This window comes from Anopheles ziemanni, chromosome 3 (assembly GCF_943734765.1).
Source record: "Anopheles ziemanni chromosome 3, idAnoZiCoDA_A2_x.2, whole genome shotgun sequence".
In the NCBI taxonomy this organism is placed as follows: Eukaryota; Metazoa; Arthropoda; class Insecta; order Diptera; family Culicidae; genus Anopheles; species Anopheles ziemanni.
Window position 1 is genome coordinate 23391489 of NC_080706.1, and position 284186 is coordinate 23675674.

Genomic DNA, 284186 nt, shown 5'->3' on the forward strand with positions numbered 1-284186 from the left:
CACAAACACTCCAAACGGCTCCACAATCACGGCAGGTATAAAGTGTGCGCAACAAAAAAAACAACACTAAACACAACAGAACAGAACTCCCAATTATTTCCCATCCCATCGTTGAGCGTTGTGGAAGGGAATGAAGTGGCCGCCTGAAAGCTGCTCATCCTTTGCAGTCACGTGAAACTCCTTCCCCATCCCCCCCTCCACCCACCCTGTCAAAAGTGACGCGTTTACGTGCACGAAATGCCGCTCGCCACGAAAATCTTATTTGTTTTTCCTCATCACAGGCTATACAAATAAATGTCATGCGGTACCTCGTGTTCGCTCGCAAAGCCTTTCAAATTCCCGCCCCACAAAGAATACCGTTGCGATCGGTATTGGGTAATAGAAAAACGGAAGTCCCGTCCGAAAACGAGACCCTCCCAAGCCTGAAAGCCTGTCGGAAAAACTTGAACCTTCACGAACCCATGGCGAGCCGACTCACCGTCATCGCCACGCAAAACACGGTTACCGGTTTGCAGCTCGAGAAATTTTCAAATTAAATATGGCTTCCGTTTTCCCTTCTGTCCATCATCCCTCCCCTGCCCACACTTTGACGGTAGGTTTGCGCGTTTCATAAGCGCGTATTTATTTAACCAATAGATTTACCCTGTTTCTTCGCTGCTTCTCCGAAGCAAAATGGAACGCTCGGTAAAAACAACAAAACATTACGCACGCACCCCCGCGGCAGTTGCATAACAATCGATGCATAATCACCTCTTCCTGCCGAATCCTCCCCCTTGGGATGCATGGTGCATCTTTCTTGTATCGATTCTAGAAATGGACGCACTGTGGAGAGAACTTTCTACATCGGACTCCACCACATGACGGCCAACCTGATGACAGAAAGGAATATAGGAAGCCGTTGCGAACTTTTCACTGTCTCTCTTCAAAACACCCTTAGTTTTCTTTTTGAATTTTTTGTTTCAGGTTAATTTCACTTTAACCACTCACACTGTTCTAAGAAATAATGAATACCAGACCAGAAAGATGCATTCCGCCCACGGGCACGGAACGAGCAGCAATTGGCAAAACTCCGCACAGCTCCGCTAGAACTGACACACCCCCCAGTGTCCATCTCGGCCCCCCGGCGTCCCGTCGTTTTCGTATGCAGCTGCATCAGATTCGCCAGTAATTGCATTAAAAACCTACAATTTGTTTGTGGAATTGTTCAATTTGTTTGCCCGCGCTACCGTGTCCGTCGATGGCGCGGGTCCACCGGTGCAGAAATGCTTCTGCCCGTCTTCTACCCGTCCCTCCAGAACCGGAACTAACTGCCGTGTTTCAGTTTGGTACCTTCTACACCCTCCTCCCCCACCGAGAGGGGGGGTACACATACCGTAGATAAGGAAACGAGGAAGAACGAGGACGCAGCGTATAGCGATTCACCGGAAGTTCACCCCAGTTGTAGGACGGTTCGACCGGAGGGAAAGACAAGTGTGGTTTCGGGAGGGGGCAGTGTACATAACCCCGGAGCGGCACCTGAGTTTTGTTTGCGAACCCTTCAACAGCACACCCATCGAAGAGAGTTGAGGGATGGTTCGCTGGAAGGTGGTTTCGCAAAGTTATTTACATAAACGACCAACGCCGACGCTCGAGGGCCTTCCGATTGCCCTCCAGGGCTATCCGCAACGGGCAGCGGGAGTCGGGAGAACGTTTGGAAGGGAAAACTTTGGCAAAATTGCCCCCGCCATTTGCTGCTTCTGCTCCAACAGAGCTGCTCCTTCTCAGTTCCATTCCCGACGTAGGTGTGGTACAACGGCCGCCACCTTCTTCTTCTTCTTCTTCTTCTGCAATGTTGACGCTGGTGTTACGACATACAATGTGCACAATGGTTCGGGTACAATGTTGTACCGCATTAGAGGTAAACGTAAGGTAAACGTTAGAACTAACTAAAGGATTTCGAACGAAATTCACAAACCGCAACATGCAAAAGCGGAGGCAGGCGGAGGGAAGGCTCTCAGGTGTACTGGCGCACGCTCCGACGCTTTGGAATTAACATCAAGGCAAACAAACACCGACGAAATGCACTTGTTTCGCAGGAATTTGAGCGACGGCAGACTTACAGCGAAGTGTTTAAGGATTCACAGTTTGTTTGCCGAACCGAACCGCGGCCTGTAAGGGTTGATGAGGGCACTTCATGCGCTAGAGTCTGGAGAGGACATTGTCGATCAACGGAAGAGGGATATACAATGTTGCGAATCTGCTTGACTACTGGGGACATGTTTTTGTTTGATTTGTGCATTGGAATGAGTGCAGTACAATAACCATTTTTCGAAACACTTAGGGAAATCTGAGAAGTAAGTGGACATCAATAAAAAAAAGGAATGCCAAATATTGATATGAAACATCAAAATAAACAAAAAGAATCAGTAAAACACAAATCTCTTATACATGAACTAACTTTTGGAAGTTTTGACGGATGAATAATTGCTGTAATTTGTCGTTGTTTGGCCACATACGGTGGCATAGCTAGGGTAAAACTGAACCAAGCTATGAGCTCATTTGTAATCCCGGCTAAAATAATCAGACTTCTTGGAATGACTCGGTTCTCAAGTTCCTGTGCTACTACCAAAGGACTACGTCAAGGAGATGGGTTTGCTGACATACTGTTCAACCTAGAGGGGATCATCCGGAGGAGGAAACTTCGGGGACCATCTTCTATAAGTCAATCCAGATATTCGCATAAGCTGATGATATTAATATTAATGATAGAAGACTCTCCTATACAGCAGAAGCATACCTAAGGAGTCAGCAAGCGACGAATACCCTCGGACTGCAGATTAACGAGGGAAAATCTATGATTGCCGAAAGTCTACGTAGTGGCGTAGAAGTAGGTGAACTTTTGAAGTGGTCCAAAATGTTGCCTATCTTTGATCAGAGGTCAGTACTGATAACAACATTAAAGATGAAATTAGCGTTAAGATGCAGGCATCCAACCGGTCATATTATACTTTCACTCACGCTACCTGTGAAGAAAGTAGAAGCTGGTACTATACCGGATATTTATACTTCCAGCGTTCATATATTCCTGCCAGACATAGACACTGTCCAAATTTGACGAAGCCTTCTTAACCGTGTTCGAGAGAAAGATGTTCAGGAGGTGGATTCGCTATCGTATATCAAATTAGAATCACCAGGCTTCACGGTGGGTTGGTTATATCTTGCGAATGGCACCAGACGACCCAGCTTGTAAAGTCCTTTTAGGCTGTCTTCAAGGACAGAGGAGCCTAAATTGAAACGGACTAATGACGTAGACGAAGCCGCCAATAACGCCGATATACGGAATTGAACAAGTTTGCGAGCGATCGTGAGTGATCTAGGATGGAGCTTCGTAAGGCCAAGACCACTCAGCGGTTGTAGAGCCACATAAATAAGTAAGATAAAGGGCGCCTTGGGGGTGCCCATGGCGCAGCGGTAGCGCGAGGAAACACCACACCACAGGTGTGGGATCGAATCTCGAGTCTGGCACCCTCCGGTCTATAATATACCGTCTTTCGGTCACACAAACTCTCTTCGGAGAGAGGCCTTGTCTCACTAGGGGATGTCGTGCCACATAATAAAAAAAAAAAAGGGCGCCTTAAAAAAACGGATTTTGCGTTGAATTACAAAAAAATATAGTTTGTACTGGGAAAATTCATGGTAGTAAAAATTTGAATAGTATTTAGGAAACATAAACGTATTAATGAAACCATAAACTCTTTTCAAATCTATCCAACTCCATCATAGGGTAATAGCTGAAGACAAATGTGACTGGACTTCGCACGGACCCCGTTTATCATAAAACGGGTGCAATCAAAATGAATTGCTAAATTAAACATTCAACCAACAAGTCAATTCCCGCGGGCCTCTTGCCTCTTTCCACCGCACCGATCTGGCGCGCCCACTTTAGTTGACTGATTTTCCACTCCACCACATACAGGCTAGCTTTCATAAACGGCAACCTTTTGAGGACGACGCTCAACGCCAAATCATTACCAATGAGAGTCAATGGGAAAAGACAAAGTACATCAACAACAACACCAACAACAACAAAAAACTACATGTAGACAAGATTGATCAGCTTTTCTTCGCGCCCGAACGCACCGAAAAGGAAACCAGTTCACAATAATTAAGAATAATGATCGATAATTGGGTGTACGCTCGGTGAAGGTTTGGTGTATGTTTTCTACTGCAGCATTTATTTCCCCCCCACCCCTGCGGTACAGTCCCCGCCCGTTATCGAACGCAACGTGGGCCGTCGAAGGGATTGGTCAAGGTTTTTTCCTTTACATACATTCATTCTGACGAAACCCACCGTTACCCGTGTCGGTGCGTTCGCTCAACGATGTTTGCTCAATGGACTATTGGTAAGATAAACAATGGCTTATAGCTTGTCATTACACGAACCATGCTGGGTTTGAATAAAAAGGCACATTACTTGTCGACGTTCCCGGGCGGAATGGGGATGGAAAAAGGGTGTTTTTTTTTCGGAGGAGACCCTAGAGTAGGCGAACGATTATGCTGTCGATCGCACCTTGTACTCCACCGTCACACCCTGCGCGTTGCCTAGGAACGCGTCCCGGGGATGGGGCCGCTGGGTAACAAAAGGCTGACACGATGATTTATGATCTGTTAACTTCAATTCCCACTCCCGACTGTCGCGATCAAGTCGCGATCCTCCGCCACTTTTGAGCTCTTGAATTACCAACGAGAAAGAGAACGAGGGTTTGGGGAGGGAGGAAGACACATTTTGTTAGTTTTATTGGACCCATTTTGAGAGTTTGGAAGTCGCTCGTTCTGGCGGACGATGGTGCCTTTAATCCTTGGACGACGCACGCGGACAGATGAAACAGATTTTCGGGGAACGCTCGAGAACGAGGTAGGGAGATATTGAGGCACGAAAATGTGTGCTCACCTTGCTCTATTTACGATCGGTCGTTCATAAAGGGTCAAATCGATGCCCAAGAAATGATCGTGCTATGAAAGGGCAGCTTACACGCATCCTTATTGTTTGGGGGACAGTTTTATTGCTACACATGTTTTTGATATTTTCAACACGCTAGGATTTCACACATTGGTTTTCGAAACATCGAACGACGCACATGGTTGGAACTGTTTGATTTATGATGCAATACAGAATCGATCGAGAGAAAGAAAACCCTTCGATTTATGACTACACACCGCCAAGCAGCGTGGAGCTTTTCGAGTGGCTGTGGAAAATTGTTGCTTGAGGAGCTTCCAATTATAAACCCATTGTAGGTAAGTACCACCAAAATGCTATTATTAGACGAACATTTAAGATACTCGATACCGGGCGATTCCTGATAAGCGGCATGTTGAACGATGTGGGGAAGAAGAACAGGAGTATATTTTGCCACCGTAAACGCTTGCTGGCTCATGTTTGTTGTATAATCACGGAGCTGGTTGACTGGACCGCTATTAAATTATTAATTTCCATCTCGCACCTTCACCGTGGTGCGTTCGGCTTTCTTGACTTTCTTGACTTTCTTGACCGGTTTTAGCATCGTATTTAAGCTCCACCGAAAAATAACCCACTCAAATCGTCGACTTAATGGTACGCCCAAGGCGACACTGTCAAAGTATGCTTCTTGTGTTATATCCCGTCAGTTACGAAGAAGTGTCACGGACCCCGATCGAGACCGAAGACACTCCCGGGGTTGGCTACATTGAATCAATCAATTAGCTTTTCTTTTCCCTACGCCATCATTGTGGTGTTCGCAAGGGAGAGGTGACGCACGGGGAGGGGACCTCCATTAAGGGCAAATTAGGGGCCCACCCTATAATCGGAAGGTGATCGGAAGCGGAACACCGGCCACGATTGATTGCTGGGAACAAACGGAGGTGAGCTCTGTTTCTGATAAGCTGGAAGTGACGCGAGATGCAAATGTGAACACTGTGTGTGTGCGCTTCCTGTATCGCTTAAATGCCTCCCCCCGAAGGGGATGGGGGGGGGGGGGAAGCGAAGGCTCCTTAAGAATTGCGTGCGAAATTCGGCGTAACCGTTTAATAACAAGCTGTGAACAGGCGTTAGGTGGGCCACGCACAAGCCCCCTAATGCAGTAATTGTGCTTATTATGGTTAAAATATCTCTCGGAAGTTGCGATGGCCACCACCTCCCAAGGAGCGGCGACTCCACCGCTTTCCATCGGTGAGAAGTACCGTATGTGCATCATTGTTTAGCAATAATGCGCATTTATGCGCGCACTTATGGTGGTTATTAAGCTGTAATCGGAACCGAGTCCTTAAAGTCTATCATAATTTAATAGACGGCTCACACCCGTCCAAAGTGACCCTTGTTTCTAAATTAGTGGCCCAATCGATGTAAAAATATGCAACCGGTCGGGAAGGGGGGCTTTTTGGACCGGGCGCCGGGCGCATCTTTCCAACATCGATGCATTCTTATGAGCAGCCGGGTTTAATTCGTATGATTGAGGTGAGAGTCGAATGATTATCGTACTAATTACCGGTGCGAAGCTCCAAATTTGCATCTTCAGCGGCATACTTAGTTGCGTTGGATGCACACCCCCCTCGGTAAGGGAAATAGATACCGCCATGTAACATAGAATATAAGAAAAAGCATAAAATAATTGTTGAATATAATTTAATTAAAAATATACGTTCACTGATATGCGAGCGTGGCACAATTCTTTGTAGAAGCAAAGGAGGGTTGGTGATAATTGATTCATACTTGTATAATAAACCTTCTGCAACTGGAATCGAGTAACGCTTCACTGAGTTCCGAAAGTAATGTGTTAAGGACGACTAGTTTGGTCTTCAGTTTTGGCACTTATTTTTCAATCGACTTTTTACGGAATATGTTACACTTTAAAAACTTTGCTAAATCGAACGGTAATAAAGGAACAATTACGTAAAAGTAAAATAAACAACAAACGTTTCCCTCGGACGGCCAACCGAAAACATATATTGTATATGTCACGACCACTCCACCGACCGCCCGCGGATGGTTCAGATTTAATTGTCCATCAACAGAAAAGGTAATGTCCGAAAACAGCGATTAAAAAGCAAAATATTTGACCAGACGTGTCCCGCGTGTGGGCAGAGCGGAACCTCGTGTCTGTCAAGCGTGTGTGAGTGGTTTTGACTTCATGTTAAATGCAACACGGTTTTGATGAGTATGTTTAATTCATACGGCTCAACCCGTCCACCCACCGACAAACGGAGCGAATGAATAAGTGGGTTTGTTTTCTTCAAACCAGGGACGAAACTAAACACGGATTCATCTCGCGGTACCATCGATCGGACGAATGATGTTTCAATCATTTCATGGACAGCCGATCCGTAGAGCAAGCGTTTGGCAACGACAACTTACATTGGAGATGGTTGTTTGATTGATTTCGGTTCGGTTTCGGTAGCTAAATAACCAGATGGCGAACTTGGACTTTTGGCGAACAACGAGAATGGCAAGGAATATAAATCATTAAATGAAAATGGCGAGTAAACTTAAATGACGGGTTTTGGCACGAACATATAAAGAAAAAAAAAGCATGTACAAATAAAATATATAAAATCCATGAGGAAAAAAAACAATAATAACAAATTGAGTCGGTAGTAATAAATCTAAACTGTCCGTAAAACGAATATGATTCTAGACAACCCACCGCATTGTCAATGACTTGTTTTGAAAAGTTGTTGGCTGTAACTTCTCCAAAAACAAGAACAAGAATTCGTCAGATAGTGTGTTGCCAAACAAATCCCAAAGATCTACTCGAGCAGATTGGTTGAGGTGTCATATTTTAGATGGAAAAAGAGAAAAAAACTACTACACTCTTCTGGGTTGAGCATACAGATATTGGGAAAAGAACAAATTGCAAATATATAACAAAATTAAATAAAATACCATTGAAAACCACTCATGCAATAATTTAATTTTATAGAAGAAGCTTGAAAATTTGTTCCTAATTAGTAAAGTAACTGAAAAATAACACTGACCAGTATGTAGGAGAACAAAACACACCCAGACTATCCAGCGATCGTTTTCACATACACGAGAAAGTATTCATTCGATGAACCAATTATGATTTGTGATGATGATCTTTAAAACTGTAAACAAATGTAAGTGGAAGAATCATTAAATTATTACTATAGATTTAAAACTCAAATAGGTTTAAGGTTTGGTAAAATTGTGAGTTCCTTTTGAGATCAACGGCATCCCTTGGTGGGAATTTTAGAAAACCAACTAATGCTGCAATACCTAGTTGGTTCTCTTAAAAAGCTATAAAACACTTCAAAAAGAACGACGTGCTCACCAATATGGAAAAGCTCAAAGCGCCGGCTGGTGGCATTCTCCCCCCTGGCGGCTCAATGGGAATCCAATTGGGACCTCATTTTATGGGTCGTTACAAATTGCCGACCCGATAGAGGTAACTCCGGTGCCGATGATTTGGCCATTTCCTGCCCGGTGCCGGGTGGTCCTCCGTGCCACCCATGGCGGGCTGTGTGTGTTTCTTCCCGGGCGTTAACCAATGTTAATTTTCCTCATTTGATGCCCGTTCCTCGCTCGGAAGTTTCAGTTCGATCGCGCGGGTCCATTCTTGGCCGACCGTTCAATTGTTCGACAAAGCCCCCCGAAGTGCATCTGCTCCGGCACACACACACACACATGCACATAAGTTATGTGGACGCAATACAAATGGTATGCATTTCCCATTCGTCACCGATAATGAAGCGTGGCGCTAGGGCCGAGGGGTAAATATTTAACCAAACGTGTAAACACACACGGTGTCGCGCCACTGTGCGAAGGACATGAAAAACATCCTTGCCAGCCGGCTGTCGAACCCGGCGGTTTCCGTGGACAGTAGAGCGAATCCTAGCGGCAAGCAAGAACTAAAAACCAAAAAAAAAAGAAATAGGGAAAAGCCCCGCACGCTGCCTCATTCCTCATTCACCACAGTCACATTCGGTGACTTCCGGTAGAGGTTGATAAATTTAAAATCATGTCCCGATTAGATGCGCTCCCGTTGCTACCGTGCAGCGGAAGAAGAATGGTTCGGAAACAACTCTTGCCCTTTTCTTCCCCGTACCGCTTCGTCTTTCCGCTTCCATGTGCGAGAGGAGAAAAGAAACCATTTACCCAAAAGGCGCCTCTCGCACTGTTGTGTCATTCCCATTCGCAACAGGATGCGTGGAAAGCGGAACCGAGTGGACGTATGAGGTGTAATCAAAACGCTGGACGAGGCTGGCGGCACAAGGCGCGTCAGCAAAACAAGGCAGATGAAATGTCATTCCAAATGCAATTGCCGGCCGCGGAATTGAAACTCAATTTACATGGTTTTTTAGTTGTCAAAACACGATTCGCTACGTACGGCGAGTGTACACAGTTGACATAGAAGATTAATGAGAGGAACGCGAGTTATTTTCCCCCATCGTTGTTGTGAGCGGGAAGGATACGGGAGTGCCAACCAGAGACGTCACTGTGTTTCACGAGTTGGAGCAAAACATTACAAACAAAAAAAGGCGAACACGATTGCAGTGCGTCAAATGTGGTTTTCACGAGCGACATCCGGTGCGGCAAATAGCACTGCCCTCCGGCAGCCCGAAATCCGTTTTACGCAAATCGAAACTCTGTGGCGGCATTTTGTTTTTCTTTCCTTTTTTTTTTCTTCTTCTGTTCATTTGACGTCTTCAATGGCAAAACAAACGCGATGGTTGGCCCTTCCAGCGCGCAACAGCACCGAGAGCCGGTCGGTGCGGATAGCGACATAATGATGGCTAATTAGTCTTCTTTACTCTTTCAATTAGTCAGAGAGTGTTGCAGAGGCCCGCTTGGAGTGCCTTGGGCGCCACACCAAGCCCTCGTACCCCCGCTTCGCATCCCTTTGCTAACAGGCAACATTACGCAAAGCAAAGAAAAGCTGGAAAGGCGAAACAAAAACCTAAAAGTCGTCGAAGGTAGGCGATGATGATCCTAAACCCGTCCACGGATATTCGGTCGCTAACGTAAACATCGTGTTTGGAGGCACCAAAAAGGGCCTTCTACAGCAGCCTCCGACGGAGAGGCGATCGATTAACGATCGAGAAAATGCAGCCTTTTTTGTTTTAGTTTCGTTCGTTCGTCAAACGAAGCACGACCCGGGTAGGAAGTGGAAGTGGGTCGGTTCGGGGGAGGGCGGGCACAATTATCATACCTAATTATAATACGCGCCCGGCCGACCATCTGCTCTGCCGAACGGGGGGTTTTGCGGCATTTTGGGTTTCTTAATTTAATGCGTTTCGTGGTAATTGTTTTACATGCAGCATTTGTTTTTTTTTCGGTGTGCGAAAACATCAATCCTTAAACCCTTATGTGTAGAGTTGTGTAGTTCCGATTCAGATTCATGAATCTGAATGATTATTTGCGTTTTAGAGATTCATGAATCTTATAATGAAAAACTCATGAATCCCAAAGATGCATCAACCGATGACAACTTTTGAGCAGAAACTGGGCAGAGGGACCTCCTTTTTTTTGGTCCCATGATCCACGCCAATGAAAGAATCATGGAGATTCGATTCATAAAACATGAATCTTTCATGGATTTTCACGAATATTCATGGAGGTTTAGAAAGATTCATTAACATTTGAAGATTCGAATTCTAAAAGATTCATGAATCCATTTGAATGATCCGTGCTCAACTGTAAGCGGGCCATTGAAGAAGAAGGAGATTTGAATGAATCTTGGGTGAAAGATTCATAGGTATGAATCTCGTCGAAAGATTCATAAGCACAACACTACTGAAGTAAGTGCAAGGGGCATTCGCAAACAGCGAATCTGCGTCAAAGCGTTAGCTGAAGTTTGCAGAAAAGAAATGACGAAAAATCGAAAATTTGAAAATTGGTACTTGAATTCCACCTCCAACTAATGGCCTCCTATAATTCTAACTCTTTAGCTTGGAACTGTTAAAAGTTAAAATAATCTTCAGGATTGCAAAACTTCCTCCCCACTGCACCGAAGGTACAGACAAATCAAGTTGTCTTGGGCAACACCCCCTCAAAAAGGGCCATTTCTGCCTACAGGCGATTTTATTTTAATTCTTCCGTTTCCGTTTGTGTGGCAAAAGCTGGAGCTCCCAAACTGCGCCGCCGGTCTTAATCTTTATTTGAGAATCTTTCAAATCATTAGCGCACCGTGACAGGGTAAATGTTCGGCACTAAAAGAAACAACGGCAATGAAACACTCTGAAGCAAGAAGCGACCAGGCCATTTAAATCGCGCTGAGGTCTCCAAAACTGAAAACAACGAGAATTCATCATCGTCTTCGCTGGCAGTATTTCAAATGTTTGTGCCGATGTCCCGGCATTTCGGCGACGATTTGTTCAGACGGTTTTGCGAGTGTAAAATACAGGGTTCCTCCTGACACCTACAACACCCGGGGGGCTTTTGCTTTGTGGATGTAATGAGTGTAGAGCAACGACCACCTCCGAATTTCACGCTACTGTGCGTGTAATGACCGCAACCACCTGGAGGTTCGCTTTCCCGCACGGGCAGAAGGATGGAAGGAATGGTTTCCCTCCTGCTCGCCCAAGGGAAAACTGCTGCAAACTGAGCAAACATTTGTTTCTGTCGTAGTGAAACCGATGCTCGAATGGCATCCCTTCAAACGGCTGCTTTGCATATTCACCCCGTCCGAAAACCGGACCATTTTCCCGGAGACAGGAAAGGGTGTCCGAGCATCGACAAAAAGCTCCTAATAGATCCTGCAGAGAACAAATGGGGCAACAAACGTGGCCAAACTGAGCAGCTGAGCCGGTTGAAATACGACTCTGGAAGGTTATGTTCTTTTCGCGTGCGTTGAGTGTATTTATCATTCGATTTATAGGTACGCCCGCCGAAACGTTACTTCTGGCGCTTGCAATTTGGTGTGTAACAAAATCTGGTCGGATTTTGAAGAAAGTGATTGGTCTTTCAAGATGGAGCTTCGTTTCGTACGACACGATGTACCGTCGCACGAGGAGGAGTTCCGCTCCCGAACAACTTCAACGAGCTTCGGAGTTTGTCCAACTACTTTCCCAATCTTAATTATCTTCAAAAAAAAAAAAAGAAGGTAAGTTGTACCCGTTTTCTTTTCGTGGCTAAATTCCAAATCCTTCTTTCGATTTCCTCCGACCCACGAATCGACCCCTTTTCGACGGTAGCCAGCATTCGGGAAGGGGATGAAGGGAAGCCGTTAATAAGCGATCGAAAACATGGTCCCCCGGAATCATCACCCCACTGGTATGACATGACCAATTACAAGCATGAGCGTGAGAGCAAGATGCAAAGCGGCTGATAGGGATGATTTTCCGTCCATCGGATGACCCAACCGTAATTGGACGGCGGGAAATGAGCCTTTCGTCCGAGCCTCCACGCTTCACGCGGGTACTTGCGCCGACACTTTTCCACGTTTGCTATTGTGGGCTCCCATCTCGAGGGGCTGCTGCGTACGACAATCGATACCCCGCGGCGGCACGGAGCGCAGAACATACCCTCCCGTCTCCCGGAAATGAAAAATCATCATTCAGCAGAGCAAACAGCAGTTCCCGAGGAGCCCACTTACGTGTGTGAGGGAAGAACGATCAACGGCTCCGAAATCCGATGAGATTTCATGGAACCGCGCTAATTACGACCCCCACCGGGACTCCATGGCCTGACCGATGCGGAGTTCCCCCGAGAAATAGGGGATTTAGGAAGGGGTTTTGGTAATAGAGTTTTCCACAACCGATCAATAGACAACGACGCGGGCGTGTGAATAATCGCATCAATGTCATTAATCCATCATCCCTGGTAAATATTAAAAAAAAAACAAATTAGCATGAAAGCAATCGAACTTCAACTAGACTTGTTTATTTACTAATGTAACTGGGTTAGAAAATGGCAATAGTATGTTTAAAATGTGCTCAAATTGTCTCATTATAAACAGTAAGTGGAATTGCAAACGGAATCGTTTAATTAAAAATCTAAACGATCGATATTTTCCAATAAGCTGGGATTTCGCATTAACTCAGATGCAAAACGATCGTTAGTTCTGATTTTAACGATTGACAATTGAATCCGATTCGTCCAAGATGAACGCTATACGGCAGATTAAACAATCAAAGTGATTCCAACGAGGCGCCATTGTAATTTGAAATCGAATTTAAAGATATAAAAAATAAATAATAATTTGAAAAAATAGCAAATACAAATAATAAATAAAATGTTGTGTCAAGTAATTGGTACTTTCTTTGGGTGAATGAAAAAAAAACATTAAAGACAACGCAGCGGCTCTGTACATTGCGGCTTCCACACGCACATGAAAACTAACTGCTAAGCACTTTAAATTAATGTAAGCGAAGGTTCCCCTTAATTAAGTATATTTGGGATGAATTTCTGTCAAGAGTAGACCCCCTACAGAGAAGAATTTAGGTGTGCTTATGTGAGTTTAACGTTAGGAAGTAATGGGTAATTTAAAGCAAGAGAAACGCAAAGTAAAGGAGGAATTACAACCTTCCGAATGAATTAGAATATGGTAATATAAATCGACGAGAAAAGTTCTGTTCTTCAGCCTGGCCACTACCTTGTTAAACAGTTCTCATTGAATTGTTCTGAGGATGAATATTATACATTGCAATTGTTGCTCATTACGTACAATCCGACTACCTTCCTTACTGCTCTCAGCTCCTTAATCGTTGTTTAAGCTAATCATAACCTTAAGCTGCTGTTTACATATTCTACCATGGTTTCGTTTTGCGTCGTTTCATCAACAATGTGTCCATTTGCTAACAGGAGTCATTCTCACGCTCTAACCGAGCGAAACTATTTTTACCACCAACAACGCAACGGCATCGACCTGACTTGCCCAACCGCAGCACAGCTGAGGTCCTGCGCTCGAAAGCGCACATTTGAACGCAGTTCCACTGCGCAGTTCCAGGCTGCAGTTCCCGAAAAACCCAAACGAACGCCGAAAACCCCTAATCAACTTCGATTATCAAAACCCACTCACTTCCAGCTACGTATATCCTGCTGCAACTTTTACCCGCAACCCTCCGGATGGCTCCACACCGACTACGATGCGTGCAGGACGCACACCGACGGAACGAACCCGTGAGGACCACCGGGCGATACGGAACGAATTGCCAAACGTGTTGCCTTAATCCTTGAAATTGGGAAAAGAAAACCTCAAACGGTCGCAGCGTTTTACACCTTACGGGCAAGGATGCGAATGCGCTTTCCCGCTTGCCGGCACTCCCTTCGTCCTGGCTGGTCCAATTTTCTAACTTCACACATTCCACAACCGGCCCGCCGACGTAAGATGCAGGGCAAGATGGTCGCATTTTGAAACCAGATGGCTTTCACGCACATCACGCTGGGTTGGAAATGAAGTGGATCATTGACTCAGGATATCTCTCGATGCTTTTGGGCGAGTTCAAGAAACCCCGGGTAACTGACTTCACTTGAAGACCACTTGAGGACCTTCGTGATCGTCAAACAAAATATTTGCGTAAAGAAGCAGCCAAAGAATTTATTTCTGCAACCAACTTTTGGGTTAATGATTGAAAATCGCATGCTGTTTGAAAGCAATTTGAATGTGAATAAAGGAAGTATTTACACGACCAACAAGTGAAGCGAAGAATGGCTTTGCTCAAATGTTTTAAGGACTTCGCTGCACAAAGATGGGCGTTCACAGTGCAATGGTAAAATCGGAGAAAAACAAGAGTCCACTTCTCGTTATTGAAACAAACTCCGCCCTGGTGCAATAAATAAACCGCACGCTCGGGGAGAGGCCAGCTTTAAGCCCGCAAGGATATTCTTCGCCGTCGTTAGCGACGGAAACGACTGCCATTGCGAAATCAACGCACCAGCAGCAAGTGTTAAAAGAAGCTGGCGAAAGAAAGAACGAAATAAGTCCAACACCCGGGAAATAACCACTCCAGATAAAGTAGCCACAGCAAACGACGTTGGTCGCGGGATCTTGGCTTGCGAGTGGAACGCGAATAAATAAACAGAGAATGGCGCGGGTCAGATGGAAACGGGGATACGGGTTGTCACGTCGAGGTTGGATGGTGGATTAACGCAGGAAGGCGCCGTGTGTATGTGTGCAACGGACGGGGAAGGCCTCCGTGGGGGGAAGAAGGGGCATCGATGTGTGCGTTTCGCGCCTCAACCACCATTACAGCGAGTGATAAATGGACAACAATCAAGGGAGTATGCCGATTGCGCGATTGCCATTTCCACGTCAACATTAGCAAGTTTGTGCTCACTTGCAATGAAAGATATTAACAAAGAAACAGATGAGAGTGCAAAAAGCGAAGAAGACGTTTTTCAGTTCATAACCCGAGTGTTTATCCGAGGGTGCATCAGCGAATACTCGGATGCATGGTTTAAACTCATGATAATTCTCACACGATGTGGACAGAGTGCTTAAGCAATTGAAAGCTTCGAACTAAACTTGAATCCGAAGCTTTCAACCGACGAAAAGCTACGAACGATCGCAAGTGCCTAGTGGTGCACCAAACCGTAGGAGATGTTTTATTTGCGGTTTAATATGAAATTTGAAAATGCAGTAATTTACATTTGTAAACGATAACAAAAAATAGGAAATTAAAACAACCCCTAATACGTACGTTATGCTTTCTGCGATACTAAAAATTGTTCCACAACACGTGACGATGATGAACTAAAATTAGATTATCTTAACGGGCGCTGTCTGTACTGTCTCTAACCGTCAAACAAATAATATTAGAACTTGAACTAAGCCAAAAAAAATCCAAGAGTTTCAAATGCTGATAACGAACTGATACTTGTTAGGAGGATTTAGATAACTGAAAGCCATATCGTCCGTTTTTATCGCTAGATGAGGTCATTGATTCCGCGTATTTGTTTACCTTGCTACTGTAGCAGATAGAAGATTTTTTCGTTATTGTCGAAAAGTTAACAACAATTTCTACTAGTTGATACTACAATCCCGCAAAACGATAAGGTATGGCCCTATCTCAAAGAAAGGCGTGAGGTGTTGAAGAAACGTCATTACTACCGCCGTAGGTTGTAAAAATCGAGCAAATCACGTTGAATCTCACTACTCATCCTCACCCCCTGTGAAACTCTGAAGTTCACGCTTCACGTTTATTGAGCACTTTAAGCCCTCTATCAACTCAAATCATCGTTGCGTAGTACCCGAACCCGAAACTGGCGTATGATTCAAAAGAGGTAAAATAAAACAGAAATTCGTCTTCAAGAAAACAATACTCCGTCCGGCTCCGAACAAATGCAGCAGTACTGACTGCTGTAATAAATCAGATAGAGACACATACGCTCCTGCGCGTCGTCCAGCGCCCATCGGCTTATCGATTCCGACGCGGACGGACGGGCGGAATCAGCGTCCACTTAACAATCGCTCCATCAGGTGTCAGAAGGGAGCGAGATAAAGTGTGAAAAAATACCCGCTATCGGCGAATTGTTTTCTCAACCGGACTGACACCTTTCCTAGACCGGACCCCTAAAGACGCCATCACGTTCTCGTGCTTGTCCTCGGCGCTAATCGGTCGTAAGTGGGACTGGCGAACCGGGCAGCGTCCAGCGTATGCGACTTCTCTCGAGTGCGGACCAGTTACAAATTTACCACCCCCGTGTTTACATCCCCCTCCCTACCTTACACCCATTGCCTCCTGATGTGCCACTTCTTCGGTTCCGCCCTTTTTATCGCTATCTCTCCCCGGACCAAGTTTCGGATAAACAAAACCATAAGCGCAAGGTCAGCGCAACATAGGCCGTGGCATGTCGCGCGTCGTGTAAGTTGTCGGTCGACCGTGTGTGTTGGTGTGAACGCTCGCCAGCATGCTGCAACCGAGTGCGGGACGGGACCGGCTGGCTCTGGTAGTCGCGCCAACCGTCACGTCGTCAACCCGCACGAAATTATGCGCCCCAGCACCTTCGAGACGTAGCGAAGGGAACGAAAACGCGTGCGACCACCGAGTGGTGGTTGGTGTTGTTGGGTGGGAGGGAGGGTTTGTTTTGATGCTGCACCACCCCGGCCCACCCTTCTTCCGGTCGATCCGCTTCGCATTAGCTCGTCCGTTACTCGAGAGGCAAGATGCAACAACGAAATGATTCCCCTCCCAACCCCGGGGGCCATCGGGTCAGAATGCTGCAATCGCCCGTTTCGGTGTGATTAACACCACTGCGCGATTAAGTAACTGAAACGACCTGGTGTTGGGGCACATTTACGTTGTAGGTTCTAAAAATAGTGCCATACGCCGACATTGACCGTGCGGGGGAAGGAGAAAAAAAACCCCGCACGGTAAAGATCGATATTGATCGTACCGGAGTGGGGGTTGAAGATCATTGTTAAAATATACAACCCATAACAACAACAAAAATACCTTTCAATGTCATGGCATGGAGCTGCACACACATCGTAAGGCGCAATTTACAATCTGTTTACGAAACAATCTAAACCCACCGCCAGATCTTTTACGAGCAAGTCTTGGCGATCCGGTAGGTTCTGATTAAACTGTTGACACAAGCCAGCGTTTCCCGCGCAGAAGGGAAAATTAAATCCCATCCCACACTTGAAATCCCCAAGCCAAACGGATTTAACTCAAGCCATCCTTCTAGCACATACGAAATAGTCGATCGTAATTTCCGATGGACGGACGGGATGGTGGTTGGGTTGTAGGTACAAAAGTGGAAAAAAATAGTACAAAAAGCAGCAAAAACCCACCGTTTTCTGTGCTGATTTTCCGCCACCGACGTCAGCGAAAAATCACGAGAATAAGCACACATTCCGCCGGGACGGAAACTTTCGCTGCTGACGTTATTTTGCCCCGGGTGCGTCAGCTTCGTGTCACAGGGTAGCCCAGGTCAGTCTAAGGTGGGGTGGAGGGATGAAGGAATGCCGGGGGGACTATCTCCCATTCGCAAAAGAGGCTCGCCCGGTTCGACTTTCGTACCGGCAAGCACGCACGAACCGAATCCCGGCGGAATCGTGAACGCACTATTTTTAGTCTCATTCATTGCCGATAGTGACCCCGAGAACCGATTCGAGCCGGTTCTCTGGGGATCGAGAAAAAAGGGTATCATCATAGCGAGGGTGGTATTTACTAGATCTCCGTAAAAAAATGCCCGATGTAGCTTGGACAACCATCAATCCGAAGAGGGTGACGGCGCAGAAGACACCGAATGAACACCAAAACACAATATTTCGCGTACAAGGTTGTTCCTTAAACTTCAAAATAGCGTGTAAACACATTCGTTGATCCAAGTAAACAACGCTACCTTGCGATCACAAAACATATTTATCCGCAAACGGAAACCCCTCTAGCATGGCAAGTTGTTGACGTGTTTGGTGTCTTCTTCTCCGCATTAGGAGCTGCAGTGGTTTATTTTTTCCACCAAAATAGGTATGGTTTTAATACGTCTCAATGGGCTGAGATAAGTCACATAGAACGTGGTGCAGATAAGTCCATGCTTGTTATCGAAATTCAATGCCCGGGTGATGTAAGCAATCATTTTATTCTTTTTTCCCAACTTTGCATATTCATTACAGCTTATTCAGCAAGAATGTGGCTGACTTTTCATCCTCTCCCACATTCACTGCATCGCCGATCTTTTATTGCGTCGTAGTATAAGATCAGGAAACGAACAATTGAAATAGACTGAGCAAGATTAATACTGATTCAAATAGTTTTTCTCATATTACAGTTTTCTACACATTGCACATTAGTGCTACTCTTTAAACGGAGTTTCCAATTAAGCTGACTGCACTCGCTTTCATCTTCGGTGGTATATTTCTTCGCTTGATGGATGCAATATGGCACGTAACCGAAAACGTGTTATTTTACTGCACTTTGTTTCTACTTTGAAACTAATTTTGTATAGCAATCTGAGAAGCACTTGACTACCTTTCTACGTTAGCATTTAATCAGGTATGTTAGGCTACACCTAAAAGCGAAGGTACAGCCCCTATTTTCACGATTCAAAATGTCTTGCTCATTTCTCATCATATGTGAAAAATTCCAAAACCTCGTTGCAGAGGATCAAAACAAATATCGAGTCGGCGCCAAACGAGATTTCTTTTCAGTTAATGGGTCAAAACTATGCCAAGACGTTGAATAAAAAGTAGTAACTGTATGTTGTAAACATTCGACAGGAACTGTATAATATAAACTATACAGTTAAATTTTCAGTTGAATTATGAATTCAATAAAACAGCTCGGATACTATTTAAATCTCCCAATCGAGAGACCAGAGCTATGCTATAATTTTAAAGAAGTTAACCAATTTAACTTAGGTTATGCGCAGATTCTTCTTCAAATTTTAGTACTAACTGGTTCTTAGCCAATGGTTCTTTAAATTTAGCGGAGGGGAGAAACCAAGTTGATTCTTCTTCTTCTGGAACTGCGACTACATCCGAAATGAAATGCTTTCAAAACTAACAATTTTCTCAACCATTGCGTCGTGCACTGGGTCGGCCGACTCGCGGCCCCGGCCATCACACCCACTTTCGACTGCCCCAGCGGAAGGAAAAGGGCGGCTGATAAGACCGGGGAGGCAACAATTTACGACCGCCCATATTACTTCATTGGCAAACTGACAACGTCTTGCGTCGGGCTGCGCAAACAGATGCCCTCTTACAGGCACACAAGGGTACTCGAACCCTTGCTGCCTTTTTGCTCGCGCCGGGCTGAGTAAACCCCGCTAGGGCGATTCTAAGTGCACCGAATATGCCCGTTGCACCACCCACCCTCCTCGTCGCACGAGCGCGATTGTTATTTATTAAGAACAGAGTCAACAAATCGTAAAAAGTGTACATCGACCAACGGAATTACAACAAGCAGAGCGAGCATGCAACAGGAAGGGGTGGGTCGGGCGGAGGATGTAAAAATCCCATCCCCCCAAAGGGATGGGGGGTGCAAGTTGCAAATGTGGGAGTGATGTGGGCGAGGGCGCCAGGGATGTCACCACGGTTGATCGTGGTAGTGGTGGATCGTGTCCATCGCTCCGTCGCGATTCAAACTGCCGCAACCGCCGTTCCCGTAGCGACGGCGACGCGATGCACACACCACCACACCACCACACGACAATCAGCGGCCAACGGGCGGGCTTGACCTACTCCTTTGTCGCGCGAACGGTCGCGCAGATACTGCACAGCGCTCGTACGAGGTGGACGTGCTCCCGGACAAGTCTAGCTTATGAAGTCTAGTCTATCTTGGCTAGAAAGAGAAAATTTGCAAACGGCTCGAAGTAAGAGACAAACTTTCAACCGTTGCGAAGTGAAGTGAACCGATCTTAGAAGAAATCTCCAAAGTGCTGTGTTACCCTAAAAACAATCAAAGTCTCACGAACTAAGTGCGATTTTCGAAAGTGCACCCTCCAACGTTGGACTTTCCGCGGTGGAATAAAGTGTTGGAAAATCAAAGAGCACCCGCAAAGACAATCTCCCAAGTCGATAGAAGATCTTAAACGAATCTTGACAGATTGCTCCCAACTCTCCCACCCTCCCACAATCTCCACACCTGGTCACGGGATGGGTCTCCTGAGGCGGAACAGTTTGAACATTGGCAGCTGGCTGTCGTCGGCCGGCGGCGCAAACACCACCAACACCACCACCACCACCACTGGCACCGGAACCGGCACGGTCCGGAACAGCTTCGGCAGCTCGGTGGCCGTGCAGAAGCTGCGCGAAAGCAAGTGGTTCGATGCCGGCGAGGAGCGCGTCTTTTGCGCCGTGATCGAGAACGGTTTCATCGTCGAGGTGCGCCAAACGGACACTGGCGAGTCGTGGTTCGGCGTGGCAACGATCGAGACGAAAAAATGTAAGTGTTTCCGGCGGGTTTGGGAGGGGGGTGGGGGATGTTTAAAAAAAACCAACCATTATTTTAACATCCTTTATGGTCACCTCTCGGGCGAATATTCTCGTGACCGGCACCCCGTTGCACCATGTGTGTTACAGCGGCGTATCTCGGTGACTAACTCTGTGTGTGTGTGTGTGTGTTGGTGTTCTTGATCAAACCGGGTTTGGGAGTTCGCAGTAGTATATCGTGGGGTCCCCATCCCCTCCCCCACCGGTTATCGGACTGGTTTTCGACTGGTCGATGGCAGGGAGCAGCGTTCCGGGAAAGGGGAGTCGAAGGGTGGGTTGGGTTATTTTTAGCTCACGTCACCATAATAGCAGGACCGCATACTTGTAACGGCCAAGGGGAGCTGCTGTGATGGGGGGAGGGCAAGGGTGCGTCGTCTACGGCACACCGTGCAACGAAAGGTGTGGATTTTGAAGGACGCTGCAGCTTGTCGCGCCATCTCCACCTTCCCACCCCGTGTCGGTGGTGGGGACGGGAGACGGGCCGGGGGGGGGGAAACTTGTTTACATGCACACGGAATAGTGTGGCCGTCTTCGCGTGGAGACAGCTGCAGCAGGGGAATGCGGCCGCCGGCCGTAGAAGAGTTTGTTTGAAATAACTCGAAAGGCCATGCACCATGGTGGTCAATGCTATTTGGCTGTTGAGGGGGGTGGGCGTACGATCGACCGCATCCCATCCCTTCGGGAATGATGTCTCCGCTGCTGCGCGACAGCTCGTCCAACGAATGGCAAGTTCACCGCGGTCCATCCGATCCACTGCCGGGTGTCGATATCAATAAAACCAATAATGGCGTTTGCGGCTAGCTGCTAATTTTGTCCACACCATAACAGCAACGAGCTACGTTTGTCTTTTTTTTTCATTCCGCCTAGAAGGGGCACGGCCAATTCCATACAGCAACCGGTTCGAGACCCCCCTTCCCAAGTCTCCCGCTCTCTGGCCGAGGCCAACGTTCTAAACCGGTGCACGTAATCATCGGTGACGCCAGAGTCGGGCATTCATTAAGGGGCTAGAATTTCCGCACCAACCGGTGCAGTTGTTTGTGCTATTTTTCTCGACCATTATCTAACTCCCGGACACGATATGCGTTATTCTTGCACCTTTTTCCCGCGCAGCCCTCAAGCCGACGGCTGAGAACGTCAAAATCTATTCCGTGCGCATGAAGGACAACGAGAAGAAACCGATGAAGGTGTACTGCGTCACATTGCCGAGCCTCTGGCAGCAGGGCTACCAGCTGCGGATCAACAACGTGGCCGACCGCACGAAGAAGGCGCATCCGGAGAAGGACATTCTAGCGCAGGTGAGAGGGGAAAGTTTCCGTTTCTTCAAGACCTTTCATGAAAACCGTTTGATTAATTTTTGAAAATTTTCTCGGAATTGTATAATCTTTCGCTAAGCCTTAGATAAAGCAAGATAAGCACGTGAGAACTGACGTTGCACTCCGTCCTCCCATCCCTGTATCGAAAGATAGCAAAATTTCGAGAATTTTATTTTTACACTAAGCTACATTTCCGATGTTTTTTTTCTCAATTTACCACAGATAAAATACGCCTCCAAGTGTCAGATGGTGTTCCACAACAGTCAGCACTTTTCCGAATTCTGCCGGTACGGCGACCGGCCGCAGGATAGCCGGAAGCGACAAGTAAGTGCGTTACTGAAACGGTTCGAGGACGCATTGCAGGGCGCCAACACCAGCTACTTCTGACCTGTACGACTCGGTGCACCCGGAGAGCTCACATTCATTCAGGTTGACAAAGCAGACCATTTTATAAATTATTTCGTAATGTTATCTTAGCTCTGGTGGTGGCGGACGATACTTAACGATACAGTTCAGTGCACGATAGTGAGCGTGTACGCCCGTTGATAACACGTGTACATACTAATTTGTGGCGTACATTTATGTGCTATGCTTGGGGGGCTTGCTGTAAAACGGAGGTTCACTTTTGGAGGTCGAACTTAATCGGTGCTTTCTGTATCCTTCACTCCAGATATCCGACTGTGCGAAGTGGGGCGGGATCAACATTGGCGCTACGCTGATCTACATGGAAATGCAGAAGAAGTCGAAGTCTGCGTCGCACTAAACCGTTGAGGATGCTTCTATCACGTGTGATACCAAATCGTTCGCTAACGCAGCAGCAGGACTGGATTATAGATTTAAGTTTCCACCTAAAATTATTGCGAAGAGGCCGAGAATTTGGCTTCTTTATACCTTTTTTTTATAGTGTTAAGCAAACCTACATAACTATCGCTTCCTGCATAGATCCATGCGCAAAGTCACGGACTTACTGTGCAAAAAGGGAACAAAAAGACGAGGTGATAAACGGAGAATATGGTATGTGTACCATAGATTAAGAACTATGGAAAATTTGTATCATTACCAAAGTCCCAAGTACCATATGAAATTAGATATAGCAAGCATAATCATGTGTAATGTTAAAATTAAACAATGAAAACATTAGGAGCCATTTACATCTAGTTTTACAGAATCCTATTTGTAACGGATACTTTGTAAAGAAATAAGAAATTAATAAAAAATCACACAAGATTAAATGAATTTAAGAGATTGTTTCCAATTGAGTGACATGTAGAAAAAATAGTAGAACTAAGAATGAACCGATTAAAATATCCACTAAAGTTAGATTCAATAGAATCTTTTCTGAGTACAACTATTTTGTTAACAAAAACCGTCATCCCTGTCGTTAAACGCAATCGGTTTGCGTAACGACAAAAATCGAATTCAGATTGTACAAGGTTACTATAACACGGCAAGAAGCAGGTATGTATCTTTGTGTTTAGTGTAAAATGTCACAAATTTCCTTACTACTCTACCTCTAGTTGGTAGGGTACACAGTCTGGTCGTCTCAAAAGCGATAAAGTAACCACCATGCTTCAGAAATCGGGTACCTTACTGTCACTGATTGTTTATAGATAGCTGCATTGGATTTGGTGAATTATTTCTTCACACACGATATTAAGCCCATTTGGTATGAGGAAAAGGCTGTGAAATACGATGCTACAATTTTTTCGTGTTATACCGAATCAGTCAACATCACGAAGCAAGATCAATGAATTAAATACCCGGTTGACAGAAATTGACATTGTTGCTGGTACTATGTAGTTCCAGCAAGAGTCCCAGCAATCTGCCATGGAAAAACTTGCTGGTACTACATGACAGCTGCAAAAAATTTGAATTTTTGTCAACCGGGTAGGTTACCACATTTCATTTAAAGTGCAGAAACTGCGGATTATTCGAAAGTTGAGTACCTGTTATGTTCCATGGTATTTTGCTTACTATTAATTCAGATTAAATTGAATATAATTAATATTAAAGCTCAATTTCTCTTGATAATCGAACAACCAATCCGCTCAAATACAACTTCGAGGGGACTTTTTGTATGAGCTCGTGATAGCTGACACAAAATTAGGACATCTCTAGAACAAAACGGCAGAGTTTTAAAACGGATGTAACCAAATGAACGATAGATCTGGTAAGGACGAAAAATGTTTAACGCCACCCATGGATACAGTTTGAACATAATTTATGCAGTCGTTCGAAGAATCAACAAAGGAAACCTAACTGTCAAAACTTATGTCAGATTCTGAGCAACAACTTAAACCTTCCTTAATGGCATATGAATTTTCCTTTCGACGACTTGTCAAAATGCATGGAATGATTTGACCCTTCTACTAGACTGCCTATTGACCGCGTCTCCGATCGGTTTGGGATGCGATTTTTAGCTTTTGCTTCGTAGAAATACCCAACCGAGCGCACAACGCGAAAACCCTGCAACACGGCAGACTTTCCTGCGTCGGATGCAAAGTGATATATTGAACAAGAAAACGCAACGAAGGAAATTGTAGTGCTAGCTAGTTGAAACACGGTACACAAATGGTGAGGTGAAAAATCTTTGTGCAGATGCAGAGTAGTCCCGCTGCAGTCGTGTTTAGTGTCTGCTGGTCGTAGAATTATTAGAACCATAGCAAAGCACAAGGATATTGCTGGTTGTTGTGTATTTTTCCGAATCGTCGACTGTATACATCACCGTTCGAATTGCTTTGCAGTAAAAGAAAGCAAGAAAGTCGCACAAACGTAAATAGTAATTTACAAGACAAAAATCAAACATACATGCACACACATGCACACATCGGTAGCAGACAAAGCGCAATCAAACGAAGGATTTGTTTTTTCCGTGGCGATGGAACGATTTAATTAAAACTTATACGTGAGAAGGTAGAGCATTTGAGCTAACGCTCGCGAGATAAGACTGAAACTGGTTTACGTGAATTCTCGGAACGCGTATTGCCGTGCTATCTGCGTGTTCTTAGCGAGTCAACAAGATTGTGCCACGGTCCCAGACGGTGGTGTTTTGGTCCGCGCATCTAGCCGTAGTACTGCAAAGCCCAATACTTTGTTGCGTCGTCTTAAAACAGACCAAACACAAAGACAAAAAGCAACCGGTGGACGCTGCCTAGACTCGAGACGTTCCGTATCCTGGTTGTATGTTACGCCTGGAATCTTCAAGACGACGGCGACGAACAGGTCGAAAGGCAACCTGTACGACGTAAAGAGGCTGTGTATGCGAGGAACAGAGAATAAACTAGGTGGCTGTAGCATACGCAAAAAGCACCAAAAAGAAACAGACACAAGTGAGCCATCCGGGCAGGCGGTTGTGTAAAAAAGAAAGCCTGCTACGACCAGAGTGCACCCACACGTTGAACACAAAGCAGCAGGACGAAGCACCAAGGATACCATTGCGAAAGTCGGCGAACGAAGAGGAGAGTTGAGTGTTTTGTTTCGTTTTTTAATTTCAATTTGTGTGGATGCAATCGTTGCCAGACTTGGACACTAGACTAGCGGAACATCAATAATCATAATAATGAATGGACTAAGGTAAGTCTTCTAGCGGACAACGGGGGGACGGCGACGGGTGGCATAAGGTAGAAGGCATTTATGCCACACGAGGGAAAGAGTATTGGGGTTACGGAAAGGAAATGATTTATTTTCCGGTATCATTTTTATCGATTATTTGCCATCCCTCCCACCCCGTTACACTCCAGTGTTATCGTACTAATTGCTACAAGTCGCCATGCATGGGCCCTTGATAGTTGTAATGCATTCGGTTTTTATCGGGCAATATGAGTCTATTTGCGGAGCCGGTCTGGAGTGTCCATCATCGATTAGGTCTTTTTTCCACCTCGTATCGAAAAATAAAGCAATCTGCTTCTCGTCGGATTAATGCCTCTCACGCATATTGGATTGGAAAAGTTATGCCTTTCCCCACGACAATTGTGCCTACGTAGGAGCCAGAGTTCGCACCGAGGCGTTAATTGCCTGCTTAGATTAACGCGATCGAATACACGATCATAAAGCCTGCTGATTGTTAACAGCGGTGGTTAGGCAATGAGCGGCCTTGTATAATGGATCGCGACTGTTGCGACGCAGTAGATTTGAGTTTCATGCAAGGTTACTTTGGAAATATGTGACAAACTCAGAAGTCGATCCCTGATAGTTATTTGCTTTCGATTTCAGCTTCGGTGAACTTTGCTGCCTGTTCTGCTGCCCGCCGTTTCCGGGGCGAATAGCGGCCAAACTTGCCTTCCTGCCGCCGGAACCGACCTACAACCTGACGCCGATCGACGAGTCGAAGGCGAAGTACCTGCTTAGCTTCAACGAGCGCGCCGAATGGCCGTACTCGGAGCGCGAGAAGGAAAACATCGAGGGCTTCTTCACGCGCACCTCCCGCGGCAACAAGCTGTCCTGCATCTACGTGAAATGCACCCCGAACGCCAAGTACACGCTCCTGTTCTCCCACGGCAACGCCGTCGACCTGGGCCAGATGAGCAGCTTCTACCTGGGGCTGGGGTTGCGCATCAACTGCAACATCTTCAGCTACGACTACTCGGGCTACGGCATGAGCGGGGGCAAGCCGTCGGAGAAGAACCTGTACGCCGACATCGACGCGGCGTGGCACTCGCTGCGGACGCGGTTCGGCGTCAGCCCGGAGAACATCATACTGTACGGGCAGAGCATCGGTACCGTGCCGACCGTCGACCTGGCGGCCCGGTACGAGGTTGGAGCTGTGATCCTACACTCGCCCCTGATGTCGGGGATGAGGGTGGCCTTTCCCAACACGAAGCGGACTTGGTTTTTCGACGTTTTTCCCAGGTACGAATCAAACGCGCGTAAGCCACTAAACAGTTGAGGTTATATATACATCAATTTATAGCAATTTGACTCTTATGATACACGAAACGCACTGTTGTTCCAGAGGATATTATGAAACCCTATTAATCAATTTATTTTTGTTCGTAGCATTGATAAGGTGTCCAAGATAACATCACCCGTATTGGTGATTCACGGCACGGAAGACGAAGTTATAGATTTTTCCCACGGTTTGAGCATTTACGAAAAGTGTCCAAAGGCGGTAGAGCCGCTGTGGGTCGAGGTAAGAACAGAAGCAAGTGTGTGTACGATCCCAGACGTGACTCGAATTCGATTTCTTTCCACAGGGTGCTGGACACAACGATGTGGAGCTGTACAATCAGTACCTAGATCGGCTAAAGAAATTCATCGCGATCGAGCTGGGCAACTGACAATTAAAGAAGGCTTCCTCTGCCGGTCAGCTGGCCTCATCGTCCGGTGGCGGGGCGACGGCCGGTGCAGCGGCTACCAAAAGTCCCCAGCGAGCGTCGACCAAAGCAGCCGCGGCAGGAGGAAGTAACAAGCGTGGCGGTACCACGGAAGAAACGGCGACAGCTAGCGCCAGCACAGGCAGCAGCGGAGGCGGAAGCGGTTCTACTGCTACGACCGCCGGCGGATCGGCATCCGCCCGGAGCAGTGGAAGTGAAAAACTTTTATAGCACTCGCTGCCATCCGGGCCAACAACAGGCAGCAGCAGCACGAGTTACGGCTGCAGTTGTGGCAACAAAGCAGGATCGGCATCATCTAGTCGGTCGGAACGATCGAAGACCGGTGTGGCTCACAGTCACCATAGCACCCATCATCACCAGCACCACCAACACCATCACCACCAGCCACACGCGCCTCCGTCGCATTCGACCATTAGCAGCAGCATCCGGAAGGAGTTGGCATCGTACGAGAACCCGTACCAGTTGCAGTGCGATGTGCCGGGTAAGAAGAAACCGACCAAGCGCAACGCTAGCACCGAGAGCCTCGATCTGTTCGCCAACGGTGCCGATCAGCAGTGTACCTGCGGGCTCTACTCCCCGTCGGCGGTTGATGGTGGACGGCGCCGTTGTGGCAAGTGCAGCCCCCCGGACGCTGCCGGCCGAGCAGCGCTGGCACCGGCGACGGGCCAGAAGAAGCACAACTCGTCCAAGTTCAAGGACGCCTCGACGAGCCCCAAATCGAACAGCCCGCTCAAGACGGAAGCGACGTGCCGCAGCCCGAAGATGGAAGCCTCCACCGACACCAAGTTCGACTTTAACTGCTCGCCGAAAACGGAAAGCCACTACCGGCGGCTGTCCACGCTGAGCATCAATTCGGGCAGTGCCGCCGGCAGCAGGCACGTGGCGACGAGCCCGATGAAGCACGCGCCCAGCCCGAAGGTGAGCCCGCAGAAGTTGACACCGCAGAAAACGCCCGACCATCAACAGCAGCGGACGCTAGAAAAGTCAAACTCGCTGGGGGACAGCAAACCGCCACGGTTGCTGCGTAACACCCGCAGTCTTTCGCCGCGCCCTCCCGTGCGCCACCAGCACTCGATAATGGTGTCGGACGAGAACGACATCATTTCGGTGAAGCTGTCACCGAACGAGGAGTTCGAGGATGATGGAAGCACCCGGAAGGTGCCGCCACCGCAGAAAGACAGCGGCGGCGTGTATGGCAAGGACGCGAAAAGTGATCCACCGTCGATGGCATCGGAAGCTGGCGCTGGCAGTAGCTTGCAGTTGAACGCCAACAGTAGCACCAACCGAAGCACCAGCTGCCTCGTGTACGTCCCTTCAGATCCCTGGACGAGGATGTCGGCCAGCAACTCGTCGTCACCGGCCTCCAAGCAGGAGAAATCGAAGACGCTCGACAACAGTGGCAAATCGTATGGCAAAGGATCGTCGCGCTTCGACTGCATGATGAAACAAACCGACCCGTGGGTTTGGCGTTCGAATGTAAACCTGCCGGCGAGTGGTGGTGGTGGTGGTGGAAGCAAGGGAACCGGAAGGAAACGGAACGTTCTAACGCATCAAACCAAATCACTCACCGCCAGCAGCAGCACCACCAACACCAGCAGGGACGATTGCGAGCTGCCATCGTTGAAGCTCTGCCAACAGCAATCGCTCGGTCGGATCGAGAAGACGCTCACCATTCCGGGGGTGGACGGGACGGTTCCGGGATTTAATGCGCGCAAGAAGATAACCCGCCCGAAGCTGCAGCGCTCCAAGTCACCCTCGTTCTATGAGGATTTCTTCCAGCAGCCTCCGTCCGGTGGATCCGGCGATTCGAACAAGTCGCCCTCATCGATAGCGGCCAAAGGCAAGTCGCCCGTTCCCCCGCCGTCGAAGATGGAGAAGAACGCATCCAACTCGACGCTGAATGGACACGCCAATAACAACAATAACAACAACAACAACGGCACCAGTACGAGCAACAGCGGTAGCTTCAGCAGCTACAACGGAAGCGGTTCGCCGACGGCAAGAAAGCAACCGTCTCCGAAACTGAGCTTCCTTTCGTCCACGCCGCAATCACCGGGGAAGAAGCTCAACCATCATCATCACCAGGCGGGCGGTGGTGTAACGTCCGATCCGATGGCGAAGGCCTCCCTCAACCTCCTGGCCCCGAACCATCTGCAGCCGCGCCACAGCTTCTCGACGCCCTCGCAGAAGGACGACGAGCTGCAGCTGAACATACGCCGGCTGAGCGAGCAGATGAACAAGTACAGCCACTCGGCCGGCTTTCCGTCACCGCCGGCTTTCCTCAACGATACGATCCAGCAGCAACAGCACCAGCACCAACAGTCGTCCGGTGTGCCCGGGGGCAATAAAAAGATGGGCGGAAGCGGCAGCAGCCTCGGCGTGGGCTCGATCGGTGGAAGCATCGGTGGACTTGGCGAGGCGTCCCAGCGCAAGACGGCTTCCCATTCGAAGATAAACGAGCCGATCCTTGAAACGCGCTGCTAACTCCACGCCGTTGCTGTGCCCTTAGTTAGGCCAAACGGAATAAATCGAAGCTTCCCGGGCAGGGAAATGCGGTAGTATATCGAACCAGGGAACGGAATTGGAATGAATTGATATACACAGTACTCGTTGCTTCTGCTCCGAAGAAGTTTCCGTTTCTTAACTTTACGGCATTAGGAATTTTAAGAACTACTAACGGTCAGTTTCCAATTTAACTGTTGATAAGAAGCAAGTGTCGGAATCGACGGACGGGAAACAATCATTATATCAGTGAGGACACGTGGAAACAAGCGATGCCCGGCAGGGACATCTTGCACGCGATGCATCCGCAGATCGGATGGTATAAGTAATATCATTACTAGATGGTGTTCTTATTTTTGTTTTCATTTTTTAGATCGTAATCTGGCAATTAAGACAAAACAAAAGTAGTAAAATTTAAAAACGAACGTACGATCAAAGGATAGGTTAAACGTTACATGGCGTGAAATAGTGCGACAATTACGGACGAACCAGGCAGCAAACCTGACTTTATTACATCGTAAGTAACGTACAGAAAAATGACACACTACTTGCCACGGATCGATAGTGCAATGCTATGCCATTTAACGTACAAGTGCCAACATAACCGGCCGGGTTTGGGAAGAGGGCAAGTTCCGCGGATTGATTAGGGACAGTAAACGATACGGAACCAGTTGGAAAGGGGAAAGCACCTTAAAACTTACGCGGTGTGCAATAACGACTTTGTGGAAATGGACGTGTTATTTACTTTACACAGATTGCATATGTATACATATTCTAAATAGCGGCTTCCTGCCGGGGGGAAACCGTTCAGTAAATGCGATTTGATGGAGGCTAGAAGAATACTTACAGTATTAGATGGGTCGGACGCCAGCTGGACGATACTTTGTGACACGATTAAACACTTAACGACACTCGGTGTAGAGGAAAATGTTCTCTATGTTTACTGTTTGCAACATTTGTTTCACTTTCCGGTTTGGCTTTGATCGAACATCATGACAGAAAAAACAAACGAATAATCACAAGTATACCACGGTTCTCATGGCCTTCAACGTAATTAGTTTAGTTTGAATTTATTGTTTTCTTGAGCGCTAGTGACTTTACTATTCCCCGAACTGCAGGTGGCGGAAATCATGGAGTTGATTAGTTAAAAAGTAACGATTTATGGAGAAAAAACTACTGTAAATCCTTGTGCCATATCCTTGTGGTTGGGAGTACAATTTCGTTCGGGACAATGATGAATCCCCTGGGGGTATGGACGTGAAAGGCACATCGATTGATCAACCGCTACGGTAAATGCTGCATTCTCAACTAGCTAGCAAATGAATTAACGTTAAGAATACAAGAAAAACAATACACCTCTCGGCCGATTTCGTGGTATTATCGTGCTCCCGTGGAGGGCGCATGTTTTGTCGAACCTAAAACTGCCATGAACAGCAAAATAGTTCACGATCTGCGTTAACACAAATGCCCCCACCCCCGTACCTCGTGCATAATACAACATGATCTATCGCTTCTGGGAAAGGAGGCCCAACTTTTACCTTGGACTTTGGAAAAGATTTGATTGTTGTAAATACATGGCAGCTCACTTGTGTACCGTAACTACTTAACTTAACCACCATTCGACCATACGCGCAGACTTAACTGCTGTATCAGCGGTTGCCAGTTTTCGGCGAGTTCTACGCAACGCACGGGACAACCGATGTTTCATCCGGACCGATCGAAACTAACTGTAAAGCTGGAACCAAAACCACTAATCCTCGGTACGCTCCCTTCTCTCATACCTCGGCGTGCTGTACCAGTAATTCTCTTTTACTTGGAATCCCTTGTCTATTGTTCTACCGAATAACAGCCAAAATGCATTGATAACAGTCGGACGGACCGGCGAGGGACGGGGGGCGACAAAGCAAAGACTTACCCGGTTCCATTCCCGTTTTTCTCTAGCCGAAGCATCCGGGTCATTGTACCAATTCTTTAATCCTCTAGCGAGGAAAAGGAAATAGTGAGTAAAACACTATTCCATCATCATGATAACTAATAAAATTGCGATGCGAAATGAACAACACTGACGAAAGCGAGTTGGTTCTTTCCCTCTGAACGAACGAAAAACAAACGCAAGTGGATAAGGGCACGGAAATCTATTTCACATTCTATTTCTAATGGCACGTTGTATTACTATATATTCTTCATTTTGCGTCTACCCCATTTTGCAGCTCGGTTTTGGGAACAGGAGAATCTATTATACATTCTCACAAAAGTCATCAAATGGAGGAAGGCTAGTCCGGTTGCCGTTTTACATCCCGTAGGATTATCTGATTCTGAGAGGTAAACGAAAATGTCAACGATTAACGCAGTATATTATTTCATTATTAAGTTACCTGGTCTTTAACACGCCAGCGGCTTCGAGTCGAGGTTTATCGCAAGTCCGATCTAGTCAACTGTTTGCACGGGAATGAAGTTGGTTGATGATATGACGCGAGGTGTATAAATTAGAAGGAGAAGTCGTCTAGAGTAAAATGACATTTCATGACTTGACATAGCACTACTGTCATAGGATTGGGCTTTTGACATAACACGGGGTCTACACTACAGCGCGACGTCCCGTCACGGAAAGCGATGTTGCCTGACAGGCGGTTGAACTAATCTAAGGCGCACAAATCGCTCTAGACGATGCCTAGTGTAGAAACGGCGAAAAACGCGACGATGCGCTAGCTCTTGTCAACAGCTAAACAAATATCATGCATCACTACGTCAAAATTCAACAAAAAAAATTTGCCAAATTTACGCCCCAATGTGATACATATTTCCCAAAGACAATTAACAGACAGGTCGCAGCATACCATGTAACGAGCCGAAAACCGTGGGAAAATTTTTGACAGTTGGTTAAAGTTTTGTTTACTTCTCACGAACAGCGAAGAAAGTGGGGTAAAACTGCAAATTTGGTATGTTTCATCAACAGAACAAAGAGTTGAGGCGTTCGAAATATGTTCTGGAAGAAGGCTCCGTATAAGGCAGACCAACACACTTTATTTCGGCAATCACAGCGAGCAAAAGGATCCATATCCCATGATTTCACACAGAAGAGCAGATTCTATCCGCAAGACCATGGATACTGTGATCTAGAATTATCAACTACCTATTTCGCGAAGATTTTAGCGGAGATCTCCCAAGTATGCTGGAAATGTTTGTAAACACTTTTTTAACCAACTGTCACAACAATGGCGGAGCAAAAAACAGCTTTGACCCGACCTGTCTGTTAATTGTCTTTGATATTTCCACATATTCTTTGAAGTTACCGGTTCATCTGTCAACGCCATTCAGCAGATGCTATAAAACATGAAGAGCGTTTGAATTTAAATGGCCATAATAAGTCCGTTTTACCCGTTTAAGTATTTGCAATATGATTTATTTTTATGCATAGTTTTTAAATATCAAAACCGCTTAAAAGACAATCGAAGAGATCAATATAGTTTTTTCCAATATATTTTTGAATAACCTTATAAAGCCTGTCTCATAGTAAATTGAGCCAAAGAAAGCGCGCTACTGTGGCGCCTCTAGTGGCGTCAACCGGAAACTAATATTTTTAGTAGTATTAGTGAATAGTAACAATCAAGTTGTGCAAGTTTCAGACCTGTACTATTGTTTTTCGCTAAATGCCGTATAATGGAAATTGATCGACCAAAAATAAATCCGCACAAATAACTGGAGCGCCGGTGGAGAGATTGGCAAGGCCCGGAATCCATAATAAAAGCAAAGAAAAATTTACAAGTATTTTTATTTTGTACAGTTATACATAAGGTTTGTTATAAAAATAGGTTTTTACTTTTTGCGTGTTCCCTGTTCTTATAAATTCACGTACTTTTTTTAGCCGATTTTTCGACCTGCCATTATTCCAAGGTTGTCTTGGAGTGGTACTGGGCCAATAAGATCACTTGGTACCAAAACCAAATTTCCCAGAGTTTCACCCCTTCGAAAAAATCTGGGCAATCACAAAATTTCGTCTTAGACAAAGTGGTGAAACAGTTACAGATGTTCTTGGCAAAAGGAAGTTAACGGAGGTTGCGAAAACGGAGTCCCATTCCACGACATGGGCGTTAATGCAGGAAACAAAAACAAAATACGTGAATTTAAAAGAACAGGGAACACGTAAATAGTAAAAACATATTTTTATAACAAACCTTATGTAAAACTGTACAAAAGAAAAATACTTGTCATTTTTTTTGTTTTTTATTTTAATGTGTTCCTGGTATATTCAATTTGCTCAGTTGCCTTGGTGTTATAGTATTTTGTGCGGATTTATTTTAGGTCGTTCAATTTACATTATACGGCATTTAGCGAAAAACAATAGTACAGGTCTGAAACTTTCACAACTTCATTGTTACTATTCATTAATACTACTAAAAATATTAGTTTCAGGCTGATGCTACTAGAGGCGCCGCAGTAGCGCGCTTTCTTTGGCTCAATTTACTATGACCCCGCGTCCACACGGCATAGTAGCGTAACGATTTTGACACTCCGTCGTAGTGGAAATGTTGGTCGAGAGGCCTTAGCCACGGCCATAAAAAATTGTTGAGACTACGACGGAGTGTCAAAATCGCTACGCTACGATGCCGTGTGGACGCGGTCTGAGACAGGCTTTATTTAGGCTACTTACTCCTAGTTTATCGATTACTCTCTTATATTGTTCGAACTCTAGCAAAATTAAAAGTGTCTTATGAGCAAAGAAGACTAATTAAAACATTCCACTGATATTTAAACTTACAGTGTGATCAAATTAGCCACATTTGAAACAATTCTTTTTCAACGTATCTTATTTCATCGATCTACCTGGTTTGTACTTATTGGATTGTATTTATTTATTACAATAGGGATAGCCTGGTCGTTTTGCTTAATGTTCTATCATAACATAATATGATTGTGCCATCAGTCTAAGTATCAGGATCTCTGTTTTCCTTAATCGAGGATGACCTACACTGGGTATGAGATTTGTACTGTATTTGCAAAAATTGGATTTGTGAAATGAAATGAATGAAAACTAAATGAAAATTAAACTACGCTCCACTTTCTATTCAGATCTGACTTCCATTGAAATTCCTCAATATGTACACAACCATAGGGAACACTGAAACGTTTCTAAACGTTTGAGAACATTTTTTCCATATTCTTCTATATTATTCCATATAAAAACCCACGCACTTCTTCGCGTTCAATGGCACTTCCGTGGAGCATTCTTTCCTACTGTGCTGCTTAGAATTTTAATGTGCAATCATGCAACTGCACCGACCTAGCGATCGAGGGGCGTACGGCGTGATTGAAATTCTGTATGAATCGATGAGCGCCCGCAACATCTGAAGCAAGATCGATGGGAGGGTCACACAACTAAATGGACATATTCCGCGCCCGAGCCAGCGAACGTCCAGAAGAACCTGCAATCTGCAAGGGAATGCCAAATAAGAACAAACATTCTACAAATGTCATAACGAAACGAGCCCCCCACTTCGCGCTCCCACAGCTAATCCGAGCCGGTTTGTAAAGGTCCCAAAATGGACCAGTTTACCGGCACTCGACCGCCACATCCCCGGGACCGGTATTGCTGCTCGCTCCCTCAAAGATCCTGTGGGGTGGAGACGCACGAGATCCTCACTGCTGCTGCGCTTCCTTTCCCGTCCAATCTTTGCGCGGGGTGATTTGAGAGAGCCAATGTAATTGTGTGTAAGTGCCGGCGATACCGAAGCGGCGATCGCCCATCGTGGCCCAAAGCAACCGACCGGCCAGCCCGTTTCCGATTGGCGAGCATTGATGGGCAAAAAATCGAAGAAGAGGCAAACAGGGAACACAAAACCGATACCTTCCCGATAATCGGGCCCCTTGGCCCAGGGGAATGCGTCTCCGTGGGGCCCATCGGGCAGGAATATAAGACGTAAGAAAAAGGTCCACCAAGACCTCCGATCGGCCAGGGTATAAATACCGCTGCGCCGTCGGGCTGGACAGCTTATTAGTGAATTTTGCGTCGTCCAAGTTGGACCGGGTAAGTGTCTGCACGTGAGTGGAGCGTTGCGTTGTGAGTGTTGCGCGAGGGATCGCTTTGGCCAAGATCAAGTTCAATGGCAGCCCGCGAGACTGGGAGGCAGAGGACCGAGATTAACGGTATTTGCTTACCGGATGGCCAGCGCAGTTGGGTGAAACGGGATTGGGTGGGCGATCGTGTGTGTTGTTGTTTCGCGTTCGAGCTTTTTTGCGATCGTTAAAATTTGCATAAAACAAACATAAACGATTGATTGTAAGAAAAAAATCGAAAAATACACACAGGCCAAGAAAGCTATGCTGGTGAATTCTTGATGTGGGTGGTGGCGGAACGCAGAACGTCGTCTGGCCGTTGGTAATCGTGGCAGTGAAAAATGGCCCCGGTGTGCCGTGCACCCGTGATAAATGACGGCAATTATGTACTTATACTGGCGTGTTTATCGTTTGCCAGTGAGTGATGAGTCGTGACAGGGACAGGCACTGGAATCGGAAAGGCGGAAAGATCTAATTGTGGAACATTATGCTATTATGTGGCTTGGCTTGATCGGATTGCACTTGTAAGAATCAATAGAAGGTTCGAGGAATGTAAATGTTCCAATTAGTGGGTCACCTCGTTCCATGTTCAAAAACAAAAAAAATGTGTGAAACGTAATCTTGTCGCAAATTCTAATGAAAAACAGGTTAAAATAAATCATCAATATTGTAAATCGATGGTCATTTTATCGATGAGTGTTAAAATGTAAACCTTCAATGTTTAGTGCAGTGTGTCCTCGTGCTCCTCCTATCGCTGCGTACCCCATTTTACTGAAATTATTAATTAATAATAATTATATTAAAATCAATCATTGATCATGTCAACAATACAAGCATTCAGACCAAAACAACTCCCAAAGTCCAGTCTCAAAGTCCATCAAACATGCCAACACATACGGTCAACAGTAGAAAACTGCACAAACGAATTACCTAACAGTTTTGTTTGTCATATAAACATAAAGGAAAGGAACCATTTGATAGCACCTGATATTTGCAGAAGAAGCTACATCGTTTTCATTTCTTGACCCTTCGCCCGTCGTTTATTATTCCTCTCAGGTTGCGACAATGTTGGGCCAATCGCGGGTGGTGGTTCTTTGTCTGCTGGCGGTGCTTCCGCTTTTAGCAGCGCAAGGTGAGTGAAGTCGACTCCCGACGTCTCCGATAGTCCATTGCCGAGGGGAAAAATATAATACAATCGTTTCGTTTAACCATCGTGCATTACGGCAGGTCAGAAAGCACGTATCGTATGCTACTTCAGCAATTGGGCAATCTATCGGCCGGACGTGGGACGCTACACGATCGGTGACATACCGGCGGAGATGTGCACGCACATCATCTACTCGTTCATCGGGGTGGACGACAGCAACTACCAGGTGCTGGTGATCGACCCGGAGGTCGACCTGGAGCAGAGCGGGTTCCGCAACTTCACCGATCTGCGCCAGCAGTACCCGCACGCGAAGTACCAGATCGCGGTCGGTGGTTGGGCCGAGGGAGGAAAGAAGTACTCGGAGATGGTGGCGCAGAAGGAGCGCCGCCAGTCGTTCATCGCGAGCGTGGTGCAGTTCATAAAGGTGTATAATTTCGACGGCTTCGACCTGGACTGGGAGTACCCGGGGGCGGCCGATCGGGGCGGCAGCTTCGGCGATAAGAATACGTTTTTCTACTTCGTCGAGGAGCTGCGGCGGGCGTTCGATCGGGAGGGGCGCGGCTGGGAGATTACGATGGCGGTACCGGTGGCCAACTTCCGGCTGCAGGAGGGCTACCATGTGCCGGAGCTGTGCGAGAACCTGGACGCCATCCACTGCATGACGTACGATCTGCGGGGCAACTGGGCCGGGTTTGCCGATGTCCACAGTCCGCTGTACAAGCGTCCGCACGATCAATGGGCGTACGAGAAGCTGAACGTGGTGAGTGGTTCTACGATCGGTAGGGCAATAAATTGACTTTGATTTAAGGAGTAACTCACACTGGGCCTTTTTGTAAATGTATCCCTTAGAACGATGGAGTCCAGCTGTGGGTCAACTATGGATGTCCTCCGAACAAGCTGGTAGTAGGAGTTCCCTTCTATGGTAGAACCTTCACGCTGAGCGCCAGTACCACCAATCCAACGCTGGGATCGTACATCAACAAGGAGGCGGGTGGTGGTGACCCGGGACCGTACACTAATGCTACCGGATTTTTGGCGTACTACGAGGTAAGTAGCACGTGGTCGTAGCTAATAGCTCTATGCTCATGATACCCACATCTCACTCCCGGGACAGATTTGCACCGAGGTACAGGACAAGGAAAAGGGCTGGACAACAAAATGGGACGACGTAGGTCTCTGCCCGTACGCCTACAAGGGCACGCAGTTCGTGGGCTACGAAGATGTGGAGTCACTGGAGCACAAAATGAACTGGATCAAGCAGAAGGGCTACGCGGGTGCGATGACGTGGGCTATCGACATGGACGATTTCCACGGCCTCTGCGGACCGGAAAATGCACTGATGAAGGTGCTGTACGACGGCATGAAGGATTACGTAGTGCCCGAACCGACGATCACCACCACTCCAAGGGTAAGTAGGAGCGATAAAATCAACTATTGAGCAAGAAAATATAACCGTGTGTTTGAATTGCAGCCCGAATGGAATCGACCACCATCGACGGTCTCAACGGAAGACGATCAACCATCGAAGCGTCCGGCGGCAACAACTACCACGGCTCGTCCAAGACCGACCACAACGACGGCAGCACCGATTACGACGACAACCCGCAGAACCACCACGCGCACGACCACCCGCAAGCCGGTCACAATTCTTCCACCGGAACCGGAGGATTCCGGCGAGGACCGTGAACCGGAGCCGGCACCGGCAAGCCCGGAGCGGGAGGACGAATCGGAGATTGACTGCTCGGGCTATAAGGACTTTGTCCCGTCGGCCGACTGCACCCGGTACTATCGGTGTGTGCACGGGCAACCGGTGGAGTTCACCTGCAAACCGGGGACCGTCTTCCATACGGCGCTAAACGTATGCGATTGGCCGGAGAATGCCGACCGGATCGAGTGCCGTTCAAAGGCCAAGCTGCTCGGGGATTTAGCAGACAAGTAAACGCCATCCGTTCCAGGGACGCCACTATCGCCACGAGCTGGTGGTGTTTTCTTTTTGTATTACTTATGAAATAAACCTGTAAACATTAAGCAAAGACTGTCGACCGTTTGTGGTTTGGTTAGTTTACTTTTTTTACCAAACAACCGGGGGTTGATTATGTGAACACTATATTCCCATTACATAAGGCCACTCCAGCGGTTTATTAAAGGATTATGTTTTCCTCATTCTGGGGCTTTCAATTGGATCTATTTCCGTGGGTTCTTATTTCAATCTAAAGCTTTGGGAAACAAGATGTAAATCACTCAAAGTCAATTTAAAAAATATGATTAAAATGTTTCTAAAGCACTAATCAATCAGAAATCAGATTACAATCTAGAGGGGTTTTTCCGTAGGTTTCTCCCAATGTATAAATCAATGTTCCTTCGGAGGAATTGGTGCTAGTTTTATGACTATACATATGTGCATCCAACTGTGTGTAAATCACTCGATCCATTCCAATAATTTAATCAATCACTGAGTCAAAACAATTTTCAAAATATGTATAACTGTTTGTTTGATAATTTTTGTTTTGTTTCAAGCGATAGTAACACGAACTTAACACTAAAATACATTGCTTGGAAATATTGTCTGAATGCTTTAAAGATGTTTCCAATCTGCAAACGGCTAAATATACTAGAAAGTACATTTGTTTACTATATTTTGCCGTTTTTAAGTTTTTCATACACCTCTTGATCGTTCATAAGAATAAAGGGATGTAAAACAAAATAAAAAAACGCAAAAAGATAGTCCACACAATATCCTAAAAAATAGCCGTTTACAGATTTGAAATCTTTAAAATAACGAACCTCTAGTGTGTTAAAATGACCGCTAAAAAGCATTCTAGGTGTGGTCAAGTTGGTTCTCGGAACTGGTCGTACAGAGAAACCTCAAATTTTTGTTTTAGATGTACCTTTGGATTTTAAGAAAAGCATTGTTTTTTTAAACAAAACTCTAAACTTGCTTTGTGGTCAACATGAACGCTGTTTCGATTCCAGTGTTAATAGCATGTTTTTAGAATCTAGAATTTGACTCAAACTTGATATCGAGGGAATAATTTGACTCATACCTCACACAAGCAGAACCGCGAGAAGAACAATCTGAGGCTATTCGCGGAATAAAGCAAAGATTAACGTCGCCAAACAGTAGAAGACGATCGTCTGGTTTCAGCTGGTTGTGTTTTATATCGGGGTCACTACTACGCCTCACTACTACTACTAGGCCTCAAATCATTATCATCTCCAACTTGGACATGCTTCAGCTTTCAACATACAAGCCTGTTGGAGCGTTTGAAAACAACTGCATCACATCTTAATCCCTTTTTAAGGGATAGAAGTGTCTAAACAAATGTCGGTCAGTGTAATAATAACACTATAAGATTCACTACACCACAGGAATTATCACGTTCATTCTTAAAGTTACGCACGTCTTGGGTAGCAAGCGAAGTTTTAATAATACTTTTTATGAACTTGCTTGTTTGGATGTAAAATCAGCACTGAGAAGAAAACGGTCAGCAGATGTTATTTCCCCTCTTCCGGACATTCGTTTTAGCACTTACTTACAAACAGTCCCACTATCTCATGTTTATTATCGTGTGGGTTTCCCACCGGAAACCTGACCCCGTGCGCTACAGGTACAGCGAGTGCATAATAAAATACTGTCGTGAGGCGAACGATGCTTTAGTTTTCTCGACTCAGGATTTCGATCGCAGGCCGGACCATCGTCAGTCTCACAGTAGTGTTCCTCGTGATAACATCTACTTCGTCGCAATGGCTGCCTCCGGTACGTGGTTACGACATCTGTCCAGACTAGAGCGCGCGCATCTCACCAAACCCGTTTTACGCGATTGCGTGGGGTGCATTTATAATACGATCGCATGTACTTAACGCTCGACTTCTTCTTTTCTCCTGCAGCAACGACGTGCTTGACATTCCTGCTGGCCATGACACTGGCGCTACAGAGTTCCTTAGCCAACCGGCGCATGATTTGCCACTACACCACCTGGTCGCAGGGACGTGCCAACCCTTACTCCTACCGGATCGAGGACATTCCAGGCGACCTTTGCACGCACGTGGTCTACAACTTTGTCGGTGTGGACAGCGAAGAGTACGAGCTGACGACGCTCCAGCGCGAGATCGACATCGTGCAGAACGGGTTCGGCCGGTTCATCGATCTCAAGCAGCGGTTTCCGGATCTGAAGCTGCATGTGGCCATCGGCGGGTGGGATCACGGTGGCGAGCGGTTCAGCAAGATGGCCGCGTACCGGCAACGGCGGCAAAAGTTTGTGGCGAGTGTGATGAAGTTCATGTCCCAGTACGGGTTCGATGGGCTGGAAATTGTCTGGCTCTACCCGGGTAATGAGGAACGCGGTGGTGCAAAGATCGATAAGGACAACTTTTACTACCTCATCAGTGACCTGAAATCCGCCATTAGAAAGGCGAAAGCTTCGTGGGAAGTGGCAATACAAGTGCCAGCAGATCATACGAGATTAGAGCTCGGTTATCAGCAGGACGCGTTGTGCGAGTAAGTGTAATTTCCCGTGATTGAGTACTCCCCTAGTGCCGCCGTGACAAGGCTAACTTTTTCCCACGTTTCTCAATAACTTTTCACCAGAATCGCTGACTACGTCCATGTGATTGGATACGATCTGCGCGGCTCGTGGACCGGATTCGTCGATGTGCACAGCCCAATGGTGGATCGCCCGCACGATCAGGGCATCTACGCAGGAATGAACGTGCAGAATGGTGTTGCGTCGTGGCTACAGAGTGGCTGCTCTCCGGACAAGGTTATCCTTGGCGTTCCCTTCCTGGGTCGCACGTTTCTGCTGCGCAATCGGGTGGAAAATAGCCTTGGCGCACCAGCCCGGGGACCGGGACCGAAGGGACCGCACACGTACTCCGAGGGATACATGGGGTACTTTGAAATCTGCGAAAAGTTCAAGCAGGGTAACTGGAGTCAAATGTGGGATTCGATTGGCCTGTGTCCGTATGCCTTCCGAAATTTCCAGTGGGTCGGCTACGAGAATGAGCGATCGCTGCAGGAGAAGGCCCAGTGGGCGATCAGCCAAAAGCTAGGTGGTGTTTATGCGTTCTCGTTGGACTTGGACGATTACCGGGGAACCTGCGGTGAGCCCTATCCGCTGATGAACGCAGTTTCCAAAATAATCAAAGGTTCGAGTGGAAATAACATAGTGTCGGCATTGGATCGGTTTGATCATTGACACCGTTAGGAATTAGGCATTTTGTTACTCAACCTAACCTTCGATTCAATGTGCTATCAAGTAACACACTATCGAAGGTATTGATCTATCATAATTTATTATTTAATTATAAATACTTTTTTTAAAGTAAAAACGCATTTAATCAACTTCGCAGTGGATGATAGTTCTTTTTTTCAAGAACAATGACCCTTCTTTTGTCTTAAAGACGGTTGCAAAAAAAAATATATATAATAAATAAGTGACACATTTTTTTATGAAAATTTCTTGATTATTATGACATAAGTGGTTTCCACAGGGAAAACGACGCGTTTCAGATTTCATAAGTATGTAATCAAATGTGTTTTTTATCACGCAAAAACTACACAATCCGTATCATTGTCTCACACATAAAACTGAAAGAAACCCATTAAGTAGAATACATTAAACTTCTAATAATAGAAAAGATTCTTAGGTGAAGCAGCGTTTTGGTTATAACTCGAAAAATATTACCGTAAATCCTCGTTTCTTCAGTGTGTAACGCTCGATTAGCCACAATCAGAAGCAGGTAATTCCCTATTTAGGATGATTCATCCCAACGAAAATAAGGTTCTGCCATTTTGGAACTAATCTCGCAACGGATCCGACCCGTTTTGGTATAATCTACCAGTGACCACCACAGGGAAACAATCTCGCGTCATGGGGTGTTTTTTTGTGCTGCGTTTCAAATGGTTCCCTGCGAATGCTCCGTTGTATTAGTTAGGTGCGCTTCTGATGATTGCTTGATGAGGTTCAGCTATAGTGACCAACCATCAGCTCGCTCATCTTCAGTGTATTTGAGCAGCGCGAGGTGATCGCGTCCGGTCAATCGTAGATCGGAGCTAAAAGACGACAGTAACGTGTTTTTAAAATGATGCGGTTGGGTGAGTAGAGATTTACGAGATTTAGTTTTCGTTGAACTCACATCAAGGGTTCTGTTTCTTCAACCCGTCATAGGTATCCACTTCGTGACACTTGCTGTGCTGCTTGCTACCGTAGCGAGCCGTATTGCCGCAGCCCCGCGGTTGGTTTGTTACTACACCAACTGGAGCCATGGGCGACCGAAGGAGTACTCCTACCAGATCGAGGACATTCCCGGTGAGCTCTGTACGCACGTCGCGTACAACTTCGTCGGGGTGAACGAAGACACATCGGAGCTGGTGTCGATCAAACCGGACTTTGACGATGTCCAGGATGGGTTTGGGCGGTTCCGGGACCTGAAGAAACGATTCCCGGATCTGAAGCTGATCATGACGGTGGGAGGCTGGACGCACGGTGGCGGACCGTTCAGTAAGATGTCCGCCTCGAGGCAGAGCCGCCAAGTGTTCGTCGCCAGTGTGGTCGCCTTCATGGAGCGATACAACTTGGATGGGTTCGAGATCGTTTGGCTGTGGCCCGGGGCACCGGAGCGTGACGGCAGGAAGCAGGATAAGGATAATTTCTACTACCTCGTGGACGACCTGCGGCATGGGTTCCAGCGAGCCGGCAAACCGTGGGAGGTATCGGTGCAGGTACCGGTCGATAGGGCACGGCTGGCCACGGGCTACAGTCAAGAGTCGCTGTGTGAGTAAGTACCGCTATGAGGAATGCTTCCCGCGAAACTAGCAATAATCGTACGCACGTTTACGCTACAGAGTGGCCGACTATATTCATCTCGCCGGGTACGATCTGCGCGGATCGTGGGGAGGAGTTGCAGATGTCCACAGCATGCTGCGCCGTCGGCCGCATGATCTCGACTACTTCTATACCTTCAACATCGAGGACGGTGTCGAGTCGTGGGTAAGCCACGGGTGCCGACCGAACCAGATCGTGCTCGGACTACCCGTGTACGCTCGAACCTACACGCTGCAGAATCCGGCCGACACCAGTCCCGGTGCGAAAGCGACCGGCGCGGGTGAAACCGGTCCGTACACCAATGACCCGGGAATGCTCGGGTACTTCGAGCTGTGCGAGAAGTTCAAGGACGGCAACTGGACGGTGGCGGTAGATCGGACGGCCGAGTGCCCGTACGCGTACCGTGGCGACCAGTGGGTTGGCTATGAGGATGAGCAATCGCTGGAGGAAAAGTCGAAGTGGGTGACGGAGAAAGGCCTCGCCGGTATCTACGTGTACACGCTCGATTTGGACGACTACCGGGGAAAGTGTGGCGCTCCCTATCCGCTTGTAAGAAGTTTGCACAAATTTATCAAAAACTATCCCAAGTCAGATGAGGATTTTGATTTCGCTATATACCGTCTATAAATTGTGTGACATGGTATTTAACGGCATGTTTATGTTGGTAAGGAGAACACAAAACAAAAAAAAAATAATGCTTGTAATTCACCAAAGCGTTGTTCCAATTGTCAAAATAAATCTGCGATCATCTTTGAAACCCGAGCTTTGCTCAAAAAGATCATTGGTTATATTATAACATGATCGGCTCACACCTTACAAATCAATTTCTTATTCTTAACATATGTCAACGCAAGAAAATATATGTATAAGAGATGACATAAATATCCTGTATGGACAGAATTATAAATATTCGTCCATTCAGGGCTGCGTAGAAGCGAATACTTACATTCTGTTCTAATGTGTCTGTTTTTTCTGATCATGTTTTTTTGTGGTCAGAATCAACGTCCCGTTCCAACAACCGTTGATAACCTCTGCCATGAATCAGCAAGATAACATTGACGCAGGAATTGACCGAAATTCGATGCTCAGTTCGCTCTTCATCACCTTCATGCCGATTGGTCGCGTAGTGCGCTACCCGTTTGAGTTAGTTGAAAATTGGCCTTCTTCGAGGGTAAACCTTCTTCGAGCATTCGCCGATAGAGTTAGTTGAAATTTGGTCTTCTTCGAGGGTAAATGTTTCAGAGGAATCTTCTGCTGCCGCCAGGTTCCAGTTGAAAATGCCGATCACCGGTAAGTACCGGTGGACGACAGGGAATAAACCTGTTTGGTCAGTTTTATAAGTGCGAACGAACCCGTCGTCAGCGGTCTTGGATGGAATATAAAAATTTGTTAATTGTGTGTGCGTGTACCGGACACTGGTTTTTGTTCTTCGTTTTTTGGTCTTGCCGTTCCTAAGACGTGCGGCCACTTATCAGCGTGGTGCTGCTGGTGCATCTGACTCTGACTGGGCTGTCTACGGTGCGCGCCGATGGTGACACGCGGCTCGTATGCTACTTCACCAACTGGTCACCGGGAAGATCCGACGAGTATGCGTTCAACATCAACGACATCCCGGTCGATCTGTGCACGCACGTTTCGTACACCTTCGCCGGCATCGATGAGCACACGTTCGAGCTTAAGTCGACCGTACCGAGCTTCGACATTGTGCAGAAGGGCTACGACAAGTTCTCGAAGTTGAAGAACAAGTATCCGGACCTCAAGCTGTCGCTGGCCGTCGGTGGTTGGGCGCACGGTGGGGAGCCGTTCCAGAAGATGGCCTCATCGCTTGCCTTCCGGGAGATATTCATCGCCAGTGTTATCGAGTTCATGCGTCGGTACGACTTTGACGGCGTCGAAATGGTGTGGCTGTGGCCAGGAAGCCCCGACCGCGGGGGAACCACCAGCGATAAGGACAACTACCACAGTTTGATTTCGGAGATGAAGGAAAGTTTCCGACGGGCCGGTCACGAGTCGTGGGAGGTGTACGTGCAGGTACCCATCGACCGGTACCGGATCGAGCTCGGTTACCACCAACGGCAGCTATGCACGTAAGATGACCTGTAGTTCTGAGGAGAGAAAGTCTACGATCACTAACATATGCCTTCCGATTTTTATTCCCACAGAGCGGCGGACTACGTTTACATCACCGGATATGATCTGCGTGGCTCGTGGAACGGCTTCACCGACGTGCACAGTGCCATGAACAACCGGCGTTTTGACTCGGGCGCGCTACGAGATCTTAACGTCAAGGGAGGTTTGCAGAATTGGATCAATAGTGGCTGCCCGGCAAACAAGATTGTGCTCGGCGTGCCACTATTCGGGCGAACGTACACCCTCCAGGATGAGAGCAACCATGGGCTGGCGGCTCCGATTACTGGACCGGGCAGTGCTGGGCCATATACCAACGAAGGCGGCTACTTGGGGTACTTCGAAATCTGTTCCGCAATGAGACAATCTAGCTGGACGGCCGAGTGGGACGAACGAGGCATGTGCCCGTACGCGTACAGTGGCAACCAGTGGGTTGGGTACGAGAACCAGACCTCGCTCGAGGAGAAGGCCAGTTACGCCAGGCACAAACAGCTCGGAGGCATGTACGCATTTTCGCTGGACCTGGATGACTATAGGGGCAAGTGTGGTACACCGTATCCGTTGCTGAATGCGCTCAGGGCGGCTTTTAAACCCAAAAACTTGTGTTCTGACGCAAGCAGCGGATTTACATTGGACCGCGAACCTTGCGACCTTGAATGAACAGTAGCTTCTTAAAAGAGAGTCAGGTTTGAGGTAACCGGAAATTAAAATAAAATTATCAAATGATATTCAATGAAGCGTATTGATTTTCGTAAATATCAACATTTAATCTAGCATTCAAACTTACTGAGTTACTATGGCTGGTAATTAGTTTTTTGAACTTTTTTGTATGTTTGTGCTTTTAATAGCATGCATTTTTGAAATAATCGAGGCAGACCGTCACAAAAACTGGCAGGAAAGAGACAGATTGAGGAAAAATGTTACGCCTACAAAGTAAATCGAAATTCGCTGAACTAAAAACTGTGAGCAACTAGTTTTCTCTTAATACATAAATTGTCCAGAATAAATTTTACATAGTGTAGACATTTAAATTTACAGAGTATTGAGAGTTAGATTGAAATTAACAGCAACAGTATGAATTATAACACGTTTCACAAACAAAAGCCATGTAGAGGTAAAATAATATGTTTTTTACAAAATCTGAGCATTTCTTCTTTGGCTCGGATAAGTGACCAGATTTGCTTTTCGCAAAATATCTAGGGACTGGGGTAGGGGATGAAATGTTCATATAAAAAGAAATAAAAATAAAAAATAGTATCAAATTATCAGCCACCAAAAACTGGTTTCCGTGTAGCTTCGAGACGACAAGTGGGGAATTTTACAGATGTGTAAAAGCCCATAAGAGAGTGTCCTGAAGAGATAAAATTTCGGTACCAAAACCCGGCAACTCGGAAAACCCCCGGAACTCAGAAAAAACATTATGAGAAGCACGATGATGGTTTTTGTTGGGGTATCAGGTGTTATGCTAACGAAAGTGGCATACAAAAAATTAGATTACGATACGCTTGGAATTATAAATCACTGCTTTGCTTGGGAATAGTAATTTAAACCTACTCACTCAGACAAAAATTATGCTAGTCAGTGTGGCGTCGGTTGACTTTATTTGCATGGTAATAAACATCCCTTCTTCACTTAAAGTGAGTGAGTTAAACAGTGTATGTGAGAACGGGAGAATGTACCACCATGAGCCGGTTCACAAAACAGGTATAGACCCGGAGCTGGCGCTTAACTAGTCGATGCACGTTAGCACGAGATGCATAACGTACTTGGACGGCAACGGGAAAGCAAGTCCCGATTCGAAGTGATGTGTCTATGAAGTAGATTAAAGCAAAGTGATCGTTCCACAGCTTATCGGAAAGAACGAAGTTCGTACGGGCATCATGAAGAGTATTGCAACGATTTTTGTGCTTTTGTGTGGGGCAGTGTGGGGTAAGCGTGTTTCCAGCTTTGGTTAATGTGTCCCAGTCGAGGGTGATACTAATTATTGTGTGCATTTTTGCTTATCGTATTCGTCCTACAGTCTGCGAAGGGCGACTTGTCTGCCACTACACCACTTGGTCCCGGTTCCGACCGGATGAGGCCGCCTTCCAGATCGATGACATTCCGGGCAAGCTGTGCTCGCACGTCGTGTACAACTTCCTCGGCGTTAACGAGACCTCGCATCAGCTGGAGCTGCTGCAGCCAGACTACGACATCGGTGAGCGAGCGCTCGAGCGGTTTGCGGCGCTGAAGGAAAAGTACCCGCAGCTGAAGCTACTGGTGGCCGTGGGCGGCTGGGGCCATGGCGGGGCCAAGTTCAGCGAGATGGCCAAGTTCCGCGAGCGGCGCAACCAGTTCATCGGCAGTGTCGTGAAGTTCCTGCATCACTACCGCTTCGACGGCATCGAGCTGGTGTGGCTGTATCCGGGTAATTTTGACCGGGGCGGCGCCGTTGAGGACAAGGACACGTTCCTCTACCTGGTGACCGAGATGGCGAAGATCTTCCGGGAGGAGAAGAAGCAGTGGGAAGTGATCGTGCAGGTGCCGCTCGATGTGTCGCGGATGGCGGCCGGCTACCATCAGGAGGCCCTGTGCCAGGAGGCCGACCATGTGCATATGATCGGGTACGATATGCGTGGCTGGTGGAACAACTTCGCCGATGTGCATAGCCCCATGGTGGCGCGCCCGCACGATCAGGAGGTGCAGAGCTTCGAAAAGGTGAACGTTGGGGACGGTGTGGACGATTGGCTGGCGCAAGGGTGCGCCCCGGAGAAGCTGGTGCTCGGGGTGGCACTGTTCGGCCGCACCTATCTGCTGGACGATCCGCTCGACAACACGATCGGGGCGGTGACGATAGGGGCGGGCGATCCCGGTCCGTACACCAACGAACCGGGCTATCTGGGGTACTGCGAGTTCTGCCAGAATCTGACTAGCAGCGAGTGGACGCAGAAGTGGGACGATGTCGGCATGTGCCCGTACGCGTACACCGAGACCACCTGGATCGGGTACGAGAATCAGCGTTCGCTTGAGGCGAAGATCGACTACGTCAAGCGGAAAAACCTCGGTGGTCTGTACGCGTTCTCGCTCGATCTCGACGACTATCGGGGAGAGTGTGGCGATCCGTTTCCACTTACCCGCTTCCTGTCGCGATACCACGACGAGACGAAGGTGAAGGAATGGCACATTTTCTCCTCAACCACCGAGAAAAATCAGTCCAACGCAAGATAACCTTAGTCAGTAGCTATAGTAAATCAAGCTGAGTAAAATATACAAAATAAACCATGCTAAAAATTGTGAGTCCATCTCATGTTTCACGTTTAATTCGAGCAAAGAAACGGGGACTAGGTTTGTTTTTGTGGTTCGGTCAAACCGGTTCGAGGGCACCAACACGCTCGCGGTGACCGTGAATATATATATTTCACCCCGCGACGCAACTGTGCTGACATCAACAACAAACCATCAACGCCTAGGAAAACCCATAGTGAGAGCTGGAATTCCCTCCTCCGTTGCACTTCGCTGTTGTAAACAAAGGGAAACTACATCTCGACTCCGGTGTTAATCAATGCGGGGTAAATTTAAGCGGAGATGTTGAACTTGATGAACCAGTTGCTCGTGTAGAGTGATTCAGCCAAACAGACGTACCACCAGTTTGTAGTAATGGTGGTGTTGCTCCACCAATGAATGTAGCCAATCCCTGTTAGCTCCTTAAAACGATGGAGTGTTTGCATACTTTACACATTGAAAAAATGTTTGAGCTTGTCTAATAAATCACAATTTATAAAATAAACTATTGTAATTACACTACTATAATATAAATAGTTGACATGCTATTTTAATGCGGTACTGAATGTATTGTAAATAAAAGTTTTCCATACTCCGTCATAAATTTGATATGTAAATGTTTTGTTAAATATACTAAATCTATAAATCGAATGTTGTAGACAAGACATGAAATTAATTTTTAACTCATTTTGTATGAAACACTAGTCAAACATAAATCCCATGCCTTTGATTTAATTCTAAACATATTTGTTTAAAAAAGGGTGACACAAAAGTTAATTAAAAATGAGAATGAAGCTATCTTATGGAAAAGCTATTTTTCACATTTTTCTAAAAATCTAATTGGAACTAATTGAGTAAAACAGAGAAGCGTTCCATTCCAACCGTAATTCATACTATTGTTTTCAGGGTTTTTAGATTCTTTTAAGGAAATAAAATATATAAAAAATTTAAAAAAACATGTTAAGGAAAATATTAACTCATCATTGAGTTCTAGTTTTTCGGTTTCAACTAAATTGAAATGTTTGGATGAATTTGCACGGTATATTGCACAACATCTAATCCATTGAATACATTCAGCATAGCAGCAAGAAGTGTACAGTAATATTTTAAAACAAATTTGTTTCTGCATACATGTTTCAACTCAAAATCAATTTCAACTATTATATAATTCAAATTTATGCAACCAGAAGTCAAATAAAAAGTTACTCATGACAACATTTCTGCACGTGGCGGCCAGTGAAAAGTCCCCCATGCACGGACCTACATTAACTCTGGCAGACCAATTGTCACAGGATCCGAGGCAGACGCAGGGCACACTAATCTATGCCGGACACCGCGGCGTCCCTGTATTTGCACGACGTGTGCGCTATTTTTTGTGCGTCTGTCTCTAAAATTAACCATGGAGGTATCGGCTTCTCTCGCACTTTTTAGCGCATCTCTGTAACTTTCCGATCCCGCTCTCGCGGAGCTTCCTTCTAAAGATTCCTTCTTTCTTTTTTTATTGTCGCTACCGATAGCTTCCCTTTGAGAGTTCGTTTCGCCAGCCCGCTAGCTCCCCGCACCGGAAAACCGGAGCGGCACCAGCATGCCGTCACGGGGTGCGCGCGATTCGGGGTCGGGAAATTCGGCAACCACCTAGCTCGAGCACTGCCAGTTTGGCCAGTGAGTGAATCTTCGAGCATCGTCCGAGACGCACGTTGTACGTGATCTATTTTGCGGTAATTTCAAGCTTGGTTATAAGAAGGAGAGAAGCGAATAAAGCCTTTTGTGGGGAAAACTGTGCAATAAGTGCTTTGATTAAAATTCGTGTCAGTTGAATAAGCTGCCGGAGTGTTTTAAAAAAATTAAATCAGCAATAAAATAAATTTAGAACCTGGGTGTTCATATTCAAAACTATCGAAAAAGTGGTTTAGCTACAGCTGAGAAGTCATATATTATGTAGCATAGTTGTGCAATGTTCTGCTTTACTGTTACCAGTTTTCCGAAGATCTCTACAAGCCACATACAAATATCTAAAAATATGGAAACAAGTGATCGGTTCGAGGATCTTCCAAGGAAAAATATAGCTGGCGTGTGGATGTGCTACTGAGTGTGTGTGTGTCTGTGTGCTTTTGCTGGTTTTTGTTCGATAGGAATTGATCAAGCAATAAATTTTTGTGAGCTCCTGTAAACGATTCGGTGGATCTGGTTCACCAGCGCATGGCTAAATGGCTATTCAGTGATAAAAAAAAAGTTTTGAAAAAAATATTTTATTAAAAATAAGTGCGAAAATATTTATTTCCCCTCTCCGTCATTCATTTTCTTGCAGTCATATGTAAGTGAAACAAAGCAGAACGCAACGAAGTGAGCAAAAATGCAACGAATCTCAGTGTGGGTCCTGCTGGGCCTAGCGCTGTTAACTCTTAGTGCATCCGGTAAGTACCCGCGGTCGGCTTTGGTCTGCACCGGGATCAGCTGAGCCAAAAAAGGGCCAACCAAGGGCGGTCGGTCGCTGGAGGTGGCGGCGCGCGACGGTAGTGAAAATTGCACGATTATGTAACCGGTTATTATGCAACTTGGGCCACGAACGATCAAATGAAGCCGAATGCCCGGTGAATATGCGCGATCGTGGCGCAAAAACGGAGCAACTGCTCACGACGCTCGCGGATGGGTCACGTGGGGGTGCTGCGGGGTCGGATGGGTTGGCCACTCGGGGAAAATAGAGTGGGAGCGGACCACACATCCGCGTTGGAGGGTCGTCCCATGGCGAGAGAGGTTAGGGAGTTATTTTTAACCTCTTCCGAACTGGTGGACCCACGAGCTAACTACACATGGATATATATACTTATAAACCAGAAAAATGTGACAGGTTCGTACCGTGCTCCGGCGGTGACAGACTTCGGTGGGTCCGAGGGTTTTTTGGCAGCAGGAATTAATTTTTCCCCATTTCGCCTGCGATAGATTCTACGCCATCAGATTGGCGGCGGTTCATGTGCACTCGTCGCCGGACGGCCCGCTAAGCGCCGCGGCAGAATATTGTGTCGCTGCAAACCAACCGACCGAGATGCCGGACCGGCCGAGGAATTCGAGCTAAGCTCATCCGACGCCAGCGGCACTAATTGATAGCAAAGTCCTCGGTGAATAATTTGGCTTGGCCACACCGGGCGTTACTGAAAATATGCGCCCCCCAATGGCATACCGACACCCGAGCGAACCGAAGGGAGTACGTTTTGTTGTTAGATTGGTGATAAATTCTGCGCTGGCCTTGATGCCGGCCACCGGCCACGCACCGTTGGAGGGAGTTTCAATTATCGGCTCACTCACGTCATCGATCTTTCGGTGGTTTTCCCGCACGCCACCGGACCGAACCCACACGCGCGGCGGGTGACGAGCGATGCTTGGGAAAGGATATTTTTAGGGCGACGTGTCCGTGACAACACTTGCTGGTGCCGGTTTGCCCGTTTTTTAGTGGTGTTTTTTTGGCATTTCGGTAAAATCCCTTCTGCGTGACCCACCGTCATTCATATCGTTCTCCGAATGGACGAAAGATGAGCCGTAGGCGAAGCTCACGCGCTGGGTATTGTTAAAAGATTCTCGTATCCTACCATTGAAGAAACCGTTTCTGACGATACACGTCGATACGAGGGAAAAGAAGAACCGGAGCTCGGTTGATGTCATATCGCACTGCACCACAACACAACATGTGCAAACGGCCAAAGCACAGACGCCATCGGCCGAGAAGGCCGATCGCGCGTTTGGCTTTACTCTATATTTCTTTGGCCAGCCAAACCGAGCGCACTAGGCGCAAAATAAGAAAATAAAATCGGTCTTTAATTGCTGCTTTCTATAATTAACCGTTCAGGAGCGTGAGAAATTGGTGCGCTCAGAGATGTGCTTGATAATAACTGGCAGGACTAGCTGTGTGTGTGTTGCTAGTTACGGACAAAAACAGATACACGGAAAATCTTAAATGGACGGATTCCGAGGGATTTTGGGGCGACAAAGCCTCCTAACGTGAACACGTGTTCGACGTGGGTTTCTTTGGTACGGCTTTGATTGCTCGACATCAAAGCCCAGGACAGAAACGCTTCCAATGGTCAGGACTGTTATTATTTTAGTTTTGTTTGAAAACGCCGATCATCAACCGATCTGACCTCCCGGCTCGAGGACACCCTCGAAAAAGACCATGCGCCCCCATCACGAGAGTGGCTAACATTTGTTTTCCGTCGCGAGATTAGTTTGACGCTAATGTAGCACGCCGCGTTCGACTCGAGACGATCTTGACATACATTTTAGTGGTCCAGTATGGTACCGCTGACGAGATTAGTAAGGCGTACGGCAAGGTCACTATTTATAAATGAGAACGCCGATTTTCTAACCGAAGAACGGTTGGTTGCCTGTGGGGTTACGGCGAGTAAAATCGTACCCGTGATTGGTTCCAGGGAGCGGGTAAGAGACGCACACCGAAGGAGTGCAAAAAATAAAAATAAACGATCAACATCTGTTCTGATGGGTATGGGAAATGTGTATTGTATATATTTTTCCCCACAAATTTACACCACGATAATGATGCAACCGACTTTGAGCTATCTTAACCGTATGTTGTCATCGATTGGGTTTAGAGCTACCGATGCTAATCGACACGATGATGCATCGTATTAGAGGAATAAGGCAAGCACTCGTGCTATTAAACTTTCCCTTCCCCGATAGGGTTACACGTGAGTGCTGAAGCGCCTACCGAGTACGAATGCCGACCGTACATCGAGAAAGCAATCCAAGATCTCAAGACCGAATCAGGTATGGGTGATGCTAGGCTGAGGTAGCCAGTGGCGTACGAACCAACTTAACACCACGTTTCTTGCAGCGGAAGTTCCCGAGAACAATGTCAGCACAGAGGATCCGATCGATGTAACCAGTCAGGAGGAGGATGACAATACGGCCGCGGAGGAACTGAGCATCGAGGAAACGGACGCTGCAACGGACGATGTTTCGGAAGAGTTAACTCCCTCGGAAGAGGTCCAAGAGCAGCTGTTCGCCGAGAACGTGGACGAGGCCGCTGCGGATTCCGAGCCGGCGAATAATGGCACTGGCGAGAATGATGACGATGAGGATGATGATGATGATGATGATGAGCAGGCAGATTCGGACAAGGTGGAAGTCTCGGAGGAGAACGGAGCCGATCAGACCGATGCGGCTGCAGACTCCGCTGAGGAGGAAACTGTGACCGATAGTCAGGAGCAGGCGGACGAGACGAATGAGGAACTGAACGTTTCCGAGGAGGCCGAGGTCGAAGCCGCATCGGAGGAGAACGAAGATTCCGAAAATGCGCCCACGGTGTCCGAGGAGACGGCGTCGGAGGAATCCGCCAACCAAGTGCTCGAGCAGAACGCTGACGACGACGAGGATGATGATGATGAAGACGATGATGAGGACGATGGGGAAGCTGCTGACGCTACCAACGAAGACGCCCAGTCCGACGAGCAGCTTACCGAGAGTCAGGAAGAGCAGCAGCCCAGCAGTGCCGAGGCCGACGAACAGGTAACCAACACGTCTCGATTGATCATGTTGCGATCTATGTTATTTATCATTTTCCTGCATCCATCCGCAACGAGACGACAGTCGGATGGTAATGGTCATTTTATTCCAATGTGAAAGCTTTCTGTGCCAGGTTTCACCCCAGCAGAACCTACACCTCACTCGCTTGTTGTACCCGAATTTGTTTGCATACCGTGATCATTCTTCTTACATCACAAACACCCTCTCCCCGACCGGCTTCTTTTCATCCGTTAATGTTGCGTGGCCACCGTTTTATCTTCGCTTATCTCGCTGCGGACAATATTTATACCATTCTCTCCAAACCACTGCCAGGATGTGGACACTGTGAAGAGTGTCGAAGATAAGTTGGAAACGGAAGAAGATGACGATGAAGAGGAAGATGATGACGATGACGATAATGTAACAGAAGAACAAAACATCAGTGCAGAAAAAGACAATGAAAATGATAATGATGATGATGATGATGAAGATGATGATGATGATAATGATGAAGATGAAGTTGAAGATAAAGATGACGATGTAGATGAGGAAAATGCAGTGAAAGGATCATACGACGATCGCGACACGGAAGAAGATAAAACTGAAGAAGAAGATGATGATGAGGACGATGACGATGACGTAAACAGTGGCGATGACCAAACTGTCGCCAGCTCTGAGGATGCAGACGCGAATGTGGTAAGACATAGGAACAGACGTAGACCGCTGCAGTTTCATTGCTAAAACAGTCACATTTTCGTCAGGAAGGAACAAACTCGGAGGAGGAAGACACGACCGAGGGACTCAGCGGCGAGGTTAAGGAGACGGTAGCTGACGATTCGGTTACCAGTGACGAAGTGGAGGAAGAGGATGAGCAGACCCCTTCGAGCACTGAGGAACAAACTGAAACGGTCAGTGAGGAAAAGACCGACGCCACCGACAGCACGGAAGTGACCGCGGAAGAAAATGACGATGATGAAGATGATGATGAGGAGGAGAAGAAGGAGGAAGATAAGGTGGTGAATGGAAACGGTGACACAGCAAGCGAGGAGGAGGATGAGGTACGATCGATTAAGTGGATCATCAAGTGACGAGATGGATGCGGGATGGAATGATGGATGATGTTCTCCGTTTTCGAGAAGGGGGTGGGCGATGAATAATGGTGTTTGATTTTTTCCCAGGACAATGAAGAAGCTGCCGCAGATGCTGAGGGTGATGAACAATCTGAGGAGCAAGCCACCGATAGCCAGGAGGAACCCTCCGTAGAAGCTGTGGAAGAAAGTGACGAAACCAACGACTCTGCCACTGTGGAAGGTTCGGAGGAAACCGCGCAGGATGAGGAAGACGAGGACGAAGAGGTTGTGAAGGAGAGCGGTGAAGAACAACTCGAAAGCACTGAGCAAACGACTGAGTCTGCTGAGGTGGCCGACGAGGCAGTGAGCGAGGAGGAGGCAACGTTGAAGGCGGACTCCGAAGAAGGCACCTCCCAGGAGGGAGAGGATGCGGTCGAGGCAGCTTCCGAAGAAACCGGAAGCGACTCGGACAAGGGAGAGTCGTTCCCCGAGGAAGATCTGCTACTGGTAATGAAAATAATGCTTTATCTATTTCATAAGCACGAGCTGTTCAACAATGACGCGTAGGAGATCGCTTCTGGCAGATCTGCCCGCGCGGCGCAAGTATTCGTTAAACGTCCACGTAATTTTGATTTTCATATACCCATCCTCTTCTGTCTATACGTGTCCTCACCAGGAGTACGAAATTCCGTCAAATCTTAGAGATACCTCGCACATCTACGAACTGCTCAACATCAACGACGACACGTCGGCACGGGAGAAGGCGCTGCAGGAAACGGCGGACGTAATCTTGCGCGACCTCAAGCGCATCTACGACAACTCGATCAAACCCCTCGAAACGCTGTACAAGTATCGCGATCTCAGCAACCGTCACTTTGGCGATCCGGAAATCTTCTCGAAGCCACTCGTCCTGTTCATGGGCCCATGGAGTGGCGGCAAATCGACCATTCTCAACTACCTCACACACAACGAGTACACGCCGAACTCTGTCCGAACGGGTGCGTATTGCGTCGGAAGGTGGGCTGGGGATGCAGAACGGTGATGACCATTGTTGACCGTACTCGATCTTTCGGTTTAATTAACCTACAGGTGCTGAACCGTCGCCTGCGTACTTCAACATTCTGATGCACGGTAACGAGCCGGAGGTCTTGGACGGTACCCAGCTGGCGGCCGATTGGACCTTCTCGGGATTGCAAAAGTTTGGCCAGGGGTTGCTCGATCGGCTCCGTGGCCAGAGGCTGCCCAACAAGCTGCTCGAACGGGTAAGTAGCACTCTTCTGGGTGGTATCAACAAAGCATCTAAGAAACGGTGCTAACTTGCGGCATTTATCTACCCACCTTCTCGCGGTGGCAGCGCAGCTGTTGCGTCGTCTATCTAACAGAGGTTGACATTTCGTGCATGGCACGCACCCGCCGGATTGCGACAAACTAGCCCGAAATAGATTGTATATGCTCGTATACGGCGTATAACTCGGGGGCTATTTTTAAACGCCACGCCGATTCTCTTAGGGTCACTAAATACTTTCACTGTCAGTCGCGACCATACGGGTGGATTCGATTCATCACCAACGCGTAACCCTTGACCGCGACCAACGTAACGGTTTGTGGGGTGTACTCATCGTGAATCTCTTGTCTGCGTTCCATTGTTACAGGTCAACATCGTCGAAATTCCCGGCATTTTGGAAGTGCGCAAACAGGTGTCGAAATATTTCCCCTTCAACGATGCCTGCCAGTGGTTTATCGATCGCGCTGACATCATCTTCCTGGTGTACGATCCCTCCAAGCTGGACGTTGGACCGGAAACCGAAGCCATCCTGGATCAGCTCAAGGGACGAGAATATCAGGTAAGTTGTTGGTACCTGTTGGTTCTAAATAAGTGAAATGATAACTGATAACCATTCTACCGTCAACTAGACACGAATCCTGCTCAACAAAGCTGACCAAGTGAAGCCCGAGGAGCTACTGCGAGTCCAGAGTGCTTTGATCTGGAACATTTCGCCGCTGATGTCGTCGGCGCAGCCACCGGTGATGTACACCGTGTCGCTCTGGTCCAATCCCTTCGAGGTGGGCGCTCCGGTTCGTTTGCTGCAGGCACAGGAGCGCACGCTGCTGCTCGATCTTGGACAAGCCATTGACAAGCGAATTGAGAACAAAATCGCCAGCGCACGTCGCTTCGCTGTAAGTTGCCATTTTCCGATGGTCTAGTGAAACCGTATTGGTGAGAAATGTGTGACGTGTATTTTTTTCTCCGCGTTTAAGGTACGTGTTCGAAACCACGCCAAGATGGTTGACTGCTACCTTACCACGTACTACAACCAGAAGACGCTGTTCGGCAACAAGAAGCAGACGGCCGAGAAGATCATTGCCAGCCCCCAGGATTATCATATCTACGAGGGCCTTTCGACGCTGACCAACATCTCGCGTTACGATCTGCCGGATCCGGAAGTGTACCGTGACTTTTTCCACCTGAACCCGCTGTACGAGTTCAAGAAGCTGTCGGAGACGTGCACCTACTTCCGTGGGTGTCCCATCAACAAGCTCGACGTCGCCATTGCCTACGAACTGCCGGAGCTCGTCGGCAAGTACAAGAAGGTGTCCGAGGCGGCTCTTGCGAAGCTGGATGTTCTCACGCCAACATCCGATTTCAGCAAGGGGAAATCGAGTAGTTGAGTGCAGAGCGCACACTATCCGTACGATCGAAACAAAACCAAACCAAAACAAAAAATTGCATTCAATGCGTACTGTTAAAGTAGTGTAGTTCGGTATACTTAATTATTATTTTCTCTAACGTTGTTTCTGTTACTACTCCGTCGTAGGTTTAACGTCAACCACAATGTCCCGTCCAATTTGGTGGCATACAAGTCCGTGCTTTCTTTGATTTCAAAAGTTCTATCTAATTCTTAACGAGTTTTGGGATTGTATTCAAACGAATTCAATTAGCTTTACAATCGGAAACGCTTTTACTGTTGTATCATGAACAGAGTTTGTTGCAATGGGATTATTAACTTTGACAGCAAACATATTTTAGTTTACAGTTTTGTTCGTTTGGCACATTTTTGATCGCAAAAAAGCCTAATCTGTTGGCCATGATGAGACAATGCGACAAATCAGCGTCTCATACGTTGTAACGTGTGAGCAGAAGGAGAGCGGGATCAGGAAGGGCAATATAAGAAAGCGTGTGCGTGCGTATCGCAAACCAAAGATGAAGTTTACCAATGTGATAATGATGGGCCGGAGCTTACGAAGACATTGGATTTAATTTACCCCATCGCACTACGAGAAGGGTAACAGAGAAGAGAAGAAAATGAAACCTCCAAGAACGGGTGTGCTTTAGCCGGTGCAATCCGTGACTCCAGACCAGACTGATTGATCCAGGTGAACAGGTAACGATGAAGTCGAAGAAAACTAGGCAATACTATCGCCGGAACACGATGATAAAAAGTAAATAAAAATGGTAAAATGTAAAACCAAATTTCGGCTGATGATTCATATGAGTTTCATTGTCAGAATTAATTGTTTAGTCACAGGATTGACCTCAACTTTAAATTAAAACAAGATTACAATAGAAAACTAAATAAATTGATATGTTATACCAAATCGTTCATTTCGCAATTTGTACGTTAACATTTATCGGAAAACAACATGTAAATCGGTGGTAAGTAACCAAGAGCTGGTTTGTTTCAGAGCAAGTTTTATTCGACTTTTACTACATTCTGGTAAGCTTCAACGGACAACAGTTTTTCCTTCAACGCTGCGCAATTCTCTAGCTTAGGCATGACGATCGCAACGTACCCTTCCCCTTCGATACTCAATATTTCCGGCTTGCTGGTAACGCGATTATTAACTTCGATAAGTTTACCTTGAACACAAGCGCGCAGGTTATACACACTATCGTCTTCGCACGTCACTAACGCCAGCACGGTGTCCGCTTGCAAAACCATCCCTCCTTTCTTTTTGCGCCCGGAAACTTTGTTTTCGCTACGATCGATTTTGCCCACTTCGAAGCTTACACTACGGATGCCTTTCTTGAATGCCACATGCTCCTTGGCGAGCCCGACCAAGCATATCCGGTTGGAGTGGAACAAGATCTGGTGGGGCTCATCCGGCTCGACGTCGGGTAGTGAATACAGTTTCGTATAGAAACGGTCTACGATCGACGGGTGGTTATCGATAAAATCGTCCAAGATCGAAGGAACCTTCACGTCACCGATCACCATCTCTTCTGGCTCGTACCAATCGTTTTCGGTGGTTGCCATTATTCTTTCTGCTCTCTCATTAACTGCTGCACTCGCTTTTGTTTCTCCAGTGCCTTTTCGCGATTCAACTTCTGACGCGTTTTGCGCTCGTTTCTTAGGCAAACAATCATCTGTCGGTCGAGATCATTGCAAAATCCCAGAAACTTACCGAACTTGTTCTACGCAAGGAAAGAAAAGTGTGTTAATGTTGAAGTGAAAACATGCCGGCAATGTGCTTTCCAACTTACCTCGGAATGACACTTCTTGAGGGCGTCGATTATCTGGTTGCATTCGAAAGAATGTAAGTTCGGCGACAAGTCAGTATGCATGCCTTGTTCGTAAATTGCTATTCAACAGTCGCCACTTTTGTTTCTCCACCAATTTTCACCTAAAATATTACACAACTGGGATAAGCATCGCGGCAATTCACCTTATTTTGACACTTTTACCCAAACAAAACAAAACCGAGTCGTTCTGCGAACCCCATCAGCTAGCGCATCAGCACAACAAACCGTAAAAATTGGTGCTTGGAGCAATTTTACGTTTTTTCAGTAGAAAAGGTATTTTTAAAATAACATTAATATTTGTAGAGGCATTTTTAAACAAAAATCGCGGCAAGTTCGTTTTGTTTTAAATGGAAATATGAACAGTTATAACTGGTTCTCGAATACTTCAAATTAACATTTGACATGCTGTCAATCCGTGATTGAACTTGTGTGTCGTAGGTCGGGTGTTTACGTACGAACCAATAAAATAAAAGTGTAGCATATAATTTCTTGCTGTATTTTGTGTCCATTGCGATTATTTATATTTGATCCTTCTATGCTTTTGCTGTAGCAAGTGATACAGACGGGAACAACATGAGTGAAACCGATTGGGATAGTAAGTTTCCATGTTCCGAGTGGAATGTTTCAAAAGTAAACAAACTTTCACCCCTTTGGTGTATTTTACAATTTCCAGCGATACGAAAGCAAGCACGGCATTTGGAGAATGATATCGACATGAAGTTAATCGCCTTCAACAAAGTGGGTGTTGGGGCCGCTAGTGGAGGATCCCTGCCTACGGCGAACAGCTCTGACACATCGCCTTTGCTCGGCGATCACGTCTTCGAGTCACTATCGCTGGAAATTGAACAGATGCTGGACAAGTTATCCAACATCAATGAAAAGATGTCCGAGATTCCAAACAGTGGTGCCGCGGTGATGCATGTCCTACAGAGGCATCGCGAAATTCTTCACGTAAGCTGCTGAAGAAAAGAAGCCAGCCATGAGGTAGACGGTACAGCTCTATTTATTTTACAGGGATACCGCCAAGAATACCTTAAAATCCAGGCCAATCATACAACACGAATGGAGCGAGAGGAACTGTTGCGCGGGTCTGGCCTGGGCCCGTCGTCGGTGGGATCACCTTCAACGTCCGGGCTGAGCCGCAGGGACATGTATCTGAAGGAAAATACCCATTTGCAAAGCTCTAGTTCCCTGGTGAACGACCAAATAAGCATTGCGATGGAAACGAAAGAGCATCTTACATCACAACGACAGCATTTGAAACGCTTCCAAACCCGTATGCACGACATTTCTAATCGCTTTCCTCTTATATCTAGGTAAACTTACATAGTATTGTGTAGTAAATGGCCAGATGTTGACTATTTTTCTACTACTTTTAGCCTAATCCAGCGCATCAACATACGGAAACGTCGAGAATCTTTAATTATCGGAGGAGTAATTGCTTTCTGTACCATTCTGTTGTTATTGTACGCGTTTCATTGAAAGGGCCAAACGACAGGTTACAAATTAACAGTTCCAAGTAACTTTAATGCTAACGATATCAAACGCGTCGCTGTTTAATATAGATTTATTTTATCAATACCGAAAATGAACCTGGAGAGCATGTTAGGTGAATAATAATTGTGTCAATGGGTTGTAATAATCTGTACAGACGGTAAAAGAGAAAAAAGTAAATAAATAATGTGATATACTTCATAACTAACAATAAAGTAATTTTCTGACCACACTTAGCAATGCGACAAGTGTAGCGCAATTCAAACCATGGTTTTATGTATGGTAAATAATTTATTGAATTTTAACAACTATCCTACTTATTGTACTTGTAGCTTTATCGAATTACACTTGTAAAAATAAAATCTCAAATTCTTATCGTTAGACACTATGCGTCTCCACACAGTTTACCACAGTTTTGCTGTGGCCCATGGGTCCGGGCCAACCGCTGCCAGTACGGGTTTCTCAACAACAACTGGTGTATGCACGGGAACGGGTACGGGCTTAGGAACGGCAAAAGGTACGGGAGCAGGGACAGGATAGCCAACATGCTTGATCACCGGCACTGGCACCGGATGAGGAACGGCGACCGGGTACGGACGATCTACCGGGACAGGATAAGGCCGTTCTACCGGGACGGCATATGGTCGTGGGACAGCTACCGGATAAGGACGATCTACCGGAACCGGTACATGGACCTGTGTGGTTTAAAACAGATTTATTTAAGCAAATCCGTACCATCAAACGGAGAGCAATTATTATGACTCACCTTAACCGGCACGGGGTACGGTTTTTCAACAGGCACCGCATACGGGGCGGGAATCGGAATACCGACCTTCTTTGTGACCACCGTGTGTGTGTGGGCATGCGCTCCCAGGTACGGTCCAGCTAGGGCGGGAAGTGCTGGAGCAGCAAAAGCAGCAGGAACCAGAGGGTCGGCCGGGGGTAGAAAATGATGGTGGGACGGATGTGCAAAGGCATGTCCATAGACCGGAGCCGCCGGAGCATACGCACCGAAGCCGAAAATACCTCTCTTCTCTTTCTTCGTACCCGGCACCTGGTTGACACTCTGTTCGTTCACCTGTTTTTGGTTCGTAATGACTGCATCACTGCCATCATGATCCCCTCCAGCGTGCACTAACGCCAATGGCAACACGAGTAATACCTAATTATAGGGAAAAAAATATTCGAAATAATTTATGTTCGGTTTTAGTACAAAACTTGTGAGAGCCATTTATAAAAAGCAAAAAACTGTCCTTGCAGATACGTTTGAAAATGAATCACATTATAAAATCCTGGTCAGCAAAATGTACCCCAATGGTTCTTTGCCGGAACCGAGACAACAGAAATTTGGAATGCACTATGCTAATGTAAAATGTAAAACAGAGCCGGAAAAAAAGCAATGTATTCAAATTAGTCACATTTTAGACCGTTAGATGAGCACCTGACGCGGAGACAATTCGCTGACAACATGGGAATTAATATTTATTATGTCCTTGTGAGTGATGCTTCGTTGTTGTTCGTTAAATTTCGACTTTGATGAAGTAATAGCAGAAAGATAAATGAAAAAATCATTTTTCTAATGGTGCTTGATTTACGACTTTGTTACAATGTTGTGATTTATCTATCGCACGTATTTTCCGTGCAATAGAGATCGTAAATTATAGCTATACAGAACACGTCAAATAAAATCAGAAAATCATAATTGGAAAACTGTTTGTCCTTGCTAAACAGGGTGCTGCAAAGTCTGCCTTTTGGTTATAAATAACGCTGATCGTTTAGCGTCCCATGAATGGCCGTCATAAATCTACCAACATTCTCAACACAAACGTTTGCATTTAGCTGATAATTAGGTGTAAGGATCTCACAACTGATTAATTCTGTTTATCACTCCCACTAACTCGTACCGGGTTCATGGTAGAAATAGAGCAAGCGGCCTATTTTCGCCATTACGTATAGATCAAGCCCGGCCGTGAAAAGGAATGTTGATAGTTTCGGTCGTGTTTAGGATTGTATACTTAGACGAGTTAGTCACGTACCAAAAGTTTCATTTTCCCTTTCGTTTCTGCCCACGTGCTTGCGTCACGGCGTGGAATTGATCCAGGCAAATGGATGAATGGACACCTGTGAGAATGGGAACCTGAGCACAGGCAGGATTGTGTTTTCACTTTCACGACACACGCGAACACCAACACCAGAGGTGTCGCTGTAGCTGGGAATATCCTGATCGTTACAAAGGAAGTCCTAGCCAGTACATACACTTTGCACTGAGAAACTTTATCTGATAAGTTTGGGTGGACGAGGCGGCACTGTATAAATCGAGCACTAGTTGTTTACTATCGGAGAGTGAAATAGGGATGTCGGTCCGTTTGTGCGAAGGATACGTCACCGGTACGTGCTTCCGGGGGCTTGCGACTTCCGAACAACTCTCACTGGGAACTTCGTTGCTGGTGCCGGACTGATGGACACCTTTAAATCTGAACGCACAATCGCCGATTGATTACTTTACATCGGTTGACCGAAATCTTATAGAGCAGTCCAGGCACAACTCCCTCCATTCGAGCCCGAGCGTCGGCCCCTAAGGGAATGTCCAAATTAATTGTGTTGCGCCAGGCCGGACGACATCGAAGCATTGTGTACGGAGTCCGCCCTCCCCATCCGTGGGTGGGGATGCACCATTTGCATGTTTATGTTGGATTTGCGTCTATTGCCGGTCCCAAAGCGACCATCGATGACCGAGAAGACACGCTGGAGTCGCTCCGTCGTCGAGTACGTGACGGTGGATGGATGACTCCCGGCTCGCTGGCATGCTAGTGAAACTTGCAAAACTGTCCGGCCACGGTGAAGCTTGCTGTTGTCGCTGTCATGACCCATTGTGGGCGGGTAAGCCTCCGCTCAGGACTTTCCCTTCGCCGAGTACCCAAATGGGACGATAATTGTTCTGGGACCGTTAGCAATAGCAAGTGTAGCAATCGGGACGTCGCCTCGGACGCCGGACGGATTACATCAGGCAGCCGGGGGTGCGCGATCCGCAGATGGTAAGCGGATGTCCAACAGTTTGCCAATAGTTTTCGCACCGGAACATTACACAACGCATCGGACAAGATAATCGATTTCATGTGCTGTGGTCTGTTATTGTTTGCCCGTACCGATCTGCACTTGACCTGGTTCCCGGCTGGGGTGGTGCATTCCAGCGCACGACGCCGCAATCGAGTTTGAAGTTTACATCGTTGCTTTATCCCGGTTTCAATGTCATCTGTGACCGTGTGGTATCTTGCGATTTATTGAGGTGAAAAACGAACTTGCTTTGCATCGTTTACGCCACCATGTCCGTACCGGGCGGAAACAGCAGATGAACGAATCTGGCTGAAGCAATCATGTGTTCGTTGAAAATTTGCCAACACAGACCACAGTGGCTCGACACCTTCTTGGTATTCCTTATCTTTCAAATCGCCCATCTTTGTGTCGCATTGGATTATTAATTTTTGATCCTTGAAGAGCCTCACAGTGCGGATGAATGAAACTCTGCGTAGCTAGAGAATGGGTGATTCAATTTACACCATCGCCTTCATTGTGCTTTATTGTTAACGATGGTTCGATGATTTAATTTTTGCCAAAGCGAAGTTTACAGAAAAGAAGGTCCCCAAATGAACGTGTTCTGCTTTAAGCGCAGCATCACATTTCGTTCTTAGCAGAAGTTGCCCGTGGGGTAACGAATTTGCATTTTCATAATGCTTAGGGAGTTCCCTGGATACTTTAATATCGGTTCACGGTGTTCCGGTGGGTGGGCTGGGGGGTTCGTTACTTGTTCCGTGTATTCGTTTGAAGTGACCGATAGAGCCTTCGGTGAGAACTTGGGATGGATAATTTATGCATAAATTTCCCAACCCCGGGAAACTGCTTATGCGGCGGTACAATTGATACGCACACTTGGGATAATACTTTGTATTTCAATATTTTTTCTCCCGAACTGCAGGCGCCTGCAAAGCCATATGTAGTGTGGTACTTTTAAAAAAATCGAATTTTATCCAAAATTATTTTTAGGAATTTTATCAAAATGTCTTTGACTGAATCGCATAAAAAAAGCAATTTATGTTTTGTTCCATATGAATCATGTACACAGGAGTGCTTATTTGATCCTTTAAGCTAACATTTGAGTTTTGCTGCGAAGAACGGAAGTGACGGAAAAAAAAGTTAAAACCCACACCTGCTATGAACCATCTATCCGTGCGGCCATGCGTACTGTTAAAACATTAACAAACACGCCCTACGGCTCTGTTCTATTGATTTTCTGCTATCGGAAGTACAATGGGGAATTGCTGCAACATTTTTAAAAGTGTAACACTATGAATTGATCCGTGGGAGACTGGGAATTTGCAACTGACACATGCTTGCATACTTCAGTATGCCGAATGGAGCTGTCCGAACTGGGGGAAAAATCCGATATCCTAGCGGACAAGGATATCCATCAAGTGTCAGGGTTGCCAAAGGGATTTGCAAACATTAAAAAAATCAAAAACAAAAATGAAAGGAAAAAAGGACTCAAATGTCCTGTTTGTATCTTATTAATTACTACGATTAATATATAAATTATTTATGTAGAAAAAATGGAGACGATGTGATGGTTTTTTTTTTTGCAGTAAGTTTCCAGTGGGACCAAATTCCACGTGTAAAAATATCATATGGATTTAATGAACACTTGCTCCGGTGCAACATTTTTGGTCCTATTAAACCATGCTGGAATGAATTTGTTTTTCGGTAAACGCTGGTGCTTGATGATGCTATTTTCGTGGCAACCCAAATGGCAATCGAATGCAAACAGTAGCATTCCAAACATTTCAAACGTGCGTTCGGTTCGTTCCAATGACTTGACCCAATGTGTACCGCATCCCAGCTGTTTCCTAGGTATGCTGAATTGTTAATTTACACCCATTGGGTTTGGGTGGTGCTATTGAAACAGTTTTATTAAATTCCACATCTTATAAATCAGATTTTTCACAATTTTTTCCATGGAATATGAAAAAACAACACCGCAGCAAAGATTGTGTGGGAATGTGCGGGTAGACGAAAACAGTAATAATTTAATTACTCTTCGGTTTGGGTTTTGCTCCACTCGATGACAGCATAATTTAAATTCGTTCGACGCAGCCAAACACCCGGGAACGCGGGCAGGGGGACACCGGTAGAGAAACCGGAAATGGATGATCGTCGCACAATCGTCACAAACGCTGTCCCGCACGGTTGGTGTTGTAATCGCACTACGACATGAGTGGCATATGGCCTGCAGGGAAGGGTTATGGCCAGCCGGTCGGCGCAGAAACGTGTGCCCTTATCGAACGTGCGATTATGATGGCGATATGAGACCGGCGACCCAACCAGGTGCGATATCGGTGGAGCACGGTGAGCGGAATGCATAAAAACCATAGGCGCGCGTTTGTTGCTGGAATTGCTCGTGTCCAACAGTGGTCCCAAAGTCCTATGGACGATTGATTACTTTCACCACCGCCGTTTGTTCGCAATGGATGAATGGTTGGGGTGGGCGATCGGGTAGCGATCGCTTGGAAACGGTTTAATTTGTAGTGATTAATTGCGAAACAATTAGATTGCGGTGCGTATGTGTTCGCTGGGTGACAGTTTGCTGTTGGTTGCGTTACGAACCAACGCTGGTCGATCGGGACTTTCTTTTCGCTGGGGTCTGTTAGCGGGTGGGTGGGTCATTTCTCTTCAGGTTAATTCAAATCAGGTGTGCCGAGGTATTGTGTCATCTGGTTGATGATACGTATAAAAGCATATGATTCGCATAATCAAAGTTCAATTCGGTCCGGTCGCTCAACGGTCGGCCTTGGGTTGGAGGCCATTATTGACGAAAATTTTGGACAGATATAAATCTCTTAAAAAATATACACCATCATTGAAGCAATGTCGTACGCTGCGATGATCTAATCGGTATAGTGCGTACTTGGATAACTGGGGCTCGCCCGGTTACAGTGAAAGTCCAAGTATGTTGCATGGAAAGCACGCACGCGTAGGGAGGTTTTTCCTTTCGCCTATGGACGGAGGCATTTGTGACGAGAACATTCCGATCTTAATTGCCATACGTCACTGCTGCATTCGAGAATGTGTCGAAGCCATGCGACCGAATGTCATCCCTTCAAAGACGCTCCCGGTCCGATTGCGATTCGGATGAATGGCTTTGCGAATCTGCCGAACGTGCTCGAACACACTCGCACATTGGCACCGTACAGGCGCTGATGGAAAAGTCGGGCACTAAGGCAACAGGTTTCAGGTCCCACTACGGGGGGGACCACACTTTGTCCGTGGCTTTGGTGTGTGCAAGGGAATTTCCGCTCGCCGAGCGTTAGGCTCCATTGAAGCATTGACCATTGAAGAAAAACCCGAAACACGCCAGCCAGCCAGCTGGGCCGGTTTGGTGAAAAACTAACTCCCTTTTCCTATCCCCCCCCTCTAGGGAGCGCTCGGGCCCGTGGGCTGTGACACAACGCGCGCACCATGTGTGTGATGCCCTTAATGGTGACCACGGTGACGCTGGCAACCGGGCTGATGCCCCACGGATATGGCGCGGCAACAGGATGGATGGGCTATACCGACGAGTGTTTCGCACAAAAATGGGCTAGCCACGCTGGAGCACGATGGTGAAACGCACCTAATTGGAGCGGTTATGACACGGTGCACTCCCAATTAGATTCAGGAGGCTTGAGCGCCACTGGATGCAAGTCGCCTTATCGCCATCGGGGAGGAACGGGGGGTTTTATCTGACAGCTCCAGATGTTGCTGTCACCGAGATGAAGAGATGGAACCCGGGCACTGCCGGTCGCTTCCGCGTTTTGCAGACGCTTTCGGGCTTCGGGAAGGGCCGATATAAATATACCGACGTGGGACAGTTTCGACAGTAGATCAGTGGCACAGTCGGCGGCGTCTGGAAGGCAGCTCGGAGCGAACGATCGAATCGGGAATACGCGAGGATAACAACCAACGGAAATCGTAATCGTCATGCAGCTGTCGACGGTAAGTTACCGGAGGGCCGCTTTCCGAGGCCTTCGAGGAGTTCGTTATTGAGCCCGGTCCATTTTTTACAGGTGTTTTGTGTCCTTCTCGGACTGGCCACTGCCGCGAGGGTCCACGGTGCAGCTCAGAAGGAAGGTGTCGACCACCAGAAGCGCGCCATCGGTCACGGATACGGACTGGGACTAGGTTTAGGTGCGTCCGCCCTAGGGGCTTCCTTGGGACCATCGTATGCCGCTCCGGTTGGGCCTTATATCGGGGGATCGCTCGAGGGGGGACTCATCGGAGGTGGAGTGATCGGTGGAGCTGGCATTGGTCCGATCGTGGGAGGAGGTCCAATTCTAGGAGGAGGTCCAATCCTGGGAGGAGGTCCCATTGGAGTACCGGCTGGCCCGTTCCTGGGAGCCAGTATCGGTCCCGCTTCCTTCCCGGCTCTTCCAGCCTTACCGGCACCGGGACCTGTGTTGGCCGCTGCCGCTCCTCCAACTATTGCCGTCGCCCCGACGGTAACGAGAAACATTCTGACCACCGTCCAACAGCCTGTTCCCGTGCCGTACCCCCAACCAGTTCCGGTCGATCGTCCCGTGCCCGTGCCGGTCCATGTGCACGTACCCGTTGACCGTCCCGTGCCCGTCCCGCACCCTGTCGCTGTGCCCGTGCACGTACCCCGCCCGGTCCCGGTACCTGTCCCGCAGCCCTATCCAGTGACCGTCACGAGGTAAGAACTCAATCGTTTAAGTCTTTCGACATCCTCCCAACTCTCGCCCTCAAAAACGTTCTGCTACACCAACAGAACCGTTGCCGTTCCGGTACCCCAGCCGTACCCGGTGCCGCATGCCGTTCCCGTACCGCAGCCGGTGGCCGTGCCACAGCCCATCCCGGTGCCTCAGCCCGTGGCCGTACCGCACCCGGTAGCCGTGCCGCATCCGGTCGTCGTGCCGGCTGCCTTGCCCACCCTACCAGCGCTGCCCTCCTACGGTTACGGCGGGTTCCTGCCTTCGTACGGTAAAGTTTACGGCGGAGGCATCACGCTCCAGAAAGTCTACACTGGCCACGGCCACGGTCTCGGTTTGCTCGGATTGAAAAAGTATCTCGGTTGAACTGCGACCGGTTGAGCGTTGAAAGGCCAAGTGATTGTGTGATTCCAGCTTAATGTGTTTTAGTTTATTGCTAGTTAAAATACCATCATCGTGTCATAGTTGTAACGATAAGGTAAAATTGATTCAGTCGTTATATAAAAGCCATCAAAGGATTGAAGCAAAAATATAGACTAATGATAATCGTTTATATTTGAGTGTGTTGTGTTTTAAATACATCCTAGATTCATTGAAACCCGACTTATAGTATGGATATCTTCTGCTTGCAATACGCTGCTGCTTCTGGAACTCATCTGACCATAACGTCCAACCCGTCTAAAATCTTTCTGCTGCACAATAATCCCCTCCCGATATTTTACTTCACGGCTTCTCGACCGGCCGTTTCAACAGTTTGCTTCAGTCGATGGGTTTTGGTGAAATAATCAATAGCGTTCATCAATTATGCTACAATTTCGGTTCCAGAACCCGAACGTCAATTGATAGCCAGAGTGTATTTCCTCGAGCTGCGAGCAGATGGGCCTTCAGTAAGCTAAGAGTAGTTTAAATTTCATTTGTAAACGTCCTGAGCTGCAGATGCTTTGCGGCAGAAATTCAGGGTGGGCAAACGGTCTGCCATTGGCTTTGATGTACTTTCAAACCAGTTCATCAGCAAGGCGTAGATCGATGAATATATTAAATCGATGGAAAAGTGCCCTCGGAGCTTATTCAACCGAAAGTTTTAGCAAAGTATGGAAATTTATACAGAACAAAGATGTTGATTTGAATCCCATCTGCAAATCGCTCGTACGTACGATGGCCCCAGCACTCAGAGTAATTTTCAGTATTTTCGTTTTTACTCAGAATGTCACACACTTGAAAGCATTTGATAGTTAAACACATGGATGAACGGACTTCTTTCAATAATTCCAGAAACTGTGATATGTTGTTCAAATTTACATGTCGTCCATTCGTTACGGTTCCTTGGTGAAATATATATTTTTTACATCAACTATGCAATTAGCCATAGTGTTGCAACCCAGCTGACCTCGAGAGGGTGAAACGTTTTTTTTAAATTTTATTAACTAGATCAGTTTTCATTCGCATATGCAGAAAAAAAGTGATTATTTGCTGGTGTTGATGTATTGGAATTGTTTCATTGAAACTTTTTTGTTTCAAAATATCGCTACTGAATTACTTTTAAATATGTATGTTTCGTTTGAAACTTTCGCTTACACGATTTATGTCTGTTTCGGATGTGACAAGTGAGTGGCAGAAGGTTTGCTACAGTTTAACACGCTTTTTTGGAAGTTTAATTTAACTAAACAACGCACACACGCATACCGCTATTAGAGAGTTTTACTTCTTAAGTCTGCATCCCAACGGCTTAGCGACGATGCAGGGTGGAGTAGACGGCACCGTGGTGGTAGAGCGGAGCATGGGCCACCGCGAGCGGGGCGTGGTAGGCGGCCAGCGGAGCATGGTGCACCACCGGGGCGTGGGCGACGTAGGTCTTGGCGATCGGGGCATGGTAGGCGAGCGGGGCCGCCACCAGCGGGGCAGAGTGGGCGATCACCGGGGCGGGCGCGACGTACGAGTGGGACACGACGGCCGGCGCATGGTGGTAGCCGAGTCCGAAGTGGATGCCACGCTTCGCCTTCATCGACTCCATCGGCTGCTCCTCGGCATACACCGAGGCGACCAGCAGGACAGCGGCGATGGCCTGAAACGAGAAGCCGGGATTTGTTAAGCTTCACTTCACTAGCAACACTTCACTGCACTCGTTGCGTTCCTTCGGGATCTCAGCTCGCACTCACCAAGAACTTCATGTTGAGTTTGCTGGAGGATTTAGAGTTCTACGGAACACTGGGCTTTGATGGGGCGCTGCGTAGCGGGCTGCTGGAGCACGGTCGATTGAAGGTTCACCGGTGAACTTTGCGAGATTTATGATGCAGACTACGGCTGCCGTGCGGTCCTTATATACTACGCACCGCGTGCCCAAACACGCCCCGAAAACCTTTGCACTCCATCCGCGGTGCCGAAGGACTGAGCCCCTCCGGCCCAACCCCGCCCTTAACCGGAGGGGGACCTCGGGTGAACCTTGCTGCGAGCTTCAAGAGACAGGTCATGTGCGCGATTGCAGAGTTCGATCGTCGGCCGGTGACAGTGCCACCCCACCACGCACGGGTGTCACTCGGTCAGCCCGGCGGCGGGCACAACGCAGTGACAAAATCCACGACACCGCACCGACAGTTGCACACCAGTTGCGCGCCCGGTTTTGCGAATGTGATAAATCAGACGGCCAGGGACCCCACTTGGGGCCGAAGGATCGGATGCTGGGTGACGCCAGTTGTCGCTGTCGCCGATCGGTGCCCCCGTTGTCCACCGCGGCTGGTGCGAAGCTTAATGAGATTTACTTCCCACGGGCCGCACGCCAGCCAGGCGCTTCGGAACGCCGGTTGGGAGGAAGCCGACACGCCAGACCATGCCAGGCACGCTGGTCGGGAGGAAATGGGTGGACGCAACGGCGCAGGGTGACGCTAATGAGCGAAAGTTAGGGCGCATTATGGAATTAAGTTCTTATCGCGATGGCCGGACGTTGCAGCATTCTAAGGGCGGATATGGGCGGCGAGACGGTTGCCTCATGTTGACCAAGAGCTACGCGGTTCGATATCACGCGCTTGGGATAAACTTTAAACGCTATTGACTTTTAACGACGAGCGTGTGGGAAATTATTCGATAAATCGTAAGCAGATCTGCAAATTTTCGTTGAATCCTATTGTGCCATGTTCTATCCTCTTGCTATCCCCCACGATAATGGTACCCGAAATAACGTAAACAGTGTAGCTTATTTGTGCTGCAGTGTTGAAGGGGCGTCTAGAATTAAACCAGCTTCGATTTCGATAGAATCGATTCATTTCTTGACGCAATCTTATCCATTCGCTTTATTTAAACACAGCTATGTTCTACTGATTCAATACAGTATCGCTCAGGAAACGGATTTTATCCGACCCTTAAGAAATTTTGGAAGCCAAAACGTATAACAGAACAATTTTCAATGAATTTGTTCGCGATATCACACTATTCTTCATAAAAAAAGGTACCGTCAATCTATTGCACGAGATGTTCAATACCAGGCGACATTTTCATATACTGTTATTGTACTCGATTGAACATGTGATGCCCGTCCAAGTTCTGGCGGCATAAGAGTATATTTACTTTGCATCCACAATAACTACATTCAGAGACAATAGAACTGTCCATTCCATTACGAAACAAAATATGTTTCACAATATCCATATTTCCCTAAGATAAGTTATTTTAAAAACTGTGAGAACGTGAATAAAACCTTGTTATAGTAAAATAATGCGAGTGGAAGGTAAATATCAACTATAATAAAAGCAATTTGTTTAAAGTGTAAAGAACATACTGAAGAAGTACAACATTCACTCTACCGTAAGGGGAAGAAATGGTTCAGGAGTAAAAAGGTGGTGGACAGATTGTGAGACGATTACTTTTTCCCATCACTTCCTTTTGGAGGTTGCGGACGATTTTCCAGCCGTTTTTCATACAGCACGCGTGCACCAGCATGGATGCCCTACGACCCTTCGCAAGCCTTTACGGGCGGCTCGAAGGTGGATCGTGTGAAGATCACTGTTTTTACAAACATCCCCAATCCCCAAACAATCACCTTGCCACACAAAAGCATGAAGGCAAACCGTGACAGATTCGCGCTGATAAACGACTACCGTGACCAGCGGTGCCAAAAACGCCCGTCCCGAACTGGGCTGGCTGGCTGACATTGACCTTAAACCGCGTGTTGTTTGGACGCCAGCCGAAGCCACAGCATCAATCAGCCATTACGATGGAAGCGGCTGGGTGGGGTAGGAAACGCAGGTGGACGGGTGGCAAGGGACTCCTTTTCCAGTGCCTCGGGTGAAAAACGAGAGTGACATTTACATGCTCCACAAAGCACGCGCCGGTTCGCTCTTCGCTGCCCTTCCAACCGAGCCCAATCGGATCGAACTCGAAGCCGCCATATTTACGCACGCACTACACAACGAGCGACCCAGACGATGAGTGAGCAACGACGCCCGGCTGCTCGGAGTGTGGCTGAGGGACTGCAAAGGGTCGCCCGAAGGACGGGGCCACATGGACGCGGAGATTTCCTGCCACCGATCTCGCAACGGTGCGCCCGCCCGTGCCTCGAAAAGGAGCTACCCGGTTCGATGAAAATTGCTTGATTGACATTCGGTAAGTGGTGTGCCGGTGGCGCTCGATCTGTCCACCGTCCAGCTAATCAGCGCGCGGATGAAACGAGGCCTCTACGCTACGTGGCCACGTGGTGATATCGGTTGTCTTTGACGGATGTGCAATTGTAGCCGCTTGGTCGCTACAAATGGACTGCTGGAGGACGCCGCAGCATGCACCAGATGCACCGATGAAGGAAATAAGGTGGTGGGAAAAAAGTACACAGACAAAAAAGTTTAAAGAACTAAACTGCCGTGGAAGTACATAACCGAAGCGCCGAACGCACATCACAATTGGTTGAGATCGGATCAAAAAAATGCTCCGCAGTCCTTCGTTTGGAATTCTTTGAGCGATCGCACTGCAGCAGGGATGGCGAACCATTTTGCTGGTGAAGAACATGTTTTGTGTTGAATCAGTTAGTAATTTCGTTCAACATTTAAATGAAACAAAAGTTCAGACATACATTAATCATTTCTATCTGTTCTTTGCATTTATCCTACTGTAGCATTCTATCTCCTCCAGTTTCTACTTAATACACTGAAACGCATACTTAAGCATGCGAAATCCTATAAAATAACAAAACATTTTTCTATTCATAACTCAACTTTATCAAACAACGTTCAACTGTTTAAGTCGTGTAATCCAATTTTAAACGTACGAATAGAAAATCTAAGATTGACAGTTTGTTTGGGGATGTACGAAAATCGAGCTGCGTTTTCGGTTTCGATTTTCGATGATATCGGCTCATATGATACTACAAACTGTACAAAACTGTATTGTAAGCATTGTTTATACTATACATGCCCAAGGGTTTCTTTGACGTGATATATGTATATGAAAATGAAAAATGAATATGAAGATGAAAAAAAAAACTCGTTTTGATCGAATTAATTCAGTGAAAGGCCGCGCAAAGGCTGAACAATTTATTTAGTTGATGAATTTTCTAATAGCTAGCATAGCGTATATGGTGGATTTTCGACATTGCATAATTTGTTGCAATTTAAGAAACTATAACCAACCAACAAGGTTTGGCCAGTTCGCCATCCCTGACCGAGAACATGACTCACGCACAGCGCTCGGTGTGTGCGACAGTTGGTTCATTTTTCCCAGCAGCAGCGGCGCGGGACCAAAAAGGGCCAGATCAGTGATGTTGCAAGGGTGCACCCCCAGGTGCAGGTGAAAGCAAATAATTCATAGCACGCAAACGCCACACCAACCATCAACGGTTCAGGCGGAGGTGTTGTGGGTGCGCTGATAACTAGACGGTGGGCCCGGAGTACCGCAGGGCCGGCGGTAGATATCGAGTGTAAGAGTTATTTACGATCGGTGAGCCTGACTGCGCGCCTTCTAACTGTTTTTGGAGTAGAAATGTGCCGGTGCAAGACGTAAACTGATCAATCGTCCCACCGTCCGGGCGGGGTGCAAAGGGAGTGAGGGAAAAAATTAACCTCCACCACTCGTACTTCCCAGCGTCAAACAGGTTCTGTGACATGCCGCCGTAGCAGTTGGCGCGACGGCAACGACCGGAGCGCGCGCACTGCAATCGCGCCAGGCTTCAAGGGGAGGGGCGAGGGAATGCGGTGGACCACGGACGAAATGTTTTGATCAGGTGGGCCGCCCACCGTGCCTCCATTTTCCACCGCCCGCCCTCAGTGCCGGGCAGCGCAAGACGCACTTGCGCAATGTGCGCGTACCACCTCGCGCAAACATGTACGAAATGAGTCAAACGTACTCGTGTCTTCCGTCGCTGGTATCGGGCCGCGGATCGGCCTGCCCTTTCTCATGCATCCGACGAATTGGGAGCTCTGACCGTGGAGCGATTGGGAGCTCTGACAGATCGCTACAAATCGATTCATTCGTGACCCCGCCACCAGAACCTACCAGAATCGTGTGTGGCGCGTTCTCCATGCCTACCCCATACTATGGCCGGTGTATTCCACAGCCTAAGCGGGATGGCGCAATCGGTTAATGAAGTGCTAGAACAATTATAAAACGATTTGTCAAACGTAATTCAATCAACCAAATATGGAACCATCCGGTTGTCACAGCAGAGACTATTTCTTTTTCTACGCGTAAAGAAGAACTTGAACGGTCGTACGTACGTGTTGGTATGCTGGAGTCGAGGTGCCACTGTTTCGTAAGGAACCCACGATTTGGGAAAACATTACGGCAATTGACAAACGGCAGCTGAGGGCAGCCCTTGCGGCCCACAATCGATCTGAAATCAATCGCGTGGCGCAGCAGGGATTTATCAATTTTAAAAGATCGCCCCCGGAGATCGGTTTCTAGGTGATATTAAGATTTGGTTTTTTGCTCTGTGTCTCACCTCTGACAGCATCGTGGCCAAGACTTGCTATGCATTTCAACGTGTTCATGGTAAACGTGAGACGCCACACGTATGTTGCACTTGCAGCCACGTGCAGCGTTACTGTATCACCTAAGAGACCAATCCGGCTGTAGTCGGGGCCGTGTTTCTGAGTATACTGAGTATATGAAGAGCTGAAGGGGTTCGTGGCAACGATTGCATGTGCAATCGAAATGTGTTCGAAATTACGAACAAGCAGCCACCGCTGACCTACCTGGAAGCATTTTGCCTCCGGGAGATCCTGCTATTCGTCATCCATATGTAGGTTTTATCAATAGCCTCAATTAATGTCGGTGCACCTAAGCCCATAAGTACATACACATATACGCAGGGTGATTAACAAACACACAAAGCCTGCAGCATCATCTGGCTAGAACAGCGAGTGGTAAGATGTGAGACGATAACACATTTTTAATTACTTGCTTTCGTATTCAATCGATGGAATGTGAACAAAATAAGTAGATTTAAAGTACAATAAAAGAATGGCCTACTAAAAGACAGGCTGCTTAATTCATCCGAACGAATTCCAAGGTGGATAGATTCTAGGAGTCTAGGACATCATTAAATCGCTTCCCATTCAATACCAGAAAACTCCTTTATTTTCTTCCGCTCGATGAACTGCTCGTACCTTGGATATTATACATTGTGCTGATATGACCTCCAGGATATTTGGTCCAAGGCCAGGAGTATCCATACTCCGCGTTACTATATGATTCCAAGGTTTTTTATAATAACTACTATAAAAACGCCCCGTGTGTCCGTCGCACTTGCAGCCACGTACAACGTCATAGTGTCTAACAATGTGCAACCTCTTCGAAGTCGACTGTAGAATATGAAGACCAAAAGGCGTTCGTGGCGACGTTTGAATTTGCAATCGAAATGTGTTCTAAATTAGGTAAAATAAGCCTCCGATGACTAACCAAGGGGGTTTCAACCGTCGTGAATGGTTAGAGCTGGTTGTCGGTAGATTTTTATCAATAGCCTCGAAAAACCAAGTAAAAAACCAAATACGTATGTTTGTTCTTCGTATCCGATGTTTCGAATAAGGAACAAAGTAATCTTTTATGGCAATTGGGGCTCTTCAAAAACGATACAAACGATGTAATTGACTCTTAACCCAACACGAATTTAGGTTGGGTTATGCCAACCAACCTACAATGCGGTTTGCCGTTTAGCGTCCTGTAGTTGTGTTCTCAATGTTTTGCTTTTATTTTTTGTCCAACATACACTTCCTTTGCATTTTCACATTTCCGTGTAATGAAATGGATTAAAAAACTAAATGTGTCGCCACGGTAGATGTTTGCTCAGTTGCTCAGTTTCCACGGACGTGTGTATAAAATACTGCTCCTTCGTGTCGATTTCTAACATCCGGGATATGAGTATCCGTTCGTACACTAAAATGATGAAGGTGATTCTTCTAGCGCTTGCTGCATTTGCATTGAGTGATGTTTCGACCCAAACTATTGAGCAAGAACCGTGTCTAGCTTGGATGAAGCCGCGTAAGTATTATTGTCTGCCGAACTTTTTCCTAAACGCTCAGACTATTCAGAACATCGTTATTTTTTATTCCATACCAGAACCCGTTTGTCCTCAATTTGAAAGATACACTTGCTGTAAGACGTGCTTTGAAACAACGTGCCGTCAGCCAATCCCTCCAGTCAGATGTGCACCATGTACCAGTGGTGGATGTATTTGTATTGACGGTTACATACGGCAAACTACTAAAGGACGATGCATTAGGAAAACAAGTTGTAAGCTTATTTTACCTTTTGAAGAACCTATTCCTATCGAACAATCAATGTAATTGTAAAAAATTTACAAGAATAAATGAGCTTGTTGCGCATCATGGGAAGCAAAATACACATTTGTGTTTAATATTGAAGACTGTCAAGTTCGAGCTGGTTGGCTTTATGTTTCGTAAGTATGTAAGTTTTATTTTAATTATTGTTCAATTTTAATATTATATTTGTAAACTTAAGACCATAAAACACTTGCTCCGGTAAGCAGATAATCGAGGACATCAACGACACTGCGGACATTTCACCGATTGCTATGCAGAGGTCGTTTTTACTAGACACCGATTACTGTGGATGTCGTATTTCCTAGCCAAAAAGTCGTACTCCCAGCCAATCCTAGCCACCTGTTGGATGAAGCCAGGCTTGCAAACACACACTTCGGGATACCTCAAACATAACACATCAGACACCGACTTTTTGCAGGTGCAGGTTTTTCAGGGGAACATGCATTAAACCAATGACAATTTAACAAAAATTGTGGCAAAGTTACTCCTTAATAAAACTTTAATTTTGGTTATGCCATCCTGTAGTAAATAGGCTTAGCGTGTAGACAATTTTACTTTCATTTCCAAAGCTGAATGTTTTGATGAAGTTTCGGCCCGACAGCTTCAACTCAAGGCATTGTTGTTTATCTCGTGCACAGGATCTACAGAACGTCGTCGTAGCATTTTCGAATGCGACAAGTCAACAAACTGAGTGTTTTGTTTGAGTTTATTCAACTGTACCGGGATGGAATCGTGTACTTCGACTTTTCCTTACGACACCGTTGGTGGTGGCGTCCTTTGGGGGGTCTTATATGGATAGGGAAATACCAACGATCTATTTCGTTTAAGCCGGATGTATACGATAAAGTATTAACACATTTCTAAATGCATTCGTGAAACTTTCCTTCGAATGAGTCGTTTCTAAGAAATGGTGAGGTCCAAATTCAGCAGGTATTTGATATGGTTGAAAGAAACACAACACTTCAATGCTTTGCACATTTGCATTGAGTGATGTTTATTCTCAAACCGTAAAACAAGAATCGTGTCTAATGTGGATGAAACCGCGTTTCTCTTTGAACTAAATGCTAAGGACTGCGGTTACGATCATCTTAATCATAGTTTTCTTTGTTTCCTTTTCAGAAACCATTTGTCCCAAGTTTGAAAAATACGCGCAAAATACGGCTGCAAGGAGTGCTTTGAACCTACGTACCGCCAACAATTCTCGCCCTATAAATGTAAACTCTGTTGGCTGGATTTGCATCGACGGTAACGTACGGCTTATTACTGGAGACTAATATAAATGGAAAAAAGAAAAGACATGACAAAATAATTCAATTTGGCCTAATTTGTGTTTATTTATTTTATTGCAATTGTTGTGGGTAACGTGTTTTCTAATTCAAACAATGCAACAAGTTATCCCGCACTAACAGAGATTTTTTGGTATGCATTTTCCTCCAGCAACCTTGCGGATGTACCCAGCTTTGCAAACACATCCTTCAGGACACCTGACACACATCACATCAGACACCGGCTTTTTGCAGGTTCCTTCAACGCATGCCCCACAGCAAGTATAAACTTCGTTAACTGGACATTTCGGGGGTTTCGGCGTCGTTCCAGGAGCTATCAAAGAGAGAGGATTGTTTGTTTGTAAGCACGCAATGACTTAACGGTGAGAATGGATTCAGTATTTCAGTTATTATATGTTCAGACCTGGTTTAGATTCGCTTGTGGTGACTCCTTTACAGTAGTCAGACATTGCTTGTCCTGATGCCAAGCACACAAACACGCTGCAGACGAAGACTATCCTTACAATTGACACCATTTTAAGATTTTACTTTTTAAGTTTCTTGTATCCTTGCCGACTGCTGGCAGAGATGCGACTTAACTACGTTTTATACGCATATGACACCTATTGCGAGCGAATTCCAAAACAACATCTGTTTAAACAAGTGCGCAAGAGGGATTGAATTCATGTCTCGTTAGCATTTCCTGACGACAGCTTGTGGGTGACGATCTTTGTACAAAGCATCCCTCTATCTAAAAATTAGAGCAACACTTTCCGACTGATTTCTCTACGTTGCAATCCGTTGAGTATTATGACTCGCTTATTGGACATATTGACTCCACTGGGTATATTTGGTAAACTTGTACTGGTTGTATCGTTTAACATTTTAATATTATTCTATCACTCAGTGGTAAACCGGGGCATAAGTGTATTTTACTTCGATTCATTTCTGGAGCCCTATGTTTTTCACCATTTCAGCCACCTGCAAGTCAGGGTATTTTTATTTATCTCCTTTAGAACGTCGCAATGTTGTTGAGTCTTGTTTGAATTGATTTAGCTGCGTTGGGGTGGTATTGAGTATTTTAACGTCATGAAAAATGCCAACTATCTGTTTCTTTTAACATCATTTCACGATATTTTAAATACAAAAATTTCATAATACCAAATTTCATTGAGGCAAAACGCCCTTGAAATCCGAGAAACAACGATGTTTTACAAGAGAAGCTAAGCGTTCTATAGTTGCAAACTTAAATTTATTATCTCTCTCTTTTGGTTTCTGCCAGTAGCGCACATCGCTTGAACCAATTATCTGTTCTATTACCCAAAGTTGAACAGTTTGCACAGTTGTCTACCATTGAACATGCTTGATACAAAAATGGGTATAAAATACTGTTCCTTCGTGTCGATGTCTTCCATCCGGGATAAGGGTATCCGTTCGTACACTAAAGTGATGAAGCTGATTCTTCTAGCGCTTGGTGCGTTTGCATTGAGTCATGTTTCTACACAAACCGTAGAGCAAGAACCGTGTCTAGCTTGGATGAAGCCGCGTAAGTATTATTGTCTGCCGATCTTTTTCCTAAACGCTCAGGCTATTCAGAACATCGTTATTTTTTATTCCATACCAGAACCTGTTTGTCCAAAGTTTGAAAGATACACGTGCTGTAAGACATGCTACGAACCCACGTGCCGCCAGCCAATCCCTCCAGTCAGATGTAAACCCTGTACCAGTGGTGGATGTATTTGCATTGACGGTTACGTACGACGAACTATTGGAGGACGATGTGTTAAGGAAAAGCGATGTTATTAAAATGGGGAACACTTCCTTGAAAGTTAGAATGAAGAAAACTTAAGATGATTTGTATGAAGTATGAGATTTGGAGAAATGGAAAAGTTTCGAATGAAGAGAAATAAAGACATTTTTAACCTGTTTCGGTTAAGTCACTGATTATGTTGGATTTCTAAAGTCTCATTTACAAAAGCATGCTAATAGTTATAGTTGTGAATTGAATAAAACATTATATTATTGAAAAATTTATAGAAATATTTGGAAATCGAAACTGTATGAAAATCCAAAGGAATACAAACTCTTATAAAAAAGTTCAACTAATACTTTTAGTACGGAATCATGAAGGGCAATGCAAAAGTCAGCTTATATTTTTATTGCAATTATTGCGGGTATCGTTTTTCTAACTCAAACAATGTAACAGGTTATCTCTCACTAACAACGACTTTTTTGTATGCATTTTCCTCCAGCAACCTTGCGGATGTAGCCATCTTTGCAAACACATCCATCCGGACACCTGATGCACATCACATCAGACACCGGCTTTTTGCAGGTCGCTTCAACGCATGCCCCACAGGAAGTATAAACTTCGTTGACTGGACATTTCGGGGGTTCCGGCGTCGTTCCAGGAGCTATCAAAGAGAGAGGATTATTTGTTTATAAGCACGCAATGACTTAACGGTGAGAATTGGTTCAGTATTTCAATTCTTCTGTGTGCAGACCTGGTTTAGATTCGCTTGTGGTGATCCCCTTTGCTTGTCTTGATGCCAAACACACAAACAAGCTGCAGATGAAGAGTAGTCTTGCAATTGACATCATTTTAAGATTTTACTTTTTAAGTTTCTTGTAGCCTAGCCGCCTGCTGGCACAGACGCGACTTAACTACGTTTTATACGCATATGACCTCTATTGTGAGCAAATTCCAAAACAGCGTCTGTTTAAACAAGTGTGCAAGAGGGACTGAATTCATGGTTAGCATTTTCTGACGATACCTTCTTTGTACAAAGCATTGGTCTATCAAAAACTTAACACAGTGGTAGACAACACTTTCCGAATGATCTCGCCACGTTGCCATCTGATGAGCATTTTGACTCACTTATAGGCCATACTGATTTCACCGGTTATATTTGATAAACTTTTACGGGTTGTATCATTTAACGTGAACATTTTAATTTTATTCTATCGCTCAGTGGTAAATAGGGGCATAAGGGCAGACAATGGCTCTTTTACTTCGATTCATTTCTGGAACCGTATGTTTTCACAATTTTAGAAAGCCTCAAGGTATTTTGGTTTATTTCCGGTAGAACGTTGCTATGTAGGTGTGTACGTCAAATCTGTAATCTCAGTGTCTTGTTTGAGTTTATTCAGCTGTTTTCGGTTGGAATCGGAATCGCAACGTCATATAAAGTGCCAACTATCTGTTTCAAGCAGGATATTTTAAATGAAGAATAATTATAATACCAAATACACTCGCGGCAAAAAACCATTGAAGTCCGAGAAATAATCTAGTAAAGTGTTCAGTGCGAACTAAGACAACTAATGGAACGTTTTACTTTTGGTTTCTGCCAGTAGCGCACACCGCTTGAACCCATTTTCTGTTCGATTTCACAAAGTTGAACAGTTTGCACAGTTGTCTACCATCGGACATGCTTGATACAAAATTTGTATAAAACGCTGCTCCTTCGTCGATTTCTTCCATCCGGGATAAGAGTATTAGTCAAACGCTTAAATGATGAAGCTGATTCTTCTAGCGCTTGGTGCATTTGCAGTGAGTCATGTTTCTACACAAACCGTAGAGCAAGAACCGTGTCTAGCTTGGATGAAGCCGCGTAAGTATTACATTATATACATGTAACACTAGTACAATAAATAACCTCGTTATTTTTAATTTCATACCAGAACCCGTTTGTCCAAAGTTTGAAAGATACACGTGCTGTAAGACATGCTTTGAAACCACGTGCCGCCAGCCAATCCCTCCAGTCAGATGTGCACCCTGTACCAGTGGTGGATGTATTTGCATTGACGGTTACATACGACGAACTACTGGAGGACGATGCGTTAAAGAAAAGCGATGTTATAAGAATGGTAAAAACTTTTCCTTTGAAAGTTCAAGTGAAGAAAACTGAATATGTGAGGTGATTTACAGTAACATTGTAGGGCGAATCGTCAAACGCGGCGATGACTGTTTGGCAAATGTTACATACAGCTAGAAAAGCAAAAGAAGTCGAGTGAAATTCATAAAAAAGTTATTCAAAAGAAATAAACATTAACAAACAAAACACACAGGTTTTCTAAATTTTTATCTTTCATAAAGTTCGTATTCATTTTAGGGCAATCAAACATTGGAGATTTAGAGATCATAATGAATAACATAAGGGTTTTGATTACTTCACTGAGTATGTTGAATTTCTTAAGTTGTATTTACAAAATCATGCAAATAGTGAAAAATGAGTATTAAATTGCATATCACAGTATATTGTTTATAAATTTATTGATAGAATTGGAAATGAAATTCTTATAAACAATTTTTAACTTGGACATTTAGTAACATTAAAGACAATAGAAATATCTGGATGGCCGACGATTTTAACACTGTTTGAGTTCCCGGAATAGGACTGAGTCATCGCTCCATACACCATTTCGCTCCTTTCTTTAATGGTGAATACATATTTATCCAACATATTTGAAGACCAACGTATTGGAGAAACAATAGCCATACCTAATAGTTCGATAACGATTTGATCGACCACTTTTTCATTTATAATATATCGAGCACACGATATGCACACAAATCTCCGAGTAGTGAAGTTGTTGATACACCGAGAAATGTTCTTTCATAGTGGCCACAAAGGTTTACCATTCGAAGAATCAATACTTCATGTGAAAGCATCGTCCATCTTCATGTGAAAATTGGCCCATGAGCGCCTGGGCTCACCACCTCGACGGCGTGGGTTCGAATCCCAACCGCGACCGGACCCTCCCCTGTACGAGAGGACTAACTGTCCACGTACACATAGGGTAAAAGTCTCGTAAGTACTGAACGGGCAGGCATGACCAACAAGGTCGTTACGCCAAGAAGAAGAAAACATAGTCCACCTTCATGTTGTCGTTCGTAAGTAATCAATGTGACAAATTAAGAACATGGGAAAACATGAATTTCAGAATACCTTTATACTTTTACTATTCGAAGAGGTTTTTGGAGATTCGAAGTTTTAATTAAACCACCTCACGCATTCAGTTCCTTTCGTCGGAACTTTCAGAAGAATCGTCCTTTCCATTTCGATTACAACGCTTCTCCTTTATGCATTTCCCTCCGCTAACCTGTCGGATGAAGCCTGGCTTGCAAAAACATCCTTCCTGACACAAGAGGCAGTTTAAATCGGTAGCCGGATCCTTGCAGGTTGGTTGAACGCATGAACCACAACAGGAGTACACTTCTTTGGATGGACATTTGGGGGGTTTCGGTGAGGTCCCAGGAGCTATTAAAAGTAGTGGAGTTTTTTTTATTTGTTTGTTTTTAAATGATTCTTATCGATGAATTATGTATTCTTCAATGCGCTGACCTGGTTTAGATTCGCTTGTGGTGGTGGTGACCCCTTTACAGTAGTCAGACATTGCTTGTCCTGATGCCAAGCACACAAACACGCTGCAGACGAAGAACAGTCCCTTAATCGAAACCATTTTCAATATCTTTTGCTTAATTTTATGTACTGATTTGCAAAGAACTGTGCCATCGACATTTTATACGCATCTGAACTCCATAATTTTACGATGGTTTAACGATGGCGTCTATTTACACAAGTGCGCAAGAACGAAGAGGATCGCTTTTTCGTTGGAATTTCCGCATGACAACGTGAAGTATGCGAGACATATCATTTTTGCATTAAACCATTGATCATTTTATAATTATTGTGGCAATGGCAAAAGATGTTCCTCAATAGAACTTTAATTTGGGTTGTGCCATCCTGTAGTACATAAGCTTAGCTGTTTGCTCGCTAACAATTACAGTTTTACTTTGTTTCATTTCCGCAGTTCAATGTGTTGATGAAGTTTTTGCCCGACGGCTTCAAATCAAGGTATTGTTGTTTATCTCCCGTACAGCGTCTACAGAACGTCGTCATAGCATTTTCGGATACAACAAATCTGCAAACTGAATGTCTTGTTTGAGTTTATTCAACTGTACCGCGATGAAATCGTGTACTTCGACTTTTCCTTACGACACCGTTGGTGGTGTGGTTCTTTGGGTGGTCTGATATGGATAGGGAAATACCAACGATCTATTTCTTTTGAGCCGGATTTGTACGATAAACTATAAAACAAATTTAACTGCATTGGTGAAAATTCCTTCCAGTGCGTCGTCCTTAACAAACATTTAAAAAATAATGTGATGGGGTCCGAATTCGAAGAATTTTCAGTATACATGAAAGCAGGTAAGTACACGTTATCTAACAGAAGTTTTGTTTCTTACGTTCTTAAGTTCTGTCCTCATCATCATTGTCATCATCTTCATGTTCTTTCGATAATATTTTAAATTCTTACTCGACCCGGAATTCGCATACATTGTCTGTTTTTCTTCTGTACGACGAACGGTTCATGAATCAACAATCCAAAAGTTTCGGTGCGGGAGTCGTTTATTCAGTTGTCCGTTGTCAGACCTGTTGTTTTACGAAAATGTGTATAAAACGTTGCCACTTCGACTCAATTTTTTAACCATTGTGGATTTGAAAATTCTGTCAAGATGATGAAGTTGATCCTACTAACGCTTTGCGCATTCGCATTGAGTGATGTTTCCTCTCAAACCGTACAACAAGAACCGTGTCTGGCGTGGATGAAACCGCGTAAGTTTATTTGTTTCCTTTCGAAATAAATGCTAAGAGCTACGGGTACGATCATTTGTACCGTCGTTTTCTTTGATTCCTTTTCAGAACCCATTTGTCCCAAATTTGAAAGATACACATGCTGCAAGGAGTGCTTTGAACCAACATGCCGCCAACAAATCTCTAACGTCAGATGTAAACCCTGTACCAGTGGTGGATGTATTTGCATCGATGGTTACATACGGCTTACTGCTGGAGGACGATGTGTTAAAAAGGCTGATTGCGGAAGAATTTTTGCCTAAACCTACCTGCTCGATCGACTAATGGACTTGAGAAAAAGGGATATGAATAAAATACATAATTTGCAGCTCATGAGCTGCGTATCACTGCAGGCAAAACAATCATTTGTGTTCATTGTACGCTTTTTAATATACTATGGTGAGACTGTTGCTGTTTTTCGATTTGGTTTTAAACCTGTAGTCTTTAAAAAACTAACAACAATTGTGGAGAGGACATATTTGTTGCTGATCGAACATTTCAAGTCTTACATTCTACTTGGCGTAACGACTATCTTCGCCTGCCTCCGTAGTAGGAAGGGATTAGTAGACTTTTTCCCTTTGTGTACGTTTTCTTCCAGTAACCTTGCGGATGTAGCCATCTTCTCAAACGCATCCTTCCGGGCATCTTTTAAAGTGAACATCGGACATCAATTTTTTGCAGGACGCTTCAACGTATGCACTGTAACAGGTGTATACTTCGTTCGTTGGACATTTGGAGGGGTTTCACCCCAGGGCTCGAAGCTATCTACGAGAGAATGTACGTTTTTCCATAAAGGTACAAACTAATTGACCCCATCAATATATCTTCCGACATGGTTTAGATTCGCTTGTCCTCCAACAGTAATCAGGTAGTACTTGCCCTAGTGCCAAGCATACAAGGCAGCAGTCAAAGCGTAGTCTCACAATTGAAAACATTTTCGGTTTCTTTATATTTAGTTCCTTGTAGTGATTGTACGACTCATGTAAATTAAGTTTTAAACACATCTGAATGCCATAATTCCGCTAGAGGTCTAAGTATTTATCATACACAGGTGAGCAAGAAGGAAGTCGACGAAGTCCACGTTTGTGCGAGATGCTATTTAATGAAGAGCTTAAAGTATCGGTGTAGCAAATTTTTTTGATTTTATAATTATTTGAGATATGTAATATTACAAAAGTTATAGCTATACCGTTCAATTGAATAAAATTTTCTTGTATCACTGGTATCAGTGGTATACAGGCTGTGTGTGCCAACCAAACTTGGTGTGGAAACCAAACTTTTACTTTATTTCTTTACTTTAATTTTCAACAGCTTATCTCTGCTGTTGTTATTTCAAAATATTTTTGTTTATCATCTATGTAGCGTTGTGTTTCGCGTGGATGTTTTGTTTGACTAAGTGTCTTGTTTGAGTTTATTCAGCTGTATCATGGTGGTGATCGTGTACTGCGACGGTAGCTTACCTCCTCGATGGTAGAACGGTTTGATTTGGGGCTTTACACGTTTACAATATCTCGCTTACGTTTAAATCTCAGTTAATGCAAAACACGACTTCTCTTTTAAGTGAAGTCATTGCGTTGCCATATGAAACATTTTAGTTCTGCATTTGTCTTCCATTTCAACAATCTGTCAGCCTAATGGGAAAACTCTTATGTAATCTATCAGATGTTTTAGTATTGCAGAATTTTGCATGGAAAAGAGTATGTTTATTGTGTGTGGATTGTGATACGTTGTTTCATCTTTCCTCTTCAGCTTGATTGGAGCATTCGATGATCATTTCATCCTATAGCACTAAACGTTCTCATACGAAAGCGTATAGTACTGACGGTAAGAACGGTTCATCCATCGATCGGAAACGCCTCCATCCGCCATACATGTAGGGCTAGCAATTATTTTTCACCTTAACATCTAAATTTTCCACCTTGATTGCAACTACATGCTACAAGGCAAAAAGTGCTTATCATCTATTGATGTATGTACGTCAATCGAAAGGGGCGTGACGTGTATTGGAAAGGAAATAGCAAGACATGTGATACTTTCCCGTAATGCACAACGTACGGTGGAATGCGTTCATGTTTCTAGAACTTACTATTACAGACAACCGTGTACTGGTAGCGCTTGTACGATTTTGCACTTATCAATTTGATTTAAAAATATGTATATTATGAAAACAAGAATTTTTTTTAGATATACTAACAAAGTAAAATGTAGACATTGCCTTATCTTTTACTTATTAGGAACAATATCGTCGATAGCTCCAACAGTATTCTGAAAACAGTCGAAAGTACCACATGTTAGTATTGATGACAATGACGCTATTTTCTTTTACCGTTCCTTAAAAGCGCTGGGAAATTTGCTTCTTCTACTGCAATTACCTGTAATTAGCATTATTTATACTTACATTTACACCCTTAGCACTTGGTGTAGATTTCCCTCACCTGCAGTTACGTTCAAATCAATAGGAAATCAATAGCGAGTGTGATTGCATTTGTTTTTTCTTTTGAAAATCTTTGAGAGGCCAAGGATTCTTCATATGATGGTGGGAAAATGCAGGCAAATTAAACCAATAGCCTGGAGGAGTGACACTCACCTCGCCGAAACATGTTGCAGCGATGCTCTTTCTTTTATTGTTAACCTTCGTGGTACGGCCAACTCTGCTGAGAAAGTGAACTTAGATAATCGACGTCCAGGTGAGGGTTATTATGCCTCCCACGCCCGTCATGCCTTGTGATGATGTAGTTGGTGATGATATTGGAAAATAGGTTTCGCCAACCACGCGAGTTTCAGTTGATAGTGCGACCTCCCGGAGACAGCAATGCCGTAGCGTTGCAAATCTTCAGTTGAAGTTTAATGGTTGACGAGTTTAAACGTTAGAGAGGCAAATTAACACTATCCAGTAGATAAAGTTATGTGAAGTTACATAAACACAGGTGTAACAATTGTTTGGTTTTTTTTATCACTGATCGTATTTTTAATAACGTCAATCACCAGTTTATAACATCTGGGAAGATCAACGTAAAGATGGATCTGAAGGGAAGAAATTTTAAAAAGATTGGAATAATTTGTGCGCTGGTACTCGTATTTGGTGTGGTGTTCAGCTATGGAATATTCCCCTCCATTTTGCGGTTTATGATAAAGCAGGTTTGTGGCATGTTTTGAAATAAATAATTCAACTAATTTTGGCATCGCCTTTAAACGCATTGCATTGCAAAAAGAATGCTGTTGAAATCTTCAATTCATAGTATGCGTATGTGTGTTTTTTGTACATATTTTTAAAGAATGTTTTACTGAAGCCTGGAACTCAGATAAGAGACATGTTCGAGAAGATTCCGTTTCCGTTGGATTTTAAGCTTCATTTATTCAACGTGACGAACCCCGAAGAAATAATGCGCGGAGGTAAACCTCATGTCAATGATATAGGACCACTATATTTCGAGTAAGTAGTACGCAGCGTTGAGTTTGTTAGTTGCAAGTTTTATAAATTTGAGTAAACATATGCCTCAGATTACGGTTACTTATACTCCTAACGTACAAGATTTGATGCATTTTCCGTTAGTCACTTGTCTTATGTAGCCTTGTTTGCAGAAACATCCTTCTGCACAAACAAAACAATATACCTGCATTTTATTAGCACACGTCGGCTGAACGCACGAGCCGCAGCACTTATATTCCTCATTCGTTGGGCATGCTGGGGGTTTCACTACCGAGCCTGGAACTGTCATAACGATAGAAAATTTTGATAGTTCAGGTCATAGATCAGTTGAGAATAAAGAGGAGAGTTTCGTATTGTATTTTGCTGCAGGGCATTTTATTTCGCCCTAGGGAGGACTTTTTTATGTGCCGCTAGCAACAAAAAATAGGATGATCTTACTTAATGACGTAATGCAGTATGGGTGAGCTAGTGCTGAAGACACAAATAAACAGCAGATAAAGAGCACTCTTAGTACTGACACCATTTTGAAAGCTATCCAAACTCCTGGTATCCGATCAACTGTCGTCTGCGATCGATTTTAGCTGATTTTATAGGCGATAAGTTCGAATATTCTAGAGTCTTCGGCATTGAGTATGTTTAAACAGGTGCATACATACAATGTTTGACAGACCGGCAGTTTTACCGGCTCTCCCTTTGGCGCATAATATTTTAAACTTCACGGTTACAATATTCAACTTGATGTTCCCAATAGCGTTCTAACTAACTTCAGAATTGTAGTTAATTAATAAATAATGATAGTTGTTTAAAAACCATACTAAAATTATTTAGGTTTAATCTTTTTGCATATAAAAATTTGGAACATTCTCAGGGTATTTTACGAAATATAAAGTTTACTTTGTTATTATGAAAAAGGAAAAAAATGAAAAGCTGCAAGATGTTGTCATTTATTTTCAATCAAATTTCAAGAGAAGCTTCTTCAACCCATTTACACGGTGTCTTTATTTCACTTGCATCGATGTGTAGAATATGCATCATCTATCTAACCGGAGGATTTGCAATCGGTTTCCGGTACACATGGTTTTCCTTCCTTTTTACGGATAAAACCGGTAGCACAGTAGCATCCCTTATAGCACTTTGCATCGCATTTCCGATCGCGCGACATGTTCGCACAAGTTTGCTCGAAACACATTCCACAACAACGATACACTTCGTTAGCACCGCATTCCACTGCAAACGGAGAATACAATTAGTATACGAATACAACTATCCGGTGTGGTGCCAAATAGGCAGTACTTACTGTGCTGGTAGCATTTGAACATATCCTTATTTTCAATAAATGCTTGACCGTAGCTCACTGCCGCGAAGGCAACCAGGATCGATAGCACAACCAAATAGGTCCTCATTTTGCAGCTTAGTGTTTCGCACGATTGTGTGAAGATCGTCTACCAAATGCGGTCTAGGTTGCTTCGGCCGTTTTATGGTACCGATGGAGAGTTCTAGAACCGCGAACACAATACCCTGCCAATTGTCCAAATAAGCACACTGCAGCTTGTCAAAACAATAGATAATGGGGGCAATATCTCGCGACAACGTATCTGAGTAAGGTCGCATGGAAGAAAAGAAATAAGATTCGTAAACTACACCGATCGACAGCACACACATTTCTTTCTTTCACAACACAGCAGCGACTTTCAACAGAAAGGGATGTTTGTTACTGTCGTTTGGATGTTTACCAGTCAGTAGGACGATGGAACGTAAAGAACATTCAAGAATATTTTAAGAGTTTGAAAAATACTTACTCATTATTTGTGGTAAGTTATTTTTTCTATTTTCAATTGTTATAGTGAGAAAAAAATGAAACCATAAAAACCTCCACAAGGATTTAATCAAGTATACTGACCGAGTAAAACTACATATATTTTGATTTGCATGTTGCACCAGAAGTATATTTTACTTGTCGTCGACATTCATAAGAGAATCAATTAAGACAGTTGTTTGGACCGGTTTGAATATTTTCCAATCCCAATGTATTAGATAACAGATTCTTGCGGAGCATGTAACAATATCGAACAGACTTAATTTACTGTTCGAAGGAAGGACAATTTTTTATTGGAACGCAAGTGCCATTGCGAGATATCCGAACGTAGCCCAGCTTGCAGAAGCATCCTTCTACGCAGCGCGTATCGAGGCACCCGACCCATTGCGAGCAAGTGTTATAGCTACATGATCCGCAACAATGGTACACTTCGTTTATCTCACAAGGTTCTAGGAAAGAAAACAACGGTATGACGGAAGAAACGGTTAGACTCAGTTTAACTTAAAGATATTATAAGCAAAATCCAAGGAGAAACTAGATAACTTTACTTGGAGTGCATATAGCTTTTGTAGTGGTTGAACCTCTAGCCGTTGGAGTCGGTGCCGTTTGATGCGTCTCATTAACTGTAGCCGTTGGAAGCGTTCCGTTGATGGTTTGTAATGTTAAAGCGATCGGCGAGGATGATTTCGTAGTTGGTTTGGATGTTTTTCCAACTGTTACATACGGTGATGACGTGTCGTTAGGAGCAAATGTAGTGGTTGCTTGTGTTTCAGTTGATGCTGAAGCAGTTGTTGCTGTCGAAGAACTATTCCCTGCTGGTATTGGCGAAAACGATGCTGTTGTCGTAGGTGTGATAGTTGCTGCCTCTGTTGTTGTCGACGAATCGATATATGACTGAGTTGTTGACGTTTCATATGAGTAGTCTGGTGGTGTATTTGTTTCACTATGTGTTGGGACCTCACTCGTAGTGGTTAATATAGTAGTCGGGATAGTAGAAGGCCACTCAACTGGTGGGAATACTTTGGTTGGCGCAGTTGTCATAGATAGCGCTTGGACCGACATGCTATAACACAAACAAGTTAAAAATACGAAACTTTCCCAAATCTGACCCATTATGTATTTGGAAAATCTGTATGCCAACCCTTATCAATGTGCTAGGGAAGATTAATAAGAAGTTAAAATTGTGCAGTTTATAAACAACAATACTAAGAATTCACGAGCTCGTCGTGTAGCTGTGTAATTTCCTTGTTGAAAAGTTGAAAAATATTGTCGAGCTGAAGCTGATGACGGTGGCTCACCTTCTAATGTTGATGTGACGAGAACTTCAACAGAGCTCTGGAACGTTCTTTGAAACGTTGACTCATATCCAAATTTCAATGTGAGTGCAATGTCATTATACAGCTGGATCAATAGATTTGGTTTTGCTTTTATATGGCGCCATTCTTCAATGTCATGAAATGGAGGATGTTTTTGCTTGGCTTCCTAGCCGTTGTTTTACGTTCGCTGCATTCACTCGATGCACATAATTTGGCATTCTCAAACTTATTAATTATTCTACGGTGGGAATAATTTTTGGTTAACATTGTTATACCGAAACAACAGCACTTAATTTGTTTGTAGACTTGCTTAACAAATAAATAAATATACATAATTATCTGACAATCATGATTTTATTTCTTGCTTTGCTGGATACCATTGACAGGGAGTGGAAAGAAAAATATGATACTGTAGACAACGCTGAAGAAGACACCCTCACCTTTACCTTACGGAATACATGGATTTTCCGGCCCGATCTATCGGTGTTGACCGGCGAGGAGATCGTAACACTGCCACATCCACTGATGATGGGTGCCCTACTCATGGTGCAACGGGACCGTGAAGCAATGATGCCACTGGTGACGAAAGGTATCAACATCATCTTTGCGCCACTCGAATCGGCCTTCCTGAAGGTGCGTATCATGGACCTGTTGTTCGACGGTATCTATATCGACTGCAGTAGCAACGACTTTGCCGTCAAGGCACTGTGCTCCGGCTTGGATTCGGAAGGTGCCGTTAGTCCACATAATGAGACACATTACAAGTTTTCCTTCTTTGGCATGGTAAGTAATGGTTGGCACTGTGTTGTTGTGCGAATATCTTCCTTCTACTTTGCTTACGACTTCGACAGCGTAACCATACGGATGCGGGTCGGTGGGTCGTGTACCGTGGAGTGAAAAATATTCGTGACCTGGGCCGTGTTATTTCGTTCAACGATGAAACAGAAATGGACATCTGGGATGGAGACGAGTGTAATCAGTACATCGGTACGGACTCTACCATCTTTCCGCCGTTCCTCACTAAGCAGGATCGGCTGTGGGCATGGTCCCCAGAGGTGTGCCGCTCGTTAGGTGCTCACTATGTGCAAAAATCTAAGTACGCTGGCTTACCGATGAGCTTTTTTGAACTTGATTTCGGCGATCTAAAGGTAAGTAGCTAGAGAGAGTACTTGTTCGATATACGTACTACAATGGAATCTTAATACCCTCCGCAGAATGAGCCACATAATCATTGTTTCTGTCGAGACCCACCAGACGAGTGCCCACCACGTGGAACTATGGACTTGTCGCCATGTCTCGGAGGACCTATAATCGGTTCTAAACCTCATTTTTACGGGGCAGATCCAAAACTCGTCGAAGCCGTTGACGGGCTAGCGCCGAATAAAGAAAAGCACGATGTCTACATTCATTTTGAACTGGTGAGTTTCGATGACGTAAAATGATACAATTGAGGATCAACTCAGGATTCTTCAAATGATCGGGCTTGTCTGTCTGTTGGGCTACTTATAGTTCACGGGGAGCCCTGTGTCAGCTGCAAAACGTTTGCAGTTCAGCATGGACTTGGGCCCAATTCACAACCACGATTTGTTCGGACAACTGCCACAAGTGATATTACCAATGTTCTGGGCCGAGGAAGGTGCTTCTCTCAATAAAACCTGGACCAACCAGCTCAAATACCAGCTCTTTCTGTGAGTAGCAACAAGCACAGTCTAAGGAGCGTTACAGTTGCGTGAATTAAATCGTTTTTTTTCTAGAGGTCTTAAGTTCAATGCAACCGTTAAGTGGCTAACCATTATCATCGGAACCGTGGGAGCCATAGGTTCGGCATATATGCACTTCCGCAAAGATGCAAAAACCACTGATGTAACAGCAGTTACCGCAGCTACATCTCCGGCAGCCAGTCCATCGTCGGGTAAGCAAGCAGTGGTAAACTTGGCACTTGGAAAAAACCTACCACCTGTTATTGATGGATTGGATAAACCGCCTAAGTTAACGTCGGCCGATGCACGTCACGACAGATACTAGAATTTGCATTTCATTGCCTCATTCGGCATGTTAGTACACATATCCAAAGATTCTAGAAATCATGTATCGGATATCGAGGCGATATGCACACCTACTATCGTAGTACTTATTGATGCTACAATATTAAAACGCACCGCATCACAGTTTGAATATAGTTTGTTGAATAAAGGACACATATTAAAAACTGCATTATGTATTATTTATTTACTGGCTCAAAATGGGGAACAAAATCACGGCATTAACGATCGGAACAATTTTCTTCGGATGGGCAGTTTTGTTGTGGAATAACGAATTTCTTTTACAAGAAATATGGGCAAACTATATCTCATCTTGTAGAAGCATCCTTCCACACATCGATTATCGATTATCCGAACCATTCACGACAAGTATTGTAGCTGCAAGATCCATATCACTGGTAAATTTCGTTGCGTTCACAGTTGTGTACATCGAAACAATTGTAGTTTTTATAAATCGTCGCATAAAATAAAAAAATAAATTGAATGTTTGGGCCAACATTAAAAATATGATAATTACTTGGAGTACAGAGACGTTTTGTTGTTGTTGTTAATCGAATAGTCGAAGTGATGGGGCTTCTTGTATTGGAAACAGCCGTTGTTTTGCTCGCTACTTGATTAGGGACAGTACTAACCAAATCATAGGGACTGAATGCAATGAGACTGTCTTATGACAAACCAACTTAAATAATATTTGTTTGAAAATCTTGTCGTTATTGTGTGAAATGGTGGATTGTGTTTTGGTATTTGGTGTGTCTCAGGGAGTGCAGAAAATGATCGCATTTTGTGTGCAGCTGTGTTCGTAAAGTTTGCTCAAAGAACCATGTGTGTTGATTTTTATTAAACCATGTTAAAAGATACATTTCTATTGTGGTGTAACCCTGGAACGATTGTTCAATTGAACGCGATTCATAATTCTCGTGACTGGAGCTGCGCAGTTGTATTCTTTTCAATTTCCAACATTTAAAACTGTTTCAGTAAACCTCCTCCAGGCCTGCAGGGCCCCCAGGAGAGCTAGTTTCCCCAGGCGAGATAGTTTCCTCAGTTAAGCTGGTTAGTATAGTGATCTTCTTCCATGCGAGCTGGTTGGTTGCTGTACTGATTGTTCCACCATTCCCCAAGGATGCTGATTTCTATGGCGACCAATCCAATGCAATGGGATGTGTTCGTTGTGTTCCCATTCAAAGGTGAGGTTCTGCATCTCTTATAGTGCTTTCCTTTATCCAAATAGGAACCTTTCGGTAAAACCTCACACCGAAAATCCCACACTTATGGTTATTTAATATATAATAATTATAATAATATCGATGTTTTTAGAACACCGAAGATTTATTGGGGAGGGCAGTTTTGATAGGGGATGCACGTTCCGTTTCGAGATATACGAACGTATCCCACCTTGCAGAAGCATCCTTCCACGCAGCGCGTATCGAGGCATCCGACCCATTCGCTACAAGTGTTGTAACTACAAGATCCACAACATTGATAAACTTCGTTCAGTCCACAGCTTTCTACGAATATGAAAGAAAGAAAAAAGGTTTTGTAACAAGTGGTATCTCAAATAAGCATGGAGAATGATCAAATGAAAAAGCAAAGCATATCAACGTATATCATAAGTAAATCAAATTTGTGTTGCATTAGCCAATAAGATGCAATGTTTCAAAAGATAATTAAGTTGATGTTCCGATCTTACTCAAGACAGTTCATTCTCAAAACGTATATTATTTGAAAACTTACTTGGAACACAGGGACGTTGCGTTGTCGTCGTTAACTGAGTTGTAGTAGAGATGGGTCTTGTCGTTGTAGAAGTACTAGGCTTCGTTGTTGTTGTAGTAGTTGTGGGTCTTGTTGTAGTAGTTGTAGTGGAAGTCGAAACGAGACTTGTTGTTGAGATAGTAGAAGTAGTTCTAGTAGTTGAAGTAGTAGGAACAGCACTTGTTGTTGATGTTGTGGCACTAACAGCCGCAGTAGATGTAGAAACACTGTTCGTCGATTGGCTTCCTGTTGAAGCCGGAATAGCGGTCGTGGTTGTACCTCCAGCTACAGTTGATGTCGAACCATTGCTCACAGTTGTCGATTGGCTTCCTGTCGAATTAGAAGGAGCAACTGTTGTGGTTGTACCTCCAGCTACAGTCGATGTCGATCCAGTGATCACAACTGTGGTTGAACCTCCAGCTACAGTTGATGTCGTACCATTGCTCACAGTCGTCGATTGGCTTCCTGTCGAATTAGAAGGAGCAACTGTTGTGGTTGTACCTCCAGCTACAGTCGATGTCGACCCAGTGATCACAACTGTGGTTGTACCTTCAGCTACAGTTGATGTCGTACCATTGCTCACAGTCGTCGATTGGCTTCCTGTCGAATTAGAAGGAGCAACTGTTGTGGTTGTACCTCCAGCTACAGTCGATGTCGATCCAGTGATCACAACTGTGGTTGTACCTCCAGCTACAGTTGATGTCGTACCATTGCTCACAGTCGTCGATTGGCTTCCTGTCGAGTTAGAAGGAACAACTGTCGTGGTTGTTCCTCCAGCTACAGTCGATGTGGACCCAGTGATCACAACTGTGGTTGTACCTCCAGCTACAGTTGATGTCGTACCATTGCTCACAGTCGTCGATTGACTTCCTGTCGAATTAGAAGGAACAACCGTCGTGGTTGTACCTCCAGCTACAGTCGATGTCGACCCAGTGATCACAACTGTGGTTGTACCTTCAACTACAGTTGATGTCGTACCATTGCTCACAGTCGTCGATTGGCTTCCTGTCGAATTAGAAGGAGCAACTGTTGTGGTTGTACCTCCAGCTACAGTCGATGTCGATCCAGTGATCACAACTGTGGTTGTACCTCCAGCTACAGTTGATGTCGCACCATTGCTCACAGTCGTCGATTGGCTTCCTGTCGAGTTAGAAGGAACAACTGTCGTGGTTGTACCTCCAGCTACAGTCGATGTCGACCCAGTGATCACAACTGTGGTTGTACCTCCAGCTACAGTTGATGTCGTACCATTGCTCACAGTCGTCGATTGGCTTCCTGTCGAGTTTGAAGGAACAACCGTCGTGGTTGTACCTCCAGCTACAGTCGATGTCGACCCAGTGATCACAACTGTGGTTGTACCTTCAGCTACAGTTGATGTCGTACCATTGCTCACAGTCGTCGATTGGCTTCCTGTCGAATTAGAAGGAGCAACTGTTGTGGTTGTACCTCCAGCTACAGTCGATGTCGATCCAGTGATCACAACTGTGGTTGTACCTCCAGCTACAGTTGATGTCGTACCATTGCTCACAGTCGTCGATTGGCTTCCTGTCGAATTAGAAGGAGCAACTGTTGTGGTTGTACCTCCAGCTACAGTCGATGTCGATCCAGTGATCACAACTGTGGTTGTACCTCCAGCTACAGTTGATGTCGTACCATTGCTCACAGTCGTCGATTGGCTTCCTGTCGAGTTAGATGGAACAACTGTCGTGGTTGTACCTCCAGCTACAGTCGATGTCGATCCAGTGATCACAACTGTGGTTGTACCTCCAGCTACAGTTGATGTCGTACCATTGCTCACAGTCGTCGATTGGCTTCCTGTCGAGTTAGAAGGAACAACTGTCGTGGTTGTACCTCCAGCTACAGTTGATGCCGTACCATCGCTTACAGTCGTTGTTTGGCTTACTGTCGAGTTTGAAGGAGCTACTGTCGTGGTTGTACCTCCAGCTACAGTCGATGTCGTACCATTGTCCACAGTTGTCGATTGGCTTCCTGTCGAGTTCGAAGGAACAACTGTCGTGGTTGTACCTCCAGCTACAGTCGATGTCGTACCACTGTCCACAGTTGTCGTTTGGCTTCCTGTCGAGTTCGATGGAACTACTGTCGTGGTTGTACCTCCAGGTACAGTTGATGCCGTACTATTGCTCACAGTCGTCGATTGGCTTCCTGTCGAGTTCGAAGGAACAACTGTCGTGGTTGTACCTCCAGCTACAGTTGATGCCGTTCCATTGCTTACAGTCGTTGTTTGGCTTACTGTCGAGTTCGATGGAACTACTGTCGTGGTTGTACCTCCAGGTACAGTTGATGCCGTTCCATTGCTCACAGTGGTCGTTTGACTTCCTGTCGAATTTGACGGAACTACTGTCGTGGTTGTACCTCCAGCTACAGTTGATGTCGTATCATAGCATACAGTACTCGCTTGGCTTGTTGTCGAGTTCGAAGGAGCTACTGTCGTGGTTGTACCTCCAGCTACAGTTGATGCTGTACCATTGCTCACAGTCGTCGTTTGGCTTCCTGTCGAGTTTGAAGGAACTACTGTCGTGGTTGTACCTCCAGCTACAGTTGATGCCGTTCCATTGGTCACAGTCGTTGTTTGGCTTATTGTCGAGTTCGATGGAACAACTGTCGTGGTTGTACCTCCAGCTACAGTTGATGCCGTACCATTGCTCACAGTCGTCGACAAGCTTCCTGTCGAGTTTGAAGGAACTACTGTCGTGGTTGTACCTCCAGCTACAGTTGATGCCGTTCCATTGGTCACAGTCGTCGTTTGGCTTCCTGTCGAGTTCGAAGGAACTACTGTCGTGGTTGTACCTCCAGCTGCAGTTGATGCCGTTCCATTGGTCACAGTCGTCGTTTGGCTTCCTGTCGAGTTCGAAGGAACTACTGTCGTGGTTGTACCTCCAGCTACAGTTGATGCCGTACCATTGCTCACAGTCGTCGATAAGCTTCCTGTCGAGTTCGATGGAACAACTGTCGTGGTTGTTCCTCCAGGTACCGTTGATGCCGTACCATTGCTTACAGTCGTTGTTTGGCTTCCTGTCGAGTTTGAAGGAACTATTGTCGTGGTTGTTCCTCCAGCTACAGTTGATGCCGTTCCATTGCTCACAGTCGTCGTTTGGCTTCCTGTCGAGTTTGAAGGAACTGCTGTCGTGGTTGTACCTCCAGCTACAGTTGAAGCCGTTCCATTGGTCACAGTCGTCGTTTGGCTTCCTGTCGAGTTCGAAGGAACTACTGTCGTGGTTGTACCACCAGCTACAGTTGATGCCGTACCATTGCTCACAGTCGTCGATAAGCTTCCTGTCGAGTTCGATGGAACAACTGTCGTGGTTGTACCTCCAGGTACCGTTGATGCCGTGCCATTGCTCACAGTCGTTGTTTGGCTTTCTGTAGAGTTTGAAGGAACTATTGTCGTGGTTGTACCTCCAGCTACAGTTGATGCCGTTCCATTGGTCACAGTCGTCGTTTGGCTTACTGTCGAGTTCGAAGGAACTACTGTCGTGGTTGTACCTCCAGCTACAGTTGATGCCGTACCATTGCTTACAGTCGTCGATAAGCTTCCTGTCGAGTTCGATGGAACAACTGTCGTGGTTGTTCCTCCAGGTACAGTTGATGCCGTACCATTGCTTACAGTCGTTGTTTGGCTTACTGTCGAGTTTGAAGGATCTACTGTCGTGGTTGTACCTCCAGCTATAGTTGATGCCGTACCATTGGTCACAGTCGTCGTTTGGCTTTCTGTCGAGTTCGAAGGAGCTACTGTCGTGGTTGTCCCTCCAGCTACAGTTGATGCCGTACCATTGCTTACAGTCGTTGTTTGGCTTATTGTCGAGTTCGATGGAACAACTGTCGTGGTTGTTCCTCCAGGTACAGTTGATGCCGTACCATTGCTTACAGTCGTTGTTTGGCTTACTGTCGAGTTTGAAGGATCTACTGTCGTGGTTGTACCTCCAGCTATAGTTGATGCCGTACCATTGGTCACAGTCGTCGTTTGGCTTACTGTCGAGTTCGAAGGAACTACTGTCGTGGTTGTACCTCCAGGTACAGTTGATGCCGTACCATTGCTTACAGTCGTCGATAAGCTTCCTGTCGAGTTCGATGGAACAACTGTCGTGGTTGTTCCTCCAGGTACAGTTGATGCCGTACCATTGCTTACAGTCGTTGTTTGGCTTATTGTCGAGTTCGATGGAACTACTGTCGTGGTTGTACCTCCAGCTACAGTTGATGCCGTACCATTGCTCACAGTCGTCGTTTGGCTTCCTGTCGAGTTCGAAGGAACTACTGTCGTGGTTGTACCTCCAGCAACAGTTGATGCCGTACCATTGCTTGGAGTGGTCAATTGTCCCACTGTGGAATTTGAGGCTGGAATCGCTGTCGTGGTTGTACTACCAGCAGCGGTTGAATCATTGGCCAGGGTCGTCGTTTGGTTTCCTGTGGAAATAGGCGTTGTGGTCGTATCAGCTGTTACAGGCGCCGTTGGACTATTTGTCATTAATGTAGCTTGGCTACCTGTTGCAGTTACTCCCGTCGTTGTAATGCTGGCGGTAGTTGTCGTTTGTCTTGTTATAGGCAGAGTTCGAATAACTGTAGTTCGTGATACAGTCGTCAGATCTGCTAGGTATGCAGGGTTATCTGGATCGTTTGTCGGTTGGGTTTCAGGTGTTTCGGTTGGATCGAATGTTTGACCTAACACTGCATAGTTCAAATTTGAAAATGTCAACAGAACAATCAACGCAGACTTTAACCTCATTTTTATGCAAAATGTCCTGTACCGGTTCGCCTGATTTTAGTGACTGCATATATGCATCGTAATGGGGCCATTATATACTGCTATGCTGACCTTGTAGCACACCGAATGCTATACAGAGCGTTATTCGTATAGAGTTCAGCTGTGTAAATAACATTCTGCAACGTTTCCAGTGCCAATCTCAACATACCGCTAGAAACAATATTGCACAGCATTAATTGATGTGTGCGTCGTGGAATATTATGTATTGTTCAGTAATATATAGCAATTCATTGTCAAATAAATAGCACATCATTATTATTATAATTATTATTGTTATTGAATAAGTGTTCACGGTGCACTTTTTGTGATAAATGGGCTCAAATCTAATCAAAGTGATTTGACTTGGTTTTGACTCTATACACTTCTTCTTCTTCTTGGCGTAACGACCTCTAGCTCTTGGATCTTGGACTCTATACAATCTATAGATTTATTATGGATATGTAAAACTAAAATTTTGCAATGTTATTGTCATCGTTGCTTAAAAATACCATTCTTGGTAGAGTTCAAGAGATCGTTATTTATTTCATGGGACAATTTTGATACGGAACACAAGTTCCGGTACGAGATATACGGACATACCCTTCCTTGCAGAAGCACCCTTGAACACATCGATTTTCTAGACAGCCGACCCATTCCCGGCAGGTGTTGTAGCTACAAGATCCACAGCACTGGTAAACTTCATTGATACCACACCATTCTGCAAAATAAAGGCACACAAATAAATTAACAAATGAATGGTGTGCGTGATAAAACATCATTTAACTTGGAACACAGGGACGACGTGTGGTTGTAGTTTTCGTTAATGTTATCATCGGTGTATTGCTTGTTGTCAATGTCGGAAGCTTATCGGTAGTCACCGAAGAAATAGAAATTGTTGTCCTGTTGAATACTAGACTGGTCGTGGTTTGTGTGCTTGATGCACCCATGGCAGTTGTTTGATTCTTGTTCTGTGAACCGACTGTTGTGGTATCAGCTGTTTTAAACGAGCCAACATCTGTTGACGATCCGTTACTATAGTTTTGATTAGTTTGACCATAGGCTTCTGTTGAAGATGAATAAGGATCTGATGAAGTAAAAACATTCGTTGTGTTAAGGATCCCTTCTGTATCACTTGTTGTTAGATCAATTTCTGTAAATGCGGTACTTTTTCCAGCACTCGTAGTTAAACCAGCTTCGTCTGGAGTAAGTAAATTATCTACTGTTGATGTACCACTCGTCGTGCTAATTGGAGCAGTAAATGGTATATGTGAAAAATCTGTTGTTACAGACGGTTCAATTTTGCTCGGAACTCACGAAGTAGGAGAAATTGATATTCTGGACCAATATCCCGGGGTCGTTGGACTATATATTTGACTACTCGTAGAGCTTTCAGTTGTCTCCGGAGCTGGTGCAGTGGTAGATGTACTTGTAACCGAGTATCCTTCACTATCCGTTCCCGCTGATTCCACCTGCGCAAATACTTCTGTTGTTGAAGCGGTAAACGTAAGGTTAAAAACTGGAGAATTCAAATAAAGCAGATAAAACACCACCACAGTTGTGCTAAAATGATCCATTTTCTATTCGAAAAGGTTGTTAACACAATATAGCAGGTTTGGAAACTATTGAAAATTACGACATGAACCTATTTTATACCATTCTGTAACCTGAAGGCACCACATACGAATGCCTTCAGTGTGTCAAGTGGCTCACAATTCATACATCTGAATAAATAGAACAAGAGTAGAATTCTATAACGTACTTCAATATTAATGATTCGTTTTCGTCTCACTTCATTTAACAAAGCAAAAAGTGCTACGTTTCTTGTTCTAATTAACAATGCATAGATTACATCATATTCTCTTGATCAAGTCGTTCTTATACTTTTTTTCAGTGACATTGAAACGTTCCATGTTTGAATTCGTTGCCGAGAGACCAGTCCACAGTTGTGTACATATTTTGCACTGCACGGCGCATTCGAAAAACAATTGTTTTATTTATTCTTCCCATTTTTCGCGTATTACGTAACGGCCGTACTACGTGACCTGCCAGACTTTAACGTTAGGCATCCAGGACGGTACGACATTTGCATTTTTTGTTCGTCAAAGAAATAATACTTACTAGGCAACTTAACGTGTTAGAGAGTGTATTGTGTTTGGCAAATTCTTCAGTTCATGCTTTTTCTAATCAAAATGTTATTTCTCAATTCATTAAAATTCAATTTTCATTTCTATACGAGTATTAGACTTATCGGGCATCTCTAATCTACCTTAAATATACCAATTATAATTTACCTTCTCAAGTATATTTAGTTTCTAATAAAGAGTTTCGCATGAAAACATTGCTCTCGTTGTTTTTTGTGTACCTTTCTATGGAATTCAATATAGCGTTATTAATTTTATTGTATTCAAATTTAATGAATGTAAAAGCAATATTGAAAAAGGGTTATTTTCGCAGTAAACATTCATTTTGCCCTTTACGTCGACTTTCGATCAGAGCCCACAAATGGAAAGAATTTAATCGAATGACGAAGGGCAATCCCCTTTTCAATAACACGTATTCTACATCCCATGTAACGTATGAAAAATATTTTTTCACATGTTATTGAACGATGGGAAATTCCAGGCACATTTTTATTTGCTCGGGGGCAGCGTTGGAATAGTTCGGGGACACTTTTTGATTGGAATACACCGTCCGTCTGGCGCGTAGCTCCGAACGTAACCCTTGATGCAATAGCATCCCTTAACGCACACGTCCGGACACGTGGAGTCGTCTTCCAAAGCACAGGTCTGCTGGACGCATGAGCCACAGCATTTGTACTTTTCGAAGTCTGGACATATTTCTGCAAAAAATTACGAGTATATAGTTTTGTTACATGCATAATAATAATTTGAATCTTTTTTTTCATTTACCTTTTACACATTTTGCGGTGGCAACGCTTTCCTCTTCTTGGGCGTTGATGTTGAGAGCGGTAAAGCCAACAATAACACCAAATACAATTAACAACTTCATGTCACAGCGTCCCTATTTTCTTAGCTCGACCAGATTTTATCAACTGAGAACGTGGTGAACGAGATATAACACTACACTGATTTCGGTTCAATTTATATCATGAAACATTCAGGAACACAGTTAAACGCCGTAAATGATTGGTTTCACTTGAACAAACGTAGACTGTTTTCGTTACTTGTCGCTATCGTGTGTGGTCGAGTAATGTATGCCAGCGGGAACATCTTTGTACCAGAATCTGTTAACTTGCTATGCTGTTAGGTGATCGATGTGAGAAATAAATATGCGTTATTTTTCGAGACGATCACCTAACATCATAACAAGCTAACAGATTCTGGCACAAATATTCTTACAATCAATCAACAATAGTAACCAAAACTGTAAGTTCCGTGTTCATCTAAAACTAACTCTCGTTTATTTTGCACCAAACGCTTACTTTTTCCAAATTTGTGATGTAGTTTTGCATATATCTGCCGATTATATGCATACTTTTAACTCTATATTTAACTGATCGTTGTATCAGATGTGTGCCAAACATTTCCTATAGTGTGATTGGAGCTAAGCATGCGACTTAAAACGGGTTTTCAAATTTTTTTTACGCGCCTGCAAGTTATGCAAGCAATCTTACATTATGCCTTACAGGCGTTTTATGATTGGTTTTCCAAAATGGTGTTCACCGTGACATATATGTAACAAGAATCACAATTGTTCAATATCGTTTTAGGCTGTATTGGCTATTTATAAAGTAAATAATTCAATGTTTTCAATATAACATTTTGTATGGTCTTTATAAATTATACTACATTATATGAAATTACATTTACTTTGATTGCACCAATCGTACTGTTCAGATGTATATGCTTGGCCAATACCTTCAGATCGATTGTACAATTTGCAAACCAGTTCAATGTTTTAATCCAATTTAACAGTTTATTAATACCTTTAGTTTTTCTTGTGAATTATGTACAAGGAGATTTTTAAAGTACAAATATCAGCATACACATAAGACCCCATAAAGAATGACAGTTTGTTTCCCTCTTGGCGTGACTCTTCAAAGATAAGTTTCATTCTTTAATTATACCTTCCCGATCCAATAAATAAAAATCCTATCATTGATAATAGTAACATTAATTCCACATTAAAACATATCAATATCCAATTGCACTGTATCGTAAGAGTGTAAAGTTAGTTCTATGTGCCTTTTCCGCGATTTTCTGCTTTTCGAATCCAATTATCACATTTTTCCTGCACATAGCTGCTCCAACTATCAACTTATTAAAAAACAAACAAATAAAAATCAGATTCATTCCCAAAATCATTTGCTTATTTGCCCTTTTACAAGAGTTGACATTATCTGTTACCATGGTTATGCTACTGCTCATAACGTAAATAAACAAAAAACATTTATCTGTTCGAGAGCATAACTATAACAGCTTGTTCCGTTGATCAAGATGTGCAACATAGAAGCATGGTATTGTTAAACAAAAATAATCCCATAGTCCCATTGGTGATTGTACTGATTGACCAAGAGTGGTTTCCTATGGAGTTTGTGTTTGTCTCAAAAAATGGCGAAGCGTTAATGTTTGGTTCCTGTTCCATTCTGATTGCCTCTGCTGCTACTTCCAAAACGAACGGACAGCAGATCAGTGTAGCTTTTCCTTGGTCAGCTGAACTATTTTCGGACTGAGGTACAATCGGGTCAATGCTCGCATTAGATAGACCACTGCGAGGAAGAACAGTATCTGATCTATGCAATAGTATTGAAGGAAGCTGAAAGAAAACGAAAAAAAAAATTATGATTAATTATTCAGTTCATCAGGTTTTGGTAAAACAGTCTTTAAAAGATAATTATCATGAACCACGTTCATTTCCAGCTGATATGCTAAGATTGTGTCAAACCTCCTAGCATCCACAGGGAAGATAAAGAGCAATGCTGCTAACGAGCAAACGGACGTGTGACAAAGCTGTCTCCGGGACTCACTTTAAGTTTCGCGCCGGTGACTGTAGATGGTATGCGCCATTGTGTCGGATGACGTACTCCGTCCAGTAGATGGCCGTCTCGAGAGGCGTAGATCTTTGGTCCTTCAACAAAATCTGCCGGCGTCTGAAATGACAACAAACCAGTTTAGTATCATTTTTCAGCCCTTTGGGCGTTGTTGCAATTTCGAATGCTTACTTGGCCTCTTTGCGGTACTTGGGATCGTGGATGACTTTATGGATCGCCCGCACCAGCTTTTCGGTGGTAAGCGTCTCGAGATCCACCTTGAGCGCGTACCCATCGGTGGACGCTTTGGCCGCATTCGCGTCATGGTCGCAGAACACGGGCATCGTTACTACCGGCACTCCGTGGAAGACCGTTTCGAACATGCTGAGCAACCCACCGTGCGTCACGAAGGCGCGTAGCTTGCGATGGCCGAGAAGGTCCTGCTGCGGCAGCCACCGACCGATTCTGACATTCGCCGGAAGGTCCGTCAGCAATGCCGGGCTGGCTTCGTACTTCCACAGGACTCGGTACGGCAAACGGGCGAATGTCTGTATTAGCAGCTTGCGGAGGTGGTCCGGCATGTTGGCCGCCTTCACGGACGAACCCATCGACACGTAGATGAAGCCGGATTCACCCGCTCCAGCGATAAAGTCCTCCAAGTCCTTCGGAAGCGCCACAGCCGGCTTACAGTGGATGCACGCAATTTCTGCCACGTTCGGCAGGAGTGGCCTCGGATAGGTGACGGTGGCCTGGCCGTTCTGCAAGATGAAGCTCACGTTCCGGCCCAATTCCCAGATGCTCGGAACGTCCGAGCCTAGATGGCGGCGAACCATATGCTGCACCATCATCATGGTAGGCTGTGAAAACAAGAGAAAATTCACGTTGCCATACAGTCGTTGTCATACGTCGTTAGTACAGGCTGGGGTATACATTTTTACAAAACCAAAATGCAATTTGGTGAAGGGTTAAGGTCTAAAAGGAGAAATACCCTTCATGGCAGACGGTATCGCTTTTGGCTGGACGAGTAAAACCCGGCGTAATGTCTTGCGTAGGTAACATAACCTCAACGTCGGTTCATGCCCAAGAGGGGTGGGGTGATTTTCTCAGCCTTGACCTAAGTGAACCGGTCCAGAGCGCCAAGTCGAGGTAGGCTGCTACGAGATGAGGCTCACCGTGACCAACTCGATCAGCAGCACACACCAACGAAAAAGCGAAGGCAAGAAACTCACACGCGGTGCGATGAGGTAGCGAGGATGAAGATGGTAATTACGCTATATTTTCTACCGACGAGTTCCAAAACTGGACCAAGATTAACAAGGCACGTAAGCGTACCAGATGGTGGACTGGTGAGACCGCAGGCGACATATTAGGACACGTGCTGCCGAACGATGGTTCACGCGGCACCGTTTTATGCAACCCCATCGGCATAGTTTGCAAGGGCAGTGTGCGAGTGATTTAAATTTTTCATTAACGTATATGCCATTATCGTCGGTTCGGAGACAAATTCTCGGAATTTTTGCACGGCACTTCAGCCGACAGTTGCCGCTGGCTTTAACGCACATGGATCGTTTAATTATAGCACGTTCTATTAGGACGCCCGAAACCAAACCCACGAGCCACGCATGGAGGTGCCTACGTCAGTGACGAACTTTATGCTAATAAACTCCCGATCCTAAACCCACAACATCATTAACGAACCATAATCCCATTTAACTCAGGTCACACTTAAAACCTTCCCACCACGGGCGAAAATTTGCATCGCCCAGAATGGAACGTTAAATCAGCTTAGCGCGTTGCGATTGGTTTCGGTAAATCATAGCTAATCATTTCATATGTGTTATACAATCGAGGTAAAAGCAATATATGATTTATAAATATTCAATTTCGTACCCAGATTTCAATTTTGAACGATTGAAATTTTACCACCACACATGAGTTTCACATCGTTACTCAAAAATTGTACATGTTCCGTTGTTCAAAAATAATGTTTCGTTCGGATTTAAATCAACTCATAATCTGAGATAAATTCTCGGTCTACTGAAGTTTAGTTCTGGCTTCGTTACTACGTAATTAAACGTAAAATTTAGGCTGCACTCTGCACAGAAAGCTAACAAAAACTTCAACATAAATTAAGGTTTTTTTTTAAAGTCAATGAATCCGCTTAGCGCAATACAACAATGATGATGAACGATTTTTCGAACTTACATATTTTATAAGAATTACATTTGATATCAGCAAAAAAATGTAGTTAATTAAAACTAAAGCCAACTAAGAGTATGCCATTTTAGAAATGAACCAACAAAAATTGCATTCTTAATTGTTAACGACGTAACTTCTTATAAAAACGAACTGTGCATCAATGTCCACAGCATTGTTCACATAAATTAAATCGTCTAACTTTCGATAAATGAATTTTCAAAACAAAGCTAGAACTGCTTTTGTTCCGTACGACGATCTTAGGTATTGTATCATCAGCGATACACAAGCGCTTGAGCAACTGTGCAAATAATTCGCTCCATGTTTTCAATCCTCGTGTGTCCACGATGAATACATTCAACAGTCGAATATGGTTGATTGAAACCAAATGGGGGTTTTTCCCGATGGAAGGACATCGAAGGCCTTAGAGTTGGATACCTGCGCCGGTCCTTAAACCTTACCACAAGCAGCGTTTCGGCAACCATTCTGCACACGGTGTTGGACACCCGCTCCAGGAAGTTCATGTCGTCGGTGAGCGGCCGGTAGAACACCGGCGTCGTTGAGTACGGTGTTGGGTTGCCAGCCAGGGCCATGGTGCCCGTGTAGAAGCCGACCGTGTTGATGTACATGAACGGCACGCCGAGTCGATACACCAGGCCCAGGGCACACTCAGGGAAGGCACCGTCCAGGATTAGCAGATCAAATTTGCGCCCCAGCAGGTCCATCGTTTCCTTGTCCTCCAGCGTGGCATCGCAAATCTGCATATGATATCAGACGTATGAGTATGAGTTTGTATGTCGGAATGGAATGATAGGGATTTCACAAAATGCAAGTATAAACACGGGTTAATTTTCTATTTTCTGTACTATGCTTCAGATGTGAAAATGTCTTTTGGATAAGAATTTTCAACTCTTTCAGAACTGCCGAGAAAACGGCAATACGCATATCCAAAACTTTTCAAGAGCAAAACATACAGCATCATCTTCCATTTCAATATAATTTGCTACCAGAATAGAGGAATGAGTTACGTAATATTGAACAAAAGCGAAGAATGGCTTGCGAAGTCGTAGGCAATCTTTTCACCTTCCTATGGCACCCATTCCATCTCCTTCCTGAAAAAGAAGCAGATTTTCGCATAACGATAGACAAGTTTCGGACTAATGCTTCGCTTGTGTATTGCGTATCGAAAGAAATTTGAAGGCAGAAAACCGCACAGAACTTAGCCGCTCAAGTGTTTGCCACCCCCCGGATGGCACATTTTTCGACTGCCAGAAGACCTGAGCAATCTGTTGCATGAGTTTATCGGGCGATGTAACTTTAGTTTCGCCTTCGAACGCAAGATTATTGTCGCCTTCGATTCTGGATGCGGGGAACGTTCCGTCCACCCGGTGGCGTTGTTCGGCAGCCTATCGTCATCAGAAAATAGTTACACACGAGCGAAGATACTAATTTCCACCCACCCCCCCACATAAGTGTTCGGCATAAGTTTGGCGATGGGAGCAAATGTGACAATCCATTGGAGTGCCTCGTGCCGTAAGAAGCTTGTTGGACTTCGACAGTTTTATCAATCGTTTGAACGAATGTTGAGAATAGCTATGTCATCATCCGAATCACTCGCACCATTTGGCGGTCGGTAGTGCTATCGTTGGAACTGTTTTCCATGGCCGGAACATGAAGCCCGTTGAGTAGAGCATAGTTTCCCCCCGGACGAGGTGTGGAGGCCACTGTTTGCCTCCTGCCAACAGTGATCCAATTTTTGTCATTGCCGCATCTGCTCTGATTTCAACTATCGATTGGGACACGTAAAGCAGAGCAGAGTGGGGAAAGGTGCCCATTGCGCCATTCCCAAAGACGAGCTGCCGACAACTTTTTCGATAAATAGACAGCACCGGGGCGTGATCCGGCTCGAGTGCAGCATACGGACGAGAGCGTGTGTAGTGGATCCAAATCGAACGAAAGGCTATGAATTTTGCGGCTCTATTTTTCGCCCTGGTCGCTATCGGGCTGACCGGTTGTGTCTATGCTAGTGAAGATAGTGTCGATGATCCGTCATCGTACGAGCTGGATGAGGTGAAGGCGGTGGTCGAAAATGACGAGGAGCAGCGCTGTGTTCCGACAAGTAAATAGACAGTCTCTGTTCTATAACTCTGCCATAGCAGTCACTTGATATCGCTTTTTTGACTCCCTTTGCATAATAGAATTGTGCGATCGTTTCGAGGAGTACCGCTGCTGTGGTCCTTGCTATCAGCTGTCTTGCCGGGGTAGCGTGATTAGCTGCGACAGCCGCTGCTACGCCGACTGCTTCTGCGAGAAAGGCTTTGTCCGAGAGTACCCCGGTGGAGTCTGCATTCCGAATCTCTTCTGCCCGCTGGTCAGTTTGCCGACCTTCTCCGATGACGACGACGACGAGGACATATGAGCAGAATGAAATGCGGTGTGGCTTAAAGCGTTCGATAGTTTAAATAAACCGTTTATACAAACCGTTGCGTTCCGTGAGTCACTGTAGCTGCGGTGGAAGGCGAAACCCTTCTACGCCCCGTAGCTAGGGCGAGGTGATTAATCTCACACGAAAATTAAACATTCTCCTCTGCATGTCGATGGCACTGTGTGGATGACGATCCACGAAGGTCACGTCTCGTGCAGCGTCGTACACAACAACTCTGGCCGAATTCAGACACCTCCGCGTGTCGCGGGCGGATTTCTTTCGCGAAAAGTTCCATGTTTGCGCAGCTGAGTGCCGCTGCGGGGCCGGAATCGCTATAAAATTCCCCATTTCTCGCCCAGCGCACCGTGTCTTGCTTCAGTATCTTCGCTAAAGCGTTCCTTTCTTCGAAGAGTTCATTGTCTTTCCACGTCTACGGCGCCAGCATGAAGTTCGCAGTGTTTGCTCTGGTTGGTCTGGCGTTGATTGCCAGCGTGGCGTACGCCCAGGACCCCGCGGCCGAAGTTGATCCCGAGGCAAACTGCCCCGCCGGTAAGTTACACGGATCGTTCGCGTTTTAAACACTTTTCGTATAGTCCGAGGTTAATCGGCCTTTCATTATACCACCAGTTCCGTGTGGCGATTATGAGGAATACAAGTGCTGCGGAAGCTGCTTCCAGGAGTCGTGCATCACGAAGAAGATGAAGTGCAAGAATAAGTGCACCAAGGGCTGCTTCTGCCAGGAGGGATTCATTCGCGAGTACGACGGTGGCCGTTGCATGCCGAAGAAGCTGTGCGCCGCTTTGCAGAAGAAGGGATAAGTGAGCTAAATGTCCTGAGTTGAATAAACACACAGCCCGGTCAACAGGCACTGTGGTATTTTTTGGACCATTGTAAAATGCTCTTGGTTTTTCTATCTACGGTTTGGCGAAATCAGGAAACATCCTCCTCAAAACAATAAAGAAATATGTAATGTAATATTTGAATGCAACGCATATGCTAATTTCCTTTTTTTTTCATTTACCCAACCACAATATTAAGTTATTATTTGTTGTTGGTTAATTAAGTTGTTTCCTAGACCACATATTTCTATTTCCAAACACTGTATGATGTATTGCTTTACGTGTCCGAATGATAATACTTAACATCCCAAGCTTTTACAATAAAGCTTCTAGACGCATGCTTATTATTTTAATTGTTACACGTATCTTATTCGGGCGCTTTTCTGACCTCGTGTGTACGAATGGTATCATGAGATGGTATCGAAATGAGTGTTCAGCTGAATCAATTTTCGTCTGAGTTCGTTGTTTGTTCCGAGAACATGTCTGGCACGTGTTCTGGAACGAAACAAGACACTTCCCAAAACAGGTCAGCAAAACGCTCGAAAGTACACTTCCCATGATGTACGGCGTCTATATCGGTAACGCTACGTGTTTGTACTACGAAACACGAACCGAAAATCTACCATGTTCATATCGCCACGTGTTGCTTCGTAGAATGTATCGGTACTACAGTTGGTTCACCTCACTTACCTGCCACGGATACCGAAAAACGTCCCAAACCGACAACGGCAAGTCGCCTCGCATACGCGCCCCAAGCAGATCCCAGTTGGTGTAGTTGCGAATGTACTCCACCAGCCCGGATGGCGTTACCTCCTGCAGGCCGTGCAGTGTGAAATCCGCCGGAAATCCGTTCAGAAACGTAATGTTGTGACCCCTGCCGAAGAGAATATGAAGAGTGAATTTGAAGCCAACAAAGCCAAAATCAAATGAAATGTTGCGTAACAGCTCACAGTCTGTACTGCCGTTTATTGTCGTGGGTGGTGGAGTTAAATTTAACATCTTTTCAGAACATGACGCACAGATTAAGGGTTGGTTTTACTACGAAGCGGAGGTGAGTAAATATAGGCCAAAATATTCTTAGAATAATTCAACTTGACGCGCGGGTAGTTCGTTACACAAAAGTTTAAACGCCACATTAGTTAGCTTCGTAAACAGCGATTGAAAACATGAAGTAGTGTATCGGGAATAAATTTACGGCGAAGATGAGCTTCGATCGTGACACACAACTTTTGAAGTTTGACGTATCGGATTGTACATGAATAATAATTTGTGTTCGTACGTAAGCTTTATGAAATTTAAAACGTATAGAACAAGGGTTCTTCAAAGTCCGGCGCGCGGGCCATATCCGCCTAGCATGAATGCTTTTTGCTACGGCTTTTGTATGCAACATACAAAAAAATAACATCTCAATTCTTGTCTGATTTATCAATTGACTGTCAATTCTTGTATGCTCACGATGTCTGCAAGCGACTTTCTCATCTGCGTATATTAGCCTATTTCGGTCACCTTTTTACTATTGCGAAACATACTATAGCTCGCAATGTTCAAAACATCTTAAAGTAGCTGCATTGTTTCAATTACTCATGCTATGGTAAAGTTATTTGAGTAGCATATTGATTTGCAGTAGAATAAGAGAGATAACTTTAAAGTTCAACGAACAAACAGTTATATGTTGGAAAAGTACAAAATTCAACGAAAATAAGGATCAAAATGGATTATTAATTGTAACGCTTTGCAGTAATTGGATTAGTACATTGATAGCCAATTTAAACAGGGATTTAATACCACTTTCAAAGCATTAACTGAGCGTTTAAGGTTTCCAGCCCGCGATTTCGGGTTAATTTTCATCATCTGGCCCCTTCCAGGAAATTTGTGCTGACCCCTCCTATGTATAATTGCATCAGGAATTGAAACTACATCGAACCGAACATTCAAGCGTACAAATTGTCGCTCCACATCAAAGTGCAAGCCACCCGAGTCTGCAGCTATGTACACCTTTCGATGAATAACAAAAACAAAATTAATTCAGTTTTGCGATATTTCTACCATTGCCCTAGGTCCTGCCTCGAGATGACAGTCACATCCTCAGAGCATGCTAATTGGAACGAAGGCGAGCAGAAGGCAATGTGGATAAATTTTCTATTCTTTTATTTACGTTTTGTATAGTTTCCCAGCGGCCTGAGTGCTCGCCTGACATGAAAGTAAGCTCCACCTAACAGGATTACGATTCGCGACGTAACGATGTAAATGGGCTCGGTCCGGAATAGGTTCAAGAGACCGGGGCAAGCTTTGCAATTAACTTTGAAAGTATGGTGGGAACCAGGAAATAGGTGTAAAAAACAAGACCAAACCCAAAAACAAAACAACGAGTACAATCCGGCCCAGTGACATTGTCCGAGTACTTGATCCACTAATCCAATCACGGTTCCGGCGGAACGCCAGGCTACTTATACGGTCGCCATTGTTGCACTGGGGTGTCCGGTATGTAGCAGATGCTAGAGTAAAGAGTGGTTTTTCTAGCGGGGTGGATTTAAACTGTTTTTCTTATTCTTTTTAGATGCTACCATACGTACCTTGGCACGAGTCCCTTTGCCAGTTCCCAGAACGGGATCTTGTGCGATTTAGTGCCGCCCATCGTTATCATGAGGATGTCGGCCGCCGAGCAGCAGGATGCAACCAGCAGCCCAGCCAGGAGCAGGATCTGTAGTTTCATGGTATCGTGCAGTGATTACGTACTACCTGTGAGATACACGCAGTGAAAAAAAGAAACAGAAACATATTGAGTAAACGAACAGCTATCGATCAATTTTTAATTATGTTTGTCGTTTAATCCTGGCATCCGCCGGTTCTGCTTGTTACTTTTCTCCGACCACGGTTCCATTTTACACGTTGGTTTGTTTAGTTTTTAGATTGGTGACGGTCCCAGTCTTTACGTAAATTCTCAGATATTGGAAAACGAGCAAAAAAAGAAAGGTTCAACACTTGTGCACTTCGTATGTAATTTTACAGCCGTTTTGAACTGCTTAACTCCCCATCGTTCATCTATTTTATACCTTCGTTCTCGATAGAACTATCGCTTTTTCCGAAGTGTTTAGTTAGTTTTAAAAACGACGGCCGGCACCCTATTGCTGTCCGCAAAAACGTGACAGAAAAGAACGCACGACACCTTCGCTCGGCGTTAGCTTACTGTCGGAAAAATGTTGTAGCGTGCCGTCACGTCAACTATCCCTGGCAATAGAATGTGGACCTACAGCACGGATTGCACAACGGATGCTAATGACTTTCCGAAAATTTAATGAGCTTACGCTTTTCGTAAATGGTTTGATCGATTCGTCTCGCACACTCCGGTTGGTGCGATTCTGCTGATCTCGATGGTATCGGGTTTGTAATTGCACTTCGTCCCGCAAATTTGTGTCGCAAAGTCTACCGTGGCCAATGTCCGTGCAGTCAATTGCGGCTTGGACACATCGCGGCTGCCAGAACGGATGTAATTATCAGTTGTTATTAGGGTAAAAGGTATAATGCGTGTTTAAATGGTGGATGCTGCTATGGTTCTCGTTGTTCCATCGTTCGCCACAAGCACATCGTATAGAAGTATTTAAATGACAGAAGGTTTAACTATAGAAAAAATAAAAAGATTTAAAATTGATGGTTTTATTTTACCTAGCAGCATACTTGTAAGAAGAGTGAACACAGGAAGTTCAATCAAAAGCGTTCAACATGTATCAAGAAACATTAAATTTTACTGCGCTTGTATGTTTTACCTGTTCGTTTTACCTAATTCATGGCCATCTGATGGTAGCCTGATGCGTTTCATAGTTGTGTCCAATTTTGAGGAAAATTGTCCGACAAGTGGTTAATTGGATTATAATGTAGGTAGGTTTTAATGAGAAGCCGTAATCGAACCACAATTGACAATAAACAAATTACTATTGCAATAATTTCTGCAATCAACAAACCAATCATCGAGCCGCTTTAAAATGAATACGCTACACAAAGTTTCACACAAAAAACTGGCTTTAAGACTTTTTCCTACAAGCTTCCAACATACGATTCTCGATGCTTCCATTGGTCAACAGTAGGTTCGCAAGAAGTTTTGCTTGAATTGCGCGTTATCGTCATCGTCAACGGCGTCAATGCTGCTTGAAACTAGTACACCCTGTCCTCTAATGCCTCTAGCATCTGGCTATTGGGGAATTAGCATCATGTTACGGCCGCACGTAACATTCACCCGACGCAGCCTATCGATTATGGCTATGGAAAACTGTCCGTCCTGCCAGATGAGGAGAAATCAATTATGGTCCACCATTGGTGGTTGGACGGAAACCGATGGCAGTTCGTCGAAGGTCCACGCACCGCGAGCGGAACCGGTTTAATTAAAATATTTACCGGGAAAATCACAAGATCAAACATTCCCTCAGCGGATGGCGTATCGCGGCTTCGCGGTCAATGAGAACCGCTTTGGTTGGAAAATGCTTAATGCACACCGATCAACGCTTAACGCCTAACGGGTATCAAAAATCGATACTGGTCACAACAAGAAAGTACAAAAACAGCTATCTTAAGAAATATTGGACGCCTCCGTACAACACATTGGAGCAAATTGTAAGCTTTAATAGTTGTTGCGTAAACATCGAATCTTTATATAATAGTTTGACGAAATTTAAAAATAAAAATGATAAAGAACATATTTAACTTTTTACACCTTTTCTGTGCATACATTTCCTCTAACGACAGCCTCGTGTAAGCTTGCCTGCATGCTTATGCCTGCATTATTTTAAAGAAAAAAAATATAACTACTTGTTTATGATGTTTTCAATACAACCATCAGCGTGCCGCTCGTGCACTTCAAGATAAGCCATATTGCAGACATGACGATGTTTGAGCAAACGGCACAGGCAGCGAAACACCTTCAAAACGCCTGTTTAAAGCATACATCTTTTTGGTGTAAAATTGCTGGGTTCTTTGTCTTGTTTGAATCACAGGTATTCCACAGTGCGTATTTTGCCTGTTTTTATAATTCTTAAGCCATTCCTGTTTGCTAAAACCCCATCACGACGGATCAGCTGATCACGGTATGTACCATAAAGGGTGGAAAGGTATGATCAAAACTGATTGCTAACCTTAAACACTTTATTACCCTACCCCTATATTTTTTTCATACTTTGTACACTTTTTTCAATAAATTATACCAATGCGTTCTTTTGAAGACTAGGTTTTTCATCTTAACGCAACACTTTTGCATCTTTTATCAAGTGAAGAAAGTGTATGGCGTGCCCACTACGGCTCGACGAAACAGGTTTAGGAAATATATTGGAAATTGTGAACAGTTTTAAGGAATCAAAATTGTTAATAAGACAAGGGAAATGCTATAAAAATGTGCAGTTTGGTTTGGACAGTTTATTAAATATGCAAGGAAATGTAAGGAAATAATTTAAAAATCCTGCGTTTCAATGAGTGCAATTAATAATAATTATTCTTATCTAATATGGATTTAAGATTCTGCTTTCATAAGCGCTGCAAACGGTTAAACTTTTTCCGGATGTATGTTAGCAATAAGAATCATTGTGGCAAGATACACGAAAAGCTACCAGCGAATCGTCGCTGTATTTTATGAAAAGATAGCTTGCAGACATGGTAGTATTTGCGCAAATGGCTCAAGCGACGGAAGAATCCACCGACGGCTTCATGAAAATTTGATCATCTTGCTATAAAACGGGAGTGGTTGTGACCTTGTATTATCTGCGTAGAGCAATATTGTGACAGTATGATGCGAATGTTTGTGTTGCTAGTAGTTCTTGTGTCGTTGCTGATTGCTGTAGAATGTAATAAATGTGGATGCAGCATGATTCGTAGAGCGGAAAACTAGGTGAAACGGCCCGTTGGCAGGGCTATGCAATGAAACTTTACGGTGCAAACATTGAAGGAGCGGCGGAAGATTTCGTTAGCAGTGTTGTTGCTCGGTAACCTTTTCGACATATTCTGTACTTATCAGCCAAATGAAGCACAGGGCTTGGATTGGTGTATTGTAGATAGTGGATTGGAGGAAAATACAAAGTTTGGTCTATGCTTTCGCACATAAAAGTCATTCTCCATATTCCATGACGGACTAAAACGACTAAGCTGCACCAGAAAAAGTTTGCATCCGGCAAAGAGTAGCAAAATCTAGTCATTTCTATCGCACGTGACATTTAAATGGTTTTGATAGGTCTTTTAAGGCATTCTAAACAGTTTATCATTATTCAACATTATCTTGCAGCTCAATGTTCTTCCCAGCCAGCTCAACACTTTGTATGCCCAGCCTGCCCTAGAAAGAGGATATACGGTGTTAATGTTGATCCCCATTGGCCCACCTACATAACGAAATGCGTTTTCAAACCAAAGTCCCGAGTGGCAGAGTGTCAAGAGGCTGCTACACCTACGCTTTGTGGTATAAATATACTTTGCAAAAAAGTTGTTAATAAAGTTTGAGTCTTCTAGTTTTGTTTTTGTATTCTTAAAGCCAATTCCGTACTTAGGATGTTAAGTTTAGTAGCAACGCAGGAACTGTTTTGTACGTAAATTCTTAACAGTGTTCTTAAATTTGAGAAGATTGACACGTATCGCGTACTTCGTTGTTATTGCGGCCTATGGTACACGTACATGCTGCATATGATACACGTCAGTGTCAAGGTCTGTTTAATCAGTTGTCTTATTGAACAAACATAGCTGAATTCGGTTCCTATGGAACCAGATTTTCCTATAGAACCTGAGAATTTGCACTAATTTTACGGTTGATGCAGTTCGTCCAAAAACTTGGTTCGGAAACCCTCGCGTTTCAAAGTTATCCAACATGACCAGTAGCTGAAAACTTTTATGATACCGGAAAATAGGACTCATCGTGATCGTGCGACAGACGGACAGTACTTGATGTGCATAGTGTTTACATGATTTGAATTTACCCCCTAGTGGGGCTAGGAGAGCTACTGTCACCGAAAGACTATATCATATTGTTACTGGCAAAGTGTGTCCTCGCTAATACTAATAACAACAATCATTGATGATTGTGCTTAAAATCATCCAAAAATTGCATTTAGTTGTGGTTCAATTTTCTGCATATGTATTCTCCCAAAATGTAAACTGGTAGAAAAATACTCAAAACAACTAACAGTGGAAGGTATGTTTTTCATGATAAACCAAATAGCTGGCACGTCAATGTTTGTGCAAATGGTATGCAAGAAAAAAACTGCAACCATGCCTGATTGAAAAATATATCAGCTTACTATAAAACTGGAGCGTTGCTGTGCTTATCAGGTCCATTCCAGGGTAACACTGTAACATTATGTGGCGCATTTCCGGGTTGATAGTAGTTCTTGTAGCGATGCTGTTTGCTGAAGCTGGAGCAGGTAGCCCGGTGCTTACAACATCATCCAAAACAACGTCGGCAAAGACTACCACGAAACGAATAACAACTACCCGATCGACTAAGGTTCCTCCACCCACAACAGTACCACCTACTCCTCCCTGTGCGGCTGGTCAAGGTATGTAACGAGTGTGCAGTATCGAGCATAGATTAACGTCCTTGTTTCTTATTTTCGCTACTCGCAGTATGTCCACCAAATTCGACGTTTAATTGTTGTGGGACCTGCCCAGAGACAACCTGTGATCGACCTGTGAACATTTTTATGTGTACTCAAGTCTGTATACCGCGATGTGAGTGCAACCAAGGATTCATCCGCCAGTCTACCGGGGGATCTTGTGTTCCGACAAGCAGCTGCCCTAAAACCACCGTTGCGCTGGCATAATATTAATGAAATAAAAGAATATTTAATAACATCATGTTGATTTCCAACCTTTGTTCCTGAAAAAAACCATTTCATTGAGATCCTGGTGCGACACAATGTTGTATGGAATGACCCTAAAAAAATTATTTAAAAAAAAACTATCTGTGGAAACCATTAAGTTGCTGTTCACAATTTACTTGAACATCGAGATACCCGTACATGCGTAAGAAGTGATATAACCATCGACGCTGCATGCAACGACAGCGGTGTTGACCACTTTCATTGCTGTTTGCGACGCATCGTCGAAGCTTTTACGTTTTCTTTGCTTTGCTGCAATTTTTGTTCGCCTCTCTCCTTTTGCATCCCTTTTGAACAAGTAGCATTTTCATGAACGGATTCAAGTTGACCCGCTTGGCGAATGCAATTAGCATGTTGAGATGATTTTATTTTCAATGAAACCCCAAGTGCAGGCCTGGTACAATCTGAAACGGATTACCTTTGCCGTTGGTCAGGTATGCTTATCTTGAGCGTGTTTTGGATTTGGGTCTTGTTTTGGCTGCTCGCTTGGTGACCCACAAACCGAAGCTCTTCGAGGCGTTCCATGATTGGGTCACCTTTGTTTCGGTTGGTTGTTGCATCTGTGGAGTTTAGGTCATTTTCGTGCATCCCAAAAACACCATACGATAATTCATTGTTCTTGATACATTTTTCATGAAATTTTGTGCGATGTGCATGATGTGTTTGTTAATTTGATAATTTGTTTTACGTTTTACTATAGATAAAAGCTGCGTGTAGTACAATCTTTGGAAAATATAGTTGATTTCACAGTGGTACCAAAAGTACATTTTGAAACAGTTTCCAGCATGTCAGAAATGAAGCTTAATGCTTTGCGTTGCATGTTTAAACAATTGTTACGCAGTGCCAAACAGCATCCAATGTTTACGTGCCGGCCAGCTATCCGCTACACCTATACACACAGATCCTTTGGGAGAACAGAAGTAACGTTGCGACGTCAGGCATGACTCATTGGAAGCTCTACATGGTGTTATCCTTTGCCATAGTGTGCTTGTATTGTATGGCCGACTGCTTGTTGTAAATCTACTAGCATTCAATCGAACTCCAATTGAAACCCGACAATTTGTAACTGAAGGCATACGCAGGCAAAACTATGTTCAATGCATACCCAACAAAATTGTGTACTTTTAGAGAATTGTTCCAAGCCAATATATTGATAGGTTTAAATCTGCTAAGCAAAAGTGGTAAAAGAAACCCGTTAACACAGAAGTAATTTTTCCAATGCTAGGGACAGAATTGCCATTAGTATGCCAAGCCGTAGTGTACAAAATTGATAATCCATAATTAGTTTTGATCATCGAATGTTTTAAATACAGAATAAATAGCAATAAGGTCATGAAACTTCGTTCCATTACTATGAGCGAATATTTATGTAAACTATTATTCGTGAACCTAATCATGAGATATTGAAATGAGATACACAATTTACACTATATATAGCACTACCAAATGTTTTTAAAACCAAGCTTCAAGCTTAAAAACTGATCTTCGTTCACTTGATCGAAATAACACTGATGATCAACAACCGCTACGATACTGCACCATGTTTGCTTTTGTGTAGAGTTGTGTAAATCTGATTCAGATTCATGAATCTGAATGAATCTCTGTCTTATAAGACAAAGACATACCAAGTGGTGAAAAGTCACCAGCCAAAAATGGGTAGAGGGACCCCCTGTTTTGTTTTTTTTTTGGTCGCATTGTCCACGCCTATGAAACAATCGGGGAGATTCATGACAGATCCATGAAAGATTCAAGAAGATTCATTATGGTTTCGAAAGATTCATTAAGCTTTGAAGATTCGAATCCGCGAAGATTCATGAATCCATCTGAATGAGTCTTAGATGAAAGATTCATTCGAATGAATCTCGCCAAAAGATTCATTAAGCACAACACTACTTTTGTGTCGTTTAATTATTCAGTTGCAAAACCAGACGCTCTGCAATTGTTGTTTCCTGGCAGGAGTATATCAGTGGCGGTATAAAATGAGGCGTTGAATGGCAGCAATCAAAGTTGAGTGAAAATGAAGCGATTTTTCCTTGTTCTAGCGTTGCTGGCCGTTGCCTTGATCGAAATTAAGGGACAAGCCGAGGAGAAACCAGGATGTTTCCAAAGTACTACGCTGTATCTTTTTGCAATGGTATACAAACTAAACGTTTTTCATTTCAGAATTTTGCCCTAAAAACGAAGTTTGGGATTGTTGCCCTACATGCCCACAAAAATACTGCCCTGGATTACAAATACGTTGCCTGGACATAGTTTTCGGTTTTCCTGTTTGCCGTCCAGCATGTGTTTGTAAAACCGGTTACCTCCGTCAATACGTTGGAGGTCCATGTGTTCTGCCAAGAAATTGCATACGTGTATTCACCATTGGGCCACCAATTGAGTTTATTCCATTGTAAAATTACGATGCAAATAAACAAAATGGTTTGAGGGAAAGATTCTCATGAAAATGAAAATAATACACAAAAAAACAAAACAGCTTGAGTGAAACATGTGATTGAAAATAGATACAGCGCCGAAAATAGAAAATAGATACAAGGCTTTTCTTAAAATCCTAAGCTGTATCTAAACCATAAATTTCAAAATTTTCGTTTCGACCAGTTCCGAGAAGTGTGTGCCCGTGAAACGAGTGTGACCAAAGTACTAGAAAGTAGCAGTAGATATGTGGAAGATAAATTGAACGCTCTTTTACATTGTGTTGCAGAGAAATGTCCTAAGAACGAACAGTGGCATAGTTGCTCTACGCAGTTGTCGGTGGGTATTTGTCAAATCCTTCGGAAAGCCAGTTTGCAATGCGGGATATATCCGGAATTACGTTGAGAGAAAGATCCATCTTACGCTCGGGCCCGTTAAAATTTAAATACGGATAGAAAAATCTATAAATCCTCCTTCATTATCCTGCGTAGAGCTAAAGTTTGATGGTGGGCTAAATAAATCAAATGCGTTAAAGAACCTGATTAAATTCACAAAAACAACCGCATTTCTTCCGAGTGTTGATTGACGGTTAAAAAAAAATCTGCACCAAAACACATTTTTCTACCTGTTATATCAACACCACAGTTTTTCGCTGCATCATCAATACATTGTGTCTGCCATGTTTAAAAATTGATCGTCGTTCACTTGATCGCAACAGCACTGATGAAACGATCAACACCCTCTACGATATTGCTTTTGTGCCGTTTAGTTATTCAGTTGTCAAACCAGACGCAATGCAAATGTTGTTTCCTGGCAGGAGTATATCAGTGGCGGTATAAAATGAGGCGACGAGTGGCAGCAATCAAAGTTGAGTGAAAATGAAGCGATTTTTCCTTGTTTTAGCGTTGCTAACCGTTGCCTTGATCGAAATTGAGGGACAAGCCGAGGAGAAACCACGATGTTTGAAAAGTACTGTACTCTATCCTTTCGCAATGGTATATAAACTAAACGTTTTTCATTGCAGAATCTTGTCCTAAAAACGAAGTTTGGGATTGTTGCCCTACATGTCCACAGAAATATTGTATGCAGGTGTTCATTAAATGTTTCGGAAAGCCAGTTTGCACTCCGGGATGCGTTTGTAAAGCGGGATACATCCGGAATTACGTTGGAGGAAAGTGTATTAGAGAGGACAGATGCTTTGTTGACTGGGCTACCAGACCGCCAAACGATCTTACGCTCGGGCCCGTTGGAGTTTAGATACGGATAGAAAAATCTATAAATCTTCCTTCGATATCCTGCGCAGAACTACGGTGAGGTTAAATAAATCAAATGCATAAGAGAACCTGAATAAGTTCACCTACCAAATTGGCCTTGTTTATTACAAAACCAATTAAACGTCTACGTCCAGTTAAAACACTACGTAATACAGTTTTTCAGCTCTATACGCAATGGAACTGTTTATGGAATTCAAATACTGAAGTAATAAAACATCGGAATGGTACGAAAGTTTATTTGTTACGCTTAATTTCCAGTTTTTTATGCTTTCAATTATCTTATCTATTATTTAAGTTTTACAGAGGTCACAACAAGATAAACAAAGATATTTGATTCGTAGTACTACTTTCACAAGTCCTTACATTGAATGTACTTTACTTCGAAAAATATGCCATACACCATCCGTTGCTGTACAGTCTGGATCAGTTGGATACATCGCACATGCAGTATTATTTACGCATACACTGTTTCATCACTTGATAAAACATTCTCTGGGAAAAACAACCGCATGTCATTCGAGTGTTTATTGACGGTAAAAAAAGAATCTATCACTTAAGCACATATTTTTCATTGTTTCATCAACGCCACAGTTTTTCGCTGACCCACCAATACACTGATTCTACCAGCCAAGCAACTTTAATGGTATAAATATCGGCTTGATCACCAGTATCCAGAAACCAGCTATGATGAAAAGTTTGTTGATAATTTCTGTGCTACTGGCAGTTTGCCTCATCGAGTGCAATTCAACTTGCGTCCAAAGTAATACCACATATGTTTAGGCGATGATTCGAGATTGCTAATATCTTTCAACAAATTCACGCAGGACAATGCGCCTTCAACGAGGAATTTACATGTTGTGCGCCCTGCCCGGAAACATATTGCGATGGAACTAGTGTGAGTTGTCCGACAAAACCCGTTTGCACTCCGAAATGCGTCTGCCGCCGAGGGTATCTCCGTTCCAAGAATGGCGGCTGTATACCATCAGAAACTTGCCGCAAAATGCAGAGATAGTGAATTCAACTACTGTCCAACCAACAATTTTAAATCTTCAATAAATACATACAAACCATTCAATGGCAGAGCACTTGTCAAAGATCATTTTCCTTTCGTTACCAACTTATAAACTTATTATTGTTAACTATTATGCTTTGCTCCACTATACAGAATTAGTTGATCTACTCTATGCATGTTAATTCGTTTATGATACTCGAGGTGATAGGCTATAAACACGTCATGCAAATAGCTGCAAACCATCAAGCCTATAAATTCCCGCTATAGACAAAAAAGGTATTATAAGAACAAGAACTTTTTACAGCTTATACACTTCAAGAATTACTTCCTGTACAGTGAGTGTCAACGAGACACACTACATTTGCAGCCCTACTATTTTGTCAGTTGTTGAAACAAGCTCTGGCAAAAACAACTCCGTTTACTCTGAATCTGCCACCTAAGCACATATTTTGCATCATTTCATCTTTAGTCTTTAGATCTTATTTTTGAACTCATGTCTCGCCGCATGAATGCCTGTCAGCAGAGCTTCTTTGATGGTATAAAACATGGCTATTCTCAATTGGGAGCACTAGAATCCAAAAATCAGCCGTCATGAAAGGTTTACTGATTATTTCTGTGCTCCTGGCAGTTTGCTTGATCGAGGCCGAAGGACAAGGGGACGTTTCACGTTGCCGTATAAGTAATACATCGGAATTGAAGGTAATAGTTCCAACAAGGTTTTTAATCTTCCAACACTATCTTGCAGAACGATGCCCGAGGTACGAGGAATGGCAATGTTGCCCGACATGCCCTCAAAAGTACTGTAGACCCACTGATATCAGATGTCCCGATAAACCCATTTGCACTCCGCAATGCGTATGCATCCGAGGCTTCATCCGTGACTCGTATGGAGGCATATGTATTCCTGAGCGAAAATGCATGACTGCTGAGCCGGTAGATACTGCTTGAACGCATCCCGCGATTAACGACAATTGCAAACTTCCAATGATTGAAAAGACAATAAATTGAGAACCACTTTACAAACCTTATATTTCTCCCAAACAACTCAAATGCCTAGTGAATTTTCGGTAAAAAAGTTTGTTTGTTTACAACTGTGAATGAAGGAAATATGATGTAAATATCCATGTCATGCGACTCAGCTCATGCAGCTTTTCCAATGTATACAAGAGGCTTCATATTTTTATACTATTTAAGGTAGATACATGGCGTAAACTGAAGTGTTCTGATTTATATTCAACACTAGACATTAAATACAAAACTTTCAGGTTTTTCTGTTCGACCAGTACCGAGATCTACATTAACCTTCTCTTGAATGGTTTTAACGTTTTTTTTTACCACTTTTTTTAACACGCTATTTTTGAAGAATGTTCATACGTGGACGGTTACTTTCTAATATATTTTTTGTTTGTTTGTTTGTTTATTACTAAAACTTTTGTTCGCGCTTTCGGGCAAGATTCCAAAGCAATGTATTCTGGTGGTAGGTAGATAAACAACTATCATTGGTAATGAGGAATTGGATTGGAAAGCTAGAAATGTGTAAAATAAGACAAAATTGTTCCTATTTTCTTGTTGTTTTCAAGAACACTGGCATATCATACATGTCGGTGCTAAATCCACATGATCTGTTTGATCAATTGCTATATTGCACGAAAATATTTGCTTCCGTTCCTTCCGGATTTTCCTTCCTTTTCCAAGCAATTCAGCTGATTTCTGTCCTTCCATCGATAAGAGATACTTTTCTGATACTGCGCAGCCTGCCTCATCGAGATCGAAGAACAAACGGATACTACATGATGTCCCCAATGTATTTAATCAGAGTTGTACTTTCATACGATCGAAAGGAAAGTTTTTAAACGATCGTTAATAAGACTATGGTTCGAATTCACAGTATGTGATTTCTTTTACAGAAAAATGCATAAATTCAACTGAAATATGGAGTAGCTGCGAAATGTATACACTTCAAGAATTACTTCCTGTACAGTGAGTGTCAGTGAGACGCACTACATTTGCAGCCGCTCTGTTTCGTCAGTTGTTGAAACAAGCTCTGGCAAAAACAACTCCGTTTACTCTGAATCTGCCACCTAAGCACATATTTTGCATCATTTCATCTCTAGTCTCTAGATCTTATTTTTGAACCCATGTCTCGCCGCATGAACGCCTGTCAGCAGAGCTTCTCTGATGGTATAAAACTTGGCTATTCTGATTTGCGAGCACTAGAATCCAAAAATCAGCCGTCATGAAAGGTTTACTGATTATTTCCGTGCTCCTGGCAGTTTGTTTGATCGAGACCGAAGGACAAGGGGACGTTTCACGTTGCGTTATAAGTAATACATCGGAATTGAAGGTATTAGTGCCAACAAGGTTTTTAATCTTCCAACACTATCTTGCAGAACGATGCCCGAGGTACGAGGAATGGCAGTGTTGCCCGACGTGCCCTCAAAAGTATTGTAGACCCACTGATATCAGATGTCCCGATAAACCCATTTGCACTCCGCAATGCGTATGCATCCGAGGCTACATCCGTGACTCGTATGGAGGCAAATGTATTCCAGAGAAAACATGTACATATGTTTCGCCGCAGTAGACAGTTCAGACGCATCCGGCAACTAACAAAATTTGTAAACTTCCGATGATTGAAAAGACAATAAATTGAGAACCACTTTGCAAACCTTATTTTTCTCGAAACTACTCATATGCTAAGTGAACTTTCGGTAAAAAGGTTTTAGTTAAACTAATAACTTAAACATTTTTTGTTTAAAATTATAAATGAAGGAAATATGAGGTGAATATGCATGTCTTGCGACTCATATCAAAACGTGCACTGCACCTTTCCCTATGTATACAAGAGTCATAATGTTGTACTTCTTCTTCTTCTCCTTATTGGCGTAACGACCTTGTTGGTCATGCCTGCCCGTTAAGGGCTTACGAGACTTGTTTCCCTGTTGTACGTGGATAGTCAGTCCTCTCGTACAGGAGAGGGTCCGGTCTCGGATGGGATTCGAACCCATGCCGTCGAGGCGGTGAGCCCCGGCGCTCATGGGCCGATTTTTCTAACCGGCGCTACCGCTCGGCTGTCGCGGACCCCCAATGTTATACTACTTAAGGTATATAAATTACGTAACCGCAGCCACCTGTAATGCCAGGTTAAGAAAATTTCAGCTCAATTGCTCGATAGTGGGTGTTCTCTAATACCGCTCTAAATTAAGTTCTTCATATAAACGGTGTAAACCGAAGACGAAGTGTTCCAATTTACATTTTACAATAGAATCTAAAAAGCGTTCATTTTCATCCAATTCCAAGAAATTTTCCAAGTTTAATATCTCAAAAATGGTTGAATATATTTTTTAAACAAAAAACAAGCTTTTTCTTAAAAACCAAAGCTATGTATACAGCAAAAAATTCAGATTTTTCTCGCTGGATAAAACGACTTTCTATTTTCACAAGTCATCTCTCTTCCATGCTTCAAGCCGGCTACTGACTTTTTCTACTTACTGTGCTTAGATTGATAGGATTAAAAATAGGAAATAATGTAACTATTACTATGGCAATTTATATATCATTTCGGAAAAAAACCTAATCAAGTTCAATAGAAACCTGATCTACAATTAACAAGCGAGTTTTTAACGATTGCGTTCTTGAGAACATTGTGCAAAAACCTTAAAAAATGGGTTAGGTTCACTTGCTCGAAAAGCACTGACGAAACGATCATCAACCTCTACGATACTGAACCATGTTTGCTTTTGTGCCGCTTGAGTGATTCAACTGCGAAACCAGATGCAATGCAAATGTTATTACCCGATTGGAGGCTATCTTAAGCAGCGTAAAACGAGACGACGGGTGGTAGCAATCAGAGTTGCGAGAAAATGAAGCGATTTTTCTTTCTTTTGGCACTGCTGACGTTTGACTTCGTCCAAATTACAGTACAAGCCGAGAAGATGCCAGAATGTTTGAGAAGTACTATACTGTAACCCCCAGGTATATACTTTATAATATCACCTTGCCTGAACCTGACTCCTTGCAACCCAGGATGTACTTGCAAAACCGAATACGTCCGTCGATTCCCTCTAGCCTTTAGCCAATGTATTCCCAAAGAAGATTGTAAGCACGCAATCACCTCGAGGAACAAGCTCACAATAAAACAACACGAGAACTATTTATTGAGTTGTTCAGTTAATGTTAAATTAAACAACTATGACACACATCAAAGTGATCATAATTGATTTGTATATTCTTTTAGCTCTTTTAGAAAACAAAACAAAAATGGTGCTGAAATAAATCTTAAGCACTCTGTATTATTTAGCTACATTATATTCATCACATCCCAGAGCAATGGAGCAGGTAAAAGTTTAGGTGACTGACGTACGTAAGTATTTTTTACTAAGACTAGTACGTAAGTATTTTTTTATTCTTTTTATAATAAACATTTTTACATACACAGTTCCATCTTTTTCGTCCCGTTTCATATGACAGAATTCGAACAGCTTTTATTTAAACACTTCGGGCAGCATTTTGCACAAACATTTTCAAGCTGTCTTTCTACCGTTTGCTCATGTGCTATTGAACCTCGAGGGAGGGAAAGCAAAGCGAAAACAATTTAACATAACATCAAGAGCACTGGCAAGGTCGAGTTTCGCGTGTGATTGTACCATGGACTATCGAAGAATGATTCTTGGAGCCATCGTCGTAATTTTGTTCCTCGACCCCGCCGCTGGACAAAGCAACCTATTAGACAACTATCAATGTTCGTCCGGTAAGTTGTCGCGCATCGAGACGTTGTAAACACCGGCGCGGCCCTACGTTTGCTTAGGAGGATGCATATAGTTACTGATTTGCATTTTCACCTATCTCGCCCCCGGCAGCGTCCTGTGGGGAAAATGAGACCTATCGCAGCTGTGGGGTCTGCTATCAGCAGTTCTGCAACCAGGATTTCTACGTTAGCTGTCCGTACCGGTGCTACTGTGGATGCTACTGCCGCACCGGGTACGTCCGGGACGAGCCAATCAATGGCAGATGCATCCTGCAAGCGGGCTGCCCTTCGTTGTCCTCGACCAACTGGGTCCAGCTTGTTGATTTCAGCAAAATGTAGATACGAATCTAATAGATCGTGAGGGCTCTTGAATAAAGATCAACTCAACTGAATGCTCCATGACGCCCATCATTTGTATTTTGTGGACATTTTGAAATAAACTTTATGGTGAACTTAGCCGTACAATCATTTTGGTTCATTTGTCGTTAGAATAATATGCAATGAATTATTTTGGTCTTAGCGAATACTTATTTATAAAACAGGTTAAACCGATCCAGCATAGCGACAAACACGTTTGTTCGTTCATTTGCTCAGCTGCTGCATATAACGATATGCCCTCGTTTGCCAAGTACAGGATCGTGCGATCAAAATAAGTCTAAAACACGTCACTCTGCCTGTGAGTGTTCGACGAAGTTGTGTTTCTTGGTAAGATGAACGTTCCGCTCGTTTTACTGCTCGTCATTTGCTGTGGTTTCAGTGAAGTTTTCTCCCAAACGGAGGACAGTACGTTGGTCCCTCTGCAGCCCGGTGAAAAATGCCCTATCAGTAAGTGTTCTCGCCGTACCGACCGTATCCAACGAATGCTGGATAGGTGAGCCCAAATTGAAGTGTAATTTCGTGCTTCTCGCTTCCCTCCAACAGAATCCTGCCCTGGACGGAACGAAGTGCTGAAGTCTTGCGGGCTTTGCTACCAAAATACATGTCTTAATGATAGTGTGCAAATCTGCAAAAATATATGCTACTGCGGATGCCACTGCAAGTTGGGATACGTGCGGGTGACGCCAACCGGCCGCTGCGTCCTTCCCAAACAGTGCCCGTCGATCAGCATGGATGAATAGGACGATGGTAGTCTTCTGCTGAAAGAGTGCACCTGCAAGAATAAACACTTTCATCGAAATGCAGTAGATGCATCGCACAAGTGGTGAAAACGAAAATCTCAAAATAAATGATCCCGCTGCATTGCATTGGAAGTGAATTTGCTCTACATATATTCGCTATAATCGTTTTTCTAAGGTATGGCATTTCATATGGGAAATGTCTCGGCGCTAAAATATGCCATGAATAAAACATCGGCCGATGCAAATCATTTCTTTCTTAGCACCGCGTTCAATTTTCCCTTCAGGGAACACGGTGGCGAATGCATGATCCAACCAAACTGAGCCGCTGTGGGACGCGTCAACCAGGGACGATGAAAATATCACTGAATCATGCGAACCATAAGTCGATTGAGCTGAAGCGGTTGCTAAGAGACCACAGGGAGCTTGGGGGAGAAAAGGTAAAAATTGAAAAACGTGCCGTGAAAATTGTACCTTCTTCCATGGGTGGCCCAGTTTGTTGGTTTAGGCATACAGTTTGCTCTCTGCTTGGAACATCGTATAGCAGACGCATTTGATACATGCACCTGCTAAACTTGCCTCGATGCGTACGCACTTGATTGATACACCTGGGAATTCTGCTTGCTTTGCAAAATAAGCCTGACGTTATCACAAACCTGATTGTGGATTCAGCGGGCAGGACCAAGATTTGTCGAGGGAAATTTAAACTGTTTTAACAGGAAAGAATAGCATATTTTCTAACCAAAGAGATTTTTTTTCTATCGAATATGAGTAGCACTAGTTAGTTGAAGGCGAGGGCTCGTCGAAAAGCTTATATTACGTTTATATTTAAGGTTTTTTTTTGTTTTATGCAAACCTGTCAAAACCAAACCAAAGTTTTGTTTACGATAAATACTGCTTCGCTAGCTCATGAGGATTTTTAGAAAAAATAATCACCCGAAAAACAACAGCAAGGACACTACATTATTACGTAGTCAATGTATGCACTTTATTTTTCACGTTGAACTGAAGGTACGGGACGTAGCACAAGTTTAAATTTTCCACCCAAAAACAAGATTACGTTTGAAATTTCTTTTTTCAGCATCCATCGTAAGCGAATCGCTAGCACACGTCGCACGATGTTGCCTTCAGTGGATCAGTGAGCGAAATGAAAAATCGCTCTCGAGTGGGTATGTTTGGAGTTGATAAAAGTGTGACGCCCTTCAAGGCACGTTTCTTGGCGATTAAACGTAAGAAAAGAACTGCGAGCGGCTGGACGGCCGGGTGGACATGGACAAATAGCTTGGCGAATAGTGAAATGTGCCCCACTGGCAACAAGCAGAGCGTGCACTTTACGAAGCAGGAGATGCAAAGGAGATTGCGCCAGTTGGGAGGGAAGGAGAAGCGGAGAGTGAGAGGGAGGGCCCAGTGGAGCGTGGCTGGAAGTGTAAAATTATGGTGGGAAAAACTACCCATGGTCGGACGGTCTGAGAACGATATCTGCTTGAAGAAACCATGGAAAGCAAGGACGTCTGGTACAAACTGACAAGAATAAAGTACCGAAATTCAAAACTGCTCGAAAGCAACGGTTTTATTGCATCATCCAGAAGGAAATATAGGACACCCTGCAGAACATTCACTTTTGCTCTTTGCAGTAAATGAAATTCTCTGCTTTTGTGCCAAGAGAAATCAGTAAAAAGACACGTTTAAAAACTTGAAGCAACTTGAAATGAATTTAATGTCAGGTTAGAAAGTCTCTCGTACTAGAGGAAAATATCATACTGAAGCTCACAACATTAGTACTGTTAAGATAAGATGTGAGAAGTCAATGATATTACATAAAACAGGCTCTTTAGACGGCCTTGTCACAAGGTCTTTGTGCAACGGGACGGGTTAATGTACCGCACGTCATCATTCGTTGAGTAACATCAATGCACTGATTTACGAGCGAAGAGTTTCATGTTAAGAAAGGCCAGTGACTGTGGTTATGAGGGGTAAACCGGTCTCGCAGAACGTCCCGCTGACGGGAGCTCGAAGGCTGTAGAACCTCGGGGATAATGTACTAAAATTCAAAAGTTGTTATTCGCCTTGATTCACCTTGCCCTTCGGAAACGTTCGCAATGAGGTAATTATCTGAGTATGTGCGTAGACAAACATAATAAAACTAGTCAAACGCAATGAACAGAGATTAAATGTCAAAATAAGATGCAGTACATAAATCACTGAAAGACTGGATAACCACATAAACAATATTCTGAAAAGGATAAAAAGATTGTTATTATATGGATGCTTTTGTGATTGACTTAAAAAAACACATTTCCAAAAAGGGATTTAGATTAAAGCTAGGCCATGGCCTCACTGAATATGTTTTTAACGCCCCTACACGATGGCTCGATACAATAGAAATGTTGTTTTTGTGTTCAGTACACGCCTAGGGATGATTCACTTTCATGACCTAAAACATGCAGCAACATTACCTTGAGTGGGGTAAGGTAATGGGGCTGTACCTTAGTCGAATGTTGGCCAGAAGCGACAACTTACATATCCTTTCATCAAATCGCAAGGCCGTGTGCGTTGAGGATAAGAAAAAAACGGCATCTTTCATCTTCCATTGCATACGACGGAACAGCATTACCTGACATCAAGCGAACAGCTCCACAGCTTGACAATCTTTCATCTTGAATCTACGTTACAAATGAATGATATGACCTACGGTGCCAGGTGGGACTGGGCTCTTCATGAAGACAGTTTTGCGCAAAAAGAGAAATTCCGCGCATGTCTCGACGTGGGGCGTCGTGCGCGTGCCTTTTCGCGCAGGTTACGCAACACTTTTACCGCACCGGTTCGATGACGGACGGCTGGAGACCCATATTGAGCTGTTGTTTGTGTTTTTTTTTCTCCCCTTTGCACGCCGCGCCCGGAACCTAAGGGAGGCACAGCAACATAAGATGCCGGATCGGGCGCGCGCGAGAAAGGTGTAAGTGAAATCGCACGGAACCGGCATCACGTGGGGTACGGATTTATCCTTGACCCGAATCGTCCGGCCCGGACCGCTTTTCCTCGTTCGGCGGGGTTCGGGCTCCCCATTGCATGCGGTTTTGGTTATTTTATGTTTGTGTGTGTGTGTGTTTTTATTTAATTTTCGTCTTCATTAATTCTCTACAGCTGGTCCAACCTTGACGCCGCCAAAGATCGCGCCACCGACACCGGCTTCGGTGTGTCACCGTCGCGCACCATATCAAAAAGGATCGCTGCTCATATTCCCACGCATTTTTTTGTGCAGTTTTGCGGCGCTCGAAGGTTGCCGTTTAACGCAGCATTTCGGAGTAGCCGGATGCTGCCGGTATTGCTCGCATTGGATGCGTCAGGGCCGGTGCTGTGACACTGAGCGCCAAATCAATAGGCGAAACCGGTATGCTAAGTCTGTTCCAGGATCGGCTCGAGCATGACGCATTTGATCGCAAAAGGCAATTGATTGGTGTTTGCATTAAACTAGCAAAAACCGAGTTAGTAAGGATTATCACTAACAGATGCAATAAACGGGATGATACAACGAAGGTAACAAAATTGCACAACAAATGTTACAGTATCGATAATGTATGATCACTTAGCTAACAAAAAGGAAAGAACTAACGTCCTGTTCGTTTTGAAAGACGTACCATCATCAATAAGATATACAATTAGCCAATTTAACTATTCAAATCGGTAAAATTAATAATCGGTAATAATTAAGGGGAGATATTGTATACTATTTTTTTTTCTACCAAATATGATAAACAAAGTTTAACTTGATTGTACTGGAAAGCTTATTCCGTAAAGTTTCAGAAAAGTATACTCAGTTATTGCTAAACGACTCGTTAATGAAATTCAAAAATACTCTATTCTAGTTTATCGTTTGGCACCGAGGTTGTCCGATGTCCTGATGAGATTTAACGGTGCCTAACTTAGGTTTATCCATTTTTTTTTAAGTTTAAGGATACACTCAACTGTGTTAAGCTTGTAACCGACATTTACCTACAAAACAAAATCTTTTCCATTTTTACGATTCACTACCGGACCAGCTTGTGATGATACATTGTCGATATTTTGCCAAAAGAAGTATACTAGCAACATAACATTGGGATGTAATACTCCAGATTCTACTATGAAGATAACCAAGAAACAGTTACTGAAACATACCCTATTGTTGCTGAAATGCTGAATATGCTAAGCTATGAGTTGTCATCAATTACTCATGATACATAAAGTATGTGTGTTACATATATGTTCTGTTACGTAACTTGACCCCAACTTTTAATATTCTAGTTTTCATCGACAAATCATGGTCGCCTTTCATACACGGTGGAATTTTCGTTATTTACAAAAAAATGAGTTTGCATTCGTATGGCAATTCACATCCTGATGTTTTACGATACTTTAATTGAAAGCTGGCTCATCCTAGTGTCAGTTTGTTTTCGTTTTGATTGGAAGACTTGTAACCAAACCCATCCGCCCACTCGCAGCCACTCGACATGCGGCGGCTCCAAACAAAACATAGCAACCTTTTGCCTTTTTTGCATTTATGTATTTTTCTTATTTCCTGCGCTACCCACTTCGCTCTCCGAAGGGTGCATGATTAAAATATAGAAAGCTTTTCACCAAGTCGTTCCCCCAACCGCCTGGAGTCGCCCTGGGGCGCGCGCGCATGGTGCATTCGTGTCCCATCATCTGGTGGTCGTAACGTTACCCTACCCTTTCGATGGCATTTCAATTTCTAATCAAATCACGCATGCCATCGGCCCGGGTCGGAACGTTCAGCCATTTTTATTATGATTTCGGCAGCGTCGGAATATTCACCGTGGCCACTGCACCGTTGGATCGATGGCCATGTGGCCTCGTTGGAGGGGACAGCGAAAGCAAAAACAATATAAATTTATTTATAAAATTTTCCACTTCCCCGCATCAGCTCCAGAACAAGGGATCGTGTGGGGATCGTATTACATTTTCGCGTGGGATTATTGTTTAGATCGTTTATTGATGTGTTTGTCATGCGAGCAAGACCCTGGGGTAAACATTGTCTCGTAATGGCTGGTCGTTGGGAACCGATTTAAAGCAAGGTGAAACAAATGTAAAGAAACATCAGAACGACAACGGGCGAGAATTCCTTGAACGATTGAGCAATTACTCGTAAGTCACGCCTACAGTGTATTTCAACAACCTACACAAAAGATCCCAAATTTGGCAAACCCAAATGTGTTGTGATAACAATGTTTCCTTCCCCATCCCCATGTGCGCATTAACCTTCGTTCTGGGTGGCTGGGTGCACAGCAATGAGGGGAAAACAAAAAATGTCTGCCAATATGGTCGCCTGAAATGTGCAATTAGAGCCAAATCTGATTTTCGCCAGCCTCGGCTCGGCGGAATCGCAAATACGACCGATGCGCCATTTGTCTATGGCCGCAAACAATGCAAAACAGCGCGCTGTCGAAAACAATGGCCCCCGGCCGGCAAAGGATGCGACGCCCGAAAGCAGGTAATGGGACGGAACGGTGGCGGAGCGTTTCACGCCGCACCAGCAATGGTCTGACGTTGTTGCGCCCTCGGAGGTGCAGAACCCTTTTCGCGGTTCCGCCCGAAAGTACGTGCCGAAGGTTCGACAACAAAATTAATGAGAATTGAAGAACAACAGAAAAAAAACCCCCTCATAGCCGGAAAATGTCAGAAAAAGGAAAAGGTACCCGGTCTGATAAAGTAAACATGCATTTTTTAAATCCACCCGCAATGGTGGCCCTTTTCCATTCGATGGTTTTTGTTGATCGAGTTGTGCAATCTCGCAAATAGAAAAACAACAACCGACGAGCTAGAAGCATAAATTATTGGCGTTGAGCTTTGCGCCGAGATGGAAAAATCGTCAAGCTCGGAAAATCTAGCTAGAAATATTACGTATCGTCGCATCGCATAATATTTTCGATTCTGCCAGTCCGCAGCAAGTGCGTATAGTTTATGATTGGCTGGTCTTTTCAATATAGTTCCGGGAAAATGGTGTCATCTCTGCGTTTCCTGTTTCCACTTGGCGTTACACATGTTTCCCTTTGTTTGATTGCGCTTGTTGTTTGCGGATGCGATGATGGATTTGGTAACACATTGTTCCGATGAAGTTGGCCCGATACAATCGATGTTCCGCGAACGCACCTACATATGTGCATCGGCAGAACATGTAAAGGGTATTACATTTATTTTCATCCCAACCGATTCGGTGATCAATGCTGCATTGCACTCGCGTGCACTTGTGAAAACAGGAGCAGCATATCAAATCAAACAACGTGCCGGTGCGAACGGTTGTAAAAAACCCATCTGGCGTGCCAACGCATAAAAACCCATCTTATGCTCGCAAGACAATCGCAAGATCGCTGCCATTTCGATGCGCAACACGGGGGGGTTGTTTTTTTTTTATTTTTTACTTTCGTTTTCCTCTCGTATTGTTCCCCACGCGCGTTTGCGTACGGCCTCATTTATGCGATGCAACCCCGGTAGAGCGTTCAAAACTGTGCCAAACCGCCGCCCCTCCGACCGAAAAAGGGGGGTTGTTGTTGTGCCGGGTGCGTCTTCGCGGCAGAAGATGGCTCACAGGCATGCTGCCCCTCCCCCTCCAACAATCCCGAGCCCGATGATCGAGCGCACGTGTGCATGCTGCAATTACACAACGATCAGCTCTCGAGCGCACTTCGGTCGTTGCTTCTTCTCGGCTCGGCGGTCTGCAACGTCTCGTCATCATCAAGCGCAAGAGCCCGGGAAACCCATCGTCATTATCGTCATCAGCCGTCCGACGCTGCGGCCAACATGCCCACGACACGCCGTCGAACGAACGGAGGCACCCGAAAGGAGGAGGCCGTGTGTGCGGGCAGCGATGGAAGATTAAATAACGCCTCACCGTAATGTCAGCAACACATCTACACACACACTCACACTAGCTGACCGCTATCCTTCCGTCGGCATCTAATGGCACCCGGCCCGACGAATCTGATCGGTTGTGAAAATTCATTTAATGTACTTACGTTTCAATTGCTTGCGGTCAGCTGGTCGAAGCCGCGTTGCACCGAAGTCGTCGATACACCCGGCCGATTCGTTGGGTGGACCGTTTGGCGCCCTCCTCCCGTTCGATCCCGGGTTTTCGGGGGATGGTTGGGGTAGCGTTTGGTTTTCGAACCTTTCCTTCGACTCCACTCGATGGCAGTGTGTGCTGCAGACCTCAGTGTTTACGCCACCAGCTTCCACCGGCCAGGCGCTTTTCACGTACGAAAAGGGTTGCAAATCGCTAAACAAACAAAATCAACACCAAACAACCGGGTGGCAAATGGTATCGAAAAACAGCAAACCCCACCGGCCGAAAGTGAGAGTTTTCTCGCGGAACCCCTAACAAGCCGGGCATATATAAACACACACACACACACACAAAGATTGGCACACCGGTACGAACTCGCCCGGTTGGAACTTTCGCGGGACACGTCGGATTTGCGCGACTTCGCGACTTTGGACTCCTTCCCGGCGCGGCCTAAAGACGGACCGAAACAAAGGAGAGAACGAGCGAATGTGAGCAAAATAGAAGGAAGAAAAAAAACTACTAACTAAAAGGTTACCGTCGCACAGACACACTTATCGTACTGGTTAGGAAGCGGAAGAAAATTGGAAAACGCTCGCACCACAACAAGACGTTCAAGTTTTGGTTCGGGCCGAAAACGGTAACTTCTCTGCCGCGGATGCTGGTGGTCTGGCGTTTTTTTTCGACTTTCGGTGGAGTCTCACAACACATACACACACTCACTCACTGCCTCGTACGAGGCACGTGCGCGAACGCATCGGCGTTAGGCCAACGGAGCTCCACCCGAAACCGCTCCGGGTTCGTTCACACACTTTCCCTAAAACCGAAGCGAGCGCTTCCGGTGACAGAACTACACGTTCGTGCTTGGCCCACACCACTCCGACGGTGGAGCTTGCGCCTGGTGACCTATGGGATGGTAGCAGGTTTAGGCTTTCCCCTTTCTGGCTGGGGGTTTCTCCCTGCAACGCCAAGGGTCACTAGGAAAAGTTTTCACGCAATCTCGCGACGGCGACGGGTTCTCCTCGGCTCGTACCAGCTGACCGGGCATGGATCGATCTCGCACGCGTTTACAACACCGTAAAGTGTTGAGAAGGAGGGGGAAGGGTGGCGGGTAGCACCTGTGAGAGTGGGCTCGAGCCAAAGAAGAAGGAAAATGCAACGGCCTGGTGAGGGGGAGAAGATGCCAGATTAATTTCGCGTATTAGGTCCGAAGCTGGTACAAGAAGCGGTTGCCAAGGTGCGATCGATTCGTATGTCGTACAAACTTAGCGAGGGAATGCATATTGCGTGAAACCACTTTTACATTTAACTTCAATGGCAAAGGAGGGGAAAAAAATGTGACACACTATCTTATCCGCTCGATTGATGTAAATTGGTTGTTTTTCTCCTATTTTGTTTTGCTACAGCACTCAGGGCAACGGTCCGAGAGGCAAGTATGAGGGACAATACGATCGAAAGCACATCGTTTAAACCACAGCACAACTTGGTTTTGCAAAAATCTTGGTGGCCCGAAAGGACCCCAAGGACACCGAAGCGGTCTTGGAAACGAAGAAAACGAAAACAACCTGACCAGGCACACGAACGTACACACAAACACACGGCGGGCGAGTTGAAACAAGGGGCGGCGAAAGGGAAAGTCGGGCGTGTTGGAGTCCGGTGCACAGAAGCCAGCGTGGAACGTCCGCAGTCGGTCGCGTCACGATCGAAACTGAAAGCGCACGGTTTCGGCACGGACCCCTCACGGGTCCGGTGGTGACTAAAGGCTGCGCGATCGTCGATCGTAGGCGCCGGTGGGTGGGGGGGAGTTTATTCGTCGGCGCCTCACGATGACGACGTCGATGCTGATCACAACGATAATTATGTTGATTATGGCCCAGCAGTTGGGCTGAGCGGTGCAAGGGGCTGCTGGTGCTGGTGGACATATCTTGCGATCGCGGGGGATGCGTACGGGCTCACTGCGTGCTCGTGTGTGCACTTTGCATCCCCACCAACACAAGCGACCGACCGACCCGTCGCCATGCAATCGATGATCCACCGGGAACACCGTCAATCGGTGATCCGCTCGGGGAGGACGCGATCAACCTCACTCGCGGGACGCTGGTAGTGGTGAAAGTGGTCCCGAAAGCAAAACAAAATCCTCGCTCTCCCCTTCCCCCACGCCCCACGGGAGTGGACGCGTGCCGGATTTCGGGCGACGCGGGAACAAGAGTGTGACCCACCGGGCGACGAAAGTGGCGCAGGGAATGGGCGAGAGATCAACTGGTGGCGAACAAGAAGAAGAACCCGACGCGCTGGTTGCTGGAAGAGATGAGAAGGAAACAAGGGAGAAAGTGCCGGGCGGGGGACGCGAGTTAACGTGAACGAGAAGCATTAGAAGTGGAAGAGGAAAGCGCCCAACCCTAAGCCGGCCCGGCCAGTTGGCGGAAGGGTAGGAAAAGCTTACCGCATAAGCGACCACGGGCGGCCTCCAATCGATCGACCGTGAATAATGGCGGCTCACGCTCGATAGGTTGGTGCGCGTCACGGGAAGTGCGGGGTCGGTCAACCCCGTTGCCTAAGGTGGGGAAAATCAAATTTAAAATATTTGTCAATTTCCAGCTAGGTTAGCGCTTGGTACGACCAAATTCCACGTTTAGCACGAAAAATCGCTTACATGATTTTCGGGAATCTAAATCTAATCATTTGGTTGGGAAAATGGGCGGAGTAAATTTTATTACTTAAATTTAAAATAAAACGATTTTTGAAAACAAAACATACACTGACAATTTGAGATGTTTCTGGATTTCGAAGCATTGAAATAATGTTTAAATTTCTATCAATCCGCGACGCTGTGTTTTGCTAAGTGACATAAAAATAAATACACATATGCAAACCTTATGTTGAATTAATTTTGTAATAATTTCAGATGTGATTAAAAGTAGTTCAATGCTTCGTAAACTTATATGTAGTCTCGCAGATCTGACCATTTTGATATGCTGATTCTGAAAAAACTTCGTATTATTTTACGTCGACTGTCAAGCGTTTTGAGAACATTTTTATTACAATGATTTTTTATAGACCAATTTATATTTTTTAATTATTTTTATTTGTTTATAAACAAATGCTCGGACTTGTTTAAAACCGGTAATAAAGAGATTAAGCTTCCCTAAGGATAACTCTTAGTACAATATTATATGAGTTTCGTGGCAATGTGAGTCATTCACACGCTATCTTAGTACACATTTATTGTACAATCATTTTTGGTAAAATTTGGTTATCAAAAATTATTGAAGTAACGATTTTCGAAAACTAAGCAGAAACTAGGCTTCCCAAAGCATACGTTTTAGTTAACATTGCAGCCCACTACAGCATAAATCCACTACCACATTAGTGTACAGGGTTCATCAGCAAAGTTGTTGTCACCTACTTTTTGGGTGACACGGCAGTCAACGTGTTAAGAGATTTACCAACCCAATTCGATAGTTAGACAATAAAGCCTATAGCAACAGCTTTCCCGGTTGCAGTTAGAACAAAGATTTATTTACGAAAACAATAACGAATTGTGAAGCGATAAAAACAGTACTCAGTTTGAAATCAATCATGTCGATCAAAGGATTTATAATCTCATAAAATAAACAAACAAAGGTCACATTTTGCTATTTATCATCTTATGTTCAACTCCTTTATTTTTAATGTTTTTCGCACCATTGTACTCGAACACTATCACGAATGACTGAAGCTTCAGAGGACATGGAAAATATGGTTGTTGCATTTTTCATTCGCCGTATTGTTGCTGACATATTATTAAAATTTATTTTGTTCTCCATTTTAAACACACAAACCACTTGAAAACTATTAGCAGCCTGGCATTGGTGTGGTTTTCCTCGTGAATTAATAAACATTATGTACCTCATATGAGGAAAGCTTTTACACAGTTTTTGGTTCCAAAACATGTTTGTCAAACAAAATGTATTACACACATCGCGAAACAATAAAAAGCGAAAAAAAATCTCTTTGTGCAAAACAAAAATATGTCAGTAACAGAATCACCGAAAGGAATTCGCTTCGTATGTGCTGTATGGTGCAACATTGTGCGACAAACGTAATTGCATAATCGCAAGGATTCTGTGGATACTTAAACGCAACCAAGTGTACTAGGCCGGCAAAAAAAAGGACAATAAAGGGAGCTGCTAATCAGCATTACCCTGCAGCAAAATGCCAGCCGGCGCAGTAAAAAGCAGTTATTATATGACGTTAATATATGGCGCGTCTTAAACCATTTACCTCCATGTCAACAACACGGTGGATGAACTTTTGTTAAGCTTTTACCCAGTAGGAAAAACAGGCGACCTAGTAAAGCATGAGCATTTCATAACCTAGTTTTATTCATCCTCATTACGTTTACGGCTGGCGGTAGTTCGAGGGACTTGTCGCTGTATTTAAGAGAGTCTAAAACCTGTCACACACCGAGAGCACGTGTTTACCCTATGGAAATTCCAAACACCGGACCAGCGATCGGTACGCTCATTAGGGGCTGATAAAGCAACCTAAAGCAGGCACCCATGTGAGCCTCTCTCTCTCTCCCTCTCTCTACCTTGTTAATCCTTCTATGCTGGATCAACACCGTGTAGTAAGCGAGCAACCAAATCAACGCAAAACATAACCTTGCACTTCGAGTACCGACAAAGTTTTCCCAACTCAGGTAGAGCATAGGAAAAGAACGTATTTTAAACACGACCGACTACTTGTGTTGGTTTCGGCTCAGTACGCTACAAAAAATAGGATCTAAGCAAAGCAGGTAAATTGCATCACCAGCCCAAAGGTAATCTCCCAGCTGCCTGGGAAACTATTGTCGACACAAATGGCATTACGGCCATTACTCCCCACTCGGACGGGTTAAACCTTTCCTCAATGTCATGGTAAGCTGCATTTTAGATCTCCAAAAAGCTGTCCATTTCAGCGGTGCAATATTTGCACCCGTGTGCATTTGCGACGGCTTTTAGTTGTGGACGAAAACCAAAACATATCGGTCCCCTCTGGAGGGTGGGTGTGGGGGTAGTTGTGTTTTGTTGTGCCCACCGACTGGCTGCGCATCAACAAACACCGCCCACCCCAAACCGTCGTCGGTCCGCAATTGGGCAGGATTGGGAAAATTATGAAAAACAAGCAGCAGAACAAATCCACCATAAAATCCAAACAATAATCCCCCTCCCACGGAACGAAACAACCCGTGCGGGTGGAAATGAGCAGTGTGGATATGCACAAAAAAAATCCTTCTACCACACACCATCCCCGACGCCTGGTCCGGCACGGTGAACATTAATGTTTACTTTCACATTTACTTCGCTCGGTCGCTAGTTACCGCACGTTGCAGTGCACACATTGTACGCAGCCGAAAGATTTAACGTTTGGACGAGAAGATGTGTCTTTTTTTTGCATTTTGTCAAACAAATGTATTTTTGCCTCCCGAAATGAGAAAAAAAAAGTTGAAAATGTGTTTGGTCCCAAGGGCGAACTGGGTCGTGGTAGAAAGGGGTCGGGGACCATTAACATATTTGTGCCACAACCGGCACGTAAACAGACGCCGTTTGACGGCCAGCCGGAGGAAAGACGGATGATGCCAAAAAAATTCATCAGACGCTGCCGGCTCCGGTTTCCAGAGCCCTCCAGAGCCGGACAGACGCTTCGGACTGTTTGCGCACCGGAGTTGTTCGAGCAGCATAATTACGTGCCTGTTGAAAGCCAGTTTTATCGCTATCGCCCTCCCGCTTTCGGCTGCTGTGAGGTTCAAATTAGATGGTCAGAACAAAATCACCAGCCACACACGCTCGGACCTCACGGTATCGGCCGAGGCTAGCGAGCCAGCGTTGCTTCATTCATCAGTTGCATCGAATTGCACACATCTATGCGATGCGAGGCACACAGATGCGTCCACTTACCGTGTGCATCGAGTGAAACACGATGTTGCTGGTCACCAAGGGGACAGCCAGCAACGGCTTGGTACCCGAGGACCGGTACTGGCGCCACAAGTTGACTCACTTCGTTGCACTAATTGAGCACCAGCGCCGTTGTTGGCCCAAGATTAGATACATACTCACGCAGCACCGATCAAACATACCTGGTCGGGCCATTTTGGCCAGCCTTTCATCTGAAGGGGGCGTTGCGACCGGAGCATACAGAACGTCAACCGGCAGCTGAGGCTCTGGTGGACGGCGGACAACGGTGACCATGCTGGAACCGGCTGGAACTGACCTACCGTTCGCCGAGAGTTCGAGAGTTTAATCGGTGTGCCGTGTTGCTTAAGAGCCGCGCAAAGGCCCCCAATGGTAGTGGATATCAGATCGAAAATTATGTATTAGAATAAAAACTGTTTGCTAAGCAATATTTTTTGCTGATTTTAAGCGATTCGTATCCAATACAAGCTCCTACATTATGAATTTGAAACTTTGAATTAAAATTAAATAGTTAACTCCTCTAGGCTGATTGAGACAGTGGAGAAATATAGCATTACTCCCGAAACTCCGGTCTTGACATGTTGAATAACATCACGATGTCATTAAACAAAACCATTTCTCATTACCAACTGCTCCCCCGCTGCCGTTCGGTTGACTCGGTCCGATTACCATTCGTACGCCGGTAACATCAATCAAACGTTCCAGAAGTTACAGTTGGAAAAATCCATCTTTGTTGATGTTTATCTAAGAAAAACGAACCCATGCTCTTATCAGCATTAACACTTTAATGAATTGGTTAGGAGAAAGTTTCATGCTGCGTTCCAACGCCTTCGCAAAAAGAGCACAACCAAGTCGGTACGGAACGAGCGTTGGATCCGACGTTTCAAAAGTCTTTCGAAGAATCGCATCGCTTTTTTTTGGTTTACATTTGTTTTGGTTGTTTTTGACTCCTACGGTTTAATTTTGAAAAACATAAACTTTTCAATTGTTCAAATCATCATAGCTGCATCAAAACTTGCGCCACTAACTGTTGTTTAAGAGTCCGCTTTTTGCGCCTTAAACTATGCAACCTAGTTTACATGGAAGTATAGTGCAGGCAGCATATTTAAGTTTATGTTAACCGTCATGCTTAATTTACACGAGGCGCAAAAGACTTAAAATACAAGCGAAAGTATCAGTTTTCCTGTCACTCTTTTTGCGTTTCGTGTAGATGTTCCATAAACTCGTACTCCATACCAGGTGCGCGAATTTGTGAAAATTATTTTTCTCTCGCAGACCGAAAAGCACATTTTCCCACATGTTACCAGTTAACAGGCCGACTGACAGCATCTGAGCATCTGAGCCGACTGAGCATGTAAACCACGGTTAATGAATATTACATTAGACCATGATGTAAACTAAGCATTAAAGAAACATATCCATTGTAATCTATTTATTTGTGTACCGCTCGCACGGTCCATCGGTATAAAAAAATCAATGATAAAGTGTTGCGCCAATGAGAATGTCTCCCATGACTGTCCGTCATATTCGGACAAAGTTTTGAAAATGCCATCCGATTGCATGCTTCTAGAACCAAATAAATCCCAGAAAGCCTAGCAAACTGCAAAAAATAACCAAGGCACCCGCAAGCATTGTTTAACTAGAAACAATAGCTTAATTAATATTATTTGTTTTCGTTGGACTGTTGACTTTTCCTTGAAGCATTTTTTCCACTATTGCAGCAATGAATAAAAACCTTCTTGAACGTTTATAATATTCCACTGAATGGTTTTTTCATTTCTGTTTTTACAATGGTATCACAATTTCAGGTCACCGTGGGCAGTTTCATCAGTCTTTTCCTCGGTTGAAAGACCGTGTGATACGATCCTTTGAAGCATCAAAGCATGCGAAACCCCATTTCAAAGCGAATCGTTAACGTTGTATGGTTTCACAAGAAATATACCCCGATGAAAAACAGTACAGTTGTAGAACAAGAGAAAACTCTGAAACCAAACCATATTTATAACTTGTTTTTCTTAACACAACTTATTTTATAGGCAAAATCTACCGTACAACTTATCAAAATAAAACACTTAAACTAATAGTTTTAGTGATAATAAAAATACGGAAATACACAAATCAATATTAGTTTTAAAACATGCGTTTGACGCAAGTGCGTACCTTTTTCCGTGTAGTACAATTGTCTAGATTTAAATATACTTTTATAATTCTCTTGTTAGCTGCTTTTAATGAAAATCAATAAGTTTTTTTACAATTATTCAGTGTACCTTTTTCTGATTTTTCTGCGCATGGAAGGTTGGCACAATATCAGTGTATAATTTGTGTATATCAAAAACATTGCAAAGGAGCAACAAATAAGAATAGTTTGTCACCAAGCAAAATTTAAACAGGTTGGATTACATTTCATCTTGTACACTTATTTATTAATTGTTCTCGTTAATACACTACCGCACGTTTTTTTTCCGTGTCAGCATTTTCTTACCCTAAGAAGGATGATATTCATTGAAAATATCCTATTCTTCGATTTTTTTCTATGATAATAATTTAGAACATATGTGAAATTGCTTTTTAATTTAAAAGAAAAACAAAAGTCATTTAATCCTAAAACATGGAAAACATTGGAGTTTTATACCTTTCTAGTGCTCAATATCACATTTACGAGTTACCTAGTTTTGCTTCGTTGCATTGACAAGCCGTTTCCGGCAAATACCTTAAGAACTGACTTTATTTGTCTTGTTTGAACCGTTTAACCACCACCTTGACGTGCTTCAAATTGGACTAACATTTGTCGGCGATCACGAGCGTCTAAGCTTCGGCATCGATCTCTAATCGACTTAGTTTTATGGTTTACATGTTCGATTTGTATGACAGTTGATTTGTTACTAAATGGCATATGCTTATCGTTCCTTTCTCATCTACCTGACTACAATAAATATAGCTTCTCTGCACCCCCGTCCTTATGTTTACAAGGAACTGGTAAATAACGGACATTTATTCACAGTAACTCTTCCATCACACTGATCAAATGTGAAAACCCACTGGTCAACGGGGATTTAACAACATCCAACCGAAACCGTACTCGATCCAGTTTCGGATATATATTTATTCTTTAAAATCCCAAACAATAAAATTGCTCCAATTTAAATCGCTCAATCGACGACGTGTAGCGGCCAGGTATGTCGGAAGTATTAAACTACCGCTCTAATACTATCCTAAGCTATGCAATAAAATTGAATAGATGTGCTTTAATTTTAACATACCGATCTATTTGCTTACCCTAACAAGAATCATTTATGATACACACGCTAATTTGTATAAATATAATATTTTGCCAATTTTTGCTTTGCCAATTGGCTGGTGGTTCGGTAGGTTCTTGTTTCATTTAATAATCAAAAGCTCGTTGTAGTTATATGTCTGTCTCATTTCATAATTGTAGCAACATTTGCACATGTACGTTCACATGTTCACATGCAAGTTCATCGTGTGTATAAGTTTTTGTTGTCGAGTTTTGTTTATGAATTAATATCAAGAAAAGGGGTATACAATTGGAGTTAGGAAAACTTATGCGAAAAGAAATAAAATATAATTAATTTCAAATGCAAAATTTATAACAATTAACCTCCTCACCGAAAGTGGGCTCTTTACATGCGGCGAGAGATTATCGAAAGATATAAGAAAAAGAGGAACTTCAAACAAATGTGTCGGAATGCAACACTCTCACCCTACTTTCCGTAAATTGTAAACCACTTTATGGTTGCGCAAATTCATCTCATGCCCTCCATAACATACACACACGTCAGGCCTCATCGGCAAGCGTTACCTTACAGTAGATTGGACCGAAATTGTTTCGACTTAATCAAAATCGATTTTCCACTATTGATCACAGATAGTTCAAATTCGGGACGCACGAACCCGCGCGTCGTGTCGTCGTGCGTTACGTTTAGCACCGTTTGGTCGGGTGGGGACTGGCTAAATTCCTTGCCGGGATGCGAGCAGCTGGACGCGTCTGCCAGCGTCTGCTGTCCGGACGGTTTCAGCAGGCTGATCTTGAGCCGATTCTTCTTGCGGCAGAAGTCAAAGCTGCACTCCACCATGTCGCGGCTGCTCCTGGTCACCTCGCGCTGCATGGTGGTGGTGTTCTGATCCGCCCCCGGTGCCGCCCCCTTGTTGCGCACCCGCGTGAATGCGGCCCGGAACTGCGTGTTCATGCCGACGTAGATGACCGGGTTGTAGCAGATGCTTGACTTGGCGATCAGCGCCGGCAGCACCGCCAGCCCCGGCCCGATCAGCTCCGGCGGACCGAACTGCTCGATCAGGGCGAAGATGGCGTACGGCGTCCAGGCGACCATGAACGCCACGATCATCACCGCCACCATCGAGGTGACGCGCTGCTCCGCCCGGTTAATGCGCCCAACGCGGGCCGAGTTCTCCCGCATGTTGACGATGATGTTGGTATAGCTGTACACTATTACAATCAACGGAACAACCAGCCCGAACAGGAACAAAAAGATGATGTAGGTGGTGGCGTTTCTCGTTTGCGACTCCCAGTTCACCGAACAGCTGCATTGGAGATTAAAAATTGGAATTCGAAAAAATCGTTAATAGTATCATCTATCCATGAACGAACACGTTGTGACAATTGCAATCGAAAATGTCCACCTCGGTCTTCAGAATACATCCCTCACCCTTCCTTTCTATACAGTTGTAAATTCTACGAACGAAGGCATAAATTTAACGCTTATTATCCTCTTCTCAAACGTTCAAAAACCATTCGAAGACTTGTTAGTAAATAAATAATTTACTGGAAAAGTGTTTTCGTAGATGTCCCAGCGCATACATTCCGCACATTAACTTCGGTCCAAATGGGGCGAAGAAATCAGTGACACTCGAAGAAGAGTTCCGAGAAGACGATTGCTTTCGATGACATTCATAGTGGGATCGGAGGGTGACCCTTTCCATGACGTATCAGCGGTTCATTCAGTGACCTTAGATTTTCCTCTTGGGAGAGCAGTTGAGATTAAAAACCGGACGGGACCGTGATTCATTAGAATACATAATTTAGCACAATTTAATTGGCCATTCCTAAGTGGCCTTTTTTGATGTGACGAGCAAGTTTGAAGTTGAAGTTGAAGATCCACCCACGGTGCACTCGCGATGCCGGAAGGCGGTAGCTTTTAGTTGGCATAACGTTTCTGCCACTGGAGTGCTTCACTTCGTAGAAAAATACGCCCATAAGATATCGAAAGATTGACGCTCCCACAACGCATTTCATATGCGAACAATCGTAACCGCTTTCCAACGCTGGTTTTGTTTTCCATGCAAAAACGTTCATGCCTGGAAAGAGCGTAAGTGATGCAGGATGTTTCCAATGTTCGTCCTATTCCTTGGTGGATCGTTGCAATCCATCGCAATGCTTTCAAACGGTAAATATCCCCAGAGAGTTGAGCTTTTCGCAATCATAAAAGCAAGGAATTGAAGAATCGTAACATAAGTCGTGCAAACGGAAAACAACACGCAGTACGGAAGAACGTCAAGGACATCGCACTGTATATTTTCATCCACCTGTTTTTGTCATTTCATCTATGGCAAAATGCATCGTTTCAGCCAACAAGAATCGCTAACAACAACTCCACCATTCGTAGTCACCACAGGACCGCTTCCATGTTTCCAAAAGATTTCCTGGTAAGAGCCGGAAGGGTGCACATTGTTTTTGGTGTACGTATTGTTGATTCATGTCGAAAAATACATAATAATTCGTTTTTCCACTGTACTAACCTTTTTACAGGACATTTCCGGTTAAGAAAATATGCAACTCCCTGAAGGTTAAAATTATCACACAAACCACAACTGTCCGGACAGCCATTTGCTACGACATACCAATTATACTTCCCGCCGAAAGTGGGCTTTTTCGCCGGAAATTAGTACACTTCGACGAAGCCACCCGAGCAACTCTTGTCTCCATCATCCAGTACTCTTTAACACTCGTACACATTAGTGTCAGTGTATTTTCGGGGCGGTTAACCCACGACCATTTGTAGGGCCGCGACCGACTGCGAGGGACAAACATATGTGGTATGCTACGATGGTAAGCCTTCCGCGAAGGATCCCTCGAGTCTGCCGGGTACAGTTCGTTCAAATTTTGATTTAATCAAAATGCTTCAGTACACACCGCAGTTCATTGCGCTGCGGTAGCGAAAGCCGCTGCCTGCCCTGCCGTTGCCGGTGTGGACCAAGATGGTGGAATGGTAAAGGATTGCATAATCTATCCTTGTGCGTTCGGTTGGCCTCGTTGTCGGTCGGATATTACATCGAAATCGGAACAAGCGATGATACCGGTGCGTCTCGGTAAAGGGACTATGCGAAACTCCTACCGCGACTACCTACCTGATGTTAGCTGCCTCCTGCACGTACGCACCCCAGCCGAACAGTGGAGGTGACGTGAGGGCAAACGAGTAGCCCCAGATGAAGAACACGGCCAGGACGGCGCCTCGGCGTGTCAGATTCCGCGACGAGAACGGACGGCTGATGAGACAGTAGCGTTCGTACGAGAGCACCGTCAGCGTCGTGATGGAAGTGATCCCTGTAACAACAGCGAAAGTTTAGAGCTATCGCGTCGACCAAGTCAAATAACTGCAACGATTCATCCCCAATTTACCCGAAGGATGCAATAACGAGTGGAGTATGTGCCAAACGAGGAAGGTGCACGCTATTCAACTATATTGTTATCGTCCACTTATGAAGGGAAGCTTCACTTTAGTCTTAACTTATTTGGCAAGATATTCGATAAACTACAACGAGTCCTCCGCCCCTTTTTCGTTTACATTGTAGCGGTTGATTTATCTTTCTATTTTATGGGTGATCGCTAAATCGCCCATTTGTTCACCGATTCCAAATTTCAGCACATATACATACCATATGCAGAAAAATACCGATTAATTTCTAAACAAATAGCAAATGCGGCAAAATAACTGAGCAAAACGCCAAATCTGCCGTTCCATTTGAGCACAATATCATTGTTAGCTTATGAGCTGTAGTGTTCATTGCGTGAAATAAATAAGCTGAATATTTTAAGTGGAAGCATTGGAACAACACAGTATCAGCAAGGCATCTGAACAGGACATTAACCCACGAATCCCTGGTGAAATGATGATAAATCTAACCCTCCAAGTGCTCCCAATGTATTCATTAAAAGTATTTACGTCTAACTTTCCGATGGTCTACTAAATTCAGCTTCCATAGAGTTTATACGATATGCTAGCCGAACACTAGTTTTCCATTACCAAAACCGAACCCAACTCAAACACGTAAAGCACAATCTGAAATAAGTGTATTATTTCAAGCAATTTTTCTCACCGTCGGGTATCATGTCCAGTTTCAGTGACTGAACCGTACAATCGATACAAAAAAATAACACAAACAACTAGAACAAGCATACCTTTCCTCCTCTTAAAGTGATCTGGCAAAACATCACGAGCGGGAGCGCAACGGAGAGAAGGACACCGTATTGCGCGCGGTGAAAGATACTAAATTTCAAGGCTTATGATTCCGTCCAATTATACGAGTCAACTTGCAATACGCAAAATAAATAGACTCAATGGGAAGGGTAACGTTAAGTTACGGTCGCTTGTTAGGGTTAAACATGGTTTCAGTTAACTCAAATATTGGACTCCCGACCTTCATGGAAATTTTAACTAGAAATGATTGTCCCACGTAAACCCAGAAAAAGCCAAACAATAAAAGCATTCACCGCCATGCTTGAAAAACCTCGACATTAAAGCAACATAAAAGGTGGACAAACTTTTCGTGATTGTCCTCTTTTGCTTCATAATTTTGTTTCGTTTGTACATGCAATTCTAACGTGCAGGAAAATAATTTCGAAAGCGATAGGAAATAAATTAACGACTGTCCCCTCCAACATACTGCCGGGATTGATTAAAAAACGTGAACGTGAAACGATGCTCTCATCTTGTTTTTATTTTCATTTGCTAACGAAATTTTATGCTCATTTTCCCTTCCGGGCGTGGACCGTGCCATCAGGTCTATTAAACCTTACGGCAAGACAAGCGAGATGAAAGGAAACAACAAACCGCAGCGAGTGGTAAATTAATTGATAATTTCTCGATTTTAAATGCCAAAGTTCAGACTTGTCAGGTGCAATGAAGGAGAGTACATGAATCGTTAAAAGCTTGTCCTAATAGCTGTGTCCCTCGAGGGCAGCACAAGAAAAGTTTTCCCATGTTTTGCTTCCTTTCGGAACTTCGAAACCCAGCTCGGACCGATACAACCGTTGGCGAAACAAAAAACAAACTTAGCATTCATGAAAATTACCTAGCAGGGACATGAAAAATCCGTACGCCACGCAGAGCGTCCTGCCAAAGATCCAGCGGTGGTAGATGGCCGACGACAGGGTCAGCGGGTTGCCGATGATGGACACGGAAAAGTCGGAGCAGACCAGGTTGAAAAGAATGATGTTCATCGGCGTCCATAGCTGGAACGGAAGGAAATGGGGCAAACATTTGTGTTAGGATTCAATCGGAAAAAAAACCCTGGATCGAGGCGGATGGGCGGGCCAAGATACGGCAAAAGAATGCGATAGATACTTTCAGTGATGGGAAGGGTGGCGGGGAGAGGGGGGGGGGGGGATCACAATGGAGCCTGGATGGATCTTCCTGGAACCACCTAGTAACGGACTCATTGATTACGATGCCGGTCTGTCACGGCTGGAGGAAACGAAATCGAAGTTCCATGAATGTGAATACGATTTTGCTGGAAATGAACTGAACCCGCTCGTCAACTGTACTGACAGGGTCCATTTCGCACAGGAAATATAGGCCCGCACTGCCATTCGGCATTCCCGTATTTGCCGATTGCCCGTTCAATTTATTCGCCACCTCCGTTAGGGCCAGGATATGAGGGGCGCATTGATCAGCACGTCAACCCGGCCGGACGTTTATCCCAGATAGATAGGTACCTTGTTCTCAGTAACTCACCTGCATATCCTTGCACATGAGCACGATCACGAACAGGTTGAGGAAGAAGCCAAAGAACCCGATGAAAAACAGCGTGATGGCGGACGCACTGTACGCCCATGCTGCCATCAGCTCTTCGTAGTCTACCACGCTGGATGCCACATCGGTAGGACTTTCGTTCATCTTCGGGGCGGCAACATGTTTCGGGCGAATGGCGAGTCGGTTCTGGAAGGTTACGAGCTCACTGCTGCTGCCTGCTGTCGGGAAGAATTAGCCGGGAGTGATACCGAGGCTTAACGCTATAGACGGCCAGGCTTTCAAAGGAGCCGGCTAGGTTGCAACGCCCGTGCTTCGCGAACGGCAGTAACATCCAAGAAAGCAGTTTCGGCTCGTCAGGTTGAAGTTAATCTACCTGTCGGACTACAGGGTCCTTTTTAAACCCTGACGCTGGCGGCACAAAGGTTCACCATCCGAGAACCGTTGATACGTGTGGACGGTAGGCATACCACCGCTCCAGAATGTTAATGTTCAACCTCACATTACTCCGCTTTTCACACCCGGATAACTTGCTCACTTCCGCTGTACTTAACGTCAGCACACTTTGGAGAGCTCTAAATTCTATGGATTTCGTCGGCATTAGTTCGGCTTTTCGTGAGAAAGTCATCGCTCATCTTACAACCGAAGCCAGGAACTCGGCTGAAAATTAATTCGCCATTCTTAAATACCCCACAATGTTGCTAAATCCCTCGATAGAATTTGTGAAAGAACACAAAGGAAATCAGCCATTTTAAGAAGAGTTTAAGGGGCGATTCAGGTAAAACATTTGATTTGGATTTGTTTGTAGAATTCGCAAAGCGAAAAACAAATTATGTTTTACGAATAAGCTTCACGGTCAATGCAAATCATTGGCATATAATAAAACATTAATTTATTCATCAAACCATGTTTGCATCATTTTCAAACCATGTTTGTATCATTACATTATAGTCTTCTTCTCTTTGGCGTAACGACCGTCTTGGTCATGCCTGCCCGTTAGGGACTTGGTGGTGGTGAGCCCCAGCTCTCATGGGCTATTTTATCTAACCGGTGATACCGCTTGGCTGTTGCGAACCCCGTTTATTGTCATGTACCCAATTATAGTCATGCACCCAATCTTTAAAATGAAGCATAACTTGATAAGTTTAAAACCCTAACTCTTTGCATGTTATTCTTTTCGTTTTAATAACCTACATGGTATAAGTCATTTAAACTTATTTTATACTACGGGGACACGTTTTAACTTCGAAAGAACACATTTTTGTAATAAAACAGTCACAAACGACAAATACTAGGCCAATTTTTTCGAAATAAATTACATCTTAAGATTGGCTATGGTTCGGGTGAAAAGCACGTTCACATAAGTTTCTACTATAGATACTACTTTGCTGTGCCTCATTGTTCAACACCGATGTCTTGCATACTCGAACGGTGCACTTATTTCGCTCAAAACTTAAACTTCAAAATTCCTCACCCCCAAATAAGTCTAATTGGAAAAATTGTTTCGCGCTTTGTGAAAAATTCTTCTCCAATTGTTCTGTCGGTAATAAATTTTTGATATTTTTTTACATTTTGGTGTCAGCTTCTTTTGGTCGATCATTTGCTTCTCAACATAAAAGGCACACGAATGGATCGATTGTTGTAGTATCCATGGTCACATTCTCGTCACTTGCCTACCGTCGATTTAAAAGCACCCACCAAACACTAGAAAAAAGATGGCCAGCAGCCAATGTTATGCCACTTTAATTTCACTTAGCCAACCAACACATCATCTTTAAAGCGTGCTCCACGGACGGGGAGTGGGACTTCACTTTTCTTTTCCGACGCTAAACGAAAACTTTCGCTTTTTACGTATCAAACCGCCTATAGTTTGCAGAGAACTTTGCGCACGGTTCGTCCGCCCCAAGCACCAGTTGACGACTGAGGGACACCGTTCGGTGCGGGCTGATAAAATAGTCCCGCCAGCACGCCGGCGAGAGATTGTTGTTCTAACGCAGCATCCGTGTATCCGGCCACCGAAAAAGGACACTCACCGTGTGCGCCGAGTGCCATCAGAGCGTTCGCTGCCGGCGAATCGCCCGAAGATTTCATCCTTCGCCGTATCGATGCCCCGCTATATCACGGTCACCCACGTAGTAGTATGTATAGTAGTCAGCATGTGAATACTCGATGCTCACACAGACCACCTGCTCCTACGTTTCCCCCTTAGTTTGTTCTCCCAATACCCAACAACAATACCCATAGCTGCACTTGGGAAGAAACCGTGAATGGCTGGCGGGAAAAAACTTAACATAACGCCTTCCGGGGTGGGATTTCCATGACAACTCAACGCTTGCGATTTCCGCAGCATAGAAAATGCAATCATGCGAACCATTTGACAAACAAACATGGCTCTTTTCGCTACACTAGTCGTTGGCAAAAGGCCTTGTATGTTTTTGATTTAGAAGCCATTCAATTTTAAAACTGATGATTTATCGAACCTTTCGCGTGGAATAATGTGGTTTGAGTCCTTTCAATTAGAAACGTGGCTATCAAACAAATACATAAAGCAATTCAACCATATCATCGGAGTCGGATCTATTATCGGGCTCCAAGTGGTCGAGTCATCGGGGCCCTCAAGACATTCCCTATCCTCCTTCCGTCCTTTCCCACTATTTGCATGATGTTGTATATATAACTTTAAAATGTCGTCATATTCAACAAAGTAATTTAAATAATTTTAAAAATGGCTGTAATATCCGAATATTGCTATTCATTATGACCTATTATTGCTATGACCTGCTCCACCAAGACGACCTAATAATTTGCTGAATTGAAAACTACTCTTTTTAATACTTTTCTCATTCTGTTTTCATTCTGTTCTACTTTTTTCATCAAATACAAATCTATTCTACTGTTAACAGAGAGTCATTTTTATTAAGGTCAACCTGCTACTTTATGATATTTTGTATTTCAATGGTCGTACAATATATTTCAAATCAATCTTCAATTTTTAAATGCATTGATTGATTTGTACCTCGATTAGGGGAAAAATACATGAGTAAGAATATACACTTTTGCCTGTGAAACGCAGGCACTTCAAACGGAAAGATTAGATCGGATAAAGGCAAACGAAAACAAGACTTAACAGGTGATAATTAACAATGATAAAGCAATATCAAAGTATACCGAATCTATATCCCAAACCGAAAAATGTAGATAACAAATAATATCAGTGGTTTCTTGGGGTTTCATCCCGGGGCCTCCTTAAACAGACAGGTTCATTACTCCATTTTCAATACCCTCTACAATTTTGTATTCATAACAAGAACCTGGGAGAAAAAAGGTTTCTAGTGGGAATGTCAGATGGTGGTAATAAATGGCCACTGAACGTTGTCAAGCATGCTGTGCATAACAAACGATTATTTAGAGTTTTAAAATGGTTTGTGCTTAAGGAAAGTAAGGAAAGTAATGTTTTCTTTTGCGTACACAAATAAATTTTGAAAAATTTATTTTAGAATAAGCAAATTTTGAAACAATATTTTAAGTTATGCACAACCTTAATACTTTTATGTTTTTGAATAGAAAAGTGAAGCCAACACTATTTTCAAACCCGGTAATTCATGAGTTTTTTACTAGAAGTGTGCAAATTTATCATAAAACTAGCGTTTTCTAGCCGTGCAGCGTTCGTTGGGCCGTGCATCGTTTTATGCAAATGTTTTCGTGGAACGGTATAGTTTCGAGAGCAAAGTTCCTTTCAAGGTTTTTTGTTTCGTTTTTTTTCACGTCCATGCTACATCCGGAACATCGAGCGCAGGATACACCCGACAGCAATTACTCCCAACAAAATGTGCTTCCGGTCGACTTGGGAAAAGAAAAAGCACATACTTATACACAACAAAACCAGACAATGTGTCGATGACATGACATCTGATCCAATCAGTGTACGAGAGTTTTCACTGCGAGAAAAATGATTTTCTCCTAACGAAGCCAATGCCGAAACGACGGCACGGTCTATGCTCGCTCCAGAAAGAACATCGCTGACGTAACCGGTTGCCGAATGCCATCTTCGCCGCGATATTTGAAATCTTTAGCATACCGCAGACCCCGCAGGATCATTGGTTTATTTTTATCGATAGTAGTACTGACGTATGGGAAACACTGATAGCATGTTTGTGTCCCCTGTGGTAGAAAGAAGCAGATTTATCGCATGGGTTGCGGCAGTACGCCCGAACGCCACTCTTTTGCGGTTGTGAAGGATTTGCACACACGCGTTTGGTGATCCAGCGCCACAGGCTCCGTGCGATGTACGTCGTAAGACTAGGCGAATTTGGAAAACAAACGTTTGTTATTCCGAATAGTTCCGAGAATCGTGCGGCACGAACGCTTAACAGCATTAGGCATACTTTGCGCCCGACACCGTTGATTCGAGTTCGAATGTAACAAGGGGGTTGGGGGAAGACTCTTGGGAAAGATTATTTTATCAGGTGTAACCCACACCTTTCCTGGCAATCGTTGGAGTTCCGTAAATTCCTCCTCTCTCCGTGAAAGCTCCTATCCCAAATAACACTCCTTGCGGATTTCACAATCAAAACAGGTATCAAAGAGTCTTTAATTACGCATAAATTCTTATCTAAGCGTGTTGAGCCATTAAATATCATCTACGTAATTTTACTCGGGAAGACATTATGGAATGGAATACATTTTGAACACACGAAATCCAAACTTTTCTCAGCAAGCAGGGATTTTAGTCCCTAAGAGAAGGTGAGCAGAAGCCGGAGAAAAGAATTGAATAAAACATTCCCTTGTGCGGTTTTCTATAATATTTTCACGACTTAAGGATTTGAATGGTGATCGGCCATTCTATCCGGGCAAGGCACGGAAAACACGGGGCAATGTGTGCTTAGTATATCTCTCCAGAACCTCATTAAATTGGATCGTCAACACATCCACTGCGACACATGATCCATGCACCCGCACCAGTGGAGCTAGTGGGTCACGTCGCGTGCGGAATCTCGTTCAGATAATGGCGATAGCATCCTTGTAAGAATTCATCAGCGTACAAAACGAGAGTACTCAACCTTTCTGCGAGTGGCGTACCGGATTGTATCACGACGAGAGGATCCCTTTTCACATCCTTTCCGCTGTTGGTGCCGAAGCGAGTAGCGGGTGTAGTGCTATCTCTTCCAGCCGGTGCTAGGCAACGGCGCCAGTGAGTGCCAGTACGCCACGAAAGAGTGTCTATGGGAGCCGGCTCCGGTGCAAGCATCGGCGTCCTGTATCTGGGGCGCCCTCATTCGTTCGGAATGTCCGCAGGATCCAAGACTGCCCCCGCTACGGGTGGTTTTCCGCTTGAACGCTAGAGAAACGGCCAGAGAATCTGAGATTGTATTTCCCAGCAAACAAATGTAACAGACGCAACGTAATTGAATAGTGAGCAGTCAACTTCAAGGCACGAGTATTTTACAGTCCGTGTGTGTAGAACAACGGCCACGTTTTACTGTGCGAATACCGGCGCTGCCAACGATGGTCGGTTCGTATTGCCGTGGGGCTTGGAAGTGGGCAGCATAAGCTCTCGGTGAAAAGTACACATCCCGTACCCTTCCGTCGACAATAGACAATGAAGTTATGCGTCAGTGAGCCACTTCCGAGAAGTGGAAGCCTTGCGTAGCCGGTATCCTTTCAGCTACGACAAACAAAGAAATCGCTCTCAGCGGGAAAACAGTCAACTGGTAGCAGCGACACACCTCCGGATGGGGCCAGCCACGAAGAAAGCGAGGAAATCGTTTGATCGAATTTCCTTTGCGCCAGCAGCAGGGTCAAGTTCGGGTCGGGTCGTCGAGTTCGCGTTCGTGTGGCCCCGCGTAGGTCAGAGCAGGAGCAGACGTCCCACGGTGTCGAGCGCTAGCAAAAACAAAAACCCACTGTTACCGCACGGTCGTCTCGCGGAATTAGACAGGACCGAAGCTATGCTCTGGCTCTCTAGCCTCCGCCCCCGCGGTCGTCGTCATGGTGCGGCGTTTATCTTCAAGCGGGCTGCCGCTCACGGGGCACATTTTATCAGAGCTCACCGCCTCGGTTCGGCTCAGTCAGTCGTCGGATGCTGGGACAGCCGCGTGATGCTGTCAGCGTAATCGACCAGCCGGAATCTGCCCGTAGACAGTGAGTAAAGTGAAACCGAACTCGGTAACAATATGTTTTAAAAATTCGTCTTTGCCGAACTAACTAATTGTGATGGACAGCAGCGGAGATATCTTATGTTTTGACACGCAAATTTTCATTCGAAACACAAATTGTGCGAATTTATCATTGAAAAGTCTGTAAAATGATTTGCTTTAAAACTTAAAGCCACCAAGTGCCTAACGAGAGCAAGTGGATTTAAAATAAGTACCCAAGTAGTAGCGGTGAAAATAAATGTGTTGCAATGTAAATCTTTGCAATCGTGCAGTGCTTTTTTCGGATTGCTGAAACAATTTGCAATATGGTCAATAAATTTAAACCGAAGTTTGTTTTGTCCTTAGAGTTATCAGTGCCAACATTTAAAACGAAAGTGCTTTAAAGATTACAAAACATCGAAATTCATTCCGACCCCGTCGATTAAGTCGAAGAAAGTGTGTAGCAACTTCTGGACACCATTATTTACGTGCAACCGATTGCTAGCAGGCGGTCAGTGAGAAAATCTGCACAAACGGGAAAACGGTGCAAATTAATAGGAAAATGTTTCCTAGCTCCCAGCTCGAGGCACGAGTGAACAAAATCAGAACGTGAACGAGCCAACGGCTTTCCGATGCTGCGAAATAGGTAAGCTAGGTCAAATCTTGTCCAACAAGTTGCCGCTGCGGTGTCCATTCTCTTCGCCGTAACGATAAGACCGATAAATTAATTGAATTGTGTGGATCGTGTTGCAAAACCACGTGCCACCTTTGCCTAGGATGAGCAGGGGAAGAAAAATAAAAAGAGTCCGGCCGATGGCTCGCCCGAAGTAAGACAGTGTTTTGGGGAACGGGCTACGAGTAAGAGCAATAAATAAGGCTTGCTAATCTTTGCTACGCGAAACCCGCCGTCGAGAAAAACACGTAAAATAGTATCTAGAGAGAATTTTGTGTAATAAAAACAAAGGAATGTTGTTTACGGCACAACGGTCGAACAATGGAATGGTCACGATACTCCGAATGGCCAGGATACTCGGGAAAGATTGTAAATGTACTGTTGTATGTTCGTTGTTCACTTTGTAAGTAGGCAAGGGTCATTTTTGGCGTCACGCGAGAGTATTTTTACCATATTCAAATTGCGCTACTTTGAAAAAGCACAGATGGTGAACAGTGCAAAATGTCCAGAAACACAAATAAACAGCAGCAGAGGATGGATAAGCTTTGCGCAAACACATTTTTGTTCATTTGTCAAACACTTTACAAAAACAAAAATACACAAGGATTGGAGGAAAATATCAGAAAGTGATGAAAACGCAACACCAAAATCTGTTTTGTTTTTCAATCTGCTATGTTTTTGCACAGTGAAAATCAGGATACGGCCATAAACATATAGCTTTTACTTTATTTTTTATGAAAAAAAAACTCAAATTTGTTCTGTTTATTGTTCACCAGTCATCTGCAGACGTGACAGTCGCAATTATGGTTCATGGAAAAATTGCTTCCTTTTTTTCGTTGCTGTGTAGGGAAACAACATAAAAAAGACCCCGCCAAATCGCTAACGGTTCTAGGAAAAATCGTGTGGAAAATTATAACGCTCTGCCCACTGTTGTATGCGGTAGAATTTTTTTACTAATACTGAATCCTCTGGAGCAACCCATAAACAATTTGTTCGGACGACAAGCAATAAAAAATAGCACCGACTGATCATAGATCCCATTTTACAATCTTTTTCTTTCTGCATAGAGTAAGTGATCATATAGTGATGCTAGCACCAATAGTGGTTGTAGTGGAATATAATCCTAGCTCTGCGAAGAAATAAATACAATATTATTTGCCATTTGTATTACAATGATATTAGTCCTAGTATGAAATGTTCTTAGATCTTCTATGAAGTCTTCAAAAGATAAACCTTTAAATTCCGTAATAATCTGAAATTCATATTTTTCAAAGAGGTTATACTTATATGTTGAATTCCTTAAGAATTACTGCAACAAGCATTGGTCTATGAATAATTTTACCGTTCTGTTTGAAATATGCTTCAATTTATTAAAATTTAATTACAATTAAAATCAAAATGTATTCAATCTTTTTTGCGCTTTCTGTATTACTAGAACTGTAGGTACTCGATACCATAACTTTAAGAACCATTACACCATTATAGGGACAACCGGTTTGGAAGCAATAAACGCTAATTTTCCTGTAAAGTATTGTGCTCTTGGCACTTATAAATTACATCACATTGTTAGATACAAAACTAATAGCGCCACTATTGGTACCATTACCCTGCAGCTTCCTACGAAAAAAAGCTGCAAAAAATGGTGTCCTACGCAGGCTTCAACCCGATTAGCTGAAACTGTACACAACACAGCAGAGCGGGTATAATTAGCTTTCCTATTTGTACCACCTCCGATGTGGGAGATCTTTCAATTTTTCAAATCTATTAACGAGCTTAGGATTAATGTTTAAAAACCGATGCGTAGGATTCTAGGGCCAAACTTGGCTTTTTAAGAAAAACAAACAATATCTACACACAAGAACATACGTAACGATCGTGCCGCCGCGGAAAGCAGTCAACGGCAGAGGTTTTCGAAGTCAATAAACGATGAACGGTTCTGAGAAAATGAAATTTAATAATTCACATACGCCAGACAAGTTCAAACATCAGCGTTTATGCCAAAGTACGGCAGGCATGTCGATCAGGCAATCTGACGTGCGTAAAACTCTTCAGCTAAAATTCTTCGAACCGAACATATTTTATTTTTAACCTTTTATCATAAAACGTGGGATGTTCTTCAATATTTCCGAAAACTTCGATACTTGTGGTGAGAATATGAACGATGGATACGTTATCTAGCGCAGCTTGTTATTCCATTCCAGTTGGATCGTGTGAACACGTGTGCATGTATAAAAAGTGCCAACGAGAATGGACAAAAGTAACCAGCACCGGCATCGAAGTTGGCAGTTACTGTTGATGACATTCGAGTAGAATTCGGCTTGCATCGGTCATCTGGCAGCCGCCCCGGGCAGCGTCCACAAGCCATCCCTGGCAATTGTAGCCACCAGGCGCACGGATTACCTCCAGCAAGATGTAGCACTGAAGATGAACGACGTCAGTCACGATGCCTCCCTCGAAGCCGACTACCAGGAGCTGATGCCACCGTGGGCCTACAGTGTAGCCGCCGTGACGCTGTTCTTTATAGGGTTTTTCGGGTTTTTCCTCAACCTCTTCGTGCTGGCCCTCATGTACAAGGACATTCAGGTAAGTGGTCGTCGGCGTCGAACGCTCCGAAGCACACTTTGAATACGTTGGTCCACTTCAGGGCTGGCCGCATCCTGGCTGCGTAACGGACGGTTCAAGTGTTACGAGCGTCATAGGCATCCACGGTACAAGGAAAAGTTTTAGAACAGGTGTATGTCCGCACTTCGGACTTGGTTGGAGACTTCTGCGTTGTGTCGATTGTTGAACGGCGAACCAGCCTGCCCTCCCGTCCAATTATATCCTACTTCTGGCACAGATGGGATTTATTCTTTCGATGATAACTTTGTGGTTTTCCTCAAGAGGATGTTACATGAGGCCCTCTTGTAGGTCAATTGTGTCAACAAAAAAAAAACAATAGAAAACAATTTCATCAACAAGCGGCCCGACCTTCTCGAAAACTGTACCCGAATAGTCTCTCGAAGTTTTGGAAATTGCCAACGCTTCTCGACTGTCCAACCTTGTTCTAGGGTCGAAATGTCACCCATGTATATTGCAATGATTACGTCATCACGAAGATAAAATACGCCATGGCATGGTGTCAACCGTAAGGCACAAAACCACTGCGATTTTATATCTTTGCACGCTCTTTAGTGCACCCATGCGTGAGTACTTACCGATGGTTGATGTTACTTGCCACTGCTTTCGGGACAGCTTCTACCGATGCCCACAAAAACAACCTCCAAAAGTTAAAGAATACAGTAAAGGAAAATAAATTAAGAAAGCCGGAAAATGTCCACAGGAACATACCCGGCGGCGATGCGGTAGGTTTGGCGCATTGTTGAAATAAAATAACGAATACAAGGGTCAGCCCGATTCCCCTCTTTCATTTTCCGACCGGCAAGTTTTCACCATTCACACAATAATCAACCTTTTCACCGCCCACTATCGTCCCTCCCGGCAGCTATGGACACCGATGAACATCATTCTGTTCAATCTCGTTTGCTCGGACTTTTCCGTGTCCATCATCGGCAATCCGCTGACGCTGACGTCCGCCATTTCCCATCGCTGGCTGTTCGGCAGCGCCATGTGCGTAGCATACGGCTTCTTCATGTCACTGCTAGGTAAGCTGTGTTACGGCAAGTAACCGTTGGGTAGAAGGGGCAACATACCCTTTGATTTGAATAAAATCTGATTTTAATGCATTAAAATGGCCGATTAGATTAACCGCAATGCACATTTTATTTACTTTGTATTTTTCGTTCAATTTTCCCATCACTCTGACACCTAACCTAAGTTCATTCTTCTAGTTAATGTCAAATATTGAAACAAAAAATAAACAACACAAATGTAAATTACGGGTATAAATATTATATATGTAAATATTCAAAATTGACGGGGTGTAGTAAAAAAGTATTTGTAAAGTCGACATGAAGGGTGATAAGGAAAGCGAGGTTCCCCGGTTGCCGTGAAAGCCCACTGACGAAAAGGGCAGCGCTGAAATTTTTTGTTGTCCGGTGCAACCCAAGGGCTGCTGGTTCCCATTCATAAATCATTCGCCGGTAGCACCGGTTGCGTCGGCCGGCCCACAAGATATCAAGTGCGCGGGTGGTAGTGCCGAAAATATGATAAATATATTAAAAATAAATCCATCCTAAACGATTCCATTGTGGGCAACATAATTGTGCCAGCGTTTATACTGCCCTCCGGAAGGTTGGCTCGCAGCAGCAGGCATGGCAACGGAAGCTTCGATGCTGGAGGGAACCGCTTCGCCACGATGGCCGCTGAAACTTCTGGCACGAACATTATTCTTGTGCTGCAAATTGAAATTCATTCCCTTGGCCACCGCCCGCTGTGGTTGTTTGTACGGTGTTACACTTCAGCTTGGAAACATCTCCGCAGCACCCGACATCGTCAGTCAAGTCGTGCTGGTGACCGCAGCACGTTTTCCAATGTTTCAAAACTAGCGTACACTCCCTTGAAAATGAGCCACAAGCAACCGGCTAGACGCCGTCGGTTTCACTCGTTAAAACAATAATTGGATCATCGAATAAATTATCTGATTTATTTTGACGGAACGATAAAAGCGACGAGTCGACCCTGGGCATCTTTTCCACACCCCGACCGTCCTCCCACCCGACTCAGTTCTTTTCGGTCTGGTTGCCATTCTTCCAGGAACGGCATTCCGAAAGTTTTCCGACGATCAATCATCACAAGGGAATGTCATTTTAACATTATTCGGAAAAGAAGGCTTCACTGAGATAGAAATCGAGCTCCCAGTGGCGCGGAAAAATCTGTCAGTTTAGGCAATTTACTTCTTCATGCGTGCCTCAAATATAACAGAAGTACAGTAGAGGAAATTATGCAAAGAGGTTCCCCGTTTTCTGAACTGTTTTTGCAAACTTTTTTTTTCAAATTATGTCATTTTTTACCTAAAAAAATAACAATACATTAAGTTAAAGAAAATTACCATCGACGTGTAAGGTTTTTCTTGTTATGAATTAACTTAACGTGCTAAGAAAAAGTACCTTCTTCCAGCCAAATGCCATTTATAATTTAACTGAATGCAGCTGTTGAAACCTTTACAAAATCCCAACGTGATCCTTATTTTTGTCCGCAATGGGTTAGGTTTTGTTTGGTAGGATTGCCTCTACATTGAAACAGTTTGGTATTTTCCTAGAAGTACTTTTGATTAACATACAGGCTCAATTCTGCACGACAATACGCTTCATCGAGTGTGCCAGTGCATTTGAATTCAATTGACATCCGAGATTCTTATCACATGTTTCACCCGGTTCACGGGAATAGGTTTCGGTTTCTTTGTCATACGAGAAGTCGTACCCTCTAAGAACAGTAAGAAAACAGTCTCAGAAGTCCAGGAACGACCGGAGACGGTCGACCCTTGAATATCATTCTACTTCATTTACATTTCTTGCCTCAATTTAAAAAGGAAATAGTGCGAAAAATACAATCAAGTCAGGTCATCCACTGCTCTACAATGTGACCGTTTATGTAGTTCTATTCCAGTGTGTCGTGGACTTTTGAGTTACGTTACATTCAAACGTTTCGTTTCAAACACAATCGGGTTTTTAAGCCTGTGGCAAACACGATTGAGTAAATCAAAATGATAAGAAAATCTCACCACAAAAAATAAGAAAGAAAAATCAATTGCAAATGACTTTTGAATAATGGAAAAAGTTATAGTACCAGTACCATCAGATATTCCCAAAACGACAAAAACAGATTACGCTTATTTCAATGTTGGCCACTGTACTTGGAAAGCGTCACGAATGCCGGGACCATCGACATTTTTTAACTTCCCTACCAATAACACACATACACACACACACTACTTATCGTCCCCCGCGGCAGATTAACTGCCAAACGGAAATTGATATTGATTCACTTGATTAGAAAAATGAGAGCTCACGAGCTGATTATCCTCGGCGCATCTCGTTTGCCCCTCAACCGGATGGGTCGTTTGGGGGGGGGGGCACCGAAGGATACAGCCCCCGAAATCTTTGGCCGCAATCCGATGCGAAGTTATTGCCATTCCTAATGCGATTAGGTATCAGGAAACTGCGCGACGGCACCCTTTTTCCGGTGGGGGGCGTTTTTTCTTCTTCTATTCTGGTCTTACCTTTTTTTCCTCCCTCCCGGGTGGCCCATGGCCGATAATACTGATTGACATCTGTCCGCTAAATGATTGCAATCGAATCGCCGCCTGCGGATGGAACGTTCGCCAGCGTTGAATAATGTTTGGCAGCCGGGAAAGCTGCCCTTGTACCGTTACCCTGGCCTTCGGAGCAACCGGCGGGCATTTCCACCGAATACATGCGTGCGCCACTCGACAAATGAATGTCGCACGTACTCCGAAACGCACGTTCCGTTGGAAGCATCAGATCCAGCCCTGGGAGGGACTGATTTATTGCGCGGATGGTGCTCGTGACTTCGGCCGCCCATTGCCAGGCCACGGTTCGGTGTGCTTTCCGTTGGTCGGCTCTACGCTCGATGCGGAGTGGTGTTTGCCACCACCAGCTTCCGCGCAGTTTCCCACCGCCAAGCTCATTAGATGCTCAATCTGATTGCGGATTACTTCCGCAGCTTTTCGCATTTTCGTTCGACCGTAAGGACACTTTGGACTCGCTGCCGAGCTCGGCTTACGTCAACGCAATGCCCGGGACCGAAGTTCTACACGGAAAAGCTTGCCGCTCTGGCAGTGAGTTTGTCCCTACATTGGTGCGCACCTTATCCTCCCCGCGAGATGTGATTTGGCGGTTGGAGCCGCAACTTTCGAACTGTCGTTAAACTGTAAACCTGAGAGAACAAAACAAGGTTTGTGTCAGGGTGAGAGAGGGAAAAGTATAAAACGGGGAAGCTGGGGAAAAAACAGACCAAACATAAAGTGAAACGAAAGAGCAAGTAATTTTCCACACCTCAATCCACAAAATCTATACCACCGACGGCCGCAGGTCATCAAAATTCCCTCCCATAGCATCCAATCCCCTTCCCCCCTTCGAGCCCTTATATCAGCCCTTCCCGACACCAACCGAGTAAAGCTTTTCCGTCAACAGTGACTGTTTGCAAATCGGTTTGCGACGATCGCACGGTACTCCCGGTAAGATGATATGGCACAAACCTAAGGAAATTGTGTGCCATGGCTTACCAAACCACCGGCTTTCCACCGACCGTCCGCAGTCCGTAACGTTCTTTCCCCTCCCCCGGGAACGCAATGACTGCCCCGTCGAGACTTGATAAATACTTTGACAAACAACGTTTTTCGCTCGGTTCCGGAAACAAAAAACATCCATAAACCAAACAAACAAGAACACAAGCGTATCGTATTAGGCGAAATGGGGTGATTCGACAGAATGGGTGCTTAAGGTTTGCAAACGACGAAATCGATTGACTTCCACCGATAACCGTGGACCGCTCGGGGAGGGGGTGTATTGTTTAAGCGAATTAAGCGCAAAAACAAGCCGCCATCAGGGGATTTTGTCCGCGGGCAAACAAATGACGAAGCTAGGGATTAGTTTTGACATTGTCTTCATCGTTCGTGCGATTCCTAGGGGATACGCCGGTGTGACAGTTTTCGCGAGCGCTTAGAAAAGAAGGGGAAAAACGGCCCAGCATCATTTACAACCTGATGGAGGGCCGAGATTTGTTTCCATGTACCATTCGCTTTTGGACAAATAATTTAAACATTTTTTTCTATTTAATCCAACACTTAAGCTGTTTCTTTGTATTTTGAGTGATTTGTTTGTTGTGTAAGTTTGTTAGACATGTTTTTTGGAAATCTTTTATTCCTGTGCTCAATTATTTATGTTTCTACATGTTGCCACCATACCCATAAGTTTCAATGCTCGTTCGTTACATGAGTTTGATCCCGTTAAATTAATATTGATTTAAAAAAGAAAGTACATTTTTTTTAAAAACCCTCATCAATCAAGCATACCATATCATGAGGAACGAATGCGTACGCAAACGCTTCAATATCTCAACTCGTCCAACGTCTTACATTACCAGCATAACTAACGGTATTACGATTCTCTTTCCATCGCGTTCGCCCGCTGCCTACCGACGCCGACAGGCATCACCTCCATCACGACGCTCACCGTCCTCTCGTACGAGCGGTTCTGTTTGATCAGCCACCCGTTCACGGCCCAGAACCGCTCGAAGCGGGGCGCCTGCTGCGCCGTCCTCTTCATCTGGAGCTACTCGTTCGCCCTCACCTCGCCACCCCTGTTCGGCTGGGGCGCGTACGTCAGCGAGGCGGCCAACATCAGGTAAGAAAGACCGGGCGCCTCCATATACGGCAGAATGCGGCGCGCATTTTGGCCAGCACCGCTGTTCGCAAAAAATTTACAAACCCACCGCGCCCAACGTCGCTAACCGATCGGAGCGAAATTACATGCCATTTGCTCCGGTTGAGTGCATCGATCCGTATCGGAATTATTCTCGAGCACCTCGAACGTTCCCTCCCGAAATAGAATTAATTTGTCCGGGGAAATTTCCGCAATTGCCCCACGCACGCAAACGCGATCCGCACTGGCCACACTCATGTCATAGTGTGCGAGATAATGCAATAATTTTGCCGAAAATTGTTCATTAGGAAAGGATGAGCCACCAAACCGTAGCCATCCGGCGCATCGCTTTCCGACTGTGCAGGAAAACGTTCTATCGCCCAAATATGATGGAGCGATGAATGGTGGCAGTGCTTCGGCTAAGCACCCTTTTATGTGTGATTTTTCCGACGCCAAACGCGCTAGTAGGAGTAAATCGTATTTGGGTCGCTAACTGTGTGTCGCTGGGGCGCATTGGTAACATTCCTTCCGCGGGTGGTCGCGGTCTGATGAAATTTTTTGGGCCGTTCTTTCGCCTCTGCCGGCTCCTTCGGCGTACGGTGGGTGGACCACAGGACGCTAACCAAATCCCGGCCGGAATGCGGAGCGCAATGAATACAAGGGAAACATTTTTTTTTCCACCTGCCTTCCATGGTAAAATTCCATTTAATGTTTCGCGAGCGAAAGGGAACCTCCTCGCTCGGTAAATTGTGCGCCGGTTTCCACGGTTATCCGCAGTGAAAGGGATTTTGGCGGTGGTTTCCGAAAGGATTTCACTGTAATATAAGTCGTGCTTTATATTAAATTTGTTACCTTTTTTTATATTACCCACCGAAAACCTGTCCACTTGGTCCGTCTGTCAACATAATTACAATTTCGGAAAGCCAACGGACGCCCGAATTGCTTGTTGGGGTGTGTCCTTGAGAAACCGACGAACGGTGCGCGCGTAATTACCATTCTTCGATGCCTATGAAGTGATAATTTGAAGACATTTAAGGCAAGGGCAGTACCGCGCTGGCGCTGAACAGACTTTTCCCTACAGGAAAATTAGTCGGTTTGGTGGGACATGCTTCAACCAAGCTCATCTCGTCCAATCAAGGGCCGCATAATTTCTGTAGACACTAAAAAGGATTAGGACTATTCAAATGTCTCTCGTGGGCAGCTTTTTGCTAGCGACAGGCGCCCACGAAAATCAATCTTAATTTTAATAGAAAAGAAAGGGAATTTCAAGAGAGGCTCGATAATCGGAAGGTTTTTACTCAATACCTGATAGCACTGCTTTTTCAAGATGAAGATGAAACCAAATTAATCTGTTTGCCTCCATTTAAATAGATCATTGATCTAAGCTGAACTACATTGCACAACAAACTTCTTTCGAAAGCAAGTGGCAGCAAGGAGGCGAGTAAATTTAAAGCCCACCAAATACACCATTGTTTTTGCGGAGCTGAGAATACGAATAATGCCGGCAGAAAAACGAACTCAATATCAATCTGTAAAGGGACACCTTGGGGGAAGGATTATGTTGCGCAATTAATTATGCAAGGGTCGGAAATGGCTGGCTCGAGTCGGGCAGCGAACCGGACAAGCGATGGGTTTCCTGCTCAAACCAACGGCAGACGTAAACAAAACTTATACCATTACTTGCATTACTTTGCGCTCAGTTGGTGAAAAGATTCGATTACTTGATACATTAATAACTACTCCATCTCAAACGATCATGCAATAAAATTGTAACATTACCAGCAAACGATTGGCAAGCCGCTGCTTTTAGGGACATTTCGTCGCACTCCAGCATGATTTCGATCGTTTGATTCAGGTTATTGAACAAGCTCAAATGCTCAGCAGGACAAACGAGTCTACCAAAGTAATGGCCTTCTCAAATGGGCTGCAAAACCCACTCATATCAATAATTCTCGCCGCTTGTGGGTAGCGGCTTCACCGGCCCAGAACGTTCTCAGCTGCCTGCCTACACGCTGCACAAATCTGAAGGGAAAGGAAAAGCCACTTTAAAATACAGCTATTTTATTTCGAATCGTTACGCGAGGGCAGAAATCTTTGACATTTCCCACACGCTCGAAACCACAGCTGTTTACATCTCGGTGAAATTTTAATGCTGTAGCGATTGTACTCGAACAACCTGCGGGCTGTGGCACACGAGCTGCGCGTGATAAATATTTATGGCCCCGTCCCATTGTCCCGTGCCGTCGGCTGTGTTTTAATATTGATAAGATGTGTTGTCAAATAAACTGTTTAGTGCCCACTGCTGACTGGATCTCGCTTTCTTCCACCTTCCCTACAGCTGCTCGGTGAACTGGGAGTCGCAAACGGCAAATGCCACCAGCTACATCATATTTCTTTTTCTCTTCGGATTGATAGTCCCGCTCGTGGTGATTATCTACAGCTACACGAACATCGTGCTCAACATGCGTAAGGTGAGTTCCGCTCGACAAACAAGGGTGACGATGCTGTTGCATCAATTTGGCCTCGTAAACGCAATTAACTGAATGTCAAAATGGCGATACTTTGACGTCCGCAGAATTCGGCCCGCGTGGGAAGAGTGAACCGTGCGGAACGGCGCGTCACCGCGATGGTGGCGGTGATGATCGTGGCGTTCATGGTCGCCTGGACGCCGTACGCCATCTTCGCCCTGATCGAGCAGTTCGGTCCGGCGGAGCTGATAGGGCCGGGCCTAGCGGTGCTGCCGGCGCTCATCGCCAAGTCGAGCATCTGCTACAACCCGGTCATCTACGTCGGCATGAACACGCAGTTCCGGGCCGCGTTTCAGCGGGTCCGCCGCGCGAAGGGGCAGCCGGGCAGCAACAACAACAACACCACCAGCCGGGAGCGGGACTCCCAGGGCACCACCAAGGACATGGTGGAGTGCAGTTTGGACTTTTGCCACTGGAAAATCCGCACCACGAAGGACGACGTGCGGCACTCGCGGAGCGATCGGGGGTCGCGGGGCGACGACGCGGATGGGGAACCGTACGGCACGAAGGAGAGCACGGACGGGGCGCCGGGCTCGGGTACGGGCACGAGTACGGGCCGCAGTCTGGCGAACGTGCTTGCCGGTCCCGGGCGGGCCAAGGTCGTCCACCAGGACTCGGAACTATCTGTGATCCACGATGGTAGAATACTCATTATCAAATCTCAGCTACCACGAGCGAACATGCTGTAGCCGTAGGGTGTTTTTAAAGATAAAACATTTAGATAAACTAAAACCAAACGTTGGCCAAACGGTTGGAAGCAAACCGGCCTCCTGGCAGGCAGCACTAGGCTGTCACGTAGCGTAAGAACCAACAACGGACGCCGGTGATGGAGAACCACAACGCTACAACGACCCGACAGTGCGTGCGTCGGGTGAGGTTTCATATTTCAATTTTTACCCATCGTACAAATCTGTACCCATCATATCACACGTTTCAACACGCTTCGATAAGCCATAGCCAGTCGTATCCTTCGCCAACGGACACGGTGGCCGAAAATCCCACCCACTTTTCCAACGTATACAACAAACGATGGTGAAATGAAAATTGTCCCTCTTTCACTGAAAGAATGAGCCCCCTTTCAATGAGCGACGAGGCAAATTTTTCCAATTTTAACATTTCCGTTCGCAATGTTGCGTAAAAAAAATTCTTTACCGTAAGCAAAGCTTGAGGAACACAGCCACCCCTAGGGAAAATGAAAAATTGTAACCGTTAAGTAGCTTTTTTAATTGTAACATGCCATGAGCTTTTTAAAGGATAATTAAAATGCGGTCAGTTATAGTTGGAATAGTTACAACATGAAATAGGATAAGTAAGACTGTGAATAGTGAAAGTTAGTAGAATAAACGCGATGCCATGATGACAGGTTTACGGAATGCCGTATACTCACGCACAGGTTTATTTCGGTATGACGAAAACCATAAACGTTGTTTCCATTTCGGAACTCTTATGTTGTGCATAAAACAGTACAAAAGTACAATGTCCTTTTCGCAGCAGGTTATTGGTTTAAGAGAAAGAGCAAAACCAAATGTACATCCATCTAAGTGTAAAATAAATCAATTATTCAAATTACAAACCCCGTGTTAAGGAGGTTTCCAACATCACGCCATTCAATATACACCATTTCCTTCGCTTCAAGTCTCTTCAGCTTTAAAGCCAACATTCGATGGTTCGGAGGAAAACTGGGCACAACCGTGTGGAAAAAGGACAATTAAAAGGTTAAAGATATAATTTTCCGCGCATGCTGGAAATGCTGGTATATACCATACTAGCACAACTAGCGGATACGTTTTCTTCTCGACTCTGATTCGCATATTTCGTGCCTGTGCGTGCGTGGAAAGACACGACGGAACCATATCACGAGCCACATCGGTCTGGGCCACACCAAAGTTTGTTTGTCGGTTTTTTTCTGGTTAAGTTTCCAACCGTGCTTTTTGTTCCGTTGTATTTTTCTCATCCGGAGTTCGCTTCTCTTTGATGACTCCTCCCGTTCGATGTTTTTCGCGCTGCTAGCAGCTAAGGAAACTGTTTCGATGGTTTTGTTTTTTAATGGTTCTGTTTTGCTGGTTCCGGTATTTAATTTCTATTTTCTCTTAATCGAACCCACTGCGTCCAGATCTTTCGAACAACAAACAACACCAACCAGAGGGCAGGGTGAAGAATTCCTAAGGGTGGTTATACAAAGCGCAAAAAATCCAAAAAAAGGAAGCTGAAGAAAAGCAAACAGATGAATCCCGATCAGAACAAGAAAGCGGATCAGAAGTTGGCACGGCGCGGTAGAAGAAAAATTTTTGTGAGCCCTCTATTTGATACGCTCCAAGCCGCACACTCGGCAACATCAAAGATTAATGCTCGACTAAAAGGAACGGTAGCCGGCTGAGCATGTGGGCGACTCGTCGATCGTTACGCCATGTTTGCTCTGCTATAGGAAAATGTAAAAAATACACTCAACTCAACGGGGAAGTCGTGAACCTTCTTTGATTAATAACGTGCTGTTGTTTGTTTTCATTATATTCGAATATTACCATGGACCTCGGGCAGGCTGGTAAGCTTCCGCCCGAGCGTTTTATTAACAAACAACAGTTTTATCCTCCATGGCATTAAATGGCAACCCTCAGCCGATTAACTGATTAAGCGTGGGATAATGTGCCACCCACTTCACCCAGTCACACATTGTTGACTGGAAACTTTTTCGGCGACACAAACTTGTCGTTCAATCGTTCACCCTGCCCCGACCCGCCCTATGAAAAAACTTCACAAACCCACGCCTGACTTAGATATCCGGCCAGAGGTATCCTTTCGGGTTTAGTTCTTATCCACCAGGCTGAAACTTTTCGGAGCCGACCCAGCATGTCCAATAAGCACCACTCTCTCAATACGTAATTTTCAATCAAACCGAAGGGAACTTTTCCCCGGTACGAACCCTGTTTTCTGGTAGGTTTAATCCTACCCATCCCCGACCCATCGATACCGGCATGTGGCGACACATCTTTATGGCAGTAGGTGACATAAGCCCAATCCGCTACCCTAACCCCACCGTCAGCAACATGTGAGCTTCACTGAGAACTTGGTTTAGCAGGGAAAAGGAAGAGTGAGGAGGGAAAGAGTAAAGGAACCACAGTGTATCGAATCCCTGCCCAAGGAAAACACGAAAGAAAAAAGTGCAAAACATAACAGACACGAAGCAGAACGAAGCGCTTTTTCCGAGAAAATACAATGCAAACATAAAATGACAAATCTTTTCCTCTTGTCGGTCGGAGTCCTCACTAAACGACTATTAAGTTGATGGTGTTCGTCTTTCACTGGGATGCCTTTTGCCATCGCTTGTATCTCATTCCTGTTGTTTTTTGTTTTTATTTCTTTTGAGCTTACTTCTATTTTATTTTCTCACCTTTTTATCACTCCTTGTGACTCGCTCAGCATCGCACTTCGGAAGGATGAGTCCCAGGACCCGACTCCGTGGAGCAACACTGCAGTTCCGTTGATCCGCCAGCAGAAAGATGTTTTACGGACGAAACAAAACAAACCAATGTAAGGACGGGAAGAAAAACCACTTCCCCTGAAAACCCTCTCCCTTGGGACTGGTTCGTTTGATCGGCGTACCGCAATTTTGATAGGCGGAAAACGTACGACAACGACGGCGAACTGTTGACAATTTGTCGCGTTCATCTGTTAAAATCCACCACCGTACACCGTTCCGGCATGAAGGGCGAGAGGCAGCGCTTTTGGGAAACGCGTAACTGCTATTATTATTATTATTCTTATGCCGGTTAACGTGGGAAAAGCGCTCCCAACGAACGCAACAGGAATGTGCACTTCGGGGTTCGGTTTCTCGTGGGAGTTTTTCGTCCACCAACGGGGCGAAATTAAACTCAAACAATCCTTCCAAATTGCGTTTGCGTTGCTGTTTCTTTGGCCGCCAGAAAACCAACGGCCGGTGGCGTTTGGCCAGTTTGTGCTTTTTATCGTCGGTCTGGATTGGCCCGGGAAATTAAATAGAAATACAACAGATTAAAAGCGTGCTCTATAAACCGTTTCCGGTGAACCGGTAGAAAGTCGGCGGGTATCCATTACTTCATTCAAGGTCCTTCTTTTTGTTCCGCTCTTGGTGTTATTTGTGCAAAGACATTTTCTTCCTTTCCCCTCATCCATTTCCAAGGGTAGGGAAGGCGGGAGCGGGGAAGGATGAATTTGTCGAAAACAAACAACCCAGGGATTTACTTTCATGTGAATTATTTACCGTATCCACGGTACTGTGCAGTACTCTTTCGTTTCATGCGAAGCATCCGCGCGATTGAGTTAGTTCCGATAAAAGATTCATCTCCGGGCCATCCCAGTTTGGTGCAGCCCGCGCCGTATCAAACTGCCCATTCAATCACATTATTCGGCTCCGGGAACCGCTCGATAGCCCCATTAATATTTATAAGTAATAATGTCTGGCACAACCAGCACGGCACCGGGACTAACCGACGTTCGCAGGTTCGAAAAAACCGAGCGCCACAATGTCATCACGTTTACGAAACGATTTCGATAAAGTCATCCCCCAACCACTCCTTATCGCAGTGCAGCTCATCATCCGGTTTGACTTGAAACTATGCTATATCTTCGCGGAAGGACTTAATTTATACGCACAAGTGGACATTTGCGTTGGTTTAATTGTGAGTCCTGTATTTAACCGGTCTTTTGTTACGGAGTTCTGAGAAGTGGAGGTAGAATTTTTATTGACACCATAAGCGGACTGTCGATTCATCGATAGCATTTCTAAGCACGAAGTATTTGTTTCGAAATCTTACGTTGTTCTTACAAACCCTGATTAACAAAGAGCAGAAAAACTGTCGCGCCATTTTTTAGATCGTCTGCGTCCGTCTGCTCCATTCTCGTTGTTAAGACAATTAAATCACCTTTTTAAATTGCAGACCTGAACTTCTTGGTAGAATAGTGTTTACTGTAGTCCATAAAGACAAGATACTTTGAGTTCCTAGTTGCTAGACGCAACTAAAAGTAAAGTTGTTGAATAAACTGACCCACAACATAATGAGGCTAATTATATTCAGTTTCCCCACCGGCAATCCAATGGTATTATATTCCGAAGAACTGAATTTCCAGGTAAAACGATTTCTGCACATGTTAGACGAGAAATAAATGTAATTATTTGTACCAGAACCACCAGCACTCTCAAACATGCCCGTGTTACCGTTTTGTTAGCCTGTCGACAATTCAAAGGCAATCAGACGGTGCGCCCCAATACCGGCAACCGCAACCCGTAAACAAATGTCACCTCTTGGGAAGTTGGCTAAAAATATGCTCACATTAGCGCGCACCTTGTTTCAGCACCCAAGCAAATGGTTTGTGGCCCCCAAAGGAATAGGTATATCTGTATGAGCTGAAAAATCTTTCCATTCAAAGCAGCTGAAGGGAGCAGCCATCCTCACCGGTTCTTGGCCGTGCCTCGAGGGGCGCTTAATTAAAATACGTAAAATGAAGCTCGGTAACAACTCAAACAGGAAATGAGCAAACTGGTAACGTTCATGTTTCACCTTCCGCCGAATTTCGCCTACCACGAAGATACGTGGATGGGGAGACTTTTCCCATTATTGTACTTTTTTTTATATCTTTATCTACTGCCAAGTCAGCGGAAACACTTGCACACCCAAAATCAGCAACCGGAGTACGACGCCAACCGGGCTCACCTTTTTGTGCAAAGCCATCACTTGGCATAAGGGTAGCCGGTCAAGTCGGTAAGCGGACTGGTGTAAAAGGAATTATCCTACGGCCGAAGGGGCAAGCTGGAGATGTACTGAAAGAGGCGCCTCTGCTAGCAAACGTCGCCACACGGATGACTTGTTCGCCATGCCAGAGAAGCCGACTTCGCGAGGATGTTATAATTAATTTTAATGAGCACCAAAACCGTTTACAGCCCAATCCTGAACGTGGTATCCGCGGCATTAATTGACCCCCAACTAGGACTGTCTTTGGAGTAAATGGCTTCTAGCGCACAGTACCGTTTATGCCCTTACGATGCACTTTTGCTGCGTGCTGAAGCGAGAAGGAACGCGGACCGACTCGGTCAAATCATGGCCAGGGTGCAAGGAAATCCAATTAACCATGTTTCTCTTGTGCTGCGCCAACATCTGGCGATGGTCCAGTTCCTAGACGTATCAAGTAGTACTTTAGATGACATTGTAGTGCAGTGTGCCACTGCGAAACTGGAGCGAGCATCACCACTTTGATAGAATTCAATGCACACCTTCCTTTTCTACACACAATTCTTATAGCGATCGAGTAACAAAATGTCAGATATGTCTATCTTTGTGCTTAGTTTTTGTTGACCCAAAAATTACAGTTTTTTAAAGAACGAAGTCGTTGCAGCTCCAAGAATATCCAGTTTGTTTGGATTCAGAAATGTTTTACGCGTGCCGTTAAGTTTTCGCGATCCTTTATCGTTCAACCAATCAGTGCTGGTTTGTATAGCGGCATACAGCCATTTACATACTTCTATCATCGTGATGCAAATTTTTCGCTCGATCTGCTAGGAAAATCCATTCTTCTTGCGAAGCTATCCTATTTTGCACGCGATATCTTTCCATGGTTTCAAACGTTTCGTTAGACAGAGAAGATGTAAATTATGTAAAGTTGTAATTACATTTCACCATTTCCTGCTTTTACTGCCACGCGACAATCGCCATACGGCACTCAAAGGTCGAAGGTTTCCTGTCTCAGGAAACTGACAAACTGTCGCGTAGTGTTTTGTGGAAAACAAACTTGTCGCGTGGACGAAATAGCCATTGTAAACTTGACCCTGCTCTCCTGGCGACCTGTCACGTAATGTTTCGAATAAATGCGAAACAGCCACAGTGATGTGGGTCTACAGTGAGTTTGGGAGTTTTAGGGAAGCCAAAATAAACATCACTATGTTGGCCGAAGGATTGAAATTCTCTGCGCGAAGGGAAGGTTAGGCAAACCTGGTCGACAAATATGCTTTGGATTATTTTATTCAATTCGTTAAAAGGAAATACTTTTTTCTGTATAAAATGTAGCTTCACGTATACATACGAAAGTGGAGCTACTTGCTCAAACAAACGAGACTGAGCTGAGGAGAATCGGAAATTAGTACCTTTGTGTAGGATTCTGCAAAACTAACCAACGAGCACGTTAGAATGAGTTGAATTTAGTTTCTAGTATTTTGCTTTATGATTGAAAACTGTTTCTGTGTATCCTTGAGATCCTCAAAAATTTAAACCATCTCCTCCCTCCCCCTCCCCATCCCCTCCGCCGTCACCTCATTAAAAACCTTCCGTATGCAAAGGACCTACTCTTCTTGTTTGATTTCGTCTCGGATCAAAAGTACATGGTGAAGTTTCCATATTTTTCGGTTGACACGAGTATTTTTAATACTATGACTTCTACCATGCTATACTATGACTTCTAGTACATCACTCTCCAAATGCTACATTGTGCACACACCTCGGTAGGTTGAATGGAAAACTGAGCAGGGAAACGGAACTTTACGTGAAACTTACAACCGATTCAACCTGAGCCAGGCACCTGGTAACCGTTCATCCGCGGGTCGCCGGGCAAGTGTTGATTAAATTTAAGATAATACATTTTCGTCACGTACTGGCTCCGACACCTTTTTGCATAGGACCCTCGGTTGACGGCAAAATGATGGGCCAGCATTAGTGGCGGATCAACCATTTGTCAACGGTAGGATTTGACACATTTCACGCCCGAACTGGAATTGTTGATGTTGTTCGGAAAGCAGCTAACAACCCAACAACAACACAAGCAAAGGTCACCGCCAACGATGATTGGGGGTGGAGTTTTTGCGATAAGAGAAATTGGGTATCCTTCAGAAGGGACTGGAAATTTTACATCCAATTAAACCCACTTTACAGATGCACGGTCTGCTACGAATGCTATGGATGTAAATCTGCGAAGTGTACAACATTCTTGGGACATTTAAAAATAATAAACATGTCCCAAAAAAAAAACAAAGATCAAATGTGTTGTTTTTACAGTTCTCATCTTCCCACGTTCAACCCTTTCGTTTGTTTACGTTTCAGGAGACGTTGTCCTGTCGCAGGATATTACTTTACCATCTTAATATTTCACGCCAACGTCGGAAACAGTAAAGGCAGGATTACAGCGAAAAGTAACACTACACGGTACATCGGAAGTGGTGACTTCCGACCGGCATCACATCGTGCACCGTATCGCTTGATGCCACCCTGAGGACACAACAAAGAAAGCAGACGCTATCGGTAGGTGCCGGGAGCATCCCAGAAGCCAGAACCGGCCAGGAATGGAATCGTCGAGCGCAACCAGCCGAACGAACATTGCTACATAGTTTCTGAAGTTGGCAGAAAGTTTTCAACCGTGACGCGAGTCGCGATCCGCCACGGACAGTGTCGCGTCAGCAATGTGAACTCGCGGGAGTAATGCAATAATAAACTCTTCCGGGGATCCAGTGCCAGCTGGAAATGGTGCCTCGAAAACACGATTTTCCGAGTACGTATTTCAATAAAGGTTCGTGTTTATTTCAAAATGGTCACGGTCTTGTGAGCTGCATTTCCTTCCAACTGATGTGATAATCTCCGAACAGACGGTAGTAAACACGTTTGATAAAACGATGGCCCGCTTCGGGTCCAATAAAGTTATCGACAAAGTAGTATTGCTAGAAGCTTCGAACCATATCTAAGAACGCTTTGTGAAACACAGTAATGACGCATAGAGAGTATTTGAATAAATAAAGTATACAATATCTACTGGATTCCACTCAACTGTACCACTGACAGACAATGTCAACAAGAGGACCGTGGGGGCCAATAAAAGGGCTAACCTTGGGCGCTTCGGATACCAGGCATCGGCCAGCCATCAAAAGGCAAAGTGCAGCGAGTTCCGCCGATGGTTTGCCGATCGGTTCGCAGACCGGCATGCCAACGGTGCTCTCCACTTACTTGGCAAATCCATCCGTTTGATCATCTCGGCTGGCCTTGCAGCGCAGCTCGACATCCCAAACCCGCCATAGTACCTGGCGTAGGTCGCGGTCGCGCGCGCGTGTGTGTGTGCAAGACCCTCTTCGCCGATGCATCGAACGGTGCACCCGGGCGACACAATCTGTGTCAATAATCGTCGTTCGGTAGCGAATGATTTATTTGCTACGTGCCACATTAAAAGTGCACCTACGTGTGCAGTTGCCACTGAAGCCGCTCGGGTTGAGCTGTCAGCGAAGCCATCAGCGGTGGTCAGATTTTCCCTTCGACTGGTTCGACGTAAAAAGTAACCCACAAGAAGTACAACCGGAGCCGGTTCTCGTGGACAAATGAACGAGGAGATCGCGAGAAGAAGAAGAAGCAGAAGAAAAAGCGTAACATTCCACATTAGGACATTCCGCAATGTTGCGCACGAAGCGGCGCGTTAGTTGCGACGATTGGCCGATCGGGTTCCTTCAAGAAACGAGCCCGATGGGACGATAGATTTACCCCCGGCTAGGCTCGAGAAGTCTCTCCGGATGACACCGCAGTTCGATCTATAAAAGCCTCCGGCTCGGCCGGACATCGATCGAGTCACTGTGCGCCCTTCGAACTGGTCGGAACAATCGGTGTCGTGAGAACTTCTACTCGTGGTTTCCGTCTATCTTTCCCGCGCTCGCCCGCTCCACAGTCCTCATCGTCATGAAGTTTCTGGTAAGTGGCGAACCGTGGTGAGGTGTTCCATGGGTTTAACAACTGACGTGCGCAACCTGTTACAGATCCTCCTAGCCACCTTAGTCGCCGCCGCACAGGCCGCTCCGGGGTACTACGGTGACCACGGACTGTCCTACGTGGCCGCGGCGCCCGCCCCGATCGTGAAGTATGCCGCCCCGGCCGTTTCGGTGGTGCACGCCGCCCCTGCTCCCGTCCTCAAGTACGCCGTCGCTCCGGCCCCGATCGTGAAGGCGGTCGCTCCGGCTGCCACCAGCTACGCCACCTTCCACCAGGTACACGCTCCGGTGGTACACGCCGCCCCCGTGGTCAAGTACGCTGCCCCGGCTCCGGTCGTGTCGTATGTCCACTCGGCGCCGGTTGTCGCTCATGCCGCTCCCGCTCCGCTGCTCAAGTACGCTCCGGCTTACCACGGATGGTAGGAAATTGCCAGCAACCAAAGGGAACAGAACGAGAAGATCTTTTTGTGGCCATCGAACACCCGGTAGGGAGTCTCGGCCATAGAGAGGGGCGAGTTTGTCGGGCAGAAAACGCCGTCGTGCATTTGTATTAAGTATTGCGAAATAAAATTTCATACCGTGCTACTTACGAACGGCTTTCAGTCGGAAACCTTATTAGGAACAGTAAATTCGTGCATTTATTTCAATACTAATAATTGTCCTTTAAACTTCACTTAGGAGAAAATGTATTTCATGTTGAGGTATGATTCTTTCTACAAGAAATTTACTACTTCATATCGATTTGGGATGTTTTTTTTCTATTCTTCTATCATTGATTTCTAAGTGAAACAATCACCATTTTAAATGAGAAGATAAGATATTTCAAGCTTCAAATTTCAGATAAAATAAAATCCCAGGAGCGCCATTCACGAACTGCTTCAAACCATACGTTTTGATGTGTTTTTAGATTAATTTTTACATTTGGTGCATAGATATGATTCTATTTGAAATAGATTGGACAGAAAATTAAAAAAGAGATAAGGAAGAAAACAATCCGTTGTGGAAGAAATGGACGACAGAGCGATAGCAGGTATGTCACAAACATAAAAGATGTTTCCTCAAATACTTCAGTACACATTTCAATAGTTTAATATCATGTCCTTTTTCACACAAAAAACTGTCTATAACCCATCTGGTGGTAGGCAAATAAAAGTAAGATATGTCAAACATCGCTCTCGTTTTTATTGAGTCAAGTAAGTACCATCATCCTGTCCCCCGATATCCACATTTCATTCGACTAAATCAACTTCATCAAATGCTTTGTAAAAGATAATTAATTTACTTCATACTTCAACCCCAGTACCATGGCGGATTAGTTTTTGAGAGCATCGAATCACAATACGCCCATTACCATTTATCAACCGAATTCTTGTTTGACGAAGATCGTCACCAACACGACATGTCCTTCGCTCGTCACCCTCGTCACACCTGTAAACCCAATCTTGCGCCGTTTGCTCCATTGGCCGTGCACTTCGCCGGAAGCAATGTAATCCTTCAAATGAAAATCTCATCAAAATCTCACCAAAAGCTTTATTTCGAGTTTCTGTATCCGGTGCGCCTTTTCCTGATGTGCGCTTGCGAACGAGGGGTAGATTGTTTTCAATTCTTTTGTTCCTCTTCATTGGAAACATATTTCCCGACATTGTTGTTTTTTTTTGTTGCTGAAATTGATCAACCGTTGCGAAAAAGAAAAAAACGATACAAATAGACCGTTCGAGCCGTCGGTGTGTGCTCGCTTCGCATTTCCCCGGAACGAATTTAATCAATCGAACGGCATTATGTGCAAGAGAGCACGCCGGGAAACAGATGTTTATGCTTCGATTGAAACACATTGTTCTGTCAGCAGGATGAAAATTGATGAGCCCGAACCATTCGTGAGCCAGTGTACGAAGAATCAAATCAAAATCGGCAACAAATTACCGCATTTTAAGAAACCATCCGGAAGCTCGCTACATCCAATGCAAGCATACGGTTTGGGGCCAGAGATGACATTATTCGACTCCCGACTCGAGAGGGCGTGAAAATACCAGTTCAGCCGATCTACTCTCCAAACAATATGGTTTGCCGAAGGAGGCACACAAAGTCGGTTAGAAAAAGCGAAAGCAACGCTGGCCGAGAGTTCTTCACCCAGGGCAGGACGAAGTCAGGAAATTTAATTCCATTGCCTCTGGTATTGCCCCGTGGACGAAACCTTTGCGAACCTGATCCATTTCATTTTCACCTCGCATCCTTTCCGCCCATGGTTTGCGCCGACCACCTGCCCGAAATACCATTTCATTACGTCAGCTTTCATAGGCTTCTCAAAATGTTTTGGGACATCTTAAAACACTGCTTTGTACGTTGCAAAGGAAGCTTTCGCGAAGCGAGGAAGTTTGCTCCAGAAATAACGTCTTGAGCCTGCTCTAATTCGCTAGCGCTCAGATTTAATCTCACAAATCCTACGCTACTTTTGGAAGCACCATTTTCGATGACTGACGAAGCGAAAGGAGTTTGCAGAAGTCATGGCACTGGTGGCTGTACAAATGATAGCTTGTAGAAACATTCGTTCCATAAATAACTTTTGCACTATTTGGAATACAGCACCTTAGCTTGCCAGAGCCACGCTCTTCGCATATGATGAAGACCAAACATGTCATTACAAATAACAAGTAAACAATATTATTCATGCAAAAGCCGAACCACTCCGGAATAAATGGGATGTGGTTAAATATTAACCCCGATAGGTCAATAAACACCAAACATTCATAATCCACCTTCCGCCGTGGTCGAGACGAATGGGGAAACTTGCGCTCGATGCGTCATTGACGTCGGTAATTTATCCACCGTTCGAGATCGAGGCACGAGACAGTCAATGAATCGGGTTCAACTATTCGACAGTCAATCAATCTAATGACGGTGTCCATTAGCGACCGAAATCCTACCGCGTATCAACCCCGATTAATGACCTGCGAACCTGGGGCGTGGTGGCCTGACGTGGTGGAAAAGGGATACCTGCCCCGCCAACTCACGGTAGACTCCGGCCGTGTCCCGAGAACAAAAAAAAACAGGCAATCTCACACGAACTCCTGAAAAGCATCTCCAGCTAAGGATCGCAGGGTTTATTATCAGCCTCAACCCATTAATCCACAAGCCGAGATGGTATACATTTCCTGCCGTGTATATGTACAAGGGAAGCTTGTTGGGAAGTTTTGAGAAAATATTGCTCGAATTATCTACGCGCCACCAGCATATTACACAGCCATTAAAGGTAAACCCTGCCCTGCCTAGATCAATTAGGGTCATTCTCGTTCGTTTAAGACGACGGTACTGATCGAACCGGCTCATTGCAAACTGTTCACTCTAATCAATGTTATCTGATATTAATCAGCTGTTGGTACGTTTTTGTTATAGGAAACCACTTGGTTGATAAACTAGTGAGATTCTCCTTTCTTCTTGGCGATAAAAAATGTTCATTAAAACGTTCTTTTCGAGCAGTTGGAAACTCATTTATTGAGTGAACCAAACAAATTCGCTCGCCGTACCTTACTGCATAACGTTTATTTTTACCCCATTAAAACGGCATTAAAAATACTGTACCAGCAGCCGTTCAACTGGAACGATGGTCGCACAGGTTCATCATTAATTATCTTACATTATTGAAACTCCTTTTCCGTAATCCTTCCCGCGCAGCAGAGCAAGATAGATCGAAGCGCTTTTCCCCGGATTGTTTGTTATCGACCAGGGAGATAGCGGAGCACTTCAGTTGCAGGCGACCGAGGCAGTCATTCGTACGAAAATTACACTCCAAGGACGACGACGGTAAGGAAAGAAATTTCATCCCAACGACCAAGGATTCAACTTTCCCCAAGAGAGACGCTACGCTACGAGAGTAACTTTAAACCCTTGTAAGAACATCGTACATAAGATTCAATTCTCAATGTTCTGGTATTAACTATACGTTAGCTTGTAATGGAACACATTTGAATATTGTGTTAGAAAAAAATCGTATAAATAAATGTGATGTCGACGGTTACTGTACTGTATGCTTACTTTAAAACCCGTAGATTTGTTTGTCGAAAGTATGATGACAACAAGTTCAAATCTAAACTTACATGTCAAAAGCGCAATGCACCGTATGTTGAAAGAATTAATTGCTGTTTTATCTGCTAATATGCTTGAAACATGACGCTTTAAGGGTTAAAAAGAAAAGCAAAGGAATATCAGCATGTAAAAAAAGTGACAAATGTTACCTTCACAAAGTTGACTGGATAGTTTAAGCGAATCTATTGACAGTAACAATTTTTCATTACATTTTTTTATGTAATCTTTCAAGCAATATTTTACAATAATTCGACAGTTTTAGAAAGCTCTGTGGGGAAGCGAAAAAAATGCACAAGGACATACATTACATGCCGCGCAGGACATTATAAAGCAATCCAACGGACGAGAGGGAATCGAAAAGTGCGATGCAATTATTACCAGTATTTTCCAAAGCCCCAAAAGCCCCTCCTAAAGCCTCACCGGGCTGCGGTTTCGCTCTCCTATCCGAGCCTGGCAAGGCTTCTGCAGTTGCTACAGGAAAATCGCTTCGAAACAACCAACAATAGATAGCTAATAATAGAGTTTAGCACGAACCGAACCGTGGTGTGCCGTTGTAGGCATGCCGAAGCCACCACACAAAGCCCAACTTACAGCACCAATGCCGCGGTGCTTTCGTCCTGGGGGCGCATGGGGTGGTTTTTTACCTGTTTGTTCCCTTCAGCGGACATCACAATCATCGTCGTTGGGGGGTACCGTGGAACGGTACTGTCCATGAAGCCGTTCGTCGCGCCTAGGATCGAGCCCGTTCGAATACCGACCGTCGGGACAGTCTTGGTGCATCCTGCCAACCGGTACGACCGGTGGGAAAACTCTCTCACTCTCTGCCCACTCTCACTAACCGATTTGTTTTTAGATATTTAAGTGCAGGACACGTGTATCGGGCCGCAGTAAACATAAGCCACTCATCGATAAGTTCAAAGGCACAGCGATCTGCGAAAAGTGATTTTGCAAACGGTTGTGAATCGTAGCGATAAAAACAAAAACTCTATCTTCGCCTTTGGAAAATCCCCAGTCAATAGTGACTTCTGGCAGCAAGGATCGCGGCAGATTAGTTTTGCATGAGCAAAAAGCTGTATCGGTTCCCCTTGAAATCCGCCATCAAATACGCCCTTGACATAGTTTTCGGGGGCCATAAGTATTGCGGACGGCAGCTGAAAACACTCGTGTGCCGGTAGCAGCAGTTCTTGGAAGGTTTATCCTTCCGAAACGTGGTTCGGGCGTGAATAAAAGGATACCTTCCACGGTGGCTCGGTTGTACGCTGATGGCGTACGTTTTGCGAAGCGTAAACAAACCTCGCGATTCAGCGGTGTTGTGCGATACACTGCAACTAGCGTAGCCCCAGCCAGGGGAAAATTGAGCCAAGAATGAGAGCCACACAGGGAGGAGAGCGAGTGAGAACGTAACGGTCTTGGTGCAGTTTTTCGATTTTCCTTTCAACCCTAGTAACGGAAGCTCTGCGGTGGAAAGCTTTTCGAGTTTGGTTGTTTCCGCGCGAGTTCCACCGAACCATTCAGCGTCCGGGGGTGTATTGCGGATGCAATATATGCACTCGAATGACACACATTAAAATTTACATTTAATCGACGGTATTCTCGATTTCCCACCATTGAACATCCAACGTAATTTTCGGATGAAACGTTTTCAATGAAAAATTTCCACTTGTGCATCCCATTATGTCGTCTCTCAACAGACATTCCCATCGGCCGGGACTTGCCTTCAGCAACAGTGTCACCAGATAAACAGATAAACAGACACAGGCGCCAGTTGTTGACCCAACAGTGCCTGCGGGATGTTGGTTCAAATTGATGATGATGTAGCGCGTGTCAAAGGTCGCCCTTAATTAGGCTGCACCAGGGTTGGTGGGAAAATGGAAAACCTGTCCCCGGTGGAGTGGGAGTGAATTTTAATATGCTTAAACCGCAACGAACGGGTTACGGCGTTGTGTACGGTATGACACATTATAAACGATGATTTCGCATGTCTCGCGATATTAGGTACTGTGCTATGGACATTGGATATTTATTCGTGTCCTATCGGTAACCATCGTCAGTGCACCACCGTAAGTGCATGGGCATTATAATTGGTCACGGTTCTAGCAAAAAAGGGCTTACCAGTGAAGGTTTTTTCTTATCATGTGGTAAACTCCATACGGAACAAACTCTCGGCGAGTTAAATGAATTAAATGTAAACTACATGCCACCTCAGTGGAGATATTTGTGGAAAGTGATTTGTCTTCTTTACAATCCATTAGTTCAGTGTTTATTCACCCCTCGAACGGGTGCTCCTCGCACTTGGTGTAACATCCATCAGCTGCCAGAACGACACGAGTCTCCAACTTCATCTTCAAATCTTGGGAAATTCACCGCACGCCCCCGACCATGTCAACACAACGCATCTGGACGACGGACGGTAGTCAACAGGCGGACTATGGTACGTACACACCGGGCGGGTTCTTGTTTCCACGACATTGGCCACAGTATGATCGAGCACTCTATCCTTTTCCTAATTGAACCGAGCCGACAAGTTTTGTCTAATAAGTTTCCGGGACAGCATTTGATGCCACGTAGGCTTGGTTCTAGTGAATATCTAAAGAGTGGAACCCCGAGCGAGTGGTCGGAAATACCCTAATGAAGATACTTTTGCCCATTACCCGTGGCCAGGACGGCCTGTGATATCGTTCCGGTGCGAATTTATTGATTGCGTAGCATATTCACAGCAGTTGTTGCTTATTGGTGCCAAACCGTGGAAGATGAAACGATTACTAACAACATTTATTTGCTTGGGCATATCAAAACCACTCCGGTATTTTCTCAGCAGCCGCTTCGAACCGTAACATATCTGGAATGGTTTTCCTATGGTTTTTTTACACCCCATCTATTGACCCAAATGAAACGTATCCAATAACCTAATGAAAAGGATATTTCGGTGTGGGTCGGGTAGGAAAACATTCGTCGTGCCGAAACTAACCAAAAAATATATCAATTACAAAAAAAAAAACGGAAAACAACCATTTCAACTAGACAACAGTACACAGAACTGTTGCCTACACAAATTAATACCGTCGAAAAGAAAGGCATACAACAGAATTGCTTCCGATGTTTGTTTTTCGAAACAGTTTTGTTTCGACTACGATTAACTGTAACTGTGATCACCTTCGTCAAGGGTAGGATAAATAGAACCAGTGGGCGTTAGTATGATCGAATGGAGAAAAACTTTTGCACCTTTGCTAGTCCACTTACGAAATTGAGTTTTTCCCCTCCTGCTTTGGCAATGTTTTAGCCCCCCCCCAACTGAAGAGGACTAATTGACCCAATTGAGCAGGATGAAAGACGAATCAATTTCTGACTAAACTAATCCAGCCAACGAGTTTATGTTCCGCCAGTAGCGTAGACCAGCTTTACGTTGCGTTTGCTACATCCACCAAAAGGCAAGACGTCTAACGAAGTCCGATCACCCGTTAGCAGTCGATTAGAGAATCCTAAGTGCCCAAACTGTTGGCACTATGAGAAACCTAACCAATTGTGGGTTGTCCCAATGCTCCCCAATGGGTTCTCGGCGGGAACGAGCTGAAGCACATTTGCCGGCTGGGCTTTCCGAGTGCCACGTGCACAAATTATGCATGCCTCGGGTCAACAAACTGGACCGAGCCGCCCCTATCCCCACGGGGTAGAAGAGACGAGCAGCATATTACTGGGGCGAAACAGCAACGGGATATGCTTGCCGGAGTTCATTCGCCCCTTTTCGCCGGCGTCCCGGCGCCTCTGGAAAGCATCGGATCGAGCATAATTGTCTCGAATGAATATTCGAACGACGGTAAACCATCGGTCGAGTTTAGTGTCACCATGGCACACAGCCAGAGGAAAAACTCATATGTCAGCGTAGAAGTAATAAAAATGTGGAGCGGGTAAGTGGTGGGAGCCATTCTTTGGGCCAGAAAAACAGACACACCGGTAGAGAAGAACGTGTACTGACAATTTTATCGATATTTACGATTGGATTTTGCTATCAATTATTTTTATTAAAAAGCCTACGACGTGGGTTGATCGAGGGAGGCTGTTTTTTCAAGGTAGGACAGCTTGTGCATCGTATGGTAAAAATCGGGGAAGTATTATTTTTGATAGATATTGCGATGGCACTGAATGTTTTCAATTGGTTGAACAATTCCGAAAACGTTTCCGATTTGAGCCGAAAACTCTTTTGGAACGAAATACATTTCGAAACACTTTTTTTTTATTTAAAACCACAAACAATGGATAGAAAATTAAAATCAATAAACAAGCCCACAGAACCGTTGTTGGTATTGCGTACTATTGATTTAATCGTTACTTCCTGAAATTCAACCGTTCTGGAATATTAAACAAGAGAACGTTCAGAAAAAAAAACTCAATCATTTTCGTTGGACAAGAGTTGCAGGAATGCCTCAATGTTACATTCAAAAGGGTTTATGTTACCAACTCTATATTTTTTCACTTCAATAAATATAAGTCACTCCATGAGCATCAAATGGGCGGTTGAATGGATTCGGATGCCCTTGTAGGCATCGTTATTACATTTGCATTTTTGTCCCGAGTGCACGGATATCCTCCTCTCTTTTTTCGGAACATCCATGTCCATTAATATTAAGCATAACATGGCGATCGAGGCATCACACGTGGCATGGCGAAATAACAACGTCTTTTGGTAGTAAATTTTCGAATTAAAAATCTTTCCGTTAGGAGCAAAGCAATGAGACCCCGAGACGGTTTGGTATAATTAAAAATGTTTTACTTCTTTGGTCCAAGCTAAACTTATCAATAATTGCAAGAATGAAAATATCAATGGATAATACTTATAAGCTCACGTTTGGTAATTCTTATTAACTCCGAGTGATTGCAACACGGTTAGGAGATACTAGTAAAAATAAGGTTCAAATATTTACCGCTCATAAATCGGGAACATATTGTTATCTCATACACGTTCAAGGTTCGATGCTTGTTGAATGAAAGCTTCTTAATCTGCTACACAATTTCATTTAACACTGAATAAAGAAAACACAACTTAAGAAACTTCAACAACGAGATTTTCTTGAACAACAAGCGGTGCCAACATTGCCACATTTAGCTCAAAACAAACGATAATGAAACCATTACAGTAAATACAAGCATTCATGCAAAATGTTGCCTCTTCTAAAAGTGTTCACCAAAAAGGATACATAATTTCACTCCGTATCCTTTGAATCATGTTTACTTGCCGATCCGAGAAAAAACGTTGCAACCCCTTCGCTTATCGCAGACCAAAGCAGTAATTAGGCGGAAAAAGTTAAACAACTCCAACTCATAGCCTTAACCGATCCACCACCCACTCAGCTTTAAATTGTTTTTGTCGCTCCTTTTTGCCGTAGTACATGATGCCGAGAAAAGCCCCTCGAATAATAACAAAAGTAATCACCACCATCCGCCGGATGGTAATCCCTACCTAATCGGTATCCAATCGAGGTAATGTTGTACGTCCCCCCGAGGCCCATTGCCATGGTTCCATTAACAGTTACTTTTGTGTCACCTACACCCGGCGATACCATGCTGTATAGATTCCGTCGGAGGTACTATCACAAATCGATACTGTTGCTGTTGCTGCTTATCATCCTCATCCTGATGATCGTTATCATAGTAATTGCCTGTTTGCGTGAGTATTAGTTTCGGAGGCGGAATCTGTAGCAAGGAAGTTAACCATCTACACCCACTTTTTGGCGACCGTAGTTCACTTCCCACCGGATATCTGCCACACAGCGGAGTGCTTACGGTCCGCTGCCGCCCTGAAACAGAGCATGGATGACACGGTGAACCCTTGCGATGACTTCTATCAGTACACCTGTGGCAACTGGGAGGAAGAACACCCCCGACCGGACACGTACACCAGCTTCGATTGGTTTAGCGAGCGGCAGGCGAAAATCCTACGCAACATCCGTCAGTATCTGCAGGCGAACAGCACCGCGTTTGATCCGAAACCGGTTGTTCAGGCGCGGGCCATGTACAGGGGCTGTATGAACCTAACCGCCATGGATCGACTTGGCTATGGGCCGGTATTTAGGTACCTCAAGCAGTTCTACCTTTCACCGTACCCGTCAGTGCTGAACGTGACGGAACCACTGTCCGAGAGCCATGAGTTCGATTGGGTTCGTTCGTTGGCAAAGATCAAGCAGCTGCTCGGGATGGACGTTTTCATAGGGCTCGACGTATATCCGGACCCACGCCACAGGGACCACAATCGGTTGGTGTTGGGTACGCCCGAGACAGGCTCGGATCTTCCGTTGTAAGTGGTAGAAACAAGACATCGAGAGCGATCGTCACTCCGGACCTCTTTTCTCCCCCAGCAACACCGATATCCTAAAACATATGCGTCGTCATGGGAGGACTCGAAGGAAGCTAACAGTGAGTGCAGACGAAACCGATCAGGAAGAAGAGGACCGGGAGGAGGATAACTTTCCTAAAGATTCTGCATCATTAGTCGCCTATAAGCGGTTCATGGTCGGGGTCATGAAGATTCTGGTGAACGACACCGATCCGACGATAAAGGTGGACTACTTTAACGCCAGCTTTGAAAAAGCGGCATCAATAATTGTGCAATTTTCGGACACTATTACAAAGGTAAGTGGCCAAACTTTTACTCCCGACAATAGTATTGCGATTTTCGTGTTTGTACTCCACCCCGACTCTCCGAACAGTTCAACCGAGAGGCGGAAAATGCATCCAAGAGTACCAACGTGGAGGATCGGCTAAATCTGCAGGACATCGTGTACTATACGGCGTCGGAGCTACAAAACATCACCGACACCCATATCGCCCCGAAGGACCCCTTGCCCATATGGGAGAAACTGCTGAACGGCATGTTCGAGGGAATTCCTGAGGCACAGCTAAACTTGCACGAGGAAATGGTACTCACCAGCAATGCCGATATTCTCTACTTGAAACTGCTGGTCGAGTATCTCTCCGTGACGCCGCTCGCCCACGTCGAGCTGTACATCTGGTGGACGGTGGTGGAAGAGCTGATCCTGCACACCACGATGGAGGTACGGCGGCTACACTACACCTACTACCAAACACTAGGCATTGGCGATGGATTCAGCTCGCGAACGCTCTACTGCACCGGCACCGTCAACAGCCTGCTCGGGATGGCCGTCAGCTACGCCATTTCGCACGACAACTTCACACAACACACGAAACCACGGGTTCAGGATATGCTCCGCTACATACGCACTGCCTTCGAGGGACTCGTCCGCGACACGACCTGGATGGACTGGCCGACGAAGCAGTCTACGCTGCGGAAGTCTGAAGCGATGCGCAGTTTGATCGGGTTCCCCGAGTGGATTCTGGACCAGCAACGTTTGGAGCAGCACTACAACGGGGTGAATGATCTGTGGTTAACATGCCTTCCGTTAGTTTATATTGAATATCGCTAACATGTGTGCAACTTTTGTTCTGTATATTTTACTCTTTCGCTTTTTCGGCATCCCTTCCCAACTCCCTCGGGATAGTTAAAAGTTAACGAAAGCACCCACCTGGAAAACATGATGGAGGAAGTTCAGCGGAAAAACATCATCAAGCTGCGCCGCTGGCGCCACAAACATGAGCTCGACTGGGACACGCTGCCCACCAACGTGAACGCATTCCATACGTTCCAGGAAAACGCCATCAGTATGTATCAAGTGGCAACCTTCCGGCACCGGTCCGTAAAATAATTGTAATTGGGCATGTTTCATCCTACACACATCTTTGATTTTTCTTTTCCGATGCATTTTTCGACGGAAATTTATATGTTCGCTCCACGGTCCCGGCGGGGTAAACGACGAATCTGCAGCCATCCCGATAGCGATCCTTCAGTATCCTTTCTATCATCTTGGCCTGGAGTAAGAATTTTGCAAATTGTTGTCCGCTTCGCCTCTGCACACAGCTGCACTGTATTTCAGCATCCTTTTTGTACATTCTACGAACACCGGTTATTCACCGTACTGTCTTCGGCAAACAAAGCGTCCGTTCGCCGCAGGACTACACACAGATCCCACAAAAACCAAGCTGCTGCACGGACGTGAACCAGCTAGCACAAAATACTTTACTCTGTTGTGCTGTTGTGAGTTTACAGTTCTTACCTTTCTTCACGAACTCAATTTAGTTGCAAACTGCATTTAGCCTGCAATTGACATTGAAAGATTCACCTATTTCTTTTGGGGACAGAACATCAAAGTGGAATGTAAAACGATAAGAAAACAATGTTACCTGTTTCTCTTTTAGGGCTCTGAATTATGGCGCCATTGGAACCGTTCTCGGGCATGAGCTAACCCACGGCTTCGACGATAGTGGTCAGTGTAATGCGATAAACTAGTTGTGTTTCCAACATTCAATTTTAGCTTGTCTACACTTTATGAAAATTACAACACAGATAGTTCAACTTTTGCTTTGCTTATCACGCAGGCCGGCAGTTTGATGAAAACGGAAACCTGAAGCAATGGTGGACAACCAAAACCATACAGGAGTATGTCAACCGGTCCATGTGCTTCGTGAACCAGTACAATCGATACTACATACCGGAAGCGGACGATTATGTACAAAGTTTAAATTGCGTTCGGTTAAAGTTTGCAGTGATTCTAATGGGCCAATCTATCACTTTACCTTTCAGATCGATGGGCTTTTAACGCTGGGAGAAAATATTGCTGACAACGGGGGAGTACGGGAAGCGTTCCGGGCGTACCAGCTGTACGTGAAAAACTCCGGTAAAGAGGCACTGCTGCCAGGATTCGAAGGTTACACACACGAACAGCTCTTTTTCATATCCTACGGCCATATATGGTGCGAATCGCATACGCGTGCTGCCGCAAAGGCTTATCTCGACGATACGCACTGTCCCGGTAAATTTCGGTTGAAGGGAGTACTGACAAATTCGCCCGAGTTTAGCCAAACATTTGGCTGTAAGCTCGGTATGGAAATGAACCCGAAGAAGGATAAATGCCGCATATGGTGAAGGGACCTTTTTTTGGTTCCCTGGAAGATTTTATCAAAGGCTTGTGATATATGCATTCGTGCCTCGAATGTTCAGTAGGTTGAATTGCGTTGCGAAAGATGATCATGTTTTGATGGGTGTGTTGAATAAAAATTAAATCAATTACTAAATATCATACATGTTCCATGAATGTCCTTCTTGTGATAGAATAATAATAAATGCAAAAGAAGGTGTTAACGTTCGTTTCAAATCCATCGAATACGTTCTGTTTTGACAGTGATGACGTTTTTATTAGCGATGTGGTGAGCCGCGAACGAGTTACATGATTCCCCAATCTTTTGCACCCATGACGGCATTTATAATTTTCACTTTGAGCTATATATCGTTCCTAGAAAAACACTTGTTTCTTTTCATCAATTTTGGGACTTTCATGGATTGCAGCGACATTATTCCTATACTATTTGTACCAAAAGTTAACAACTAAAAACCAATAAATCTCGGAACTGTGAACGAAATTATCAATCCGGATCATACCGGTTCGATTACCGGTTCAATTACCGTTTGAATTACCGGTGTTTGATTGGATTGGTATCACCTTTTGAATGTGTTCGTGGCACAATAAATTTTCTTTAAAACTCGAAAAGATGGAAAAACCATGCTTTGACCAAACTTTTTCGTATCAAACAGACCTTTCATTTGAGGGGTCATATGTCCAAATCGGTTCAGAGATTAAAAAGTTATTCACAAATATGCAAACCATGCTCTAATCAATTCGCTGTCACTGAACCGGTAAAATATGTGATGGGAACTCTAGCTGTCTCTTTCTCGCCCTCCCGGTAACTATCCACGAATGATACGAATTCCTTTTCTAACCAATCAACCAGTTTAAGTTGGCACTTTGGATGGTAAGCAAGTTTAGTGAATTACTCTTCGTACTTTGTTGGCCGCCCGTAGTTGATGCAAAATGATTATTTGGTTTCTGAACCGACCATTTACGACCCGCAACTATTGCAAAAGAATAAACACACAATTGTGCCGAAAACAGTGCGTAAAACAGTGCGTTCAGTGTCCGGAGACATTGGTTTTTACCTTTCAGCTGCACGGTACTTTGCGGTGGCGGCGGCTCGTCGTGTATACCGTTTCTGCGTGTGCGGGAGTGAAAGGGCGCGAGTTAAAATGGCGTTTCTGGAATGTGATGAATTTATTATTCGTTCGTTGTTCCCGACGACCGTCTGCCTGCCACCGTGCCTCGCAGGCGAAAGTTCTACTGTTCCGGCCAAAATGCACCGCTTTATTTTCTAATATGCCTGTCCGACGGCAGACCTTCGTTGATCTTGATTCACTGAAAAGCAGACTCATCATCAACAGTGCATGTGACGTTAATAGATTCTATTGGTGGCGAAAAAAAACTGCTCACGTAGTAGCCGTTGACCGGATGATCCGCTTATATCGCAAACGGAAAAGGGTGGCCGTCTGGAGTATAATTTAATCGAATCAGTTCGGAAGCTGAAGGCCCAACATGGTTTCCACGGTTTGAGGCATCGTTACCATAATGCTGTTTCCGTAGAATGATTGAGTCATAGCGCACTATACACAAACACCCAACCCAGATGCCAGTTCCTCCCGTGGTGTTCCATTTAATCTATCGAATCCTACAATATTTTAGCGACGGAATAGTCGAACTGTTTTTAACACCAAGCTTATATAACGGAAAATACAGCCCTTCTTTGGAGTTATCATTTACCTGCGCTAATGATACCATCCGACCGATAAAAGCCTAAGCTACCGAGACCCTGATAAAGCTGGCGTGAAACCAACGACGAGAAAACAGACGGATCTGCATTTCTCGAACTCAAAATCAATACGAATGTCTGTTTGGCAAATATGGTCGGTGGCAGCGAATGGATACGAATGGTTGAATGGCGTTACTTTCCACCAACGGCGAGGCGTTGGACGCCCTAGCGACCCGGTTTTGCAACATATCCGATGGGCAGAATCGAATCTGAAGAAGAGATAATAATGAAACCACCACCGTCCATTGTAGTACTATCGATCCAGCCCCCGGCAGGCTTGTGCAGCTTGATACCCGCGACCGAAAGGCAGACTCGCTTGGTTTGCGGTGGGCGGAGGTGCCACTAGAGTACGGATCGGAACACAACATGGGAACTAGTGAAAATCAATCATCAAGTACCAGCATATGCGGCTGTAAAAACATATCGTGTACATTGCACCGTTATGTACTCATTTTCCCTCTTTGGGGTTTTTTTTGTACCCCTTCGCATCTATGGATTATGGCGCTCACGTTTTCTTATCAGCCGGAAAACCGGTTGCGTTCGAAGCGCTCAAGATAAAGTTTCGCGTACTGCGAGCGATATGACTTTGTATTTGGATTTGGTACTTTTCGGTACATATCCTATTTGCGAAAAAGGTTTGCCTCTAGTTGCCAGGGTTTCGAAAGAGTTGTTAATCTACACTGTTGATAGACGCCTGATCCTTCTTCGAGGTATAACGACGGTACGATCTTCCCATTTCTCGTCTGATTTGTCGTTGTTTTCCGCGACTGCATATCAAATCATCGTTGCGTGGTACAATTCGTGCACTGTTACTCTCTTTTCTACTTGCCAATTTGCCAGTTATGACTAGGAAAGTAGAAGTGAGTCATAGATAAGAAAACAGTAAAGATAATTGTTGTTTGAGCAGTTTCGCTGTCAGTATGTGTATATTCCAAAATTCAGACTCCACCAATGGTTATTATTAACTAGGTGTACTTGTGAGTTTAAGCCCGACCTTACAGATTTATTCCTACCGTTTTAGTTGTGCTGCAAACCCGCTTAAAGTGAAATTTTGTTACACTAGCAGCAATCTCTATATCGAATTGCCAATGCAACAAAGTGATATCCTATGGTTTATTGTGCTGATAAAGCATGCAAATAATTGCTAATACACGGATCTCGTTTGGGGCGCATGGAAATAGAAAAAATGCTCTGTGAACTCAACCAATTTGCGCCTACACTCATACAAACTTTAGGTCCAATCATCATGGTGCGTACGTTGGAAATTTTGTTCGAACGATAAGCAGTTGCCCACCAAGATTGTATTGCTGCTGTTGCCTTGTTTGACGTGTGTTTTTCCGTTATGTTTCTTCTCTCAGACGGACTTGACTTCTTCACTCAACTCTGTCAAGTACCGCCTGCTTCGTTCGAAATCGCGCAAGGCCCCTTACCACATAACCGATATGGCGAGTTTGTGGAAACCTTGAATTCTAACTCACTTTGCATATTCTCGCCCACAGGAATCATTTGGCCAGCCGAAAAAGAGGCAAGCGATCGCACGATAGTACCAATACCCAGCAGTAGACGCCAAGGCATAAAGCAAAATTCAGAATGCAAACAATAAAATGTGTGGTCGTCGGAGACGGAGCCGTCGGTAAGACGTGCCTGCTCATTTCGTACACGACCAACAAATTCCCATCCGAGTATGTACCGACTGTGTTCGACAATTACGCCGTTACGGTCATGATCGGTGGCGAGCCGTATACGCTGGGCTTGTTTGATACCGCCGGTAAGTATCTGGTGGGTGGCGGGAGGTGGTTGTGACTCATCCGGTCCCGAGCACTCGCCGTATCCACGCGGATCGCCGTATGCAGTGCAGGCAAATGCGTTTCAATGCACTTTCAATTGACGACGCCCTTACTGATGTGTTGCTGGCTTTCGCTCACCGCCTCTCCTACTACTCTCCACTTGCAGGTCAGGAAGATTACGATCGACTCCGACCGCTGTCGTATCCGCAAACGGACGTGTTTTTAGTATGCTTTTCCGTTGTTAGTCCCAGTTCGTTTGAGAACGTTAAAGAAAAGGTATGTCATTAAGGGGAAAGGTATCGACACGACTATTATGTCTTGCTAACTAAAACTGTCATGTTCATATCGGTTCGTTTCAGTGGGTGCCAGAGATTACGCATCACTGTCAAAAGACCCCGTTCCTGCTGGTAGGCACACAGATTGATTTGCGCGACGAAAACAGCACACTAGAGAAGCTGGCCAAGAACAAACAAAAGCCCATCACCCTCGAACAGGGCGAAAAGCTGGCCAAGGAGCTGAAGGCGGTCAAATACGTGGAGTGTTCTGCATTGACCCAGGTACTTGAGAACCGTTTGCGCAGGTTGGAGAGGGGGCACGCTAATGAAGCTATTTTTTCATTCTACTTCCACAGAAAGGACTAAAGAACGTATTCGATGAGGCAATCTTAGCAGCACTAGAACCCCCAGAGCCGACGAAAAAAAGGAAGTGCCGATTTTTGTAAAACAATTCTCCCGTTTTTTTACCTCTTTTCCTTTGTAATCGTATGGAGCCCAGCATTTCGCTCCTTTTTTTCTTTTATTTCGGTTCCGCAATATTAATCCCATTTCGTCGTCCAAAGTCGCATGATACCGCAAGTCCGTTGAAGAATGGAAAACAGAGCGACGATAGTCCACGAGCAAACTAACACGATAGAGTTTAGCGTTTAGCTTTTCCCTTTTCCCTCTTCTTCTAATGAACTCTAATGTTTGTTAATTGAACCGATAGGCGCCTAGAACCATCCCTGACCCAGAGCCACGACGCGCAATTCGTAATCGTTGTTATTTGCGTATAATCATACATACACATAATTGCGTATAAACAAACCTAAGCATAACTAACCAACATTCAACAACCTCAGAGACGAAGATATGATATATATGGTAAAAAAACGCTGTATACAGTAAGGCAACAAAAAAGAAATACGCAAAAAAATTAATTAACATTGATTTATACAAAAACCAAGACACAATTAAAGATGAACATTGCTATAAACAACCAAAATTAATATTGCCATGTGCAAAACTAAAGAGAACCGAATGAGGACGGGTTACGAACTGCCGACTAATGGCTAACAGCGATGAAAAGATGGTATATGGTAGAAAAGGCAAGACTAATTGAAGGGGAAAACAGAAGGAATATAGAAAATGCGAAGCTATGAAACGCATAAATACTAAGTTAAATGAACACAAATATTGACGGTGCAAAGAAAAGAAATCGAGATAAACTTAGTCGGTTTGGCAGGATTCGTGCGGAAGCCACTTGGTAAGGCGTTTGTCGTTCATTATAATTGGATAGGTAGTTTCCGTCTGGAATAAGCCAGCCGGGTTCGAGATTTGTCTGGAGTTGTTATGCGTATCATAACGATTTCCTGGAGCGACAGTTTATAAGGCTTTTTTTACACAACACACGGTAAACTGGTGAACGCGAGGAATATAACCAACTCCTCCGGGTGGAACGGGGCAGGAAGTACTAGCCCTAGTGTTGAGCTGTTAATATACACTAAAGGCACCTTTATACACTTTCTGGCCCATTGTATAAACAAAAAGGAAATGTAATCCCTAAGCGGACGTTCATTTTTCGTTAAATTCCGTTTAATTTAACACCATAACAAACGTATTGATGCTGCAGTGTAGGCCGTAAGAGTTGGATGTACACTTTTCGCCACCGCTTATTGAATCCAATCACAAGTTGAACGCATTTGCACGGCAATAATAGTAAGACAAGCTAGCTGTGTCCATTTCATCCCAGTTTTGTATGACGTAACAAGACACGTGACTGTTGTCTATCTGTTCCGTACGTCCGTAGGAGATTGTAATCCATCCAGTTACACATTTACCCAAGGTACGCAGTTGCACACGATGAGTTGTTTGGTAAAAATAAGAGTCCTTTAGAAACTCTTTTCATGTTAGGGGTTTTTTTTATCAGACCACCACCCAGCCATGTCTACTATCTAATGAAGAGCTGCGCAGCCTCGTAGTAGGGATTACCTTACCCTACAACGGGATGGGTTCGGCGGGCCCACTACCAAAATCGAAAGGAAAACAAGCAGGCAAACTACCCTTTCCTAGCATTTTTTTACTATCTTTACTATTAACCGGTTCATACTAGTTCCAGCGAGAAAGTTACATCTAGCACTGTGGTCGCACTAGGCTTGGTTTGCTTTCCCGGTTTGTTTCGGCAAATAGTTTTCCATTCAATTTAAATGACATAACTTTAACATGGAAATCACACAAAAACAAAACTCTAACTCTTAAGTGTAGCTGTAAGGCGAAAGTGAACAGGATGAAAACGGATGCAAGATGTTGCGAGAGAAAGAAATTGGGTCGGCTTAGTGTTCAAGGGGTGTGTTCTGTTGCAAGTGCGATACAATTGCGGACAATGAAATGATAGAATAGGGCCTCGATGAATCGATGGTCAATGGTGAAGAATCGATGGTCGATGGAGATACATACCGTTAGCTTGACGCAAACTGTTTGCATGCCTAATTGGGATCTAACTGTTAGGAAATTCGTAACTATATTGTAACCACTAAACACTAAAAAAAACTGCTGGCTCATCCTGGTCAACCGTGTTTAGCAAAAGACGGCTGGAGTATACTTTTGTACTACCCAGGTAATAAAAGATTCTATAAGAAAAACGACAACGCATTGGAAAAGGCGGACGAGTCTATGGTCAAAGGTTTATCCTTACGATTTCGTTCCCTTGTGCGATGCGGCCGCATATAAGCAACAAAAGTATGATTCAATCTTTATAAACCGACAGTTAGGAATTATTGTGAGAGATTGGTTTCTTCAATGGCGTTTGTAAATCTTTTTTCTTTAAGTCACGCGTGTCTAGTATATGCCTCAGTGAAGGTACATGTGTGCAACTGGTTTGTTATCAATTCGATTGGTCAGTAATGTTTTGTAAATGTTGGGTTCTTCGACTATCAGTGGAAGGTATAGAGTTTCTGAGTTAGTGCGTTTTTCCATTTGCAAGAGAAAAAAAAACGAATCCCGTGACTGCAAACATGATTTCACTTTTCGCACACACTGACATCCGACGGTTTTACCATTCTTTGTCTTATTTAAAATTTATATTAGTATCACGCATGTTTCGAGAAAGAAGAAACAATTATATTTAATGAAAATAAATAATAAAATAAAGAAAAAACATTTTTATACAGCTGAACCGTAACGGGTCGTTTGGATGAATTTGTATGATTTTCGAATTTCTCTTATAAGGAGAATCTCGACAAGATTTGCTGGCCGTAAGTACGTTCTTTGATAGCATATTAGTTCTATGCTTTCAAATAAATATATCACATTGTTACGCCTCATTATGTGTACCTTTTATTCGTAAAACAAATGCTAAATCTATTTCACTTCGACTACCGGCCAAACACGGATTAGCTATCAAACTAGGAGGTAAGGGTGGGCGCGTTGTCTAAGGATGCTGTTTGTTTTGGAGCTCCAGCTTCTAGCATTTTCAGCTCTTCCGCCTGCCGGGCAGGTTTGATCACGGTAAAGTACCGGTATACGCGAACGCCCAGCATGTAGGTGCCGTACAGAGTGAGCCCCATGCAGGTATACACGACGCCACGGTGCATCCGATCCAGTAGCAGATTTTTCGATTGCCGCTTCATTGTGTAGATTGTTTTATTTGCTGCAGGATAGAGTTAGGTGTGCCGATTGGTTATGTCAGGGAATTGTGGAAGCAAACGTTGTATCATTTGTGCCATTTACTTACCCCTAGCGAAAAGTGCTGCTTCTGTGGTGTGTTGTTTCAATTGTGGATTTGACGTTTCTTCGCATCTCCGATTTGACAGCAATCAGCTGCGCTCGAACGTCCCTAGCACATATCGCAACAGTCGCGACTCGACGGTGAGGTTCCGCGTGTGCGAATCCGTAAACTGCCTCGTAAATATCGCACAGATTACCGTTTTTCCAGCAACGTTGATAATACGTCTGGCTAGTTTTCCCTTTCGTTCACTGCGCTATCGTTCGCGGTCGGTTGTGTGTTGCTAGATTGTTCGACGCTTGATGCCACTTGTGGACATGTAAATTTGCCACCGTCCCAGTGCGAGCTGCTTTTCTGCTGCTGTGGTGAAAACTGTGCGCAAGTTTCTATGTTCCCTTGTGTACATCCAAGAAGGTTGTTCGTTTTCTTCCGATTTTCTTATCTTTCAGGAACTTAATCAGTGCGAAGCCAGTCGCTCGTATGATTTATTAGTGTTCATAATGTAATTGGGTTCCATTCAGACCCCTTCGGGTCCATCGCGATGCACATCTCCGCTGTGGACGACCCTGAATTTTGTCCATCCGTCGAAAGTGGTAGCATATTAACATTGCTGTGTGTTGGAGTTTTTTTTTGTTTGTCCAGATCCTCGCCTTAGTAGCGTCCCAAGAGACCATGTGGAATAAAGCGCGATTGGTGTAGAGCAAAAATCAAAGCAAGCAAAGCAGGAAACCTGGTTCGTCTGTGGTCCCCCCGGGAGCGGACAAAGTCGCCACTCCTTCCGGTGTGCTTTTTTGGCCAGTGGTTTTTTGCTCTTTTTGGAACGCCATTCTTTCACGAGTCTAACGAGATGGTGGTGGTGGTAGACCTTATTCCTAGGAGTGTCGTTGTGTATTTCAGAGAAACTGTCAAGTCTCCACCACTCGAGAGTGAGCTCGCGACGATAGGACACAAAAATGCTTCAAAAAATGGAAGTGCACAGATTGTAGCTGCCCCAGAGTCTGAGAAAATATCCATGGCCCTTTGGATGCGGTAAAAATTCCCGAGGGTTTCCCTTGAAGTAATGTTCTATCAGGTGCATGTCCCAATCAGCTTAGCTTCTTGAGAAAGTGTGCAAATGTGCTAGCGAGTAATTTAACTCGTGAGAAGTGAGTGAGTGAGCAGTGAGACAAGCTAAATGAGAATAGTGTGAGGCTCACGGTGAGCTGTGCAGCTAGTGATGGGAATGTTAAAATGGGAATTTTAAATGCTTCGAAGTAATTCAAAGTCGCACGTCAAGTGTATGCTGGTATTTAAAGTTAAAGTACTGGTATTTTTCTCAGTTTAGCGTAATTTGGTTGTAAAAATATAACAATCAGCGATTGTTGATCATTCCGATTCATCTCATCAATGTTTAGTGAGATATTGAATTGTTGATGTTTACGTTTGCAATGGTTCTTAGTGGTTCTAAACATCGCTACATAAACCTAAAATTTTCAGGCGTCTAAATTATATGCACTAATCGGCTTATGCTAGCTTAGCGGTGCAATTAGTTTACATCATTCTGTGGTTTATTTCCCTTTAAAATCAATGGACTGTTACGACCAATATGTTCGTTTATAAATTGTTGGCCCTGATTTTCGACTCAATATAGGCGCAGAAGCTTCTCACTTATACGATCTTTTCTGTCCCAGGTTCTGTGAGTTTGAATAAAAGCGGAACTAGGTACATGTGCAGCTTCTTCGTGCATTTAAAGGGGAACTTAGTACATCAGCGGCATCTACGTGCATAACAACAACAGAAAAAAAGCGAGATCAGTTTGCCCGTGCTCGAGAGTGATCAGTAGTGGTACGAGTTTTAGTGTGAAGTGCCCAGTTCGCGGACCAATTCGGGAATTTCGTGCATCGGGTTCGCGGTCGTTCACGTTATTGTGCTGCAGGCAGTCGGGTGCAGTGTTGTAATCGTGTTCTATGTTCTGGTGCGTGCATTGTTGGGCTCGCAAAGCTTCCCCTGCGATAACCAAGAGCGGATAGAACATCAAACACCCTCGATGGCGGCATTATCTTCTCGAAGGTACGCAACACCAATCAGCTGATATTGTAGTTTATCGTAACCGATGCGGTGTCGGCCCGGGGGGGTTGTGGAAGTAAAAGTACATGCAAGCAAAAAGCAAAAGCAAAGAAAATGAATGTTTAAATGCTACATACGGTCGCTTATCACGTACGTACGGGTGTGACGAGCGTATGCTTGATAATGTGAATCCTCTTGGTGGCGCGTCTATTCCCGTCTACGACACGGGACTTTTGGTTTGCCCACCAAACTTTCTACCATTTACCATCGACAAACTGGACGGTCCACACTGCACTACTCACCTTTCCCCGACCTACATTCAACCAAGGGGGAAGCAAAAAAAAGGCACTTTATGTTGATTATTACTGCACCCCGGGATAAACAGCTGAGAGAGAGCCTTGTAACGGGTCGTTAGCAGTACGTTTTGCAGTCACTCCATTCTCATCCCACATCCCAGCGTTTCTCATCTCAACGGCTGCCACGAAACATAACGTGCGCATCTCACACTGCGACCGATGTTGTAACAAGCCCTTTTCCGGTCGTGTGAGGTGCATGGCATGTTTTCCAAAAAACTATGCCAGCTTGCCCCGTTCCGCCAGCGAAGGTCAGCAGACAATTCCGGCGATGCAATATCGGGGAGAGTGCAACCTTTGTCCTTGAAAGAAAAAAGAGAATGTATCATGCCTAGGCCCGAAAATAGACGTACGTACAACGTACGCTTTCTCTGCTCCGGTAAATTCATGTTGGAATGCTGCAAGATCTCGTAGCAGGCGGGTTTTCCTGTGTCTTTGAACAGTGGCACCTTCCATCCCCCCGGGTCAGGCGTTCCAGACGCTGCAGGGAAAGTGTCCTGACCGGGCATATTATGCTTCCCTTTGTTAGGTGTATGTTGTTTTTCGTTTTACATGCTTTTTTTTATTTTGCTATGTTAAATAAAGACAACCATTCCCAATGGGCCCCGTTATGAAATAGTTCCAGTCACGTAGGAGTAAAAGTTGGGGGAGTGGAACTTCTGGAGAGTTGTATTCATAGGGGTCAATTGAATGAAAACGGGTCATAAAGTGCAGTAAATGTTCAGTGTCATGCTCCCTTGCCTTTTTATTTTATTATTGCGGCACACTCTTTCAATGGATATGTTACGATCAACACTGTGGAATGAGACGATCGTTCATTGGTTTATAAAAATATGTATTTAGTAGAAATAGTTGGATTAGAAATATAAAACTTTAGAAAATAGTAGAATTTACTTTTTGAAAGATAAATTAATTTTTTGCGAAAAACTTGAAGTAAACCTTTTGTCAAATAAATTATTCTGTCAAATTTCCTGCTTATAACCATGTTTATATTTTATTGAATAGTAAACATATTGTTTTAAAATTTCGGCGGAACTCCTTCTTGCAATGGTTACACTCAATGTTCTCGCTGCCTGGTCGCAGAAGTTACCTGTAAAATCATGTCTTACAATAGCCAGATTCTGGCGACTTCCAACAAGATGAAACTTCTCATGACACACCGAGGTTACATGTTCTTTGGCGTCTAAATTTTCCAAACTAACGAACCCACACCGGGCAGTTACGGTATTTTAACACCGCGGCGTTGAAAAGTTGACGTAGTTTTACGTTTTCGGCGGAGAAAAGACGGTGTAGGGGACGCTCTCACGATGGCACAATTTATGATGGTTATGTGTATAATTTTCCCATTTATTGTTTTTCGATTCCGGCTCGGGCAACAGCGAGAGTTGTCGGGACCCAGAAAATCCCTGGTCCCTTACGAATGCAAGTCGCGTGACCAGTGTAAAGTTACGGATCCCAGCCTAAAGACGTTTGCCGCGCCTGAAATGGCGAGAAGAATAATTAAGCGCAACGGATGGGATCGTTCTCTTTTAAATGATAGGAAAAAACCCCCTCAAAGATATTCAAAGTTAACCCCGAAAACGGACGGGTGGTTTTCGGCAACGGCGTTTCGCAGCCTCGGCGGCCCCTATGGCCGGCACAAGCTCAACTTTTAATGGATTAATCGCGCATAATGTGCGTGGTATGCTGTACATAAATAACATGATGTGGTATTCTGATTCGGTGGAATGAAGATTTCACGGTATATGACCCTGAAGCAAGAGAGGAATAATTAAATTAATTCAAATGGAATGATGAGGAAAACATCACATGGAATACGGGCGTTTAATAGTAGCAGTACAACAGGAAGGAACAACAAGTGGCAATAATTGCATTGCATAAAACTGTCCTTCGGGCAAGGAACAAGTTCCATCGTTGCATCGTTTTGTAAGACTTGGGTTTATGTAAAGCATTCCGAATTAGTAGAAATTAAAATGTTATGGCAAAAATTCAAGGCATTCTAAAGAATCGGCACGCTTCGTTTATCCAATTTTTGAAACATGTGTGTCCAAGAGTCATGGCATAAGGTAAATCAATCATCCGACTTCCGCTACCTCACGGCTAGGGCGTGTCTGAACACCTTCTGGCAACTTTCCTTTCGCCGGTGACAAGACGTCTGCCCTTTCCTACCTAACGATATTCCCTTCGAACGATGTCTCTCCTACTTTGTGCTCGATGGCTCAAATTTAATTACGTCCCCCAAGTGGGTGATACGATCGTTTGCCCGATGCACTTCGAAACCGGCGTAGTCAGGCAGCTTCTCGGAGACGTCGGACCCACCGACGCACCCGACGAACCGGATAATTGGTCATCCGTTCCGGTGGCAATAGCTATCACCGGCAGAACGGAAACCCGTCATCGTCTTTTTCGACGGTTCTTTATGGCCGCTCAGCATGCCGGCGAGATGACTTACTTCCATCCCACGTTGTTGTCCGACTTGCCAGACTGAATGTTGCCACGAGTAATGTAGAAGCGACGACGTCTTTACAAAGAAAACAAACGTAGGCTGAATTGTACTCCACCTAAGCAAACAATCAGAGACAGGAAGGCCAGCAGGTGAAAAACACCCCACATCTCTGAATGCCAGGAGAAACACTTTTTCAAAGTATCATTAGACTTTATGGCACTGGGTGCCGCTGGGCTGTACATTGTTGATATCCGTCGCGTACCCTCCCCACACGCCCATCTATAATTTTTTTTTTTTTGGTGATGAGCCTGCAGAGATAAGCGCAAGAAATAAACACTCGCCAAAGGTTTGAAGTTTTTTTTGGCTACCAACTGTCCGGGGATTAATTTTACTGTGTTTTTGGAAACTGGTGGACGAAAAATTGTTTACACTATTTACTCGTGCTTCACCGTATTACTTCGGATGAGATAACCACCATTTTTAACAACTGCTTATTTGCATTTACATTTAAAAATTCGAAGTAAGTTATTCGGATTATGCACACAACTGCGCAAATCTTTTGCTAACAAAATAACGTTTAAAGCTAAAATATTGTAACGTGTCTTAAGACTAGAATCCAAACAGTGGTTATTTTGACCACAACCACAATTTTCAATTTAAATATCTCGATAATACACGAAAAAAAATTATCCAAAGCTGCTTCTAAAGCAAAAATGTCATCTGTTCAACCAGTATCGAGAAGCAAGTTGACCACCCCCACAATGCGTTTTTTGTAGTCATTTGCAATGCTCTTTTTAACTATAACTTCCCTATTTTTGATGATTTTTGAAATCTATAAACGGTTACTTTTTAGTATATTTAATATATATTTTTTTATTTTAGTATATTTTTCGTATATTTGGCTATCTGTTGACGTTTTTGTAAAGCAAAAAATGCATGTCTCGGCTAGTTTTGTAAAGCCGACGCCGAAGAAAAAATACCACAATTTGGTGTGATTTTTGCGTCAAAATAATTATCCCCTGATAGCAATTGACTCAAGGTTTCGTTGTTCGTGATGCATTTGTGTTTGTATGTGTTTTATGTATATTAATTTATGTGTTACTATAAAAATCAACGAGCGAAGGAAGTAAAATAAATACATTCAAATTATTTAAAAAAAGTCAACCAATGAGTCATAGTTTAACGTTCGATTTAGTTGTTCTACCTTCAAACTCGAATAGCATAGTGATGGCTCATCTTAAAACTTGATGCCTGCCTTCCTCAGCCGACGCGTTTGGCTGCAGCATGTCTGGTGATTTAAAATCAGATCCTTTTGTTCGAACATGTCACCAGCACACCCCTTGCAGCCCCTGCAAACCGCCCCCACCCCCTATCGAAGCAACGTAAATGCTTACGAGAGGGGCGAGTCACGCGATTCGATTGTTTATCATTCATCCTCGTCCACTCGCCTCTAATGTTGCCGATTGGGTTAATCAAAAAGCTGCACATCGTTGGCGATGCTTCAAGCGATGTTTTCTTAAAAAAAAATCATTTTTATACTAATAAACAAGACATTTGCATTCGTAGGATGGCTTCTCATATTAGTCAGCCAGAAAGCTGCATCATATTATATAGGTATAGAAATAGAAAAAAAACCACTATCGATAAATCGAAGGAAGGAGAAGTGGTGGTGAGTCACGAGACGACGAGATCACCCGAGTATAGCTGCCACCTTCCACGTTCGATAGAATGCCGCGCCCCGGGGATAGACATTGTGTGTCGTGCCCTCTGGCGGGTGAGGTTGGCATGTTTGGCCGGGGCTCAAAATTGCATCGCACCGCAGGATGCAGATGGATTGATCGGCTGCATGCGCGAAACCCCCATTATACGGCACGGAATCGTTGGCACGTGGCCGATTCACCTGATGCGATGATGACGGATAGGTTTTCGATTCGATCGGCGGCTATGTTTGTCCACCCATCGGTAGGGGGGGGGGGGGGGGGGGGGGGGGGGGGGGGCCGTATGTTGATTGACCCATCTCAGCAGGGCCGTACACTTGAGTATTTTCACTCTTATCTCGTGTTTTGTTAATCGTTTTTACTCTCCTTTTTTTTCAACGCGAAACAGTGGAAATTTAAAATTACTCATTGACTATACATTTACCTAATATCAAAAGCATATTTATAACGTATTTTTTCCCCCTTTCCTCCCCTTTTACAGATGGTTCCACCGTTCGGTGTCCGGCGTGGAAGCGGAAACCATGCTGCTAGAGCGCGGTTTCGACGGTTCGTTTCTGGCGCGACATTCCTCGTCGAGCCCGGGTGCGTTCACCCTTTCGGTGCGCCGCGGCCAGGAGGTGACCCACATAAAGATCCAGAACAATGGTGATTTTTTCGATCTCTACGGTGGTAAGTATCCGCACCGCACAAGGAAGTACGACGCAGCACGACGGTTTCACTGACGATTGATTTTATTTCTCCACTGTTTTTTAGGTGAAAAGTTTGCCACCCTCTCCGAGCTTGTACAGTATTACATGGAAAATGGGGGCCAGTTGAAGGAGAAGAATGGACAAATCATTGAGCTGAAGCAACCGCTGATATGTGCCGAACCAACAACCGAACGGTAAGCCATGTGGGAGTGTTCCATTGCCCGAGAAGAAAATATTTCTGGCTTTATGATCGACACAACGAACGAGAAGCGGTTATCGGAAATGTTGTGTTGTTTGAAAGCTAGATTACTTTTTTTTCTGATTTCAAAACATGCAATATTTGTTTTTTATTTTATTCCCTAATTTTCACCCCTTTGTTGGCATGAAATAACGTAGCATATTGACCATGATGTTTGACGTTAGAGAAGGACAACATTTTATGTTTACCAAATACGTACACTCCCCGGGGGCGATAGAAAAGAAAAACAAAAGGAAATAAGATAGCGAGGGGGCTCAAAAGAACGTAATCCCGGCCTTTAGATCGATGTCACAAACAGTGTGGTATCCGAACTCCAAAAACAACCGTACAAGGACGATTACAACAACAACAAAAACGTATCTACCCCTACATATGTAAATAACTATGCAAATGTTCCGCGACCGAGATGAGGAACATTCAAGTAGGTGGCCCAATGTTTATATTTGACCGCGAAGGTCTGCTGATTCTTGCAGTCAAGGGAACCACTGACCATTGCCACCGTTTGCTGAAGGTTAGGTTAGATTAGTCAGCAACACGGTGTTGTGTGCTGCGAGACGGTCTGTCGCCAAAACCACCGCACGGGAATGGGACGGATCGGGTTATAAATCTCCACCAAATGTTTGCGAACCTTTCCTACCATCGAACTAGCTAAAAGAAGTTTCAGCCGGTTTTCAGTTTCTGTTGTTTGGCTGCTGACATTTGCATAAATTTATGCGAAATACCCATGATCGAACCAATCGAACTACTACTTTTCCTTTGTAAGATATTTTTTTCATGCTGGCCTTATAGACAAAAGATCGAAACGAAAGCATACGAAGTTTTTTTTTGACATTAGTTTCCCTTTATTGTTGGACCTAACAAACAGTTAATGTTTTGTAAACGATTTAAACTACTATTTTAAAATTTGTTTTAATGTTCTTATGTAACCGTATCGTTTGTTAGCTCGACAACATGAATGTTACGTTTTTATGAGAAAAGCTCCAGATCCCTGTTAAACAGTTACTTTCTCGATCGCGCCTGATCGCGAATGACCGAAAACGTGTTTAAATTAGCTTTAGTTTCTCAAAGCTGGCAGAGGAAAAGTTCTACTGCTCAGACCTGTTTTTTTACTTATAATTTATAAGGCTTACAAAGGTACTAACAGGCGATGTAACTGGCCAACCTGTTGCCGTGCGAGTGGATCCTCCCGGTGACTGTACCTAAGGCTGTAATGAATATATGACGGGAATTCTTGCTACCCGTGCCATAGATGGCGCTGTTGTGGCCGTACCATCATTCTAATGACGTCATGAAGCGCACCGCCGGATCGGTCGAGCATACAAATTGCTTCATTTCTACCCTAACGTGGCCGCTATCCTTCTCCCTTCGATCCCCCCGGGATCGTTTTCAAATTTAATTTATGGCGATGCGCAAAAAACACCACTGACTATAAGACAGACCATCGGTTTAATGAAGGGAACGGGCAGCGAATATCTGGCTCTCCTTTGACTATCACCAGAATGCCACCGTTTTATTCTACCGGCTTTGACTCGTTTTGAAAGTGAGCCATCGTGAGCAGTGGCCGTACTCTGAGCCGGTCCCTTGCGCCGGCCAGTGATGCGCTCAATGATGATGTTGACGGCGATGATGGCACTAAAAACAAGAAGTACGAATGGGGGTGGGAGGGATTGGAAAAAAAACGCGACAATAAAATTGGACACATTTTGCATTCATCCTGCGGTTGCGCGCGCGCGTTCCTCCGTGAGTCGGGTACTTGCGCACAAGCGAAAGTGACACTTTACGCCACCGATGTCGGAGGAACATATCGAGCCAGTGCGAACCGAATGTGAACAGGACGGACACCCTCGGAACGGCGGAAGGAATGATGATGCGAAGAATGATCAATGGTGCGGAAGTTAGCTAGCCGATGATTGACGTGGACATACCCCGGGGAAACCGCGGTGGGGGATCATTACCGCTAAGTGGTTCCTTCCGCGTAGAAGGGCGCCATTCGGAAAGGAAATGGCTCGATCGCACCCATCTTCTTAACAAGCGACACACACACAGCTGGTAGAATCTCGTACAACTCTTTCCTAAGGGTGTCTTACAGTTCCTTTACCCAGCCCCCGTTGTGAAAGGCGTAGTAATGCCACCGGGGCCAATCCCTGGATAGAATCTATACTTTCATTCTCTTTCGGATAGTCCAACAAGGAACTTTCAAGGGGCGAAAGTATATTACAGCATGTGAAGGGCAGCGGCATATGAGCTTCCGTGACAAGGGAAGGTAATGTGACCATCAACTTATCAAATGCACCGAGGAGGCCACACTCTCCCGTGTAGTGGACCGGAAATGAATGTTCAAGCGCGCGCACACTTTATTGTGCGATCGTTTATCGGTACCGATGAGTTCTCGCCATTTAAATTGCTGTCGATTTAATGAAGTTGCACCTACGGTGGGGAAGATTACGGCAATGTACCTCGTTGCAGCTCTTGTCGCTCATGCTCATCGTAATTGCAGCACAAAATGATAGGTGAATGCCTGTAATGCCTAGAATTACAAGATTGATTAAGTATACAATATTAGTTGTACAAACATGCATTTGACTTATTTTTTCAATCATCTGGAAGGCTTCTTTCATATCTTTTACTTAAAGTATGCACACCAACGGAACGTAACAAAAATAAAAATTTCAGTTTCCGAACGAGAAATATTCCATCTTGAAAAACACCTTCCAACGCCGGTAATCCGGCTCCGGTGGCCTTTGGCATACGATAACCAGTGAAAATGTTTGCAATTAACATGAACCTTAAATATCACCTGCCCGGGCAAGCTCACCCGGAGCGTTTTAATCCCTTCGGGGTAAATTTACGAGGTGCCGGTTGCGCAAAGGGTTTAAGCTGCGAAACCGACCGATGATTGATTGTCCCGGCACGTTATGATGGTGATGGAATTGATTAAAATCTGTTGTATAACGCTGTTGAGACCTCGCTGATTATCCTAGATCCTTGATGGAGTTTTCTAGTTCCTGAATTAAGCGCTTGTATTCTAGTAACAAAAGTTCTATTTTTGGATGAACTTGTGGCTCCTATCAGATTCTGGCGTACGTGCGGCGGTCCACGGAGTTCCTGTAGTGTTTAACGTGCGGTTGTGCCCACCGGACGACGCATTCGCAATATCGTGCGTCAGTGCACGCGTGAGAGGGTCATTCGTCACAAGTCAACTCCCCGGTAACGCCGTGCGCCGCATGTCAACAAGCGTACACGATCGGGTTCTGTTAAGAATACGTGATAGGTACGCGAATGTCGCGAAATAGAATCCTTGAATAGGGCGGTATATATTGGTCGCTGAAAAATGTTTGCACAATCTGCTGCCTCCAAGCGGTGTGTGCAGTCTTTGTGTGGACCCGAGGATCGCCGCGATCGCCTAGTAGTTGGTAAGGATGTGTCCTAGGGCTTTGGACCCCATTTTACCGCTATCTGTAAATGCCCCACGCAGAGCACGTCCTGGTTGGTTTAACCTTCAACGCCTCTCAGGAAAATCCCCACGACTCTGCCCCAAGAACGGGCGTACGTGATAATCGCTACCAGACAACGCGGAACTTCCGTTCCACTGCAAAGACATCCGCCCGGCGTGACGACCACCGATGGAAGTCATCACGAACTGAACAATTGGTTGGTAAGTTCGTTCACTGCTCAGAATAATAAAAATTCACTAAACAGAGACAAACATGTTAGGAATCATTTCGTGTAACGCATTGTCTCAATGTGACCTTTCCGCGTTTGCAGCGATCATTACGAACAAGCTTGTTAGTGAAGACGTCAAAAAAAGTGCAGTGATCTACGGGTGGTTACGTACGTCCGCGCAGCTATTCGTCACTTTCCGAAGTACCTACGAGATTGATGGTGGTAACGCCACAAATTGCGCCGTTTTGTGAATTCCTGGACGCCACAGTTCCAAATTCAATAATAATTTGTAACACCTCCCGGAGCGTGTGCGCGTTGGCGTTACGCAACCCGTTCCCACTCTTCAGGGAAACCAGGATCCAATGCGCCATTTCGGGTCCATTTCAACCGGTTTTCCCTGTTCTGAAGCTTTGCTTTGCGCACCGTTGTGTCGCTTTCGGAAGGAAGTCGCCCGACAAATGGCGCAGCTTTTGGGGCGTGGAGGTGTGGTGTGTCCGTTGTTTTGGCAGCGAACAGAACCGGGAATGCTATTTTTAAATTCAAAATAAAAACAGATCAGATGGATTTTTTTTGTTTTATCATTATTTCGGTTAGAGCCGTCTGGAACGTGCAAGAAATAAAGTCGGACAGACTTGCACAAAGGGTGGTTCACCGTGTCTCGGGTATCTGGACGCGGATGGATTGGCTTCGTGGCATTCTGTACGCGACGCGGTGGTACGGCTTTTTTTTGTTTGTGTCCGGATCGGCGGCCGCTGCTGTCTCCAACATCTGAGGGGCATTATGATTGATTTTGATTGATTCCCCACTCAATGAGGGACATGACAAATGGTGGTGGACGCGTTTGTTTTACGTCCGGCCCGGTACGCATTCGTTCGGTAGATGTCAACGGAGAAAGAACGCGCGGGGCCGTTGATTTGTTAGCGGTTGGGGGGAGCACATGTGTCGACAAATGTGCGACACGTTGCCAAGCTCGCGCTTTTTCTCGTCGGCGGAAACTTTGCCAAATCGCGCGTACCGGTTGAAATTAGTTTCGAACATTGAAGCGGTGCCGCCAACGACCGGGAGATGACTTGCAATGGAGAGGTGCAGCGTAAAAGGTAACTCCAACCACCGTAAATGACACGGGAATGCAATTCGGAAAGCAAACAACCATCAGCGATGGCCGTAATGGGTGTTGGGAGTACACTTTCGATAGCTTATTCTTAGAGCAAGTTTTTATCAGGGAGTAACTAATTTTCTATTAATGATTCTCTTAGTCTCGAGGACTTAGAATCGGATGCATCGATTAGAGTGGCCGAGTGTTCACGATGTTAGTGGCGTACGGTCCGATTTCGCTCCAAGCACACGTTTTGGTGCCACGTGAATGCGCACAGCTGGCTTTCAGCGAGCTCAGTCTCTGGCTGGGCAAAGAGGTACATAACTTACAGATGACATCTACCACTACATCTACCACGAGCTCATCGGGAAATATAGCAGGACGCTTGTGGCCTGGAGGAACCCGTATGATGCGGATGTGTTTATAGATCAACTACGCATCTACCCTTTTCGTTTGATGTCCACAAACAAATGACCAAAAGCTCGGGTCGAAAATATTCCTACCAGCGATTATTAAACATCGCTCTCCAAATATCTCATGCATATTTCAGCATCAATTATTGTCACCACGGTCGATGATGGTAGTTGCCACTTGTGAAGGGAGATATTCTTGGAGACACGCCGCATTGCGCCTCCATTCACAATTTGGCACTAGATTGCACTTATCTGCATCTGCAACCCGCGGAGGTCCCAGATGGGGCACGGTCAATGGCAGACGACAAAGAACTCCGACCAACTCCCGTTTATCTTTGATCGTGCGCGGGGAATATAAGAAAATTAAACATTTCCCCCCTTCTTACTTGTCCCAAACACACGGACATGGCTTATATTGGTATTAAATTGACAAACACTTTCATTAGCGTTCACCCGCCGGAATAGATTGGCAAGGTGCTTACAGATGTTGGTCGGATTCCAACCGCATGAGTGTTTTGTTCGCCAGGGTAAGGACAAAAAGTTACAAAAAAAAACACACACACACACACACACACAATACGGTGCTAAAATGACAAATTATTTATCAAACGAAAAATGCCATGCGGCGCGCTTAAAATCGGGCCAAATTGGGTGACAAATATAAAAAAAGAAAATGTGTTAAAATTGGTTGGCAGCAAAGATTATTTGGCCCGGGGTGCGATTTGCGGCACCACCGCCTGGGCATGTCACGTGATGATGGTTTGGTCGGTTTTATCGGCGAAAATGATTGTTCAATTTTATATGGACGAGATGGAAAACGCACAGCAATTTGGGTGGGGGGTGTGGTTATGGTTATGCTTCGGATAATAATTCTACGCGAAATGGTGACATTGTAGACTATTTTTGTTTTTTTTTAGTGCCGCATAAGCTACCATCAAAATGGGGGTTGTGTTTATCAAGTTCAAGGGCTTCCCCCCATTTATGCTGACAATATAAAGGATAATCGGAATGTAAAGCGTGGGAAGCAATATTTACGTTCTTTCGTTCAAGAGCCCGTTTTCTGTTTGTTGGTGAAGAGGTATTCATGATGATTTGAAGACATAATAATGCGTTTTTCGTCGCATTAGCCCGATTTTGCCGGACGTACAAGATTGTTTTCCCATGCCAGACATACGTTTTTATTCAATTATTGCACAGAAATTGGATTCGCTGTTTCAGTACGAAAAGGATTTTCTTATATTCACTTTTTAGTTGCAAATATTCTTTCACCTCTAACATTGTTTATTCCACTATTTGATCCTTTTTACAACATACTTACTTTTCTATCACTGTTGTTTCGTGGACAAAGATGTTACATGTTTGCCAAGTCGTTCACGTTTACCCTTTGCTCGATTTTATACATTACAAACATACTGAGGACACACCCGAGGACACTTACCCACACACCAAACTTCCCACCAGCCGATGGTCGATCGCCATCACCTTTAGCTAGGGTGTGAATTATCAGTAGAGAAGAAAAAGTTGACGTGCCCCTTGGCGACAGTAGGGAAACATTAAATCGGATAAAGCGTTCCCCCGTTGAAGGTTACTTTTACCACACGGCAAACAACTGTACCTCACTGAATCGGATCGTTTCGTGCTCTCCGAGGTTCGCTACGACAACTGGGGTGTCCTTTGGGGTGCCCATGGGCTCCATTCGCCACTTTGCAAGTTCCCGGGAGGAGAGGGGTTATGCACCAGCGCCATGCATCCACCACCGGTCACCTCCTGGGAAGCTCTAATTGATTCCATCAACATCATGCACAGCATGTGTACTTATTCGTTAGAAGGAGTATCTGCCGGGATGAACAAAAAGACGAAGAAGAAGGTGCCGATGACTTTGGCGTCCGAAATTCGTGTCCGAATTGATCCAGCGAACACCCACACTTGCGCAACCACTCGGAACGCGGGTAACTTCCGCCAACGCAAATCACAAGGAAAGTGCGTAATAATCCTAACCGGAGGAAGTAGTTCCTGCCGGGGTTGTTTGGCGGGTGTTCCATTTTGTGTCTTCCATTCTTTGCGCGCCATCATCATCGTGCTTCAAACCGGCATCCGTCCATTTGGACCGCCAACGTCAAACGGCGACGACTCTCCTTGACTGGTTGGTGTGTGAGGGGTGATCCGTTTTGCGCGATCGTAGCAGTATACGCGAGTAGTTGTAGCGCGGCCAGCTGGTCCCGCCAGTAGGGGACATACACGGCACGGTATGGTACACCTGACGACGCGGGCTCGATCACCTAGTGATCGTCATCATCATCATCATCACCATCGTCGTCGACGTCGTTGTCGTTGTGCTGTGGAACGTGATACGTGTGTCCCGATCGTCATTAACGCGAACTGTGGCCGCTGTCGCCACCGTCGCGACATCAGATCCGCTACTGCCAGCATGTACGCCGCCGGGGGAACCACACTAATACACGCGCATCCGAGCCGTCCCGCGATCCCGCTGAAAGCGCCTCGCTCGTATAAATATTAAATGACATGCGATCGACAGCGATCGGCTTAGTGCGGATCAGGTTCGGTAACCAGCAGCATCTCGTAGTCGAGGCGACAGTTCGCAGTCAACTCGAAGCGGTAACAAAAAGAAATATTGGTAAATTTCCACTCAAACCAACCGTGGAGAACAATACGAAAGCTAAAAGCCAGCGCGACCAGTGTGTGGTGTGTGCCGCAAGTCAACGAAAGTCTGGAAACATCCTGGAAATTTTGTTGTGAGGAAGTAATCGGTTGGATTTAACCACAACTCTGTGTCATTCTTGTGCTGAAACATAAACGTTGCGTAACAAAAAAAAAAAACAATTGAATTATCTGTCGATCGGCTCGAGTTAAACCAAACAAGATACTATTATTTACCGGTGCCAGTAAAGCCAGGTGCAGAGAACGTTATCCTTGCAGATATTCTACCGGGAGCCGTGTTCAGTTTGTGTCTGTTAAAATGAGTGGAGGATTTTTCTTCGAGCACATCGTCGAGTTTCTACTTCCCAAGGTGGAAACGAAGCAGCAAGTCGATGTGGCGAAGTGCTCAGTCCAGTCAGTGATCAAGAAATAGAACGCATCCTTTCGGTGGGACGAAGCAAGAGAGATATAAAAAGAAAGATTCCAGTTAACTTAGACACAAGGGTGTTTGACGAGAGCTAGTTAAGTAAACCAACGAAAGCTGGTTTTTTTTTCTTGTATAAGTGGATACTAACTGTGGAAGAAGCAAACATGTTGAAAAAGTACGTGCTCAAACTGACCAACACGATCGGTACGGTCGACTACCTGAAGCGTCGCTCGTCCACCCCAACGGAAGTGATCCGCCAGCAGCATCAGCAGCAGCAGCAGGACGACCTCCTGCAGCGTGATCACGTCCATCGTCTGCCCTCGGCCCAGAAGGGTGCGAGTAAATTTTCACGCACGGGTCGCAAATGTCTGAGGCGTCGGTTCTCCAGCATCTCGTCGGCCGACAGTGGCATCCTGGAGGAGATCGACCAGGAGGATGAGCTGCAGGCCCAGCTTCAGCAGCGTCAGGAGCAGCACCAGCTGCGTCTACAGGAGGAGCAACAGCAGCATGATTCCGCCCTCACGACACCGACATCGGAGGAAGCTGGCGACGAACCCTCCATCACCACCAACACCGCCGTAGAAACGGCCCAGCCTCCGTCACCTGTCGCCGGAGTCACCCTAGACACGTCGAGCCTGCTGGCGGTGCCAGTTGCGCAAATCATTATCAGCACCGCGTTTGCGGAACTGCGGAGTACGCTGCTGTTCTATCCGTTAGTATACCTTCCCGCATGCGGCACTTAACCCCTCACCGCTCGTCGTCGTTCGGTTGTTGATTGATTGATCAAGCTTCCCCGCGGGGGGAGAGGAGAGCAGAAAAAAAGGCAACTCAACAGATTTTACCGCCTTACCCCATTCTCATTCGATCTCCTTTAAGTCGGTGGAAATCTTGAGCAACCCCTCGCGCACGTGCGTTCGTAGTGGGAAACAATTAACCCATTTGCGGATCACTTTGGTCTAATAGTGGTCAGGCAGTCTCCCAAGAAAACAAGTATCTGCAAGGATTTTGGTCACACTTTGCCCCCCTCCCATCAATGCCCCTATCAATTGTCGGCCGTGACGCTGAAATGGGGTTTGAGGGGATCAGGACACACCGGTGTGTGTGTGTGCGGAGGGAGTGGGTTGACCAACGACGACAACAACAACAAGGCAGTTGGTGGGGCGTTGTTTGTTACGCATCGGCGCAAATGTCCAGGTCACCAATTTGTTTTGATGGTCTTATTTACATCTTCCTCTTCTTGTGGCCGTTGAATCATATCCTCGACCCCGTTGTTAACCGGTCGGTGGGGGGTGGATGGAGCTTTTGTACTGGCGCAATACGAGAGGAGACACGTTGTTCCGAGCTGCCCGTGTACTGTAAGCATTAACTGCGTAAAAGCTGAGTGGGTGGAACTACCGCCGAGGTACGTTGTGTGCCTGTTTGGTTGGTGTCTACATGCCTTTCTTATGAGGATGTCTTTGAGCCCGTTTAACGATCCGCGGCTTAATCGGGACGCTTTGGTGCCGGCGAAAGACACCCCGGTTATTTTGCCTTTTTGGCGATGGTTTCGAATTGAACTGGAACCAGACCGGATCACGGGAAGGCAACAGCACTTTATGTCATCTTGGCGTACACCCACTCGCAAGTGTTACTTTCAGTTTCTACGGCAGAGATTCTGGCCTTCTTTGGCATGGTAACATTGGTTGTAGCCCAACATTCTTCTGGTGTCTAAATGAATAATTTTGTGTTTTTTTGCAAGGTCTACGCGAAATTGCTAACCATCTGACGGGGTTTGTGTAAAGTTCGTTCGAGTAATTGCATGCCGATCACGTAGAAATGTTGTTTTAAAGTTACGACTTCTTAACCCCCCTCACAAGGGAATTGATGTAGTTCATTGTAAACAGGACCGTTTTTATTTCCCGAAACACTTCCCTGCTTCAATGTCAGTGTGTCTCGACTTCTGATCTTGCCGCTTTGTAGGAGACTATCGTGCTGTCGAATCTTTTAAGATGCACTTTTGAAACACATTAAACTTGACTGCCCAGTACTCGAGCTCATTATCGTCGTTTTGGTGCAAGGAAGCGTAACGGAACTGCTAACCGAAACGGCACCATTAACTACAACTCATTTACAGCACGTTTAATGAGCCTTGTTTATGTCTCGAAAACTTTATTGGCACTTTTTTCTATGATTGTTTTAGGTACATACATAAGGGTGTATTTTTTTTTCTATCGGCATATATTTGAAGAGAACGAAGATGAAATAGTAAAATACCTTATTCAAGTCTAATGATCCTACCGGAGGTTCAGGCTGGGGCAAACCCATTGCAAAGTTTTCTCGGAGTCATAGCACTTGTACAGTTTGCGGTGACCTTCAGCAAGCGATGAGCTGCTACTGGACGTCTGAATAGACGATTTCTACTGGTAAATGATAGGCCACGAGAGTGAGTTCAAAATATCACGCGAGCAGTCTTTATCCCTGGAGGCGCCTGTCGGTCGAGTCCGGCTTGCAAAGCCACCCGGGAGTCGTTGGGATGGCGGTTTATCATTCGTATTTCCATAAACGTGATGCAATTGTGACGCCTGACACGGTGCCCATCATCTTTTGAATCCCTCATTCCGGAGGAAATACAGGGACATGCGCAGCGGGCGGGATGGGGTCTGTGTGTGGTGCTTCGTAATGTAGGAATTTTCTTCCCTTCGTGAATAAGTTCTCGAAACATCCGGACGCGGGCGGTCTATGATGATGCAGATATTTTCAACTTCCCACTTTACATAAACTACTCACCCGGGCGCTTGATTAAATGCCACCAGTGTCAAGGGCTTAGCGATTGTCCTGGGAACAATGTTCGTTTTAAAAACATCAAACCTGGAAGATGAATTCCTCCCGGGGTGGGAGTGATGCAGTGTAATTGCGCTTCAGAAAAACCGTAGATTGGAGGGTTCAAAATAGGTTTCCGCAGAAGCAAGGGAGTGATAAGAAATATTTTCGAGAAGCAAATGGCATACGAGGGGTCGGTTCGATTCGTCGTAATCTTCTGCAAAATACACTCAGAAAATGTAGTCCAAGGTGCAAACGAAGTTCTCAAACAATCAATCGAATCGAATCGCTAATAATCCCTACCCGGAACGCCTTGCTGCAGGCAGGGAGGAATGGAACAAGTTTATCACACACAGTCGAGAAGTATTCGTGGAACAATATTTATGCAGCGTGTTCCAGTCTCCCGCCATCGCCTCAGCCAAGACATTCCACGAGGATTATGGCGCTCGCAGGGGACGTTATTAGGATCATCAGCCGTCCGACTACTGCTGAGCAAATGTTTAGCGAATACTCCACCCGATCTCACGATCGACGATCGACCGCGACGGGAAAGATGTCGCAAAACGGGCAAAACAAAGGTAGAAACGAGTCCGATTAATGGTGTTGGTGTGTAAATTGGTAGAACCGGTTCTCGTGCGCGACAATGGTTGACCAAGAATATCCGTCGGTGATAAACAAAAACAAAAAAACTATGGGCGTCTTCTATCAAAATGGCACTACAACTGGATCACCAACGGGGCAAATGTATTATTGTCTTTTGAGTTGAACAATAATTATTTGCCGTGCACTCGACTCGACTGATTCTGAATTTTGTCCTTCCCATCTCAGAGCAACAAGAGAACCACCGAAATTTAACTACTCCACAAAAAAGGTTCTGGGTTCTACGGGGACTCCACAAACCTCGTCTTTCGTTCAACTGCTCTCGAGCCGAGAAGTGTGCTTTAGGGATCGCACGCCGGCTCAGCGAAGGACCCGGCTGGCCAAATAATGAATATTCAGTTGGGCACCGCTTGTGTGTTTGGGTAGTTTGTTTGGTGGAGAAATATTTTCTCGATTTGAATGTATGATTACTTGTGCGGTGGACTGTTTGTGCAATTAAAAAACAAAATCTAAAATCAACATTGAACGAATCTGCTTTTTACATAAAATTAAGTCAATTTAAAATTCTACTGTATACACACATTTATTCCCATGCAAAGGACATCGCAACGTGCCTGGTAAAGTTTTCAAAAACTGCATTCTGTAAAGTCTGCTCCTTGTCGTAGGGTTGTGTTTTGTTCAATTATTTATCTTTCTTCAAATTGATTGTTTTACTTAAACAGCTACTCTATGTCATTAGCATAACGTGATGTCACGTTGCCTTTTAGTTGTGTGTTAAAAAACCAGGAACGTAGATAATTTCCATATGTTGACTCATCGTTCCGCTATAAACCCTCATCCGATGCACCATCCAGTACAATAACATACATACTCCGGTTGTGCCATCACACCCTTTTGCGGGTTTCTTCAATTTAACCTCTTGTCGGAAACCATACAGTTGTAAGTGAGGGAAACACCGTTTGGAAATGTGAAGGTGACTTTCGATAAACGGACCGCGCTGGAGATGGATAAGAAAAGGCGAAGCTTTCCGTTCGAATGATCTCACGATCTGGGCGAGGGTAGTGAGCTTCTTCTTCGCTACACAGGCATGATTAAAAGTGTAAACAGAATGGCAAACAGATACGTGCCAGACATGGCCCCATCCATTCGGGTAAATAATTGCGTTGTTTTTAACTGCCCTGATATCGGAAGGAACGAGATTGATCCATCCCAAAAAGGAAGCATGTGTTGTGTTCATTTGTAACATAAACTCGTCAAAACTAACAGTCTGCTGTGAGAGCACCTCAACGAGATCATCCGATTTGTTGTTCCCTGCCTCCCTTTAAGGACGTCAGACAAAACAATCGCGCACAGGCCAATTTACTTTCATCGCAGGAAATTCGATTTGCGCAATTTGCTAACAAACGGGGAAAATGCCGGAACCGGGAAAACACAATAGCTGTACCAAAAGACCAACGTGCTTTGCTTCATCTAAAACTGCTTATTTTGAGTTGACAGGTGGGAAAACTGAAGAGATGGCACGTGTTACTAGAGAGAAATCATTAAAAAAAGAAACATATAGGTAACACATCAACACGACAGGGCAGGTTGATTGATTGAGCAATGCATAACATAAGTACTTGCACACCGCCGAGGCTCGTATCATCCAGTGTGATGATCGCAACACATATGGCGGTGGTGGTGGTGGTGGCTGTTGCCTTGCTACAGCTGCCTTCCTACCTCCCTGCCTTGTCGCCCACTAATGCGCCGTGGTGTTGTCTCGTATAGGAAGAAACACACAAACCGGTAAATTACGCAAGCCCCACCGATCAACCCTTGAGGATGATATCTCTTTCCCTCAGACCCGATCAGCCGAGCACCCTTTAGGGTGCAAGCGGTCTTGTTTGCTAGATGTTGTCATTTTTTTCTCCACTCACCCAATGCCTTGTCCCAAACTTGTCGTGGATGTTCTGTCTCGAAAGTACAAAAAGAAAAATGTAAACCACTGGTGGGGTGAGTTTTATCCGACAGATGAAGGAAGGGTTGGGGCTGTCTGTCAACTCTCCACTAAGGGCGCATCAAACACCCGGGGCGTTGATCACCGCGTGCATGTGTTCCCAATGTTAAAGGGTAATATGGTACGCCCGCCGGAAAATGCTGGTTACTCCAACGAGTTTAAAGGGGGGGGTGGTTGAAAGTGTGTCAAATTAGGGAAGATAAATATTCATCAGCGCCACCGGTAGACAGTTGGACCAGGCAGCGTTCGGTTTGGTTGATTTTGCTTTCTTCCCATCGCGCGCTTTTACATTTCTCCGCTCAGCACGTGTTCTTGTGTTTTGGTCGGTTGTCGTATGGATATTTACCGCATCATTATTTTCGCCGGTTTTGACGTGAATAATCCACGCCGACGAAATGTCACTACCGTGATACGCTTTCGTCACATACTCATCTCCCAAAAAAGGATACCCTTTTTGGACACGTTTGTGACGTGCCGTTGGACACCTCGTGATCGAACTTCATTATTCGCTTGACGACATTGAGGTTCTTGGTAAAAGCAAGAGAAAAAAAACTCCTTGCAACTTTTATGAATCGTTTTTCGTTCTGCCCACCGCTGCCGGTGCAGAAAATGTTAAAGGCAAGTTTAACTCCATTAGTCACTTACGGCACTCTACTGGATGTCAATACTTGGAAAATGGCGATGTCGAACAGAAAGGAAGTTACCCTATCAGGAGTGAACGTCTGCCACCTATGTCCTCCCGCTTGTAGTGGGTTTTTCGCCGGAAGCATTCTGCATCACACGGATGACGCAATGTTATGCCAAACGCTTTCCAACGCGTCTAAAGAGTAATACCGACTTCCTATTTCAAAAACCGTCTAGCCACCACTTCCGGCTATTAGGGGAAATTGCACATTACAAGCTTTGTGGCCGGGCATATCTACAACCACGGGCACCTTTCGCTCATCTGGGTTAAGCCTTAATGGAGGATGTTGGACCTTGTCTTTGTCCAAACAATTATATACTGTACGGTGCATATGTTATCTCTTTTTTTCATCAGAAGTAAAGTAGCTTTGTTGCATTCTATAGATTCAAAAATTATTTTAAATTACTCTAAATTGCAAATTAGGTTCTTAAAATTGGCCTAAAAGTGCTCTAAAACGTGCAACACTGCTTTGTTGACGTCATAAGCAGCGAACCGGTTGAAAGCTCCAACCGGTTCTGTTTAAAGGGATGAAAGCTCCATAGTATCGGTTATTTTAAGAGTAAAAGCTTCTCGTGTATAGTTTTGTTAATAGCTTTTATACATTTAAACAATTGTATAGTGTGTTTATAATGAAACTAAAAAAATATCAAAAGGAATACTTGCATAGAATACGGAAACATAGGAAACGGTGGAGCAAATTTAGTAGCCTTACACTATCGATCTGGCACTACAGGCGATGGAATATTATAACTTTCCAAGGATGTTGGGATTTATTTTTATTCAACTAATGAGTACAACCTCCATCGGTTTCTGCGCGGTACATACACTTCGAAATCCGCTGGCGTTCATGGGCCCCCAACAGACAGGTGGGTGGCCGACGGTACGAAGCAGGAAAGGCAGTGTAGCAGTCTCCCACCACTATGTCGCCGTTCTCGCTCGGGAATTTTAGTCCGGTGAGAACGGTCTTGCTCGGCAGTGTTTGGCCAGCATCGGTCCACTACGGAGCGCCTTCACAGACGACCCAACCACGGTTGACGCGTCACGTTGTGTTCGGGTTTTGGTGCCGCGAAAAATCAAGAAAACACAGAAGTTTACCCCCAGCCCCAGCACCGCAAGCCGGAGAACTTGAACTTGAACTTCCTCCACCGTTCGTGAGCAGCTGGCTCGTTAGTAGTTCTCCGTTTGTTTTCATATTGCGACTCGCCCCGTCCGCCGGGGTTGCTACGTGGGACGCATTTGTTTACGGATATATCGATTAGCGTGTTCTCCACCTCCTCCACCGCTACGTAAGTGTGGCTTTTTCGGCTGCAAATAGCAACGGTTTCCGTTGGGTGCTTACACAAGTTTTTGCGCAACAATAACCTCCAGGGAAAGAAATAATTTCGTTACAAAAAGAAAAAAAGGATCAATCGAAACATCTAAAAACAGAAAGTGGTACCGTTTAAACGTGTGTTTCCGGCGCTTATTTCTTCCTGCCGCATTCGCAATGCAAACAAAAAACAAAACCGGTTCATTAACTTTTCTCCACCTCTGTTCTCGGTGTGATTTCAGATGGTTCCACGGCAACCTGTCCGCTAAGGAGGCGGAAAAGCTTATCCTGGAACGAGGCAAGAATGGTTCGTTTCTAGTGCGTGAATCTCAAAGCAAGCTCAGCGATTTCGTGCTCTCGGTCCGGGCGGACGATAAGGTGACGCACGTGATGATCCGGTGGCATGTAAGTATCCCTCCCGCTTCGGTGTAAGACACTCCCCCCGTCCCTTGTGCTCTCACAACCCAAACCTTCGAAATGTAAATGCATTTGCGCCGGAACCCAATTGGTACATTCCTGCGATTAATTAAGAGAATTAAAAGAAACGTCGTTAGTGGGGAAGCGTAGTTAGTGTGTAAAGGAGCAGGAAGAAATCGTAAACGGCGTGCCGAGGAAGTGTAGCCTAAAGTTCGAAGCCCGATAAACGACGAACGGTCGCGGGAAGGTGTGAGAATTCGTCGCGGAACCACCAACATCAGCCAGCAGCAGCAGCAGCCGTATGTTAATGCTCTTCCTTCCAACACGGTCGCGACGGCCGGGTGACCTTGGCTTGCCACTAGGCGCACGGTCCGGCGACAAGTAACGCATAGCATGCCAAAACGGAGAGACACGGAGCGGAAGGGGGAAGAACGTTGAGCCCCAGACGGCGGATGAGTACACAGCCCTTCTTCCCAGCTGCCCAACATGGCATGACAGTGAAGGTCTGAATGCCGTGTTTGTAGCGGTTTCAACCGGCCAACAGCGCGAGCAAGGGACGGCGTCGTTGTTTTATTTTTTTTTTTTGTGTAAGGTGTTTGTGTGTCTATATTTTGTTGTTTGAAGTTTACTATTTTAGTTTTTGTTGTCGTACACAACAATCTTTGAAAGGTCGGATTTTGAAGCGGATCAACTCCGCACAGACGGTCTCCGGTTGGGGATTTATTTTCCATTTTTCCTACCATTGATCGGTAGAGTAAAAAAAAAAATAAAAAGCACCAGCTCAATAAAGTAGTGAAAATGCGTCACACTGCTGCGTCACGGCAAGGATTTCCTCGGTACGGTCTGATGCTGCCCAGGCCAGGGTGGTGAAGGACGAAATCGATTTGTTGATTCAGTTATATAAATTGCCACTGAAGCGTACGCTTGATGTTCGTTCCATCGTAAAAGGATGGATTTTAATGAATTTTATTTTTCGTGATAACGTTTAACGGAGTAATCGAAACGAAATTCAAAATGTATTTAGTTTTGATTGCCGTGATAGAAGTTTCATCAACCTGCCATCATATAATTGCATAAACCATGTAGGAAACACATGAAAAAATAAACACATTTAAGCTCATAATTTCTCAACGTAGCTACGACGTGCTCTAGAGCAAGTAGACAGCATAAGGTGTGTCTTAGTGCTAATGCGTGTTAGGTGGCTTCCGGATCACATTTGGCACACGTCAGCCCCCAATTGGCAACCATTGCGCTCGGGTCTTTCCCCGAAATACATACGATTTTTATGCAATGCGGCGGCTCTCTCCAAATTGGATTTATTTGGAGGCAGACACATGTACGTTTCTAAGGATTCGGCACCATTTTGGGGCTTCGTCGTTTAGGCAGATATTAGTTGGCGGAAGTGAATCATTTTACCTCGTGCACATTCGAGCTAAACATACTAACGGTTAGGAGGGAGATAATGTGCTGCGTGCTTGGAAAGTTCGTCACCGGGACTACATCCGGGCGGGGGGAAATCACAGGTGCTTCGGTGACGACACTCTTACCTTATCTTCGCAACTTCTCAACCGTGTTGACATAAGAACGAAGTATTACTCACCTTCACACTTCCAGATTGGTGGTGTGTGTCAGGTTATCTTGAGAAAGGGTTTTAAGAATGGAGCAGTGAAGATATTCAGTCTAGCTTTGACTAGCCAGTGAACCTGAACAAATGACGACGTTCTGATTAGTGTGCAAAGAAGTGAACATTCCAATTGCGCAGTACTATTTCATCCATCCATCCTTGAGTCCCTAGTTCTTCCCTCCCGGTGTGTACTCTTGCATAGAATTAAGTATAAATTCTACCACTCGACACGACACCACCAACCTAACACGTGCTCTCCCGTTTGATCGATTCGCAGGAAAAAATGTACGACGTCGGTGGCGGCCAGCAGTTTCCGACCCTGAGCGACCTGATCGAGTACTACAAGCGCAACCCGATGGTGGAGACGTGCGGCACCGTCGTCCACCTGCGCCAGCCGTTCAACGCGACGCGCATCACCGCGGCCGGCATCAACGATCGGGTCGAGCAGCTGCAGCGGGAAAACAGCGGCCAGTCGTACGGCAAAGGCGGCTTCTGGGAGGAGTTCGAATCTCTGCAGCAGCAGGAGTGCCGGCACACGTTCTCGCGCCGCGAGGGCCAGCGGAACGAGAACCGCGCCAAGAATAGATATAAGAACATTTTACCATGTAAGTATTGCTGGCTGAAGCGCGGTGCCTGGCGCTGGGCTGCGGGAGCCCCGGTGATCCGTTTAGGTGAATTTCTATATACGTTCAATCGGTTTCCGCTACGAAAGGAACACAGGTTTTGTTTGCTATTTTTTCTGTTCTTTTTGAGATTGAAAAAATACACATCCAGGTTCTCCTCTACGGGTTGGGGAGTAGTAAACAATGATTTCCCAAAAGTTTTACGTTCCGCAATGGCGCACCACCCGATGGTCGTAATTAAAGCTAAACAACTTCCCGCGTACCGGCGTAAAAGTCCTCCGTCCCGCTGAATGCGGCGGTAAACACATTCAGAGTGAATCCCACGAGGGGACCGTGCTTTTTTGCGCTGCTGCCTCCGCAGAGTTCTAAATCACAACGGCGCTTTTGTGAGGCTGCGGTTTACCGGTTCCAAGCCCGCGCGCGTAAGAAGCGCCAAGGAGGAACGTGCGTGCATTAAAAAAATCCCACTCACCGGCTCTCGAGCGAGAGCGAGAAAGAGAGGCCCGCGGACAAAGTCGAGAAACAGAACCGCGGCTGCATGTCCGGCCGTAAATCAAACGCCGCACGGAACCACGGAACGGACGGGCGGGGGACACACTGTACCGGATCGGAGCGCGCGGCCAATCGTATCGATTGGCTTTATTTGCATACTGATAAAATGCGAATATTTCAATCCATCGTCGCAGTGCTGTCCATTGAAATGGCATCGAACTTTGGCAAGGAAACACTTTACGACATCTTTGGCGCACGGATTGGAGAAGTTCGCCACACGGCGCACACATCTACACACCCCGTGTGAGTGGTGGCGAGCAAAAAGCACAATCAACGACACCTCCATCGTCCTCCGCGTTGTCATAAGACGGGTTGTAGTTTGTACGAAACACTTTCTGCCCGCGGCAAATGTCTGGCAAATGCGTTAGAATGGTGTCATTTTAAGCCTCATAAAAGTGTACATAATCACCACCGGAGCTGGCCGGAGAAATACCTTCCATCTTACAGCGTGGAATACCGTGAACCGGGAAGCATTCAATCGATCGCCATTAGCACAGCGACGTTCTTTTACTTCCTTTACCGGAACCGGAGAAAGGGAAGGGGGGGGATGGCTGTGAGTTAAGGCGCCATAACGGGGCGATCCACGGCGAACAAATGAGGTGTCCGTCGTCGTCGTCGTCGTCGTCAACGGCGTCTGCGTGTTCGATGGCAATCGAAGTCGTCATTCGGACGACTTGTCGATCAGCTGAAGGCCGTACAGCTCACACACTTTGCCAGTTGGATGAGACATTCGTAATCCTTTCGCCGGTCTTTTCCCGTCCTCCCCTCCTCCAAGAAGAGAGCTGCATTTTTCCCGTTGATAGCGGTCACGAACACAGGTCAAGGTCGCCGACTAACGAGATGAAGTTCGCGTGCCAAACGTGGTGGAATCGATTAGTTGACACTACCGCACCGCAGCCTGACCCAGAAGCGTTCTACATCGTGTCGTTAGCATTATGATTGCATCGGCATCGCATGACGGCGCCAAGAAGAACGGGGCCACCCAATCAACCAACCACTTTGGCTCCAAAAATGGATGTCCAAATGGTGCCATTAGGTGCATCTATTACACCCGCGTACTACTTGCTTGCATTCGCGGGCGCACTTAGAAAACTAATGTTCCAGATCAATCAAAGGACCGACGACACCAGAATGTCCCCCTTTCTGCTTGACGTTATGATTGGCCCAACAACCATTCGTTGGTCACTTTTTGCATTCTGACGGGTGCAACTGAATTGGTTGTTGAAGTCGAGTAGAACAACACCTAGACCGGTTTGCTCGCCACCGGACGGAGTGGAAAGGAAGCTCGTTACGTAAATGTCGGTCAAAGCGGTCGGTACACACTTCATGCCGCACCATTTTGCTTCCCATCCCGTCGAGCTAATTAGTTCTACAGCATCATCAACTTCAGTGGCGGGCTTTGGTGGAAACACTCGGTAAAAAACGGGACCGATGATGAGTGCTAGATATGCTCTCCTCCGACTGGAAGCGGGAAGAGGTGGTGTATGCAAATTCAAGTTCAGAACCGAGACCACAGCACGTGACCACCGCCACCGCCAACACCTGTACTATTTTTAATGTTTTTGTGTAACAACAAAAAAATACGGGCCTCCCTTCTAATAGGTCCCTTTGCGTGTGTTGCAAGCGGTTGCAATTGTTGCGCGAGACAAATCCGGCCCGAACTGGAGGGAAATGATGTTCGCAATAATGCCTCGTAGCGTGCCGCTGTTGTAATGTTTATGTAAATTAGTACCCGAAAACGGCTCATGCCCGGAGCGCAGCTGGATGCCTTAACAGCAACAACGACTCAGAGTCGAGTGTGCGTCACTGGCGTTGGGACAGAGCTTGCTGCTAGCCCATTGCTGGTCGCGTGGGTCAGCTCGGCGGGTGTACAACAACGCGGACATGGATGGTCAAGGTGAAACAATTACAATTACACGCCGCGATGGTGGAGAAATGATACGCATATCAATTTCAGTTAAATACACCAACAGTCGGTGGCGGTTTTCGCGGATCGGAATCGTCTGTGCAATTGAAATGCGTCGCAATTGAATGATGGGCAATTTTCTAATTCACCTACAGATCGGTTAACTCCTTTTTGATAATGTGCTAGATGGTGGTAGAAAAATATTGTACATCAATGATACAGCTTAGTTAGAGGAGAAGTTTTCACATTGGTAGAAGTCGTCGTGTCCAGTTCGATAGACAATCCCCTCTCGAGCTGTATGGTTTCTCGATGTTCTCAGAAAGCTCCAGAACACACATCGTAGCGTTGGGACATATGGACGCAACTTCCTTGCACTGTGAGGTACGCGAAGGCTGACCAATGCATACAATTACCGTTTCTCCGTACGACGACGTTCTCGGGTGAAGTTTAAAAACCTGTTTCCGTCTCTTTGTATTTCTGCTGCATTCATCTTGTTCCTATCGCTCACAATTTCCGGCGTATTTGCTAAATGTATGATCCTGTCAGTCCGGCGTACAATGTACGGGGCCATTCCACGAAGTATTGTTCATCCTTTTTTGTCCAGGAATCGAACCGCGTGGGAGGTGGGCTAATAAAACGCTTAAGCGCGAGGAGAAAAAGTCCCGCTTTTGTGGATGGGGATGTTTTTTAAACCCTTCATGGCATAATGTTGTCGTTGAATGCAGCCATTATTGCACTAATTTTTTTTTTTTTTCATTTTTTTAAACGCGATTTTAAATTGGAGGAATGAGTTTTTATTATAAGGGGTGGCAGTACAATAAAAAAAAATTCAATGTCTTAAGTAAAAGTGGGATATACTTTTGTAGATGGCCTTATAATTGAATTAAATCGTGTATTGGGTTTGGTGTATGGTTGTGCTTCATAAACCTTTTGAAAATTCATGCTTTTTTTCGATTCACAAATCGAACCTTGAATCCGATTCATGAGATTAATTTATTCAATTCTCGATTCTTTGGAAAAAAGGGATCTTTCCTTCCTCGATGGGTTTTTGCAGTCTTTTTGGGGAATTCATTGATCCTTAACTGGAAGATTCAGATCCATGGACTTCATTCAGATTCACTCAACAATAGTTTAGTGCTATCAAGGGTTCAAGACCGGATACGATTATTGAATGCATTGAAGGTCAAGTTTGAGGAAGCGTTCGATTAACAAATGGCGTTTTTGCTTTCTCTTCTTTCCATCTTCCAAATCTGACCAGTTGACCACACCCGGGTGAAACTGAAAGATGTCGAAAGTACGGTGCCGGGTGCCGACTACATCAATGCCAACTACATCCGCCAGCCGACGGAGGCGGAACAGAACGACATGAGCTCGTCGTCGGAAAATCTGGCCCAATCGGGAGTCGGCGGTAGCGGTTCGCTAAATGGCGGCGGCATCGGGAATGCGACCAACAACAACTCCACCAACGGCATCAACGGGCTGGGTCAGCCGACCAAGGGTTGCTCGAGCTGCCAGCTGCTGAACAAACCGTGCGCCCAGTGCTCCCTGAAGACGTCCGGTGTTGAGGTAAGCAAGCGTCCCGCTCCCCTAGCCTCCGAGCCTTTCAGCGGTGATGCAGTTTCTGATCACGAACTTTCGGATCGTTTGCAGTCGATGAAGCACAAACGCAACGAGTCGCTAACCTCCCGGATGCAGCTGCAGCAGCAGCAGTCACCGCACAAGCGGGACGAAAAGGACATGTTCAAGACGTACATCGCGACGCAGGGCTGCCTGGCGAACACGATACAGGACTTCTGGAACATGATCTGGCAGGAGAACACGCGCGTCATCGTCATGACAACCAAAGAGATGGAGCGGGGCAAGAAGAAGTGCGAAAAGTACTGGCCCGATCCGCAGCAGAGCAAGGAGTGGGGCCATGCGCGCGTACGCTGCCTGAGCGAAACCAGTACCGCCGACTACACGCTCCGGGAGTTTCTGCTGTCGTGGCGCGGACAGGAGGATCGCAAAATCTACCAATACCACTTCCAGGTGTGGCCGGACCACGGCGTACCGGCCGATCCTGGTTGCGTACTGAACTTCCTGCAGGACGTGAACACGCGCCAGGCGCAACTTCAGCTGGAAGGAGTGATGCCGGTAGGTGCTCGGACGAAAATGCAATTGTTTTTCTACGGTCCGAAACGGGAATCGAAATCTGACGGTTTTCCTTTTCATCCCCTTACCGTATATTCGCAGGGCCCCATATGTGTCCACTGTTCGGCCGGTATCGGACGAACGGGTACGTTCATCGTAATCGATATGATCCTGGATCAAATCTTACGCCAAGGTGAGTGGCACGAGCAGCGGGGGCAACACGATTGAGCGATTATTTACCATCGGTTCCTCGGTTTTTTCTTATTTAAGGGCACGAGTGTGAAATCGACATCCAGCGGACGATACAGATGGTGCGCTCGCAGCGATCCGGCATGGTGCAGACGGAGGCCCAGTACAAGTTCGTCTACTTCGCCGTCCAGCACTACATCCAGACGCTGCTGCAGCGGAAACAGGCCGAACAGCAGAGCCTGCAAGTGGGCCGCGAGTACACCAATATTAAGTACGTCGACGAAATCTATGTCTAAGTAGTGATACACCGGTTAACCGTAAGACCCGACTAGGGGACCGAAAAAAAAAGTACTACCAACTTTACCCGTCACTACCACCACCACCATCACCGCCTCATAACGCGCAGTGCACGCGCGGCCCAGCGGCCGATCCTAGAGAGCTTGCGTCGTTTGTAAACTTTGTTGGTGCCCCGTGCGTTCGTTCGTTCCACCTTCTTCTCCGTAGTTGTGAAAGGGCTCTACGACGGCCCCTTACCCCTCGTTCAGCTTTTCGGTCCGTTTCTCTGTAGCTGTCCGTGTTATATTTTCCTCTAGAATAGTTTTCGGCTTGGCTTTCCAACATGTGTAGTCACGCTGTAAAGGGAAAAGGGAGGGGGAATGCGCAGGGAAATGCGTTGTACATAAACGTAACTGCACCCCCGCCAGAGGGGGTTGGTTACGCACGCGCAGTTTAGGAGCAAAGAAAAGAAAGGGGGAAAGGCTGCTCTATGGCACGTACATTCGTTGTGATATTACATTACTTTAATAATTTAACCGCTCCGTATTCGTACGTTAATTTTTGTAGATTAGTTTTGCGTTTCGGGTTTTAATGGTCTCTCGATGTTAAAAAGAGGAGAATGGATGCAAAAAAAAGTGTATCAGAGAAGAAAACGTAGCCCAGTTTTTATTCGGATCGTTGTAACACAGATACGTCAATAGATGATTGAGCAAATAAAATCTTTTTAGGGCGAATGAAAAGCAAATGTTACGGGCTGAAATGACGAGCTAGCCAGCTTAGCCGGGAAAATAAATTTAAAAATAATAACTTAAATAAACAGAACAACAAAATTATTAGAGGTAGGCATATATTTAAATCATGATCTTGGAATAGAGCATCCTCCCGATGTGTAACCATTTGCAATAGAAGACACTCGTTTGATCAGACTGTTCCTTTTTAATATATCCAATCTATTTCATGTGTCATCCTTCCATTATAGTGTTGGAAAATCGATCAATTTCCTGACCTTCTTATTTCTATAAACAAGGACCAGTAGTAAAACCATGGGCTATAATCACTCAACAAGGGAATAGATTCGTCGATAAAACATTTCCAGTGAAACCGTGGCGTCCGAAAATGATGCGTTTTATGCTTGGGATAGAATTTTTATCCATTATTGATTGAGGAACGATCGTTGCAGATACACGCAATCTAAATAGGTAGTACGAACATAAGTTATAGAAATGCTGAAGGCTGAATCCGGTAGTATTGGCCAGCGTCATCCATCTCTGCTGAATATCACCAAAGAAAGAATTATTTAAAGATCTATTTACGGCAGTTGAACTCGAAACTCGGTTGCGGTTTTCTGTCTACAGTTTGTTTGCTCCCTGCGATCTAAACTGATCTCGTTGGCTTCTGGTTTTTTATTCTTGTTGTAATCTTTTCTTATTTCACTTGCTCTCAAATTGTTGTACTTCTTTCATCCGTTCTTTAACCGTGCCTTTAACGCATAGAACGGAGGAATAGTTCATGGTAGATTATTTTGGAAGCACCATTCGATTCTGCGTCCAGCGGAACCAGCAACTAACTCTGTTTCTCTTTCCTTTCGTATTCATTCCGCTTGGATCTACACCACGCCAAATGCAGATATGCATGCGACTCGAATGATCTGCAGCGCACGCAACTTCCGCCGTCGCTGTCGACCTTAAGCTTAAACACAAGACAAGACTTGCAGAACAATCGTATGCAGCACAGCCACACGATTAGGTATAGCAATAAAAAAAATCAGCTGTTTAACTCGTGGCTGCTTATTGTGCCGATGCTCATTTGATTTGTTTACAACAACTATATTTTATATTCGTATTTGTTTGGTAGTTAAGAACGTTTTTTTAGCATGATCTATCTATTATAAGCTTTTTTTTTAATTTATGGCACTTTTACCGTCTTATACTTGTGCAAACAATGTTGGCCCTTACCGTCAAACTGTGTTAAACCTATAAAGCATTTTTTAAATATGATTTCTATTCTTTCACAGGTCGACTTCGGACTCACAGCTACCATTACCGAGGGCAGTGAACGATTTAAACAACTCATTATCAGGTAGTTATCGGAAAAATGCGCTTTGCTTCCAGAATTGCAATGCTAATAAATACCTGCATCGCTCTGTGTCTCTCCCATTTCATTACAGTATATGAGAACATTCGCAAAGAGATTGGACGTGCACCACCGCCAACACCACCGAGAAAATCATGACAAATGGATTTTTAAGTAAACTAAAGTCAAATGCTGTGAAAATTAAACAAACAACTTCGCTACGGGAATGCTTTCCATCAGTCCAAGACGAAGGAGGACTAGCAGATAAAAAAAGGGAATACCGAAGTAGGCTGGAGTGTAGCAGCGGCGGAACCCCATGCGTTGTATAGTTTCCCAAATAGTTCCATCGATTACTAATTTGATATTGAAAGGTTAAATGTGATGTTTGTGTGTGCGTGTGTGTTTTTTTTTAAAGTTACGATTATTATCTCGCGCGGTTATTGGGCGCGAACAGGCAAGAAGCCGGACGCTAGGTAATACTTTACCGAGAAAATGATAACACCACAACCGTTCCGAGCGATACACGATCGACGCTTGAGAATGAAAAAGTGAGATACTAAAAGCTAAAGAAAACCGAAGAAAATTTATGGAAGCTGCGTACGTTAATTTTAGTCCGGACAGTGAATGACAAAGCGAAAATGTGGTCGATATAGATATCTGTTTTTGCTGTCCCCCTATAATTTTGTTTTGTTTTTAATGTATGTTTGAAAAACCGCGGAATTATAAAGGTCAGCATTCGAAACGAAACATAACGATATGTTTTTCCACCGTATGACTATATCGAATGATAAACAAAATAATATACTATATACTATAAATATGTGTGTTTAAAACAAGCTTTGATTGTGATTGAGGATCGATTTAGAAAGCGAGACAGCCAGAGCAAGGGAGCAAGGCGAGAATGAGAGTTGAATTGAAATGTTGAACCATATTCATCCGTTTCGTACCGAACGGATGTAGGAACAGTTGCATGCAATCATAGAAACACAAAACACGTTCCCTGAGGTTCCCAGTTGGGGATAGTGCAGACGATTTCTGGTATATAAAGCATTCACTCCCGTCAATGTGCATAAATGTGTAGTGCTTAGATCAAACCAGTTACTAGACCAACCCCGCCAAGAGAAGAATCAATCTTCCCATGCCGTCTAAAGGGGGCCGACATAGGCATGCATAACGAACCGAAACAGGATAAATAATAATATGTTAAGCAGGCATATGAGATAGCGATCGATAGGATAGCGCGACGGAAGATATAGAAAATAAAAAGACTACAGTTTCAAAAAATGGCTTGACCCGAAACAAAAAACCAGAAGGCAAAACTAATCAGAAAAAAAGAAAACAAACCAACCAGAAGTCTCTATTTTTGTAAAGTAACAAAGTCTTAACAAAGGAGAAAATGTTTTGATGAACGAATGCTATAGATGAGAGATTACGAAATGGGTAAAAGTACGATTATAATGAAAGCTGATGTAACTATTTGCCTAACACTTTCAACACCGAACGCTTTAAAGAGCGAATAGAATGTTGTAAATTATGAAAAGCTTAATAACTGAACTTACGGACCAGATGCGATGAAAGACTTGGCAAAAAGGCAACACTTCAATCTAGCAATGAAATGCAGTAAGTTGTCAAAAAATGCTGCAAAGCGTGTTGTGCACCATAAGTAACTTCAGCTGGTCACAGTTTTCGTTTTTATTTCAAATAATAACCTACCGGTGTCACTACACAAGCATGTTCAAAATGCCTAATGTCGACTTAATTTTGCCATCTTTTGTCAAGTGCAGGGAAGTACTGTGGTCCAATGTTTTGCTGTTCTCGCTAAACAACTTTGAAATACGTTTCCGTTTAATGCTATGTCTAATACATCCACACCAGAAGACTAGGAGCAAAGGGTTAACTTGTAAGCATTAAGTTTTTTTTTTTTTTCTAAATGTGTTTTAAGCACTACCGATGATCCATCTACTTCTGTTATCGCTTTATTATAATTTCACAGAAACATGCTGTACCAAGCTTTGGTTTTGTTTAATTCACTAACCTAACCTGCAACTAGAATGCGGTGCTATCGCACCATACTTATGTTAGTTATTTTTGTAATCTGTTCCATGGTTTTGTTACTAGATGCCTTCCGTCTTGTTACGCACGTTTCCGTTTCGACCAATGGGACTTCCGCTTCAAAATGTGTTCAGTTGGGCAAAGCGAAAAAAAACAATGCACTCATAACCGACTCTACAGATTCGGCCCTTTCTGCCGGCAGTCAGAATTAAAATAAAAGCTGAATGTGATGTAGCGGTAAATTACGCGGCAGAGAGACATTTAGAGAGAGAAAAAGTGAGACAGGCGGCGGGAAAGCGTTGTGTTGTTGGAAGTACAATTGTCAAAAATAGTTATTTTTAATTAAACAAAAAAACTATACTATTTTGCCGGATGAAATAAATTTCGAGTGCATTTTCCAGTCCCCAGTTGAGCGATAGCATGAGTCCAATAATGTTAATATGCTGTGTTGGTCGGGAAGCTAGACGCACCCCGCAAACGATTTGTGGCCGAATAGAATGAACATTTGGAGAATGCAACTAGCATAGGAATAAACTGGCAGATAAATAGACACACAGTTAAACAATAATAATCGTTATTGTATGAAAAGATAATAGTTTGTTACTTTGCATTATTTGACTAAATCTACCATCCGAATTTCTACGAGATCTCTACACATACCATTTGTTTTTATAAATTTTCTAGTGTCTTCTAATCTATGTATTTTCTGCCAAGTGCAACCGGATTCAACCGGATTCAACCGGGTTGAATCAAATCAGCTGATGCAGTTGGAATATCATGTGCTGCAGTTAGAAATAATGTTGTAGCTGCTATGATATCATCAGAAAATCCCTATAACATTAAATTGTTAACGTCACGTTCAAACTACAATAATGTTTCACTTCGATTACGCCGTAAAATGGCAAAAGTTTGTATTGCGCTATGTTGGCAGCACCGCTTGCTGTCATAGTATCGGGCGAACGGCAAATGTCAAAATCCAAGCCTACCACATTCGCTCTTCCGGTACGGTTCTTTCTTTCCCGATCAACACATCAGAATGGGTAAGTCGTCGCTTGCTCGTGTCCGCCCGAATTATGCTGCAAAATCAACGTGAATGCATTGGAAACGGTTTGGCCGACATTGCAGTGGCTTGGCTATCATCTGCCACGCCTAAAGTGAGTGAAAGTGCCTTCCGTCGAGTTGTTTTGTTCAATTTTTCGACGATGCAACAGTCCACGTTTTCCGATGTATTTGTGTTGTGACCCGGTGATGGCAGATGCCACCATAGGGACTTGCACCCGGCGGTCGATGAGATCGTGCTTACTTCGTTGCAGTGGTTCATTAAAATGGTTTATGTTTTGTTTTATGACCGCAACCCGCAGGTATTAGCCGTGATAGCTATCACAAGAGGCGGGCAACCGGTGGTAAGAAGGCTGCCATCCGTAAGAAGAGGAAGTATGAGTTGGGACGCCCCGCCGCCAACACCAAGGTAAATATGGTCAAGTTAAGGTTTGGTTTGTTCGACTATCGAGCCACCTCGCTGCTGGTTCCATAATGCTGACGAATTTTCGTTTGTTTGCAGATTGGTGCTACCCGTGTCCACTTCGTGAGGAGCCGCGGTGGAAACAGGAAGTTCCGTGCACTCCGTCTCGACTCCGGCAACTTCGCCTGGGCTTCGGAAGGTATGGCCCGCAAGAGCCGTATCATCGACGTCGTGTACAACGCGTCGAACAACGAGCTCGTCCGTACCAAGACGCTGGTGAAGAACGCTATCATCGCCATCGACGCTGCCCCGTTCCGCCAGTGGTACGAGAGCCACTACCTGCTGCCGCTGGGCAAGAAGCGTGATCTGAAGGCCGGCGAAGAGGATGTGATCGCCAAGCAGCGCAGCAAGCGTACGATGAGGAAGTACCTCAAGCGCCAGAAGACCGCCAAGATCGATGTCGCCCTGGAGGAACAGTTCAACGCTGGACGTCTGCTGGGTACGTATAATCTGGTGCAACGATTGTGCAAAGTGTTGTGGTCGGCATCGACGATTAGTGCGTGCGTTGTTTTTTTTTTTTTTTTGTGAGGAAACGAACTCGAATGATGATACCATTTCGTGACTCACGTCCAAGCTTCGGCAAGGATCAATCCGGTTGGTACGCTCGTTCTGAGATGCCTATTCTGGAGCCAGTGAGATATGATCTTTTGACTCGTCATAGTTACACTGATATCGAGTTCTTTTACCTCTTACTAAAAACAATTCACACCCCTGTTGGACGTCAAATAATCGTCCCATGTGCTCGGACGGCAATAATTATTAACCTTCTCTTTTTTTTTGTAGCTGCCATTGCTTCCCGCCCCGGACAGTCTGGTCGTGCTGATGGATACATTCTGGAAGGCAAGGAACTGGAGTTCTACCTGAAGAAGATCAAGAACAAGAAGTCGAAGTAAACTTAGCGGCTGCTGTTTCTGAGCGGGTGTTGGGCAGGTGTGTGGTGGAAAAGTGGTTGGTATTTGCCGTAATCTTCCGCCATGGCCGGGTACCACCGGCGTCGTTCATGCGGGAGATAAATGTAGGGGCTCGATCCATTCCTCGTCGACACCTATGCCGAGCATTATACCAACACCACGAGAAAGAGATCGACAAAGAAGGCGAAGGAAAGGGTGAACCTTTAAGTGAGGAAAAAATAAAACTTGATTAAAATCCAAGTTGAACAAAATTACTTGTATACTTTTTATTTTGTGGATGGACTGGCCTGTACTGGCGGAAAGAAATAGCAAGGCAACGTTTGATACGGGATGTTCAAAGTAGCCAGTTCCAAAATGACAATGTTTGGTATGTTATCGAATGGACAGCTTTTTAGTTTAGGGGAAATGAATTGTTATTTGTTATTTTTTAATATTTGAGACAAAACGTTATTAAAACGTGGAAATCTCTTCAATCAAACCAAATCTTCGAATTGCATATCGTTTCTACTGCCGAGATATTTTGTCATTATGCTAGCATTTTCACCGGGCGGAAGAAGCGCGAAGGAAAAAAACAACGAACCAAAACATAAACCAACCGCTCTACAACATTGAAGGTTGTCAAATGGCAAAAAAGGTCAGATCAATAGCAGACCAGCCAGAAGCGGAAAGAGTGTTCGCAGATTGTTAGCATTCCAAATTGTGTGCATTTGCGTGAATATTTGGGAAGAAACGGCTGTTGTGTGTTACAACGTTGCGTTCGTCACGGCGGGCTGGCATTAAGTAAGGCTGCGGGTTGAGGGAACGAAGAGGGCGGAAATACGGTTCCAGCAGCAGGATGACGCTTGACCTAGTTCGTCCACCAGCAGTAGCAGCATGGCCAGCATGGATAGCGTGTTGCTATTGATTGTCCGGGAGTTCTGTCAGCACGGCTGACGACACAACGTGGTCACAACGTCGCCCCGTGTGTGTGCGCGACGTGCGTGTCGGTGGTTTCGATTTATGAGCCGCGTCGAACGTACACATCCGGAGGACGACGAGGACGCGCAACATGATACCGTGGATGCGGGAAAAATTCGCCGAGCGGCGTGCCCGATGGCAACAGTCACGCAAACACCAACCACGCGGCACGGCCGGCGACGGCGTATCGAGCTGCAGCTCTGCGTCATCGACTTCGGGTGCTCCGTCCGCGAGCGAACCATCGTCCGGCACGGCGACACCCGCCACCAACGTGTCCCCCGTGCATCAGCAGCAGCAATCGCAGCAATCGAATGCTCGTCCGCACGGACACAAACATCGCCATGGGCAACGGACGGCTAGGCAAAAGCTACATCCATCGCAGCAACCGTCGACTTCTTCCGCCAGTGGGTCGTGGCGTTCGAGGTAAGTGAGTCGCGAACAGCAGTGGTGGTGCCGGGCGTAATGGATAAAATATTTGGCCGGTGGTTTACAGCTGGTAGTAGAAGAACCCGCGGCAGGTGAGTGTGAACCGAACCGAATCAGTGTTGCAGCAACCATGTTCGGATGGGTCGGGTAAACGTGCTAAAATATTCATCAACCAGAGATATTTGCAATGCCCGATTTCAGCGATAAACTAGGATTTTTAATGAAGGGCAGCTACTGCCCTCTTCGTTGATTGGGAAAACGCGGAAAGGGAGCAGGGAAATGAATGTTTTATGAACGAATATTGGGCACCTTTTATGTTAAGCTTTCTTTTCTTTCTATTCTTTCTATTCCTTTTTTCAAACCACAGATCGAAACATAGCGCACACCGTGACGATGGGGAGGCTGGCCATGGACCAGAACAAACGGTTGCGTTACGAATTATCAGTCCCAGGGGAGGCATGGTGGATGTGGAGGTCCTTCGTACCTTAAACGGGCGCCAGCTGAAAATGCACGCGCTGGAAAAGTTCGCCAGCAATGCCTTCACGATGCCCCACTTTTCGTCCGACCTGGACGAGCTGGCCGATCGGTATCGTATCATACGCTCGCACAGTAGGCGCATCTTTCGTGACGACGAACTACTCGCCAACTGCGACGTGCAGGATGAGGGTGAGTTTGCCAGCCTCCGTAGCATGGGTCGATTTTATTGGTGACATCCATACTCGTTTTTCAGAGGAATTCCTTTTGGTCGCCAAACGCATCGATCCGGCCCCATTGGAGGAAAGCCTGAAGGGACCCTCGGCGGCGGAGATTCTGGCTGCAACACGCCACATTCCGCTTTCTCGCATCAATCAAGCATCGGTCAATTTTAATCTTGGCATGCTGCAATCCGATGTACGTGTCGTGCTTGAAGAAAACCAATTAAGTATTTCATCGTTTAATGCATTTGCACCTCTTTCCGCAGCTTCAACAGGACTTACGTAGGATAATGATTTCGCTATCTAAAGCGTCAGCGTACGTGCACGGGACGGGTCCGTGTGCGGAGAAACTGATCGCCCTATTCCACCAACGGTTAATCAATCGAAAACGGCACCAAATTAGCTCGGTCGAGACACTGCTTGAGATGGGATTCTCGCTGGACAAAATAAATCAGGCCTTACAAATAACGAAGTATGTTCCCGCGGAAGACCCGAAAGACAAGCAGAAGAAGTAAACAAATACTAATACCTTCGTGGTTGTTTCCTTTGCTCAGAAACGTCTTTCCTGCGGCACTGGACTGGCTTATCCAGAACGACAGTACAGCGAAGCTATTCAACTGTGATAAGAGCGGCTCCGGTGTTAACGTGGTAGTTGCTTCTTCTTCTTCCTCCTGCGTCACAACGAACCAAATGCAACCGACGACTGTGACGAACGACGCGGGCAGCAATCCGACGATGTCGAGTCAGAGGGGACGCATCAAATCGGATGCCGACATAAACGACACCAAATCATTCTCCACCCCGTCGTCGTCGTCGGGTCAGTCGATCGACGAGCCGGAACAGGCGGGTTGCGAAACCGGCGAAGAGAGTGAGGGCGAAAATGGGTCACCGAAAACGAAGGATCCTTTCACGGTAAGGAGAGGGGAGGAATATTTACGAACGAACCACATTTAAGCTTGTAAAATAACTTGATTTCCCTTTCTTCCTGTTCAGATAAAGCAAGACAACGTTGCAGCACTGCTGGAAATTGTGCGCATGTACTCGGAAAAGACCGTTGTTCCTGCCCCGGAACTGGTCATCTCGATCAGTGAGATGGGCTTCGAGGAGGAAAGCGTCCGTGAGGCTCTTGTTGCGACCCACAACAATCAAGCTGCCGCGGTAAGGACCCGCTGCGGAGACTATCTGCACGTTGACTGAGCTTGCAAACTCAAACAAACTTAATCTTTCAGTGCGAGTGGCTGCTGGGGAATCGGGTCAAAAGTGTGCAGGGATTAAACGACGGGCTGCCCGACGATTCACCGATACTGCGCGTCCTCATGGCTTCACCACAAGTACAAATTAGCCTAGGAAATCCAAAGATGTTTATCGGTAGGTCAGCGTAACGAAGGGAGGGGCTCAAGTTAAACAAACAAAATACTCGTTCAATTTGTCTCTTCCTCATTAGCACTGATCTCAATGTTGGACAACTCATCAACGATGACCATGTGGCTTAGCGACAACGATACGTCGTCCGTGCTTGGGCACATTCTGCGCACGTACCACGAGGAGAAGCACATTGTCGCTATCAATCAGTTCAACAACGCCCAGGGTAGTTCCGGCCAGCAGCAGCAGCAGCAGCAGCTGCAGCAGCCCCGTTAGGGAACACCCAACGCTTCCCCCCGACGATGTTGTGTAGAATTTTCCTAGAAACCAACCATATAGACAGCGAGAGGCGGCCATCGGAATGGCACAAGAAAGCTTTAATGCTCCACGTCCCCCGTTTCACCGAGAGAAGCGCGCGTGTTTGTGTGTGTGTTTGGTTTTCGCAACGAGCGATTTGGCCGTGCGCCGTAAGCCTATAAGCGTAGATGAACGAGTAGACACCCATTGTAGTAGACCGATTTGGCCTCAAATTGCAAATGTAGATGGTAGCAGCAGAGCATAGAACGTTACTACCGCATTTATGTTGCGCTTCGCATACAAAGTTGACCGTTTGATACGTAGTAGAGTTAGAGAAAATCAATGATGATGCTAAATTTCTTAAGCTTCGATATTCCGTTTGACGACACCAAAAAGAAACTTTTGCACAATATTGCCACCACACAAACACAAGTGACACACACACACTCACAAAAACTGCACGAACAAAACGGCACGCCGTTAACGCAAAAAAAAGTATTGCATTTAAATATAGTAGATTTTAAAACGCCAAAGATGCTATATACCTATTACGCGTAAGGATGATATTTTATGAAATTCAACGAACGACTTGTGATTTAAATGGATAAACCAACTATGTGAAACATTCAAACCAAACAATGAAACGACAAAGAAATGGAAACGAACGTACATTACTACCTTGCGGCGGGCACGAGGAAGGCAGACGTACCTTCTCCGCGAGCGCGGAACCAAAAAACCTAAACTCCTCTAACAAAAGTGAGTAATAAAAAGGCAACGAATGTCAATCAAATGATAATGGCGCGACTAATTTCGTTATTTCTTTAAGTGAAAAATAGAAAAACTGACCATTATAGAGATTATATTTTTATCAAACAAGTTCTCGGTTTTATTTGATCATAAAATGGCCCTCACTCGCACTTCAGCTTTGCACACACTTCATTCAATCATTCGATCGCACACACGATAAATTAATTTTACAAGTTTCGTGTCATGTCTTCAAAATAGTTCTGCCCCTCCCTTCTCACAGCACACCAACATTTTTCCTAGCTCCTAGCTCTTTTTCTTATTGTATTTGGAACATACATAAACACCACACTAGACACATTCTATCCAAATCTCACTCCTTTTGCCTCATCCTTCACTTATTTACACTCGCGTGTGTTTCCTTGGATAATGCTTAATAACAAGTTCATCATGGTTCTCAAGTTCAATTGTTCAGTAAATGTACAGTCCACGTGGCTCCAGTGGCTCCACTGTTTGCTAGCCGAACCTTCTCCCCATTTCCGCGAAGACCTCATTAAAGGAAGTAATAAACTTCTCTTCAATTAACCTCCTTTTTTAATCTATTTACAGCAATGATTTTTTTTTTTGCAATAAAGAAACATTACATTTTAAAATAAGATGAGTTAGTAAAGAGTATTCTTGTTGAAGAGGGTGAAGAGTGAATGATGTGGTAATAAATAACGTTTCTGTTTGTTTGCAGTAAGGCCCCATCGTACGCGGTGGACACGGGACGGATGGACGGAACGCCACTCTAGCGGCGGCCGCCGCATTACCGACGCTCACTGCCGGGGTCCATGTTACTGTGCACCGTCCGCAGCACGTCGCGGGTCTTGTGGATCTGCTGCTTGATGTCCACCTCGAGCTGCTCCTTGCGCTTGTTGGCCTGCTTGATGTTATCGTAGGCCTGGGTAAGGCACCGGCGCGTTTCCTTGTAGCGCCGGCGCAGTTCCGTGTAGTCCGCCTCAATCTTGGCGCAATCGTGCTTCACGACCGTGGTCATTTCCGATTCGCCGCTGCCGACGCCCTTCGACGATTCTCCTCCGTCTTCGGTTTTGACTGTAAATGATGAAAGGAATGGAATGAAAAATGGAGTTAAAATTGTCCCTTTGGGATTGAGGAGTAGCATAATTTCGCCCGCCGTATTGTGTGCCTCGTCGTACTTACCTTCCAGTGTCGGATTCAACAGCAAGTTAGACATAGATTTCGTCAACTCCAGCGTCTTGAGTAGGGGGCGCTGCTGCGAACCGGCGGACGTCGGTTTTCCCGCACCGGCGGACGTCAGCTCCGTATTGGACAACCGTCCCGGATCACTCTCGATGCCCAGGTCGGGCGACGAGTTTTCCAACCGTCGACGGCCCGCGGTAAGTTCCTCGTCGGTGGCCGACGTCGAGTTGCGTGCGTCACGCATACGGCCACAGATCGATGTCGAGCGGTCGTGCGTTACCGCGGCCACCTGTTCCATCGCCGCCTGTAGCCGTTGATTCAGTTCGTTCTTTTCACACTTCATCTGCTCGAGATCGTTGCGGGTGCGGCCCAAATCGGCCTCCAGCTGGCGCTTCTCGTTCAGGGCCTTCGTGCGCTCGACCGCCAGCTTCGATGCGTGCAGGGTCGCCTCGTCAAGGCTTTTCTTCATGGAGGCAACGAGACGCTCAGCTTCGGTCACCTGCGCTCGTAGCGCTTGCTCGGTTTGCGCCATCGTGGCCAGATCGTTGTGCGCATCCTCCAGCCGATAGTGCAGCTCGTCCAGCTCGCGCAGTTTCTCCTGGTGGATGTTTTTCGAGATGTAATTTTGCGCAAGCGCCGTATCGAACGATTGCTGCTTTAGCTGCATCTCGTTCTGGAATGCATCCGTGAGGCTGTGGCGCAGCTCGTCCAGATGTTGTTGCTGCTTCACCAACGCGGCCTCCAGCTCGTGCTTGTGCCGCTGCTGCATGTCGTCGTACTCGGCACGCATCGCGTCCAGCTTCATCTCCGCCACACGCAGATCGACGGCGGCCTGTTCGCGCTCTTTGCGCAGCTTTTCCATCTGTGTGTCCTTCAGCAGGATGTCGTTCTCGAGCAGCCGGAGACGCTCCGACGCTCGTTCAGCCTTTTCTCTCGATTCCTGCGCCTCCCGTTCCCAGCGAGCGGACGCCTGCCGGTTACCGTCGGCTTCCGACTCTACGCTGGCCAGTCTCGTGCGCTCCTGTTGCAGTTCCGCGTCCAGCTCGGCTAGCCGCGCTTCGATCTGCTGCACGGTGGTGTCTTTTGCCCGCAGCTCCCCGTTCAACACCGCCACCGTCTCCTGCAGTTGCTTGAACTCAAGCACGGAAATGCTTTTATGTGCCACGGCGGCGTTGCCACCGGCTCCCGTCGCCGCTTCGTTGTCGGAGGTGGAGCTCAACTCCAGCATGGCTCCGGCACCGGTACCCGAGCTAGAGAGAACCATCGAACCGGTTGCGGTGACACCCGCCGGCGATTGCTTCTGCCTCAACAGCGCCGAATTGTCCTCCAATCCAATGCGGGCCAACGACACATCCCGGTCCGGCTCGGACCAGGCTTCCGAGTCAGATATGGGCTCGATGGCCACGGGCACCGGTTTGCGTTCCTTACTTTCACGGCGCTTGTTGCGCGCCTGCTGCTGCTGGTGCTCGAACAGTTCCCCACGAAGAGCCCTATTTTCGGCGCGCAGTGTTTCGATCATCTGCTTCGTCTGGGGAGTGGTCGCGCTGCTGCCGACCCCTTCCTGCACTTTACCGCCACCATTGTTAGCCGCTCGATTTTCCTTGTCGTGCTCGGCGTCATCCTCCCCGGTGACCAGATGGCTGCTCTCGTTCAACCGCAGCGATGGCTCAAGGAAACCCGAGAGACAGCTCAACTGCGCCAGACTGTTGTTGGCCGTCAGCGAAAAGCCGGTCACCGAGATGGACATGTTGAGGCTGCGCGACAAATCCAGGCTCCGATCGACCGCCTTCCGCATGGCCCGCCGGCGATCCATCGAGAGCGTCCCGACGAACTCCTTGTTCTTGAGCAGCGAGTCCAGGAAGCCCGCCAGCTCCTCGAGACGCAGCGTCGAGATGGCGCACAGGTCGGCACACTCTTTGCGCCACCGTTGGGCCTTCTCCGCCTCCTCGCGCGCCTGTATCAGCTCATCGTTCAGCTGCTTGATGATAATGTTGCGATCGTTCCGGTGGTCTCCCGCGCCACTGCAAAGCTTGTGGATGAGCGTGTCGTTCTTTTGCTGCAGCAGCTTCGCTCGCTGCGCCAACGCATCGTACTCGGCCTGACTGACCGGCTTGCGATCCTGATCGACGATTTCGATCACTTCGTGCAGGCTACTGTTGGTGCCAGCCGTGCCGTGTTCGGAGGGTAGTGATATGTTCTGCAAAACAACCGGTCATAATTCCAGATAAGCGCACATGAAATGGTAAAATGAACATGATGTCCAAAGCCAAACAAATAGAGGAATGAGTATTAAACGATATAACACATGGTTTACCCCAGGTGTGCTTAATATACGTGTTGTTCATTGGATTGTACTGTGCGGAAAATCAAACCAGTTTGGTAGAATGTTAACACAAACGGGAAACACACCACCATCATCCAGCCACCACCAAGAATAAAGCCATTTGTTTCAGCGATCGAAAGTAAACATTACTCACACGAGATAGGAAAATGTTTCATACGGTAGCGAGTACAATATACTATAAGAGTTCATCACGAAAAAAATCATTTGAATAGGGGTTGGGTAGTAATCATTGTAAACCGGCCTAGCGACGATTTGCGACTGCATTGACGCTAGACTTTGCACCTCGAACGGATGTCTGGTGGATCGTAAAGGGTTGAGAAAATTACAAAAACTTTGAGTAAACATTACGGGAACGAAAATGTGAACATTCTAGATTTAGATCAGGTTTTTTTTTCTCCCTCAATTTGGTGCATTGGTCACAAAGTGCTGCACTTAGAAAAAGGAAAGCTAAAATACCTTCCTGCTGGCTTCATGAACCTTCATCTCGGCTACCTTTACCGTGGGGAGATCAATCAGAGACCAAAGGGGAGTAGGGTTCGGGCAAAAACGAGTCAAAAGACGCATGAAGGTAGCGTTAATTTTATAGTAAAATATGCTATCACATCGAAAGGACAAGGCCGGTGCCTCCCCCCCCTCCCACCAACTTACCGAGTTGCGCTTCAGTTTGGCTATCTCTCTGTCCTGCTCCGATAGTGTCTTGATTAGCTTTTCCACCACCTTGCAAGACTTTGCCAATTCGACCGTTTTTTCCTTCAGCTTCGTCTCAGTGTCGTCCAGCACGCACACCTTATCGGCCAGCTCGGCGCGGATGTCGAAAACTTGCTTTTTCAGTCGATCAATCTGTAATTGAAATAAGATGTCGAAGAGTCCAATCATTGACGCAGTATTTACCTTTGCAACCCACATGTGTTTTATGTACATATTTTATGAAATATATTTCTTTTCAATGTGGGATCAATTTTTCACCGTAACACCATGCCGTACCACAGCGTTCGGCACAAATGGTTATTTATCATTCGAAATTTTCTGCAGAAGCCACCGAAGCAACGGCCAACGTGTCGCGTTCTTGTCTATGTCACTGTTTTCGTTCCCATTTTTAGATGTAGAGCAGCTTCTCCCACCGATGGGCGATGAATCAATGCTAAAAAACTGTGTCACAAAATCGTCAATCAGAGAGCGGCAAATTATGTGAGCGGGCAAGTTTTGCAAACAAGGTCCCTTCTCTTTTCCCGCTCGTTCCTTCAGATAATCCTCCAGACCTTGTTCGGCACATCGATATTGTTGGAGTAAGTTTTCGCCTTTCGGTGGTATCATGTAGGGTTGTACGGTGTAATGGTGACACGGCACAAACTGGTCATTTTGACGTGCTTTGTTCGGCGGGAATTCGGGAACACGCTGGTCTTCTTCATGCCTTCTGTTCGGGTAACATTCGAAACATGTTTCTTGGGGCAGTCCAAAATATTTTATAGACCCTTTTCGATTCACTGCTCGTCCGCAGGAGCGGAGAGACGCAGTTTGCGATTTTCGAGCATACGGGCGGCAGGTTGTTCTTTTGCAAAATGGTTTCTTTTAAAAAGGGGGAATTAAAAACAAGAAAGCGATAGTTGTACTCCTTTCATTAATGCCACAATGTCGAAATTATGAAAGAAGAGGTTTATGCTATGAAATCATCAATGATTCCGTAAGAATATTTGTAGTTGAATTATGCAATCCACATTCGGTAAAATGGTTTTTTATATTGTTCATAAAAAACCATGGGCTTTTCTACTGATAACAGAAATAAACCTCCAAGTATTAATTTGACCTTCTTTTTTAGACAAATTATTGCATTACAAGATTTTTAAAAGTGAAATCTCCTTCATGCTAGTATGTATTATTTCTTTTAAGCGAAATTTCAATTTCGATTTGACAAACTTACCTCCGCATCGACTTGGGACGGCTGTTCGTCCAGTTTTTCACGCATCTCCGCATTCTCGAAACGCAGCTCTCCCAACTGCCCCTCCAGCTGGCTAATCGTGGCCGCTTTCTCGTCCATCAGAGCCTGCAGCTGCTCAACCTGTCGGTTCAGATCTTCGTTCTGCTCCTGACACTGCCGGACGATACTTTCCATGTCCAGCGCTTTCAGCTTCTCCTGCACGCTCATCTCGCTGTGCTGCTGCACCGTGTCGAGGAAGTCGAGCAAACTTTCGCCCACAGCTTCCCGCGCACTCGAGGCCCTGGTAAATCCTGGCACTTGCTCCTCCTCCTCCTCATCTTCCTCTTCTTCGCCCTGTACTGGCCGTTGTGCTGTTCGTGTGGCCGCCGTATTTTGCAGCTCGCGGTTCAGCTGTTGCAGCTCGGCGCCCATCTTTTCCAGCGACTTTATCTCTAGCAGATGCATTTCGATCCTATTGTTGAGGTCCGCCACCATCTCACGATGTTTCTCCTCCGTCTTTCGGTGGTCTTCTTCCAACACCTCGATCGCCTTCGCGGCCTGACACAGGAGCTGCTGCTTGTCGAGTAAATCCCGCCGCAGCGACTCCAGCTCGACCTGCAACAAGGGTTGATGAAGCGTCAAGTCAAACTATGCTCAGTAAACCGTGGAAGTTTGCACCCTAAAAGGGCTGGCCGTGCAGCGCTTACCTTGAGGTCGATGTTCTGCTTCGCGTAGTTTCCATCGCACGACGCACCCGAGGCGGAGGAAGAGTTGGTCAAACCCAGCCCGAGGTTGTCACTCTCGGTGCAGATGCCTGCCTTCTGCTCGAGGAAGTAGATGCGCAGCTTGAGGTTGAAGTTCTCCTTGCGCAGCGAAGATATTTCCTCCTCGTTCTCGCGCAACGAGCGCACCTGAACCGGTGAACCATGTCCCGTCAGGGCGGTTATCGATGGCGTGCGGAATCCCATCGCGTCTGCGTGGAGGAGGAAAAAAAAAAGAAGAAGCATCCATTCAATCATAAATTCTTCCCCCATTTCAGCCCCTGGAAGTGCCCGCTATGTGTGTTCCAACGCCATAAACAGATAGTCCCAATGTACCGTCTTCGAAGCTGCCGATCAACAAATTTCGATTAATCCCAACATTTGGAGTATTGGGGGATTCACTGTTGACAGATCTTCGTGGCAAAGCTTTTCTTGGTTCGGTCCACCATAATTTTCTCCTGCTATTAAGGCTTTCATCCATTTTTTTACAAACAATAAAAACTGTAGAAAATCAAAATTCACTTCAGAAAGAAAACCCAGAGAAACTTGTGATGTCCGTTTACAAAGGATACTGTGATCCAAACGTAAATTGAATTGGCACTTTTCTCTCGCACATAGCACACTTTGATCTGCGATGTTGTTTCCTGTACTGTGCAACATTTCATGGAGCTCGATTCGTTGATTATTATTTATTTTAAATGCCCCGTCAAAACACCATAATCCTTTGTCGCACACTTACATGAATTGTCCATGCTGGCATCCTGGTGCACGCCGGGACTTCTGAAAGAATAAAGCAAAAGGAAAACGTTTGTAAACATCCAACACAAGAGTACGTGGCGGTAACGACAATAAATAAATCTAAGAATCATATAAATATCGGCGCATTGCGCATAAACAAACATCCGTCGATGTTGAGAGCTGAAGATTCCTCATCCAGAGTGACATATTTATTCCCTTCTTCGACGAGTCAAGGGAGGTCAACGGACATATGCAATAACATATCTACCCACAATAAACGACGCTCCTTGAGACCCAAATCTATCGATAGGCGTGGGCTGTCGAGAGCGAGCGAGTGCCTACGAAGGGGCTGTTGGTTTGGTGGGACTGTGCTTTTAAATCAAATCGATTGTTTTTGCCCACTGGGGCACAAAACGCGCAAAACCCGGACGGATTGGATGTACCGGATTTGCTGCTGATGGATGCGGATCATTCGTCTTGATCTCTTGATCCGGAGCCGAAACGTATGTCTGCCACGACGCGGTGTGCCTTACGTATTCGATGGTGGTGCTTCCGCCCAAATAAAGCCCCTTAGACAAGCGGGTCGTTAAATGGCAGTGTTTTTCTGGGGTATCATTACTCACTTGATTAGTCAACCACCCACCCATCGAGTTTGACGAAGAACGCCCCAATTCTTAATGGTGCTCACGGTATCACGGCTTGGAAAAGGGAGAAGAAATCCTAACCAAACGGTTTTTTTTTATCTTCAACACACTTCCTACGCCCTTTTGATGAACAGCCAGCCCCCGAACGACACCGGAATTCGTTGTGTACGGTCGAAGACGGGCAGAACCCTCCCGAACCAGGAAAGCTGGTTCAGATCAGTTTACTCTTGAACCTAATTAAGATCATCAAACGGCAAGAAGCTGCAGCGAGACATGGTTGGGGGTTTTGCAAAACGGCACACACAGAAACAAACAGACACGCTAATTATTTCGCACAGTTCCCGGTTCGGATGACCACAACTCGGGCCACTACTTGTCGGGCGGGCATTACTCTTGCCAATGTCACACAGCGTGCGGACAAGGACGTTGAAATGTGACGCTTTTCCGGTCCGGCGCGAAGAAGAGACCGTTGACCGGCATCGGGGCTTACCTTTGCCCATCCTCCGGTCGGCACTTGCTGTACCCGTGGTCAATGGAAATACAACTCCGATACCGTGGTCTAGGGGGGTTCGGTGCGCCTGAATTCACAAACGATGACCTGAACATGCTGATTCGAAAAAGACACTCGTCCACGGTTCGGATGACAAAACACGTCCAATTGAGTCAATTATTGTCCAGTTTGCAGAAATGCGTGCGAGTTTGTGGGGCCACGAGTTGTCCACGACCCGCGAAGGAGACGAAGGACGGTCTTCTCTCGGTGCACTTCCGAGACACTACTGACTTACTGACTTTTCTCAGAACCGTAAATTAAATTGTGCTATGATTAACTTCGTTTCTATAAATATAGAACATACAATTCCTACATGTTGGAACGCATTTGCTCTTTTTTCCTGGATTGTTAAAAATAATATTTTCACATACAATGCAGTATTTTTTCCCCTTTTCAACAAACAGTAAAACAACTACAATCTTGCACAAATTAAAATTACAGTCGACTCTCAATTATTCGCGGTGGAAAGGGAAATCTCGTAATGTCGATAATGCGTAAAAGTGAAAAATATCAACAAAGCAATACGAATGGACGGAGCTAAAAAGCATTATCGAATGTCTTCCAGGTAGTATTAGTGTCTTGAAAGTAATACCAAAGCCGGTAAATTTGATTAAACATTTTTTGCAGTCCTGGGTTCATATTTTAACAAAACAAAAAAACAGGACCCTCGGGAGTGTACTGTATTTAAGATGGTTTTAGCAAAAACTAGTAAGCTAATTTAGCACATGACGATTTTGCGTTATCGAATGTTTTTTCATGCGTTTTATAATTAACCTATTTTTTGTGTTAAAGTGTTTCGTTATACATGAATTTCGCATACCCAGGCTTGTATATGTTGTTATGCATATAAAAATCAATTATAATTGTTCTGTTCCTGTTGTAACATGTTTGGAAAATTATAAACTGTGACTAAATATCAGTTCCGAGTAACTTTTTCTATCTTTGTCTGAGAAACAAAAATAAATTTTTCGTATGTAAAAACCACAAACAAAAGACTAAAGGATTGCAACACGCCTGAATTTGTGTGTTACGTTAAAAGTTATTTAAGTGCCCCATCTTGTTGCTTGTGAAACACATCGAACTGGCCGATCACATCAAGATAAGGTTTAAACTAAGTGGCACACTACTAAGCGCTGCCGCGGTTTCGCAACTTATCAGTAGTATTGGAGGAGTTACGTAAACCCCGAATCTGGTTTTTGGAAGTTTTTTCTTTTTCGAGTCCGTTATCTAAAGTGCTCTCGATTTGGGATGGACGCATAAGAACCTTTAAGCAATAACCCCGTTCCGTTAAGATGTTATGGAAGCAAACCCCAACCGAGGGGGTGGGCGAAAAACAGCATGATGAGTTATGAGATTCCGGTGGGGATCGTGTTCCCCGACCGAATGCATGCATGTAAGCTTACCCGAATCCGGTCCCGAGCCCGGATCGTCGATTCGGCGTGGACGTGGCCGTCCGGTTGGGTGTGTATTTGAATATTCCAGACATGCTGGTGCTCCAACACGATCGCTGCTGTTGTTGCTAACTCCTACTAACACGCTGCTACTAGCCCGGGAACCACCTCCCGTTGATGGCACGTTGTATACTTTGGTGATCGCACTCGCTTCCCTCTCTTTCTCTCTCTTTGGTTCCGGTTTGGGCACTTCTTTTTTCTTTGGCACATCGAGATCAAAAATTGATCGCTTTCAAAAACTACTCCCGCTGCTCCTGCTGCTGCTGCATGTGGTGGTCCCGTTCCGAAAATGTTCTTATCGAGTTCTGTTTTTTTTTCCTTTTCGAACAACCTCTTTCCACCATCAAACCATCACCACCCACGGGCGAATTTGTTCCTCGCTCCTGCTGCGTCGGTCAGCTAAACAGCGTGGCCGGACCGTGGGACGGATGATTTCCTACCGAGTTTTTAACGAGCATGTTTGAACCCATCATTTCCACCCTCCCCGAAAAAGGCAAAACAAAAAACACAAACGAACGATTGGGATGGGCTGCCGGTTCAGCTGCGGTTTGTCGGGAAATCACCTGTCATGTCAGATACTTTTTCCTTCTTGACTGACCGCGTACGATCGCATAAACACATACACGTAAACGCACACTTAATTTCACTGCTTAAAACCGTTAAAAAACACCGTCGCGCTTGCTATAAAGCCTATAAATAGTAAGGGTGAGATTGTAAAATGTTTTCCACTGTCTGGAAATGTGTGTGTGTGTGCGAATTATGAGCAACATTATTAGCGAAATTCCATACGGGCATTCCTGTGATTCGCAACGTCGTTGATGATCGTGGATAATGGGCCACAGGTGGAGGCGCCTGGTGGTGCGCGCGTGAATTCGATGATTATTTGCTTTACCCCACAGCACCTCCTTCCCCCGGCCACCTGGCGCACTAATGACCGGGCGGATGAAGAAGGTGTTTATTTTACCTATGAAAAATAATTGGCCCACCACATGCTGCCCCGAAAATAGAAGTTCGATCGTTTCCGTTCCAGCACAAATCATACCAGAGGAGGCTACTATACTTCACTTTTTATACAACAGAATGTAGTTTGATGAATGTATTAAAGCGGGAAAAAGGAACTGTTCGGGGATCCCAATCTTAATATCGATGATCATTGGGATCTTTTCGAGCGCAGACAAAATGTTAATCACGAAGGGGATTATTAAAAATAAACTGTAATAAATTCAATCCAAAAATATCGAAGCACCACGTGTAGGGAGGGGCTCGGTTGTTTATTTAACATCCGTTTCGAAGGTTTCCTTGGATGTAAAAATGTGATTGACAAAAGGAACTTTATGACCTCAACGAAGATTTGTTTCCATTTGAAAGATGATTTCATTCCATGCCCAATATCGTATCGAATTCAGCACGCAAAAGCTAGCACACAAATGTAATGTACATGATTTCTGATGTCATACTTTAATTGAAAGCAAACATCGCACAGGATGTGACTGTTGGCGTTGAAAATGCACCAACATCTAGGTTCATTTCCTGCGCACCAACTGACGGACTGCTGGCGCCTCCGTTGTACGCCACACCGGAAACAATTTCCGCTCGGTCAAATACAAGCAAAAATATCGGCCCAATGCAAACAGCAAACAACACCAATTACAACTGTTCCACCGCACAAACATTGCGAGAGGAGGTGGATTAAAAATGGTTGGATCATGGAAAAAAAAAAGAATTATTGGTTGACGACGACGTACTCGAAATTAAATATTACTGCCTCACCGCTCGTGGCAGCGATTTTTCCGTAAGTTTTCCCCGTAAGCCGGTCACACGGGCTGGTGTCGCTTGTCGTGGACAGTAATAAAAACAAAACGCCAAAGGACAAACAAATCAAAACCCGAAAGCAACACACGCACGCGTGCGGACGGAACATCGTATGCTTCATCGTGACGTCAAGGGACATGAGTTGAGGGATCGTGTGGGCAAGAATTATGCCGATGGTTTGCGGGATGGGATTAACTACGAACTTTCTACAACGAACGTTCCACCGGGCGAAAGTGAGGCGGAATATACCGACAGACATGGATTTTCTTGCTTCACCAAAGCGTCCAGCGTCAAAAAGAACCACATTGTACGGTGCATGTGAATGCAATAACATTAATATTTACCCATCAACACCAACTTCCCACCCGAACACTCTCCGAACACAAGAACGCAACCTTCAAGGCCTGTGATCGAGGAGTTGGTACTGGTACCAGATGACGATCGTGAACATTGGGGTCCATCGAGTGAAGGGAAGGAGAACAGAGTGAGATAAAGTAAGGGATTTCTTCGAAACAGATGTGGCCACGTGCAGTACTTCTCGGCGCTTAAAAGGCCATAGAATACGTTTTGCGCCGTTACATCCACCTGAGAGGGCTGGTTTTCATCACACTGAAGAATATTGCTCACCGAAAATGGAATATGAAACACTGATGACAAAAGTTTCGCATTCAAGATTTTCACCCATCAACACCCGTCGGAAAATGGGGCTGCGGAACGGAATCTATTAGGGATGTTGTTTACACGATCGCGATTACTAAACAACAAGCTTTATAAACCCCCAAAATCCTGTGAAGGTGGAAAGGGAAATGGAAACATAGGTCCACATTTTACTGCATCGCATTCGCTGACCTTCTGGTGGGCTTGCCTTCCGATTTGATGCAAAACTATGACGTACTGGCCACTCCATTACAGAACCTTTTGCCTTTGCTTGTCGCTCTCATGTTTTTTTTTCTCTATAACTTCTTGTTGGTAACTAACGTAAACAAACGTTTAAATACCTTCGGTCTAGCTTCTGTATGAAACTGTACCCCGACTGCGGCAGCTGGCCATCCTGGGAACTCCGTAGCGTGATGGGTGTTTCACTAAAATCTTCCCCGTTCTAATGATGACCGATTGGGAAAACGGAAAACTCATTAGCTCGCGTCTCATGTTGCTCGCTTGGTCGTCTCGAGCGGAAAAGGTTGAGTTTCTCTATGGGAAACCACGTCGTGAGTTGACCTCGTCGTCGGTAGACGCAAACATTAAATGTCAGCAAGCAACTCATCGGATGCAAACATTGTTCTTGTACGCTTCTCTTAGTCGTCTACGGCATATAACCCTTCCTGCTTCAACGCTCGTTTTCATCAAGACGTACCTCTAACAAACTGTGGTCGTTACTCGTGATGGCGTTATTTTCGGTGCGCCGTTGTTGTTATTTCCTTCCTCTGTTGAAGCACTGCACCGCGATTGTACCTTCGTCGGACCGACCGGTGACTGCGGTACACAGTGTGTCGCAACGCGTCCTGGGACCCCCGTCAGCGATGACGACACGGGTCCTGCTCTCGGTCGGCGTCCCGGCGGAACCGCGAGTCTCTATACCGTATCAACCGAACTGCAGGGCTCTGGGACTAGCTGTGCGCACACGATCCCATTAGCTAGAAGTGGGTCACAGTACTGGTAGACCTGGCACGGTTTCTAGCGGGATCCAACCCTACATTTGAGGCCGGCTACCAACAGTTCCGGGCGTCCTAGGCACCCAGCACGCGAGCCCCAAAGTTCCTATGAGTTACCCCGGGCGTGTGTGTGTCCTTCGGCCGACGGCCGTGGGACTCGTGGGGCGTTTGTTTACAGCACGGTCTACAGCCATGGCAACCCGATGGGAGCCACTTTTGGGAGCCTTAGGCGAAGAAAACACGAGGATGGTGTGGAGAACCCATTTATGCCCTTCGAAGTATCCTACACCACCTCCCCCGTTGGTAAAACAACACGGCCACGTAATGTGTGACTGACATGTGTAAGGCAAAGTAAATCCCCTTGCTTTGAGTAGAATTTGAATTTGTCACATCCAAGATGAGACCCAATCCTGTACATCAAATCCTTCCCTCGCCATCGATTGTGGGTCTGCGGCCCTGAGAGTATTGATCCCGTTCATTCCGGATACGGTGCGAAGGCCGCAAGCCAATGGATTCAGAATTACCGCGTCCGAACCAACCTGCCCGGCCTGCCAACCGGACATCGCTCAAAATTCTCTACCGAAGGTTAACGCGACGGTAGTGCTGGCGGTTTGGCTAGTGGCATTTCGTTGTGCCGAAAATAGCCACACACGAGAAAATCGAACTCGCCAGCCCGAGGAGGCGGGAAAATTAATGCGAGCGGTCAGCATTTGCACGAACGTACTATCCCGGTGCAGCAAGGGAATGATTTATATTTCTGGCCAGTATGAACTTTTCCATCTAGAGCAAAAACAGAATGCATGAAAATAGTGAAAATTAAATCGTTTGTTTGAAAGGTTCATCATACGATCGATCTGTGGCGTACAAATGAGAACCTCAAGAGCTTACGCGAAAAACATGGATGAGCATAAAAAAAAGGTGTCAGTATGAACTAATGAATCTGTGACCTACGGGGGACTGATGATCTAAATTCGAGGAATTTAGGAACTTCACTCGTTTGGTGCAGACGATCCAGGCACCGAAAAAAAAAACCCGATGATACTCCGCCGGGGATCGCCGTCGTCTAGACGCGAACTCCCACCTTCAACCGCAGTCTCTTGTAGTAAACAACATGCAATTTATTGAAAATCTTACGATCGAGTTCGGGGCGTTGCTTACTACCGACGACCGTGTTTACAATCGATCCGCCAGCAAAAGATGGAACATCGATCGAAGGTGAATTCACCAAAACGGTTCACACCCATTTTCTACACCAGCCGAGCAGACGAACCACAACGTCTCTAGAAACCGATAGAAAGGGGATGCAACAGGGTGTTGTTGGAGCGAATGGCGCGACTTAGGGCGCTAGGGTGGCGTCATGATGTCGTGTGTACTTTGAAGCCAGCATCCTATCTGTGTGTGCTATATAGCTTTGCGCCGGTGGTTCGGTTTAATTTCGGGTCCACTTTTTGGCACGCGTTTCCTCCTGTGTTTCGGTGCCAAACCACCAATGTTAGGTAGATGTGTGAAGGTAGATTTACTCCTCTGTAGGACAATTTATCAAAAGTTTGTATCTGGTTCAATGCACTAATTGTGGTAATTCACCCGATATTAAGCGGCCACATTTTTACCGCTCTCAATGGTTTTGAAAACGAGTACCACACATTCCACTTTGGAATCGAAATGTTGAAACGTAAAGGGCATGGCGGCCATGTGTGACCTTATTAGCATGAAATAGTTAATTCTAATTGACACCTTTAAGCATCTCGCCACATCTCATCCGACAAGATCGGCCAAAACACACAACTGGCACCCACCCACAAAGGGTGGGAACAGGACACACACACATGACTGCCTTGGTATAATTCGTTGTGGAGGTATAAATTGGAAACGCAAAAACAATGTCGTCGCCGGTACACAATTCTCGACGCGCAGCACGGAAACCGGTCGCGTGCGCAAAGAAGAGAACTCGGCCACGTGGGCGCACGCTGGTAACGCACCGACGATCAACATCGATCGGTAAACGATCGAACAATTAGCATTCAATCGATGTACCATATATTGCAGGTCGCGTTCGTCGCGTGGGCATAGGTGGACGCGGGGTGTCAAAATAAAGTCAACCGGCTCGGAACGGAACGGAACGTACGCAACATTTCGGCGGATGTGGGTTTGAGATGGACGGAAGTACCTGCCGGACGGGGCACGGGGGTGGGTTACGTAGCGACACGGTTGGATGCGATGGTGGAGCTTGCGATTACGCAACGCATGTTTTGGAGGGTCGCTGCGACAGACTCAAATTGCGATCGAAGCAATCGTGCACGCCAGCCAAGCCCTTCTTTAAACATTCGATCATAGTATCCTCTGCCGGAGACGCGCGTTGTTCGATGCGATCTTCCTTCTCGACTGTTCCTCTGCCTCTCTGTTCCACTTGCTTGGTTGTCGCTCGGTATCACACCCATGTTCGTTCGACCGGCAGCAAGGAAGGGGGAACGGCCAAACTGAACTGCACGTTGTTGGACTTCAATCGAAAAACGTGCATACGGTGTTGCTTCACGCGACTAGCGGGATGGACGAGGGACGCGTCTACGGTATGAATCTAGTAGCCGGCGGATGCTTTCTAACTTTCCGTACCGACCCAAAGGCAGCGTCAATTTCGGGCCAGACCGGGCAGCCAAAAGCCAGCCACGCAATGCAATCCTAGGTGAGGTCGTGGCTGTGGCAAGCAGTTGATCGACTCACTGTCGTCTCCCGACGACGATGGACTTCGGGGAAGGGATTGTCCCCTCCCCCGGGAGAGAGGGAGAGAGCGAGGGGTGAGTTTTCTAGCCGGCCATGCACGAACGCAATCACGCACGCACGCACGGGACCAGGACGACAGAGCAGCCGATACGCAGCATTTGGCTGGGAGATTTTAAATTTAGACATCTTAGTCGACGACTCGTCGCACAGCTCTCGGCCAATCAAAGCGGGCGTGCCACACGGCGTTGGAAAAATGCAATAAACAGCTCATTCACTGCAAGTAGTTTTTTGAAGATTTCCACGCGATGGTGGTGCAAGATGGATACAGGCAGCGTGGATTCGAGTGATCAAGAATACTCTGACGTCGACTTAAGGTTTTCCACCTCATTCCAGTGCAGAGAGCGAGTGTGGGGTCCACGCCTCTAGCCCTTCAGAAGGGATTCCGTGATCGCGGCTTATCTTTCATCGGCAGTAGAATTTGGTTGGAAACTAATGGGGACTTGCTACCGGCGAGACGGACGATGGATAGTGCTGGCATGGGAGAAATCTTTCCCCAGGAGAGGGAAGATAGTTTTAAGTGCATACGTCCAAATTTATCACCACTGGCATTGGCAGGGCAGAACGTGGCAGAAAACGTGCCAACGGAGTCGATTGAAATTGATTGAAGGTAATTTCACGGAGCGGGAAGCTTTGCTGTGTTTCGACGGGGGTTGCTTGACGAAATCAGATATCTTTAGAGAAAAAAAAATCATGCGAATTGATTGGTTGGCTTCCCTCTTAATTTAAGAGATACTCAGGGTATAAATTACATCCTGGAATAGCAGATTCACATTTTTAGTATTTTGTAATTCGAACAGTGATGACTATTTCCGTGGTGATGTTTATTTTGCTTTTTTTTCTCGATGCTACTCGTTTGGAGCATAACATGGATGAAAAATATCTCACCAAGTTGGGATTAAAAAAGTTTATGTAATCCCATTGGCCACTGCTAATGCAACCAAACCCATACATTAAATTTGACCAATGGGTGGTCATCCGTTCAGAACACTAATTCCAGGGATTCCGCTGAATAAGCGCTCTACCGAAATATCTTAACCCCTAAAAAGGGGATTTACTTTCGCTTGCAAAAGGACGTTGGATGCTGGAGAGAATATTTGAAAATCGTGACGTTTCCATGGTAGCGCGTTATTGAAGAAGAAGACACGGCAGCATAAGCGGCTCCTGCGATATAAGTTACGGGTAATTTATAGTTTGTTATGATTGGCACCGAAACGGAACCGCGCAACCAAGCGACGGTGGACGTCGTCGTAGGCGATGAGCTCACGTAGGCGCAATCAATCCGACGACAGCCGGTCCAGAACGACGTGCCGGGGCCGTAGGGGACACATCCGGTGCTTCAAAAGCTGGTCCCTAGTGTGTTTGAAGCGGGCCCGTTCTGTCGAAAAATCTCGACCGAAAATTTCCGTCTGTGTGTGCGTATGGAGCGTGGAAGGTGGTGTTATTTTTAAAAATACCATATTTTCAAAAACGACTCACAGTACCGAGTTCCCCAGTTTCCTTTACCCCGATTGAATGCTGTTGCTCCTTACCTTCGTCTCTTTTTTTTTCGAAATAAAGATGCGGGCTTTGAACTGTCGCGGCCATTTGTTTCCAAAATGCGTAGACGGGCGGATTTTGGAGACCGGCTTTTAAATCTGACAGCTTCAGAATGAACGTTCGAAACAATCTTTTCAGCTCGGTTCGGCTCCAGGAAGTCGTGGCCGTATTTCACGGGCGATGCAAGCGCTGTGTGTCATCGGATATGCATTTTCCTGTCACCAAACGACCTCACACAGTTGAGGTATCTCTTGGGCTTCATCCCGAGCGCTATGCGGAGATCCCTAACGATCTTAAGTACTAAGACTGAGTAGACTTAGCAGTAGCGAAGCTTAGTGAAGCTAATTAAAGCACGTCAGATTAATTGCAACGATTCAAAGAACCGTGAGCTTCAGAGAAGAGAAGAATTTTTAATCTTAAATTAGGGATGCTCGAAGGTCTCTTTCCATGTTTTTTGCTCAAACAACGTAGGAACAAAGTGTGAGAGAATGTATGCAAAATCACCTGCTATTTTCATTCACGACTATTAAGTTTATTCAAATAAATTGAAGCCACGTTTGAAGCGCAAACATTGTAGGTGAAGAGATGAGCTGCATGGTATTCAATAGAATGTTAATCTTCATTCCACAATCCAATCTCGGCTTCATTCCTCCTAGCCTAACAAATGCTATTAATGGATGTTTGTGGATCATGTTTTCCACGTTCCGATCCCTCTAATCCAACCGCACCGCTGGCTGACGATGAACTCAGAAATAGAACTTCTATCCAACCGATCGTCAATAACAGTCGCGATGTTCTCCACACGTGAGAGGGTCATCGATTCAATATGGGTTGTTCGTGGTCCTAAAGTCCACACACAAACGGGTGTTGTTCTACATTTCCCGCGTAAGGGAAAACCTTGACCACTAACCCTGGGTTGGCCACTGCGTGGCCCCATCGCTACACCTTCCACCCGCCGACTCCGTATTTGTGTAGCTCGGAAGGTTTATTTCCCATTCTGCGACGCAATGAAAATTGATGTTTGTTGTGCATTTCCCATGCCCTTCGGCACGTACGACCGATTTGGGATTAGACACAAATTTCTCGACCCGGGAAAACCGGGGTAGGTTTAAGCTAAGAAGCGGAGAGAACGAGAGAAATGCTTGGGGAAATGAGGATGACGGTGAGTTGCGATAGAAACGTATCGTCTACTAAAGGCGTTCCTTTTTCTTGGCGAAATCCACGAATGCAATCGACTCTGGTGACTCATCGGTCTTAACCAACAACACAACACCACACCACCAACACCACCAGCCAGGGTCATCCACGGGCGGCGCCTATCGTAATAGGCATTGTCTGCTGTGCTCTCCTTTCCTTGCTGTGGTCCACACATCACGAATCACAGGAACGCGACCACACGGGGAAATGATTTGGCTTTGGTTTTACTGCTAACGAAAAGAAACGCGATGCACTCGGTGCGTATAATGACACTGTACTACTGCAACAGGGCTGCTTATCTTTGTACTGAAGAAAGATACCGCTCATTTCATCTTTATCTAGAACAGTTTTGCAATGCAAGTAATGACACACGCTTGTCTACTTTGTGGATTTGAACACATTTCCTATGCCCATCGCGACGGTGACAGTATGGGATAAGAGGATTAACGCCACGCTTGCCTTTCCGTTCACTTTCGTACCACGATAGATGTGCTTGGTAATCTCTAACAATTGTCACAATTGAGAATCCTTTTGTGGACAGAATTATGGTTCTGTTGTGCGATAAATTTGCAAATGCGTTCAAGCACGCACGAACACACATCCGAATGTCTTGTTATTGTTTACAAATTGGCACACACAACACGCTTGGTTCGCGATAATGGCAGAATATTTTTAACGGCTCCGAATCGTCCGTTTGCATTTTGAACATTCATGGCACAAACTGTTATCGAATGAACTGAAGAAAGTTTACAATTGGTAGTAAATTTTTTGCCATGAAAATTATTATAACACGATTCCCACCCTTTTCACGTGGTACTGGTAGTTTTTCATCGCGTGGGAAGCGTAGGTACCATGACATGGCGCACTAGGATGGTGGGAAATTGAAGAAAACACACTGTCCTCATGTGCGCATGATCGATGGATGCTGAAGAAGATGTGCTGAGAGTGCGAGGCATAAAGAGTCTGTGGCCAGCATCCTTCACGATTACATCTCTAGTTTTTTGCCTTCCTTAACTACTACCAGCATTGCACGGGGGGATGATGTTCTCCATGATTTAAAAACCGTGTCGCGAACTAGAGAACCTTCGCATTGTCCCATTCTTACTTCTTTTTTTTATCACTTTTGGTTCAATTCTAAGCTTCTGCTTGTTCTCAACCACAACCGCTGGATACTTAGTTGGCTTATGAAGGAAAGTGAACAGGGTTTAGTTTATTTTGCATAGATTGAGCCCGTCACATTTCTGAGCTCATCATCTCCGGCATTCACTCAAACTATGGAGACTGGTACATAACGTTATGATACACCATTCAACAGCCTACATCGACAATATTGCGCCCGGAGCAGAACACATATGATGGACTATCTCACTCCATTCAACTCCAAGCTTAGCGATGATAAGCTATTCGGCGTTTCGGTTCTACTTTACGGCCGAATATTACCATATAACCGCGATACTGACCGTCGCTCCCAACACTTTCACCCTCGTTGATCAATCCACAAACCACGCACTAGCTTTTTTGCGGCTGATTAAAATGATCTCCCGACACGCGGTTGGGGGTTTTTATATTTTTCCTCCTGCACCCTATTTTGCTTTTACTTATTAAACTGCTGTAAAGCGTGCACCAAACGTTCAACAAATGCAGCGAATAATGTGTTAACTACTTGTGTCCGTATGTCCGTCTCCCGGGAAGATGGGTGATTTTTTCTTGCACGCCGTCGAGAACCAACCGTGAACGCTGTTGCGGATCCACCCCACGGAAGAACCGTTCGGAGGAAATCTCACCAAAGTACTGAGAGCGCACGTTTGCTCGATATCGTTTGTCGGTTACGCCGCCTTCCCGTGTCTTTCTACACACAAACAGACACACACAACCAGATGTTTATGCATGTGCCTGTGGCTAGTTTGTACTCTGGCAACGGGGATCTATCCCGGCGTGCATATCGTTTTCGAGATCTACTCGCGAAGTAGGGCCACCGGATACTCTCCTTTGGAAGCATAAATATGCTTGCCGTGTGGTGCTATGCCGGCATGGCCGTGCGAGTGTGTATGTGTCCGCGCGCGCGTTGCCAAGGGATGAAAAATGTACACCACATGTTGGAAGGGTACGAGTGCAATGGATTCTTCTTTTCCCGCTGCAGATAGATAAAGGGACAGAACGTCCCGCGCTCAATGGGGTGATGAGGATGATTCAAACCGATGGTTAGCTATGCAGTATGCGTGTGGCAGCCCCTTTCCCCAGTGTTGATTTTATTCGTCACTGGAATTGCGTTAAATTGAACATCGTGCGCTCGATGGGGTTGAAACGGTCGAAATGCAACAGTTGTGTGATAGCACAACAATACCCGCGGTCGAAACAGCCACGCATACACTGAAGCCCTTTTCAAAACATAGCGCTGCATGCCTCATCATTTTGGCTCTAGCCCTAGTGGAAGCTCAAATAAAAATCTCTCAAACACGAGAGAATGCAACAGCAACTGAACATGTGCGTTGCCCGAGTGTGTTTTACTTTGCTTGTTGTTCTAAATGCATTTCAAATCAGCACGTGGTAACAGGAGACTCGGTATTCGCCCATATGCTTGCATCGAAGAAAATCGTGAAGGACCAAAAACGGCGGAATCTCGAAAGCATAGATGATTTCTTCCTATGGCAATGCGTGCTAGTTCAGGTAGCGAAGCGCCGGTTGTAAAAGAAAGAAAAGGATCTTTCTATTCTACGGCAGGCAACAACCTTCGAACCCAGGGGGTGTGTCCTTTGCACAACAGATGTTTTTCCGGTTTCCTTTGCATCCGGTTTTCTGGAAATTGAGTATCGAATGCAGCTTCTACAGGAAATTACTGCCAAGGACGAGCCTGTTGGCTTCGATGCACCGTCAAGGATGATTTTCTAAAATACAGATAGGAATTATTTTTGTTTGATGCTTATGGTCATTAATTCTTATTAAATTCGTTTACCAGCCAGCATGGCCTGCTTGTTTGAAACAGAACTTGCTAAGATTCAGACAAACATGGTTATTGAACAGAAAAAAACCCAGCCAGCTGTCATTAAATGCAAAGCGATGTCTGTATTGAAAGTAAAGTGCGTCTTCTGTGGATTGGTTATCGAATGTCTGAGCGAAGACACGGCTCAACTGTTGCAGCACCTGCGGCACGATCATCCCGAAAGGGCAATGGAATTTCAGACCCCAAAGAAACCAACAGAACATGCGTTGACCGGTGGTACACGTCGAGAAAGCGAAGCTTCGTCATCGGATGCCGATGGGTCTAACGAAGATTCAGAAGCTGAAGCATTGCTTCGCCGGGTTCGGGTTAGCTCAAGGGCGGCAATTGATAATCACGATTGCAGTGTCAGCAGTGTAAGCTCGGATGATAGTGAACCCTCTCCCACAAATGTCAGCAGACGCTCGCAAACCTCCTTCACGTCACAAAAGTCGGTACTTTATCAAACGTCCATTAGCAGCTGGCGCCCCGGAGGCCACCCTGTCCAGTGTCCGAACTGTGGTGCGAAGCAGGTTCCCATCGCCCGGTCACACGCGGACACCGTCACTTGGTCCTCCGCGGTGGCTAAGTGCTTATGGTACTGCTGGCCACTGTGCTGCCTGACCTGGTTACTCTCCGAGCCGACCGAAGGTTACTTGCACTGCACCCGATGCGATCAGCTGTTGACCGAGCACGTCACCAAGGCGGAACGCGACCGTGCAGGGGGAGATTTTTGATCGACCCGAATTCATTGAACGGAAGGGCACCTACCTGTTTTCCGTGAAGCTGGCCAAACACTCCCGCACCTGGCTGAGCTGGCTTTCGTCTAGGGAAGTGCTAAGCTTCGATGGCGCAGAACTCATCCTGTGTAGAACCGTGTACGCGAAATCGCGGACGAATCCTCGAACGGGTTAACGAAGGTGCACCGGTCGGTTGCAAACTGAACGTGTATTCACGCAAGAAGCTTCGCAAAGAGGTTTGAGCCGTGGGTCCGATCGGCAAAGTCCGAAAATAAAACCAACGTTTAGCCAAGAAAAACAATACAACACACAAACACAGAGCACTTGATTGGGGATGCGTAGAAAACTTGGCACTGTAATCGAAAACCTTGTCTCAATACGAAATACAACGAATTACAACAACAAAATGGTAGGCAGTACGAGCGTTGTCAAGAAAACCAACAGAATGGCGGTTTCAAAACGAACTTCAAAAGGCGTTGTTTACTTTTGAATTGTGATTAGTGGTGGCAGAATCAGGAATCAATCACTTGACGGATCTAAAGGATTGGATCGTATTTAACGGATTCAGATCAGATTTGGAAATCGATTTTATGTTTGTTTCAAACCTCATCCGAATCAACTTGAATATCGTTTCCATATGTTACTTTTTTCATGATTAGCAGAACTACTGACATTAGTGAACCACACATTAGAAATGTGTGGAATATTCTTATTACGGAAAAAGCGAGTCATAAGTAGTGATTTAATCAAGATTCATTTTAGAATAAACGATTTCCAGACCGGCATCGATTGATTCGCATCGTCTCGCGACTGTTTCATGGATTGGGATTCGGATTCGGAGGTCCGGATCTTAGAACGGATTTGAATCGAAAGATGTGAATCTATGCATGGCTTTGACTACCCCACCACTAGTTTGATTACCTGTGGGAACGGTTTGGAAAATGGAACGCAGTGACAGTTCCGTACTAGAGTTGTATAATTTCTATTCAGGTTCATGAATCTGAATGATTATCGATTCGATTTAGAGATTCATGCATCTTTTAACGAGGTATTTATGAATCAAAAATTATTTATTTATTTTTAATGCACAAACTGAGAAGAGAGATTCTATTTTCTTTGATCGCCTGATTCAGGGCCAACGCAAAACTATGCAGATTCGGGAAAGATTAATGTAAGATTTATGAAGATTCATGAAGGTTTCGAAAGATTCATCAACATATGTTTATTCGAATCCAAAAACATTCATGAATCAATCTGAATGATTCTTAGGAGAAAGATTCATAAGAATGAATCTCGCTTAATGATTCATAATGCACAACACTATTCCGCACCAGTAGAAGGGATGCCAGTAGAACAAGTAAACTGAATAATTTAAACATACACGACTTATTTGAACATTGATTAAATAATCATAATTACAGTGACTATGAAAAATAAAAATTATAAAATCTACGGGTTGTGTGGTTTTATTGATTTTAAATAATTTGTGCATCACGCTCAATGCAAGGTTAGAAGACCGTTTTGAAAGCTGCCAGTTGTATTTCAAATTGTTCGTCCCGGTTATAAATTTTGACATAATTGTAAGAACTCAATTCGTGCAAAATATCTCTGATGTTTATAATTTGCATGGATTATTTATTGTGATTTGAACGGACTTGAGCTTCATTGGCAGCACTGTACCTACTTTGTTTAGTTACGAGGGATAGGAATGCCATTTATTCAAAAAATAACGTTGAAATCGCTGGCCGTTGTAAATTGAGTTATATTTCATAACATAATTGTTCAATAATTACATAAAGCAATGAGTATTATTAATCGTATCCAAAATTTGTGCAAATTCTTCCAAATACCATCGAGAGTTGGAAATTGGTTTTTAAACACATGGTAAAAGATTTTCATTATGTTTCTGATAAGCTTCACCTAAGTTAAGCTCGATTTTTTTTCTGTGACACAACGTCCTCTAGTGGGACAAGGCCTCTCTCCGAAGAGAGTTTCGATTACCGAAAGACGGTGTATTATAGATCAGTGGTCAGCCGTTCGTAGTATGCTCGAAAATAGAAATAGAAAGATTGTTTTTCATTCAAAAAACTGTTCATTTTGTACTTAACTATTTTATTGTGCTTTTATTTATAGGTAGTAATTATTTTTGCAACTGCGTCACTATGCCGTGAATATAGTCCCTCGTTCCACCATATTTCGAAACTCTGACTCAAGTTTGGCGAGAAAAGCATCCTCACGGCAAAAGTGCTAAACGGTAGTTATCTGCGAAGGAATCAAGACCCATTTAGGTGAAGGCGAAGATTGTCCCCAAAATGGCCAACACAGATTGAGCGCCATTTACCTTCGCCGTCAAAATGGTAATTAAGCGTAAAATTCAACTCTTCTGCTTCATTTCACGATGTGCCGAACCTCAAACGTACTATTCAGCTTTCAGCCGAACGACGCGGGCCTACTCGACGATGACAACGATGATGATGATGATGATGATGATGATGGAGGTAATGATTATCTTGATGATGATGACGATGGTGGCGATGCATTCGGGGCTTCCAGATGTCCAGAACTGTGCCGGAACAATATGGCCAGCCAAGTTAGGACGAACTACCCTTGAGGACTTTCTGAATCAGTCCCTGCTATCGCCGCTTTTGTGCCAGTTCTTCCGGTGAGACCTTTACCACTAGTCGAACCTTCTACAGCGTGTGCTCGTATCCTCCCACCCTTACCCGCCTCGTGCTCGATAGTTTTCTTTGACGATTCCGACCTGACGGCATCGCGACCGATAAAAAAAGACCGTGCATGCACTTTCATGTTCCTGCAACATGAGGTCTGGTGCAGTTTTTGTTCACATTTTGACCGTCTCACATTCTCCTTTGGTATCCGTGCCCTGGCCATTCTCTTCGTAGCCTCCGCAGGTGGGCGGTTGGTTTTCCACCCTCTCGTTTTGGGAATGTGTCGTAGAGCTTCACAAAAGGCTGGACCTTGTTTTATTTCTCTGCTTTCCACCGTTGCGAGGCATTGGGTGAAAAATTTGCCAACGTAGGCTTTTCGGAGCAACAGACCCTCCCGCGGATCGGCCTCGTACGCAAACACACACACACACACACGTCTCCTCCCAATGCAGTTCCCAATTCTAGTTTCGGTTGACACGGCCCTTTTATGCGCTCCTAGATTGTTTCCCGGAGCCAGCCGAACCTCGGTGTTTTGTGTCCACGGCGCAGTTCGGAATTCGAATCCGTGGCCCACTGACTAACCGGCTTTACGATGTGAGTGGGTTTTTTCGGTGTCCAGGCCAGGACGAGGGTTTTTCTTGGCGTCGTACGATGAATTGAAAATGGTATACAATTTGTTTCCAGTTTGTCACCTGGTCGCCAAGCGACTTTGAGTCTAGAGGGGTTTGGGAACGGTTAGTTCTGATCGTGTTCTTTTTTTCCAGAACCGCGACCTTTTACCGTAATCACATTCGATCAGTGTTTCTAGGGAAGTGCGGTAGTTCGGGTTGATGTAAAATGAAACGATCGAAAAGCAAAAAACTGGGAAACTAGAAAAGGATGCAATGCGAGATACGAACGGCGTTGGTTGTTTAAACATGTTTGGCTACCCGATACTTACTTTCAAAAATGTCGTACTAAAGGAAAAGTGTAACCGAGTACTCTAAATAACGTTTAATTATGTCAGCACTCAATTCATCGGTGGACAATGAACACACAATAGTTTTTATTCTTCTGTACACCTTTTCGAATGGTATCATTCAAAGGGCCCAATAATTCCAGTAATATTCAGGCGTGACATAACCTCTTTTTGTGGTTATCAGCTGATAATGTCCGGGTGGAATGCTTCCACCGGTTTATGTCACACACAAAAAAATACCTAATGGCTGAAAATGATTGATTGCAATTCACTTGATGGATGACGCTGCTTGAAACACAGTTTGTTAAATGTGGTTTGACTGATGCATCCAAACCGACGTTCTTTTCATAGTTTTGTTTTTGTTACACATGCCCCTACGATGTATTTAAATCATAAACGGTTGTAGTTCAATGCGTGAAAACCTCACCACCAGGCTAATGATGGCACAATTTGACGAATGACAATTAGTTCAACTTTAATAAATGCTTTATTTGAGAAATTTTTTAAACTGAAGTCAATGTATTTTCATTGACATTCCCAATTTGCGACAATGATGCACGTAATGAGTCGTTCTATTTTATTAGCCTTTTACACTTTGTCATCCTCACGATTGAAAACATTACCAACGAGTACCTCATATTTATTTGAGGATGGAGCAAAATATAAAAAGTGTCCTTCAAATCCACCACGGACGAGTTGAATGTTGAACGTGGTTCAAACACACCATCCACTTACGTTCAAGGTAAAATCAGGACAGAACTCAAATGCGAACGATTATGCAAATGCTTCGACCTCCCACACCGAGGGAGCCGCTTGACAAATTGCTACAATCCACACGCGAAAGTGCAATTCCAACTGTGAGGTGAGGTTTACCGTCGGTGTCGTTCGAGTGGAAAAAGATCGAAGATAGAAATTATTACACCGTCGGGAAAACAGTCCAATTAAGATAAGTCTTCTGTCCCACTCTTCGCAACGTGAACGTGATCATATTGGCCGGAAAGTACGGGTACTTTGCGTACCCTGGCGTCACAACGGTCGTCCCGTACCGATTCACGTCTCCGGGTGTCGATGCCGGCTGACGAAAGGCGCTTGTGCTTTTTCCTAACGTCTAGCAGGTAATCTTTGGCCGGCCAAGACGTGTACGACCTCCATCTACTGCCATAGATGTCTATCCGGGGCGGGCTGTTGGCCTTTGCTTCGTTGACCGAAATCCTGTTTGTGCACTGTTTACGTTGGTGTGCGTGCATCGTTTTTCACCGGGCCTAATTTGCACCCGAATGGGCAGACATGGCACGGCATGCGTCTGCTGCCTGGTGTGTCGACATGTTCCGAGCCGATGTGGCGTGGATAAAAATGTTAATATGCACCAGCGTGGCACCTGCATGAACGATTGGCGGCGTGGTTGCGAATGCTAAACGACTGCCACCAGGCGCCTCCATTGGAGAAACTCCCGGACGTTTCCTTATATGAATGTGTGCATTATCAAAGCATGCTCAGATTTCCGGGAGGGTAAACTGAACCTCGCCCGAACTTCCAAGGAAGTGGCGCTCACGGACCCATGTTTTCCCCCCGTATTTCAACTTCCCGTGCTTTGTGCGCTCGCATCCGGTTTGCGCGGGACTTTGATTGCCGTGTCGTGTGTTATGTTTGTCAAATTGTACACTTATCTGGAATGAAATCTACCCCAACCGATCCGGGGTTCGTTCGGTGTATCCCATTTTAGAATTCGAACCCCCGCCAACGCTCTCAATAAGCTAAGAAAATAAACGCAAACGAAGCTCAAGTGTGAGTTTTGCTAATTTTGTTTGCGTACTACTTACAGATCGAATTACAGCACCGGGGAAAAGCAGAAGCTAATAGGCAGACGGTATCTCTGACACTGCAAAGACCAGCCAAGGTTAAACTCACATTAAATGTAAACTCACAAAAAGAGAATGGAGAAATAAATCGTTCCATTGCCATCGGCTCATCAATGGGGGATTATTTTGTTCAAGTTTTTAAATAAACTCCATCCCCACCCAGCCCCGGAGGTGGCAACGTTGGTGACGAGCGGTTGTAGCGATTTGGGAGCGAATGCCTCAAGTGTGGTAAAGAGGAAAAAAGTTTCGGTTTATTTTTCGCATCACCCCGGCTTAACGTTTCGGGGGGGCGGTAGGAAAAAGAAATAATAACACAAAAACATAACAAAAAAACTCGTTAACTCCGCCCCGCGATAAACGGTGGCAACATAATCTTTCAGTTATTTAATTACATTTCGCTTCCTCTGCAGGGATTAAGCACTCCCCATCCGCTACCCTACTGCCCCACAGCATGTGTCCCTGAGGGTGTCCCTAAGTTTTGTGTTTTTTTTTTCATTGTATGTTTAGGTAGCATGGAAATTCGGGGGTGCTATGAAAATAGGAGTAAAATGATTTCTACTTCCCTTGACGGGTGCGTACCATGGGGACGATACAGCGAATCAAAGAAGTTAGGTGTATGGAGATGTAATTCGTTAAATGTTGTTGACTTTTCGAGCGTAGCGAACAATGCTGTTACAATTCGTCTGTAGCGTTTTTCTCACACACCACAAATAGTGACAAAATTTTTTAAACAAGCCAGTGATTTTTTTTACTCTTCAACATTGACACTGGTTCCATTCCTTATTGCTTAGGGAAAACATTGTTAACAATTGTTTTCTCGGACTAACCGTAGTAACTATTCATTCTTGTCTCAACATTGCCAAGTTTGGTTTTAAATTGTTCCTGTATTCCGTCCCTTGGATAAGTCCACTATTAAAGATTCAAATGTTGTAACCATTAAAAGTTTAATTGGTGTAGACTAAAAAAGCTAGGTTACTCTTAAATGAACCCCATAACTCTAAGACATATTAAAAAGCTAAAGATCTTTAACCACAAATACTTGCTTCATATGAAATCCAGAAAATTTTAAGGTGTTTTCTCCGGAAAAAGATTGGCATAAGATGTTCTGGTATCCATTTTATGTTCTTGAAAAAGTCTTACAAGGTGTTTTTCCCTATAAAGCTACTGTACGTTCAACAACTTTTGATAAGAGGTATCGAAGATTGCTATAGCATTGCGAAAGTTTAATGTCACCATAATTGGTTTGGCCTTTCCGGTGTTTAGGACTTGATTTCAGATTTCTCCCGTCCTTTCTGTTCTGTAGCTTCCACACCGTTCTTCTCGTTTCTAAGTTAGACATGATGTAAACCACATTTAGTCGGGTTCTAGCCGACCCATAGAGAACCGGATCCGGTACGACCGACATGAGGCGGGTCAAACACAAACAATACCGGAGAATTTGTCTCGTGCAAACGGTAGGATGGTCAAGTGACATCAATTAAATATAAAAGTGAAGCGGACATGCCTAGTTAGAATCTCTGTGACAGCTCCTTCTGTGGACCAGAAAGGGTCGATATAGATACCTCCCGCTGGTGGCAAAAGAGATTCGTACAGCTCAAATTGGGTGCAGTTTTAGAGGTCTCTCACCGAAAAAAAGGGGGAAAGAATTGAAATTAACCCGATACGAATTCTGTTACAGTGACCTGCTGATTCCACTTTAATTGGTACTAAACTGAACCCAGACCATTATACTTCCTCTCGGTCTACTACAGAGTTTAATCTCTAAAATGATTTCAGAACTTGGGGCCAGTTTCGGAAGGGTGCTTTCGGTCCGAGTGCTGCCTGCCGTCGGGCGCTTCTGCCTTGTCGAGATGCAGACTATAGAAACTAAAAATGACTTCCCCTAATTTTGGCACGTGCTTGTTATGTCATGCCCAGTCGCTCGTCCGTCCTGTTTGTGCACTCTAATTGAAACTTGCCTCCTCGACTTCTGTCCATATCTTCGGTACAGTCTTCCGGGCCTCACACAAAGCCACGGGGGCAGGATTCGCAGCGTAGGCTTGTCGCAGCTTGTCCTTCAAACCGTGCCAAAGGAGTGTGAACTTGTCCCGACAGTTGAGCCGAGTCCTTGCATGAATATCCGTGTGCAAAGGAAACTCACACTGCACACCGCTTTCGGTTGGAGTTTTAGGATAATCTGCTGCTTTCGCTCGCCATTGGATAAAGTGGGTGGACATCGTTTTCGGTCTAGGTTTGGTGTTTTGTTCTTCGCCCGGAACTATTTTGTTTTGCTTTTTTGGTTGGGAAAGTTTTTTTTTTATCCTTTGTTTCGCATTTTCCGTACACTCATTTTGGTTCTTCTCCACCCAGCAGACGACGTAGGAGGTTATGTTCCCTGCGGCTCATCGTAGTCCTCACAGTGGAATGGTTGAACGAGCGTAAAATAAAAATCACTTCAGCTCAACGATGTCCGGCTCGGAGCCGTTCCATGGGAAGGAGCACATCAGGAGCACCGATCCGGGGATTGTCACCGTTTTCATCGTCACCTGCGGTTGAAGGGTATGTTGCTCATACCGGGCACATAGCCGCAACTCTCGGTGCACAGTGGGTGCTTATATGGTAAGGACCTGATTGTGGGAAGCATTTTTTCCACCGTTATTTTGGTTTTCTTTTGTTTCTCGCTCCCTATGCTTTGCTGTTGCTCTGCACCTTATTCCCGACTCCCGGCGTGGCCCCCGGGCTCGGTTCGGTCAATTTAGCTGCTTAACCTCCTAGGATCTAGTTCAGCTGTTTTTCATCGGCCGGCTCTCTAACAACCGGTCGCGGTCACCTAACTTCTGCCCGGAAAGCCTTCCCGTTCCCTTTCCGAGAACCACAACCAACGGGGTGTCAAGGGTCGACAGGGTGAACTGGTGCCACGCCGGGTCAACGGGCAGCTCCGAAGGCGTGCAAGATTGTGGTTGTGTTCGGTGGCTCACCTAAAGCGTTTAATCTTAGCGTCCTGACCGCCCGGCTGCGGTTTGCTCCGGTACTGGTCGAGTATCCAATTTTGGGTTGTATTTTTCTCGACGCCCCACTTTTTGTACACTTAAAACGAACCCGATGGGTGTCGGTGTACAGGTGTGTGTTTGAGTTTGTTCGCTCGAATCGAGAGCACGTTGAACAGATCCCGTATAATTGTGAATTCAATTTACCACTCTAATGAAAGCTGGTAATGATGCACCTTGTTTAGACTTGTTTTGTTGGTCGTGTTATTTTATTAGCTCTTAAGAGTAAAACTATGAAGCTTGTTTCTAACTTTTTAATAACTTGAACTCGGATGGAGTAGAATAAAATGCATTTTCTCGGATGGAGTAGAGTAGATGCTCGGATGGAGTAGAATAAAATGCATGCGCATTCCATGCGTCGTAGGTTTGTACACTTCGAATTTCTGATTCTTATGACTCCTAGACAATGTTTGTATATGATACGTATTTATGAAGATTTCCTAAATTCGTTTCAAATTTGGATAAAACTAAGAAATTGGAATATTATTCTACAATTGCTATAAGAGGTAGAACCTGCAAAATGAAAAATAAAGAAGACTTAACGCCAAAACGGTATTATTCATATGTACAAGCTACCTTAAATTACACGGTAGATAGTCATCGGATTGAATATTATCGGGACAACGCAGCGGTTTGACCAGATTTCACCATTTCCAATAGGCATGTATACATTATTCGTGCATACCTTTTTTTAATTATTAATTAGTACTATCTTTCAATTCTTTGCAATTCAATTTAATTTTCGCCACTTCACAGCAAAATTGTTGAAATCGGTACTTTTGCTCAAACAAGCAAATGTAATTACAATGTATACAATGAAGGTACGGTTTTAATGCCTCCCTGTAAACCAATGTACAGGACCTGGCAACTGTCATCGTCACCTACGTTACCGTTTCCTGTTCCTCCTGGCAGCTCCAGTCTGTAATAAGGACGATTTAATTCTGGTCGCATTCGGCTGCAACTGGATTAGAGCCAAGGGGTAGCTTAATTTGTGGATTTTATGGTTCGATTCGTTAATCCTTCGCGTTTGGATTTGCGCTTGCTTTCGGGGGCCATAATCAGGGTTTTATATTCGGCACGACCAAATGCAAATCACATACAAATGGGAGCGACCGGGGCAAGGGTAAGAAAAAGGTTTTCGACACGACACCGGCCGAGGGATTCGATTATTTGCCGAACTTTCCTCAACAACACAAAACTGTCCCAGACCCGGAGCTCATGATGGCGCTTACCTGGAGTGAGGAAAAATCGGGATCGGTTTAAAAGGACGGAAGTGGTTCAGTGATCCTACCGCAATTAACGAAACCTTTCTTCCGTTCCGCTTATCCACGGCGAAAGTGAATCTTTCGGGCTAATGGGGATGGCCCCTTTCGCGAACCGGTGTTCGCTGGAGGACGAACTCGCACAGCTTCGGTTCCGGATTCATGCAAGCGAACAAATCCGGACTTTTGACTAACTGACCATTTTCTGGTCCGCACGAAAGCCGAGGGGCGGAAGGGATGGGTGGGCCCCCCCGTAACGACCCTCGTCAAATTAACACGCAAATTAAATTTCCCTTAAAACATCCATCCCACCGCGACGGACAGTGCCTTCATCGAAGGGTGTCTTCACCGATTTCAAAGAAGGCCCACCCTGGGCACGGGGTGTATCGGGTATCGAGTTTTCGGGGCAACCTTGGGCAAATTTGTCTACCTAAAACGCTATTTGTTTTCTTCGCGATTGGGAAGCGCTTTGCGCTCGTTAGGGGTTTGCAGGGCGAATGGGTGGAAGGGCCGAACGTGTAACTAACTGATTTTCCTTTCGATGGTCGTCCTTTAGAAAGCGCCCTCTTCCTGCCCGGATGGATCTGTCAATTAGTGAAACAGGCCACCCTCAACCCAAACGCACCGACCGGCATCCGAGCGAATCGATCTCCTTCCGAGTTTCAGTTTTATCGCCCACGATTGCTTCCGACGCAAGGGTGGCGCAAAAAGGTGACGGGGACACATTTTGGGGATGGAAATCCAATAAAATCTTATACTGTTTCTATCTGTGACGCCATCTTGGGATCCGGACGGTTTTTTGCCGTGGGTACTCCGGTCCAATTGGGATCTAGATCTTACGTTCATCCCGTTTCGAATCTTTGCCCGGGAGCTCCGGGGGGATGCTCGGCACGGCGGGCGCGGCTGCAGAGGTCACGGGGCGGCCTCAAGGACAAGTGTGGCAAAATAGAAATTTATCACCGTTCGACCCGGATAGCCCGGTTGGCATTCCTGACACTCAAAACGTGCTTATAGTTTGGCACGTCCGTTTGAAGTTCGTGGTGGGTTAGAGATAAACCCAACATCCCCCCCCCCACCCCCCTCCCCAACTTCTCACCATATTTTGGGCAAGGAAGTTGACCTCCGCCGGGCGAAGGATGCGCAATTTCGAAGGGTTAGAAGATGGGTTGATGATGATACTTTTATGGCAGAGGGAAGTATAATCGATTCATGTGCGACTGGAAATTGAAGTGGCTTTAATATGCGGCAGCGTTATAGAGATGGTAATATCAATTGGCTTGTTGGCTTCTTCAGAGCCCAACACTTACGGAAAACCTTTAACCGAGCAGTTACGGAGATCACCTTGCTGATGAAAATCGATCGTAGCATGAGATCCAATTAAAGCAAAGGGATAGACAACGTTCAGATGAAGTTTGCAAAATCTTTTTGTCAATTTTTCGGGCGTTAAAATACCCGCTTACCTCTTTCCATATTTCCTTCCCCTACACGGTATCTACTGAAGGGACCAACAAAAGGACAACTCAAGGCAGTAGCTTTAACTGATTCGCTCCCGATGGAGTTAGCGACAAAACCGGTCAGCTGGTTCAGCACTTTCGCCCGGTACGCGTTTGGGGAGCCTTTTTTGGGTCATTCCGGCTGTTTCCTTCGGTTCCTTATCGTGCACTTGCCTGACCGTAATCGTCGGATCGATTGTCGTCCCCTGTGCCTGTCGATGGCCGAACGCGACCGAATCAATATTTGCCCCGGCTGTGCAAACAGTGTGGCGTTTACAAATCCTGCCTTTTCGGGACCATTGCTAGAGTGTAGTGTAACTAAGCGTTCCGGTGGCTCTGTGGCTCTGTGGAAGGAGCTACACGGGATTCGTTTTTGTTCTAGCCTCGGGTAGCTGATTTTATGCATTTCAGCAGCTTTTTGAGTCATTGCTTGGACACGAACATGGCCACCAAATCGGGCGGAAGTTGTAGCGGCCCTCGGTGTGTTTAGCGGCCAAGGCGATTCGTTCGGAATGGAATCGTTCACTGGGAAAATCAATATCAAATGCTACAAAATTAACGTAAGCTCAGCGGTCGGACGGATATGGTAGCGCCCGTAGTAGTTCAAGAAAATCCACGTTCGCCATCGAACTCCACGGCTCACAAACCCCACTTGTCGGTAGGGATATCCGAAGGGCTTCCACTGGAACTGTGTTTACATGATTGCAATCCGCGGATGCGATGCCATCGTCCCGCTCTTGGTTATCCAACGCCAGAGCTTAGCAATTGCGTTGGAGGGCTTGTGTAGCTGCAGAGCATTGTCGGTAATGCCCGAGGAAACCACTTCCGATGCAGTCTGGTGGGAGCGCTGGTAAGCTTGCAACTGCTACACCGTACCCGGACGCTTCCGGATATCTTAGCTGTGGTCGTTGGCTACGGGAAAAGTCAATAGAGGCGCCGTGACCATGCTGGCTCGTGCACGGCAAGCGTCGAGAACGATAACAATAATCTCTTCATTCGAGCTCGGACGCTCGGCGAACTTCATGAACTCCCTGTGCCTCTTCGGTGCAGCTGGTGGCCAAAGTGTGCCAAACGTCCAACACCGGCCGGTCCGCCGGGAATGGGTTTTCTGAGCATCCGTACCGCATTGAAAAGTGGCACTAATTACTGTATCGATGGTGGTCGCTCGCAGCTACGCCAACGTAGGGACGCCTGCTAACTGCCAGGATCGGGACGGGACGTTAGGATTAGTTTTTGCAGGGTAAAGTTCACTCCGGCTGTTAATTATTGTCTATGGCTTTTTATCGACGTGCAAAGTTTGACTCCAAATGAACACATACCCTGCCCGATAACGGGAGCGTGTCTTGTTCTTAAATTACATTCAGGTTGAGCTATTTAGATGTTACCCACATCCAGGTGGGGCAAGAAATGCACGATCACTACATTTATTTCCCTGATTTAGGCAAGAGGCAGTCTATGGTTTAACAATATATTTTCTTTTTTGGAGATATACAATTAACCTAAATAGCATGTTCAGCGCTGGCAAACTGGCTATTGTGCAATGCAGCCTATAAAAATAATGAAACAAGTTGATCAAGATTGCATCTTGCTGCATAAATGCAGATATTGTTACATACAAAGTTGTTTAACATCAAAATTCCCACAATTGATGAAAACTCTTTTCTTCTATAGTCTATTAATTTTAAAATTTAAACTACATTTATATTTTATTGTTTTCAAATAAATGTAAGGAAAGATAATTCCAATTATTGCCACATGTTACAAGTTTTAAAATCTGTATTTATTCCTTGTTTAAATTAATTCTTTTCTGGAGGAAATTTATAAATATTTTATTTGGTTCTGTTTCAATTAACGTTCGAATTTCCACCCTCAAAGGTTAAAATTGTGTTGAATCGGTGTAAATATAGATTAGTTTTATAAGGAACCATAGGCTGGATTAAGACCGTCCAGAGTCAGGTTAGTTTTGCCCTTTTGGTGGGCAACACTATCTTAATGAACCGTAGCTGAGCCTAAAATTATTTACATTCCTTTTGAAATCGATCTTCAGCAATGGGCTTATTAATGCCCGCATCCAAAGTGTCAAATATTGCTGGAAATCGAACTGGAATACCAACGCTACAGACCAACATTAAACAGAGAGCGCTTACACTTTCACAGACCGTGTGGCCTTGTTCGTCCAATTGAATCATTTCTGTCCGTTTCTGGGTGAGTTATCAAAACCAACAATTACGCCAAAGGAAAGGCTGGCGTGTGCGAGAGAAAAACGGAAGAAAATTTTCCTCAACCTCAAGGAAATTGGCACAACCGACATGGGTTCACGCGCATCCTTACGAGTGAGTAGCGGCAGTACCATCAGCAGCATAAAGGACCGGCCACATTACGAACAATTTAGCGATAGTGCACGGAAAATGATCGCATAAAGTACTCGAAAGTTGAAAGCGGCACTAGAGTGCGAAAGGGGCTTTGTGTGGGTACTGTTCCAACGCTGTCGCAGAAGATGGCAGAAGTTTCCGGTGTTGGGAAAGAATGGAAAAAGGAAGCACACAAACAGCAAAGAATCGTTGGGCGCATGGAGTGTGAAGGGGAACGTGATGACGGTGGTACTTGTGGTAGCATTCGGAATTGCAGGTTTTCTCGGTGATTCCGGTTGCATCCTCTGCGGTAGCGAAGAAACCCCCGGAACCGTATCGAGTGCAACTCCGAGGACAAAAGAATTACAAGTATCTTCCCGTTCGCCCTTTTTCGTCCGTTCGTCGTTGCGCGCCGGAGGGCAGCAAATCCAGTGTTCCATTTCGAGATGAAAGTGCTCGGGAAAGGTGGCACCGCGTGTGGGGGGACGCATTTTCGCAAAACTAACGGGAAATGAAACCCGAAATGGCGACGCGGGAAAATGGTGATAGAAAAGGTTCCCGGTGGAAAAAAGTTGTCCGTTCGCCGGCTCGGAATGCATTTCTTTCTTGGATTTCTTAGTGTGTGTGTGTGTTTGTTTTTGTGTGTTGTGTCTTGCCGGTACAATTTTCTTTTACGCAGTGAAAACTGTGGCGTTACAATTTAGCGAAAACTTGCGGTGAGGACTGCGAAAAAAAACGGGGTCGTTTCACGCCGACAGCACTATCATAGTAACCGTTGGAAATGGAAACCCGGCAAATGCAATAAAGTCGTCAGCGGGAAGCAGATACCAAATGAGTGAGGTGCATTTTTGGGGAGGAAATAATTTGATTCCGGAAAGTCCCACGGCCGGGATGGTCCTTGATCACAGAATGAGATTTTATTCGGGTACTTTTTCCAGTTTTTCCAGTATTTCAATCGCGACCGTTCGATTTGCGTCCCAGTTTTCCCCCGCGAAGGCAAACCAACCCTATCGCGATGACATACCTTTGTCATCTCTCAGGAGCCATTTGCAGCCCCCGCTTGCAAACCACTTCAAGTATTGCCCGTCACGGCTCGGGTTTCCGCGCCTTGTCAGCGCAGGTTTTTCCTTTCCCCGCCCCCCGGGAGCGTTGCAACGCAAGCGATTCAAATAAGATTGTGCACTTAAAAACACGAGTAATCGAGCCGAGGTTTCCGTTTCGACTCTCGGGCAAGATGAAGTACACGGACGGTACGATACCGCACGGTCGTTTTCTCGGTCGGTGGCGCTGGTTCGGCGGTTGGTTTTCCACCGCGGGTTGGCCGCTTCTTGCCAAGTGCTCGCACGGTGAGTGCCATTTGTGTGGCGAAAAGGAAAAGACAGTGAAAAGAATGCCATAAATAGAGAAGCGCGCACCGAGGAAAAAAGAGCCCCTGGTTGAAGTAACCTTTTCTTCTTTTTTAATGCGCCACAACCATCATCAACGAGTTTCGAGGGCTCTTGCAGAGTGTCAAGTTTGCGTTTACGAATGCTAATTTCCAGAAGCTCCGAGATGGGGAAGGGAAAGCACTGGAAGTTGCCGGGCAAATGTCAAGGAGTGCTGCCCGAGTGGAGTGGCCATTCCTGGCGAGAGGCCTCGTTTCTTTCTTTAGTTTGGGTGGAGCGTGGATTCGCTCTCGCTTTTTGATGAAGTAATGATTATATATATTTTTTATGACGCGCCCGAAACGAGCGTGTTCGCTTTTTTCTCGCGCGCGAGCATCGTTTTTACGAGAGCGCATTTTCATTAAATCCTGTCGCTAATTGTAGGTTGAATTTCGCCGCAAAATATCACGCCGTGCTTATCAGTGGCGTGCGGTGTTTGTCCGTGCGTTTGGGGATTTTATTTTTTGTTTGCCATTCGGTTAGTCGCCTGCCCGGTTGAATGTGTGCCGTTAGCAGGATTTGTTTTCTTTTCTGTTTTTTTTTGTTTTATTTCTACCGGTGGTGCTTTTCTAATCGCAAACAAACCGACCGAAACACTAATGTTGCCGAATGGTCGGACGAAGGGACGGGGGGTGGAATGGAGGGCAAACTTTACCGGCTTTGCGCTACCTCCCCGAGTTCACCGTAAAAATGTTTTATGTGCGAACACATTAAAAGTGCGAGCGTAAAACGACGTGAGTGGCCCACAAGCGCCCGCGTCATCGTCCGTGTACCGAAACAAAATATAACGCCTTTTCCTCGCGGATGTGCCTGCTGGTTGTGTGAGTGTGCGTGTTTTTTGTTTGCCTTTGGTTCTGAATCTGAAAAGCTTTTCCACGCGGTCCGAACGACTTTTTTTTCCGTCCCTCCGTTTTGCCCCCACGGGAACCGCACCAGAGTTCCGGTAGATACCGGTATTGACCCAAAACAAAACTGGCCAACGTTGAGCAATCGCGTGCACGGCGGTGTACGTGGAAAATGTTGGCAAACTGTGGGGGCGAACCGCGTGAACCCCGCCAGTATTTCAGCATCCGAGATGGATTTTATTTGCATTACGTTGATCGCCTTTAATCGCCTCCTTTCGGCGGGCAGTTTGTTGGCCGTATTTCGTGCTGGCTTTTCACGGGCAGCTTTTGTTTATCTTTACCAAGGTCGGACCGGGCTTCCCGTCTTAAGGTGCGCGGTGAAAAATGTCTTTGGCAGCATCAAATTTATGCTCGACACTCTCGTAAATGATCTCGCATCCACCCGGTGGCGCAACCCCCCCAGGGGGTCGAGAGGCAAGAATTGGATAATTGGACGGATTGAGGAATGAAATTCTTATGCAAACGCTTCCGTCTGCACGCGCGAAAGCCTTGGCTGCGGGGGGGAGTTCCAACGTGCAAGATGGTTCGCGCCGGCGATTCTCGGTGGTATCGTAAAAAAATCAGTTCTTTTTAAGGCGCTTCTTTCGACCGCCTTGTCGCTTCCTCACGCCCACTTCCGGCTTGGAGGTTCTTATTTTTAAATTTCTCAAAAGCGGCACCCTCCCACGACCGGTCCGCCGGTGAAAGTGAAATCCAAGAAAATTGTTGCCATAAAAAAAAGGGAACATCCACCATGCGGGCCACCACCCGGGTGTGAGACCGAAATCAGAAAGACAAGCAGAAGAAGTGAAAGAAACGCGCAAACGAAAAACTGGTGACCGTTTTGAGCGTTAATTTAAATTCACGTCAGATTCAATTTCGTCGAGCCGGTGCTTTGGCCGGGGATGAAAAATTTCACCTCAGCCCAAACCGCAGACCTGGGCACACAACACCCGCACGAAGTGGAACGGTGTCCTTGCCAGCGGAACGTTCGGGGTGCTGTTTTTTTTATTGCGTCCATATTCTTGTTCTATTTGTTATTCCTGTTCACATTCCGAGCACCTTGCCGACGGTGAATCCAAATATGTCGCCTTCGCGGTGGAGGGCGGCCGGGTAAAAACGGGGACAGCGGGAAAAAGTATAATTTATTTAATTTCCACCCACACTTTTTCTGCGCGATGAAGATTTGATAAGTACCGCCGCCAGAGAGATTGAGAGAGAAAGAGAGCGAGGGAAGCGAACCGTCCGAAAGGAGGGGTTTCTTCACTTCACTTTTTGGTGCACTTATTCCGGGAGTTATAACTCCAACCACTTAGTGCAACCGCTCATGCTGGCACCGACATGTCGCCCGCGTTATCAACCCGAGCAGATATGGCGGAAGATATGGGGCAATGCGAAGGGGATGAAAATATAACGGAGAACGATTTTTTGTGGGGTAAACTTATGCACCGCACGATTGACAAGAGCCATGGCCACGTGGGAAATGAATGTGAAATGTGTCGTATGCTTTAGAGCCAAACTTAGCGCGAGACGCGTTTGTGCGGAGTCACCAGAATTGCGAACACTTTGCAAAATTAAACACTTCTTGATGGTTTAGTGCAGTGAATGCGTTCGGTATTCGTTTGCGTATGGTTTTAAATTAAGATCCCGCCATCAATGCACAATGCCATTCAGGGGCGCATTAGTGTCACAAGGCAATCGATGAATGTCGAGTGTCGTTTTGTTTCACTTCACCGAAAGTCGATTTAAAATGGCTTCAAATCGATTCATCGAAAACACCCGGGTTGCCCAACCCTCCCGCCGGCGAATCGAAAAGAGCAACGGCGTAAGCTCCCGAGCCGTAATGAAGATATTTACCACCCCGGAAAATACAGCGAAAAACGTGAAAATGGAAATAAATGATAACGATAAAGTGGTGGTGAAATAAAAAATTTATAATCGAACTCAATCGCTTTCACTGGTTGGCGGATTAAAAAAAAAGGAGCGATCAAACGGGCGGAAAGCTTCCGACAGCGGTGCACGGCCCGGGAGTGTTTGAGTGGTGGCTTTCTTTTTCAATTTGCGCGAATATTTTTCCGTTGCACGAGTTTCCGTGAAAAAGCTTCGCGCGAAATCGGGGCGAACAAAAAAGTATAACGCAATATTAGGAGCGGGCTGTGCAAAACGAAATGCCGATTGTTAGCGAACCGAATGAAAGTGAACGATTGGCAAAGTCCAAACATTTTCAATTTGCAATCATCGAGCGTAATGAAGATTGATGAGTTAGAAACGCGAACCGAAAAACGGCTTTGTAGATCATTTGTTTCCAATTATGCGTTTGGATTTGGGGTTTTGCTACATATACTTCTAAAGGCGGATAGTGTGGAACTGCAACGGTAGGATGTGAGAATCTAATATTGACTGAAGCAGTGGTTGGATTGATCATTTTCATGAAAAACATAGTGTCGGTAAAAATATTGCAATAAAATCACGTGGATCATTGATCATACAAATAAAAAGGGGTTTTTTTCAAAATAAATGTTGGTTAGTGTTATTGATTTCTTCTTCGAGTTTCATTCATATTCATTCATATAATTAACAATTAAAATAAAGTCTACTGTAAGTCAAACCCATTGAAAGCTTTTTATTGATTTTCTGATGATGTTTAAATGTTTGAAAATCAGCTCTTGGTATTTTCTCAGTCGTGACATAAAAATCTAATTTTATTTTATTCTACATGACCAACCAACCAGCTAATGGGTTTCTTTTCATACAAAGCACTTGCAAACCACACACGAATTCACTTCATGAAGTGAAAATAAAAAGAACATCAAAGCAAATCGACCAATCATTCCGCCCGGGCTAGTCATCGTTTCAGGCGCAAGGCGGCCAGCAATCGTGGCATAAATCACGTTGCATGCTGGCCTTTCGCCGAACGCTGGGTCGTCGATGACCGATGCTGAATAAGGACAACTCCTAAGCTGCTACCTGCAGCTGGACATTTTATCCCGACGATTGGCTTCCGTGGTCGAGCACGATGACAAATTACTCGCAATTTGCTCCGTAATCAGCCTCAGCTCCGCAGGGCCACAAGGACCGGGCGCCTCCATCAGGCGGCTCCAGTGGGCGCCTCCATTGGGGCATTGGGTTTCGATAACGGAAACCTCCGGAAAGGCCAAAACCCAAGATGAAGTGTTTCCAGAAGATGAATACCGTCGGTGACCGAAGGGAGATTTTTTTTTCTCCGCCGCGCACACAATGCACAATGCAGCGAAGTTTTTCGGACCTTCCGACGGTCATGGTCACGCGTTCATTTTTACTGCTCGTACGCGCTTGTTCGTCGTCCACCGTCGTCGTTGGGGTTTGTGTGGAAATAATTCGAAAAAATTCAACGAACAGTTGAAGCAACGGAAGGGAAAAATACAGTTCCACTGATAACTGACACGAGGAAAATTGAAAACTGTTCGCATTTCCCGGGGCGGAACGGTGAAGGACGGAGTGCAGCTGCCGTTGAATCACCGGAATTATGCCTTGAATGGAAAATTATGAAAACGCTTCAATGGTGAAGCATTCCCGGTGCTGGCGCGCTGGTGTTAACAAGCGCACCGAGTCGTCCGCCGTCCGGTGATTGTGATGTTGAACGGGGAATATGAATGAAAAATAAATCAACAACACAAACAACGTGACCGGAACGCTTATTATCTATCTGCCCGAAGACGAA

At 45.1% G+C, this 284186-nt stretch overlaps 28 protein-coding genes across 28 annotated transcripts; 19 read left to right on the forward strand and 9 right to left on the reverse strand.

Moving 5' to 3' along the window:
• The first annotated feature begins 20513 nt into the window (after nt 1–20513).
• LOC131288436 (uncharacterized) lies at nt 20514–22925 on the forward strand. Its single transcript, XM_058317569.1, has 4 exons — nt 20514–20802; nt 21960–22144; nt 22385–22486; nt 22833–22925. The coding sequence occupies exons 1-4, from the start codon at nt 20514–20516 to the stop codon at nt 22923–22925; spliced, it is 669 nt and encodes a 222-aa protein (XP_058173552.1).
• A 1652-nt stretch (nt 22926–24577) lies between these two features.
• Nucleotides 24578–27550, forward strand: LOC131290008 (alpha/beta hydrolase domain-containing protein 17B). The gene is made up of 4 exons (XM_058319385.1): nt 24578–25735; nt 26375–27010; nt 27158–27290; nt 27355–27550. Exons 1-4 carry the CDS (start codon nt 25722–25724, stop codon nt 27436–27438), a joined length of 867 nt encoding a protein of 288 aa, XP_058175368.1. The 5' UTR covers nt 24578–25721; the 3' UTR covers nt 27439–27550.
• Nucleotides 27551–27732: 182 nt separating this feature from the next.
• LOC131284364 (histone-lysine N-methyltransferase Suv4-20-like) lies at nt 27733–30098 on the forward strand (the record flags this gene model as incomplete). Its single annotated transcript, XM_058313219.1, has 1 exon — nt 27733–30098. A coding segment is annotated over one exon (2247 nt), but the record flags the coding sequence as incomplete, so codon positions are not given.
• A 7018-nt stretch (nt 30099–37116) lies between these two features.
• Nucleotides 37117–39137, forward strand: LOC131284365 (endochitinase-like). Its single transcript, XM_058313220.1, has 5 exons — nt 37117–37183; nt 37279–37958; nt 38048–38245; nt 38313–38606; nt 38670–39137. The coding sequence occupies exons 1-5, from the start codon at nt 37117–37119 to the stop codon at nt 39135–39137; spliced, it is 1707 nt and encodes a 568-aa protein (XP_058169203.1).
• A 1805-nt stretch (nt 39138–40942) lies between these two features.
• On the forward strand, nt 40943–42393 carry LOC131284366 (endochitinase-like). Its single transcript, XM_058313221.1, has 3 exons — nt 40943–40955; nt 41087–41696; nt 41787–42393. Exons 1-3 carry the CDS (start codon nt 40943–40945, stop codon nt 42391–42393), a joined length of 1230 nt encoding a protein of 409 aa, XP_058169204.1.
• An 889-nt stretch (nt 42394–43282) lies between these two features.
• On the forward strand, nt 43283–46809 carry LOC131284368 (probable chitinase 10). Its single transcript, XM_058313222.1, has 5 exons — nt 43283–43292; nt 43366–43975; nt 44043–44641; nt 45479–46109; nt 46185–46809. Exons 1-5 carry the CDS (start codon nt 43283–43285, stop codon nt 46807–46809), a joined length of 2475 nt encoding a protein of 824 aa, XP_058169205.1.
• Nucleotides 46810–48029: 1220 nt separating this feature from the next.
• LOC131284369 (endochitinase-like) lies at nt 48030–49386 on the forward strand. The gene is made up of 2 exons (XM_058313223.1): nt 48030–48078; nt 48170–49386. The coding sequence occupies exons 1-2, from the start codon at nt 48030–48032 to the stop codon at nt 49354–49356; spliced, it is 1236 nt and encodes a 411-aa protein (XP_058169206.1). The 3' UTR covers nt 49357–49386.
• Nucleotides 49387–51763: 2377 nt separating this feature from the next.
• On the forward strand, nt 51764–58664 carry LOC131284370 (midasin). The gene is made up of 11 exons (XM_058313224.1): nt 51764–51824; nt 54100–54186; nt 54254–54907; nt 55304–55620; nt 55686–55982; nt 56103–56501; nt 56671–56992; nt 57084–57256; nt 57647–57838; nt 57909–58172; nt 58254–58664. The coding sequence occupies exons 1-11, from the start codon at nt 51764–51766 to the stop codon at nt 58662–58664; spliced, it is 3177 nt and encodes a 1058-aa protein (XP_058169207.1).
• Nucleotides 58665–59661: 997 nt separating this feature from the next.
• On the reverse strand, nt 59662–60250 carry LOC131286990 (protein Abitram). The gene has a single exon (XM_058316002.1). It carries the CDS (start codon nt 60248–60250, stop codon nt 59687–59689), a length of 564 nt encoding a protein of 187 aa, XP_058171985.1. The 3' UTR covers nt 59662–59686.
• On the reverse strand, nt 60250–60644 carry LOC131286992 (COX assembly mitochondrial protein 2 homolog). Its single transcript, XM_058316003.1, has 2 exons — nt 60478–60644; nt 60250–60408 (listed from the first exon to the last, which is right to left on the reverse strand). The coding sequence occupies exons 1-2, from the start codon at nt 60556–60558 to the stop codon at nt 60250–60252; spliced, it is 240 nt and encodes a 79-aa protein (XP_058171986.1). The 5' UTR covers nt 60559–60644.
• A 300-nt stretch (nt 60645–60944) lies between these two features.
• Nucleotides 60945–62235, forward strand: LOC131287666 (Golgi SNAP receptor complex member 1). The gene is made up of 4 exons (XM_058316738.1): nt 60945–61111; nt 61190–61467; nt 61531–61832; nt 61896–62235. The coding sequence occupies exons 1-4, from the start codon at nt 61090–61092 to the stop codon at nt 61996–61998; spliced, it is 705 nt and encodes a 234-aa protein (XP_058172721.1). The 5' UTR covers nt 60945–61089; the 3' UTR covers nt 61999–62235.
• Nucleotides 62236–62414: 179 nt separating this feature from the next.
• LOC131289016 (tetra-peptide repeat homeobox protein 1-like) lies at nt 62415–64058 on the reverse strand. Its single transcript, XM_058318207.1, has 3 exons — nt 64047–64058; nt 62777–63172; nt 62415–62705 (listed from the first exon to the last, which is right to left on the reverse strand). The coding sequence occupies exons 1-3, from the start codon at nt 64056–64058 to the stop codon at nt 62415–62417; spliced, it is 699 nt and encodes a 232-aa protein (XP_058174190.1).
• Nucleotides 64059–68581: 4523 nt separating this feature from the next.
• Nucleotides 68582–70130, forward strand: LOC131284371 (tetra-peptide repeat homeobox protein 1-like). Its single transcript, XM_058313226.1, has 3 exons — nt 68582–68660; nt 69025–69748; nt 69824–70130. The coding sequence occupies exons 1-3, from the start codon at nt 68582–68584 to the stop codon at nt 70128–70130; spliced, it is 1110 nt and encodes a 369-aa protein (XP_058169209.1).
• A 1360-nt stretch (nt 70131–71490) lies between these two features.
• On the reverse strand, nt 71491–71932 carry LOC131288663 (larval/pupal cuticle protein H1C). Its single transcript, XM_058317821.1, has 2 exons — nt 71921–71932; nt 71491–71826 (listed from the first exon to the last, which is right to left on the reverse strand). Exons 1-2 carry the CDS (start codon nt 71930–71932, stop codon nt 71491–71493), a joined length of 348 nt encoding a protein of 115 aa, XP_058173804.1.
• A 17509-nt stretch (nt 71933–89441) lies between these two features.
• On the forward strand, nt 89442–95010 carry LOC131288831 (sensory neuron membrane protein 1). Its single transcript, XM_058318009.1, has 7 exons — nt 89442–89561; nt 89699–89856; nt 93372–93768; nt 93837–94133; nt 94200–94403; nt 94495–94673; nt 94740–95010. Exons 1-7 carry the CDS (start codon nt 89442–89444, stop codon nt 95008–95010), a joined length of 1626 nt encoding a protein of 541 aa, XP_058173992.1.
• A 1822-nt stretch (nt 95011–96832) lies between these two features.
• LOC131284372 (mucin-22-like) lies at nt 96833–101259 on the reverse strand. Its single transcript, XM_058313227.1, has 2 exons — nt 96982–101259; nt 96833–96928 (listed from the first exon to the last, which is right to left on the reverse strand). The coding sequence occupies exons 1-2, from the start codon at nt 101257–101259 to the stop codon at nt 96833–96835; spliced, it is 4374 nt and encodes a 1457-aa protein (XP_058169210.1).
• A 4925-nt stretch (nt 101260–106184) lies between these two features.
• Nucleotides 106185–114698, reverse strand: LOC131289775 (UDP-glucosyltransferase 2). The gene is made up of 6 exons (XM_058319085.1): nt 114559–114698; nt 112676–112859; nt 109183–109479; nt 106718–107382; nt 106523–106645; nt 106185–106311 (listed from the first exon to the last, which is right to left on the reverse strand). The coding sequence occupies exons 1-6, from the start codon at nt 114696–114698 to the stop codon at nt 106185–106187; spliced, it is 1536 nt and encodes a 511-aa protein (XP_058175068.1).
• A 4608-nt stretch (nt 114699–119306) lies between these two features.
• On the forward strand, nt 119307–130389 carry LOC131284373 (uncharacterized). Its single transcript, XM_058313228.1, has 7 exons — nt 119307–119505; nt 122107–122180; nt 123313–123483; nt 123542–123548; nt 124337–124523; nt 130029–130096; nt 130193–130389. The coding sequence occupies exons 1-7, from the start codon at nt 119307–119309 to the stop codon at nt 130387–130389; spliced, it is 903 nt and encodes a 300-aa protein (XP_058169211.1).
• A 16808-nt stretch (nt 130390–147197) lies between these two features.
• LOC131286667 (vertebrate ancient opsin-like) lies at nt 147198–152528 on the reverse strand. The gene is made up of 4 exons (XM_058315651.1): nt 152367–152528; nt 151705–151864; nt 149761–149956; nt 147198–147936 (listed from the first exon to the last, which is right to left on the reverse strand). Exons 1-4 carry the CDS (start codon nt 152526–152528, stop codon nt 147198–147200), a joined length of 1257 nt encoding a protein of 418 aa, XP_058171634.1.
• Nucleotides 152529–161612: 9084 nt separating this feature from the next.
• On the forward strand, nt 161613–170729 carry LOC131286851 (vertebrate ancient opsin-like). The gene is made up of 5 exons (XM_058315855.1): nt 161613–161771; nt 162673–162832; nt 167299–167494; nt 169851–169983; nt 170088–170729. Exons 1-5 carry the CDS (start codon nt 161613–161615, stop codon nt 170727–170729), a joined length of 1290 nt encoding a protein of 429 aa, XP_058171838.1.
• Nucleotides 170730–179711: 8982 nt separating this feature from the next.
• Nucleotides 179712–180163, forward strand: LOC131288643 (cuticle protein 16.5-like). The gene is made up of 2 exons (XM_058317794.1): nt 179712–179723; nt 179789–180163. The coding sequence occupies exons 1-2, from the start codon at nt 179712–179714 to the stop codon at nt 180161–180163; spliced, it is 387 nt and encodes a 128-aa protein (XP_058173777.1).
• Nucleotides 180164–186199: 6036 nt separating this feature from the next.
• LOC131287879 (neprilysin-11) lies at nt 186200–192812 on the forward strand. Its single transcript, XM_058316967.1, has 11 exons — nt 186200–186251; nt 189202–189295; nt 189388–189482; nt 189557–190109; nt 190171–190444; nt 190522–191202; nt 191332–191491; nt 191655–191703; nt 192086–192153; nt 192266–192396; nt 192471–192812. The coding sequence occupies exons 1-11, from the start codon at nt 186200–186202 to the stop codon at nt 192810–192812; spliced, it is 2499 nt and encodes an 832-aa protein (XP_058172950.1).
• An 868-nt stretch (nt 192813–193680) lies between these two features.
• Nucleotides 193681–197130, forward strand: LOC131288918 (cdc42 homolog). The gene is made up of 5 exons (XM_058318099.1): nt 193681–193696; nt 196084–196352; nt 196538–196647; nt 196731–196928; nt 197003–197130. Exons 2-5 carry the CDS (start codon nt 196175–196177, stop codon nt 197090–197092), a joined length of 576 nt encoding a protein of 191 aa, XP_058174082.1. The 5' UTR covers nt 193681–193696; nt 196084–196174; the 3' UTR covers nt 197093–197130.
• Nucleotides 197131–200029: 2899 nt separating this feature from the next.
• Nucleotides 200030–200269, reverse strand: LOC131288395 (uncharacterized). The gene has a single exon (XM_058317526.1). It carries the CDS (start codon nt 200252–200254, stop codon nt 200030–200032), a length of 225 nt encoding a protein of 74 aa, XP_058173509.1. The 5' UTR covers nt 200255–200269.
• A 16012-nt stretch (nt 200270–216281) lies between these two features.
• LOC131288412 (tyrosine-protein phosphatase corkscrew) lies at nt 216282–233561 on the forward strand. The gene is made up of 10 exons (XM_058317544.1): nt 216282–216829; nt 223749–223911; nt 225825–226152; nt 229887–230188; nt 230279–230761; nt 230861–230951; nt 231029–231218; nt 232850–232969; nt 233238–233302; nt 233391–233561. The coding sequence occupies exons 1-10, from the start codon at nt 216282–216284 to the stop codon at nt 233453–233455; spliced, it is 2355 nt and encodes a 784-aa protein (XP_058173527.1). The 3' UTR covers nt 233456–233561.
• Nucleotides 233562–236344: 2783 nt separating this feature from the next.
• LOC131289392 (small ribosomal subunit protein eS8) lies at nt 236345–238026 on the forward strand. Its single transcript, XM_058318629.1, has 4 exons — nt 236345–236388; nt 236710–236816; nt 236910–237309; nt 237654–238026. The coding sequence occupies exons 1-4, from the start codon at nt 236385–236387 to the stop codon at nt 237761–237763; spliced, it is 621 nt and encodes a 206-aa protein (XP_058174612.1). The 5' UTR covers nt 236345–236384; the 3' UTR covers nt 237764–238026.
• Nucleotides 238027–238515: 489 nt separating this feature from the next.
• Nucleotides 238516–241497, forward strand: LOC131284374 (ubiquitin-associated domain-containing protein 1). The gene is made up of 8 exons (XM_058313229.1): nt 238516–239161; nt 239532–239830; nt 239895–240055; nt 240126–240331; nt 240414–240771; nt 240853–241017; nt 241089–241227; nt 241304–241497. Exons 1-8 carry the CDS (start codon nt 238830–238832, stop codon nt 241495–241497), a joined length of 1854 nt encoding a protein of 617 aa, XP_058169212.1. The 5' UTR covers nt 238516–238829.
• Nucleotides 241498–242886: 1389 nt separating this feature from the next.
• Nucleotides 242887–264809, reverse strand: LOC131289445 (centrosomin). Its single transcript, XM_058318707.1, has 7 exons — nt 264592–264809; nt 249225–249265; nt 248432–248697; nt 247734–248339; nt 246458–246649; nt 243466–245662; nt 242887–243357 (listed from the first exon to the last, which is right to left on the reverse strand). The coding sequence occupies exons 1-7, from the start codon at nt 264681–264683 to the stop codon at nt 243071–243073; spliced, it is 3681 nt and encodes a 1226-aa protein (XP_058174690.1). The 5' UTR covers nt 264684–264809; the 3' UTR covers nt 242887–243070.
• Nucleotides 264810–284186: the final 19377 nt, after the last annotated feature.

Coding starts and splice junctions, on each gene's coding strand:
- LOC131288436 (XM_058317569.1), top strand. CDS start 20,514: ATGGGTCTCCTGAGGCGGAACAGTTTGAACATTGGCAGCTGGCTGTCG. Junction 22,145..22,384: donor AGAAGGACATTCTAGCGCAG/GTGAGAGGGGAA, acceptor AATTTACCACAG/ATAAAATACGCCTCCAAGTG. Junction 22,487..22,832: donor AGGATAGCCGGAAGCGACAA/GTAAGTGCGTTA, acceptor CCTTCACTCCAG/ATATCCGACTGTGCGAAGTG.
- LOC131290008 (XM_058319385.1), top strand. Junction 27,011..27,157: donor TTTTTCGACGTTTTTCCCAG/GTACGAATCAAA, acceptor TTTTGTTCGTAG/CATTGATAAGGTGTCCAAGA. Junction 27,291..27,354: donor TAGAGCCGCTGTGGGTCGAG/GTAAGAACAGAA, acceptor TTCTTTCCACAG/GGTGCTGGACACAACGATGT.
- LOC131284365 (XM_058313220.1), top strand. CDS start 37,117: ATGTTGGGCCAATCGCGGGTGGTGGTTCTTTGTCTGCTGGCGGTGCTT. Junction 38,246..38,312: donor GATTTTTGGCGTACTACGAG/GTAAGTAGCACG, acceptor CTCCCGGGACAG/ATTTGCACCGAGGTACAGGA. Junction 38,607..38,669: donor CGATCACCACCACTCCAAGG/GTAAGTAGGAGC, acceptor TTTGAATTGCAG/CCCGAATGGAATCGACCACC.
- LOC131284366 (XM_058313221.1), top strand. Junction 41,697..41,786: donor CAGCAGGACGCGTTGTGCGA/GTAAGTGTAATT, acceptor ACTTTTCACCAG/AATCGCTGACTACGTCCATG.
- LOC131284368 (XM_058313222.1), top strand. Junction 43,976..44,042: donor AGTCAAGAGTCGCTGTGTGA/GTAAGTACCGCT, acceptor TTTACGCTACAG/AGTGGCCGACTATATTCATC. Junction 44,642..45,478: donor TTTTGATTTCGCTATATACC/GTCTATAAATTG, acceptor GCCGTTCCTAAG/ACGTGCGGCCACTTATCAGC.
- LOC131284369 (XM_058313223.1), top strand. CDS start 48,030: ATGAAGAGTATTGCAACGATTTTTGTGCTTTTGTGTGGGGCAGTGTGG. Junction 48,079..48,169: donor TTTGTGTGGGGCAGTGTGGG/GTAAGCGTGTTT, acceptor TTCGTCCTACAG/TCTGCGAAGGGCGACTTGTC.
- LOC131284370 (XM_058313224.1), top strand. CDS start 51,764: ATGCAACGAATCTCAGTGTGGGTCCTGCTGGGCCTAGCGCTGTTAACT. Junction 54,187..54,253: donor AGATCTCAAGACCGAATCAG/GTATGGGTGATG, acceptor CGTTTCTTGCAG/CGGAAGTTCCCGAGAACAAT. Junction 54,908..55,303: donor GGAAGAGCAGCAGCCCAGCA/GTGCCGAGGCCG, acceptor TGGAAACGGAAG/AAGATGACGATGAAGAGGAA.
- LOC131286990 (XM_058316002.1), bottom strand. CDS start 60,250: ATGGCAACCACCGAAAACGATTGGTACGAGCCAGAAGAGATGGTGATC.
- LOC131286992 (XM_058316003.1), bottom strand. CDS start 60,558: ATGCATACTGACTTGTCGCCGAACTTACATTCTTTCGAATGCAACCAG. Junction 60,409..60,477: donor TCAAGAAGTGTCATTCCGAG/GTAAGTTGGAAA, acceptor TTCCTTGCGTAG/AACAAGTTCGGTAAGTTTCT.
- LOC131287666 (XM_058316738.1), top strand. CDS start 61,090: ATGAGTGAAACCGATTGGGATA. Junction 61,468..61,530: donor GGCATCGCGAAATTCTTCAC/GTAAGCTGCTGA, acceptor TTTATTTTACAG/GGATACCGCCAAGAATACCT. Junction 61,833..61,895: donor CGCTTTCCTCTTATATCTAG/GTAAACTTACAT, acceptor TACTACTTTTAG/CCTAATCCAGCGCATCAACA.
- LOC131289016 (XM_058318207.1), bottom strand. Junction 62,706..62,776: donor CGTACCCCGTGCCGGTTAAG/GTGAGTCATAAT, acceptor TAAACCACACAG/GTCCATGTACCGGTTCCGGT.
- LOC131284371 (XM_058313226.1), top strand. CDS start 68,582: ATGGCGCGGCAACAGGATGGATGGGCTATACCGACGAGTGTTTCGCAC. Junction 68,661..69,024: donor AGCCACGCTGGAGCACGATG/GTGAAACGCACC, acceptor ATCGTCATGCAG/CTGTCGACGGTAAGTTACCG. Junction 69,749..69,823: donor TATCCAGTGACCGTCACGAG/GTAAGAACTCAA, acceptor CTACACCAACAG/AACCGTTGCCGTTCCGGTAC.
- LOC131288831 (XM_058318009.1), top strand. CDS start 89,442: ATGGATCTGAAGGGAAGAAATTTTAAAAAGATTGGAATAATTTGTGCG. Junction 89,562..89,698: donor TGCGGTTTATGATAAAGCAG/GTTTGTGGCATG, acceptor ATATTTTTAAAG/AATGTTTTACTGAAGCCTGG. Junction 89,857..93,371: donor ATAGGACCACTATATTTCGA/GTAAGTAGTACG, acceptor TACCATTGACAG/GGAGTGGAAAGAAAAATATG.
- LOC131284372 (XM_058313227.1), bottom strand. CDS start 101,259: ATGACAAATAGTCCAACGGCGCCTGTAACAGCTGATACGACCACAACG. Junction 96,929..96,981: donor TTTCTACATCTACTGCGGCT/GTTAGTGCCACA, acceptor TTCAACTACTAG/AACTACTTCTACTATCTCAA.
- LOC131289775 (XM_058319085.1), bottom strand. CDS start 114,698: ATGAAACTACAGATCCTGCTCCTGGCTGGGCTGCTGGTTGCATCCTGC. Junction 112,860..114,558: donor GCAAAGGGACTCGTGCCAAG/GTACGTATGGTA, acceptor TCTCTTCGGCAG/GGGTCACAACATTACGTTTC. Junction 106,312..106,522: donor TCACCGGCGCGAAACTTAAA/GTGAGTCCCGGA, acceptor GTTTTCTTTCAG/CTTCCTTCAATACTATTGCA.
- LOC131284373 (XM_058313228.1), top strand. CDS start 119,307: ATGTGGCGCATTTCCGGGTTGATAGTAGTTCTTGTAGCGATGCTGTTT. Junction 119,506..122,106: donor TCCCTGTGCGGCTGGTCAAG/GTATGTAACGAG, acceptor TTTGCCGTCCAG/CATGTGTTTGTAAAACCGGT. Junction 124,524..130,028: donor TGCCGCAAAATGCAGAGATA/GTGAATTCAACT, acceptor CTGTGGTTTCAG/TGAAGTTTTCTCCCAAACGG.
- LOC131286667 (XM_058315651.1), bottom strand. CDS start 152,528: ATGAACGAAAGTCCTACCGATGTGGCATCCAGCGTGGTAGACTACGAA. Junction 149,957..151,704: donor ATTTTTCATGTCCCTGCTAG/GTAATTTTCATG, acceptor CTGTTGTTACAG/GGATCACTTCCATCACGACG. Junction 147,937..149,760: donor CAGGAGGCAGCTAACATCAG/GTAGGTAGTCGC, acceptor TCTCCAATGCAG/CTGTTCGGTGAACTGGGAGT.
- LOC131286851 (XM_058315855.1), top strand. CDS start 161,613: ATGAACGACGTCAGTCACGATGCCTCCCTCGAAGCCGACTACCAGGAG. Junction 167,495..169,850: donor AGCGAGGCGGCCAACATCAG/GTAAGAAAGACC, acceptor CCTTCCCTACAG/CTGCTCGGTGAACTGGGAGT. Junction 169,984..170,087: donor TCGTGCTCAACATGCGTAAG/GTGAGTTCCGCT, acceptor TGACGTCCGCAG/AATTCGGCCCGCGTGGGAAG.
- LOC131287879 (XM_058316967.1), top strand. CDS start 186,200: ATGTCAACACAACGCATCTGGACGACGGACGGTAGTCAACAGGCGGAC. Junction 190,445..190,521: donor TTTCGGACACTATTACAAAG/GTAAGTGGCCAA, acceptor CTCTCCGAACAG/TTCAACCGAGAGGCGGAAAA. Junction 192,154..192,265: donor CCACGGCTTCGACGATAGTG/GTCAGTGTAATG, acceptor CTTATCACGCAG/GCCGGCAGTTTGATGAAAAC.
- LOC131288918 (XM_058318099.1), top strand. CDS start 196,175: ATGCAAACAATAAAATGTGTGGTCGTCGGAGACGGAGCCGTCGGTAAG. Junction 196,648..196,730: donor TTGAGAACGTTAAAGAAAAG/GTATGTCATTAA, acceptor GGTTCGTTTCAG/TGGGTGCCAGAGATTACGCA. Junction 196,929..197,002: donor AGTGTTCTGCATTGACCCAG/GTACTTGAGAAC, acceptor CTACTTCCACAG/AAAGGACTAAAGAACGTATT.
- LOC131288395 (XM_058317526.1), bottom strand. CDS start 200,254: ATGAAGCGGCAATCGAAAAATCTGCTACTGGATCGGATGCACCGTGGC.
- LOC131288412 (XM_058317544.1), top strand. CDS start 216,282: ATGTTGAAAAAGTACGTGCTCAAACTGACCAACACGATCGGTACGGTC. Junction 226,153..229,886: donor ATATAAGAACATTTTACCAT/GTAAGTATTGCT, acceptor AAATCTGACCAG/TTGACCACACCCGGGTGAAA. Junction 231,219..232,849: donor CGCGAGTACACCAATATTAA/GTACGTCGACGA, acceptor CGCCAAATGCAG/ATATGCATGCGACTCGAATG.
- LOC131289392 (XM_058318629.1), top strand. Junction 236,817..236,909: donor GCCCCGCCGCCAACACCAAG/GTAAATATGGTC, acceptor GTTTGTTTGCAG/ATTGGTGCTACCCGTGTCCA. Junction 237,310..237,653: donor CAACGCTGGACGTCTGCTGG/GTACGTATAATC, acceptor TTTTTTTTGTAG/CTGCCATTGCTTCCCGCCCC.
- LOC131284374 (XM_058313229.1), top strand. CDS start 238,830: ATGATACCGTGGATGCGGGAAAAATTCGCCGAGCGGCGTGCCCGATGG. Junction 239,831..239,894: donor CTGCGACGTGCAGGATGAGG/GTGAGTTTGCCA, acceptor CTCGTTTTTCAG/AGGAATTCCTTTTGGTCGCC. Junction 241,228..241,303: donor AAATCCAAAGATGTTTATCG/GTAGGTCAGCGT, acceptor CTTCCTCATTAG/CACTGATCTCAATGTTGGAC.
- LOC131289445 (XM_058318707.1), bottom strand. CDS start 264,683: ATGAGTTCTGCGCCATCGAAGCTTAGCACTTCCCTAGACGAAAGCCAG. Junction 246,650..247,733: donor AACAGCCGTCCCAAGTCGAT/GCGGAGGTAAGT, acceptor TTTCAATTACAG/ATTGATCGACTGAAAAAGCA. Junction 243,358..243,465: donor GTTGAATCCGACACTGGAAG/GTAAGTACGACG, acceptor CATCATTTACAG/TCAAAACCGAAGACGGAGGA.